This window comes from Crassostrea angulata, chromosome 3, assembly GCF_025612915.1.
Source record: "Crassostrea angulata isolate pt1a10 chromosome 3, ASM2561291v2, whole genome shotgun sequence".
Lineage (NCBI taxonomy): Eukaryota > Metazoa > Mollusca > Bivalvia > Ostreida > Ostreidae > Magallana > Magallana angulata.
Genome location: NC_069113.1, coordinates 6467023 through 6680717, shown reverse-complemented (window position 1 = coordinate 6680717; position 213695 = coordinate 6467023). Strand labels below are relative to the sequence as shown.

Sequence of the window (213695 nt, the reverse complement as noted above, 5' to 3'; positions counted from 1 at the left end):
TGTGGACAAAAAAGGGGAAAAAAAAAAAATAATAATAACTAGACTCTTGTTGCAAAAGCAACAAAAAGGTCTTCCGTTTTGATATACATGTATCAATTTAACTGTAAGACATTGCTTCTCTCAGTATTTCATAACCATTAGACAACAGGACTTAATTGACTATCAATTTGTCTTACTTTGTCAAACAGAAGCAGTAAATCTCTTAAACAACATGAATTGTTTGAACTCTTCCGGTGTGGACCGGAAGTGACAATTGACAAAATAAAAACGGTTAAACACATCTTCTATCAAATGTCTATCATCCGTGTAAGTTTTGTGTCTTGGTCACTTACAGTTTATGAGACTTCGTTGTCATAATATTTGTTTTAAAAAGACTACCTGAGATATTTGAGATATCTCACCGGAAGTAATTTTTTTTGTTTATTAATCATCGGATAGATGACATATGAAAGCGTTTATACCTTTATATCATTTCAGTGTTAAACAAATAAAATGCGTAAAAACATAATTTTTGAAGTGCTTCCGGTGACGACCGGAAGTTACGACGAACAAAACAAAATAGTTTAAACACATCTACAGCTATAGGTCTATCATCCCTCAAAGTTTGGATGTTCAAGTCTTTATCGTTTCTGAGATCTCATTGTCCATAGCTTTTTATCGCGGGACAGGAAACGGACGACAGGAAGTGAATTTTGAAAAAATGAAAAAAATGCCTAGAGATATTTTCGTTCTCTATCAGTCCTATAAATTTCAAGAAAATCCATCCATGCATCTCTGAAAAATCGAGTTAAACTTTTAAAAAACCTGATTTGTTTGAACTCTTCCTGTGTGGACCGGAAGTGACGGTCAACCAAATAAAAACGGTTAAACACATCTTCTATCAAATGTCTATCATCCCTGTAAGTTTCGTGTTTTGATCACTTACAGTTTCTGAGATCTCGGGGTTCAAACATTTACTTTAAAAAAGGCTTCATGAGATATTTGAGATATCTCACCGGAAGTAGAATTTTTATGTTTATTAATCATCGGATAGATGACATATGTAAGCATTTATACTTATATTTCAATTCTCCGAGAAATATATTAAATGCGTAAAAGCATAATTTTTGAAGAGCTTCCGGTGACGACCGGAAGTTACGACGAACAAAACAAAATAGTTTAAACACATCTACAACTATAGGTCTATCATCCCTCAAAGTTTGGATGTTCAAGTCTTTATCGTTTCTGAGATCTCATTGTCCATAGCTTTTTGTCGCGGGACAGGAAACGGACGACAGGAAGTGAATTTTGAAAAAATGAAAAAAACGCCTGGAGATATTATAATTTTCTGTCAGTCCTGAAAATTTCAAGAAAATCCATCCAGCCATCTCTGAGAAATCTTGCGGACAAAAAACGGACAAAAAAAATAATAATAATAATAATAACTAGACTCTTGTTGCAAAAGCAACAAAAAGGTCTTCCTTTTTGATATACATATATCAATTTAACTGTAAGACATTGCTTATCTCACATAGAAAAAATAGTGGATGTGATAATTATTGTGAATGATATATCCAGACGTTACTTCTATGTAAAACAACCGGAATAAAAAAGAAATCAATTTTTGAAGTACTTTCTGTGACGACCGGAAGTAGCGACGAACTAAACAAAACATGTTAACCATTTTTACTATCATAAGTCAATCTTTCGTCAAAGTTTGGTTGTTCGCATCTCTGCCAAATTTGAGATCTCTTTGAAACAATGTTTTCTGTCTCGGGACGAACGGAAGTTGTTAAAAAAAGGCTCGTATTTCTCGTACATTTGCTTAGCGTGCATCACTGTTGATGAGGCTAGATAAAACACACAGGAAGGTTAGTTAAACTTGTTAAAAACTTGATTTGTTTGAACCCTTACGGTGGGAACCGGAAGTGACAGTTGACAAAATAAAACCCGTAAAACACATTTTCAATTAAATGTCTATCATTCATGAAAGCTTCGCGTCTCAGTCACTTACAGAGACAAAAATCTCGCGGGCATCACATTTGGAGAACGAAAAGCTACACAGAGATATTTGAGATATCTCAACGGAAGTAAAATTTATTTGCTAATTTAACATTATATATATGTAATAACTTAGATTGTATACTGTTATATTCATTCCATGTCTTATATATAAATTAAGAAAATTTTTTTTTTGATGTGCTTCCAATGACGACTGGAAGTTACGCCGAACAAAACAAAATAGTGTAAACACATGTACATACATAGGTATATTATCCCACAAAGTTTGATTGTTCAAGTCAATACCGTTTCTGAGATCTCGTCGAAATAAGGTTTTTTGTCTCGGGACAGGAAACGGACAAACGGAAGTGCTCAATGTAAATAGTATTAAATATTATTTGTATGCTTGTCCTTTGTACTTTATTGTTCATCGAGCACACTACAAATATCAGAAGAATGATATTAATTTGATTAACAGCTCGATTTGTTTGAACTCTTTCTGTGTGGACCGGAAGCGATGGAAAACAAAATGGAACCAGTTAAACACATCTTCAATTAAATGCCTATCATCCATTGAAAGTTTTGTGCTTTGATCACATTTAGTTTCTGAGATCTCGTTTGTACAAAATGTGTTTCAAAAAAGCTACCTGAGATATTTGAGATCTCTCACCGGAAGAAGAATTGTGTTTTTGATATAACATCGCATAGATAACTTATGCAAAAAATATATACTTTAATATATATTCATTTTATGAAAAAGGAATTAAATGCGTAAAAGTAGTTATTTTTTATGTGCTTCCGGTGACGACCGGAAGCTACGCCGAGCAAAACAAAATAGTGTGAACACATCTACATACATTGGTCTATCATCCCACTAAGTTTGATCGTTTAAGTCGTTACCGTTTTTGAGATCTCGTTGAAACAAGGATTTTGGTCTCGGGACAGGAAACGGACGACCGGAAGTGCTCAATGTAAATTGTATTAAATATTTCTTGTATACTTGCCTTTTGTACATAATTGTTCATTGAGCTAACAACAAATATCAAAGAAAAACAGTTAAACTGATAAACAGCTTGATTTGTTTGAACTCTTCCTGTGTGGACCGGAAGTGACGGAAGAAAAAATGAAACCGGTTAAACACATCTTCAATCAAATGTCTATCATCCATGAAAGTTTTTTGGCTTGATCACATTTAGTTTCCGAGATCTCGTGGGTACAAAATGTATTTCAAAAAAGCTACCTGAGATACTTGAGATATCTCACCGGAAGTATAATTTTTTTGTTAATATAACATCGCATGCACAACCTTAGTATAGATTTATACTTATATATTTATTCTATGCAAAAGGAATTTAATGCGTAAAAGTTATTATTTTTGAGGTGCTTCCGGTGACGACCGGAAGTTACGACGAACAAAACAAAATAGTTTAAACACATCTACAACTATAGGTCTATCGTCCTACAAAGTTTGGATGCTCAAGTCTTTATTGATTCTGAGATCTCGAGGTGACAAGCTTTTTCAACGCGGGACAGGAAATGGACGACCGGAAATGATTTTTGACAAAATGAAAAAAACGCCTAGAGATATTGTTATCATCTTTCATTCCAGAAAATTTCACAAAAATCTGTCCAGCCATCTCTGAGAAATCTTGTGGACAAAAAAAAGGAAGAAAAAAAATAATAAAAAACATTACAATCACTATAAGGTCTTCCGTTGGAAACGGAAGACCTTAATAATAATAAGAAACATTACAATCACTATAAGGTCTTCCGTTGGAAACGGAAGACCTTAATAATTGTTTAATAAACAATAGCGTTAGTACAGTCAAAGATTGTTTGAGATCATGTTGTAAAGTTAAAAAAATAATCATAGAAATGAAAATAAGAGGAAAAGTATAAATGTATGTTTGCTAATGGTCAGATAATGCAGTTGTATATTATACACGTACGGGTGCACATCTTCAAATGTAAGAATCTTTTTATATGAGATGTACGCAAGTCGTTTAAGTATCCTAGGTGTGGGGGATTCGACAGGCATTGTACGCTCCTCTCATTTGTTTTCGTTCATGTTAATTTCTCCAGATAAAGATGGATGAATTGTAAGTGAAGAAATCTTCCCACGAACATCGATTTCAACTCTACTTCATTGACAGGTATAGCGCTGTATTTGTATTTTTGTTCAAATTCATCAAAAAGTAAGAGAAACTTAGGACAGACTGTAGTAATTGATCTGGAGGGATCGATGGCAATTGTCATTTTCAAATTATTCAAGACCTTTGTAAACAGTATAAAAATACTATTATATTTTGTGGTGGTTTTTTATGATTTTTTTTAAAATACATTTTCCTGTTTATTGAGGCTGTATTTTTTTAATTGTCTTTCTCGTAAACTTATTTATATAAATAGCATAGACCAATTTGTTATATTTGTAATGCACATGTATTACGAGTTGTTGATGGTACATGTTTGACAGGAAACATTTCTTTCAGATTTTTCTAACGGGAAACTTTATGCAGTTATCATTCTTCTCAGGCGAATGTGGTACCTTAAATATGGAATCGTTAACCATACATAGCTTATTTCTTCCAATATTTCTGTAATGGTCATGTGATATTTCTCCCAAGTTTGAGTTTTTACAATAATAAAGGGAACTTCCTATCCAAGAAATCATGGATTATGAATTATTTTATTTTAGTGTCTATTAGACTATAGTTTAAGGTGGACGATGATGATGAAAAACACATTAAAATATAATTTGTATATATGTACAATAGGATATTGATTTCTTTTGCTTTAACTGTTGGTAAATGTGAATTTAGAAGCCTAACACATCTTAAAAGTACATGCAAAATCTAAATTTTGAAGAGATAATAGGGCTTGGCCAAGTTAAGGCCCTCAGTCTTTCAGCATTGTTATAGACAACTCTTTCATCATTTAGAACAAATGCACACTAATATAGAAGTGAAGTATTTATCTCTTGAAACTAATCTATTTTCTTATTAAGTCATGTTTATTTCATATCTACAACGATTTTTTCGATCCACTTTATAGAATACTAGTATATCAACAGTAGCATTGAAAAGCATGTACTATTAAAAAGTGTTTTTTTTATCGAGGACTCGGATTTGATCATCCTGGGATATACAATCTTAATCATCTCAAAATTAACGAAACTCATGTATCTCAAAGATAATGCAGATTAAGAATTTACAAAGGGATTAGTAATTAAATCCAAGATGTGGATATTTTTTCCTCCACGCCCTAAAAAACATTATATGGGACCTCCTTTTACACAAATAGAGTCATGGACGCACCGTGACGACATTCACTTAACAATCCATTGAAAAATAAAATCATTTTTGATATATTTTTTTTCTCTGCTATTTGTGAATGTGTTTAATATAATATAATATACGATATTAAAATCATTCCTTTTTTTTCAAAGAGTAAATATGCTGTATTTTTATTATACATCGCAAAATCTAAACGTCACATGTTTGTTTTTATCGACTACTACATGTAGTGTCATGTTGTGAATTTCAAAATTCAGTGTCATGTTGTGAATTTTGAATTTACCGGGTGGCAGTAAATACAAAATTCACAACATGACAACCTATACTACTGTCATGTTGTGAATTTTGTATTTACTGCCACCCGGTAAATTCAAAATTCACAACATGACAGTAGTATAGGTATGTGTATACAAGAATCATGGATGAGTTAGTGTTTTTGTTGTTGTTGTTATATTTATCACATAGAGGTCGTATAACTCTATAGTTTATTGACATTTGGAAACCACGGTGACTTAAAATTTACATGTTCTTTCATAAGATTTTTGCTTTTTTTTTTCAAAAAAAAAAATCTAACAAAGAACACGATGCCTTGATTACAGGGATTTATATTCACCACTTATAAACAAATAACATATAAAAACAAATAATAATCAATTCTCTAAACAAAGTAATCATCAGTTAAAGAGAGAGAGATTATATCAAGTTCATGCACCTTTAATCTCGTTTTTAATTTTCTGCTCTAAATCGAATGTTACACAGGCAGGTAGGTACTAAATCGAATGTTACACAGGCAAGTAGGTACTAAATCGAATGTTACACAGGCAGATAGGTTATAGCACTGCGCTCATTATATGAGCTTCGTGGCCAAGTGGTTATAACCTTTAATTTCTTGGCAGGTGTAGATTTAAAATTGCACGTATTTGTACGCTGCACTCCCTCACGTCTCTGGCAATTTAAACGCAATATGTGGATGTGTGTTAACTCTGTTGTTGTGGTGCAGTAGGTATAGCTTCAGTCTAATGACCAACAGGTCCTGAGTTCAAAAACAGAATAGGAACTTTTGTGTTTATTAAAAAGGATATTTTTTTTAGAGTTGATCCCTCTATTTAAAATTTATTCTGTCATTTTCAAGACTAACGCATGCTAGAATTCCATGTCAATGATTAGGCTGGTTTCCCAAAGGTAAAGATGACCCGTTACTTTCTAAGACTCGTTTCTTCTCGTTCACATATGTATCATGAAGTCAACAGACTGGTCCTGAGTTGACACTGATTCTGTCTTCTGCATCTTGAGTTCCGGTGTTCCCTCCATGTCCTCAATGACGAGACTGGGTACCACGATCTTGCGCCCGTTCTGAGTTATGGTGGAGCCTACGGAATGGACGGACACTTTCTTCGGCTCGTAGGCCCAACAGTCTTCCGCAAACATGTCCGAGTTTAAATCGAGCTGTTGTAGGATATCCACCGGCTCCATCCGACTATCCGGCTGATTAAGTTTGTAGTCGGACGACACAGAGGGATTTTCTGGCGTTGACGAAGAATCATGGCGCGTGGTCTGCCTAAACGCAGACGATACTGTTGAAGAAATTTTTCGGAAGGCAGATCGAATGTGGGTGTTCTTGTAAGCATAGAGCCAAGGGTTCATCACGCTGTTGAATGTTGCCAGAAAGAGGAGGAAATTCAATACTTCGTCATTCACATGAATGTCTGAAAGAGCGATCAGAAGAAGAGTGAACTGGAAGGGGAACCAGAAGACGATGAACACCAGGATCAGGACGGCGAGAGTCTTGGCGTACTTACAGTCGCGGTTTACGTACCGGGTGTGGATGACATTCGCCATAGATTGTTCTTGATCATATATAGCTCGACTTTGATGTTTGGCAATGGTGAAAATCTTATAATAACAGAAAAATATGAGCACACATGCAGGGAAAAACAACATACTCGCGAAGAGAAGGTGAACTCGCGGATGGATTTGCCCAAACCTACATTTCGTTTTTAGACTCTTCCCGGAATTCTCTTCTGTGAAAGTCAGCGGGATAGAAACCACCAGCCCAGAGTAAAACCAGGCAGCAGCAATTAAAGAGAATGTCTTCTTTTTTGTCATGATCTGAACATATTCTAAAGAATTTGTTAAAGCAATGAAGCGATCAAAAGCCACAGCTGCCAAAGACAAAATTGAAGCACCACAGGACAGGATGAGCAGACGAGTGGAACCGGAACATATCAGCTCGTGGGTCAGATTAGCCGGAAGAAGTAACGACGTCGTGAACAATGGAATCATCAACGCCACCAAAATATCCGCCGAGGCGAGGGAAGCGATGAAGAAGTTCGTCGGCGTCTGCAGTCGTTTGAATTTGCCGATGACCCCGATGACCAAAGTGCTGAAACACAGAGCGGAAGGCGTCAGGAGCGCCGTGATCACCATGTAACCGTAGTCAAAGGCGCCGAAACTGTGAGGAGCGTGGCTCTCTAGAGCTCCAGCCGAAGACGAGACGTTCTCCATCGCCTTGCTTCTTAGTGACTAATCTTGAAAGATAATTGCCATATAGCTGTTAATTATCACATATGCTTACGTCTCCTTTTACGTACAGCATGGCCTACTGGTCTTTTCACTCTCGTTTACTCAGACCTTCGGATTGCTCGATACTATTGCACAAAAAAACTCGGGGTCGGAATTTTGGCACCTCCAGCTGATTACTCCTGAGGTTTTAAAGACAACTAAAACTTTTGGAAGACGAATATTAAAGACGAATAAGCAGTAATTGTTTACAAATTCATTCCTATCCATTAACCATGATACCAGGCTTTCGTCTTAACACAAATTTACGACAGGTAGGTTTTTCATTCGGAGTGTGCGACAGAGATGTGCCATTAATCATCATTCGTGTCTTTACTTAAGTCCAAAATCAATGGGTAGATCCAGTGTCACGGAATTACTTGTGATGAGAGAACAAGAAGCGTGTACGAAAGATGACAAAAAATTGATTTTGTCTCTTTTAGCACATGAAAAATTAATCCTCAAAACCCAAATGCGTATAAACAAACGTAAACTCATATACAAACACAGAATTTGGGAAAGTTTAGGAAAATTTTCAGATTTATGGTTATTAATACTTGTAGTGCACATTGATTTTTTATTTGGACATATACATAATTTTAAGTCTTGCTGAACACTAAACCATATTACTGAGAGTAATGCTCTTGCTACAAAATGTAAAAATAATTTCAGATCAAGTTACATACAGTACATGTACTCTCAATGTTGCCTCGGTGTTGACATAGTATTCCTATTTTAGTAAATCTCGCCTCGTAACAAGATACATTTATTCAGTAATATGTTTTATTTATATCAACTTAATATTTCTAACTAAACATTAAAATAATTTAGCTGGATTATCAAATAAACTAATGATTTTGATCATTACGGAAAGAAAATAGCCTGCTATTAATATGGAATTTTTTTAATTTCTAACAGAGAGATTTTAATCTAAAATGTATCATAGAAAATATTCATGATTTAATTAATTAAAAGATACTATTTTCTTATTTGTATAGGGATGGTAGGACCATTCAAAAACCTGTCACATACTGTTATTACCTTTTCATTTTCTGGAGGTTGGTGTGTTCTTAAGATCACTCAATGTGACCTTGACCTTGGGTATGAACTCCCTGTACAAGGACACACATTCTGTCCACTTATTTTTGTCTGAACTGGTAAATGTCCTTAGGTTTTCGACAAACTGTAGAAGCTGCTTCAGAAACCTGAAAAAACAACAAAGAAACCAAACAAATTACCTACAGTTATCTTCGCTAGCCAAGGGTTTACGATCCACTCTGCTCCACTACAGAGAAAGTAGAGGAGCCGAGTGGATCATGAACCCTTGGCTAGCGTAGATGACCTACAGTATAGCGTAGATGACCTACAGTATACTCTATTTATCTATGCAATCAACTGATGCAGTATCAAATCTAAGCCTTCAAGTAAGGAAAATATTTCAACTTTCAACTTATTGATGAACTTCCCCAAAACAAAGTAAGAAAGCAAGACTTTCATTGGAAAACTAATTGTAGCAATTTGGAAATTCTCAATCTATTTAAAGTTGGATATCAGCCAATTAGATAGCCAGAAATTAACCAATCAAATAACAGAAGTATTGATGTATAATTATAAAAACATATTTGGATAGGTTGATAATTAATTAAATAATAACTTAAAATGGCAAAAAGCAATTAGAATCATTAACTTAATTAAAAGCACATGTATCAGTCTACTGAAACAGCATTAGTGCAAGTCTTTTACAATGTAGACCCAAACTTTGATTTGTTTGTGCATGTTCTGTGTGAGTAACCCATTAATTAATTCTACTTACTTCAAATTAATTTTTTTCATAAAAATAAAGCAATTCTACATGTGAAATTTCATAAAAATTTGATTTTTGTTTAAATAGAAATTTATACAATAAATTATTAGATACAATATTGGCCAAATATCTGATCAAGTACGGTAGCTATAATGAGTATGACTGCTTAGAAACATTGAGAGGAGTATTCTACTTCTGATTACTTTGTGACCTACTTTACCTGAGAAGTTTGGGACCTGTCTGCTTGTTTAGAGTAAGCAGCTTCCAGGAACAAACCAGCAATACGAAGTGTACACAGTGGTGAAAGAATGGACAGCTGTACAATAGAGGGTTCTATCAAACATCATTTTACAACATCATTTTACAGAAATCTTTGAAAAAAATCAACAATAATGACAGTTATAGTCATATGTTTGAACTGAAAATTTGAATTAAACTACATTACAATAATCAAAACCAGATATCAATGAGACAATGACCATATCAAAGGGCTTTACTTCTAGCAAAGGATCAACAGAACGTTTGTTAAAAGTGCTATGCTTTGACCTTAACCTTATATTGTGACTGAAAGTACTTAACACACACAGACACACAGTCAAGTTTGCTCTGACTGTCCGAATTGTGTTGAGGTGTTTGAGAAATCTAGAACATGCACGATGGAATCACATGCGTCTATTTAATCCAAAATAACAAAATAAATGCTTTCTTTCGTAAGCACATTCTGACCACTAAACTAAGTTCATAAATATAGAAAATATACAAAAATGGTCGCTTGACCTCCTTTCCACTGCTTCGAGAGTATACCCCCCGTGTACAACATAGTATACACCCCATATGTTGTGGTATACGTGGCGACTATGCTATGCTCAAAACAAAGATTTTCGAAATTCGAATCTAACATTGGACCTTGACATAGGCCTAAGGTCTCTGTGAACCATTTACAAAGGAGTGCTCTTTGGGTATAGACAATATTGGGTCAATGGGACAGCAAATATGCTCTGGACACAGATTTTACACAGAGAACAGTTTTGAAGGACTGCGAACGATAGCATAGTCTAGCCGCCTAACTGAAAGTCATTTTTTGAAAGTTGTCTAATTAAAGTTATTTTTTTATAAAAATGTAAACATTTATGTATATTTTCATTATATATAAATTATTTGGTCAAACGAAGAGAGATAACTTTGTATTTTGGGTTAAAATAGCTTATTTCTTAACAGAAAATAACGGAAAAGGAAATGTTTTTTAAAACATCTTCCCCCCCCCCCTGTGAAACAAAAATTCCTTTTGAGGGGTTATAATTATTGTTATTTAGCATATTTTTACCAAAGGGTTTGTTGTTTCACGGGGGGGAACATATAATGTCTACAGACCGAAATACATTCCAAAAAAAGAATTTTGATTTGTAAATTTTCGAAAAATAATTAACAGATATGAATTCAAATGAAATTTTACTTTAATATATATCGTAAATATGTTATTATTAACTTTTTATGCAAATATTGGCTGCTAAATAATATTTTCCTCACTCATAGAGACCGATTTCAATGAAATTTTTTTAAGACCCCACGTTAGCAAAACTTTTGTTTAAAAATAAATAATTCGATTAAAAATTTTACTTTTATATAAATTGATTAGGATTTGATAATACTTTTTAGTTGAAAACTTAGTTTTTGAATATTTGAAAGAAATTCCGAAATATTTGGATGTAAACTGTAGGCGGAAAATGGGCGTTAGCGTTCGCAGTTCTTTGACATTTTGAGCAAGAATGTTTGGTTCAAGTTACTGCACATCCTTAACTAACTGAAAGAGCACTTTTTGGGTTGATTTGGGGTAAAAGAAAGAGAAAATATGCTCCAGACAAGAATTTTTACTCGGGTATCTGCTTTGAATTAGACCGTTAAACTAGAAAGTTGAATCAAGTTCACTGAACACACTTGAAATATGAGCAATCTTGGATAAAGTACATGTATTGGAAAGACTAAGACTGGGTCAAGGAAAGAGATCCTATACTTCAGGTACATGATACTGGGTGGACAGGTGGATAAACAGAACAGACAGATGAATTAATAGATTGATTTCTAAAGGTCTCCTGCAGAGCGGGGCTCTAATGGAAATATCTCATGAGTTGGTATTTTAAAACCTTTATGTAAGTCTAAGACTTACATAATAGACTTACATAAAGATTTTACAAAAACAACATATATATAAATATATATATATATATATAAAATAGCTGTACCCCCTGAGTAACATGGTATGTATATGTAATAGATGTAACCTCTGAGTAACGTGTAATGTAAAAGCTGTACTGTACGTAATATTTGTACAACCTGTTGGAAACATATGTTATAACTGTACCCCCTAATGAGTCTTGTACATATGTGTTATAACTGTACCCCCTCATGAGTCTTGTACACATATGTTATAACTGTACCCTCTGATGAGTCTTGTACACATATGTTATAACTGTACCCCCTGATAAGTCTTGTACACATATGTTATAACTGTACCCTCTGATGAGCCGCACAAGGTTGTCCCTCTGTCTGGATCTGAGTAGCCTCTTCTCCAGCTGTTCCTGTCTTGACCTTAGTGCACTCAGCACCTGTACAATCATGCGCTCTAGCTCTGTCAACACTCGAGTCAACAGACCAGCAATCTCCAACAGACAAGCACCTGTCCGTCCACTGATGTGACTGTTAGATGCCTGACAACAATAACAGAGACCAGATCAACAAGCTGTATTTCACCTGTATCAACCTCATGCTAATTAAACATAGGTAATCACAGATTACAAAGCTCACCCAGACGAGGCATCACCTTTATAAGGCATCACCTTTATGAGACCAACTTTATCATATTATATAAAAATCATAATTTTGTTCTTGGATATTCATGGATATGTTTTGACACAATATTGTATATCATCTGTTATAAAAATGTATGATAATCATAATTATGTTCATTTCATACAGTATTGTAAGATACAATGTTTATTAATACAATAATATAAAATACAATATTGCATCCTATCATACTTACAATGTATATCAAATAAAACAATAAAATATGATAATAAATAATGATGAGATATGATATTGTAACACATGATATGACATTGTATAGTGTTATATAATACAATATCATCTCACACAAAACATCACAATATTGTACATCATGATATCATATTGTATAATATAGTATGATATTGTATTGTATCATATTTGATCGAAATATGATATTAGATCACATGATACAATATCATGTGATATAGTTAAATATTAAATAATACAATATTATATTATACATATTGTATCATATGATACAATATTATATATAACAATATCATATTATACAATTTCATGTGATATAAATATATATGTTATAAACCAATATCATATTATACAATATTGTATGATATGATATTATATAATATACAATATCATATCCCTATTTTTTATATATTGCAATATCATATGTAACAGTATCATGTGAAAAAAATGATATATTAATGATTCAATATTATATTGCACAACATTGTATCATAATATACATTACCTAACAATATCATGAAACAATATTATATCATTGAATATAAAAAAAGTTGATATAATATTATATCGTATCATGTAACTTTTTACAATATAACATATGGTTTTATATTGTATCATATTAATTAGTGTATCATATAATACAATACTATATCATAGGAATCATGTTATATCATTTAACAACAAACACATCTTTCAAGCAGGTTTGGGTGAGGAGATTTTTTTAGCATCCTTGATAATGGAGATCAACCTCTGAAGCTTCCTCTACGAATCATTTATATCATAGTTAAATCAACTATGTAAGCTATTATCTATAAAACATGTGACCTGTTCCAATAAAACTAAACCTCATCCAGCATCCGAAACCTATGGCTCAGATTCAGCATTCGAGCCTGTCTGGTGCATCAGTATCATAAGATGCATCATCCAGGCAAGTTTGGCATAGGGCCAAAAATAACTAAGATATACTTTTTAGCATCCTTGATAATGGAGATCAGGCTTTGCATCTGAAGCTACAATCCATGCAAGTTTGGTAAAATTAGGACCAATAATAACTAAGATATCATCATCAGAGGGCACCTTTCAAAAACTTTAACCATCTCTTGAAACCTTAACCTTCTCCAGCATCCAAAACCTATGGCTCAGATTCAGCATTAAGCCTGTCAGGTGCATCAGTATCAGACACACTTTCCATGCAAGTTTGTGACGTTAGGACCAGTAATAACTAAGATATATTCATCATAGGGCACCTGCTCCAAAAACTTTAACCAGCTCTAAAAAGCTTAACCTCCTCCAGTATCCAAAACCTATGGCTCAGATTCAGCATTCAAGCCTCTCTAGTGCATCAGTATCACAAGAAGCACCATCCATACAAGTTTGGTGAAGTTAGGAGCAGTAGTAACTTAGAAATTGCTATCAAAGGGCACCTGCACCAAAAACTTTAACCTGCTCCAAAAACCTTAACCTTCTCCAGCATCTGAAATTCAGGATTCTGATTCAGCATCCAAGTCTTTCAAGTCCATTGGGAGGTCCAGATGCATTATCTATGCAAGTTTGGTGAAGATAGGACAAGTAATAACTTAGATACAGGACCTGCAACAAAACTTTAACCAGGTCTGGACGCCGACACCGGGGGTATAGCATAAGCTCCCCCTGACTTCGTCTCGGTGAGCTAAAAAGGTGATAACTATAAGTTTACACTTATAATACAGTAAGTTTTTTCAAACATCATTAATCATACTTGATAGCACATGTAGACTTTACATATATGAATGCTCGTATGATAATACCTGGGAAATTTGTTGGTTGGCACTGAATCTATAGAGAGTAGAGAGTTTCTCCTTCAAACAAAGCTTGATCATTGCTTTCCCATCACTAAACACCTGAAAAAGACTGCACCACATATTGAATGTATGGTCTACATATATTTGTAAATATAAAACACCTTCTTAAAGAAACATTGATTCTACAGTGTTTAGTTAGTTAATTCTTGTATGGATGGTTAGTTCTACCATTTGTTGATTTCCTCAGGAGTCAGCTGAATATCCCAGTCCTGACAAATAAACAGCACCCAGTCTTCAGTAACACTCTGTATCTCCTCGAACATTTCTCTGTCCTCCTGGCATAGCTCAAATGTTGGACTAAGAACTCTGGAGGAAGGAATTAATATCCACGTGAATTCACAAACATAGGTAATCACAGATTACAAAGCTCACCGAGACGAGGCATCACCTTTATGAGGAATCACCTTTATGAGACCAACTTTATCATATTATTTGAAAATCATAGTTAATGATCTTGGATATACATGGATACTGTTTTGACATAATATCGTATAAAATATCATATGTAAAAAATTGTATAATAATCATATGTTTATTTTATAGGGTATTATATGATACAATGTTCATCAATACAATAATATAAAATACGATATTGCATCCTATGATACCTACAATATATATCATATATTACAATAGAATACTGTAATAAATAATGATGAAATATGATATTGTAACATGATTTGACATTGTATCTTGTAATACATTATTGTATTTGATCACATAATACAATATCATAATATATTATGATATTGATATTATATGATACAATATAATAATATATGATACAATATCATATCACATAATACATCACAATATCGTAACATAAATATTATATTGTATGATATTATAGTATGATTTTGTATTGTATGATATGATACAATAAAATTAGATACAACATTGTATCATATCAATTGATACAATATCATGTGATATAGTACTATATTATATCATACAATATCAAATAATACTATATTGTATTATATGATACAATATCACATTATACAATATCATATAATACATTTTCATATGATATAATAACATATTATATAAACCAATATCATATTACACCATATTGTATCATATGATATGATATATATATTATTCAATATCATATCATATGATACAATATTATATGTTGTAATATCATATGAAATAGCATGTGATAAAATATAATTTATGTGATATTATACAATATCATATGATACAATATTGTATCATAATAAACAATACTATACATAACAATATTATGATACAATATCATATCATAATGTACAAAAAATTGATACAATATCATATCGTATCATATAAATTTTAATAATATAATAAATGATATAATATTGTTTCATATAAAACAATTGTGTATCATATCAATCAATACTATATCATAAGAATCATATTATTTCATTTAACAATGAACACATCTATCAAGCAGGTTTGAGATAGGAGAAATTTTTTAGCATCCTTGATAACGGAGTTTATTAATATTATAGTTAAATCAACAATGCAAGCTATTATCTATAAAATAATTGTGACCTGTTCCAAAAAAACGAATCTCATCCAGCATTCGAAACCTAAGCCTCAGATTCAGCATTCAAGCCTGCCAGGTGCATCAGTATCATAAGATGCATCATCCATGCAAGTTTGGTGAAGTTAGGACCAGTAATAACTAAGATATAATCATAAGAGAGCACCTGCTCCAAAAACACCAGCTCTTATAACCTTAACTTCCCTCCAGCATCCGAAACCTATGGGTCAAATTCAGCATTCATGTCTGTCAGGTGCATCAGTATCATAAGACGCACCATTTATGCAAGTTTAGTAAAGTTAGGACCAGTAATAACGAAGATATATTTTTTTGCATCCTTGATAATGAAGATCAGGCTCTGCATCTGAAGCTACCTCTGCAATTCATTTATATTATAGTTCAATGAACTATGCAAGTTTGAAATAGAACTAATATTTATTAAACATGTGACCTGTTCCAAAAAAACTTAACCTAATCCAGTATCCGAGACCTTTGGTTCAGATTCAGCATTCAAGCCTGTCAGGTGCATCAGTATTATAAGACGCACCATCCATATAAGTTTGGTGAAGTTAGGACCAGTAATAACTAAGTTATAATCATCAAAGGGCACCTGCTCCAAAAACTTTAACTAGCTCTAAAAACTTTAACCTCATCCAGCATCCGAAACCTATGGCTCAGATTCAGCATTCAAGCCTGTCAGGTGCATCAGTATCAGACACACTTTCCATGCAAGTTTGTGACGTTAGGACCAGTAATAACTAAGATATATTCATCATAGGGCACCTGCTCCAAAAACTTTAACCAGCTCTAAAAAGCTTAACCTCCTCCAGTATCCAAAACCTATGGCTCAGATTCAGCATTCAAGCCTCTCTGGTGCATCAGTATCACAAGAAGCACCATCCATACAAGTTTGGTAAAGTTAGGAGCAGTAGTAATTTAGAAATTGCTATCAAAGGGCACCTGCACCAAAAACTTTAACCTGCTCCAAAAACCTTAACCTCCTCCAGCATCTGAAACTCATGGCCCTGATTCAGCATTGAAGTCTTTCAAGTCCATGAGTAGGTCAAGATGCATCATCCATTCAAGTTTAGTGAAGATAGGACAAGTAATAACTTAGATACAGGACCTGCAACAAAAACTTTAACCAGGTCCAGACGCCGACGCCAACGCCGACGCCGAGGGTATAACATAAGCTCCCCCTGACTTCGTCTCGGTGAGCTAAAAAGCACCCATCTCAAAAATCTCACTTTATTTTCTGAGAGTTGATAACTATAAAAAATTAGTTTAAAAGTTCCACGTTTGTGATTTTATATTCTTGCGATTTGAAACAAAACAAGTATCTTAGACATATGTGTATATTTTCTCTTGTTGTTAATTGAATTAGTGTAAATCACAATGATAATTTCCACTTTCACAGTTTTAGTTTACTTTTGTTTATATAATTCATCAGAATTGATACAGTAAAACCTAATTTTCTCAAACTCATCTGAATTAGGCAAAACTTCAAGATATTAAAGAATTTGAGATATTTGGGTTGAAATACATAAAGAATTACAGAGTGTTTGGGACTTCAACTGATATCAATGGTATTCCAAATATCAATGTTCGAAATACCAAAGCTTGGCTGAAGTACTACTCTCCCATACTATCAAGAACTTGCTAATAATCTGAATACTTGTCAGGGAATAATCTGCCAAACAGGGGCCAATACTGGGCGTTAATCCTATTGAAAATATGCAAAACCTCTCGATTTGATTTTGTTAACCTAGCAGTCAATATTGAAGTGTGGGATTGTGAATAAATTATCATGACATCAATATTTGAAGCTTTAAATTGTCAACGTAAAAATTTATGCTTCAAACTTAGATTATTTTGTCATTATGACATATTCTATTTCTGATTTTTTTAAATAGTGATGTCTTCAAGATAGAGACTTTAACTGTTACCATGGTTACAACAAACATTGTAATATCAAGCTCATGCACTGATTTTCAAACTTTGCTCTGATGATTTTCATTTTTATGTTGACTTAATCTATATACTTACTTTAAAGATAAAGTTTCATCATACTGCATGGCATCAGGTAACTTGGCAACAATATCCACTATTTGTATTATCTAAAATAACAAAGACTTAAGAAATTAAAACCCAACAGTTTTCCTTACTTTACCATGATTATGATGTTTGCAATGCAGATTGAATTCCATATAAAATTATGAATCACATTCATTCTTTATCCATCTAATTGCATTTTCATTTGCTATGCATGATCAAATATCGAAGTTTGATTTAATTGCGAAATGAATAAGTAATTTGAAATGTAGTTATTAACAGTTTGATCACTTGAGTATATCGGTACCTTTTGCTTGATAATTGACATAGGGTGGAATGCAGAGCAGTACCGGGACTCGAATATGGCTAGATCTTTTATAAACTCATTCTGAAATAAATTTTTTTTTGAAAATTACTTTCTTATTTGCAAAAGTCAGGAAGGCCACTGCCAGGGTACCAAACTTAATGATGCTGCTTTATCTCCCATGAAAAAATGCATAATTTGAACCGAATTATGGTTCAAGAGAGGACATTTAATCAACATTGCAGTTAAATACTCAAACAAGAGAAAAACAGTTGAACTAGACGTCCAATCACTCAGAAGCATTGAAAAGAACGATGTTCTAAATAAGATGCACAATATTGTTGTCACAAACAGAGACAATGATTTAAGTTTGTTGACATAGGATATATTAACTGGATTATGTTTGAATTCCACCAATTTCCTTCAGACTGTTTTGTAAAAAAGTGTACATTCAAGCGTACAACAAACTGTCTAAAACATTATTAAATCAAAGTTTGTTATTTTGATTTGCTGCTATTAAATATTTGACCTTTGAACAATTTAATTTTTCATATTAATCTTGAACATTTAAATTTTGAATAGCATGTCAAGCAAAGTGGATAAATCCATGTAGAGTCATAGAGCACTAGCTGACTTCAGATTTCTAAATACTGTGGAATCATTAAAATTCCTGGGGGCAAATTTTCAGGATTACTTAAAGTTTACAGGTTTGTGAAGAAGTACTTTCGTTTATTATCTTAAACCGACAAGAGAAAATAGACTTTATAACCCTAATTTATTAATTCATTGAGGATGTAAATTCGTGGATGAGAGGTACCCACGATTTCCATAAAAACTGAGCCACCACGAAATCTAATGATTCCACAGCAGTTGTTTTTTTTTTTTTTATCCATATATGGAGGAATTGGATATTCCTCCTAAGTAACTTACTGAATATCATGAATGACATACATATGTATTAATTTACATACCTTTACTCAATTTACAAGGACAACTGAGGAGAGAGAGAGAGAGAGAGAGAGAGAGAGAGAGAGAGAGAAGTAAATATAAACAACAAAATGTCTTATTTGGTATTTTAAACAGGCTTATAATAAAGGTACAGATTAAAGTAAAACAAAAGGCCAATAGGCCTTTGCGGTCATGATCATCTGAGTCTCATATATATATATTTACTGTAGGTTCCTTATTAATCGCGACATCAAATTGTGCGACTATAAAAAATTAACATCGAATTATTATCATTGTTTAAATCAGTCTGAAAAATATACCGTAAGCGAGATTATAAAATCTGTAAGATGTGCTTGTCGTGATTTTATGCAGATATTTATTCCTTGTGTTTAATTAGAAAACTACAGTGTAATTAGTTTTATTCTGAAGTAGAAAAATTATGATAATGTAATGACAACCATCTCCCTGCCTGAAATCTTTCAAAAAGAAATATAAAACCTATATAATTTTAGGGAAAACACTTAAAGATCATAATAAAGTGCATGACCTGACATTCAAAAGGTGCAAGACTATGATAGAAAATTATTCCATGCTATTTTCTTACTTTCAAGATAGGTTTTATGTGTATATGTTTTCATAGATAAACTAAAACAAGGTGGCTAGTATACATGTTTTATTTAAAACAACCTCCCATCCCTCATCCCCAGGGGCAGACAGAAACTCTCCCTGTGGGCATTTTAAAAAAATCCAGATTTAAGAACTAAAGAGGGCTACTACTACTCAATTCTGTTCTAGATTTTAAACATCCAACCTTCATTGACATCACATCACCATCTGACATTTATACCAAAATCATTTTACCTGTACTTCTTATCAGCGATTTTGGTTAGCCAATAATACTAACTTTATTATTAACAAGTCTATTTGTGTATTCAGAAAAATTTAAAGCTTTTTTTGTTTCAAAAACATAGGTAATCACAGATTACAAAGCTCACCGAGACGAGACATCACCCTTATGAGACCACCTTTATCATGTTAAATGAAAATCATACTTTATGATCTTGGATATTCATGGATTCTGTTTTGACACAATATCCTATATCATCTGTTAAAAAATTGTATAATAATCATATGTTCATATGTTAATCAATACAATAATATAAAATTAAATATTGCATCCTATCATATTTACGACATATATCATATAATACAATAAAAAACCACAATAAACAATGATGAGATATGATATTGTAACGTATGATATAACATTGTATTGTGTTATACGTTATTGTATTTGATCACATAATACAATATCATAATATATAAAAAAATATTATAGTATTATATTACAATATCATATTACATAATACATCATAACATTAAAACATATGATATTATATTGTATAATATAGTATGATATTGTATGATACTGTATCATTTTTGATACATAATATGAGATTGTATCCTATAATACAATATAATTTGATACAACATTGTATCATATCAAATGATACAATATTATGTGATAAAGTAAAATATTATATAATACAATATTATATTATACATATGGTATCATATGATACAATAATATATTTTACAATATCATACAATACAATTTCATGTGATATGATAATATATCATATTATAAACCAATATCATATTATACAATATCGTATGATATGATATTATATAATATTACAGTATCATATTATACAATTTCATGTGATATTATTCTATATTACAGACACTTATATCATATTATACAATAATGTATGATACAATATTTTAGAATATACAATATTGTATCATAGGATACTATTACTTATTAGGTTAGTTACTGACTCACTACGGAAATATATTGGGTTGATCAATCTCATAGATGGCGAGGCGAAGCCGAGCCTACTATGAGATTGATCAACCCAATATATTTCCGTAGTGAGTCAGTAACTAACCTAATAAGTGTTTTGTTTTCTCGAGGACTTTCAAGCGACATATTTATTCACAAATAGCGATGATCTAGGCAAAGCCATGTACAAGATGCCTTACATCTCGTCCAATTTAACTCATTTAAACTCTTCAAAATTTTCAATCTCACCTTTCAAATACTCATTAAAAATCTTTGTTTCACCCATGTTTACTTACAATGTTTTGTTGCTATTCAATTTTAAATGTTTTCTCCCTTTCCTTTGCAGAGATTTGAGCAAATTTCGACGCTGCCATTTTGTTCTACTCCAGACAAAACAATGTGACGTCAATATTCTAAGGGCAACTACTCTAATTTTAAAGAATTTCAAAGGGCAACTACTCCAAATACTTTAAGAACTTACGGCATGCAGTTTATGTATAAAATACTATGAAATGTCGAAATGAGTAAGCGAAGCGTCGACCAATGACAGCCATATTGCCTAATATTATTTCTCACAGAACAAATATAGAGATATATGAGGCAATCACGTGCTATGTTTAAACCATTGAAAATGTGACATTTCAGTCCAAGGGAAAACAAAATATTATATTTTGCAATATTTAATGTAATAGTATCATGTGATCAAATAATAAATTAATAATACAATATAATATTATAAAATATTGTATCATAATATACAATACTATACATAATGATATCATGATACAATATTATAACATAAAATATCAAAAAAATTGATATAATATCATATCGTATCATATAACTTTTCCTAATATTACATTATACAAATATTGACTGGGGTTGAGGGCAACATTGATTATATTAGCCCCTGAGGGACGAAATATTGCCCGACGCGATAACTACATGTAAGATATAATCATCAGAGGGCATCTGCAACAAAAACTTTAACCAGCTCTAAAAACCTTAACCTTAATCAAGCATCCGAAACCTATTGCTCAGATTCAGCACTTAAGCCTGTCTGGTGCATCAGTATCATAAGACACACCATCCATGCAAGTTTGGTGAAGTACCGACCTGCAGTAACTTAGATATTGCTATCAAAGGGCACCTGCAACAAAAACTTTAACCTTGTCCAACAACCTTAACCTCCCCCAGCATCTGAAATTTGGGACTCAGATTCAGCATACAAATCTTTCAAGTCCATAAGTAGGTCCAGATGCATCATCCATGCAAGTTTGGTGAAGATAGGACAAGTAATAGCTTAGATACAGGACCTGCAACAAAAACTTTAACCAGGTCCGGACGCCGACGCCGAAGGTATAGCATAAGCTCCCCCTGACTTCGTCTCGGTGAGCTAATGATAAAAATACTTGCATAACTCTTTTGATCATACAACTTCTTAATTACATTTTATTCATTGATTAACTACAAAATATAAACAAGCAAAAGAAGATAACTCAAATATGAAGAAGCAAAGAAGCAAGAGAAAATAACTCTATTAACTGTTACTACCCTCTTCCCTGAACTCTTTCCAAATGTTTTCACAATATCTTAACTTTGATAGACAGATTCATTCTTTCTCTTTTCTATATCTGTAAATTACTCATTTCTTTCATTGAAATTCCTGAGCAGAATACAATAGTGAGGCAAGTGTTAAGGCTGGGAGGGGGGTTTATCTTCGTCTTATCATTGGTCAAGTAGTTAAATCAGGGTCGTTAATATGGTTCCTTTCATACATGTCAACAAAGTCTTGGTAAACTGCCCATCATTTTGTCAAAACTTTGTTTTTTAGCTTCATGCATTGTTAACAATGCCATCATGATGAAACAATAATGTTGAAAGAGCCATTCAAGCATTATACCCAATAAATATTTTAAAAGCACAGTCTTTAATACTGGAATATTTCTGACAATTAATGCTGATTTTGTATCAAAAACAATTTTAGACTGTTATTATAACCTTGCAATAACAACTGCATGATTATATAAACAGGTACAAAGTCATGCACATTAGAATAAGAATGGCCTCGAAAGGCAAAATAAAAACTGGCAACTGAATGGACAGCTTTAATTATAAAATTTTCACCAGCTTGAAAAAAAACCCCAGCCTCTTATCCATGTTTAGATTTTTACATAAACGACAAAATAATATGAGCCTACCTCATTGGAAGTTGTAAATTTTGAACATTTCCACATGACCATTACCACAGCAACAAGAACAGCAAGGGCCAAGGATTCTGGGATATCCTGTAAGTTAGCCTCTCCATGGCTGACCTTGTCTCGAACCCTAGGTCCCTCAGGGTAGATCATGAGGTCAAACAACAAATCCTTCAAAATTACCACAAATCTTGGGTGAGATAACAAAGCCTTTATAGCCATATTTTTACATTCACTGTGTATTTTATCCTATATTTCATAATCAAACCAATATTGTAATTCACAGCGCAATATAAACTGACAGGACTGAAATCTACATGATTGGCTTTTAATCAGTTTATTGATTAGTTGAAACCTTCAGCAACCTAAGAAAAAAAATCTCAGACTGCACGAAAATATCATAATGATGCCAGACTCAATTTCCCATATATGAAGACTTGGCTATTTCTTTTATCTAACGTACTGATGTACATTAACAAAAATTTACTTAATTTTACCTACTACTTATGATTTATTCAATAATAATAACAATAAAATGCCCTCTTTTATGATAAATGCGAACTAAAATTTACATTCTGCAATGTCATCACATAGTACCTTCATATCCCGCATGAATCACCAAAAAGGCATTTTATTGTTAAGTGATAATTACTGAATCAGAAACACAAGTATTGCATGTTGAAATTAATCTCAGATAATTGAACTGTTAAGGTACACTCCTCGAAAGTAATTAAAATTTAACTTTAAACAATTCATTACAAAACATTTGTAAAATAACATTCTGGTTAAAATTCACACTCATTGAAAATAAATTATGCAATTATTAAATTTTAGAATTTAATTTTTGAGGATAAAATACACCCACCATAAGGCTTTCTCCAAGTGCCTCTGAAATTTTGTTTACATCTCCATTTGGCAAGTACTTTTCAAAAATCTGAATTGTAACGAAATTCAATATAAATTGAAGCATGCATTACAGATATCAGGAGAAAAGAGTCTTTATATAATACTAGATGATTTTTTTCTAGTAAACTACACATTTTTATAAAATTATTCAAACTTTGATGAGAAAACTCAAATGATAGATTTTCCTATGGGTTAAACATATACAACTGTACATTTCCTTTTTAAGAAGTTTACTTTTATATCTGACATGAATCAGTAAGTAAGGAGACCTCTTACCTCATCCAGTGTTGTGTACAATGTATCTGACTGAAATTAAGGAATGAAAACCACTGAATTTTCACAAGACTATCAATAAAGAAAAAAGAATATTTCTTAGAGGCCGGGATTTCATACAACACCAAGAGTACAATAAATTAATGTACATGTATATTTCCTATTCAATGTCTGACCTCGGCTGTAAGAACTCGCTCTGAGCAGTTGTTGACTGAGGCAAACATCAATCGTAAAATGTGTTCTAGCTGAGGAAGTAACAAGGCGACTGCATATGTATACCGCCTCTCCGCCATCAACTCGAGCGAGCACTGTAACAATGCCTGCCGGCTGTGGAATGGTTGAGTGACCTCAATCAACTCCTTCACCAGTGGAATTTGTGGGATTAAGTCTTAATAAAAGAGACAAAGTTTGTTTAATTAAGAAATGAACTCAATATCTACCCAAGTTATACTCGTATAACCTGGTTTGGAGCAATTTACGCTTTTTTTTAATCCGCTTTGCGAATTATAAAGCCCAAACTGCCTCAACCCAGGTTATATTCGTATAACTTGGGTTGACACTGGGTTGATTTCTTAACTAAACAAACTTTGTTTTCCTCGCAATTTTCTGTTTTATATAATAAATTGTGGAATGGCAGAATTCTGCACTTGTGAAAAATAATTAGGAAATATACAGAAATATAGACAGGTTGTATTATTTACCATGCTTACCAGGAATATCACATGTATTATCCACGTTGAGTCTGAGCTTCATCAGCTGTCTATGGGTCTGTATACCCTTCCCCTTCTCATCTAAGATTTTACCCAAGCTTGGAAGGGTAAGGTAAAGAAAACATCCATATCTAAAATGGAGAGTTGACAGTTAACGAACACATGCACATTTTAAATTTTCAAATCATGTACTTAATGACACTGTATGGTTTACAAATGAGTACTATCATTCAAATTGCAATTGGCATCAATTTTTACTTTTAGTATATTTGAAGATTAATACTAGGAATTTTCAAAAAACACCTTTGGATATTATCATTAGCATGCTAAATAATCTAATCATATTAACATGCTACACATTTCATTTTTAATTTGTAGGTTATTCCTTCTCAGATAAAAGAGAATTACGGTAATTCTCTTTATCAGATTACAAAGGATTTCCAATAATGTCAATTGCTAAGGATTACCAATATATTCCAAGATTTAATGAGATTCCCTTATATTGTCATAATACAATTAAGAGACTCCCATTCTATTAATTGCCAATTACTCACTATAGGGATTCACATCATACATTCAGATTACTGTAGATTCCTTATTTTATGCAAGTACTTAATTCCACCAATCAGCAAATTCCATCACATCGCGAGAAAATAAAATTGCGAATGCCAAATTTTTATCATAGTTTTATGTAGAATACATGTGTCCAAAATATAAAGGCAAAATTCTAAAATTTGCAAGACGTCCTTTTCACAATTTTATGCAGATATTAATTCCTCGCGTTTAAAAAGGAATCTACAGTACACAGGATTCCCATAAGATTGTCAGAATACAAGGAATTAATAATTTCTATTTTCATATTATGAGGGACACGTTTCAAAATGTTTGATTTTAAGGTATTTTCATTAACAAACTACCAGAGATTTCAAATAGGATATCATCAATGGATAAAATATCTAATATGTAAAATAATTTTATAATGTTGATCTTGAATTTCTTATTTGGATAAAATGATGTGCTGCAGATGGAACTACATTCAGATGACAATATCTTTTCTATGACCCTCATATTTGTAAATTATTATGGATTACTGTGGAATCATTAGAAATAATTGTGATCAATTTTCGTGGATTCTGTGGGTACCCCTTCCTCACGAATTTACATCATCAATGAATAAAGACACTGAATTTGTACTTTCTTAATAAAACTGAAAACGAAGAGATCCTCGAAATTACCGGTATGTCCCCACGAACCAACAAAATCCAGAAAATTGGACCCAAGGAATTGTAATGTATTATATTGGCATTGTATTAAGACTTCGCAATAATAGTAAGATAGAATGCCCTGTCTAACCTCCTTGGTATTTCCCCAATGTTAGGAAATCCATGCCACACTACATTTCTCAGGTTCAGCGATGTCGGTGGGCCCATCAACGCTCGCAAAATCTGTACCTATTTAAAAGAGTGATGGAAAAATTATTATTCCTGGCAAAACAATAATGAGGTACTTCTTTATTTCATGGAATCATTTTTCAATTTTGTTTTAACAGGTTGATATGAATTAAGTACATGGACCTTATAGTAGAACCATTTTAACAAGAGCTTGGACTTTGGGTAGTTGTATCAAACTGCAATGTGGCGTAGGCCTGTCTATTTCACTGCTGGCCACTCAGCCATGGCTCTTTGAAATCAATAAGATTTGTCTGGTTTTTTTTAGCTAAGACTATCCAATCAGTGCATATTTCGCTTGAAACTGCGTCATTTTTTACTTGATTTGACGCAAGAAATAGATAGCTTTGTCCAACTGAAAGTCCAAGGTCTTTTTAAAATTGTTCTAATAAAACAAATTAACTCATCTTTTAAGTATATATGCTACAGCGGCCATTGCAAGTTGGTAAGATTGCTTTCAGTTATAAATACAGTTATGTTCTCTACTTCAGAAGAATTTAGAAAGACTAATTCACAGTCTTATCTTCTTCCTAGTAGATTTTTTTTAACACTGTAGTTGTGAAGATTTTCTTTCATAATGAATCAGTATTATTCAAAAACTTACACTTACCACATGTTTTCCAAACACTTGGTTTATCTCCTCTGAGTTAAGAATGTCTTTCAGAAGGGAAGGGCATTGAGAGGAACTTTCATTTTCAAAAACCTATACATGTACAAAACCAAATAAGAAGGAAACCAGTGATTCCTTTAAGAAACTTAGCATGAAATACAAAGTTGTTGGATACGCCCAGTAATTAGGTTCATGTATCTAACAATCACCTTACCTGCAGATCTGTAACTCTACAGGAAAAGTACACATCAACCATTTTTGTGATCGTTTTCTCACAAAGTTTTTTCAATCCATGCTTAGTTAAATCAGATAAATTTCCCATTACATAATCATTTTCTTAACAAATATTTCTTACGCCAATTTAAGTTTGTAAAGATTATCAGTCATTATGCTAGCTGATTATAAGCTGAATTTATTAAGAATTATTGGATACAATGGTTTAAGACACAACACTGACAGGACAGAGTTCGTAACACCAGTCCAGACCCCACCCACAAAGCAAACACTCTGTCATCTTTGCTTGGGGTCTGCTCTTAACAAAAATTTAGATTGTTTTAGGTCCACTCCATGTTAGCCTTAAGTTTGCTCTGGGTTTGCTTTGAGTCCACAAATGCTGACCGAGTGTCCACTGTTGAGATTTGATTTACACACTCAATCATGAGGTCTATCTGACTTTATTCTGATTTACAACTTTGAGTCCCACTTCTTGTTACATTCAAAGTAGTGGAAATGATTTTGTTTTAGTCCGCAGTGATTGGAGGCATGTACCAGTACATCAGCAACAGTTTATGGAGCACATCTATTGGATTAACATGTAACAGTACACGCTTTCAGCATGTGTTAGTTAAATCAAAAAGCCAATGCTAAGTATGGTAAGATTAGAATTAATACATCCCATTTTTATAGATTCTATTCTATTCTATACATTCCTAAAATTCAACCTTTCACCCCGATCCTCTTAATATTTTGAATGTCTCTTTTACCAACAAGGATAACAGTATGACTAAAGTAAAAATTATGTCTACTAGCCTACTACTACATTATACTTCACAAATTCATGTTCTTCAGAAGAATAAATTTCAAGTTGTTTTCTATTAATATTTCTGACAGTCTTTAAACCCCCATTTAGGCCCATTCCTGGCCCCTTGGAGTGATACCGGAAATTTGAACAAATTCAATTCTACCAAAAAGACATACCCCCGCTATATGTAAAAGTTTGGATATGCAGGCTACTTTGTTCTTGAGCAGAAGATTTTTAAAACATTCCATCCTATTTTCAGTCTGTTTTGATTATCGCACATATGAACCTTGCATGATCGGATAAAGGAAATAAATACTCAGTCAATACCCTTACACTTTATACTGGCGACAATCCCCCCAATCATTTTCTTTCCATTTCTAGAATTAGAAACTTTATTGATTTTAACACTCATTAAGATATAATATTGCATATGAGTTTAGTCTTTGATGCTATATAAAAATAGATTGGATGACGTGTACGGATCATTATACATGTATATGATACACAAAAAAGTTCAGACGGCTGGCATCTTGTATGCGTCACCATGCACACTCACACCCACAAACCAGAGTCCATTAGAACTTGGCCATTGACAAGACAGATCATCACAGCTCCATATTAAGGTCTTATTATTACGTTTGATTAACAGAGATTAATTAATAACATATCATACCTTGTATCGCTCAAGCTGCGAATTTTTGCCTATACATAATAGCCATGATTTATCACTATAAAATATATGCTATATATTTATAAAAAAATGTAATAAATTAACAAAATATTTATTAATATATTAATTAAAGATTTAAAATATTTGAAAAAAGTAAGGACATAAATTAAAAGGCATTCCTTGTTCTGATAAGGTCATTTACGGGTGTTTTTAACTTGGGCCTAAAATTTTATTCTTAAGATCATTTCATTTCAATATAATAAGTAAAATACCATTTGAATTGTATAATTTTTGTTTACGTATTATAACTTAATTGGCCTAGATATAAATTTTGTTTAAAACTAAACAGTTACTGTTAATTTTTTTTTATTCCTTCGCAAATCATTGAGGGTGTGTGTGAAGAAGTTAATTTAATCAGCACATTTATGATACTGTGCGAGAAACATCGTATTCATTGGGCTTATTATTTCAATAAAATAATTCCTTCTGTTATTAATTTTTAGAATGTTTCAGGTTATATTCAGGGATTGTTTAAAAAAAAATTAATTGCAGAGCAATGCCGGATACTGCTCATAGTGACAGTTTGGGTACTCGGGAATATTCATGGAGAGAGGGTTAAGGAGACTGGGTGGTTAACAAATTAACCATCAGATCTACCTCAAATTTTAAGATAGGGTTTGTTTAGCTGTAAACAACTATATAGTAATGAAAAAGTCCATAATTTTTTCTTTATAAATTTGAGCATTTTCCTAAAATTTTGATATAGAACTCTGCTCTTCTTCTAAAGATTCTGAAGATCAATACATTTTCAAAATAGCCACGATCATTGAGCCCTCTTAAGTGTCCCACAAGTTTACACGTCATCATATAAATAAAACAAGACATAAAATTTTAACATGATTTAGGGTATACCCCTCTCTAATAAAAGAGATAACTCTATCTGGAATAAATAACTATAATTTTTCCGAATTGTCATATCCAAGAGTGTGCGAGTTCTGCCAAATTTTGCCACACAGTTTATTTTGGGATTCAACTCAAGTTGTCAACTAAATATTGATAGGAAAAACATTAAAGTAGCAAAAATTTAACATATAAGTGTGAAGACAATTGAATAATCTTATTATATGTAGTACTTTAATCAGCATTACTATACAAAAATTGACTGGGGTTGAGGGCAACATTGATTATATTAGCCCCCGAGGGACGAAATATTGCCCGACGTAAAGCGGAGGGCAATACATTCGTCCCAAGGGGGCTAATATAATCATTGTTGCCCGAAAACGCAGTCAACATTTGTTTTGTTATATAAAGAAACAAACCAAAAGTCAAGAAAGGATTTGAAAACAGATCGCCGTATTTTTCTCGGCTCAACATAGAATTCAATTTTGCGCAAAGTTCATTTCCAAAATATCGTCGGCATCAAAAGGTCACTGGTGATATTCCATCGTCCGTAGGAACTAAGCTTAAGATGTTTTACCTGATTTCACTTCACAATACCATATACCCATTATGATAGCAAACTGTCGCATTGCGCGTTCGTGGTTTACTTGCCTTGACTGATTGCTTATTATAACGTCACCTTGTTTTGGAGTCGCGAAGAGTTATTTACATCATCGTTTACCAATCAACAAATCGGAGGCGATTAATTGAAATAGAGGGAATATTCTCTAGATATTATTCCTCGCCGGTCAATATTAAAAAAATATTGACCGGTCAATATTTTTCGGACGAGCTAATATTACAATTATTGACTATTCGTCTATATAGAGTTATATAGTGAGAATAAACTACTGAATATAACAATGATACATACATCACCCAGTGTTCTCTCTAGAATGGACGACATCAGCTGTAGAGCTAGGATATGGTGGGACGGATTAGGTGAGTTCAGAAAGTTCAGAGAATCTTCTACTGCCTGTAAATCATGTGCAGTCATGAAAAAATCTCAATAGCAATATTTTTCACATAAAAGAATGGCATTCTAATGCATTTATCAAATTTAAAAGTAAATACCTGGTTCATGTACCACTAATATAATCTTCTAATATAATCTTCTTTGCATATTCTTAAAACACATGACATAAATTCTTGATAATGCCAACTTCACAAAATTAATTGTTTGCACTCATACAGTCTTATAATTCACTAATGGGGAATCGATGTTACATGAGGATAATAGTCACCATTGATATCTGTACAATTATTCCCAAAAATGGCCACAACTCGAACAAAAGGATCTTAATTCACTTACAACTACATGCACTTACAGAAAGATGAGGCTCTGGTATCCATTCAAGGTAAATCTTGTGCTTCATCCAAATTTCTTTCTGTTGCTTTGACAACAGGTGCTCCTCGACTTCAAAGAATACTGGAGACAGAGACTCCACACAGGACAGAAAGTAGTCATAGCCATCAGTTATTGTCATTTCTAGGAATTTAAAATCATTATCAGGCAAAAATTTGATATATACCGGTATCTAATAAAAAAATAAATTAAAACAATGCATATCATTTTAAATATGGCAGTGAGCACACATGGTGAGCATTTCATATGCTTGTCACAATTAAAAAAGTATGAAGTAAAAGAAATATGAAAAATAAATCTGCATTCACCCACTTAAAGAAAACATGTACCTGTATTATGAATAACCAATATAATTTTTTTTCAGTTATTCAAAAATATCATATCACATACAATTTTCTGTTGTTATGTTAATCATTAAAAGAAACATTTTTATTGAGAAGATAATGTACCAGCAAAATCTGTTTAAAATACGTACAAAACAAACAACATTTAAAAGGATATCAGGTGATTTTGCCCCGTTAAACATTTGCCCCAATGTAGAGTCAGGTATGTTCGTACGGGTACTAGAACTGTGGCAATCATCAACAATAAAGCATGAAAGGTTTTAGAATATCATTTATCTTTGATTATACAAAATATTGATAAATAAAACCCCACACATTTTCCAAAAATGTTTCTGAAGTTTGCATATAAGTATTATATAGTACGAAAAATGATGCATAAAATTTAGGGTGAATTAACTCTAGCACTAAGGGGACAAATTTATTGGGTTTTTTTTTTTAATAACCACTATATACAATTTCATGGTGTGTGCACATTTTGTATTTTTGTGTAACAAAACAAAAATAATTAAGTTTTATTCATTTACTTTGAATATTTCTATCATAAAAAAGATTAAAATTTCTGCATGGAGGTGTAATTTTAGATGGAAGTTTACAACTTTTACGGCTAGTTGGTTTGTGTAGTAGGAAAAGAAGAATGAGAGATTTTAAATACATTGAAAATATATGGCTGGACTGGGAATGGAACCCGGGACCCCTGCAACTCTAGTCTGGTCAAGCTCTACCACTGAGCTACCAAAACAAATATACAGTCTATATACAGAATTACAGTTTATATGAAAATTCTTTGATACAGCTTATGTAGTAATGGTGGGATAAAAAATTGGAACATTTAGCAGATAAAATAATTCGATCAGAACCAAATTGGAAGAGTGTATATGTATACATAAATCAAAGAATCTTACTGTACTTCCATGTAATATATACATGTTTATGAGGATACCTGAGAGGTAACAGCGTGCTTGTTCCCAATGAATGAAGCCCTCTGAGGTTAAACAGCTAGACACTCCTTCCTCCATCTTCTTTCTGCTTCTTCCAGCTTCCACTATCAAAAAGTGAACTTTTGGAGAGAGGCATGTTTTCAGTTGTAAACATTCCATAGGCTGACTTGAAAATGTTTCAAAAATTCTGTATCACTGATTATTCAATGTCACAGGGCAGATATAAACTGATAAACTTTTGTCTAAACTAAGTTTGGAGATGTTTGCATGGTTGGTAACGGGACAGGTGCTCAGATGTATCCAAAGTTTGATTTTGGGTCTGTCATCTTTTACAGTACAGTTTTCAATATACTTAAAGACATGTGTTGTTTTGGCGTTTAGGCCTTATAACAATATGCATAACTATGATGACAGGAGAGCCAGGAGAACATGTGATCATCACAGTGATGAAACCCTTTTGAATTGCAATCAGAACTGAGGACATTCGGAAAACCATTCGGAACATAATTCTAAATTCTAAAAGTAAAATCGTTTCAGGAAAAATGTTAGAATTATTTCAAATAACTATTTGCATAAATTCCAGATATCAACAGAGAGGAAACATCTGATATGAAAAAAAATAAAAGCTGAAAAAAATATGGAAATAGAGGGAAGACTAAGAAATATAATCCGGAAAAACATGACAGTTTTATTTGAGTTTTAGAAATTGTTTACAAATTGAAAGTGGGAAATAGAAATCGGCACGCTAGCAGCTTGGACTTGGAGACATGTCTTCAAAACGCAAACTTGGCGATGATGTTGATGAAACTATGAAGGTAACATTATATTTGATTTTTGACATCTGAAACTTGTTAAGTACTGTATAAGAGATTGTTCTTTACAATCAAATGGTGCATATCCATGTCACATTATTTCCCATTGTTCATATTTATGTTAATTCATGACACTATTGATAAATGTACAGAACTTGATTATTGTTAGGCTTCAGTTTGACTTGTGAGCATATAGCAGTTTTATAGTTTTGCATTGAATTTAAATATGTTATTCTGGGAAGTGCAATGGGAATGATCAAGGCGACGGGAGATAACTGCTGATCATTTCTACACTGACTATCGTCTACAGTACAGTTGTAAAATCCCACTAGAGCTGTTCTTTGCTTCTCGTTATTAAACTCTTTCATACGATATACAATGATCTGAGAGCATGGTTAACTGATTAACTGTCGCCTCGAACTTGTATACGAGGTCACATTAGTACCCTAACAAAATGGTTAAAACTAAATTTACAAGTCCGTTTGGGTATTAGTCAGTTTGGTTACGAGTTGACTGTAATTCAACTAAATAAATATACATTAATTAACAGATAAAATTTTTAATGAATAAAAATCATTTGTATTTGACACTTTGCTACGTTTTATGGTACCTACATGATATTAAATGCATATTGCTTCTTCTTGAGATGATGTTTAAAAATTAAAATGTTTATTCTATTTCAGAAGAAACACTGCAGCATGTGTGTCTTTAATAAAGAGCAGATGTTTCAGTTATTGTCGGAGAGTGAATCTCGTCTGATAGAAAGAATGGATGTGGGAAGTGGGAACCATGAATCTCAGGTAATAATAAATCAGATAAAAGTACATAACAATGCTTTAAAAATGGAAATTTCTTCACTTAGGTAATTTATGCAAAAAGAAGAATCTGCGTAAACAATCGCATGTAGCTAAATTATACTCGGATAAATATTAGAATCTTGAGGCCACTGCAATCATAGTTATTGTTTTCCCTGTCATGAACCTGTTATTATTCATGAACAAGACCTTACAGTAGCATAAGACAATGTATCCAATATGTTTATAGTTTGGTTTGGGGGCAAATTGTGTTTTATATGAGAATAAAACTGTTACCTAGGGATATGATACTGAAGGCAACAGCTTTGGAGTGCAGCGATGCACAAATCAAAAAATGTATTCTATTCTTCAGACTTGTACACTTTGAATATTTTTTAATGCGTATTACTTTGCCAGGTAGTGTATAAAAATAATAAATTTATATATATAGATAAACCATTTTGATATTTCCACTTTACTCAGGAATCTCATTATCTGTGAACCTTTTTTTTAAAATGGTATTAAAATGACTTCAAAAAAATGTGGCATATCAAACATTTTAAAAATGGTTGAATTCTTCACATGGAATACTGGGCTGCGTTTTACAAAAGAACTTATGACTTACGACCAAATTAATGAATGCTAATTAATCACCAACTAATCAATGATTTATTCCTATGGATAAAAAATATAATAATTGGAATTGAAATATTTGTAAACAAATGGTTTTATGTCGATTTTGTTCATTAAAGATCATTTTATGAGGTTGTAAATATTTACGACTTTGTCGTAAGTTCTTTTGTAAAATCCAGCCCTGGTATATTAAAGTTAATAAGAAATGATGAAGGATTTTTTTTATGACCAACGTTACACATTATAAAGAAAGCACTTCATCATATATGCTAATCCCTTTAGATCTGTTATTATAGTTTACTGATATCTGTATACAAACATATTATGTTCATTTATGTTGGATGCATTTTTAAAAGATGATAAAAATTTAAATTGTTAAAAATCCATTTAAGGGAGAATCTCAAAAATCAAATGTGCAGTGCCATAATTTCCCCGTCAATAGTTTCCCTCTACAAGGCCTCAACAATAACAACAGCAGCATCAACAGAAACCTGTCTCCTCAGCAGTGTGTGAGGTGCCTGGCAGGGGAACCGGTAAACCACTCTCTATATTTAATCAATGATTATTGCAGCAGCCCTCTTGTATGTTTATTGGTCTTTATGTAGAATTTTAAAACCTTTACCATGACAATACCCAATAAAGAATTCCCATGTTTATCATATTAGATTCTATGAGATTTGAACTTGTATTGTTTAGCTTAAAAAGTCAAAGGTTCAAGTTACCTAACTTATATCTTTACATGCTCACATTTGTACTTGTATGATATGCCATATTTGAAGGCATCCTTACGGTAGATGTGCTTTAGAAGTGCATGTTTTACAATTTTATATAGTAGTATTTCACTAACTCTGATGCTTTTTGCAGGGTCATTTCCAGCATGTGAACAGTTGAGATAGATGGCAGCTCAGTATCGTCACAGTCAGCAGGGCCCAGTAGTGTGATTCTATCATGAATGCTCATTTGCCAGGGGTCTAAGCCCAATGTTGTCAACATTTTCATTTAAAGTTGTCATATCTTTGTTTGAAATGTACTTACCATTGTCAGATTGCTTGAATACATATATTTTTAGGCTTTTTTGTATATATGTACAAAAAGACTCTGTTTATTTAGACAGTCAGATAAATTACATTATCAAGAAAAGCAAAAACATATTTTGAATATGAAAACAAATGTTTATGTCTATTGTCTCAAATTCCATGAAGTAGCTACAGAATTGTTTGTTTAAGGTATTTTTTGGTACATGTATCAAGTATTTCTAAAGAATGTGAATGACATTGATTTGAAAGAGGAGACATACATGTATGCTTTTAACATATATTATTTCCTGTCTCATAGTGGAAAGGTTACTTCTGTCTATAAACAAGTATTTGTTCCTTGCTTAAAATCTGGATGATGATACATTAATCAATTTTACTGATGCCATTGTGTATATTTAATGTTTTAGGCAGATGATATTTTAACTGTTATAGTGAGCTACTAACAAATGCAATCCTAGTTTATTCAAATATTCTCTATCGTCATTTTACTTGTGTCTGGTGCTTTATTATATATACATATATTGGTTTTATTTTTACTTTTATACATTTAATTGTGAGCGGGGATTGCGATCGATGTTAGAAATGATCTCAGTGTTGTCTATGTTATTGTTTACCTGTCTCATTTTATATTTAAGAGTACATAATTTCTAATGAAAATAAGATGAGAAATGTAAAGTTTTGGTTTAATCAACTTTTTATACTAAGAGAAAATTGCATCCATAAAACTTTACAAATGTTGCAATTTCGGAGTTACTGCCCTTAAGCTGCAGTACACACACAAGGACGTTTCAGAAATGTTTAATATTTCAGTAATATAAAACAGATTGAAAAGAATATGCATTTTACTTAACAGTAACTTAAATCAAATATGAGTTTAAAATAAATGTCTGTTATTTTGCAGCTGTATGAACAATTGACGTAATAGATATAATCAGGAAATATCAAAGTACTGGTAGATTTTTATATGTTTATAGCAATCACTTCTTTTACTCAGGAATCCAGAATATAAATCCAAATCTCCGTAATTTGTATTTTCCATGCTTGACACTTATCAAAGTTACATGAAAATAATCTTCCAGTCATAGTCAATCAAGATTGATCTGTACCAATGTGCATGTTGAAAATTTTGTAAATCAAGGCTATAATGAAAAATATTTTTAAATTTTATTTTATATACCTTCATTTTCATATGTTTGGTTTTCATTTCCTTTGGTCATATTTTGTGTCTTTGTACATACGAAAGATTATCATTACCTGGTATTTTTTTTTATTATAAATAAGCAATATGTTTACATATATATGTATGTTATACAGAATTTTCAAAGATGTACTGTAGGTATGCAAAAATTGGTCTGTATACGTAAAGATACTGACACATGGTTTGATATTTTGTATAGAAGGTAAGCATTGGTTTCTTTTTAAAGAGCACTTGGAAGACCTGCCTACCATAGTACCATATGGTATTGTTAACAATGTTTAGCAATTTAAAACTTTGATGTATATTGTTTTTGACAACATGCATGTATGTGCATGTAGTCGGCATGTTTTCTTCATGATAACCACATTGCCAATAGTAATGCTTTGTTTGATACTTACAAAGAACATGGGAAATAAGACAGTTCTAATTGCATTGAGTTCAGTCATTAATTACTTCAGTAAATCAGATTTCAGGTTTCCATCTATAATCATGGTAAGATAACTGAATCATTAAAACATGCCAAAACAACATTATTTACTAATGTTGTTGTGAAGTTTGTAAAAAGCAAAGAACATGCTAATGTAATACATGTTGTCGATAGTTTTTGTTGGGATCAATCCCATGAAAAGGCTTAATCAGTGTTACAAACATCACAAGAAAAAAAACTCAGTTATATTTAAATGACATACCGTACAATGTACAATATTCTCTCCAAAACTGTATCAGGTTTTTTGTTTTTTTCTAAGAATAAATGAGTGTTGTGTTCAAAAATGTTGTGTTACTAATGAATATACATTAAAAGGGATATTTTAATATTAGACATGTTGGTATTTTTATATCTTCCTATTGACTTTGCCTACTTTATTCACCTATGTTCTGATAAAATTTCAATTATTTAAAACATGTGATCATGTATCAAAATAAAATAAAATAGATCTCTACTGTTTTATCATTGTGAGATCATCCTCAAATGTATGCAGACTTGTGTGCTTCAGAGGAGCAAGTTGATGCACATAAAACAGTGTCTGTGTTGTACTCGCACAGGCGTCTGATGCTATTATTTTTTTCTCATAATACATTAGGTATGGTAGGGTTTATATTTTTTATTATAAGAAAAATATATAACATCAGGTGCCTGTGGTCCTACTTTACATAATTTTATTATACCCAAGTATGAAGAAAATTACTATCTTATTTTATCAGATAATCAGCAATTATACTCATCAGTTACCTTTTTTAAATGACACGGGCATTTCTGTATAACAGTCGGAAGATTTTACTACACATTACTACATCTTCTTAGGTAAATGTGACATTAATGTACCTTTACCAAGTTTTGCTATAAGCTAGATATATATACCATATATAAAAAGTAAACTAGAAAACTGACCAGTCAGGAAGGGCCCCGCTATGACAATTAATAGAGAGAAGTGAAAAAAAACTTTGAATTCCATCCTCTTTATATTAACAATGATGAAAAATAAATCGGCATAAGATGTAAAGAACAGCAATATATATAAGGTGGTAAAAAAAAATATATGAAAATTATAAGTAACAACTGTATTTTTAAAATTTCAAGATACATGTAATTTCGAATGTCCAAAAACTCTAAATAGTAACCTTGTATCTGCATAAAACAGCGATAACCTCATGTCTTATAAAAAAACTAAATGAAATGTGTATTTAAAAAAGATTTCAACAGGTGTTATATAAAATGCAAGCCTTCAGTGAATGCAAATACATTGTATCACTCAGGGTTGACCTCAACTTCAAAACAAACATCAGTTGCAGACAAAGGTGTTCATTAATCTTCATATGACAGATAGAGATAAACCTATAAATTTTCTGCAGCAGGCAAGATAATTAATCCCAGGGGATTAATTGTTCTGCTCTCTCATCCTTTTCTTCTAAATTTACAATAAGATTTTTTTTTTCAGAAATGACAGAATGGGGTTATTATCTGATTACCTAAAATTAACAGCATTAAGGCAGAAAAAAATAAAATAGATAATTAAAAAATAAAATAGTGAAAAAGGATATCTTAATATATACTTTGATTTCAGAATTCAATAAAATTATCATAAATCATTGTGAACGGTATTTTAACCAAAATAAAGTATATTTTAAATCCATATTTCAAAGAATGTACACAATACTACACATCATTCAAAATTGACCTTAACTTCAAAACAAAGTTCATTTGCAGACACAGGCAGTGCAGTAATTAATCTCAATGTGACAGATAAAGATAAAGCTTAGGATTTTCTTCCTGTGGAAGGTTAATTAATCCCAAAGGACAAATATTGCACAGCCTTCCAAGTATACAATGGTAACATTCTCAGCAGTTATCTCTCTTTGCCCATTCATTCTTATGCATAGTTCAGGAATCTACCCCACCACCCCAGCTCCAAACCAGAAGACATAGAGAACCAAACTTAGCATCAAAATATGTATTTCTGCCTACTGAACTACCATACCGAATTTGAATTTGATTGGGCAACCATAAAAAAAGTTATTAGAAAAAAACCAGAAAATTTGTGGATGGAAGTGGCAGACAGAGAGACAGAGTGATTACTATAGGGCACCTGCAATTCCTTGCGGGGCCCTAATAAGTTGTTTATCTCCATCCTTATTGAATAATAAAAAGTCAAAGATTAAGCAAATGTACTATATTATTCCTATTATTACATTCTGGGCCTGTAGAAAATTATAAAAAGAGGGAATTTATTGGCTATTTAATTTCACAAAACAAACATTTGTTTAATAGCAATTTTGCTGTATAAAAACATATACATTATAAATGATTGCATTTTTTTACAATGCACTTAAATTTTCAAAACATTAAACAAGTTTTAAACTTGTAACTCTATCATTTGGACAAGTCATTCCCAAATGTATTTTGATATGTTCTTTGTTAAAGGGTAATTAAAATAGGGTACCTATTTTTTTTTAATGAAAATAACCAAGAGGGTATTCACTTGGGCTTTAAATTAATAGAATACATTATTGGCAAATAATACTGTAACATCTAGGTAACAAAAATAAAGCCCATTATGTAACTGAACTTGCTGTGACGCTCGTTTTGAGATTTCACTAAACAACCTTAACATAATTGTATAACTGCCAAGGTTTCCTGGCTTAGTTACTTAACCATACTCAATTACTTCAAAAAATGATTAAAGGATTATCAAGTATCACTTTACCAGGTAATGCAACACTCTTAGTCAAGTAAAATATGATATAAACAAAGAATAGTGTTTTATTTATAGAAGTAATTTTATTTAATCTTTAATGATTAATGGTCACAGAAAATCAAAACATATACAAACAGGTGACATAGCACCAAACTCTTATAATCTAGAATTCATATATTAAGTCCAGACTGTTAATAGAATATGTATATTTTAAAAAATTAACATAAGAGCTAAATGTGATAAGCCCTCGATAAACTCGTACTAACTCGTGCTATCTTCAGTGTTTGCATACACACTGAAAAAAGGACCGTAACAGACATTGAAGAACCATACTTCTGTCAAGAAAACATATTTGAAAATAATTGACTGAATTTCTTTCAGGGAAGGACTGAATGAATGATCCCATCTGCATAGCTTTTGAGTATATTTTGGAACATAGTTCATTTGTATGACTGCAGTTTTATGTACAATGAAGTACATTAAGCTATAGACCATGTAACAGTTGAACTAAGAGTGTGATATACAGAAAGGCATGGAGGCCAAAAGCGCATCAGACTTAACTACACCTGATTTAGACATGGCAGCACTACACAGAACAAAACAAGCTAACATGATCTGGCTACTGTCTGCAGGTGCCCTTACAAAGAAAGATGTCCTTACGTTCGGTTATAGATAATACAAACTAATGACATTCTTAATACAACTGTATTACATTACAAAACGTTATCTCTACTCTTTATATACTATCAAATATTCATTATACTGATCAATATTAAAATACATCGACATCTTCAAAACTACCATGTGGCCCCTAAAATATGTATGATAAAAATCTCACAATTACATGATACAGTATAATGTACATCTCTTGTAGCACCCACACAAAAAAACATTCATTCAAGGAGAAAACAATGATTTTCCTCTAGTATGTAAAACAATATGAATCTATACCTTAAAACATGAGTTTGCATGAACATCCCAGACATAATGATTTATTTATTAAAATATATATCAGAGCTGAAAGTTGTTGTGTCCAAATTAGATGGAGCATACTAGACTTCAATTAAAATCATTTACTAATTTAACATGAAAGCTTGTCACTCTAAAACAAAATTGCACTTCTACAATTGTTCTGATTATAAGATGCTTTTTTTTTCCGAATTACAGCAGAATTTAATTCATATCAATTCAATAGGCATAATGACAAATAAATGAGATTCCAAAGACCGAATGTTGGAACAACTTTCAGGATTCCAATGCTTCAGTCCAATAAATTGTTGCTATGGCGAGATTTGTCACCATGGCAATGAAATTATCACAGTTTCCTGTCTCCTAGCGACTGCTGTCTGGAAGACAATAATGGGACTGATGATATCAGATGGCAGTTTCTCTTCCGCTCACTAAATGATGATATCTGTAATTGCCTAACTGCAGGTCCTTTTTTATATCCCATTTCCTCACCTGACGATCTTCTAATAAAACACTGGTAACTCTGCATCTCACAATACAGAAAATTTGACAAAAAGTGAGAGATGTTAGAGGGTATGGCATGCTAACTCCCTGTGTGTGATATTGCTATAGTGGTTTGATTGGCGGGGGATGGGGAGTGGCACTCAGTGGTCCCTCTGATCTTCTAAGCTCTCCCTGCTCCCCGCCCGTCCAATTTCCTGCACTATTTCTGCATGCTCATCCAGCATCTGCTCAAACTGTTTTTTCCTCTTTTCAGCATTTTCCTAGAATTATATATTGAGGCCAATTACAGTTATCGTCAACACAATATAAAATTTGTACCATATTAGTTAAAGATATCATAGTCAAAACTTGTATGGCATTTATTAATGTAGAAAAAAATTAAAAATCAGTAAGAAACTTCATAAAAATTATTAATGCATTTTTAAGTTGGCTCATTAAACCTTGAAATAGTTTCTTAAATCAGCAGAAAATTACTTGATTATGAAAAATAGCATGATGCATAAGAAATACGTAAGTCAAATACCGTAGGCAAAAATATATGCAATTTTGGATAAAAATAATTACTTTTAAAATTTTATTCAGTAACTATGAACAAAAGCCCCATGCAGATTCAAACTCATGAGCTGCAGTTAAAAACCAAATACTTTAACCACCAAGCTATGATGATACTCAACCAAATCGATTGATAAATACCATTTAACAAAACATTTAAATCGCCATCTCATGATGTAGTGTCATAAAAAGTTTAACTATTGCTGTAGTGAGGTACCTTAAGCTAAACATGCAATTTGATACCAACATGCTGTATACTGGTATATGTACTAGTTCTTGAATAACATGCATGAAGTTTAAAATGGTAGGGTGTGAAATAAATATGCATTTTTTTAAAATACATTTTTATAGTTTCTTTTATTCATCAATTAAATTTTCTGTTTTCTATTGCTTTCATTTTGGTCTGTTTAATGTTAATCTTGAACACCTGTTCGTTAGTATTGATTAGGGTTAGATCTTATTGTAAGTAATATCAACAGATAGTGATACTGACAAACACACAGACCAATATATGAGGTCTGACCTCAGTCAGAGATGAGTGGATTTATATGAGGAGTAGTGGTTAACCAGCTCATAAACAACAAATCAAACAGTTATCAGGTCATCACCATCTCATAGAAAGGTGTTCACCATTATCACAAACCAACTCTCAAATTGTCCTCCCAAACACAAGCTGTCTTACAGCCCCGGCACAGATTACCATTTCTATTTACCTCTTCTTCATAAATGCAAAATATTTGAAGAGTGCTGTTCAGCAGATAATATCATTGCCTTAATTCATTCTCCATGCACTTCAGTGGGGATTTATTTTCATTCAACAAGCCTAAAAAGTCATTAAACTGCCTGACGTCAAGCCGGTACTGTACTGTTGTTCTCTGTATGTGATGGATTGCTATAGCCCGGGCTGCTGAGTATTACACAGTACACACACATCATCACGGATTCTGGGGCAAGTTTCATCAAATCCACCTTAAAAAGCTGAGCCACTCACAGCTTCAAAATAATGTCAGTCACAAAAATAGTCCTTCTTTCACCAATGCAACAACCTTCCGTGGTATAAGTAGACAGAAGATCAAACCGATGTAAGACCAACTGAGCAATAGAGAAGAGATTCAGTGAGGGCTTTTTCCTTTCATTGTTATTCATTCAATTAAAATTTAATAAAAATCATTTAATTAAAAATCTCATCAAAAGCTGAACTAAAATTTGGTCAAGTGTTGCATTGAAAATGTACTTTTCTTTTCTGTTTTACTGAAATATATTGCATTGGATCATAATGTATAGGCATTGGCTATCAGTAATCAAAATTCAAGTAATACTTCTTATCAACAGAATTATAACCCTTGACTCTAGAATAATATAAGGCAAAAGAAAAAAAAAACTACACTAAATCATGCTTTTCATGGTACTTATACATATATATTTCCTTTGAGAAGCATTTTAACAACATCACAATATCAAACATGCAAGAGACAATAATGACACATGCTGAACTGTATGTAAGGACCATGAAACTCAAGCCTTGTATAGCAAGGAACATTCTATGAGGAGATCTTGTTAGTAACAGGAGACAATTAGGGAGGGTGAGGTGGCCTGCTTGAGCTTGCATGGTGAGAGAGTCTACAGAAGGAAGGGAAGCAACTGTTACCTTTATGGTTTCTATGTAGGCTTGCGATAACCGCGTCTTCTCCACTTTTTCACTTATTGAAGTCTTACGAACATTGCCTTTAATGGGAGTGGCTAAAAGAGAGCAGAGACATTGGGATAAAGAAGAAATCATCACCAAATTTACAGGCTTTCCCTCTCTATGACCTTAACTCCAAGGAAAATATTGTCCAACCACTCAAAAGAAAACGAAGACCATAATGAGAAACTACCCACAGAATGATGTATGCACCTTGTATAAGCAGATTTACAATGTATGCTTCAAAACACTCTCCCACACAGCCAAGCAGTATATAATGAATGCTGATTTTTTAAACCTATTTTTCCCCTGTGGTAGACATTTCTTAGAAACAACGGTGGATATCATTGCTATGCGTTGAGGCCTCTTTTTGTCTACTTAACCACTTGACAAGTAATTTCCTCCGGAGCTGTTCTTTTTCTCCACTGACAACCCAACCTTTGGAATTACCAAGAACCTGTATTAACATCTCCTGTTTAAATGGTATACTGCCATGTCTCTTGACAATTTACACAAATTGAGGACCACAGGCATACAGCAACATTTTGGACTTCGTATTAATTAAAAACAAGTCGAAAACAATTCAACCCATCCCAATGTGTCGACTTATCAATATTTTTTATATATCATGCCTGCTTTCAAATGTCAAAGTCTTTAAAGATATGTATTTGTACCTGGTGGTTATATGCAAGAATTTTTCAATTTTAAGATACCATAAAAGGTCTAGACAATTACCCTAGTTAAATTTCAACTGTAATGTTTTCAAAGATTGCAAAACCTTTCAAACCACTAAACACTAGTTTCATATTACATTGTACATCTATACATGAAAGATGTCTTTTTCACATCGGGTTAATGTCTTGTAAAGTGTTACATATTTTTTTTCTCAACAGATACCCATTGAAAATGTAAAAATTTCTTATCTTTGCTTGTAATTTAGAAGTAACAAGGGAAGTAATAAATTGAATCACCTTGATAATGTCAGAGAGAGAGAGAGAGAGAGCCAGAGCAAGAGAGAGAGAGAGAGCCAGAGCGAGAGAGAGAGAGAGAGAGAGAGAGAGAGAGAGAGCCAGAGCAAGAGAGAGAGCCAGAGAGAGAGAGAGAGAGAGAGTTGTATAATTCTGTATAGTGGTTTTCTTATCATCACTCGGTGCATCTCAATCACATAAGAGCTTGCACCCAGTGCTAGTTGACATTCCTTCACCTAAAGTACATAAAATTTCTACAGCATTCTCTCCAACCATGGAACCCTTCACGGGACGTAGATTTTTATAGCTTCATCAGTATATTCTGCTTTACCCATTCATCACAGCTGACAGTCAAAAATACCACAAATAAACACATGAAACACTGGAAATCCAAAATAAACCATAGAACCTTTAAAATACACTATTCTTTACACAGTACAGAAGGGAAAACAAATTAACCCTTTCATCTTCAGTCATTTAAAGTCTGAATCACTATTAGGAAAAAATGAAAAAAAGTTCATTTCATGATAAGACTTTGTGTGGATTTTATAGAATGAATTCAAGAGAAAACCTTATTTGCATGATATGATCAGTTATCTTATTAAACAAAAATATTTCAATCAAAACCATTAAAATGAAACACAAATATGCACACTTGATGGTTAATACTCTAGTAAAAGCACATTGTTGCACATCAAACAATAAAGGTATACATACGCTCTTGAAGTTCCTCTTCAGGGGAGTCAATTTCCACCTGCCCGGCCTTTCCGTGCTCATCAGCTACTTCAATCTCAAAATTATCCTTTTTCTCCTTCGACAAGGTCTTTTCCATGGTGTCCATCATTTTGTTGGGCGGGTTAGTCTGCTCTTGGCTGTTGCCGGAATCTTGTCCAGAGCTTAGTTTCATGGAGATTTGCACCTGTTTCCCTCCTTCTGAAAATAAAAGAAGCTGGGATTGAAATTTGCCATTGTTCTTCCCGTAATGTTCCTTGGATGCGTTTTAATAATCAAGATTACCAAATTCTTTTGCAGAATATGATGCAATCCAGTAGAAGTAATACTTAAAATATTGAAAATCTTCAAATTGCTCATTCTGTGTGATAATGAGTAAACTCGACACTTCAACACATGCTCCAATTTCTTAAAAGGAGCTGGAATTTTTTGCCAGCAAAAGCGCAACATTGAAAATTTTTTAAAATCCTACAGAATAAAATTTAAAAATAGATGCTTTGCAAATGTTGCTTAGCAATAAATCGGTTCCCTCCTCATAGGTCCTTAGTCAACAGTGGAAGGAAACAGACATACTAAATCTGAGCATATAATTATAACATATTATTTGAAGAAAGTGACACCCTGACACAGAAAATACATCTTGTTCCAAACTTTCCAGAGCAAAATGTGCCAGTCTGCCATAATAAGTTCTCAGCAAGGAGTCAGAAGTAGCAGAAAATAGCTGCACCTCTCTCCATCTCCTACACAAAGTGTCAATTATCACTCTACTACTGTCAATTAGTTTTCAGCTAATCAGTGTAAAAAAGGAATTGGCTTCAGAATGGTTAAAAGAATTTTTTTATCTTGTCAGCCACTCTCTCTCTCTCTCTCTCTCTCTCTCTCTCTCTCTCTCTCTCTCTCTCTCAGACAGAAAAATAATGCATTTTAACTAATGACCTCTCTATAAATCTAGACCATGTATATAGATTCCAGATGGATTAAATTATTGAATTGTGACTAATAAATAAACAACAGTTTGGTAAGATTGTTAATCCTCATTGTGACCGTTACTAAACCACTAATCAAGGTTCTTACTGAACCACTAATCAAGGTTCGATTTGTTCAGGGTTAACATTTATTCTCTGGATGATTTAACACCATGCAGTGTTACTTCTGCAAGGCAGATATCAGCTAAGACAAATCTCTCTCCATGATTACTACTGAACACGATACACAAAGACACAAGAATTGAACCCCCCATGTTTTGGGGATATTTCACTCTACATCAAACAGCAAGAAACCCATTCTTAGCGCATCACATTTTTTACTTTTTATTAATTAATTTTTTATCAAAGTTATCCTCAGCAGGTAATCTATAGGTCTGTGCATAGAAAAAGATCCAGGAAATTAAAGTTTCCCCGATGAACTGCAGAGTCATTACATTGTGTAAACACACTGTGGACTGACTTCATTTATTTTGACTTAATTAAATCTGGTAACAGAACGAAATGAACACACTTCATACAGCTAAAATAGCTGACCAAGCCCTGCTGGATTCAGATTTACTTACACTGTAAAGCTAAACATATATACATGGATATCTATTTACAGTAAAACAGTCTTACTTTTGAGTAAAACACAGAAGAAAAAATCCATATAAAATCATCAGGAGAAGAGCTTCGGGCATTTTCTCATCCAAATACAAGTATCCCATCATTAAGAGAGAGGAAAAATAGCGGAAAATCTTATGGCAAAAAAAATCAATTAATACCAGATACTTCAAGATGTACAGATCTTTTGTCCATTTAATACATACATTTCAGAAGACTGTTTCAAATTAGTTGTAAATCCAGATCTGCTCACTTCAATATTGACTTAGAGAACCGGTTAGATTATAGCTGTCTGCAAATGCAAAGAATATTCATAAAATGAATATTGGTAAAAAGAAGAAAATTGTCACTTACATGAAAGCGATGAAGCAAAAAATGACCTCACATTAAATTACAAATCTGAACCTCAGTGACGCAAATGCAACCAGGGTAATCCCAAGGCAGAGATTTAAACACGCTTGCAAACCAAATGAAAAATCGCCCTTAATGCATATTTATTGGGCTGTGTTTAATCTTGACACACACATAAAATACTTAAGACTTTTTATTGGCTAAATGAATTATTAATTTTATAGAATATTGTAAAGGAAATTATTGAATTGTGATCAAATGAATGGCAAGATCAACTTTTAGCTGCCACACTTTAATTAAGATCCAATAATTTCTAATGAGTCCATAGAACCCAACCTGCGTATGTGAGAAGTGGTACCTTACGCATGAATATAGGACTGTGTATGTGAGAAGTGGTACCTTACGCATGTATATAGGACTGCGAGATGGAGATTTCTGGCAGCCGGTTTTCCGCACCAAGCACTGCTACATCTAAGTCTGTGACAGATGCTCTACACCCCATTCATCATTACCAGTCTTGTAATATCATTTTGGCAGGAAATTTTTCAATCAATTTTGCTAAGCAAAGATTGGGTTGCTAAAAATATTCCTGAGGTATTTGCCCTCGCTTATTGGGAGTGTATTTATTAACTAAGCATCTTTAGCATATGCAAGTTCAACAATGAATATTGATGACAGGTAAAATATTACAGGATAAAGGAGCTTATATTCCTCTGTTATTTAATATCTACTTCTGATATACAAATAAAAAGTGATATTAATGCCATATATCACTCTTTATAAATCGGAAGTTACAGCCCATCTCTCTCTTTATCACTGTCTCTATGAAAGCATTTTTCAGATAACCATGGTGACAGTGGACAAAAACTAATTTGAGCCTGCAAGCATAAGAAAAAATAATGGGTAGATCTCACTGTAAAATGAATTATACAGAACTATTCACAACCTTTAGCAAAAGGCAAAATCAATGTCAAAATATCCAAGACAGTGACATAATTCAACATGGAGACACGTCAGATAGATGTGGGGGAATCTATTCATGGTCAGACCAGATCAAGAACATCAAGATTTAGATTAGTTGATTGCCTGACTTCATCACTGTACATGAGACCTGAATAACATGCTTAAAGTAAAGAATAACCCCATCTATGTGGCTGTCATTGATTTCTCTGCGTCTAAGTGTATTAGGGTAAAAATAACTTCTTGTTCAGAGTGAAACGAGAAATTAAATGAAATCAATGCCACTGAAACAAGAAAACGCAGGATTTGAGGACAGTCGTTTACTGCTCACTTAATTAGCCATACAATGCGATGTTTTGCCAGCTGATCCCCAGTGTCTCCTGCATCCTGTAATGAGCAATGTAATGGCCCCTTGGTTGGTCTGTTTGCTTGTTTGAAGGAATTTTTTTTTGTTAATGGTTTACTATCAAATGACATCAAGGAATCAATAGATCATTCGTTCTTTCTTTTTTTATTCTCTACTTTATTTTTCTTTCCTCTCTAAAAGTTTCCTATTTTTTATCCCCCTCAAGACTCTTTGGCATTGCAAACGTTCTCTATCAATTACGTCTATTTTTGTTAGACTGTGAGAGTGATAACTAGCTCAATGAACGATCATCAGATTAGGGTGATTGCAGGGAATCAGAAGTCTAATCTTTGAAATAATTGCATGTACCTTAACCCTAACTTCTCTGCACTTTACATCCTAGAGTGGGGATATGAAGTACGCAGCAATGGCCCAATAATCCTCTATAGCCTATAGGATGTAGTATGTTATTGTTATGTACAAATTCTGTTCAGGAATATCTATTTTCATACACAAGTCATTAACAGTTTAGATAAAGTAACCAAATTAGAAGTCTTTAGATCAACCTTAAACACCAGAATACAGTGTAGAGTGCACTATGCCTAAAACACCAATCTATCAGTTACTGTACTAATTATTTCCCACAATACAAAGTCCTAAATGAGGTAAATGTTTTTCAATGACTCGGTAAACAAGTATTTAATCTAAATAAAGCTAGAATTTGGTTACTTTCTTACCTTTCATACAGAGCAAAAGGCTGTCGCATGTGACCATGTAAACTATGCCGGTGTAGGAAAGAGTTATGATAAATATTTACACACTTTGCTTATTTAAAAGGGCACATTAATCCGGTACCTTACAACATTAAAACCTTGATAAACAAATCTACTCTATAAACCAAAAAGTACACATTACCCTTATCCTCTTACTTAATACGAGGTCATTAGTTAAGCATGCATTTTAAGTCTAGAGGTTGCAGGTTCAAATCCCTGGGTCTAGTGACAACTGATTCATATGATCTGAGTTATAGTGAAGGTTAATTTTAATGACGGAGATTTGACCAAGTTCAAGTTCTTTATTTCCATAAGACAATCGTCTCATAGGTTCTTTGGTCAATCTAAGCTGATTTAGACTGATGACGTATCTCCACTATAAACTAGACCAAATTACCCTGCAAATTACCAGCAAACTGAAATATAACTTAAAATCATTTTTGCAAGGAAAGTACAAAATACACAATGGCTAGTTAACATTTTGAGGGGCCTACTCAAAAAACCAAAAACCATAAAAACTGATTCTGTTATCATCTAACTGTATCAATAATCAATGCTTAATCAATTCTTCTTAAAGAACCCCCTTCTGTAAACTTGACAGTTACTGTATAAAGACAGCTTGTACATATGTAATACAACTGTAGTAGATTAATTTAAACCTCTAAGTCAGCTAGTACAAAATGCAAGTCTACACACCTGTTACAGGGATATTTCACATAGAACTGACAAGTACCGGGTTTATGATTATCAAAATACATGCATTAAAAGATACAATACATGGATTAATCACCTGAATCTATTTTATCCAGTTGCTGTCCTATTGCAATTTGAGTGTATCACTTCTCCATTATTCACACATCACAAGAATTTTCCAACTCTGATTTTAACACTGCATTATTCAAGCTAATCTACAGGTATTTATTGACATATCCTGAATTTATAATTGCAACACTATACAGTTTACTCACATGTCTACTAAATATATATAAATAAATGCCACACAATCATAAATAGGCAGCACCTGTGCCCTTTGATGTAAAACATACAGCGATTGTTCTTTACTTCCTGGCGGAATTATCACGTTCTTATCTCCACTGATATTTCTACATCAGCCTGTGACGTAGGTCTCGGTTCTTTCACTATCAGTTACAAATATTTTTCATCCCCTACCCTGAATTATCAATAAACGTCTACTACTGTTTTACTATCCAAGTGGCAGCAGTTTATGGAGTCTTTCAGTGCTAGCATCAGGGCCTTAATATTACCCAGGATTACAGAAAATTGGCACATGGAGAAAAAAGCTAGGATTTGCTTATCTAGTGTAAAATCATATCTAGGTTGCAAAATACGTAGCTTCAAACTGACCCATGCTGAGCTATATCGATGCAGGACATTTTACAAAACCGAGATCTCAAAATAGTGCTATACAAACACTTGGAGATGATAAGGAATGATGCAATGAGGAATCTTCATTCAAAGAAAATACAGACACTATTGGAAACGTATATATAGCAGTTCTTTGATTCCGTCTTCTTTTAGATATCGCTGGATTTAGAAAAGAAACAAACAAAACGCCATCCCAAATTATCAGCACGACAACTAGCTAGCACCCAATAGCTAGAAACCATTAAAGCTTGCGGTGAGCTAGTACACTCAAAATAAATTTTTTGTACATTTTATATTAATATTTGTCATTACATTGAACAATAATTACAACACTTATGATGAATATAATGAAATCATCATATTTTGTAATCACATGTAAGCCATTAGTTTGAAAAAAAAGTCAACTCACCCTTATAAGTCAGCTACTGTGAATTCTTAAAGATTTAATCCATAGAAAATATCAATGTGTCTTTACATCTTTGAGCCGCCTTTATACTGCACTGAGAATGACTGGCCGTACAATAATACAATCCCTCCGAGAAGGCTTTAATAACTCAGCCCACTTCAATGCTTCTTCTTCACAGATTTTTTTTAATGCACATAATACAGACAAAACACTTAATTTAGCAAACTCTCTGAAACAAACTTTAGAAGCTGTGAAAGTTTTCACAGCAGATAAAAAACAATAAAAAGAGACAATTATCTAACAATTTACATTAAAAATCACTTTGCCACATGCTCAAACTTGCATCTGGCACACATCTACAACTGATGCAAAGGATAGTTCACATTTTTACAGACTTCCAACCAAGAGGGTTTCCTGGCTTGTAAGACAAGAGGGCCTTGATGATTTTCAAATACTAGCAGTCAATTATATAGATCAGTCTCCACTCTCATAGACAGGGTTCTAGGAACCTGGTGGTTTTTAGAGAAGACATGACAGTTGTTGGTTTATTGCACACTGCTGATACTTCGTGATCTAACAAATACGCTTGATCCTTTTTGTTATGTAGCAAATAAGCTTTACACAGCTGGAACAAACAATTTTAAGGTGCGTTACAAAATACAGTTAATTACATCATAATAATTCTACTAATTATTTGCAGTTTGAAATTTTAAAACTGAGATTATTTTTTCCCATGAAAAGCTAAATGAAGACATTATTACGCAGAAGGAAACTGTCCAACTTTTATTAGCAGTTTCTCATAATTACATGTATCATTAAGAAAACGACAAATCAAAAGCTGGTTTTCAGGCATTCATTGGTTAATGAACCACACTTAACTCTTTGTAACCCTCTCATTTTTAAAAATATATTCAAATTTCAAGCTATAAACCGATTCATCATCCAGTCATACAATATGCAAGGAAATTCTTTAGTAAATTCAACTGCAAAAGTAAATAATCTTACATTCTCATTGGACTATTTGAAGGCAGGTTAAAAATCAAGCAAGATCAAAATTAAAAAGCTTGTAAAATTTAAACCAATGTCAGAGCAAGATTGATCTAATTGAAAATTAAAATTTGAAATAAAAAGATGTACCTATTTTTATACCTTATAAAACTATTTCTGGATAACTTGTTTATAGGATTTGAGATGAAGGAATTTCTATTATCACATGAAGTTTAAAAACATCTGTTATGACCTTGAACTTCTCGGTTTCATAGATGTAATTCTCATCACTCTTCTAGACAGCTGAGGTATCCCTTACACACAGAAAAAAATCTGATGGTCAGACGTTGTTCTTCAGAATTAAATTAGCAGAGATAAAGCACAGAGATGATTATCTTGGGTCAATTTAAGGTCATGACCTAATTAAGTTCTTGACCATTTTTCTTTTTGCCCTAAACGCATAATATCGAAATAAATACAGGTGCATTATAATTTTCACAATCAAAAAACTTAATCTGAAATTGAGTATGCCGATTTTTAACCCTTTTTAGATGTTTGACAATATTCTAATGTATGTCATGAAATTCCATTATGAACTTTTGACACTTTTTTATCGCAGTTTATAATACAGTGATTTTCTGCAAGTGGCCATAAATATGCAACTGCTGCACTGCCCGTGGTCACATATTGCCTTCAAATAAGATACACTGTATATGCTTATAGTTCGCTAGCCAGAAAGTTATTATTACCAGTACTTTATCCCTTAATTTTAAATTTTTGGTACATGCCAAAAGCATAATCTTGATATTAAGCTTAATAGTGTAGCTATTTAACATATGGGTTTATATGTAATAAGGATAAAAGCAATTAATCTTAACTTTGTCTGGATCTTCCAGATAATCAATAAACATCAAACTACTAAAGTCATCAAACAGTAACAGAAAATCTATGGGTTTTTTTTTTTGGTTCTAACTTTTTCGTTTTTAGATGGTCACACTACAAAAGTGGATAGTTTGGAAAAACTCTACAAACTTAGGAATCACTCTTAGATTCTACAGGAGAGTGTGGAGGGTAAGCCAGAGTAAGCTAATTAGAGAGAACACCCCACTAGAGGGCAGATGGTGCACCTACTTGAACTAGTGTTCCCTTTGATTGTGGCACCTGTGAAAAAAATATGAAACATCACATGCATTCCACTGTATCAAGCTCAATCACATTGACATCATCTACAGTTATAGCTAGGCTGCTGTTCAAAAACATTGCTAGTGACTTTTTGAAATATAATTTAACACGTATTATTTAGTTGTCAATTCAAAAAAAAAAACCCACACAAATTGAATATTGCAACATACAATTAATGCGTGCAATATTTAAAAAAAAATATATGTCTCTAAGCGATGCTGTAAAAAACAATTCAGTGGGATAAACATTGAAATTATGCACCCACACATACATTTAAATTACAAAAAATTATAAAAGGATGAATAACACCTTAAAAGTACTGTGCAGTTTTTACATACTTTGACAGTATAAAAATTCAAATAAAATGTTGGAAACGATTCAGGTATAGTTCATTTCATGGTCACTTTTAATATTTTGATTTATTTGGTATGCCTGCACATTTATAAAACTAAACCAATAATCATTCTTTTGAATATTCCTCATATGAGTGATAAAGTAGGTTTGTTGTATTTTCCATTATCAAGCTACAAATTATTTAAAAAAAAAAACTCTGCAAAAAATGAAGGTAGCCAGAACAAATGTGTCTATTCTGCACTAGACTGAAAAATAAGTTATGCAATTACCTTGTTGAAGAAATGATTTCTATTTTCAGACTTCCCTCACTTCCAGAAATTACACCTGACAAAGCTCGTTCTGAATCCCATTTATACTTCTCTCTTTTTTATATACAAGTACTTGTCTATACACCTGGCTTCACAAAAAAGTCACAATTACATGCTTTCAGGCAATAAACAGGTAAAATTCCCAGCTATTCTATTAATAGCTGGTCCTGATTCAGGGTTTCTGAGTCCTGTCAAATCTCGAACACTTATGTGCGTTCACGTCACAGCCTTGATTTGACAGCAAACGTCCATAGACTCATATAAGTAGTCCATAAAAATGTCCATTGCTTTCTGTTTTTATCACAATTGCACTTGACCAGACGAATTATGTCGAAAATGACTTTGCCAAGATTAAAGAGATCAAAAAAAGAATCAGAATGGGATGAAAACTGCTAAAATTGGAACATTTGAATTACCATACACCTGAAATGATTTTTTTATGGTCTAAAAACTCTGTTACATCACACTGATTGAACTTTCCAATCTCTATAAATCTAATTTATGAAAATTATGTCAAATCTGCTTAAAACAGGATACATTCATTTTTCTTTCTGACCATAATCTGAATTCCCCTAAGATGAAAATTAATGCATACCTAGCAATGCTAATTCCACTGATCACACACAAAACAAATCAATCTGTATTTCAGCCACAATCATATAAAAAATATGAATGAACTTCTTATTTCATACATATTCAAATGCATAAAATGAGCTTTAAAAATTATCACTGTAGGAAATCAGTGTTCTAAAGCATTAGTAATTCTTCAAGTGCAATCTAAACTGTAATCCAAAAGTTATACCATAATAAAGACAAGGGGACAGACTGACAGATCAAAATGTATGTATCTTACCTGTCTGCATCTAACCAAATTAGACAGTTGCCTAATTAATCTCTAGGTGTGCTGATAGACTGACAGACTGATGAATGTGTTGATAGACAGATGGATGGATGAATAACAGACAGTGGTAACCACCACAACCATATAGTCATCAGCAAGAATCAAATTTGAAGTGAAATAAAACTAAAAAGCTCCTAGGGTTCCAAGAGTCATCAAGAGTACATGTACCTCTAGATTCCTTCACTTTTTACTGCTAAACACCTTTCAATGATTTCAATTCATTTCAAAGAGTGATAAACTGTTAAAAGGAAATAAATATGGGGCGGTTTTATTTCACACCAAGACACCACTCGGCTTTATGATGCAAGAAAGCACAATGGGGCAATAAAGTTTTATATGGCTAAAGTAAATAGCAAGGCTCTGGAATAAGATTAGAGATTAATGCCTATCATGTCATCTTTTGAACTCTGACAGGGGCCCTGAAAGTTCACAAATATTCTACAGGGTATATGATCTATCACCAATGATGTTATCCCATTATTACATGTAATTAGTTTTCACCATGAATGATAATGAAATTGATTTAACTTAAATTTTTTCTAGTCTTAATTGTACTATTTCTGGCTATCACATCTAATGAAAATAAAATTCCTACACTGCAGACCTTTGAATAAATGATTTATTGCCTTAATATCTTGCTATCCTTAAAAATGCAGAAAAAAAGACACAGTTTACAATTAAAACATGCTCTGACTAATTAATATCAGTATACCACAAGTTAAATAAGAGTGTAATAGACAATCTTTTTTCACTGCATTTTGAAGGCAATATCAGTAATAAAAAATAATTTCCTTAATCAATAATGTTTAATGAAAAATGCCCAGCGTACTTACATGGACTTCCCCAAAGTAACATGGTGTGAGAGCAGTGATATTACACTGGTCTATCAACCACAATCTTCTTCTTATAGCTCAATATTGATCCAGATTTATAACGTAGTACAGCACCAGCATTTCACACACGGATTCATAATCAACATCGTTTGAATCAAATTAATCGAAGGGACTACAGAGAGTTTTAAAGACGCTTACTAATTGTGAGAAAAATCTGACTTAATGCAAATATCAGAATATCCTATTTGACATCTTATTAGCCCTTAGGTTATCAAAATAACTGATTAAAAACATGTACTTTTTGTTTTTCGTTCAGTACTAAAATTGACTTAGTACTAGTATTCCATTCATACTGATTTCTGAATTGTTGACTTGCACTCTAAGCATCAAGGTACAATTTTTGGTGAGGTCTTGCCGATAGAGCCCCACCTTTGGAATCATTTAATGGTTCCAGCAGTCTGTTTGTTTATTCTGTAGACACAGTCTGTATTTATTGAGTTACCTTTAATAACGGTCTCCATGACACTATTCTCCTCGGGTTTGGGGAGGACTTCTCTTGGAGTACCCTACAATGACAATCCACAACTCATTTATAACATGGGTTTATAAAAGGAATCCATGTTTACTTTGTATGAAATGGTATTAAAACACAAATAGGCTCCCTAGCATTAGTTTCTTTTGAAAACAGAGTACCGGTAGATGCAAAAAGTTTTTTTTATTTCAATAGCAAGATTAAGAATGAATAAATGAATGAGTAATAGTGACATCTTGATGTGTTGGATTCTTTATCTCTAGGGTCTATCATCTTAAGATTAGTAATTGAGCTTGGATTCTTTTTTTTGCTCAGATTCTTTACAGTTTAGAAATGAACTATTATATGAAATATAAAGTAAAGTGTTAAATTTTTCCATACTTTCATATCCAAATGAAAGAAAAGTAAACATCTAAACAGATTACAAAGAGTTCGACCCAATAAAAATTTTATAAAATGCATGCATTTTCATAAACTAGACGAGACACCTTTTTGCAATATAATGGAGCTGCATGCATTGTCACAACTAACTGAAGTTTTGCTATCTCAACAATTCCACTCTCTGTGAAAACTATAAAACATAAACCAGGGCCTATTTGTGAGTGCAGTCCTAAGAAATGAGGGTTGTAGTGAGGTAATAATCGAGACCCTAGCTATTTAATTGTGCTACATTATTTGGTAATTCTTCTACAATGTCCACAATTCAAGACAAAGTAACCTGCAACAGTGCCCTACAAATGTTCCAAGTACAGCTGTACTTACAGATATGTCATTATACATACATAATGGTACGGTGGGATTAATAGTTCTTCAACAATCAGTCATGCCATCATCTCATAAATCATGCGAATCAATAACAAATCATAAACTATAACACGAAATCAATTTAAAACCAGCTGTTAATACCAGAGTAAAAGCGACGCCACTTCTTTTTTAGTTTTCACTTCCAGATACCGATATTAAAGAAAATACCTATTGCAGGTGAGGATTTAATTGTGACACCGTGTACACAAGGAGTACTGATCTGTCCACACTGACAGGGAAACATACCACTACTGATCTGTCCACACTGACAGGGAAACATACCACTATCTCCTACTTATCATGTATACTACAGGAAGTTTGTGGTTTCTTCAAGTTGCTCAACATAAGCCTAATCGCCAGCTAATTCGTAATTTATTTTCTTAACTAAAAAAACAACACATACATTACATTGACAATTACCTATAATTTAACTAGTAATCTGAGAGTAAGATCATTTGAGTATCTGTGCTGTTCGGAATCAGAGAATAGTCTGATGATGTGTATGAAAATAGTTGACTGTGAAGACTGAATTGGGAGCGTCAATCTGACTTCTTTGTCAGAGATCTGCCAGTACTGTTTGACAGCAATCTTCCTGTTTTTGTGTTTGAGGAGTTCGAGAAATGTGGACCGTTGACCAATCAATGAGTTATTGACAAAGCTGCCGAGGCCTATAGCATCCCGATTTACATGTGTAGATTGCATGAGCCTGCAGCTATCACCTTCATGTTCCATAAAAACCTGAGCAGCTAGTTTTGATTATTTGTGAAATTCTTTACAGGGTATAGTTTAGATTTGATGCAGATTAAAGCTTAATTATTGTGAATTCAGAGAAATTAATTACCCTTTTCTTTAATTGTCATCTTCAGTCTATTCTAAGCGCAACCTATTCCAATCCAATACTTTACACAGGATGAATATTGGTTTGCTAATAAATTTATTTTTCTTGATTGCAGGTCAAAAAAAATCTATTCCTCTGCTGAGTTAGCAAATAAATGCTAACAAGCAGTTTTTCCCATTACTAGTTATTTTGGTGTCTTTGAATGACGACAAAAATTGTAATAGTCGAAGCAATAGATGGCAAATATCGCGATCAGCCTCCATTTGTGCATCATATAAAGACCAATTTCCTGCTTCACCCAAATGTGTTAAAACCTGTCGACCTACAAGTATCAGAATATGATAGAGGTCCATACAGCTGATGGTTGGAATGAATAATACAACAGACAATATATAACTACAATACATGCAGCATGCTGTGTATAAACAGTAGATTTAACATTTCACTCACAATAATCCTTAAAACAGAGAGAGGTTAGGCTGTAAGAAAAGAGGACCTATAAGCGCTGTTACTGAGATTGTACATTATACTTAATGTTAAGTTACAAACAGTCTGGACATAAACCTCCATCAAACATCAAACAGGTCATTAACAGTCGGCCAGGTATCAATTCTTGCTGTGTGCCAAAGAAATATATCACTTTATCTCTTTGTTTGTCCTTAGGATATATATTTTCTAATGTTTTAACAATTAGTAAACTCTCATGTTGCCGGATAAGAGATGGAAAATAAACCCTAAGGTCATGAGTTCATAATGAAAGGGAAGGCAAGACCCTACAAATAATTGTCTTTGGTGTCCATTTTCAGACTAAAAATACATGTGAATGTAATGAGGTTTAAAAGTGTTCTAAAGATTATAAACACAAAAATGAAATGAATGCAAATTTTTGATGTATATTTTAAAGGTAGAACTTTTTGTGGTACATGTAAAAAGATTTTGTTGATGAATGATCTTAAATAATTTTGTTAGGATTGGGTTTCACTGTTTGAAAAATACCTAACATATAAATTACTTCATTTAAAAAGAAAGGGTGTTCATTGCTTTATGTATTATCAATGAAATAATCAAAATATAAACCCATTTTAGTATTTTTGCTATACAGTTTGAAAAATTTTGTAAAATTTCTCACCGAGTCAAAAAGATTGAGGCACCCCTACCATAATAAACAAGAGGCCCCAAGGCCACATCACTCACCTGAGCAACATTTGCCATAACTAATTAGAAAAGTTTAGACTGTCTTAAGAGTATCATATACAAAATATCTAGATAACTTAGTAGAGTATATCTTGTTTATAAAGATTTTTAATTTTTCTCCACATATTGAGCTCCTTTTGATTTAACAGATTTTGTGAATAAGATTTTAAAATGTTTTCCTTTAAATTTATTCTTGGGCAAATGTAAGAAAAAAAATCCAACCGAAGAATTTTGCTCAGAAAAGCTCACTTGAGCCAAATGCTCAAATGAGCTAATAACACAAAATATGAATTTTGCACTTCTTCAACAATTCCCCAAAGCTTTTATTTATACATATACATGGATCATTCTGACATCGTCCCTGCATCCTTGCAAATTTTCACAGTTTTAACTGGCATTTTCTCAAATACAAAAGGTAATGTTATCACTTCTTGCTGTTCCATGATGTCATGTAACATCATTTTTAAGCCTGCAGTCTTAACACAAGAACCCCCCTGACACAGTGGTCATGATGTCACAATATTGGAAGAGGCTTTCCTGCTTATTTTAGAGTGACCTAAAATTTAAAATGCCTCCGAGGGAGGGGATGACGAATGTTCAGAAGTTTAATTACCACCCACATATGACACACTTTGCACATATGAAAACAGATAGCAATAGGTCACCAGTTACTCAGCTTACCTCAAAATCTGGAATATCAAAGAAAGCTCATACTAGGGTACAAACAACTCGACACCATTTGATCAGAAGATAGGTTGAATACCAGCTACAGTACAGCTGTCTCAAAATGTGAATCCATTCACTAAATTAAAATTTTGTTACATACTTGTACAGTACTTCTAAAATATCTCTCATCAATTTTTTTCCAATGTTCATATTTTCACAAATGATAGTAAAAGTATTTAAAAGGTTATTTGCTGTCTGGGTAATTGGTAAATGTCAAGGTCAAAAGGTCATAGCAACAAACGTTAATCTGTTATACAGAGAGAACCTAATCTATGCAGCCCAAAAATTGCTGAAAATGCAGCTTAATTAGAGTGTATTTCTAATGTATGAAGAGAAATTTTCATAAAAAAAAATACAAGTTTACATTACTGCAGACAGACAAACAGACAGCTAGTTTTAATTTTGTTACATCTATATTTCATGAAGCAATAATTTGATTTTATGCTGCGCTTTGTGGCTGAGCTAATAAATAAGCAGCTAAACTAACAGCAGCATTGGAGCACAGACTTACATGAAGCTTTCCGTGCAGTTTGAAGTCGCTTTCACTCCACGCTGCTGACCGAGACTTCAGGGAGCGTGTAAGGGCACCTGCTCCAGGAAGTGCAGCCATTCGTGACGTCCCGGGAACAGAAGAAAACTGACCTGTAACATTCAAATCACAGAGGTCAAGGTCATTCTTGTTCTCACAATAAAAATATTTAATCTGTACTACTTGTAATGTTTTTTTTATATTTTTTTTGTATGACTGCATGACAAAGTAGATTAGAGATTAAGATACAAATTTGTGATAGACATGCCATGTTCACAAAAAAGAAAACTGATCTTTGTTTTTTTACCCTTGTCTAGAAGGACATCAAGAAAAAATAAACAATTTCCAGAAAAACAGTCAATTATGCTATTGCTTATTTAGAAGTTCATCTAGTTCTGCACAGCCACACAATGAAAAGGCCTAAGAGTGCATGCATACTCTTAGAGCATTGACCACTGTCAACCTCTCAGCGCTTGACCCCAATTACGTTCTCTTTGTTTGATTTAGACTGTCAACCATTGCCAGGGGTTCAGCCTCCTACCCCTTAATTCCCCACAATAAGCTGTGAGGAGGCAGTAGATGGCCGACACTGATGTGGAGATTAGCCAGAAGGAGCTTCCGTAATCTCTGCGATTCGTGACATTTCAAAGACAGAAGCGTTATGGCAGGCAGAAGCATTGCAGCTATAGATTACTGAACAGGGCTGGTGGCTCTCCATTTCAAAAGTAGAAAGCAATCATCATTAAAAGTTCAGGCAATTCCAATAAACATCATTGTTTAGTATCACCAAAGAGACAGGAAAAAATTAAATCCTATCAGATAACAGGGCCTGTATGATACAGACAATCTCCAGTGTTCCCTGCATGAATTATATACATGTAGGTATATCTAAGATGGAGTAGATATACAGGTGAGATATGATCAGGTTATGTAACATGCTGTGAGATGGAGAAATACGTGTGCAGGAATGAAAATATATATACAATATATACTGTAGAAGCATAACAGTTGAAAAAAAAAATTTAAAAAATATCTTCAAAAGTATTTTGAAATTTTGATGATTAAAGGATCATGTAAAATGTCTGATTTGTCAATAAAAACCTGTAACACATTGATTTGATAAAATATGATTACCAATGTCGTTTAGTTTATTATATGCTAGTCTATGATTATTTTGTCATATTTGAATTTTTGCTTGAACATGCTATTCGCTTGCATGGATTAACAAATCAAGTTTTAATTGTATAATGTATAATGTAAGTTGCCAAAATTACAAAATTATTTGCATCAAATTTGTATTCACCACTAGTGTTAGATAAATCTGTGAAATAATAAATTCCACATAAATGGTTTTTTTTTCATGACAGTTTTATTTTCTTCAATGGTAAAAATGACACTGCTCCAAATCATGAAATGAATTTGAATGTTACCCAAGTTGTTTTACTAATATAGGCCTTTTATTTGACCAAAACATAAGCTTACCCGATTAGATTTAATGATAAAATACAGTAGTTTAATCCAGACTATAACAGTTTATGCTTTTTTGTAAACTATAGAGTAAAAACTGCCCCAGACAAAGTTAAACTAAGTACAGCCTGGGTAAACTTTATTATACATTCCAAACATAACTTGAAGTGATAGGTGTAGTTTTCCTTATAAATGTAACCAGTTGGTAAAAGACAGAAAAAGAAGCTATTCCCTATCCCTTTCTGTAATTATACACCATTTAACTCCGACTTGATTTATAGAGAGATGGCTGTTATGGGATAGAAAGAAGCTAGGATTAATGACTTCACACTAACTACATCTCTTTATTGGTTGTCAGTTCTACTTATCTGAAATTAATTCTGTTTAAAAAAAAAAAAAAAAAAAGAAAAAAGATAAAATTCATAAAAAGATATAGTGAAATGTATTAAATTCAGAATAATTAGCACATCATTTTTTCTCATTTTCAGCTTCTTCCCCCAAACCATACACAAACATAAATGCATTTACACTGATTAAAAATAATTCAATAAATACATTCACGTCAAATGATACCATATATCAATTGGTTTTTTTCCCTCTGTATGCATGATAGCAGACTTTTTTTGTCTACTTTTTGGAAAAGAATTAGTCTGCTTTGGGGTTTTTATTTCAATCAAACAACTCTAAGGTCATTGATCAGGGACCTAGAGGTACTACAGATCAATATTATTCATATTTGTCGGTATTAATTTTATTCATGTCTGTATCAACATCAATATTCAACTTCCACTACCCAGTATCTATAAGCCATGAAATGCTATACATGAATCTAGCTATCTCTGTAAAATAAAGTTTTTACTTATATTAAAAAGTACAAGAAAATCTGAAATTATTTATGATTTCAATCAATCAAAAAAATCTTCAGACAATATGAAGAGACCCCTCCCTCTTTTACCAATAGTTTTATCTATACAGTGCTTGCTATTCAAGATATGTTCAGAACTTCTTCTGTAAGATAGGGCCAGAGAATTTCCTCCGGCCTGTTGGTTGGTCACTACCTTGCCTTTTGTACCTCAGGGGCTGTATGGAATAATTAACAATCCAATTAACTTTTAATTTGATCTGCTATCTCTGGGTTTTACCAGATTTTGCCCAATTCTCCCTCAGGATCTAACGGATTGAGACAGCTGAATCAGAGGAGGATGACATATTAACTCCCAATCACTGCTCCGACTTCTTGGTCACTCTTGTTTATGCGGCTCCAGCTGCTAAGAGGCTTTACATTATAACTAGACTCATTAAGTACCCACTGATCTCTTCATTTTCATAAAGTAATGACAAATCGGCCAGATGGTGTCTAGTTTAGCAAGAAAAAAAAATCTGAGCGATTCAATCATAAAGAAACAAGTTGCTGGCAGAACAAGTTTGGTGATTCTATCCAGAAAGCATTTTAAAGAGCATTGTGTACAGTATATGTTTAAATGCATTGTGTGTCTGTAATTACCCAGTGCATGTTTAGTTGGCATTGTGCATACATGTATGTGTGCACGTTCTGTTTCATTCTTTTAAAAACTTACCATCAAAGTTCAGTTGAGAGGGAGCCGACTTTCGAGATTTGGCACTGGAGCTGGTGCCCAGTTTATTGTATGGATTGTTAGACTGACGAAAGAAATATGGACTAGGTACTATAGGACGGTTATGAATAGAGTCCACAGGCACTGTGCGTGGCCTCTGGGTATTACCCTCAGAAAAGTTGGCCATGATTTCAGCTTGGTTGGGGTTTCTGTAACTCCTACAAAAGATCAATATATTAGCATACAATCATTATTATTTTCATGATTATCCATTAGACTGACTTTAAAATACACTGACACTTTATTATCATCTTTATGCTACAATTCAATTACTGAGGAGGGTAAAGCAATACTGTCTTTAATCTGGTAGTGGCTTCCAAGCCTTAATTTTTCCCTTAAGTGATAAAAGCTCTAGAAATAAGTTTTTCACTTAATGCAAATGCAGAATATGAGATTGCTATTGGTTCATGATAATCTACTAAAGGTACTCCCATTTCCATTGAAGAAAAAAAAAATAACAGGAGTGAGTTTGTTTCTATTTTCTCCCTCCACCCTCATCAGAAGAATTAATCTGAGACAACATAATTAGAGTGAGGCAGCTGAACAAGGTCCTGATACCAGTGGACTGTGCAGTCCAGTAACCATGACAACAAGGCAAGTGAACAGGAAGCACCAATCATAACCCAAGTTACCTGAAATTATTTTCACTCCTCGCTCTTGAGACAACTTGATGATAACTCAAAGATAGTCAAATGGTAAGATGAATGGTCAAAGGGAAATAACTCTAATTCACAACAACACTAAATACTACTGATAACAAAGAAGAATATTTCTAGTCCGTTTCACTGGAGCTAAGAGTAATACTGTGTGCACAGTTAGCACTCCTAGACATTAAACGAGTCGTCCTAATGGTGGCAGAGGTTCCAGGTCTAGTCCTGGGTGTGTTAGGGGGTTGAACAGGACAGGGAGGGGGCTGCCTACAGAGGAGGAGACAACTTCACATGTTAATTCTAAATGAGATCACCAACTAGTAAGCCATGATTGGTCAGGAAACATACAACAAAGGAATAAACTTTTTAAAAAATGAGATGTATCCTCGACCTATCAATAACGTTAATGTATTATTTTACACAATAAGTCCCGATCTATAGGACCCCTTTACAATGTTTGGTACTTGAGTTGGTACCTGACAGTGAAGCCTGTGCTGTATTGGGAGTGCTCCCTCTGGAGACCAGTGGGGTGTTTCCTGTGTGGAAATAATGTCTGTAGAGATTCCACATTACCCTGAAATACAAAATATAACAAATATTTCACAAACATATCTATTTACTGCCATACTGGAGTATGTACCAGTACAAAGATCTCTACACAACCACATCACTGAACTCCGCAGTGCCTGACCTTGCACACTTTCTTGAAGCACTCCTCCAGACCGATGGCCTCCTCCTCATGGGCGGAGATTCTGTTGACCTCCTCCGTCAACGTGTCTACCATCTGGGGCGTGGTTTCTGAGGGGTCCATGGAGAAACTCATCATCCCTGACAGGTTCTCTGAGCGTGTCACCCCATTGTTTACCACTACTGTGTAGTTACGAGGGTTTGTCCTACAGACACATCAAAATGTTAAAACTTATAATGTGTATAATTTCTGTAAAGCTTAACAACTACATGTTACGTATATAGCTAAAAAGGTGCCACTAAAAATCATAATAAAACTCATATTCATAGAAAATTAAAATATTAGGTATCGTACAATATATTATAATAGTTATGGTGGTCCTTAGGTGACTTATGTTATAACCTTTTAGAAAACATGTAATACACAGAGTATGTGGCTACTATGAAATGAAATACAATTTATTGTGTTAATAAAGAGATACATATACTGAACAGACATTTGTCTGCCTTCAATTTTCTGATAAACAAACAAGGTAACAATGTATTTGTCCCTTTTTTTCTAAAAGGGTTTATGATTGAACTCACTTTATAAGGTCATAGAACTGGTTCCTGTCCACACCCTTGCCTGGGCCCCATTTCCTTGCCCCAAAACTCCTGGGGCTCAAATCCCCTGGAGGCATGCCCTCAGGGGCACCTAGAGCTTTCCTCCTCTAAAATCACAAATGTAAATCATTTCTTGTAAAATGTAGGGACATCTTTGAAAAATTCATGAAGTAATTATATGGATAAAAAATGATAAAAGAATAATGCACAAAAAGTATATATCTACTATTCTTGTTGTTTCATTTGTAATGGTTTTTCATGTTATCATGCTGTTGATTGTTATAATTTTTATAAAAAGATTTTATAGAAATTAACACCCTGTCGATAAAGAACATGATACATGCACTGTAAACCAACTTTTATTTTTGTATGAGAAATTTTTGCAAGGTTCCTGCGTTCCTTGTCATTGTGAATATTCCAAACCACGTATTTTCCAGGTCTATACTCAGCAATCTGATCACAAAAATAAGTCAACGCAAACCAGTTTATCTATGGTCAATTGCGAAATAAAGTTGTCGCAAATAAATGTTGGTTTACAGTGATCAGGATTATCTTTATATAACCTAATAACCAAAATCGCAAAATGTGTGACAAATAAAATCAAGCAATTTTCAAGTACCGGTAGAAGTAAACTTAAACAGACTCAGGAAAACACTGTTTGTCTTTATTTTCTGTGATTGATAAAAAAAAATTAAAAACACATTTTTCACCAAAAACTACATGGAAATAAATTTAAAACACACTTCAAAACCCATAGAAATAATTAAACAACTTAAATCCAAATAAAACATATAAAAATCACACCAGTTTAAAGTACACATGTAACTCGATCTAACCACCAAACACCAAAACCTCCCCAGATTACTTTTAAAAAAAGTTGATATAATCTAAACATTCTACAAGGAGGGAGGGGTGATTTTTTGTATGTTTATGATATCCTCATTTTTCAGACCCTAAATTGTATATATTGATATTATGTATTTGCAGCAGGAAGGTCTAAATGACTTTAGGTAAGTTACTTCCCCTTTTCTAGATTTTCCCAAATCCTAATGAAATACTAGTACCCTTTTGAATTCATTACATGTATTACACATTGTCAACTTAAAATATTTTTATAAACATATATGAGAAAATCCAAAGAAGGCAAATTTTACATATTATGTATTTCTGCAGAAAATTATAAAATTTTGACCTCAACATCAATAAAATTGAAGTGTTCCCCTTTCAACAGTGAACAGATAAGATTTAATTTATTGTGAAAATGCAAGATTTCTATGTCTCTGAATAATGAAGTTAACAACATTGATAAATGTTCTAAAAAATTGTAGTTATGTTGCATTTAAATTTTACATGGTTATTAAAATGATATCCACATTTTACTGAAGATTATGTTACATTAATACATGTATATAAATGTATTCCAGCAAAATCATGCTTTCATTTATCTACAAGTGAGTAACTCCGAATTCTTTCAATAGAGTGTAAACTAAAGGGGGATAAGGAATAGGATCAAATTGTGTCTGAAAATCTAAAATCAAAAGTTTTAGTATAACATGCAAGCAAAGTTTGATGTTTTAATAAGATCATGCACAAAAACAAAGGGACTGAACTCTTGTACCTCCTCTGCCTCATGAGCTGAATGAGATCTCTTAGCACTCTACAAAAGGTAAATCATTCAATATTTGTATGTCCATACTAATCAAATCTCTACAACTGGAAAGCTACTATTGTCTAAATATTATTCGTTTCTACTCTTAAGTATTTGTAAAATGACACTGGTTTTTTAATCACCAAGTTATTTTGGTTTCTGAATTCCTTGGCACTTTTACAAATTTTATTGAAAGAAAAAATATATTTATTGAAAAAATCTACAAAGCCTTAAATTGATAGCATTCAACTTGTCTATGTATGTTTTTAAAGTTTGATCATGTAATTATTAGCAATTTTAAAAGTGAAGGTAAAATCAGTTTACAATAGAAAGCACTAAGCCCAGAACATGAAATGGTATTAAATATTTTGAAGATTATAATATCCCCTGTATTTATATACCTTGAGTGGCTGCCCAACAAAACCCCTCTTTTCTTCTTTAATGCGTAACTGTTCCACCATTTTCTGTGGAGATAATATCATCAAATTAAATCTCCATGTTTAAACCTTAAGGTCTACAAGGACATCAATACATATGTATAGTGATCTCAAAACAAGCAAGAGAGTCCATGAGCATGTCAGTAATCTTTTTCACAATTATTTGGTAAAATATCTAAATCAGTAAAATAAACATTGTTTCTAGTGTCTAATCAAGGATGTATGTCTTGACTTTGCTTTTTAATTTTTCTTTTAAATATTTCTTTTTCAGATACATCGTAGATCTACCCTAAGGAATTTTTTTAAACTAAGGCAATTAACTTGTCAAAATTAAATCAAGAGATTGCATTCTTGATACTCCATGTAAACAAACTGCCTGTATATGGTGATTTTTTTCATTGTATGCTTCATACTTTGTAGACAAACATTAATTGATATACATGATATCCATACAAATTTTTCGTAAAGTAATCGTGTTTACAATTTTCACGCAAGTTTTTTTAATGCACTGGGTATGTATATGACATCTACAATACAAATCAATGAACTCTTACATATCTTCTCTGTTCGGTCGGGGTCCGAATCCTCTGGGACATGCCCCGCCCCCGGGCTATGACAGGAACGTTTAGAGACCTCGACGCTGGGGGCTTGATGTTGCCCTCCTGTAGTAAATCAATATATATACATGTATGCACAGGTTCATAATAAATGTAACTGTTGCTAGTAAAATCTGTAGTATTATATATGCTTGTCATTGTAAACTAGTCAGGACTGTGAAAAACTGAAAATTCCTGATTTAGTTCTATTTTCCCATTTACAAGTATCTCAAAATGTAATTTGATTTTAGCTTCACATTTGATTTGGATTTCGGATCCTTTTTGCTCACTCATCATACAGTAATTTAAAGGCAAAAAAAAGATGAAATATTAAATTCCGAAGTTCATATAACATTAACTGAGTTAAAAATTTCAGACAGCAAACTCAGAGATCACTTAAATGTAGTAAAATAATAACTAAAACCTTCATTCACTCGATACCCTAATGTCAGTCTATGATTGCATGAAAGAAACCAATAATGACTAAAAACATAAGTGAATGAGATCCTGACTCTGTACCAAAAGACATAAGTGGATGAGATCCTGACTCTGTACCAAAAGACATAAGTGGATGAGATCCTGACTCTGTACCAAAAGACATAAGTGGATGAGATCCTGACTCTGTACCAAAAGACATAAGTGGATGAGATCCTGACTCTGTACCAAAAGACATAGGTGGATGAGATCCTGACTCTGTACCAAAAGACATAAGTGGATGAGATCCTGACTCTGTACCAAAGACATAAGTGGATGAGATCCTGACTCTGTACCAAAAGACATAGGTGGATGAGATCCTGACTCTGTACCAAAGGACATAAGTGGATGAGATCCTGACTCTGTACCAAAAGACATAGGTGGATGAGATCCTGACTCTGTACCAAAAGACATAGGTGGATGAGATCCTGACTCTGTACCAAAAGACATAAGTGGATGAGATCCTGACTCTGTACCAAAAGACATAAGTGGATGAGATCCTGACTCTGTACCAAAAGACATAAGTGGATGAGATCCTGACTCTGTACCAAAGACATAGGTGGATGAGATCCTGACTCTGTACCAAAAGACATAAGTGGATGAGATCCTGACTCTGTACCAAAAGACATAAGTGGATGAGATCCTGACTCTGTACCAAAAGACATAAGTGGATGAGATCCGACTCTGTACCAAAAGACATAGGTGGATGAGATCCTGACTCTGTACCAAAAGACATAAGTGGATGAGATCCTGACTCTGTACCAAAAGACATAAGTGGATGAGATCCTGACTCTGTACCAAAAGACATAAGTGGGTGAGATCCTGACTCTGTACCAAAAGACATAGGTGGATGAGATCCTGACTCTGTACCAAAAGACATAAGTGGATGAGATCCTGACTCTGTACCAAAAGACATAAGTGGATGAGATCCTGACTCTGTACCAAAAGACATAAGTAGATGAGATCCTGACTCTGTACCAAAAGACACAGAAGCTACTTGACAGAAACACTAAATGACACAGACTCCACATACCACAGTAGTGCTCTTTGCAATTCACCCAAGATGTAATTTAGAGTTATGAAGAAAAACTTTATTTTGTTCTGATTAAGAATGTTTCCCCCTGTATTATTCTACACTGGCTTTCTTATATAGAAGAACTCAATTTGTACGACACAAATAATGCTAATTATAAATGAAGCTCAGTTTTTGAGTGTTCCCCATCATTCTTCAGCAAATTCCTTACTTTTACCGCCATCATAAAATTCGTAACATCACATAATCTAATTCAATATTCATAAGCTTTGAGTATCCAATACACTTATCATATATAAAGCAATATATTGGTTATCCCTAGGGCATTCTTTCAATTTTTTAAGCCTTTAATGGCTTAGAGTTAAATGATACATTTATAGGGTATCGGTTTTCTACATGTGTTTTAATTCTTTTATGCGTTTCAGTACCTTTTGGTAATCTTTTATATAAAACTGTTACACTATCAAACCAAATCTTGATATTAAATGAGCAAAGTATAACATATAAGGAGACAATTTTAACTCTGTCAGACAGACATGCAGTGCATGAACAAGAGTTACAATTCATCTTATTAATCAAAATAATTAATTTTACATGTAATATTAATAAGAAACAAAGGTGCTTTTTAATGTTGTCCCTTACCAAAATATTGACCTTCTGGCAACACATTCTGGCATTATTGCAGCAATACTGCAGCAACATTCTGGCAACACATTGCGGCAATGTTGCTGCAGTAGCGTTTTTCGTATGCAAATGAGATTGCGGCAATATTGCCAGAAAGATGTTGCCGCAAAAGTTTTGCTGCAACATATTGTTGCGACAACACCTTTCTGGCAATACATTGCGGCAATGTTGCTGCAGTAGCGTTTTTCGTATGCAAATGAGATTGCGGCAATATTGCCAGAAAGATGTTGCCGCAAAAGTTTTGCTGCAACACATTGTTGCGACAACACCTTTCTGGCAATACATTTGCATAAGAAAAATGACATTGCAGAAATATTGGTTCAATGCATTTTCTGTGCTCTGGCATCAATGGTACAATATATGCAATATTTATAAATAATAAATGTATACAGTAAATCAGTCATGTATATTATATTAATCTACAACCAAAATGAAAAAAAAATCTTTCATTGCCACTACAGTTTTATTTTTTTAAAGATGCAAAAAGGTTACAACAAGACTAACATTTTGCATTACATTAAATTTGGACTTTTCAAAAATAAAAAATAAAAAAAAGTTTGTGATTACACAATATTAAAGAAGTAAAAAAATTATTTTATTCAATGTAACATGCACAAAATAAGTATTGAATTAAAAATATAATATTAATGTATAATATTAGAGACCTGAAACTGGAATTTCAACATGCTTATAAAGGACACCAGTTAAATTAATAATCTTTAAATTTAACACATTTTATAAATACAATAAACAAAAATATAATGAACAAATCATGATGAAACTTGACTAAAAGTACTCAGCCAATCAGTGACAATTTGGTGCTGCAGATAGTCCAATCCACACTTTGCAAAAGTTGTTCCCCTTTGCGGGTTCAACCCAAAGGTCAAAAGGGAAAAAGCAACTTTTCCCTTCTTTAAGCAACCAAATATTTGGGCGTCCTCTGAAGAAATCTCTTGGAATTTGATTTATTCCTTCGATGTGTGGGTTGCCCCAACTTGGGGCAATTAAAATTCACAGGGAAACGTTTTTTTAATGTCAAATGACAAAGTTACAACCCTCTAAACGACAAAGGCTACTGTGAGAAATATATGGGTTTTTCCCCAAAGATGGCGGCCAAGGGACATAACTTTTGTAAAGTGTGGATTGGTCTATAACATGTATTGCAGTTTGATTGACACAACGCGCACAGACGGATTGACACAACGCGCACAGACGGATATGGACAAAAGTTCACTGTTTACCGTAAGCAAAGCTCAAACCATATTGTTTACAAGTCCTGCACAACCACTTGCTGTATTACGATTGATCAAGGCATTCGTCCTAGGCATTCCAAATGTCCTTTTTTTGAGTTCTGATTTCACACATAAACAATCACAAAAACAGCTATCAGAATATCACAACAATATCCACATTGGAATTCAGCACTGTTGTGTATATGTTCCTCTCCATAATCTTAAACAAATTATGCCATCATTCTTTTTTGGTTGCCAGTTGCACCATTCATTTAATCAGTAAGGTGACAGCTTTTTTCATGGTTTTCTTCAGGTCTGTGTAACACAGGGCAGACCTACTGGGAAGATAAATGGATTTCGTTTAAGCACATTGGCAATTGTTTTCATATTTTAAGCAGTTCCCCTTCAAATTTTTTTTAAATTACATTATAAAATTACCAAAAATATCCCTCGGACCCCTTCCCCTGGCAAACTCAAATAACCGTCGGACCCCCCCCCCCCCCCCTGCCCCGAATAAAATTCTAGATCCGCGCATGGTTCTTAAACAGTGTTGAACCCATTGATATAATGGTAGATCGCAGTCTTTCGGTTTATTTTCTTATAACAAACATGTTTAAACTGCTATTCAATGAATATATTTTTATTGCTAAACTTACTTTTTCAAAAACGTGCTCATGCAGATGGTGCAGGGGATGTCAACACTCGATTCGTTCACTCAGATTCGTCCTCAGTTCAGCCGTTGATATTTTTTTCACAGATAAACACTCCGTTGACAGTGGGTTTTTTTTAACCTTGTTTACAGATAATTCCCGTATTTCATTCATTTCACCATCTCCAGTGATGGCAGGAGGCTCGATTGGCAGACAACATGGCAGCTTCGAATGTGAAAATTGGCGGCTAGCGATTTGATCGACCAATCAGCGCGCGCGTAACTTAACATTGAAACGAAAGTAAAAGTGGAAACAAACAGCAAACGAAAATTCTTAATTCAACATGCATCGAGCAGTTTAGATACTCAAATCTAAGTAGACTGATATTTTAACTTAATAAAAAAGAACATACCGTTACAAAAGAACAGACAGGTGGGTATTCACGTAAAACATGAGTTGGGGGGGGGGGGGGGGTGATTCAAACTGTCTTTTATAGTGGAACATCGTAATTAACCATGCATAACAGTTATATGCCATTGAAGAGAATATCACTGGATTTTTTTAATTGAGACTTTCTTAGAATAAGACTTTAATCATAAAATATTTATTAGATTTAATTTTTTCGACTTATTAATTTTTTTTTTTTTTGGGGGGGGGGGGGGGGGGACATGTACATACAAAAGCAATTCATGCAATTATATACCAGTTTTAGACTTGTGATGAATGTGTAAAATTTTATAAGTCTAAATTCTGCTAAAGCTTTTGCAAGCTCGGTAAGCATAATAAATCAGAGGAAAAAGACAAGTTTGTGGTAAACTTCTGGCAAATTTTGAGGTGTTATAACTGAAATTATATCTAAATAATTGACAATTTTTAACCCCCCTCCACTGCTTGGCTTCTCCTTAAATTTTAATTAAAGCAGAAATCAAATATGATGCAGTATTGCCAGATCGAATAATATATATTATGTATAAATTAGTTCATGATTAAAATTATCAAATACATGTAGATGTTACCAGAAAATTATTTCTGGCAGTATGATACTTTTTGTAGCCAGAATATTACCAGAAGTCGTTGCAGCTAGTGGCAATATTCTAGGTGCATGTTAATATATTTTTTTTACAGAAATAACTCTAATAGTATTGCCAGAATGTTGCCAGAAGTTATTGCCGCTAGCGGCAACACTCCAGCAGTATTGCCAAAATGTTACCAGAAGTTGTTGCAGCTAGCGGCAACATTTCACTAGTCTTAAAATCTGGTTTCTGGTAACAAAAATGTGTTGCTGCAATATTGCCGCAATATTGCGGCATTGTTGCAGCAATAATTTTACTTTGGTAAGGGGTGTTACAGTTGCACTCACAAGCCATTAAAAATATACATACACAATATCCTATCCCTAATTCAGTAAAGTATGGCTTAGAAACCCATTATTGTATTGTGAAGATGGTACATTACATGCACATGTAAATTCCCTCCTTTAGAATATAAATTGAACTCTGAAATATATTTCCATCTAAGGCTCTAGCACTATTCCTATTTTATACTTTAATTGACAAAGTTGTGCAGTTCTTTGTAAAAAAAAAATTTAAAGATAGAACACTCTGACATGTAGCTGCACCTGCAGGGCTGTGGTTATGTCAGTATTGAGTAGATGTAAGTAGATAAGTAAAGTGTTATGTCTCTGTTGTCTTCTGGTGCCAAAGCTCACCTAGCATATCGATAAACAACAAATGACAGCTTGCCAACGCCAGCACAACACAGGACCCAAAATAAAAGATTTACTTCAAAGTGACTTCAAACTCGGTAGCTGATAAATCAAAAGATATTTATGACAACTTTATCTTTGAATTCAATAGCCATTATTGCAGTAAATAAAGCACCTGCATGTCACCAAACAAATGTAAATGCCTAGTGCATACAGGTACACTACAACCTGGAGAACATTCACTTCACACGCAGGTATGCCTGGGTTACTGGAGTGGTGCTCAAGTGGTTCTACGGTTTGATCAATTCCTCTTTACTGTCAAATCAGACCACGAACTAGCCAAAACACCATAAATCTGATGTTCACTTGACAAGTTCAGTTTTATAAAAAAGGATGGACACCTTACAAGAACATCCTTTTTTAAATCGTTACAAGCAAATCACACTAGAGAGATGATCAAGGGCTTGGGCTACCCAATGCAAGGGGAAATAACTGTTGAGGAGAAAACCTCCTAAAGACTGCAGACTTATAGCATTTCATATTACATTACATACTAAATAAATACTACAAGCTAGAAACAAATGATATAGCTTATGTGTGCACATTAAAAATTGTTGTACTGTGAAGATTTTTAATTAGCCTTACATGATTTTGATTAATACTTACAAGTCCCAGGTAAATCCCTGTCATATTGCGGTTGTGGGACTTACTGGGCATAGTCTTAGTGGAGAACGGCATGTTCCTGGTCATTGGGAGCTCCCCTGCATTGGACGGGTGTAAACCCCGCATCATGATTTCACTTTTGTCAGTCACTGGCTCCAGCAAGTTGACATCCTCAATATCATTTCACTTAAAACTCCAAAATAAAGTCCCTCTTAGTTCTGTTGTGTCTACTCCATTTGGTTTGGTCTGTGAAGAAATAGAATAAAGAATGCAACTTTACTATGAGGACCTTTAATTTGACTATGTCCAGAGTAAATATCAAATGGTTATCGGGTGCCTAATGACAAAGCAGTACTATAAGAAACACATAATGCCAAAACACACAGAATTTCTACAAGTTGGGATTTAATTCAACTGTGCTATGTTCAGGTATATCTATTGAACAATCTTGGGAGAGGAATTGTATTAAACTTCAACAATTTGCTCAGTTAGGTAATATGTTTTGAAGACAAGAGACGAAGAACTTTATAAACGTACCAAAGTTCATCAGCAATATCTTTTAGTTTCAAGGTTTTTCCACTATAGAATTTCCAGAAGAATAGAAATTGATCAGAGAATACATTTGTATGTCGGCCAGTACAGAACAAAGCATGCTAGTATTGCTTCAACCTTTGGAGTTATACTTCCCTTTAAAAATATGAAGTGTTCAAAGAAAAAATACAACGATGTAGCTGAGATTTTCACTACAAAATGACAACTCCCATTGGCTGTGTGTTTGTGATAGTGCGTCACCCAAGAGTATCTCCATTTACCAGGGGTATTCTTTCTACCTCCAGAAACCAAAAAACTATTATATTTACTACTATTTATTACTTTGCATAAATGTAATGATATTTGATAAGCATCAATAGTTTACATATCTCTCTCACTGTCACAGATGTTGGTGTGAAGGGGTTAATGATGTAGGTGCCTGGGTGAAAGCCATAGTACGAGAGAGAGAGAGAGAGCAACCTTGAACCACCATATAACCTGTCATATACACTACTTTCACTAACAAGGAATAAGGGATAGAACTGATCGGGTCACAGTCGTGAACAGCTAATATCTTCTACCACTTGCTTGGTGGACAAAATTTAAAAGTCATCAAATGTAGAAACAATGTTCAAAAGTTACAAATATCACCTGTCATATCTCCATCTAACCTGACAACAAATTAAAGGTATATTAATTTCTGGCTGTGCCATGCTTTGAAGTTGGTCCTCATTTTGAGCCTAATTACATTCAGGACTGGCAACATTAAGGTTATTGCTCTCAAAGTCACTAAACTGAAGAAGTCATCAGGAACTTGTGCAAACTGTCTTATCTAAATGTAGATCTGTACAATGCCTGGGCTGTACATGTAGCAGCCAATGGCTGTGAAGAAAATAGCATATCAGAAGCACTGGAACTACCAGGGGTAGTTGTTCACACAACTGATGAATATGGTACTGAGATTGTACATATAAACCATGCATCAGCAGCATGTTCAGTAGACTCTTATAATCTCTGGTGTTCCTGGCATATCTATATATTCGATAATTATGATGTTCAAGCAGATTACAGCAATAGACAAGAATAGATAAGAGGATTATAGACAAAGTAATTGACCAGAGGAAATTTTATATAGTATTCAGTATTGATTTTTTTTCTATTGTTGAACTTTCAACATCTATTTTTTATGATTTAATAGAAAAATTGTGTATTTGTTTGAGCTGTTGCAACTAAAATTGGTTTTTATAAGTACCTTCACAGACAAAATACTGTAGTTTTATTGATATTCATTGAAGATACCAATTACATTTTGTGGGTTTTGTTGTTGAGTTGATCCACACACAAAAAAAATGTTCATTGAAGGACAATTTTTAAGAACACATTGTATTGATAGGACCATTTTCCATGAATTTACATATCCTTGAAACTGGGATTTTCACTATAAATCCAAAAAATTGATCCCCAAAAACATTGATGAAACCAAAGTACATAGATTTTGGGGTATTTCCCCCATATAATAGTACAGAAGCATGCTATGACAATGAACCAACATTTTAGATCTATCATAATTATGTTATCTTAATCATGTTATGTTAATGGTCCTAGTTAAAAACAATTACTTCAACCTGTACACGTAGGTTCTTACAAGGTTCTTGAGACTTCACAAGCATACCATTAATCATACAAATTAAGAAAGAATTAATGCAGACAGTCAACTGGAGTTTCTTTTGCAGGCACAACTTACTACAATTTTCAGCATTTTCAGAACTGATGACATCAAGGATGAAAGAAACCCATTTCATTGCAACTGAATATTTTGCAGTTGAGATATTTCTGCAGAATGTTCAGAAAGATTCTGCATCCACAGTACTTTTGAAAGAATTCACATAGCCTATATCTTATCATGCATCACAAAGATGTGAAAGCAAGTCTCAACAAGGACTCAAACACATGGGCTTTTGGCATGCCGTGCCAGCCCACTAACCACCGAGTTACTGAGACATCTGTTGACTAACATTAACATACATGTACCTGTAAACCCAGTGATATATTGTCCCTCTTAAAGAGTAAATTCTATGAGTTATAGTAATATTGTGAGTCATGTTCTGTGGGCTTTGAACACTGAGTGCCAAATGTAACATGTGGTGAAAGGTAAAGTATCAACCGGGACTCAAACCCAGAGCCTCTGGCCTCCTATGCCAGTGCTCTCGTCTATCCAATGAGGTATTGCAACTGATATGTTGATTGACAGTCACACAATTATTATCTCCGTTACATAGAGTACAGACTATGTATTTAAAAAATTATCTATCCGTTAAGTTGCAAAACTGAACCCAGGGCTAGCCCTTAGCCCTTTCGATATTCCTGACTTTCCTTTGACATGCTTTCAAGTTTCATGGAAATTTTTTCAGAGTGGATTAATGAGAGAGCTAGGAACTGACTGGAAACAATGCTAGATTTTGCAATGCAGAATAAATTGATCTAGTTTGGCAAAGTTTTAGTTCGAAGATAATAAAATGACATAATCAACTTTGTCAATTTGGCATGCAAAAGAGAAGTACCACAGTTATCGTGAAGGGGGTTTATCAGAACTAAATCTACCAACAATAACCCAAGAGATAACAAAGAGATGTACAGAAAAAATTAAAGACACTTATCATTCATACCTGGCAACCAAAACAATTCTAGTACGACGATGGAATTTTGGTTCTATAGATCTATTATGTATACTATAGGATAAAAAAAAGATAATTTTTTAAACAAATTCTTCGATAACTCAATATAACGAGTTAATGTTAATGATATTTCATTATTTGCATACAATGCAGCTATTGACAATTCACAGCTCATTTGTGATAAATTATAAAAACTAATGTTTAACAATACAGGCTTAATAACCATTCTCACTAAGAAGATTTGAGACTTAGGAACTTCGGGTTAAAAATTGAGTTTGCTACCGTAACATTTATACACATCGTAACAATCTTGTCATTTAGCGCCAAAGATACCCTTGTTACATATAAAGAAACATTTGAATTTGGCAATGCGTGATTCTCTTTACCTACCAAACACACGTGAAACTCGTATCGTAAATATTCTCTATTGAAATTGCGATTAGAGCACTTTCTCCATAATATGACGTCAGCTAGCAACACGACGCTTCCGAAGGAACAAACGAGGGTAACCGAATGTTCAGATGCGCAATATCGTAAAACTGATAAAATGCGTTCAATACTGCGCGAATCACAGCTCCTTACACAAATGAAATATGATCAATAATCTGGTTATTCTGTTGATGAAAATCTGAATACCAATTTTTATTTTGAAAAGAATTAAATATTTTTTAATCAATTATTCACAACATTGATTTCGAAGATAGAATAAGGACAAATTAACCTTCCGCGCCGATATGATCTCTCTCTCTCTCTCTCTCTCTCTCTCTCTCTCTCTCTCTCACACACACACACACACACACACACACACACACACACACACACACACACACACACACACACACACACACACACACACACACACACACACACACACACCAAGTTGCGTCCCCACGGCGTGTTCAAGGCGTTGTAAAATTTATGGAATCGTCGTAGGATCGCAAGAAAAAATTAAGAAAAAATGTACAATTTTATTTGAAAATTTTACGAGTGGAGATGTCACGTCGTCCTGACGGCAACGGAGCTCCCACGGCGTGTAACTGTTTCCACCGAGTTCTACTTGGCGATTGACTGCAATCTTGCTGAATATCCGGAGCGCCCATGACGCGCTAAGAGTTTTTACCGCGCGTCCACGGCGTGCTCTGCGCGCTGACTGCATGCGTGCACCAGACGTTCTTCAATTCTTGGTAGGTTGATGTTAATTTGTACAATTGTATGGGAAACAAATTTACAACTAGTAAATAAATGACAAAAAATTGTTTTGTTTTGACGAATAAGTTAAATTATAATTGAAACGTAACTAATTCTGAATAATTGGTGAAGGACAAAAATCTTGTCTTGTAGTCAGGTCTACAAAAAAGAACCGTTATTTACGGAAGCGTATTAGACCGCAGCAGTATTTTTTTTATTAAATTGTTATAACAAATTAGTAATTTTTGTAACAAAATAGTAATATGATATAACAAGATTATCAATTTGTTATAATAAATCTACGTTCTTTGAATATTTGCAAATGCTACTTTTTACATAGTCATCCACATCTACGGTAGTTCGATAATACAATATCGCTTGCTATTTTACACCAGTCATTGTATGAGTTTTCGTGGTCTGGCTTACAACTTGCACTAGAAACGCCGTGGGTACGCGGTAAAAACGATAATAAACGCAGAAGAGTGCGCGATGATCGCAGCAACAGGTCTTTGGGGTCGCTGTGTGAACGCAGCCAAATGATAAACAACTCGTTCAAACACTTTGGACGCGCAGTGAGAGCGCAATAGAGACGCAGTGAGAGCGCGATAGAGACGCGGTGAGATCCCAAAGGACTCAGAGAGGTCTATATGCAAGCGGAAACGACTTATCACCGCGTCTACACTGCGATTAGCTTTCGTTCCTTGAGCGCTCCAACGGACGCTCTCGTGGCGCTGTTGGAGACCTTTCGTCACTGTCATGCAGCGACCTAACTTCGCTTCTACGACTTCTTTGCTTTAGGAACCCTAAAACCGCAAGTCCTGCACCGGAACCATGGGGGAGATAAACGAATATTATAAAAAAAAAAACCTCCCCTATATATACATGAGTACGGCCCTGGATGCCAAATACGGGTCTATATTTGAATCTATCATCTGTGAAATAATCTCGATAGAACACGAAACAAAAATCAATATTGATAAGGCTTATATAAGTCACGTGGTTATTATTGTCATTATCTAGCTGCATGGTCATTTTTAAGGAAATTTTATTTTTGGTTTTTTAATAATATAATGCCTCAACCAATCTTCATATTTTCATGGGTGTTCAAATTTGCCACTATTCATTGCAAAACGAAATAGATATTCAAATTTATACATAAACACTGATTTTGATAACATGAAATCGAATGACATCAGGGGGTAAAGGCTCGGTATGGGTATGTTCTTGGGGTCAGTACAGAAAAAGCTATTGTCACTCATGCACAAAAATTAGCTCAACGCTTAAACCTTTACCACAAATGTACAGTGCTGGTTGCACAGTGTTAAGATATATATTGATTTATGTAGATGTATTCATTGATCAAAGTTGAAGTTACCTTATATCTTTAACCCATTAAGAAAACACTACGTTCAATGATACGTAACAGAATTATACATATACACAGAGATTAATTACAGAAGTAACGAAAGTGCACACTGTACACACTCGATGTAATTTACAATAGTTTGACCGCAAGTGCGTGAACTAGAATTTCAACAGTAACAATCTCAAAGACTTCAATAACATAATTCTTACAGTTAGATTAAGCCGTGTGGACTTAATCAGAACATTTAAGCGTTTTAATGAGGCCATGCGTATAAATTAGAAACAAATGAAGTTAGAGTACATTACTACAAGGTTGACTTAAATCTGTTTTAATCGACTGACCAACATTCAGTTCGTCAACAATAGTCAGTGGTCAGTGTGGGAACATTGCAGTAAACACCTCAAATCACAGTTACCAAGACGGCCCGAGTGTACAATGGCTTCTATGGGTATCCAGTGAAATTATCCTTTCTGTCAGGGCAGCGAATGACCTCAGACGACCATGGGCGAGATATCCACCACTGGCTTTAGGTTCCTGTCTGTGCACAAGAAACTGGATCTAGAGTTGGAGAGGAACATCAAGAAGATAGACCGTGAGGCAATGAAGCGACGACATACATTGTATGTAGAGACAGAGGGTGTTCGAAGAGACATGCATAAGATGTTCCACGACGCTAAAGACATCGACACCATATTCGGTCCGGAGTTCACGGACGACATAGCAAGAAAGATGTTTCCGTCTTCACGGAAAAGTTCCGTCACAGACCAGTTGATTCCAAAATCCATGTCCTACACACTGACACAGGCAAGGAACGCCATGAAGGAACTCAAGAAACTCAAAAGTCGGGAGAAGAAACTACAGGCAAAGATGAACAGAATAAGGAAGAAAAATATGTCGAAGAGGTTGACAAAAACCAATGAAAATGAGGAAAAAGAATTGTCTTTGATAGTAGACTCGATAAGGAGATTGACGGTTTTTGTGGCAAATGAAGATAACCAGGAACCACTACTACCACAGATTAACGAGAGCGATTCCGCCGACGATCAGACGAAAAAGGATGAAAAAGAGCCTCGTTCTGGTGCTCAGAAGATGTCCTCCAGACGCTGGAAAGCCCTTAAAATTAGCAGAGAACTTTCCTTGCCAATCATCAACAAACGTCGGAACATTTCAGTGAAGATACCTCGTTGTACAATGAATGATGACAAAAACAATTCAAAACAGGAGCGACCGAAAATGCCTTCAAGGAATAGCGTTGATCTGTCTACTTTACCGGCGATTTCACTGGCGAAGAAAAAGCAAGAGGATAACGAAACAAAGCCACAGACAGAAAAACAAACAGACAAGCAGGAAGAGAAATTACAGGACGGTGGTGAGGATCAGAAGTCTGGATTTATGATTTCCAAATATATATCGGAAGTGCACGGAAATTTACCTGAGGAAATACTATTAGAGATAGAACGAATGGTGAAAGAGGAGTCGTTCATTCTCGACAAATGAAATGATACGCTACATAAGTACATAATATGTTTATTCAAACGCCATTTCAACTATACTCGTCATTAGACAATAGTTGTTTTTTTCTTTTTTTTTCTTTCATGCGAATTAAAATTGCATTGATGACAAGCGAGCAGTAGAAATACTGTGTGATTAATCTGACATGCATTCACTATAAACTATCAACAATGTTTGGTTTGTTGCCAAAATAAAAAAAAAAATCCGGTAAACGTCATGTAAGAGTAAAACGCCGGCTTATTGGGTGATTTTTTACATACACATGACATGGTGACAAAATAATACTTATAATAGTATACATTTATTGAATAATACTGATGGAGATATGAAGATTTATTCCTCAAAATATTTTCCGAAGGCATTGCCCGATGGAAAAATGATTCTTCCAAAGGAATAACTCTTTATATCTACCTCACTCTCTATTAAGCTATAAAGGACATAAAAAAAATTGTTTGAGAAGACGAAGCAAAATGATACGAGTCCCCCATGATTCGCCATGTTTCGGGTACATTAAATTGTTATGGTTTTTTTTTTAGAACAGTTGTTATAAAATATATTTTTCAGCTATTTATTTCATTTTTTGAACTCACTGGAAGTACATGACGTCAGAATTTGCGCTATTTTTAAAATTCAATCAAAATCAGTTAAAAATCGACATATTCCTTATCTTTTTACGAATGGAAAATATAGAGCGACGCTTTGAACTAGGAAATTTTTTTTGTCACTGATTAGTCTTGGCTAAATACATCTCTGATTAAAATATATTGTTTGTTCAAGCATGCGCTCCATGTTTTCTGAAAGAAAAACTACCTGAAAACAACCCTTTTATGCTAAAAATGCAAAAATGATTGAGTAAAGGTTATCTTTATGATGTCATATTTCTAACTTGTGGGTACTTGAATCAAATTGAAAATTATGAAAAAGCATCACGTATCTATCTACAAAGAAAACAAAGAATTACAGAAAATGATTACTGAGTATGTTCATTTTAGGGGGCCATTTTAGGCCCATATCGTATATAGTCCTTTGTTGGTTATATATATATATATATATATATATATATATATATATATATATATATATATATATATATAGTACTCTGAGATATATATAGCACCCTTTAACTTTGAAGATTTTCCATGAGTAAAAACGGCACGTGCGCTTTGTTGAAATTGACGTAGAATACTAGTACTCATAATAAACACCTTTGATATGCAATAGAGCTCTCTAAACTTTCTCAAATATAAATCAATTTTTTTATTTGCGTAAAAAATCCTTAGTTTTCCAGTGAAACAATTTTTGGATCCTTATTATATGTCTTAGTCTAACATCTCAACTTTTCCGTTAAAAACAAAAATCAAGTTTAGCCTCTCATACTAACATAATTTCAGGCATGTTATACACATGCTACAGTATACCGGTATACTGTAGGTGACAAAAGAAGATGGGTGGATAAGGCGTGTAAAATGCCCATACATCATCCGACAAGCTACTGAAAAATTAAAATATCAATAAATCTGATATATTAAAAAAAAATCATTTAATTAAGGAATGAATTCAATATTTATTTATTTTATATGATATAAAATGGGTTTATAAAAAGCGTCAACTGTTTCAAACCATTTTATATCGTATAAAACTAATAAATATTGAATTCATTGCTTATAATTTAATTTTTTACTCTTCATTGTAGATAAAAACGGTCATTTGACCTTTAAAATGACGTAAAATTGTACAAAATTTTAACGTAACGTCAGGCGTATTGATTCGTGTTTGACGTTAGTCTTACTATGACGTAGGCAACATTGTTTATACGATATAAAATAATTTTTTAGCCAATCAGAAAGCGCGTTACAACCAGAATTAAATTATAACAATTTGTTATATTCAGTAGTATATTCTCACTATATAACTCTATATAGACGAATAGTCAATAATTGTAATATCAGCTCGTCCGAAAAATATTGACCGGTCAATATTTTTTAGATATTGACCGGCTAGGAATAATATCTAGAGAACATTCCCTCTATTTCAAATAATCGCCTCTGATTTGTTGATTCGTAAACGGTGACGTAAATAATTCTTCGCGACTCCAAAACAAGGTGACGTCATAATAGACAGTCAGTCAAGGCAAGTAAACAACGAACGCGCAATGCAACGGTTTGCTATCATAACGGATATAAGGATTTGCGAATTACTGTGAAGTAAAATCAGGTAGAACACCTGTCTGATAATTCTTACGGTCGGCGGAATATCACAAGTGACCGTTTGATGCTGAGGATATTTTGGAAATGAACTTTGCACAAAATTGAATTCGTGAATTCTTTGTTGAGCTGAGAAAATTACGGCGATCTGTTTTCAATTAATTTCTTAAATTTTGGTGTGGTTTGTTTCTTCATATAACAAAACAAATGTTGACTGTGTTTTCGGGCAACATTGATTATATTAGCCCCCTTGGGACGAAAATATTGCCCTCCGCTTCGCGTTGGGCAATATTTCGTCCCTCGGGGGCTAATATAATCAATGTTGCCCTCAACCCCAGTCAATATTTGTATAATATATTTAACATATCATTGTTTTGTTACCTATAAATATGTTCAAAACTTGGAATATGTTGACTCAAACAGGCGTATACGTTTAAACTTCAAGGCATTTACTTTTTTTCTCATAATCTAAATAAAGTCTAATGGGAAACAAACCGATTTCAGTCACCAAAAATGTGGAGAGATGACCCACTATACATTAACAATATAATTTTGTGTCCCAACAATTGAAAGTTTTGAAAAAATAATAAATTCGTGGCCAAAGTCACACATAGTATTTAAGCTGCACACTTTATTGTGTCTGAAATTGCTCAGTGGTTAGAGCACCTGATATTATCTAACCTCTAGGGTTTTTATGTTATGGGTTCGAAACCACCAAAATCTAATGCAATATTTTGTTATCGTTTGTTAAATATTTTAAAAACTGAATAAAGTTAGAAATTATCCTTTTGCAAACTTGTATTATAATATATTTAAATGGATTTAATTGGGAAAAAATAAATTCAAAATTGTATTTCGTGACTAAACCGAATGGGCATTTGCGCTATCTTATCCCCCCCCCCCATCTTCTTTCTGAACTCTTATTTCATGGGGATCTATTCGTTTATTCTCAAAACAATATCATAAAAACGATCTGTCTATTTAAAAGTTACAATCATGAGAAATTTACTCAGACGAGTTACGAGAATTACGAGAAAATAAAATGTTCACGTGTAAAAAGTCATCTCCTGTTTATATAATACGAGAGATTTATAGTGGGTTTTTTTCCATTAGATCAGTTATCCGGAAAGGTGTCTTTTTCAAAAAAATATATTTAATTGTAGATTTTAATCTTGAGAATGTTATTTTTTAAATTCAATTGTTCTAACTTTAGAGCACCCTTATCCAACACCATTGACTTAGCTACGGACAACCGCCGTCACTTTGAAGTATCTGTACTGCACACACCTGTGTTGTTATTCAGTGACAATGTTTCCACTGCACTGCAACGTTCTTTGTTTCTCTTTAACCATTTTTGGCGCCCCTCCCGTTTTAACTTTCTTACTCTATTAAACTTTCAAAAGTCTAGATATCGAATGACAAACCGACCGAAATGGAACAAACGGCATTGTGAGGCTTCAATGCTTGTTCTGTGTATTGAATGGTGTGACACATTCAAAGAAATGATAGCGCATTTTTTAAATTATTCTTCAATAACTTATTGGTCTGTTCAGAAGTAATTGTTCGGGAATTTGGACGTACATAACTTTGCCATACAGAGTGAAGTTGTTATAGGAAAAAACCCGGGTCTTGACATGGACGCCCATAACTGTACGAGTGAGGGGGCGGTGGCTGAAGACCTGGCCAGCAGTGAACAGTGGTGTATCTGTAGCAGCTGTATGGACAGGGCGGAGAAAGCCGTCAACAAACCAGTCAACAGGTAACGTTCCGATATATTTCTTTAAATTATTTTCATGTAAAAATTTCAAAATCTTCAAACATAATTATATTTATCGGTTTTAGTATATTTTATCATATATCTTAATATATTTTTATGGAAAATAATTAATCACACCATATTTTGAATTGATAGTGTTGTGTCATTGATTTTGATTATTATCGTGTTTTTATAATCAAATTTAGGATCCCTACGTCATCAGATCAAGTAACACAGCGACCAATTAGTCGACTGACAGAGGACCTAACAAGAAAACGCAATCAAATGGCAGATAGTGTCTACCGAAAAAAATGTCGATCATATCAAAAGGACTTGGATTTCGCCAATAGTCAGATTAAAGTTACGACTGTTAACAGTATTATTGACCACTTCTCTCTGCTTAAAGCTGCGGAAACCATAGAAAACGAAAAATCATCCAAGAATTCCATAAAAGATATGTCGCTTCATCCAACACAGATTCCAACGATTAGTTTCCGAAAGGGCGGACACCAAGAAACCGAAAGAGTAATAATGTCTGTGAATCCCAACAGTAATACGAGAAAACCGATAGCTTTGACACGGAGTGTGACATTTGCACTTGGAGATTTACCCTCGCGATCAGATGCTCAAAAAACAGTTCCTGAAGGAAAACGAATCAAAATTTCTGGAAGTGCGCGAAATTTCAAAGATCAAAGCAAAGAGGGCCCAGGTGGTAGTAATAGATCTGATAAAGACAGGTACATCACAAATAGATGGCTTGAGGGACAGACAAACGAGGCTAAAGGAAAGTCTGCAGCTGAAGAAGAGGCGGAATATTTCCAGAAACGAATAAACGAAATCTTCTCCGCGTCAACATTAAAAGAAGGTCAAGAAAGACAATTAAGTCCTCGTCCCCAATCGTGCATGCAAATGGCACCAAATATGGCATCACTACGCACCCGGGACTTTCTTCAAAATACTGTTTCCAAGTACAGATGGGTATTCATCCCCGGAATTGCCAACACTCACCCGAACAAACGTCATCTGACAAAACAAATGGAGCGAGAAAAAGTCAAGATCCGCAAATCGGAGCTTGCTGCAATTCACGCGGACTTGCGCCGGAAGGAAACTTCCATCAAGAGATTGCTGCGCAGAAGCACCGTTATAAGAGCAGAGATGAGTCACGTGACTACTGGCCGTCCTCCAGTGTAAATAAAAACATCGAACATTGAATATGTATTATGTTTTATTTCATTGTCAGTATCTTCTTTAAATACAGAATATGTTTTGGTCAATTCAATATGCTTGTACATTAATAACTTATACATGTAGTATGTTGATATTTATGTGTTGCAAATAATGAATTATCAATATTTAGTGTCATTTATCAGTTAAATTAATTGATATCTGAAATAAAAAAATATTACAAAATGGATTATGTATCCAAAATGATTTGTGTCTTGTCTACGCCGGGCAAATTTTCTACATACAGTTTGATTTCCCTACTTTTCAATAGAAGCATTCTGGTGTTCTTCTTGTATTTGGCCGTGTCAGCATTGATACTAGCCATCTCTTGTCTACTTATCTTTTCGTTCCTCTTTGCTCTAGTCTCTAAAATTGGAGCTGTTTCTGGTCTCAACAGTGAGCGATACTGTCCGGAATATTTTTGAATGAAACTTTTTGTTTTTAACTCTGCCTCCCCTGTTTTTGAGTCTAGTCTTTTGTAGGGAGGAGGCCCAATGTCTCTGATGACTCTTATGTCTTTGGTGTACTGTTCATTGTCTTTAAGATCCCACTTTCGGATTATCCTCGCTACTCTACGGTTCCAGTACTCCGAGAGCTCGTCGTCAGGTGTCCGACGTCGGAACCTATCGGCTGTTTTCGGTCGTGCAAAAGAATTCAATACAACTGGATCTTGATTTTCTTCCACAGACTTCGCAGAACTTTCTCTGTTCTTGATTGATAGTTTCTTTTCATTGTCCCTCTGAGGACTGAGTTGCCAAAGCTTAAAGTTTTTTCCTTGATTTACGTCTGTTTTAGCAGAACACGGTCTTGAATTTAAACTGCTGTCCTTTTTAATAGAATCACACGAGCTTGCATTTGATGACCTTCTGTTAGATCTATCAGCACTTGACCCCCTTATAACGACACTCGCTGTGGACACCGATCCCCTTCGGTCAACGGATAGCGCCGGTCCCGCCGAGGAGGGGCGCGTGGACAAATCTCTGCGATCTGCACTTTTTATCCGGGTACTTACGGAGGCCGTCATTGGTCGACCACGGACTGTTTTGGTTTCCGGTTGTTTCGGTTCATATTCATTCTCAATTTCGTAAAAGAAGACAGGAGTCTTTCCTTCTTTCTTGATCCGTTTTTCTTCCTCCTCTTCCTGTTCACGCCTTTTATCCTGCTCATATGTCTCTGCCTCTTGAAGTAAACTGTAAATAGAATGAACACACTTCTCCTCTGTCGCTTGTATTCTTCTCTGTGTTGACTTCCGTTCCCTCTCTAACCTGTTGTACAGTCGCTCATACTGCTTCTGTAGTAGCGCGTTTTTCCCAAACGCTTGAGGTTGACTGGACTTTAGCTGCTTCCGGAAAGGCATCTGAAAAACATTCACTTGCTCGTGAAATCAATTTCGATGCTTCGCAAAAAGATGTCAGGAAAGAAAATAGTTCGTCGGGGAAATCAAACAGAAAGTCTCAATAGCAACAGTTATAACTAAAGGGCATCTGATTTAAAGAAGCGTAATATTAAAAAGGATTAATTTTGAATATCCGTCTAATTTAATTGGAATTAAAACTTAATTAAGGGCTTAAACTGAATGTCCAATATATCTTTTACTTTCCATCTGACTCCAGGGCCTGTGCACATAATATCAGATTAAAATTAATTAGGACTCCAAGAGAAAAAAATCACTCATAGACAACAATGGACAAAATAAATAAAAACATTCACAATCAAAGAAACAGGTTTTTTGTAGCATATACCAATAGTCGAAGATAAAATTTTAACAATCCTTACTCCCTTGCTTCGACAAATTTTGAATTGTTATCTTGTTCTTGAAACTGAAAAATACAACTAGAAAAGTTAGAAGATGAAAACATACCTCCAAGTGATATCCATGTCAAGTTGTTTTAATTCCCCACGACATTTTAGTAAAAGAGCTTTAGAGAACAAAACAGCCCCTTGCTTTAATATGAAATAAACCGATTTTATCCACCCAAGAGTTAGTACACTTTATGTCAAGCTAATCCGATTTAAACCAAGACCATTCAATTAACACCTATTTACCCCTGATTGAAGACTTTGGTCACTGAAGTGCAGGGATAAAAATCGAAAATCCAACAGGCAAGTTTTTGCAGACGTTTTTGTCGTCATTAACGTAACAGTGACGTCATTTTGTACCCACAAACACCGTCACAATGCTATATCCTCAAGCAATTCAACCAAATACCGTGTATAGGGACATTTCGTTTTTTAAGATGATAGATTGGTCTATATACTGTAAGATATGTTTGGGTACAATATAGCTTGGTGCAATAAAGACTTAGGTCAATCATTTAAGACCGACATCTTATAAATGTAATTGCTTTAACTGGTCGAATGCAAGTGTGTTGTACATATTTGTATTCGGCGAAGATTTTTTTCCAGATTTTTTACGCTTATGCTATAAATTCTATAAAGTGTTGCTATAGATGCTTCTATGTATGTTGTAGAGAGTTTGTTTGCACATCAGTTGTCGTTTGTTTCCTTGTAGGTGACGCGGATTAGGCCAATTCACCTAAAACACGTGAATCTTGGTTTAAATCTGTCGTTATTTAAATGCCGCTGCAAATCGGGAAATTTCACAAGTAACTTATTATTGAAAAGTTGATTTCAACTGACTTTCTGATGGAAAAGGATGTTTTTTGTTGAGCCTTATTTACAGTCATTTAAAAGATGACTCGTTTAAATGTATCTCATTATATGTATGAACATGGTAAAGTTAACAACAATTGCAGAATAAAGTTCTTCTTATTGAACAATATGGTTCATAACTTTGTAACATATAATCAAAATCATTACATTATAGTCTTAGAAGTAAGCAAAAACCAAAAAAAAAAATGTAATTTCTATTGTATCTTTATCGCAAACATACAGGTCCAAAATACAATGCCTATACTTTACATATTTTCATATACATGCAGCCTCAAATATCAATTTCTAATAGCGAGCGAAGCGAGCTCTAAGAACCAGTGTGCGCGGGAAAAAGAACGAGCTAAACCTCCAGTTCATCAAACAAAATTTTTTGTCTACGTCCCATAATGCTCTCTAATGTTTTCACCCGTGGTGCTATGTCAAAAATGGCCGACTTTTAACTCGTAATTTACGGTGTCTTAAAGTTTGAAGACACGTTTTGAGTACCGTGTATGCTTTGGCGAGACTCAAAAGATTTGCTACATGCTTCCATTACTTCGTATTGAGTCGAGAAACGTAAACAAAGACGAACAAAGTCATGGATGACGTCACGGTGCTCTCGTGCTATATTTCCTGCGATAAATTTAGAGGTGGATCAAACATCTGTAATGAGTGTACTAGCTATTTCAGTATAGACTGCGATACCTGCCTCATTGACATATGATTTGTTTTTGATTTTTTTTATATAGAGATTATATAAATATATACTAGCAAGAGCCATACTTTATGTCATATCAATCCATTTTTTAAGCTAATTGTGCATGCATGTACAGTAGGCAGGTAAGTATATGAGTAGGAAGGAAATAAACAATAGGACATTTTGAACTAAATAAAAAGGAATAAAACGAAAAAATAAACAGTTAAAAAATTTATGTAGATATTGCATATAGTCAGACCATAAATTTAAAAGTGGGAAATTACACACCCACAAACAGATACCGGGGTAGGGGGTTGCGCTGTATGTATCATAACCTCATAACCATTAAGATTAGTACCTTTGGCATACAAGCTATTGTAGAGCAATACTCTCTCAAAAATTCTTTGACGTTCGTTTGATACCTAAATAACACTAGGTTGACAATGATGTAAGGTATGTGTAATTCTTGCTGCGCTCGCCAGAACGGTAGCATCGTAAAACATATTATATCAAACGATTGAAAAAATTGACGTGATCCATGTACTCTGGTGAGCCTCTTTTCATGGAAAAAAATCCGTTGATTTTGATACATTTCAATCTTATTAAAATCTTATTAAAGGCAGCCGTTATAATGTCAATTAAACAACAAGGAGCAAATTGACCATTTGATTTTCTATAAAAAGAGGTATTATTTAGTGAGGATACACGTATCAGAGTGCATCCATAATTATTGATTCTTTTTCAATTAAGTGGGGATTGTGTTTCACCTCACCCTCTTTGTGGATCGATTCCAACTTGATGTTTGATATTTGGAGACTCACGCAAGGATCATAGCAGTTGCTCAGAACAGATACACTGTTGTAAAATGTGTTCATAATTACGTCCTAGGCTAGTCAATGGTCTAAATACTAGTATTCTACAAAAATACGCGTGCGAAATAGGTCTCTGGCGATGCACATAAATGAGCCCTTAGCATAGTACTCTCAGTACTTTGATGTGTATGTGTATTTCGCATGGATCGGGATCGGCATACAAATCCGTATTACTGTATTTTAAATCATGGCAAACAGAGGGAGTTTTAAAAATAATGTGACAACTTATGATTTTGAGTTTGATGAGGGTCTAGAATCAAAAGTACGAGCAAAATTGGTCGTTGAAATCATAAAGTATTTACTGTATCAGCGACAACAACTTCCTATGGTCTTAGATCAGCTTAAGAGACACATCTCCGTAACCACAGATACAGAAACGGTAATGTACTGATAATTTATCTGTTTATTTATTCATCTGTAGCATAGTCTGAATTATATGAATTTTTTCTGAGTTTTGAGCTATTTTTACTTGACAAAGAATTTTTTTTAATAGGCCTGGAAAACGTCAGATATTTCGGACTATGATACAAAACATATACAGTAGTGCCTGTCAAATAAGGGCATTTCTGAGTAAGAATCATACATTTTGACCAGAACTGAACATATTTTATGGTACTTCTGTAGAATGAAGAGTCATATACCCATGTACCATTGTGTACGAACATCAGTACATTGGAGAAATGTACATCATGTTCATACAGTACATTTTTTTTTTTTACCACTTGCCAGTTAAGTAAATAATATTCAGAACATTGAACCAAGGCTCTAAATGTTCACCCAGTATAATGGGTTTTTGCTATATATGAAATAAACACATTCATTTGTCTTGCAAACAGAGTAACTGTTAACACTTAACACTTAAGTAGTTATGAACAATGTATTGATCTTGACCTATGGTTTCATCCCATGATTGACCTTTGCTGAACATCACAAATACATGTACTTCTGGTTCAGTTGAACTTCAGATTGGTTCAGGATGTCGATGGAAATGACGATACACTTATAGAAGAAAAAAATAAGTTACAATAACATTCCCTTTGGATTGCTTAATATTTAAAACAATATTGAGGTCAAATAAAAGTACATGTAAAGTATTAAAAAGTACATGTATCAATGTCAAAATATGGATGTGTCATATCAGGGACGTATGTACATCCCTGGTCTCATACCTTAAAAATAAAATACATAAAAACTATCTGAGTTATAAGCCATTAGTTATAAGCAATTACATCTGAGCCCAGTTTAAAGATGGATCATTAATACTTATATTGAAACTCAAATTATTTTATATCATGAGTTATAGCTAATGTTTAACAAAATGCACATATTTCGTACATGTTGCTGTCAATAAAAAATCCACTTATGAATTCATATGCTATATAAATTGGAACTTCTATGTCAATACATCCAAATGTGAATGAACATGGTGCATTCAGTTGTATAAACACCATATGGATTACTACCAGGTTCAGTGTATGCAAAAGCAAGAGGATCCCATGTTCAAATCTTCTCTTAATTTGACAAAAGATGGTAAAATTGCTTACAAATGTTTCATGACAAGCATCAGAATTTGAATGTTGGTGACTGTCAAAAATTAGGTGAGGTCACAAACGTCTGTGTCACAGGCAAACTAGCACCTTGAACTGGCTTTAAGACCCCTCCTACCCATTGGTCCTGAACCACAAATAAAGGTAAAGAAACTGAACTGCAACCCCCCCCCCCCCCCCCCCCCCCAATTAAAATACTGAAATATTACCAAAGAGACACAATTCACTTCGGCACTAACACAAACACGTAACGGTAAATTGATGTGTATTGACATCGACACATTGTTCAAGTTTGAAGACGACGTACCCTACAGAATTATGTCACATATATTTAAAAAAAAACTTTTTTTTTTTTTTTTTAATTAATCTTTGACATTAAAGGAAACATTACTTGGTTTAGAACGAGGAATAAGTGGTTTTAAACATTGTTTTTAGGATCCCATTCTCATTATTTAATCAATAATGTTCTATATTTATCTGTCTTGATTTGCTAAGAAAAAATGTTCAAGATTTCCGGAAAGAAATACCACTATAATGATGTGTGGGGTTTTAATAATCATTTTAAGGAAATAATACGAGAAATGCGATGCACGTCATAATTAATTTGCGATGGCATACAAGGTATTATATACATGTATTTTTAAAGCTTCTTATAAAGAAATAACAAGACCGTGGATAATACCCGGAAACAATTAACTGCTATTTCCTCAATGTTTGGATAGGTCCGAGCGTGGGTATCTTTTTTCAACACGTGTATGTTGAAATACATATTTCGGAGTTACGTAGTAACGGCAAAGCTGGACCATAGGATTGGAAGACTTCTTCCGATACAGGACACGTCACCCCGAAGGCTGGTCGTAATTTGTCATCTAATTGATGAGAGAAGAATGCACTTCAATAGATAAGAATTAATCAAACATGAAATCCTATGAGATGCGAATATTCCGTAGTTTTTGTTTGTCTTGTAATATGATCTTGTAGAGTTATTGTAGAAACAAAGATGCAATTATATTAAATGAAAAATGGTTTTTTTCTCTCTCTTTGCAGCAACAGAATGGTGTTACGGCACGACCAGACAAACGGACCAGCAGAAGGGAACTTAAGTACGCCATTAAAGCTGTTGGCAATCTCGACCAAATATTTGACATGATCTCACAAGCGTTTGATATCTGCCCCGAGATCCGCAGTATTTTGATACTGTTCGGAACTACTCCGATTAGTCCCAAGGAATCGTATTTGCTCACTATGCCAGCTCTTCATCCTGAATTTGATAGTCTCAGTGTCAAAAACTCTGTGAAAACTCTCTTTCGACAAATCATAACCCAGGATGTATTGGGCGGCGCTAAGTCGATGTCGCCTACAAACATGATTGTGATGGTGAATGCGCCTAAAAACAGCGGCATCGCCTGGTTCCTCCCTAAACCCATCTTTAAGCTCCCGGTACGCGGTCGGCGTCACGTGTTCAATCTGAGCTGCAAGCAGCCACAACCCGCTGACCACAGCATTGTTTGTTCTGATGGAAGAGCGGAGATATCGGGAATCGAACCGCTTGAATCGTCGGCTATTGACGAATTTTCTACACGTCTCTCGTTGTCCGGGGACGAAGAATCAGAGCAGAATTCAACGAGAAGCTTATTAGAATCGTTTGAGATATCCCATTCAGCGAGTGCAATCTCCACCCTGTCCAGTTCTTCTAGACTATCCTCCAGTGACGTGACAGTGGTTGACGAGAAAAGCAAACCGAACTCTCCTTCCAGTGACGTCGGCAATCAAAGTGGCGCGAGAGGCGACGAGGACATTACCGTCGACTCCACGAGACCGTCAATGTGTACACACGTGAATGAACACGTGATAGAGGACATTCTGTCCTCGTATGTTTGGTTTCAAGCCCCGGTTTTTGTAAAAGGTTACAAAGACAAAAGTTCAAAGACCTCTATATTTATGTAGAATATTGGAAAAAATATGTCATATTTGTAACTGTTTCAAATTTGATGTCGTAGAATATATGTTTTAATTCTCAAACATTTCCACTCAATGTTTTAAACTAATGTCCCGTACTGGATACAGTTTAATGATTTTTAATTCTGTTCATGCCACCTTGATGAAGTAAATGTGTCACCTGTGTCTATTACCTGTACGAAAGTGAATATAATGTTATTTTTTATATAATGAAATCAATGTTACAAAAATTTTATTTTAGAACCGATTTGAATGAATAATAATTGTAATCGTGCATGTAAATATACATGTAAACCATTTTATTGCGTACTTTTTCGAAAATCGTGAGTGTAACTGATTCATCACTTTCATATTCGTAAACATTTTTAGCTATCGCATACTGTTTCTGGGCAAACTTATTAAACTTTTCTCGAATTCGTATATTTATTAATTTTCAGTCCACCAATGAGACCAAAAAAAAATCAAAACAAACAAAAAAAACTAGCTTTTGGAGATATAAAAAAGATCATTTAATGAAAACATGCTGTTGAAACTATAGATGCATGCGTAAGCATTAACGCGATTTATGAGGTTTTCTTCACGAAAATGCGAAAAAGCCAATTGGAATAGGGCATGAATTATTCATGAGAACGAGATAATTTCATGAAGTTGACCCATGGTCATCAAGCAGAACTTGCAGGTTTTCGACGATGTTACCATCAAATCCATCCATATACCGGTAATACTGTAGACGCATTTTTATTCGCATGCGAGATTTAACGAGGTTCCAGTTCTGTAACATATCTTGTATTTGTGTAAGACTATCAACATTCATTTGGCTCGGTTGCGATATTGTGAAATACCTTTGGTTCCCCTTGAGAATTTGTTTGAAATTTATAATTATTATAGTATATTTAAAGTTCATCTGATAATTGGCTTCGAGTGCCGAACAAAATCGGTCAATTTTTGATGTTCACTTAGTAATACGTTGATTGTGAAAGGGGACTAAAAGACTTACCGAGGAGAGTTTGGATTGTAAAATGAAAAAAAATACCATTTGAAGTCACAATGCAACTTCAGCGCACTAGCGTTTCGTAACCAAGGCAAATAGTTCGCATTTACTGCAAACTTGCGGGTTTTTTTTCTTACAGAATGGTCGATACATATACAACCAGAAACACACTAAAAATTCTCGAAGTTAACTTGCGGGTTTCAATACTAGTGTCACCTGACCAGTAACCAGGTGAATAATTTTGTCACGTTCCTCTGTGTTCTTTCGAACAAGTGATTGATATGGGTAAAACTGTTGCGGGAATATTAATAAGTCACGGATTTTTTCTCACCATCGTCTTTCAAAGTACCAAATTGCTTTCATCTGCTGAATCATATTAAAAACAATATTGGCACTTTGCCTTAATTTACGATGTCTTTTAGTATGGGTGCAAAAAGAAAAAAGAATACAAAGTTTAGATACGTGATTTTAGAATCACGCAGATTAAAACATGCAAAAGAAAGAAAAACAACCAAACCCATCCCTTAAATGTTTTAATCTAGAAGACCTGGTTGTAAATTTAGCAGACTCTCACGGGGCTTGAATGATCGTCTAGTATGTAGTGTCGCTACAGCGAATAACGACCGTTTTTCCTTCGTTAATTATCAGACATCGGTTTAGGTAGAATCTCCGTTTTGATTTTATTATAGAGACAGGTGTCCCATAATATCTGATGCCATTTGTAATTTGGATAAATAATATTTGGCCAAAACTTGTACATTGTGACTCAAATAAAGTTATAAATCGTTTAATTTGTCTCCACAAAATGTTTTGGAGAAAAACGTGCTTTTCTATGAATTGTGATGTCACAATATTGCATTATGTTATTCAATACGAATCGGACAAGAGAGCATTCATCTTCTGTTTTGAAACTGTATTCTAAAAACGCAAATTCAAGATACAGTTATTCTAATATCATGTGGAAAACAACGCAACCAGAAACAGATTCTTTAGATAGTGAAAATATTAGGGAAAATTGGATCCGTACATTGGCTGTTGTGAGGAATTTTACTCATCGATTTGATGTCGTCATTGATCAAGAATGACGTAATATGGAGCTCTCTCTTTAAATTTGTTGTGTTCTTAAAAACAATGCCCAATTTGTTAAAAACCATCGAATGTTTGTGAAATATGTTCAGTAAAAATTTACATCATATACATTTATAAAAATGCATTTGATTTTCAGTAAAATAAATTTAATCGAAAGTTATTCAAAGAGTAAATGGTATCGGATATTCTGGGACACCCTGTACAATCTTATTTTTCACATTGAGATAAAGAGGTACTAGCATTCAGATTTTGTATTACTAGAACGATGCACTCTCTTGGGTCACCTTGAACTCAAAGCAATCGAACTGATAGTCCAAGAGTCGGCATTGATTTTACGTCACTTCAAGGTTACTTTGGCTGAAGCCTGGCCATGCATGACAATCACGTGAGAGACATCTGGTTAACTTTTTTGGATTGTTATGGCAATAAACAAATAAACATTATTTGAAGGTTTTATATTTTAGTTTTATGACCATGGAGATAGTAAAAATATAATTTTATTTTTCAAAATTTATTTTGCTTGTTGTTGGCGTTGTTAAAATGCACAAAACGTGAAATACAAAACGGGAATAGGTGATACATGAGTTTTTTTCAAACAAAATATAATGGTTTTGTGAGCTGAGCCTACGCGTTTGTGATAAGTGAAAAGCTGACCGAGGTATAACGAGTCAATATTAGTATCTTTCGTACTGCGTTTCTGGGTTCTCCTACTTGAATATACTTGCTTTGGTAACTTTAATTCATCAAATTTATGAAAGGTGTTAAGCGTGGTAACATCGTATCAATATGCTATAACAGTATGTAATAAGTCACCGTAAAGAGACACATGTGTCGAGGTGGCCACCACCCACATTCAGGACACATCTTCGCAATTCCCCTCAACAACATCATCACTATCAGGACACGGCTTATCGAGCTGGACTATTTTAGTCATTCATGATTAGACCTTGTAATAGCTATATTTATACCCCACGTTTAATAGGGTACTAGAAAATAACACAAATGCAGTAGGTCTGCAGAGCACAAGGTTATATTGCCAAACGTCCAAGCCATGAATCTGCCATTGTTTTACTCTATACAAGTATTATATTGACCTAAAAGAATTTGTTGGATTTTTTTAATGAGGTTCTTTTTCTATATAATTTTGATAAAATGTTGAAAATTGCAGAATCATAATTATGCATAAAGTTAAATAATATAAACCAATATAATTATGTGCACCCCGTATCATTCTCTTTAAGAAACCTCATATAAATATGCATGATAGCAGGATGGTCATGATGTTGCATAATGACTTTGCGATGAATACAGCTCTATCTGTAAAACAAAAATAGAATGTTTTATTGTGGGGTATTGTAAACATGGGGATAGTAATGGATTTATTTTGTCGGAGAAAGACGTTTACAAACGAGTTCAAATTCGGTGTATGGAAATAAGATGACCTTCAGCTCGTGTTCATGAGTCATGAATCCAAAGTCCACTTTATAAGAAAACACACGTTGATTCGTCAGGTTTCCTAAAATATCTAAATATGACAATGATATTTTAAAAGCAAGATGAGTGGAATTGTTTCAAACCTTAGAAAAAATGTTGTTTTTTAATTGCAGAAAGCGACAAACCGGTTATTGCGTCAATATCTTTCACGCTTTGCCCAAAAAAATATTGACGAACACAATTCTTTATAATATATTTTTACAATGACATTTAAAATCAGAACACTTAGTATATACATTGAAAGTAACTCTTTGCAAAAACTACGTGTGTCTGAGGTAATGATTTATCAAGATTGCAAAACGCCAAAAAACACTTTTAACGGTCACGTCAGCATGTTATCTCGAGTTTTCATTCTATGGGGTTGGGAAAAAAATTACTGTTACTTACAAGTTCCCCCTTCATTTAATATAGGGTGTTTCAGCAAACATGTCCCTACTTTACAGTATCATTAATACCTTCTGTTGGTCATTCGATAAGACACATTTTGCAACGCATGAAACTTGAAACTTGAAACATGAAACTCACGGTTAGACATACTTATACTTTGATGACGTCCTCACAGTTTGGTCTTAGCTTCTTCCTGGGACTTACTTAGAACAATTATAGATGTGTATCTGTTACTGAGAACGACTCATTTCCTTATTATATTTCAGATGATCTTTTTCTAGTCTACGTTAGATATATTTTTGGATCTTTGATTTTATACTAAAATTTGTAGTTCGTGTAATAATATAAGTAGTAATTACTTGTTCGCGGGGAAGCATTTGACTCCGTTTTGATTGCAGACAGTAAGTTTATTTAAAGTAATAAAATAAATCCCTCTTTTACTTAAAAATATCATAACTAATGCTAAGAATGAACCATAGCAAGATGTTTAGGAGACTCGAGAAGACTTCAATTGGTCCTAAAATAGATGAACAGAATTCTAAGTGGTTGAAGAGACAGCTGGAAAACCACTGGGCAGCGACTCTGTGGTCGACAATCGTTATCGTCTAAAAGTCTCTGGTTTACCATTATTGTTTGCAGCATCTGTTCCATGGTAGATAGGATTGAGACATATGGAACCATAGATAGGATAGGTAACAGTGGAGCTAAAGGCGTAACGGATATATAAACTCTCTTGGACACTATTATTGGGATGGATAAGGTATACAAGATCTCTATGAAGCCGAAACCATGCCATGCAAAATGCGGCAGCGTTTCAGGAGAGAGCTTATGACCAAATTGATTTCAAACGATTAATCAGCATTATTTCAACTAGATACCATTTTGATATACCTACCTTATATAATTTGAAATAAAATGTTTTGATTAAATCTTGTGCATTTGTGAATATTTCATTACCCTAAAAAGATTTACGACTATCTTGTCCGTGATATCGCCTTGAATAAAATACCGTAGGTATTCCCAATCAAATATTGAAGTTGTATGTTTTGATGAAATATTTCTGAATTAATTTGTTGCAGTATCCATATGAAGATACATATATGTTATAGTGTTCAAGATGGTAACAAAATACAAAATATAACATTTTTAACTAGAGATTTGCAAAAAATGTTTATTGTGTAACAAAATATATAAAAAATATATATGCAAGATTGTAGGTATCTTTAATAAAGATACAAATCCTCAATAATAATTCAAAAATAAGTTCATAAAACGCAGCACACAATCGCAAGTAAAACTGGGGAACAACCTCATTACTCGGGATGCATGTAAATAGGTCCTAGAGATTCATTTGAAGTGTTTTCAATTTGGAAGATGAGATCTTTCGAGATTTTGAAATATAAACTGTCTTGCTGTTCACTATCTTGTGTTGAACACTCCTTCGCAGAAAGCTACTAAGTTTGCGTCATTTGCGGCACAACACTGACTGTAAATTTCCATACTGTCGTAAGTCCTTCCGCAGACGTAGCAAATCGTGTTCACCGCTTCGCTCATGGAACACTTTGTGATTTGGAAGGCGTCCAGTGAGAAACTTGAACGTTTGAGTCTGTTTCCTAGGATCTGTGAAGGGTAGGCCCACGTGGTTGACACCAGAAGCAGAACAAGAGACAGGGCTGTCATCGTCTGGACCATTGATAACTTCATCTAATTAAAGAACAAAAGCAAAAAAAAAAAATGAGAAACAGAGGTTTCCTTCTTAATATTTGTAAATGACCGAAAATGGCATGGTTCAATGAATTCTTGACTTTAGACGTTTATCATATGTCAGTAGTAATATCTATTTATATCTGGGTACTAGTAACTGTATTTAGTGGTGTTCTATTTTCTCACACAGACGGTCAGGGGGTACACAGTCCCTCCATCATCCTTGAAATTCCCCAGATAACTTAGAAGGGAGGGTCGTATTTGATAAACAGATAATAAAAATTTAACACTTTATGCCATTCGATACTTAATCCTTGTGTAAATGAAAATCGCGGGCTCGCGTTCCGGTGACGCTGATTTCGCAATTCCTTACGTGATAGCAATCGATAGGGGGTATCCATTCATGTAGCTGCGGCTGTTATATATAATTATTAAAAGTCAATGACAATATCCACCCACCAAAAGAAGCTTCGTAATTGGTATCTTAATGGATTATGGCTTGAAAACTATACCATGCATGTAACGGAGAATTCTGGAAGATTAACAATTTTTTTTTATAATGAAATCCCGCAAAGGGCAAAACTTCCCTATTTAACACCCCCCCCCCCCCCCACAAAAAAAAAAAATTAAAACCTTATTCATTCTTAATTTAACTGTTATTACTCTAAGGAAATGTATAAAAATAATTATAAGTTCGAATGTGGTTGCTAAAATTCACAGAATTCTGTATCGATTATTTGGATTTCTTCATAAATTTCAAAATAATTGTTTTTAAAATCAAATAAAATTATCCAAAAAAAAAATAAATCCATATGAGTAACAATAATGATAGTCATTAATGGTAAGCTCTTACCCTTGCCTGGCAGTGAGATTTTTCCGAAATGCTGACTTTGAGTTGGGGACTCCGAGACATTTATAATCCGCTTATCGGAAATAGGCGGGTACAATTTTTCCCACTTGGCTTGATGCAATACTAAACGTCGAATACTCCTGTAGTCTGCTGATTGAGATGAATTACTGGGGTGATCTTCTGTCAGTTGAAGAATATTTAGTACTTTACAAGATATCTGGTTGGGGGGGGGGGGGGGGGGGTAGCACACTGTATCAAAAGATGCCTCATTTTTTAACTGTATGTAGATCGAATTCTTCTTTTTTTCCCAAAGTAATTAATCAACATAAAAGTATGTCAATATTGATTGTTGAAGAACAAATCTTACATTTATCGAGTCATAAACCACCGGAACTGACCCATAATCCTATATCGCTGGAATCGTCCATCCCTATTTAATCGGGATTAGAATAAATGAAACATATATTTTAGCTACATATGTAAAAAAAAAAAAAAAAAACAAAAAACAACTCTTAAAATGAAGATTGAAATGTCGGATTGGCTTCTTTTCTTCTTTGCTCATTTAAATATAAATAATATAATACTTTCTTCAGTGGTTCATGCATGGTTGAAGGTAGCGAGCATTGCCCCAAAAAATGCAGCAAACCCACATCAGTGGTTTTTTTAGTACATGTGGGTATAAACATTTTAGTCAACTCATAAGCACGTAGGTCTTATAGGTCAACGCTAATAAAGAATCCCATTTTTAATGTGATCGGTAATTTGCATGAAATGAACGGCCAATTCTTTCGTACCTGGAAGTTAACTAGAACTTGTTGGAAGGCCTGTGTAGCCATCACGAAATAATTCACGCAAAACCAAATTTACGTTTGAAGGCTGTTTTGAACAATCTAAGAAATGCATACCTTATGATTTGGTTTTGTCAATAGCTGTGTAATCCTAACAGAATTTCTGCAGTATGGGATAGGATAGTCACAGGGTGTATATATACATGTATGTAAATTAAGACATATTGCATCATTTATTTTTCTGGTATATATATTGTCAATTGTCGTATAAACTAACATAAATATCAAATATGTTGAATTCTAGATTCACAAGGGAAAATTCCTTAGAGCATCTTGTTGTCTATATTTATATAACTGTCTGTTTCATGGTCTATCCTTAACTTTAACTAGCTGTTAATTAAAACATTGCTATCCCAAAACGTCTGATTAAATTCATTAATAGATCAAGAATTTTGCAAGAAATTGATTCTAGACTATTCTTTGAATTACATTAACGCTCTCTTGGGGATTTCAAAGCATATTATACAGTACATAGAAAATTAAAGATCTTAATGGTTACTTTATGGCAATTCTCTGAGTAAACCGCCCATGATTCTGAAGTGTTGGTGACGTCATGGCTGCTCTTGTACGTTATTCCTGTGTATTTAACGTGCTGTATTCTTACGCCCAAGACCATGTCTATGAGAATTCAAGAATAATAGCTCTGAATGTGCATTAAAGTTATTCCCCAAACAGTAGACTAGTATATTAGTTGTTTTTTTTTCAGTCGCTGCATGATTCAGTGTCTTTCGCACCATACGTTCTTTCTATAGTTTCCCCACTCACATTGATAGATGAAGGTAATTTAAACAAACGTGGGGGGGGGGGGGGGCACCAGAGAGAAAAGAGGACCCGGGGTATAAGTTGCGCTAACAAAAAACACCCCCAATTCGACATATCACTTCGCCGATGCAAATTTCAGGACTTCTGAATCATCCGATTTTGGCATTTAGAATATTTTTTTTTTATATAGGTAGAAAATTATCAGAATTTTTTGTCACAGTTACCAACAAAAGGTAATGTTTTAACTTCAGGTACTTGACTGTGTTTAAAATCAGAAGGTATTTTTACTAAACAATGTCTGCTCAAGGCCGAACAGCGAGTTTTTTAAAACAGCGGAAATAAGATTAAAGATGCAGGGGAAATAACATGTATGTGTATATCATTATTTTGATAACTGATTGTGATATATTGTATAATAATAAATTAATAATATCATCACATGATGGACATGCACATTGTCACATCTCAATTAGGTTTAGTTCTCTTTAGTTTCTGAAAGAATTGGCTTCTGTTTTCCGTGCTATTTCTATTGGGGGGTGTGGCGTTACAGGTGCACTGACAGTGTTATAGACAGACAGGCCATATAATTATTTATTTAGGATTATCACTGTTTATACCTCTGGTTTGAGCCCGGTTACTGCTGTTTGCTTTCGAGGGTCAATCAATGGGTCCCATGTGTGAATGAGAGCGCTGTTTAATGTGTGGGAGCATCGTCAAACACTTGACTGCACAGATTGGCCGTAAAGTCCACAAAAACGGCAAGGACTTCGATTAGTCGAAAGTAATTTTAGATTTTAAAATCTTTAAATCTATAATAATGACATTCCATGAATACATAATCTCAAATAACAATGACATTGAAAGAAAGAAAAAAGGTCGCTATTATTTTTTAAATTCGCGTTTAGTAAAATATGATGCGCTTATGGTTGAAATATTTAGATAAATGAATTATCATTAATTCATGTATTTATCCTTAATAAAAAAAAAAACCATCGAAACATACATTGGGGCTAACGTTTGAAATAGTGGAATTTAATGTTTGCTTTATTTTCGCAAGATTTTCACATGATTTTCACGCGAAGAAACCACGCGGATTTGATGTGATAAACAATTTCCCCCCGTTTACATGTATATGATATGATATTTAATCATGAATATATCATTATTTTTTCTGTTTTTTTTTTCGATTTCATTTCATCATTTAAACGTTTGAATGTTTGCACTTTAGCTTGAAATGAGTAGACAGGTATCAATGTATTACCTCTGATCTTAGAAAAATTATATGAATATCGGACGGTGCCTCAAACTATGGGATATAATCTGTATCAGCGGATCGGTGCGCTTTAGTACATCAATGGTGCACAGAATATTACAACAAACTAAAGCTTGCTTTTCAATGAAACAAAAAAGGAGTCGTTTAAAACGGTACGCAAAACAATGGAATATCATATAATACAATTGTCTAATGGATTGAATCGGAAACTAAATTTCATGTTGAGTTAAATTTGATTTGATGCTTTACCGGATCATACACGTATAAAAAGCAAAAATATTCTTTTGTAATTTAGTTAACTTTTAAAAATCGCACTTTCGGCTGACATTTTTAAACGTCAGTCGAAAACCGCTATTTTTAAAACAAGCTTAAAAAGACGATTAATTAAATCATCGATAAGGTATTATGCATATTAAATTGTATTTTTGTTTTCAAACGGATAAAGTTGTTGTTGTTCGAGGGGATATCCATGCCCCAAGTGCCTGTGACAAATACGTACGCAGGAAATATAAAATTCTAATTGACATAAGTTGCGCTCGTAATTTGTCATATGACCAAGTCCATTATCTAGTTGGCTGGATTGGTGTTCGATTCTTGCTATAACATACATGGTATTCACGTATACGTGTATTTATGAAACGTATTGGCGACAGAATATATTATACGACAACTTCTACGACTGTCTAAATTTGTGTATGGTACATTGTAAAATATATAAACGACACTTAATAAATCACGTGTACTTTAAAAACTTAAAAAACTTAAAAAACAAGATGAGTACTCTTCTTATTAAAAATGCAATAGTCAGATAGTTGTTTTAGTGCTTCGGTATTTGACACTTTATAGTTTATTAATTTATAATCGATTATGCTTTTGCTGCAGTGCACGTCAAATTGACGTCTCAAATTTAAAGTCGGAAAAAGCAAATACTAGGTTTATATATCACACATCAAAGGAATTGTTGCATTTTGATTCCCTGTTTTATAAAACTGATCTGATAGTTGTTGTTTAATATAAACTTAGATTTTATTAGTGTCCTTTCTGATATATTTCATTTTTTTCAAATAAAATATACAACGTGACTACTTAATTGGTGATACGTGCCTGCAAACGAAGAATTCAGAAGTCATTAAAGATTAAAGATCAAATTGAAGACAAAATTTAAGGTTCCAGCATAATTTAGATAACCATTTAAAGGAATGACATCATTGAAAAATTTTGGATCACATTTAGAATCATATTTTGAGCTACACTTTTGCCAAAAAAAAAAAAAATTTTCCTAATGCAAACATCAATTTGCTTTTAAATCTCAATTAACGCTAAATATAATACAAGCATGAAAGCGTGCTAAAATGAATTTTAATAGAAACTGACAGATTAATTATAGACCGTATCATATATCCATTTATTATACGGTAGAAATGTTTAACCCATGGTGAAACCCATAACTTATGATATAAATTATAGCTATCGGTATAAAACTGGCATACACAGAACCTCTCTCTTACACATAGATTTATCTGTCCTTAAATTAGAGGGGAGGGGCGGAACATTCTACATTATTAGATTAACAAAAAATTACCATAATTAGGCATCAAAACACCCCCCCCCCCCTTTTCCTTCCTCTTGGACCCCCCTGAGAAAATTGTCTAGATCCGCATTATTCTTTATTTATTTTCTTTATTAAAGAAGACACATCGGGGGATATACCATCCCGGAATAAAGAGAGTCTTTCATGTCGGATTTTTCTTTTACTTTAAAACTCACAATCTAAAGCATTCAAGTGTTTTACTTACATACACAATTCAGTATAATGGATAAGTAAATGAATGACTATGAATGGATATTTCAGCATGGAATAAAAATCACCAAAATATCACGTTCTTGATCATGTCATTTAGATTCAAAGAAGTTGTGTGATAAACATCTTAAAACAAGCAAGTGATACGTCAACATGAAGGGTGCTACGCCTGAGTTGCTTTCCCTGCTCCAAAGAAGACCAGCAAATATACGCAACATCTGCATTTTGGCACATGTAGATCATGGTAGAAACATCTGTTTATTGTCCAGATTAAATTAGAATTTGAAATTGTGTGATCATTAAAACAAATGTAGGCATGTTAGGAATGAATACAATATCTTCTAGTTAATTTTTGATGATGAAATATTTATATTGTTTATCGACAATTTTTTCGATTTTCGTTAGTTAAAATCAGGCCTGATAAGCAGAGACATACATCTGTGCACATCGCCTTTGTGATATCAGAGACATAAATAATATGTTATTTATGTCTCTGGTGATATCGTGTATTTCAAAATAAAACAATAAAAATCATTGTAAAATGATTATATTTGATTTAAGAGATATAGAATATATAGACATATAGTAATACTCTATTGATTATTTGCTGAGCTTTATGTCCCTAATTTCATGTGGTATATAAACAAACTCACCAAAAACAAATGATGTATGTAACTAAGAAATCATTATCTTGAAAAAATATGTTTTACGGTGCGACCGTTGGGGCGAGCACATCATGTGATCAAACAATGAATTATAATAAATTAATAAAATAAAATTAACAACGTGAAATTTGAATGCCAAAAAATAAAACATACCTATTTTTCAGTAAATTTTCATTATTCATAGTTTATAAGATTTGTTATAATTTATTTATTTATATGTAGAACAATAGTTTAATCTCAGATACAATGTTGTTGAATAATAAAGATTTTAATATATAAATATTCATTGCACTGCATCTCCTCTTTTAAAGTGATTGTGATTATGATTGATTGATTGATTTCCCCCTTGTTTTTTGCAGTAGACATTTTTTTCTTAAACTTACAAAAAAAATTGACTCATCATAGAGCTCCCCCCATGCTAAATTTTTTTTCATTTTTGTCAATTTATACATAGAAAATCGACTTACCATGAATTTGCCCCTCCACTTAAAAAAAAATAATTAATGTTTAATTTTATTTTTAATTTACGCTTAAAAATATTTGCTTATCATGTTAAAAGAACATGGTGTTGTCCCCCCCCCCCCCCCCCCCCCGCGCATGTAATAAATGGAAGTGAAAATAAAGAAACCATTGAACTGCTAAAAAGCTGAAGGATTAGACTTTTCATGATTTATTTTTCTTTTTGCTTGCAAAGATTTTTTGGATGAGGCTGCCATCCACCCACCCACCCCCTTTAAAAAAAGGTGTTTCAGGAAATTACCGTAATTATAGTGAATAAAATATTTGTGAGCATTCATCCAAATTAGTGCAATTTACAACTGTTTCCTGTATCTGAAGAAATGTCCTTATTCGCCAGCTGTTCTTTATCTTAGCCTTTGCAAGATTTTGGATTTTGGTCATTTCAGCAGATTTACAATAACTTCAATTAGAGTAATTTCCCCTTATCAGTGCTTATTGTGACATCAAAGCTGACGTTGGTTTAGTTGTCGTCTTACTCTTTAAAACTCCCCTGAGAAATAAAAGTATGCGAAGTATACTGTTTTATTTACTTAAAAAGCATGATGTTCTTAAAATTACACATCTTATAAGCTTTTCAAAGGTTTTACTTTGATTCTCGGGAGAACGTGATGTTGGAACGTGAGGTTGGAAACCATTGGTACTATGAATTGTGGGTCAAAATTTACTGACTCCGAAAAAATATATCGGATCAATGTGTAAACGTTTGTGACGTCACACGATTATTTTTGATTGAAAGTGTACTGAGGTGAACTTTAGAGGTAACATTGACTGTATGTCGCTTACATCGTTATTGTTTTTACTGTCTAAATTTGTCTTGCTGATTCTCGTGAGAGTGTGAAGTGATAAAAATTGCCATGATTACAGGGAACTACTGGGACGATTAAAACGATGCATTACTGGTCCGATTTACTGACGCCAAAAAAATCCGTTGAATGAATGTGCAACTAGTCCGAATTTTCTATTCACACACGCCTTGCCGGTAGAGCTCGCTTCGCGCCGGCGCTGTGCGCCGGCGAGCTGCGCTCGCTATAAATTTCTCTGATTAATCTTATATATCCCTTAAATGATTTGATTTCATGATGCTTTAATCTTTATATTCCAAGGTAAGACCACTCTTGCAGATGCTCTTGTGGCCAGCAATGGAATCATATCTCAGAGAATGGCAGGAAAGGTAAGCCCCACTTTATTAGTACATACAAGCATTTAAAAGATACTTACATTTCATGGTCTTTACATGATTATAAAAAAGGTTAAGGGGTCTGAAAGGTCTAAAAAAAAATACAGTGCATTCTGTATGCCTTGAAATTTTTGTGCAGTAAATTCACTTTTTTATTTAAAATGTTGATAGCTTCGTTACATGGACAGTCGAGAGGATGAACAGCTGCGGGGAATCACAATGAAATCCAGCGCTATTTCCTTGATCTATAATCAAAGTAAGAGTTAGTCCTTATTCAGATATATATATATCTCGAAAGTTTAAAGTTTTAAACCATATACCGGTAATTGTAAATGTTTTATAACAAAAGGTCAGAGTATAAAGCATGCTGAGATTTTGACTGAAAAAGAGTCATAAGTAGGACATATAGACTCAGCATTACAAAATTGTTTACTGTTTTACCATTGCCAGATTACCAACAAGTATTGAACTGGTCATTGTAACAAATTTTACCCCTGCCTTTAATGATGAGAGATTTACCCTTGTCCTTTTTAGATAAGGAGGAGTACCTAGTGAACCTGATTGACTCCCCGGGGCATGTGGACTTCTCCAGTGAGGTGTCAACCGCAGTACGCCTGTGTGAGGGCGCCATCGTTGTGGTAGATGTGGTGGAGAGGGTGTGTCCTCAGGTAACAATATGATGCTCAGGTGCAGCTATAGTACACCTGTGTCTGCAGGCTAGTGTCAGTGCTGTTCACAGGGCCATAAAACTTATACATTTACTAGCTCACTTTTGATCTCAGTATCACATATCCACTTTTGAGGTTAAAAAAAACAGAAGAGCAAAATAAGATAAAAAAAAGGAAGATAAAGGCTTCATTTAAGTTAAAACATGAAATTTTTGAAACACTGTTATGGTAAAAGATGCTGGAGCTGCAGAAATTACCTGAAGGATGTATTTTCAAATGCGAATCCTACAGTCTGCAAACTTGAAAGATATACTCATACATGTATTACATTAATCTGAAAGTTACGCTTCCCCCTACTAGACCCATGCAGTTCTGCGGCAGGCTTTTCTGGAGAATATTAAACCTGTGCTGGTGCTGAACAAGATAGACCGGCTGATAGTGGAGCTCAAGATGGAGCCGATGGAGGCCTTCTATCATCTCCAGCAGATCCTAGAGCAGGTCAGTGTGTTCTACTACACCTATAGGGAGTCTTAGTTTTTTGTGTATCATTTAGTAGTTGGTGTTTATCTTTTTGGGCTATGTTGATACTTTATCCTCCATTCTTTTTTCTCGCAGGTGAACTTGGTAACAAATGAACTGTTTACTGTGGAAGCCATGGAGAAATCTGCAGAGGTAATAGTGAAGAATTTTCTATTTCTGATACATTTACGGTAGTTTGGAAGAAATTAAAACCGACTTCGAAAGACTATACTGGATGAATTTATATTTGTTACACATGACACCCCTTACCATCATCTTGGTCTTGTGTTTAAGGAAAATGATAAGGAATATTTATTTACCTGGTATATTAAAATTTCCAAAAATTAATTGTGATATTTGTTTTTATCAGGATGTTGTTGATGAGAACGGCGACATATCACAGGTAAACATGAAACATGAATGGTAACATATTTAAGTAGATTACGGTTGTCAAGTTGATTTATTAGCTGGTTAATCAACTATCTTTCTTAATTTCAACACTATTGTAAGTTCTGCAAATATTTAGTCATTATGAGAGCAAAATTGGCCACCATGCAAATATCTCAACTTAATTAATGAATGTTTTCTGGTTCTGAACAGAGTTCTAATCTAATCAATTTCAGATCAATGAATGGACCAACTTGGAGGATGAAGATAGCAGGAATATTTACTTCTCCCCAGATCAGGGAAATGTGATATTTGCCAGTGCCTATGATGGGTGGGGTTTTAGGTAAAGTAAAGTAATCATCAATCCATTTATATACCAGCTGCAATCATATACCCTTCTCCGAGTATTTATAGCTGATGGTTTTATAACCCTCCCCCTCCTCCCCCCAAAAAATAAAAAAATAATATTCTATCAGTAGATCTCATTTTGCTACTTTTAATTTGATTAGTTAAGTTCTACATGTTTGATAAAGAGTAAAAATCTTTCTTTACAGTATAACAGACTTTGCTGTGTTGTATGCCAGTAAGCTTGGGATAAACCAGGAAATGTTACAGAGAACATTGTGGGGAGATTTCTTCCTGAACACCAAAACCAAGAGAATCATGAAGGGAGCCCAGGTAAATACATGCTTTTTTAGGACACCAGTACACATGGGGCACCAGTACATATGGGTTTTATGATTTATTCAGTTCTAAGCCCTGAATTTACAGGATGAAGTATACTCAGTAATTTTAATTGTATTCTAATCCTGTTTTAGAGCAAAGCTAAGAAGCCACTGTTTGTTCAATTTGTTCTAGAAAACTTATGGTCGGTTTATGACACCATATACATTAGAAGGTAAGTTACTTCCCTTATTTATACAGCCTGTATATCTTGTAATCTTATAGATTTGTGTGTGAAGCTATAACTGTTATTCATAACTTTTTTAAAAGAGATAAGGAGAAAACAGAGAAGATTGTTAGCTCCCTTGGTTTAAAGATTCTCCCCCGAGACATGCGGCACTCGGATGGGCGTGTCCAGTTACAGGCCATCTGTAGTCAATGGTTACCAGTTTCAAATGCTGTTCTTAGTGAGTTTGTTATTAGGAAATAGGAGAAATATTCAATATATGCTCTAAAAAGGAAATAATTTTATGTTTTATGTAACTCATTTTTCTGTATGATTTGTGGATTGTTATGGATATGAAGCAGGCTTGGGGTAATGCTAAATGTAATGGTAATGCATTGCAATGCATTACATGTTTTCAAAGTAATGCTAGTAATGTGCAATGCCACAAAATTAGCATTACAAGTAATGGTAATGTAATTCATTACTTTCCAAAATTTAGTGTAATGCTGGCATTACATGGCATTACTTTGCATTACTATGCTTATTTATGCATGTTCACTTTAAAAATGTGATGAAATTCTTGAAATAGAAATGTTTTAGTTGTATTAAAAAAGATTTATAAAATTTCATTTTTAAATTGTTCATTTTACTAGATATAACAACACAGTTTCTTAACATTTTTATGAGTGTTGTTTTTAAGAGTTTTAAATCATTCAAACAATTTACTCCAATTAGTTTGCACTTCAATAAAGATGTGTCAACAATACAATATGCCCCCAGGATAACCTAAGTATCAAAACAATCTATTGTTATAAAAAGTGCTAAACACCCCAATCCCCTTCCCTGTGCCATGTCCCAATATAACAGGGGACAGACATGCACCTTTAAGGGCAAAATGAATGCGCTGTCCAACCATGATGAAAATCAAACCACTTGCAGTTAAAAGATGAAACCTTTGAAACTTTGATCATAAAGTGCAACTGTTTACAGCAATCTTTTGTCTTAAAGTGTCCTTAGCATAAAGAAATCCGATTAAAATTTATTAAGAAATATAACTGGGAAAAACCATCTGTCTATAAATTAATACAATTAAGTATCCAAAATTGTAAAGATTTGTGTAATGTGGGGAAATATCTCTATTTAGCTTTTTAATAACCGCAACATTATTCCATAAATTGTTTTCTATTATGCACGAATTCTGTGTCTATATCATATCTGACATTGTATCATGCCAAATGTCTATAAATATCTTTTACTTATATAATATGTTGTTCATAATGCCACAAGATTATTATATATTGAGCAAATAAAGAATGACTCTTGTATACATGAACCTGTAGATATGTTAATGTGTGTTTTATATGTGAAACATTTGCAAAAACTCTTTATTAGCTTTACTTTTTAAAAACAAGTAATGGTAATGGTAATGCATTACTTTACTCATGTAATGGTAATGTAATGCATTACTTCAAGAAAATCAGGTAATGGTAATTTAATGCCTAAATTCATGAAGTAATGGTAATGTAATGCATTACTTTACAATGTAATTCGCCCCAAGCCTGATATGAAGATACAACTAGTAATTGCAATATGTTGACTTATTTTAGGCGTAGTGGTCCGGAAGCTTCCCTCCCCCTTGTCTTTGTCTGAGGAGAGAGTGGAGAAACTGATGTGTTCACAGATGAGGAAGTTTGACTCGCTGCCACCAGAAACCCAGAATCTCAAACAGTGTAAGAACCTATAAGAATACTGACTAATGACTACAAGTATTGAAGTCTTCCTCAGACTTTTTGTCTACATGTATTTGCTGATAAATTCATCTCATAAATGTTTTGTTTATTCATGTAATAGCTTGACCTATAAAGTACATTTACTATGAAATAGTGATTGTTACAATACTCGATCTTCATCACTCTTTTTTTTTAGCTTTCCTCCATTGTTCTGCTACAGAGGATTCCCCTGTCATTGTGTTTGTGTCCAAAATGTTACCAGTGGACAAGAAAATGTTGCCACAAAACAGACAGAGGTAAAGTTGGTTTCCAAAGAATTTATCCTATTTTAAAGTATATTTAATCAGCTCTTGATATATCTTGTCTTTTCTACCATTATCTGTATGTCTTGCTGTCAATACAAAATAAGTGTTCTCAATAGATTTTCTCTTAACACAGCTACACTATATTTATGAATCTGAGTGTTTAACAAAAGACAATCATAAACAACAGTATAAATGATTCAAATTTTGTTATGAAATTTCATTGAAGTTGACATACAGGTTCAAATAGTTAAGTGATCATGGTTAACTCCCTTCTTCACAACTATATACACTTTTCATCTCTTTGCTGTTCTTAGATTACTTGAGGGGATATGCATTTGTATTCATTCTCAGTTATTTGGCAATATTGTTCATACTTAAACCCTTTTTCTTATCCCTTGTTTATTTTTAGACCTCTGACCGAGGCTGAGATTGCTTTGAGGAGACAGAAAGCCAAGGAGAGACTGGCAGAGAAAGCAGCATCAAGAGCCCAGGGGGAGAGAACTGAGGCAACAACTCCACTGGAGGAGACCACAGAAGGTAGTCCTCGTCTCTAGCTTAGATATTACAACTGTAAACCACTTTTTATTTATAACGACTTTTGGCTATTATGTTTCTCATAAAAAATTTTGCACAGATATAAAAGTTGATTTACAAAATAACATAGCTCAGTAATCTACAAAACTCTTGTTAGGTCTTCTATGGAAAGCAAGAATGATGAGTAATTATGGAATTTTTAACAATTTATTCAAGAAAGCATTTTAAGCATGTAAATCTTTATTTATTACTAGTATTTATCATTTGTATTCTTTTAGTAGGGTTTGTTAAACAGATTTATATATCAAAGTGGTATTTACTTTTTTCACAGTTCCCCTCCCTGAAAATGACACAGAAAATAAGGAGGAGTCAGATTTTGTGTTTGTTGCCTTTGCCAGAGTGTTCAGTGGAATAGTAAGAAAAGGACAGAAACTGTATGTTTTGGGACCCAAGCACGACCCATCTCAGGTGTTGAAGAAAGTAAGAGTTTCCATATGAGAAAAAGACAATTCTTAAAAACATCCTATTCAGAACTTATAGTGGATTAATTTTTGTGGATCCCTGAGGAAACCCCACCCATGAATTTATATTCTTATCAAATTATGAAAAACAATCTTCATTTAATTAAACATGTATTGAATCTGTGAAATTACAAACCCACAAATCAAGACTGTTGTAATCTATGAAAATTGGTCCTCATGAATTTAAATAAATCTACAGTATTTTAACAATGATATCTTCATTTGTAAACCTTTTGGATTCATTTCATCTTTCTCAATGTCATATTCTATAATACACAAAGCTCCAGAGTGGTGAAGAAATCAAAGCGGTGAGCAGTATTCAGGACTTGTCACATGATGATCATGTGACCAGTGTCAGCATCAAAGATCTTTTTGTGTTTATGGGGAGGGAACTAGAGGAAATGGATTATATCCCTGCAGGGAATATACTAGGTTTGTATCATGTTTTGCAGTTTTTTTTAGCCTAGGAATAAATTAACTTGCACATTCATTGATGTTTTTGTTATAGAAAAAAATCTGTACCTCAAAATTGCAAGTTTTTTACAGTACTGTTTTAAAAAATGATAAAAGATGGCTGAAAATATCCATCTACATAATAGGGATAAACTTGTAACGGGAAAAACACATTGACTGTGGTTTGTGTTTTACATTGATTGAAGGTCTTGAGAACCACATCTTGAATTAACTGACTGTAGTTTGTGTTTAACACAAGGATAGGAGGTCTAGAGAACCACATCCTGAATTGACTGACTGTAGTTTGTGTTTTACAGGGATTGGAGGTCTAGAGAACCACATCCTGAATTAACTGACTGTAGTTTGTGTTGTATAAGGATTGGAGGTCTAGAGAACCACATCCTGAATTAACTGACTGTAGTTTTTGTTTTACACAGGGATAAGAGGTCCAGAGAACCACATCCTGAATTAACTTACTGTATTTTGTGTTTTACAGGGATTGGAGGTCTAGAGAACCACATCCTGAAGTCAGCCACAGTATCCAGCTCTCTGATGTGTACTGCCTTCTGTGATCTGTACTTTGACGCTGCCCCTATAGTCAGAGTGGCCATTGAACCCAGTCACACACGTAAGCACTGATATTGTGTGACAGTAAATTGATAAAACAGTAATTTCATTGTTTTTATCACTAGAAATGAACCTAAAGTGATATGAGATAAGTAAGTCATATTTGAAGTATCTACTGGTATGTAAACAAGGCAGAGAATAAACTGCATTTAATTTTTATTTCGATAGTATATTATTTATGAAAATAATTTTTTAGAACAAATTACACAGTATTCATGCATAACATGTAAGTTTTCTGGTTGATTTCCAGGAGACATGCAGAAACTTGTAGAGGGACTGAGACTGCTGAACCAGGCCGACCCTTGTGTACATGTTCTGGTTCAGGAGACGGGTGAACACGTGATCATCACCGCGGGAGAGGTTCATCTCCAGAGATGTGTGGACGACCTCAAACAAAGGTCAAATAGAAAACTAAAAATTGCATAACTTTAATAAATTATCAACAGAGATGAGAAAATTCATCCAAAAAACTTGTTACTGTCTCCAAAAAAAGGATAATTTCTGGTGAACATACAGTATAAAACTTGGACACCTAAACTTAAATGATTTTAACAAATAAAAATATTGCATTATGCAAATCATTGCCTTTTACTAGTAGATTTTTTTATGTTTTGCCTAAGGTATTTTTCACAACCTGTTAAAGGGGAAAACGTTTTCAAAAGTGTACATGTAATATATCCATTGAAAAAGCAAGGGAGTTTATTCAAAGTTGATTTTTTTATGCTCAGGTATGCCAAGATAGACATCAATGTATCCTCGCCCATTGTCCCGTTTAGAGAGACCATCGTACCTCCACCTAAAGTTGACATGGTGAACGAAGCCATCTCAGAGCAGCGTCAGGTCGCCAAGAAAGATTCCGAGGACGAGGAGGTGATAGAGCCAGGGTTAGTAGAGGTGTCCACCATCAACGGGAGGTGTACCCTTAGGATCAGGGCCGTCCCTCTCCCAGAGGACGTCACCAAACTCCTGGAGGAGAACCAGAGCCTGATAAAGACCATGGGGCAGATCTCAAAGTCCCAGTGTAAGGGCAGGGAGGGTGTGGAGGAAATACAGCAGACTGTGGTAGCAGCCATCAACGAGTTCAAGACTCAGCTCACTAAGGCATTCAAAGATAGTGGAAAAATGTGGATAGGAGCTGAGAACCAGATGTGGTCATTTGGTCCAAAGAGAGTAGGACCGAACATACTGCTCAATCGTGTGAATCAGTACGATAGGCCCAATGTGTGGAACTGTGTGGAAACTAAACAGCAGGAACTGAAGCTGAGACAGTATGATAACAGTATAATCAGTGGGTTTCAAATAGCCACGCTAGCTGGACCCCTGTGTGAGGAGCCCCTAAGAGGGGTCTGCTTTATTATAGAGAAGTGGGAATATGTGAGGAGCAGTCACTCAATATCATACGATGAGGAAGTTCAAAAGGGGGAGGACTCTGCATCAAAATCCTGTAATAAAACTGAATCTGTGAGTCAAAATGAAGCTGTGACTTCTGTCAATGGGGGTGAAAGTGGGAAAGGGGAGGGCAGTGAGAGCGAGTCCTCAGACAGCGAGACTGAGCCTTTGGTTCAGCGACCACGGGAGGGGCACAGTCACATGTCTGGTCAGCTGATCTACTGTGTGAAGGAGGGCTGTCGTAAGGTATTCCAGACCCAACCCCAGAGGCTAATGGCAGCCATGTACAAATGTAACATACAATGCACGGCTGAGGTCTTAGGTAAAGAAAAAAGCCTAGATATTTGTTTTAATCTCTGTAGTATATCACATACTAGTAGTTAACTTGTGTCTTTTAGGAAAACCAAAACACCAGTATTAAGTACTTTGTAGCTATAAAGAATTATGCATTTATCTTGCTGGGTACTTTGATGATATTTATACCCCACACAACAAGTTGCAGTAAGTGAAATGTTTTTAAACCATCAGGAAGTCAGTCCTGTTCTTGTTAGGCCTCTTGACAGAATTTCATTAAACTTTGTTGTAAAGAAGAAATAAGTTGTAGATGTGCAAATTTACAAGAAACTCTGATCCTTTTTATTTCCATGGAAGTTATGCCCCTATTAACATGATTAAACTTAAGTTTTGTTATAATTACTGTACATATATGATGGAAACAATTTGTTCAGCACAGTTTAGTATGGGACACCTTCATGTTGTCACATACTTCCTATCGAAATGAATTATAAAATCAAGTATACCGGTAGTTTTATATATTTTCCTTCCCCCACCATTGTCACTTAACAGTGTAAAGTAGCGATTTAGAGCTTTAACCACGAATCTATAAGTCACAAATTTCAATCCTTCATGGACTTTTACAATTTTTACCTTTCCAAATTTTAAAAAAACCCAATTTTTTTTTATTTAATGTTGTATAATTTGAAAATTCTAAACAAGTGAAGGTATGTTGATTATAATGTACTTTTATTGACATTAATATCGATAGATGTCCCATTCCACCTTATACTGCAGAACAAAATTTCTCAAAACTATCAGTAGCTACTAAGGACATACCCTGTAGATTTGCATATTCCGTCGAATTTTTGAATCATTTTTGGGGGTGAGAATTATCTCCATTTTGAACTAAAAGTTTGTGCTCTATTTATCCTGTTCCTATCAAACTCCTCTGAAACCACTCAGTTGAATTCCATGAACCTTTGTATGCACAAATGTAATTTTTGTTTAATCATTTGTATGAAAAAGTTTTATCTTGTATATTCACAGATTCTTAAAACTTTCATTTGCTTGAAACAAGAGAATCCCTTCTGTGGTAATTTCATGTCATAATTTTGTTTTTCTCCCCCTAAACAGGAAAACTTTGCGGTGTTCTGGGTAAGAGGTTTGGGAGAGTGATAGAGGATACAATGAAAGAAGGATCTCAGATATTTAACATCAAGGCTGTGCTGCCGGTGGTCGAGAGCTTCGGGTTCGCCGAGGACGTGAGGAAGAAAACTAGTGGCCTGGCAAGTCCTCAGCTAGTGTTCAGTCACTGGGAGGTTAGTATCTACTCAAAGTTATGTGTCCTAGTGACTATAGTAAGTAGATATCACCAAGTAATGAAAATGGGCAAATCCTAACCTAGTACCTCAGTATCAGTCAATAAGAAATAAAGTCCTAAGCTAAATTTGTAGAATTCAGTCACTGGGAGGTTAGTATCTCCTAAATGTAATGCATGAATATTGTATTGACTATAGTTAATACATGTAGATTTCACAAAGTTATAAATACTTGTAACTCCTCAGTTAGTGTTCAGTCACTGGGAGCTTAGTAGCTCCTGAAAATTATGATGGTATTGACTAAGCCTAGTATTTACTAATCAGTGGTTGTCAGTAAGTTTTGAAGACTGGTAAGTCCTTAGCTAGTTATCCAGGCTCTGTGAAGTTAATAAACACTACATCCCATACAAATATATTACCTGGTAAATAGTCCTCCATTAGTGATTTGTCTGTCATGGAGGGTCATGTTAGATGGTATCTTTTGTCAGTGTATCCAGCAAGTTCACAACTGGTGTTTAACCACTGGGTAGGATCTCATCACCGCCATGCATTAATCAAATCAATTTGCCCTGTCATCAGTTTGATAGTAAACAGACTTGGATGGTCTTAGCAAAATATCTTATGTAAATTATGTTGATTCACTATGCATACTGATTGCAGCATTCAGTAGTGAAGAGTGGTAATTCCTGAGTTTGTGGCTTGCTTAGAAATTGGTACAGTGTACCTGGTAAGCAGAGAGTTTATAATCATACATCTTTACGTATGTTAGATGTTTAATTATTAGTTAGCAGTATATGGAAGCCAGGCTAACCATATAGTTGCTAAAGATGGTAGGATAGGGCCACACACATGTATCGCCCTCTTCAGACAAATTTGTGAAAATTAACTTGTCTCAGAAATTGTTATGTACATTTTGGAAATTGATTTTTTCTAACTTGTCATTTCATTCTTGCATCAGTTATTGTGACAGGAGGATTCTTTTTTAAATTGCTTAAAGTTTTGAGAATAAGCAGCTTAATTTGATATTGCTATGGAATATGGAGCTTCTTTTTAAGAGAAGCTTATTTTCAAAAATAAGCTTAACTTCAAATACATGTATTGGTAAAAATGTTAATAGAAACAAATGTATTATAGTATAGAGAGCAAAGCTACTCAAATATCGGATCCACAAGTTGTCAGTCATATTATTTTACACATCACAGTACATAATGGTACATATGCAAGCAAGAAGTTGGTGTTCTCTAGTTGCACAACAGATGGAAATATCAAAGTTTTGCTTCAAAACAACTTTTTTGTGAAATGAGATATTCTTCATGCTCTACTCTAGGTTATTTTTCTCTGTAGGTGATTGATGTTGACCCGTTTTGGGTCCCCACGACAGAGGAAGAATACACTCATTTTGGGGAGAAGGCAGACTCTGATAACCGGGCGCGGCAGTACATGAACCAAGTACGCAAACGGAAAGGACTCAAAGTAGATGAGAAAATAGTAGAGCATGCTGAAAAGCAAAGAACACTCACGAAAATGAAATAACGTTGTTGTGTTTAGGAAAATCTATAATGTCTGTTATGTCTATTTGAATAAATTATTTGATGAAGCTATTTAAGAAATAAACAACGTTATTTAGCGAACATGGCGTTATGAATAGCAATTGCTCTGTTGGCATTATTCCATGATGCGCGCTAGCGCATCATGGAAAATATGCCAGCAGAGCAATTGCTATTCATAACGCCATGTTCGCTAAATAATCGTTGTTTATTACTTATATTTGCATTTTACCACTCGCAAATACCCTGTATTAGCCTAGACCTAGACATTTAGGTATTGCATTCAGACTTTAATGTATCCTTTATGACATAATAGTATACAGACAGAGCAATTGCGATTATAGAAAAATAATTGCAGTTCCTCTGCATAGGCTTACAGTGGGAAAGAACAATGGATATGCAAATATTTAGTTTTGTTGATTCAAGTACGTTTAATACCACAGGATACCACTGCCACAATATAAATAATTCTTATGGTAAAACATTGATTTTACATAAAAATGTAAGTCGAAAAAAATAATTAATTTTTAGGAATATTACGGTAAATGTAATTAATGTTAAATATATATTGGCAGATGTTGCCCATGGTGCTTTGTGATAATTGAAGGTAACATCTTTTGAATTATTAAATTCAATGAATCCAAAAATTTGCGACTATATTGGTTTGCTTCAATTTCCCTGTTAGATATTTGCAGTCTGATTAAGAGGGCTGGATGGTTGTGGCCATATTTAGGCTATATTTACCTCCTTATGAACAAGATCTCTGTGTAAAGATATAGGAACATGCTAAAATTTTAATGCTGAATAATTTGGATTTTTTCTTTACGTAATGTTAGTTTATCAAAGTTTAAGGCAGATCTTATGCTGAAATTGTTGACCACTTAGTCTCCCTGAAATCATGTCTTCACTGGCTGTTTCTAAGGACTTGCCAATAAATTTAAACTACCAGTAACTTAAGTTTAGCATTACACATTAAATTGCCAACCTGAATATTATTTTAATATTGTGCATTGCAGCCTTGCAGTCTAAATCCATAGATCATAAATTATTTTAAACAAATTTTTATACGAGTTTTAATAATTGTTTTCATTAATTTTGCGCACTAAAATTTACCTAAGGCGTGTATTTTCTTTTGAGTGTTTGACAATTTATATCAGCATTCATCAAAAGAAGTTTTATTTTAAAAATACAGTAAAGCCTCATTCAACCATCCGTCTCTCATCAAACAAAAAGTGTACAATGCAATCTTTATGGCTTTAAAATCTGGGGGAGAACCAGTTCTTTCGTTCTTCATTTGTTGGAATCAACATAGATTTTATGTAAATTTGATAGATATTACAGTATTTATTGGCAATGCTGCAGTTGATATTCTGTTGTTTCTTTTTTTTCAATTAGGAAAAAAAAGTACTATAACTGGTATACTAAAATTGAACTATTCACAAATAGAAAAAAATGAATCTATCTGAAGAAATAAAGCCATCTTTGACAAGTTTACAGGGAGTTTTGTAATCAATATAAAACAAATGCATGCTTATCTTCTTTAAAAGAAAAAGCACTGCTCGAGTCTAAGCAAAAAAACAAAAACTGTTGTTGTAGTGTCTGTGATATAATTATCACAAATCTGACAAGAATTTGTTATTGTTGTGAAATTAATTTCTTTATCAATGTAGAGTAATTGCTTGTGTTTTAAATTTAAAAAAAGATATCGGCTAAATTGCTTTATGGAAATACAAGCATAGTGTGATATTTTACAAGGATCTAAAGCTGCAGGTGTTTAATTTCAGCTGAAAATAACACATGAATGTTTTCCCTTGTGTAGTCTGTGCTTCAAATGGTTATTTGAGATGCCACATTACATGACAAATGAATATGATTAATTGTTTCATGCACATACCGGTATTTTTACTGTTTAATCTTACATAACATACGGTTAATGAAAACAAGACTTTAAATTTAATGCAGTTTTTGCACTCTGCAGTTTCTTGGTTCAGAGGATTTGGGTACCAGTAAAGAGATAGGAGGCCACTGCTTCTCATGCCTCATATACAGATCCTGTTTCAGGGCAATTAACATTTAGTTTTGTGAACATTCGACAATTTTATTGCAAAACATAACTGAATTGAAGGAGTAATCTTTAAACCAACTGAGTTTCTTAGCTGTAATAAGTCAAAGAAAATAAAAAAGAGCTTAATCTAAAGACTTATTCCTCATCATTTGTTGTTGGTTTGGTGTCTTAATATTTCCTTTACCGAATTTGCAGGTGTCCAATAGTGTAGCTAGTGCAATAGGATTAAGTATATATACTTGTAACTGATCTTAAGTCATGAGTTTGAAACATATAGGTTGGGATTTTACATTTTTTACTTTTATACAAATTTTTAAAAATGCATTTTATGGTCAAATATTGAACATTTTTAAAATGGTGATAACATACCGGTACATATATTTGGAATATGATTTACTTTCATCCACATTGATGTCACAATGTGTACCATGACCCAATGATATTTCTACAGTCCTACTTGTCACAAACTCTATAACATATTGTTTGTATTTCTAACTGATATTGTAAATATATCTAACTGATATTGCTACCCCCTCTGATAAAATTTGGTAATCTCTGAATCTATTATCAATACATCAGTAGTGACAATAGAGAAACAACGAGCAGATCAAGGATCTGATTTTAATCAGATTGCTCTAAATGGTAGTCAAAGAGGAAATATGTAGATGATGATGGAGGCATCTAAAGGGGAATAACTCTGAATTTAAACATATAGACTATACATGTATTTATGGCAAGCATATATTAGGTTTTTACTGTGAAGTTTGTAAAAGAAATAACATTAATGTTATACAAAACAATATCTTAAAATGTCATAGGCATTATATTTGTTCTTTGTGTTAATTTAGTTTAAAAGCTTCCTTCACATGATTGAACATTTTGCACAAAATGTGGGCATTTATCAATTATTGATCAGACAGGGGGCCACCAAAGAAAACCTTCTATTACATGTATTTAAGAATGTAGTTTTGAATTTGTATGAAACATTATTGTTCTTTAAAATAGATTTTTTCATTCTTTATTGAAGAAAGAGATAATATGGACAACACTCAATTTTTTGCATAATTGAAAATGATTTGACTATGCAGTTAACACAAAACTGCAGTGAGTGCAAAGATGGTAGTATGAAGGTAGCATAAGGGTATAAAGGGAGTAAAACTGTCAGAAAAATACAGAACCCATCAGCAATGATCACTCCTGCAAAGCCAGAGAGGACATTAAAGACCATATTGAATATCTTTTTAATTTTTTCCATATAAAGTAAGTAAAAGTATGTAAATATTTACAATTTTTTTCTGAATATCTTTTTAATTTTTTCCATATAAAGTAAGGAAAAGTATGTAAATTGTTTGTGTCTGTTCATTGAACATAGAAAGAAAAGCCAATTCTTTCAGATCTAGATCTTGTACTACATATTTAAAAGATGATGACATCAATCTGTATTACCTATCTTAGTTTCATTGATTACAACATAATCAACACAAAGTCAACCTTAAAAGTATAAACAACATGCCATTTAAAAGTGATTACATTATTTTTTTAAGGTATTTAAATAAACACTGTTATTACAATAAGTTTGAATAATGGTTAAAAAAAGCTCCAAGAATAAAATGAGACACTATAAAACAATTAATGTTCAATAATTATAGGCATTTGAATGAATGCTATAAACAGTTCTTAGATTGTGAATCATTTGCCATGTGAGGATCCAGAGGTATAATTTTGTTTGCCAAGGGAGGTCCAAGGCCTATTTTCAGTAATTTTACTATGTGAATTTAAAAAGTTTGAAATTTTCAGGGGGGGGGGGGGTGTCTGGACCCCCTGGCACCCTCTAGATCAATTTATGGTTAAACAAAGAATTACCGTATGTAAAAGTGGTATTGAGAAAATTAACAAAATCATTGAAAATATAGTAACAGCTTTATTGCAACATAATTAGAAAACACTGTTTGCTGTGAATCAAGATGAACACATTAATGCTTTGACACTCATGGTCTTTTAAACTTTATGATTAAAGTTTTCTACAAAACACCCATGAACTATTAAACATGGTATACTACAATAAAAAATCCTTACTTTCTAAATCCTCAAAGATGAACAAATCATGCATCGCAGTGAAGTTTCATGCATTACAAAACACAAAGATGTAGAAAATTCTAAAACTGTGAAAAGCATACATGTATAGACAGGTGGATTTCATGATATCACAAACAATACTTAACTTGCATCGATAGTACTATCCTCTTTAGCTAAAATACTTCAGAGTGTACTAAAAGACTGCATGATTATGGTAAAATAGCCATTTCATTTTTTTTCAAGTTCATACTTGTCAAGGAGTGAAATTTATTTGGCAAAATGTACATCAAAAAAAGTTCATGATTGAACAAGACAATACTATAAAACAATACTATGAATATAGATTGAAAACAGTTGCTATGGTAACTGTGGTCAGCCAAGCCATATATGGTGTTGGGTTGCTGAAAAAAATTGCAGGAAATAAAGGATAATAAATACAATTCATTTCAACATTTTCTACAAATAAAATTGTAATGCCAGTTGTAAATCTAGAAAAATCTGAAACTTGATAAAAATTTTAAAAATGCTTCCTCCTTCCTTTAGTTAATATAATCTCTACTGTATAAATCATCTATCACAGACACCCAGATTTTTGGGCAGATTGGTTACTTCTGGCCATATTGTTTATAAATATAGATAGTTTGTTCAAAATACCCTTGGGGTTGTTGATAATAGCTGGTGTCAATTACACCATGGAAAATACAAAGGTAAAATTGTGTATCTGAGACAGAAACTAAGGGAAAAATAATGGATACTTGATTATAAATTCATCTGCCTGGCCCCAATACTGAGATATACACTTATGTGTTATATCTGGATGTTATACTACTGGTGTATATATAAACAATAGTACAAAAATATAACGATGCATAGATTTTGATGTCACCAAGAACAAATATCAACAAATCAGTAAGGCACCTTACAAATGTTTTAACAAGAACTCTGAATGAAGTGATAAGGAGGGTAAACTAATAAAAACAACATTATTAACGTCAGCAGAGAGCGGTCTGGAACACACCACTGACTTCCAAGTGCCTGGGGTGTCCGACTCATGATCGCTTTCAACAGAGATTTTAAATTGTTGTGTGGGGTGGCATTTTTCAGGTCATTTCTTTGTAGTGGACAATGTTTAACCTAACTAGGCCACTTAAAGCAACCCCTGTATAGCACTCGGACACTCATGAGCACATGCTTACACACACCCATCTGTAACAACACCTATTACTGCCACATAGTGTACTGATTCCTCTCACATCCTAAAACTATACATGTTTCTCTTCCATGAAAAAAATTCAACCTTTAGATGTGAAGCAATCAAGCATTTAAAATTGGCAATGTTCAATACACAACCTGTTTTAATGGAGCAAATTTAAGGGTTAAGAAAATTCTCTGGAATATATTATGGAGCTCAAAATAGCCTGAATGAACATCAAAAATATGCAGATGATAAAAACGGAGTGAAAATGATTGACATGTGTGAAGTTTGTGTGATATATTTATATAATGACTAGATAGTTCCCACTCTACCCCCCCCCTTTTTTCCATCACACTTGTGTGCACTTGATGCCCATAGGGTTTGATTCCTGCTGTTTCCGAGATAAGGTCTGACTAATCTCTACTACTTAGATGGATTCTACATGTACTATGCTTTACTAACACTTGGAAAAAGTAGTTGTGTTGCAGTATTCATATAAACTTTTATCCTTCCAATACTTGCAGAAAAATTAAGATGGACATTAGGATCTTTATCATATACCCCATGTGTATCCACCTTACAGTAATAACACTTTTAAAAATTTACCCCTAAATGTTCACTCAAGACAGTATAGGTCTTATGTTCTCAAAAACAATCAAGTTCAAAAAGAGCACAGATAAATCTGAAAATTCACACTCATATCAAGGTAAATGTACATAGCAAGTTCTCTCTCAACACGTAAACAACCATTTGGCAATTTAGAGTAAAAAATAAAGCCATAAATAAATTGACTGATATTTACAGATCTGAGGTCACAATGACTAGCTAACCTTTACAACACATAAGCTTATCACTTAATTCTCCAGCTAATTCAATACAACTACAATCATACTGCTCTGGATAATGTACTAGGTACATTGTTACATTAATGAGCTAAATCTATCAACATCAAAACAAGCCCCATTTCCCAAAATTAATTACTTTATCAACAAAAAATAAATCTTGGTCAGATAAGAATTAAGGTACCCTCCTGATTTCCTTGGCAACTCATTAATAACTACCTTGTTGGACATAATCACATTTACATATACAGTAACACTCACACATTTTCATTGCAAAAAGTCTGTAAAATTTCTCACAGGAGACATTAACTTGCACACATATTATGAATAACTCGTAGCACAACTTCATAAATTATAGCGTCATCTTCTGGACCCAGGTTGTCGATTTAAAATTTCTGGTGTTCGTTGAATCACATCTGCTAAGACATGCATTGAGGCATAGCTTGCTGATTTGGAACCGATGCACATGGTCATTTGGGCATCGTTGAGTTCGGAATCACAGTGGACAGAATGATAGAGGTGAACCAAGTCCGGATCCACAGCACGGAGTATTTGGACTGCGCTCTCACTAAACTTTGTGTACAAGTCTACGTCCTCTTTTCCCCAGCCCTGTATACTGGTGTCAAAGCCTCCTACCAGCTCTAAATCACTCTTGTACATGCTTGCTATCCCAAAGCCAAAGTTCCTCCAATAGCCTGCATCCATAGAAAGATTGAAATTGTCTATGTGACATGGATTGATTTTGTAAAAATTGCATAGAAATGAGGTATCATATTGGCTAAACACAATAGGATAATACACCTGTGCCCCCTGCTTGGTGTTCATGCGTATTCGGTGTAATATATTAGAAGTGAATGTGATGTCTACATCTATAAAAAATAACAAGTCATTTTGATCACACTGAACTGCTCCAAGGTCCAGCGCTTTAGCACGAGCAAAAGCACCCTCTGCAAATATCACCTCAATTTTTTCGCCTCCATACGTCTTTTGATATCCTCCAATCACATTTATAAGAATGTCTGCATTGCTGTCATTGAATAAGATGACATGAAGCTGTGTTTTGGCACCGGTTTTTAAACAGACCTCTTCATAGTTGGTCATGAAACGTTTGAAAATATTAAGCCTCCCCATCAGAGGGAGAATAAAATGTATGACTTCTTCTACTTTATTGGCAATGTATGAAAGACTAGTCTGATTTCCTGCCCCAAACTGTTTGAACAGAACAGGGTATTCTATTTCATCAGAGGGTGACGGGTAGCCAGCAGTGAAGGGATCTTCGATGATATTGACCTCCCCAAACATCTGCTGTAGGTATGCATGTCTCCTCACTGCGACGGTCACTTTGTTACCTGTATGCTTTTTGTAGGTAAGTAGTATATCTAACACATAATCGGCCCCGTGAACGGGGTTCACTCTACGGTAACCATACCACAGATCCTTGAAGTCAATTGTCCTTCCCTTCTGTCGAGCGTTTCGATTCACAATCTGAATCACCTGACTGATGACATCATCAAGGGCCACCTTAAGAGGGAAGGTTATCCCATGACGTGGATTAAGATTTTTGTGTGAGACAATTGCTTTTGAAAGATAGTCCCAAGAAAGAATGTCCGATTTAGACTTGGGTACAAATTTATTGAGACTGGGCGGTAGCCCTTGCTTGCCGGTCGAGGTTTGGGTCCCCAACATACGGTCAATGTTAGCAATCTCCCGTTCTAGCGATAGGCTCTTTTGTTGTAGATCTTGTATGTGCAGGGACTTGAGGTAGTTGTGTATTTTGTACTGTTGTTTGGGTTCTTTGACTGAATGCAGCGTAACAGCTTTTTTAACAGCCTTATCTTTCAGAGTTGTTCTAAAAGATCCCTTCTCTTCTTTGTAGTTCTGGAAGAACAGACGCTGCATCTAAAATGGATGAAACATGAATTCATTAACTACACCAACATTAATGAGTTAATCTGATGTTTTGCACATATGTCGTTCTTTGATCAGACTTTGTTTTAATGAAGTATGTGTCATAAAGGTCACACAGATTTAACATTAAACTGATAATATCTAGCTGCTCTAATTGTGCCAATTCAAACCCTTTCATCTATAAGCCAGTTGTACTCAATGCATGTGGTACGTACGGGCAACAAACATAAGTGTCTTAACTCCTTTTACATAGAGGAAATGACTTCTCAACAGAACAGTTGTACAATTCTCCTCTTTACGAGAGTAAATTTAATCCCTACCACAGACTTATCTGACCCCCATGTGCATTTCTATAGAATGCATCACAACAAATAAACAAGGGGGTGTGCAAGTGCTTTATGACACCGGTGCACCTTGCATTCTGCAGGCTATAGAAGAAAGAATAATAAATCTATGACGTAAATAGTTTCCTAATGCCTGCCTTTAATAAGGAATTCTCAGGGAACATTAAACTTAGTCTCAAATAATGAGTACATACAAGTCTATGATTGTCCACCTACACTGCCCTTTATTAACAGTAAATTTATACATTTCAAAACAGGATTGCATAGCAAGAATAATGCAGTGCTGGTAACAGCTAGATCAATTTAAATGGCCAATACCGAAAACATTTGCTAATTTATTAATTACAAAGGGGTGCACCATTGTATGCAGGCATTTCAATGTTGCCCTCAGAGGAAAAAAGGTTCAAGGATAGACGTACTCAATTGTACCCAGTAAAGCAATTCCTTTCAGTAATCAAGATTATTTGGCTCTTAAGATCTTGATATTGAAGGAAGTCTAAAGATTTCTATAAAATTAAAGCTGTAATTGCATATCAATTAAATCTGTGGCAGACAAGGTGAGCAATACATGGCATAAACCTACCAATGGAAAATTAATCACACTAAATGTCCCTGTTCAAATTCTACTCAGTCTGTCAACCATATCATGAACATTATTAAAAATACTGCTAATTACTAGGTCGGTGAAACATTATCTTGACAAAAAAGAAAAACTTAAATCATGTTTTTAGTCTGTGAGCAAATTAAAATTCAACTTTTTATAAGCTGCATTTTCTGATTTATAACGCACATTATCAAATTGTGCCCAACTGTGATAATGAAAATAAATGATTTAAATAGCGTATGCATCAACAAAAATTGAACAGACAAGAGACCTGAAAAAACCTCTTTGACAAGTTCAGATGGTAAACACACTGGAAGTCTTGGTTACGGAAGAAGTCATGATAACTGTGTCATCTGAACAGAAATCAATCTTATTCCATAACACTCCTCTGTAGATTTGAAAAAAAACCTACTAATGATCAAGTAACTCTTACATGTAACTATACCATAAAAATGATCTTGTAAATCCTTGTGGATCCACAAATGTTATATAGGAGAGGTACACGTAAGTTGTAAGAACTTGTTTCCAACCCTCTTGTGTAATTACACAATAAAATATGTTCAAATCAAATGTTATTTTAAGTTTTTCCAAAGCTTTGGTTTATTGCTTATCAGTAAACAAAATTTATTGAAATCTATCATTTTCATTCTTTAAAAAAAATATTAAATATTTGATTTTGATGGTTTTTTAAACATGCAAGATACCTCTTTTTAACAAGTGATCATTTTAACATTGAATGTTATCAAAACAAAATGTAATCTTGTTTGTTTGGCATTTCAAGCTATCATTAGAAAGACCATTTATTGTGGTTTCACAGATTTCTCACAGCAGGACAGCTATAAGAAAGGTTTCCTGAAAGGGTAGTCTAATAGGTTCAGTAGAAGAGTTTGGATAGGAATAATGCATCAGGCATAAAACAATACTGGAGGCCAGCTGTTGCTTCATGATTTTTCTGGTTTTCCATTGACATGAATACATGTACTTATCCCTCTATATAAAATTTGGACAGTGGTATAGCGCCCAAGAAACTCACAGATATTATTGTTATCAGTACGTAGGTTTATTATTTGAGTCAACTAACATTTCAGTCAAGTGCCAGAAGAATCTTAAATGTACTGTAACAAACTGAATCATCCCCTATGCACTACAGTAAGTGCATGAGAGAGAGAGAGAGAGAGAGAGAGAGAGAGAGAGAGTTTTATATAAACATGTTACATGTACAATAAATTAAAATAAATTGAGCTTGAAAAAAGGAGTTTTGCATTTTTTCTACATCACTAAGCCCTTTAATACAGCTAGAATTTCACCAAACTTCACACATTTGGTTATTGCGTCTACTTTACACATTGCAATCATCAGACTTCAGAAAGTAAATCAAAACAATCCTCTCCTTGCAGCTTATCCCAAACAGAGACTGGAGTTTGCGTGGTTCTGGTATTTAGGGATACCATTAGCAAGAAGGCACTCCCTCCCAGCTAACGATAAAACTGGTCAGGAACAGATCCCAGGTACGGCCTGGTAATTATCAGGATTATCTCTGTCACCCAGGACTAAGGTGCTGGATTATACATACAGCAACAAACCAGCCATTCTCTTGGCTCTTCATTTTATCACATTCTCAAGTCCCTACCTCATCTAGTATTCTTGTAGAATAAGTGTTACACAATCTCTGCACTTCAAAATGGACCATTGTTAGCCTACAGGTGTAGGTATACATATTATTGGCAGGGTCTTATAAAGGTTTGCTACGTGTTAGAAATTATCTCATCAGTTACAGCCTATAATGAACTAAAATACACCACCACAATGAATGAGTAATGCACAAAATTACTCAGCGCCTCTAAAACTAAAAACAGACCCAATATTGACATCCCAAAATAGGTACCCCACTGAACAGGTGAAGTCATACCAGACTCCCCAGGTTATGTGAGTGACGATATGGTGCTGCTGCTACTAGATTGATAGATCTATAAACTGGCCAGTCAGTCAGACTGTGCACTCTAACACTGGGGATCAAACACCTCCCAGGGTCAATGTCTCCCCGTATCAATAGTGTGTTACAGTGCTGTAGGGCAATTAGGCAGCTGTTGCCCTCATCTGATTTTCCCCCAAAACCTGCCCCTATAGGTCAAGTCAGGTTACAGACCTGTTCTATGATAGAACCAGTTGAAACGTGATTGTTACAGTTGAGACGTGAACATAACGGTTTTCAGTCAAACTATAAGTTGTAACTCGATTCTGAAGTAATCCTCCACAGTCTGCAGCACCTGACTTAGCAGGGTTCTTTGAGTTTCTATCGAGATTGTTTTCAAATGCTTCAAAATTGTTACGATACTCTGGCTGTCTACAAAACACTCTCATGTTTGAGAAAATTATGCAGTTAAAAAAGGAACTGGTATATCACTATGGCTGGATTTTGTAACCTATCAAACCATATCAACATCTTTCATTGAGGCAATCACAACAGCCTACTGACCCACATTCAATGTACAAGCATTCCTTATTACTTTACAGCTATTAACATGTCACTTCTAAAGACTTCTAAAGTGTTCAAAGTCATTTATGTCTACGCAATATCCCAGCATGCAATCAAATTTCACGTGTGTAGAACTGGAAACAAATCACGATTTTATTGTTTTTAAATTCGCTATAATAGGGAACTAAGTGTCTGGGTTACAATGTTAACCCAAATCCTGGATTATGTATGCCAAATCAAAAAAATGCCTTCTCATAACATGGTTTTTGCCACAGAAAATAGGCTACGAGAGGAGTTTTATTATGTGACCCAGTGGCTGTCTCTGTCCGTGGATTATACCTCCGTCTGATTGACACTGCCCAGTCAGCACTTCTTTCCCGCAGTGTCTGTTACAACTTAATCTCGCCTGTCACACCACCACTGTTCTTAAATTGTATATGGTAAATTGGTAATTAATTATACGGCTAATTATAAAAGTTACAACTCTCTCTGCACTGTCTAGCTTTTCAGAGTGTGTTTAAATGTCTTGGGCTATTTCCTTGACAGTTTTCAGTTTCCTGTATAAGCTTGGAGATTTGTTTGACAAGAAAAATGAATTGAACAGCAAAATTTGGGTTATCTCCTGGCACATGAGTCAGGGGAATCAATAAGATTATGTAATTTACAGATCTTCTTCAGTGCCACCGGCTTATCTCAAAACCTCATTCACCTTCCAAATCTACCTGCCTCCTTTATCAAACTTTCACCTGAAACTTTATTCAAGGTGTTTGTCAATGAAAAAAGTAAACTTCGGGTACCTTCTAAAAGTCAAGGATATAACCGAATCCTTTTTGACAGAAAATTTATGAACGAGAATAAGGCTTGGCTGTGGGAAAGTACTCGTGAACATTGTCTGTGACATATTTACCCAGATTATCTGTTTTGATCAAACCCTTGTAACCAGGCACTATAAAGAGTAAATTAAAAAAAAAGATGCCTGCTCTGATCCATGGGGATAAAATGGCAATGAATCATCCTGTTATTTATTTATATATATATATATATGTTTACATGCTCTTTGCGTATATGTATTGCGTAACTTTGATATGAATTGGAGATAAATTTATCATGGTCATAGTATATAGATATTTTATTTGTTGCCAAATTTAAATGTTAAGACACAAAAAATAAGCAATTAATATAAATGAAGCAAAACAGTGAACTTTTTAGCAATTATGACTCTAGATCTATTGTAAATATATCCATAAAATATTACGACTTTTGTAATACACTTTCAAATACATGTAATTGAGATTTCATAAATTCTGAGCAAAATGCACTATAGGTAAGGTACCTATGTCTTTATATGAATACCATAGTGAATTAAAGGCTGAAAGTAAACTAACATCAAGTGTGGGAAACAAAAAGTTAACAGTCTTGATTAAATCGCATTCTCTCGGAACCCAGAATTGGAGACTCCAACTTTGGAGGGATTCACAATGTATGCAGTAATTGCTATGGGGAGTAACTACAGAGAAAAGTCTGGAAACACTTTTGTTGGCCCAGTCATTACGCAAACTCCAAAACCTCAGCAATTTTCACAACTTTGCGGCACATAGGTCAATTTCAACTGACATTTAATGTCTGGGAATTAATTCAATTAGGAAAGGAGCCAGTAATCCAAACACTAAATTACCGTATTCACAGAGCTTTTGTAAAATGTCAGCCATACACACGTAGATATTAAGCTTTTATGAAAGACTACTAGTGAGAAATATTGCACATAATTTGTCTGTCTGTCTGTCTGACCACATGTATACTTAATGGTCACTGAGGTACAAATGCCCTAATATTTCAAATAATTAGTAATAAAATGCATCTCCTATGCATCTTGAAAGAAATAAATAGGCAAAGAAAAAGTGCCTTTGAGTGTAAGAGAGATGGGAAACTCATTAAATCTGTCCATGAGGGAACTGAGATGAACTTCGGGAGTTCATTCACTTCCTGTACATAAAACTGTCTGGGAATGAAGAATTCATTGGCTAATATCCCTCGTACGACTGCCCCAGAGAATTTCCCTGCTCTGATGAGACGCTTATCCATGTCAGAAACTCACAGCTTCAACCCTGGCTACCCAGTACCCCCCTGGACAATAACTTGGTAACAATACACCATACCACACATAAATGCCCAAATAATGAAGGCCATTGTTGTAGGTATGGATGCAGTGAACTTTGCTGACAATGGCTCGTTGTCATAATTCACCTGTCTTCAGCCATCAATGCTCAGGTAGTAAACGTGTCAAAAAGAACTCAAAATAACTCTTTTGAGGTGACACCCGAAACTTATAATGAGAAAAGCTACATTAATCTTCTTACGAGAAAATAATATGCATGTCTGGAATGCTTCTACATAAGTCTGTCAACTATTGCCCTTGATACAGTAAGGATCCTTAAATGGTCTACAATGTTTTAGTTTTTGCAGAAAAAGAAACCACAGAATTACAGTACAAAACACATGCAGAACTACAAATTAAACGACTTAAAAAATAGCTCATGGCAAGCTGATAGGACAGATTAAAACACAGAATAATGAAAATCCCTGAAAAGCAGGGAAATGGCATTGTTTGACTTTTGACTATCTGTCTGGCACTACAAAAGCTAAATGTTTCCCAGTACATGTTAAACTACTGTGGTGTTCGTTACTTGATGCAAAACATTAAACTCGCTCACATGATGCAATCCCTTTGGAAAAGGCCACTCAATTCGACTCAAAAGAAACCAGATATTCTTTAAAAATTATGTTCTGTACTCTAATGATACATTACACCAGCTAATGGGTTTGATAGGACTGAAAAATATCATTCAATAATCTGCTTTGAAGACTTATTTGGAAAAACTCCAAAAAATTAATGCAAATCACTACCTTAAGACTAGTACATAGCTCCCTTATCCTAAAACAATTATTAAATAATTCAGAGTTTCAGATGTTTAATTAGATGTTTAATTACCTCGAATGCCCAGGTACAGGACACACCTGTGTGGTCCCTGACACAGCGCCCAACCTCCACATCCTCATGAGTGGTCAGCAGGTTCTGTAAGCACTCTCCAACATGTGGGGCCATCATCCTCAGGGTCATGTGACTGAACACCACCCCCGGTCCTCCCATACAGAAGTTCTCATTTTTGTTTAAGTACAGCTTCCCAAGTTCTTCCTTTTTACCAATTCCTGCCTGCCCAATATACTGGGGCACAGAGCTATTGATAGATCGCAATAACTTTTCAAGGCGATCCCCTTTAATGAAGACATCGTCATCTGCTCTCATGTACCACTCAAAGTTATTGATGTACTTATCATGCATGTATTTAATCATAAGCAGCGACTTTCTCTGGGGTGGATAGGAATCATCAACTCCATCAAGACTGATGACAGGTACTTTATGAGAGGAAGAACCCTCACTGGAAAAAAAGAGTACTCGGCAAAATCCCTGGCAGGTGCTGGTCCAGGTTTCAAAGGCAGCCACAGCACGAGTGTCAAGAAACTTCTTAGCAGTTATAACACCAATTAACAAAAATCCTCTCTCCTCTGGTTTAATGTACTTGTCAAGTTGAAAATCTTTGTTTTCGATTATTGGTAGTGTCCTTTGGGGAAGCTGTTCCGGTACATGGAAATGTTCTACAGCTATGTTAACACGGTAGTTGATGTGTATACAGCACCGGTCCTTCTGGGTTCCACATGGAAATAAACTATGACGACACCAAGAAGAAAGCAAAATTCCAAAACAAAGTCCAAAAACAAGGCCGGCTAACTTTTGAAGTTTCCACCGACAGCCATATCTTCTCGCCATTGTAATCCTATGTAAATCATTGAATGTTAATCCTGTGAGTCTACAACTCGTTCTGGCTTCGCTAAAGTTAACAAGGAGATTATACTTTTACGAAACATGTTGCCCGTGGGAGAACTCCAAATTATGATCAGGAATATAAACAACGATTCCGATTTAAACGTGTTTCACACGCTTGACGATTTTCTTTCGACTCCTCTTGTACGTTTTCATTGCCCTGACTGGGCGCTGTAACCTGTGTTTGATCCCGTGTCACCCCTGACCAGGTTACACAGACAGTGGTGCCACTCTTGTAACATTTTCTCGGACGATCACACGCTTCACCTGAGTACACACACTTATGAATGAAGAGTAAATTTATTCAGGTCACCAGGTCAAGACTTCCGGTACAGCTAACTGACGTAGTACGTCGATTTATACAAATGGACCTTAATGGAACCAAAGGACTATTCATATCTAATCTGAATATTGTATTTCGAATATAAAATTCTGATAAAGTTTCATGTATATAAATTGCAAAGTGATCGAAGAAATTTATGATTAATCATAATCATGAAGTTCTTATCATAAGTATATTTTAGAATTCTAATCATAATTATTTTAGTAACATTTTTCTTTTCTATTGTTGATAACACACGTTTATTCAACTTATCTTCATAATCAATATCAAAACATTCGATCATGTTTAACAGGGGAGTTGATTTAAACATTTTCGACTAAAGCAAATTATTTTATAATATTCATTGTATGGTATTGCGATTGTTCTATAACAATACATTTGTTTACATATGAATGATGAAAGCGTCAGTGTAATACATTTTACATTGCATAATATGAATGTAAGTATTCTACATTCTTTATGCAGTAACGCATATATGCACTCATGTTCAAAAGGTACAATAAAAATAATATCATAATCACAGAATGAGAGACCAGATGAAAATTTCACTTTCTTTTAACGATTCACTCCGATACATAAGTAAGATGCGATTTTTTTCACACTAATTGAAAAAAGTGTACTTTTTAAATATCAAAAATCAAAATTGACATATCTTTGTATGTTGACACTTAAGTATAATTGTAAACGAATATGTACATTTATAATATAAGAACACACAATAAAAGGTGTGTTATAATTTGATAACATTTTTCTCCCTGTAGACAAAGAGAATTTTTAGAGTTTTGCTGCTAAACCTTGTTTAAGATAGTTTTACATGAAACCTTTTATGATTATTAAAATTAAAATTATAAAATTTGATGAGAAGAAAGATTTCTCTGCTAGGTAATTATACATGTAGCAAACTAATTTTTTTTACAGGATGACAATTTGGATTTCTTCAATCAGGGCTTCCAGTAAAAAATATGACTTACAGAAAATTTTCAACAATGTCATTATCTTTATTGTCATTTTAGCACCGCGGTTACAATTATACAATAAACGTTTCCGACATGAAAATTCAACTCGTATATATTGCTTAACCATTGAATTGGTAACTATCAAAATCCCATGAGTGATACAGTTTGTATGTATGCATGTATTTTTTTTCTATGAATGTAAGAAAAAACCATGGAGTCGTTTAAACAGATTGTGTATGTATTTTTTCTTCGTTTTTAATTTATTTGATCAATTTGAAAAATCGCTAAATTTACATCATGATTTTTAAGATCATTTAAATAAAAATAAAAAGTCATCTCGAAATGTGTCTTAATCGAACACGAGTGTACCTGATACTTATGACTGTTAACGAATTTCGGTAGAATTTGCAGTTTTAAAATTCATCAGTTGGTTGCCTTATGTAAATTTTGACATTCGATTGCCCTCTCACACACTCTCTACCAGGTTCTGAGCCTCATACATTCAAAATTCTGCACAGGAGAGTGTACAGTAAAAGGCTTCGGTGAATACATTGTAGACAATCGTTTCACATGTCAACCCAATATATAATGATCTGTGTAGATAATTAAAAAATGAACAAAAAGCATATATCGATAATCTTATATGCCGTATCAGGGACGTATATACGTCCCTGGCCGTATTCATCTATAATCTGGGTTCTGCACATGGGTTCAATGAAATTAAGTCGGGTTTGAAAAACAAAAATGTTTGAAAACATTTTCGGGTGTTAGACTAACCTTGATTTTCAATATGGTTGACCACAGTGAATCTTGCAACAAGAATCATTTTTTGGATATATAGTGTCAAAATAATATTTAAAATACATAGCAATGCTGATAAGGCAACGTTAACGTTTTTGGACTTTCAATCTGCAATGCATTTGTGTAGACATTGAGGAACACCAGTAAATTATCGCATCTAAAATTGGAATATACATAAACTTGACAAAACATGGCGTCTCCGTCTCATAAAATGAGCGAGGAAAATTTAGAGAAGAAGATGCTTAACGTCACTAATACCCAGGACAGCATCCAGAGTTTATCTCTTTGGTTAATTCATCACAAATCTCACCACAAACGGGTGGCAGAAGTGTGGCTAAAGACAGTCAAGAAAGGTAAGCAGTGAAACTGAAAGTAATATGTTTTCTGTGCAACTTTTAGGCGACTTGAGACTCATGCAGTTAGATTTAAAGATCTTGGAAAATGTTCACTATCTGCATGTATTTACAGCATAAAATGATTAAAATTAAGAGCAATGTATATAAAAGTATTAACTGTAAGTTGGCTGTTTGAAACAGCGAGGTACTTTATGTACATGTTACAGATTAGTTGGAAATATCTGTCATTTTCCAGGCCATTTCAATAGGGATTGGACGATCCACCGATGCACCGGTGCATCACGGTATTTATTTTGACGATATTTGGATCGATACATTTACCATTAATACAACGAATGCTGGAGAAAACGTACCCAGGAGAAAACGTACCCAGGAGAAAACGTATCCAATTTCTGGGGTACGTTTTCTCCAGGAGAAAACGTACCCGGGTACGTTTTCTCCTGGAGAAAACGTACCCTGTGAAAATAATAAATCGTATTTTTCATAAATATTCTTGGATGAAACAAAATAAAATATACAATAAACATTGTTCAAATGTTGCTGTTACTTTTAAATACATAACACGTACATAAATTATTAAGATAATAATTTTGTTTAATTAGACAATAATTTGTTACATTCACATACACGAACATCGCCTGAGTCGGCAATTGATCCACAATAAAGGAAACCGTTAAATAATGAATTTTACTGCAATCTAATTTGGAAAACTAAATGATGAGTATCTCAAGAAGTCGATAGCGCGTTTTACATGTTTTATGTATATATAGGTTGTAAATAAACGAAAAAAATAATATGTCACCTATATTCAGAGTTTTTGTTTTCATTGCTGAAATGTCTCAAGAATTGACCATACTTTGAAAGTCTCAAAGGTTTATAGGAGATTACTTATAACGAACATTGAAATTCTATCAACTATTGAAAATTATTTATAAAACTAAGTTGAAATTTTTTAGCTCAAATCAAGTCCAAGTCTTTTAAATATTTGTTTGATTCATATATATGAAAAATACTACGAGATGAACTACAACACACTGAACAGTCAGTCTTAGTAAATATGTGATTTCCTGATCATTTTAAATAAATAATCCTTATAAGTCTAGCCCCTACCCTCCCTCCCCCACTTTCAATTTGCTTCCGATGGCACTGACATGTATAATGTGTGGGGAGTGAATATTTCTACCTCCTTAGCGCGGGGAGGCAATGCATAACATTACATAATAATAACTGTTCAGGTATTTAATTGATTATCTCTATAATTAAAAGGCAATCAGGGGATCTCGCATAAAAATACTCAAATATGTAAGGCTTACGGTAAATGGAAATTGGAAAACTTAGAAGAAGTAGACAGATAACAATGTATGACAGGTCATTCGTACTAAAATAAATGAATACATTTCTATATATTTGTGCATTAAAATATGCATAAAAGTAGCATTTGAAAACTATCTTATATGTCCAAACCCTTTAAATATATAAAGTATTAAATTCATATATCTATAAAATTCATACTTTCCGGAATATTTAGTGTAAAATCTATACTTATAAATTAAGGCATTTTGCAAATAAACTATAAAACGCCTGCACCAGAGTACTTGCTTACACCTTTGGTATTTCAACACATGCGTGATGCTGTCCGTAAGGTATAATTGAATTTTAACTGATAAGTTATTATTGTGAAATTAATCAAAAACCTACTTTCATTTTCGATAAACAAGCCTGAAATAGCAAAAATGAGAGTAAGGTGGTGGACACGCTTTGGCGGATCCAAGTCAGGGACAGTTTGCATCAAAATATATAATTGCAATGAAATATTATTGAATGATAACGTAAAGAGTGAATATATTTACTGTGAGCCTATTTAGAGAATACATTAAAGTTAAGATTTGACAAACGTTGAATAAATAAAATGAGTAAATTCGTTTCTTTAGTGGGCGATTTTAGTTTTGATACACATTCGCTTGAGAACTTTCTAGAACGGGGTAACCAAGAACGCGAATGGACTAATTGACGAAAAGTGTAGGACGGGTTCATCATGCATCGCGGGCAGATACCTTGGATCGGACTTCTATTAATACAAAGGTTAATAAATAAAATGGAACAATTAATGCGATTTTAATATTAATGAAAAGAACTTACCAGAATAGGGTGCCCAGAAACGGGTTGACTAATTGACATCATGGCCCTATATATAGGGCGAGTTAACATGTCGGCCAGATACTTTGAACCTGACAAGTTTGGTTAAAAATATGTATGCAAATGGATAATAATGCATAAACTAACGTGTTTTAATTTAATTTTATACTTTTTTGTATCACGACAGATGTAAACCTTGGTTGTAAACCTAAGACATAAATTTGTTGAAAAGATAATTGTATTCTACGTAAATGTTTAATAGGGATGCCCCCCCCCCCCCCCCCCCCCCATGATTGTTTTTTAAAATACAGTCTTTTATCTGAAGTCCTGATTTTTTATCCCCGTCCGTTCCTCTGAATCTGCAGTGCAGTTTGGTTTTTTTAATTTCAATTTTAAAGAAAAATGGGACAAAGATAATACAAAAAAGGAACAAAAATATGGTTCAACATATTAAGCATTATATGATTATAATGTGTAAAGTGTTAAATCCAGCGATTGAGCGGGGTATCATCTAGTAGTATTTAAAAGTATTAAAAACTATTAAGTAGTATATTTATTATTTTCATAGGGTACGTTTTCTCCTGGAGAAAACGTACCCGGGTACGTTTTCTCCAGGAGGAAACGTACCCTAGAAATTGGGTACGTTTTCTCCTGGGTACATTTTCTCCTGGGTACGTTTTCTCCTGATACCAATACAACGATACCTAAGCGAACGTTTTTTATTTGTTTATATCCGAGGTTCATATATCGGCTATTTTTAGTCCGCGCCTAAGATGAAAGTACAATGATGGTGGAAAACCTCGTAAAGTTGTCAAAACTGTTAATATGAAGCTAAATCTAGAGTGTGGAAAACGTTTGGATTACTTGTTTATGAAAAAGTAGTGTATACGAGACTAAAGCTTTTTGTAAATTGTGCAACGCTCATTTTAAATATAGTAAAATAACTGTACCGAATCGGCTAAGTACAGTATCGTCCCAGCCCTAGTTTTCAACTATTTTGATATTTAACATGTTAGGTATAAGTCACTGTCAGAACCACGCTCAACCAGCACCAGTACGAAAACTGGAATTTCATCGGCTCTAATTCTTGACTCGCTTTAAATAAATATATATTTAAACTCAATAATTCTGCTTGTAATATAATTTTATTGCACATTTTGATGATCACACGGATAAACAATAGTGTTGTTGACCTACTTTCTTGCAAGATTTTAAAAATGCATGAAACAAAACAAATCTCAACAGATCGAAAGAATGTGTTCAATAGTCTGTTTATTGGATGTAAGGACCTATAAAAGCATTATTAGTTAGCCGTAATATCCTCATTTTATTAATTAGTTGTGAGTGAACATTTGATTTAAGTCTCAAATATTTAAAATCGAGCAGATGTCCAGTTCTTGTAATGGCTCAGGTTCTGACATTTTCCTGACATGTAATATATCAAAATTGTTAAAAAAGGCCAGGAAAAACGTCATATATTTTAGACTAGTTACATATTTATTTATTTTAAGGTCTATACCAATTAATGCCTGATGTACCTGTTCATTTTATTGCGGATCAAAGAACAAACAATCAATGGTCACAGTACATGTAGTTCATGTTCCTTAAAAAGATATTTTGACAAAAAGGAATGTGGTATGAAAGGGGTTTTGTATTTTAAATGTGCTTCTTTCTGGTCATCCATCTTGGATTAAAATGTGATATAGTTTATTTCTTTATAGTTTGTATTTTTGACCTTGATGCAAATGAAAACACATGTACTAATTGCAAATTTCAGTTTATTTAAAAAAAATAGGAATAGAGTAATACTTTAAATTTTTTTTTTTTTCAGCATCCCCAAAGCATAAACTTGTATTGTTTAACCTGTGCAATGATGTGTGTCAAAATGGGAAAAGGAAAAAAGCCGGTGTTTACATTGAGAGCTTTAAGAATGTGTTGGCAGAAGCACTAGCTCATTCTCGGTAAATGATTCTTTGATTTTTTTTTTTACACAATGAATGAACATTTATTCTATCACTGATATTGTCACGATCTAAGTTACAGCATGTATGTGTTGTTGGATCTACATGAAACTATGAGGAATTAGAATATTTCATGCAAGATTAAACTAGGTGTTTTGATTTTATTTTTGTTTGTGCACAACATGTACGTAGAACTAAACCTTTGTAAAGCATTCATATTAATCATTTAATATATATCAAACAATGTAAGTTTGTAATATTTTATTATTGTTTGAAAAAGTATGTTTAAACTGCACACACAAAAGTTTGATTTTTTCGATTATCTGAATGTCATTTCATTCTGTGTAACGTTTAGTCTTTGACTGTTGAGTCTGTAATACTAATGTTTATTTCTGTTGTTCATCAGAGACAAATCCATTCAACCAAACATTATTAGGATCCTGAAAATCTGGGGAGAAAGAAATATCTTTCCAAAAGCCTACCTGGCTGAAATGAATGATATTCTTACAAAAGGTAGGAGTTTTTGTATGATGTATGTTTATATTTAATACATGTAGAATTTATATTTTAAAAAAATGCAGGTCAAATCTCAAAGTGTACATCATTTTTTAAGCATATCAAAAGTATTTCGCAGTGTTTGCATTATCATATGTTTCTGTGGAAATGCTGACCATTCATTACTCTATCAGAATCCCCGGCACCAACCCCTGTTGCTAATGCTGCCATCAGCCCTGCCACTTCAGTGGGATCCACCCCTGTGACTCCTTCACAGACCTACAAACCAACAGCTAAAATTAAAGATGAAGAAAAGATACTTGCTGAATTCAAAGTAAGTAGGTTTAATTTTCTTTTTTAAGGTGTTAAGTTTAACAAAATGTTAGAAATTGATAAGTCTTTTTAAAATCATGGTCAAAAAGATTTTAAGTCTCTTTGAATGAGAGTTTGTTTAATGTATTAAGGCATCACACCTTACTGCAAATTCATTTATTGTGAATTTTAAGGGACCACAGCAAAAAAACCTTCACTATGACTATAATTTGTTTATATTGAGTTTGTCAGAAATTTTATTTGTTATAAAACAGTCACCTGGCATTGCTTCAAACTATCGTTAACTATAAAATCAATTATCATAGCTATTTATGAAAAAATATATTAAACCTCTTCACTTCATAATTTTAAAATTATCTGTATAATATATCAGTATTTGAATTTGAATATTTTATATGTTCTTATTCATCTTAAAATTTCTTGTATCTTCAATGAAAAATTTGTTATAGGTATGATAAATATAACATTAAAATTTTGCCAGCAGGGGTCTTAAATTTACTTTGTTATAGCCGTAAAGTGGTTATAGCCAATTTGTAATATACGACAATTTGCTGAAGGTTTATAAAAGAACTTTGAAGAGATATGAATAGGAATTTATTTTAGCTGTAAATTTGCTATATATCGTCTTCATTATATTCAAGTTCTGCTGTATTTTTATCATATTGATTGTGTAAATTTATTGTAATGTATCTTGCTATGTATACTATACCCTGTTTATCATGTTTATGTATCTTAATTATAGCCTCAGATAATGATTGAAAAAATAAACAGCTATAAAAGACTTGAAGGAGAAGTGGAACTCAAATTTAAGCAGATTTCAAGTCTTAAACTGGATGCTTCAAGTGTGGAAGCAGTTTCTCAACTAAAGGGTAATTCAAAATGTTCAACCAAGTCATATTACAAATTCATAAAACAATGCATTATTTAATTTCCTATGATATGTAATATGTGTTGAACTTGAAATTTTGTTTAAATTTTCTTAAGTGCCATCACAATGTATATGCTTGCTCCTGGTATTAAATGCTATGACTGAAATAAATTCTAAATAGCTAGAGATCCATTTTGATTGTATTTTACATTTGATCTTGAACAGACAGAGCCCATGGGAAGCAATTCAGCCAACAATTTGAGGATTCATGTTCAAAACTAGAGAACTATGTATCAAGTGCTGAACAGCAGATCATGGAACAGAAGGTGATGATTGAGATGCTGGAACAGAGCCAAGTGTTCTACGACGAGCAGTATAGAGAGGCCAGGATCGTGGCTAATGTAAGTCAAGTCTTGAATGGTTAAAGAGTACTGTAAATTTCTAATTAAATGAAAGGAATTAAAATTTGGGTAAAATTGCAAGAGGCACATATCGAAGATTTTAAAATCTCGCTTTTATTTTTCTGATAGATGCAAACTAAATGAAACTATGATAAAAATTTGGTGTTTGCGATTTTATTTTCTGGCGATTTGATGCAAAACGGTTAAATCTCGAGAATTAAGTATTCGCAAAAAATAAGGAATCTACATTAGATGACACCCAGTATAACGGCTCTCTGTTCTGTTTAATTGGGATTTGACTGATGATTACTTGGTCAATAAAGTTATGAAATATCAAGAATTGAATTGTAAATGTCACTAAAGTTTCTGAAATTAAGTTGGGCAATTATAAGGCATATTAAATAATTGTATATTATGTGGTTAAGGTGTTTGGGCTTTATCAAGTTTAGTAAAATTGTCTTCAGCAGTCTTTTAAAAACATGACTGACCAGTCCATCTCTGCGAAATTTTATTTCTTTTTAATTGAGCAAACATAATCTTTGCTTGGGAGTTTTAATTGTCTTGACATAAATGGTCATGTCATTGACAAATCTTCAAAAAATACACATACCTGGTCCATCTTTAAAACAAACTTTGTTTAGTTAACATAGCTGTGAAAATACTATGAAAGCAAAGTTGTTGATATCTCAGAAGACCTATTAGAATATCGATTTTATTATGTTCTTAAATTTGTCAGGCCTATAAGAACTTTGGAACCAGAATCAATAACTTACGTAAGAAGTTGGAGGAACTGATGAAGTCTTTGCCCAGCCCTGTCCCCTCCCCGTCCTACGACGCCCCCTCCCCTGGTAATACCCCACCCCTGGAGGAGATTGACAACACCGAGGCTGTGGACATGGAGCTTGATGATGATGACAACGCTGCCCCGGACAACATTCTTGGTAAGCTGGCTTCTGCGTTGATTTGAGAGTTTATTTTCTCTGTATGTTGTTCTATGTCTAGGCCTCAGGGCTAGTAGGGCCTGTTTTCTTTTCTCTGTTTGAAGTGTTTTGGTATAGTAATATCGATGTATTAACTTCAAATGCTATTTATGGTAAACAGGTTCTTGCACATGATTGTAAGAGAAATTTATTAGCTCACCTGAGCCAAAGGCTCAAGTGAGCTTTTCTGATCACAATTTGTCCGTTGTCTGTCGTTGTCGTCGTTGTCGTTGTCGTCGTTGTCGTTGTTAACTTTTCACATTTTCATCTTCTTCTCAAGAACCACTGGACAGATTTCAACCAAATTTGGCACAAAGCACCACTAGGTGAAGGGGATTCAAGTTTGTTCAAATGAAGTGCCACGCCCTTTTTAAAGGGGAGATAATTGAGAATTATTAAAAATTTGTTGGTATTTTTCAAAAATCTTCTTCTCAAAAACTATTCAGCCGGAAAAGCTTAAACTTGTGTGGAGGCATCCTCAGGTAGTGTAGATTCACGTTTGTTCAAATCATGGTCCCCGGGGGTAGGGAGGGGCCACAAGAGGGGGATCAAGTTTTACATAGGAATATATAGAGAAAATATTTAAAAATCTTCTTCTCAAAAACTATTAGGCCAGAAAAGCTCAAACTAAATTGGAAGCATGCTCAGGAAGTGTAGATTCAAGTTTGTTCAAATCATGGTTCCCGGGGGTAGGGTGAGGCCACAATTGGGGGATCAAAATGTATAAAGGAATATATGGAGAAAATCTTTTAAAATCTTCTTCTCAAAAACTATTAGGCTAAAAAATCATGGTCCCCGGGGGTAGGGTGGGGCCACAATTGGGGGATCAAGTTTTACATAGGAATATATAGAGAAAATCTTTTAAAATCCTCTTCTCAAAAACTATTTGGCCAGATAAGCTCAAATTAAAATGGAAGCATCCTCAGGTAGTGCAGATTTAAGTCTGTTCAAATGATGATCCCTGGGGGAAGGGTGGGGCCACAATTGGGGGATCAGGTTTTACATAGGAATATATATAGAGAAAATCTTTAAAAATCTTATTTTCAAAATCTATTAGGCCAGATAAGCTCAAATTAAAATGGAAGCATCTTCAGGTAGTGTAGATTCACGTTTTTTCAAATCATAGTCCCCGGGGGTAGGGTGGGGACACAATTGGGGGATCAATTTTTACATAAGAGTATATAGAGAAATCTTTAAAAAAAATTCTTTTAATAACTATTTGGCCAAGAAATCTCAAATTTGTAACCATCCTCAGATAATGTAGATTCAAGTTTGTTCAAATCATGGTCCCTAGGGGTAGGGCGGGGCCACAATGGGGGATACCTTTTTATATAAAGAGAAAATCTTTAAAAGTCTTCTTCTCAAAAGTATTAGGCCAGGAAAGCCCAAATTTGAGTGGAGGCATCCCCAGATCATATAGATTCAAGTTTGTTTAAATAATAGTCCAGGGGTAGGGTGAGGCCACAATGGGGGATGAAATTTTACTTAGGAATATATAGAGAAAATATTTCAAAATCTTCTTTTTAAAGACTATTCGAGTGATGGCGGTTTGAATTTTTACATAGGAATATATAGAAAAAATCTTTAAAAATATTCTGGGAAAGTTTTTGGTCCAAAACTCAGTACTTAGTGTGAAAGCACAGGTTATGAGATTAAAGGTAGATTTAAGTTTGATGAAACCATGATTCCCTAGAGAATAGTGGGGCCACAAAATGGGGGGGGGGGGTATATAGGAATGGAGAAAAATCTTAGAGGTACAACAACAAAAGGGGCTTGGTATTTACCAAAAAATAAGAGGTGGAGAAAAATTGGCAGATTTTCGATTTTTTTTTAGCAAGATCTACTGTACTCAGTTGTCAAGATATTTTGATACTGTAATGCTAATTTGATCAGAATTAAGGTAATTGTTGCTCAGGTGAGCGATGTGGCCCCTGGGCCTCTTGTTTCAATTATTTTTACCTGTCAGTGTATGAAAAGATGATGTAAACTCTCTCTAAACAATTTAATAATTATTTTTCAGCCACACAGCAGCCTAGCAGCAGTGTTAACTCAAATCCAACCCATGGTGAGGTGTATGATCCAGAGGCAGCAATGAACTCTAAGTCGAAATATATTGGTATATATTTTAATGGATGTGACCTATGAAACAGTCAAATTTTACACAATAACTTATAAAGCAGGTATATGCTGTGAACTTGTTTGTATTTATTTTTTCAGCAGGACCAAATGCCTTAGAGTCACGCATTGCAACAATGATTCCTTCCCTCCCAACTGGCAGTGTGCAGCACAACCCAGTTGCCCCCTCTAGCAACATACAGCACAACGTAGATCCAAGAGCTCAGCTGCCCCTCCCTGCTGAAAACCCCCCAGTGTACATCCCGCCCAAACCAACAATCATTAAGGTGCTACAACAAGAGGGAGGTACCCCAACAAAGGATGAGGGAAGCTGTACTCCAGTCATGGATGAAAAAGAGGACTCACCCCCAAGATCTCACCAGAATCCAATCGACTTTCTGACTCAGATTCTATCTAAAACTCCGCAAACCTCCACCCCAGGTTCTAGTTTTCTCCAGAATTTATCTTTGCTTACAAACACAGTGAAATCCCAGTTTCAGCATAACAGAGAGGGTGTGAAGCAACCCCAGCCTATACAGCCTCCTCCTATAGAGGCACCCAACTCCTGGGCAGAATGGAAAGCTCAGATGAACCCTGAGCAGGTCCCTCAACCTGTTGCCCCTCCTATAAGGCTCCCACAACCTCCTCCTCTGCAGCCCCCAATGTTTTCACAAATGAATTCTAGGCCATCAGCACCACAGCCAATATCTGCACAAACTGCCACAATGGTTTCCCCTCCAGTTATCTCCCCATCAAGTGCAGTCAGACCACCCCCTCTTCAAGCTCCTCCACCTAGTTTTATGCGGCCACAGAATTCTAGCCCAGAGGCATGGAACCCTCGTCCACCTATCCCTCCCCAGCCTTTCACTGCACAACCAAATTTTTCTGCTCCTCCAGTTGGAGGTTTTCCAGGGGGTCAGGGTGATGGGATATCTCCAAACTGGACTTCACATAGTGCTCCAAAATCGGATCAACCTTCGCCTGGATGGAACCTGCCGTCAGGTGCTCAAGACCGCTCACAGTCTGTCTGGAACCAACCCACATCTGGGCCTTCACCAGTCAACAACTGGAATCCTCTCATCAAGAAAACTGATCAGCATTGGACAGACCAGAATGAGGGGTCTTGGAATCAGACATGGGACCAGAGTGAGGAGTCATCTGCATCTGATGCGCCAGCAACAAACGTGTCATCACTCCCTCCACCACCGAAGAGTATTCTAAGAAACCGAAAATCTAGTCTCAAGGAGGTGCCAATAACACCCAGTGAATCCTTAGAGGATTCTTCTCTCCCCAAACCCCCTGGTGAACCTCCCTCACCCACAGAGGGTAAATTCAAGTCGGCCATGAAAGATAAAGCAAAGAGTGCTCCTGATGATCATAGAGAGTTTCTTGAGAAGTTAAAAAGAAAAACAACAGGATCTGCTGGCAATAATTTAGTTTCTCCACCGGTCATGGAGGAAAATAACGATAAAGCAAAGTCAAATCTGTTCAATATTCCAAGTAATGCAGAAAATAATAATTCTGTCACAGAAGGGGAAGACCAGAGGGAGGAAGATGAGGAAGGGAGCATTCTAAAAATAGAAACTGTTAGAGTAGAACGCCGCTATCAGAGTAAACATGATGACATCCGCATGCCAGATAAACCAACAGTGAATAAAGACTATAGGTATGAGGACAACTATGAGAGACTTGAAAGACATGATAATGGGGGATATAGGGATGATTACGGACCCACAGTTCGAGGGGGTGGGGGGCAATCAGGACCTAGGTATAGAGCACCTGGTCCATACAGAGGGGGGCGTGACCCACCCTATAGAGAACCTCCCCACTGGGACAGGCCCGGGCCCCCTCCCCCTAGACATTATCATGATCAGTACAATGAATATAGACGGCCATACTATTACTGAATGTTCAGAGTGCTACACTTCTCTATGTCTTGCAGAAATTTGATTGGAAGAAATATGTAAAAATATTCAAAATTTGAATGTCTATGCATGAGAAGACATCTATTGTGCAGCTTTGAGATGTATGGTTATGTGGTACAGGAACACAAAATTTGTATCATTGTGAGTGAAAAAACTCCAAATATAATAACAACTGTTTTTCTCATTTGTTTGTCAAATCATCTTATCATGATTGTGTCATTCTTTGTTTAGAATTTCTTCGATGTTAAAAGCTGTTCATTAAATAGCTTTTATTTTAACGTGTGTTCACATTCTTTTTAAATCTGGTGCATACTGCCTGCCTGCTTGTTTAGTATACCATGAAATATCCCTACGTTCCATATGTTGTAATGACAGATGTGGTTGGAGTGAGGGATCTTTGAGTGTATAGATTATATCCAATAGAAAACAATTTTAATTACTGATCTTTTTTTAGATTTAAACGAAGCATATCACAATTTGAGCAGAAAATCTTTATATTTTAATTTTCCTCTTTTGGCTGAGTGTAATGAATTTGGGAAGCTTGTACTATACCCTCTTTATCGGCGTCCAGCAGTTTATAGGTTGAAGTTTTTTGAGAAAGTATCCATATCTAAGGTATGATTGGTTCTATCGATAGGTGATGCATTTTGTGATAAAATACACTTGACAGGCTCGGTCATAAGTTTGAAATGCTTAAGGATGTTAAGGTCTTTGAACAAAGCCCCAGGATCATAAAGCAGTTTTTGACTTGCTTAAGTCAAAACTTGTACGCTGGATTATGATTGAATACTTAAAAAAAATGAAATGCTTTCAAAATGTGTCTCTATATTATGTTGATAGCTACAAATTTTAAGGGCAATTTTATGAATAATTGAAATTTAGACTTAAATCTTGAAATGCTTCATGATCCTGAAACCTTATTAAAGTTTTTGTAGGAGGTCGCATATCTAGTAGAACACTGTCTTAGGATAATTTATTCAAACTTCCATGACTGATTATACTATGTATATTAAATACGTACCTTGTTTTAGAAACGGAGTGTATCTTGGTTATCTTTATGCTTATGCAGGTTTTAAGATTTTAGAACAACTGAAATTGTGTTAGTCTCGGAACTGATTACATATTGAAGCACATTCTCTTCATAGTTACCCAATTGTTTTAAATTTTCCAGGGTTTTTGTCTGTGATAATGTGGTAGTGGGTTGTCCCAAAGATAAACAAGTCAACTTAAGGGTTCTTCATTTATTCAGATGATAAAGGGATGAAAGGATTAAACCCTGTAATATGATGGATAGATAGCAGCATAAAAACGATCAATGATTACAATAAGTTTCAGCATAAAAATATACAATCATATTCAAATATACATTCATAAAATACATTACTGCTCAGAGTCCATTGTTTCCCCACACGCGGGGATTGTGGTTTGCAGCTTTTCTGACCAATTGGTTTTTGAGAAGTTTTATTTTTAAAATGTTGCATTTCAAAAGATTCTTTATTTTTCCCCTTTAAAGAGGATGTGACCCTTTTAAAGAAAGTTTTAACTTAATCCCTTCTATTTACCTATGAATGCTTGTGTCAGGTTTGGTTGAAACCAGTCCTGTGGTTTTGGAAAAGAAGTTTAAAATATTAAAGTTTACTCACAGACATACAGAAGGACAGACCAAGAGACAGACGGACAACGGGCGCCGGACAAAAAGTGACCAGTGGAGCTCACTTTAGCTTTAAGCTCAGGTGAGTTAAATGGGTTGTTAGAATAAAAATGTCATGAAGTTAAGTGTTGAAGCCTCGAATATATTTTAAAATGTTTGGACAAACGCATGTATCATTTGTCAAATATTCGTATGAATTGAAGTTTCCCAGTAAAAATTTAAATCTGTTACATGACATTCATCTGGAAGTTAACTCATGCTAGAATAAAAATGGAATCTGTTTTTGATGAATTCGATATAAATGTATGATTTTTAATGAACGCAAGCTGCTTTAAAACATGTCATTGTTTCATACTATTTGAATCTCAAATTATGACACAAGCTATAAATCATGGATGGATGTAATATAATAGTCAGGATTCTGGAATAAAATAATCGAATGAAATCAAAAACAACCTTGCTACAATGTGCTTTCTGACACCACGATAAGGAGATCACCCATTACTAAGTCCTGGTAAGGCATGCATTTCTTTAATCATTTATTCATCAACACCCCTCCACAAATTTAAAACCACGTTTCCTCATGATGATGTTATTCCAAATTTATTAAACACACTAATCAGGATTTTAATTAAAATGTTAATTTATGGTGTTCCGATGTATATGGGGCTACTTTGACCTTTGCACTTTCGCCTTTAGACGGAAGATGTGAGCGTGCAAAGTTGCGAAGTCGAAGGAGCGAAATTGCGAAGGCGAAACGAAGGTGCGAAAACGAGAATGCGATTAAGTCAAAGGAGCGAGATCGTAGTATCGCTCCTTCGCCTTCGCCTTTTCATCTTCGCGCTTCACAGTTGCATCTCCGCACTTTCGCTCCTTCGACTTTACAACTTCGCGCTCTCGCATCTTCGTCTAAAGGCGAAAGTGCAAAGGTCGAAGTGGCCCCATCGGAATACCTTAATCCAATGAAAGCTTGAACTAAATGTAACTATACCAAAAACACTGTGCCGGATAATTATGCCAGTGCGAAGGTGGCACTTTTGCTCCCGCCTAAGAATAAATATCCATTTATACCAAATTATAGACCATTGTCTAGAGAATACTGGAATACAACCACTTTTGTTTTTAGCGTGTCTCACCTGACAGGTGAGATATTTACCTTTAAAAATTAATATCCCATTAGAAAATGAAAATTACCATAGGAAAAATAATTTTCATACAGGAAATGTTGAAAATCCTATAGTATTTTCTAAAAATCTTATGGAGATTATATTTGCGATAGGAGAAAAGCATTTCCTACAGGATATTGATTAAGACAGGCATTTTTCCTACAGGAACTTAAAATTTCCTATCGGACTTTAAAATCCTATGGAGTTTTGTTCAAATCCTATCGGAAGTTTTTTTTAATTCCGGTAGGAAATTTCAAATATCCAATAGAAATTTTGGTTTTCCTATGGAAAAAATATTTCCTGTAGGATTTTTTAAAAATGTAAATATCTCACCTGACAGGTGAAATAAATTATAAAAAAGGTGTTCTAAAGTCTTTCAGCAATGGTCTATCATATGACATGTTTGAATTTTTCGATCCATGAAGCTTACACGTGTGCAAAATTGCTACTATGGCACTGGCATAATTATCCGGCACAGAATTTACTTTAAAGCTCATGTTTAAGGTTTACTTATTGCAGGTGTAAACTTGTATACAAAACTGCCATTTTAAATGAAATATTCAGGAAATCGGTAAAAGATCAGGACTTAGTCATATTCGACAAATAATATTATATGCAAATGCCCGCAGTTTCTCTAAAGTCGCTAATTGTGCATTATGTATAATTTCAAATATATTATATTATTAGGTAAAGGTATATTTTCATATTATATCAATTTGACGTGATTTTGAATGATGTCAAGATAACGAAGAAAGTCTCCCTCATTGTCTTCGTTTGTGCTTTTCCTTAAAGTATTACATTTGTTATTACCAATTTTCTGCACACGAGTTCTATGAAACAACTCGGTTGATTTCCATGAAATTTTCAGATTTGATTGATGATAATCGAACATTAAGGTCCTTTAACAATTTGGTGCACGAATACTTTAAGCCCTTTTCACAAGTGGCGCACGAGCAGAGAAGCGACAAAATATTCGTGCGACCGAAAAAATAAGATATGAATCGTAAACTGTTGCCGAAATAATCGCATTTGAAAAAGTATTCGTATGAAACTAGCACGATCAAAGCGAGCGTTGTGCGATGTAAACGCATTGAATCTTGCGATATATCTTGCGTCTATATGGGACGCTTATACAATGAAAGCGACTGCTGAAAGATAGTGCGATAGGATCGCGCGAGAGACCAGGTGATCGGACGATTGAACGTGCATCAATGCGATTGGACGAGCAATCATGCGTTCCATGGTACGAATGCTCGTGCGAGTCAGGGAGGGTATATATACCGCCTATTTCCGACGCTCTTTAGTATAGCTGAAAGCGTGAGAACATGTCGCCCAAGAAGAAACAGAGATGCAGCAGCATTTTTATTATTCCTCAATATGATTATTCTATTATTATTTGATTGGTCTAGAAGTCACGTGACAGGGCGATTTCATAAGAATAAAAAGCCGATATGAGCATAAGATGTAGACAAATATGATTAAATCAAAAATATTCAATCATGATGATTCTGTTTCTATCACAAAACCAACTTATCTATGTATGATTCCGTAACATAGGACATCAAACAATCACGACATACTTGCTATTGAGGTCAAACAATTTTTTAGAAATCAACGTATTCTGTATAATCATATGTTGTTAATGATAATAAAACGTTTATTGCATTGGTGTTCAGGGAATATTAAGATTTATTCCCCAGAAAAACAAAGGACGAGTGCACTTATGGGCCCCGGTGAAAAGTGAAAAAATGAAGAATCAAATTAAGCATATTTTTTTCCCTAACATTATCTATTGATATCTATTCCATAAGAATTAACAAGTTTTAGCGCTGAAATTATTGCTTATGAAAAGCACGAAGCTTTAAAACATAGTAGGGGTCAGCAGACATTCGTGATTTTGTATAGTAAATCGAGGACAGGCATTCATTTTAAAGCCTTTGTTTACTGTCAGCCTAACCGAGTACAAACTTGTGGAAAAGACAATATACGCATGGGTGCGTCTTTTTACCCCAATGAACCCCAATGAACCCCAATGATACCCCAATGAACCCCAATGAACCCCAATGATACCCCAATGAACCCCAATGATACCCCAATGATACCCCAATGAACCCCAATGATACCCCAATGATACCCCAATGAACCCCAATGATACCCCAATGAACTCGTAAATACTCAAATGATACTAAGTATGTTCATAATTAATACACTTAGTGAATTTTTTGTAACAACATGTTACACAAATGAAATTTCAACTATGTGCCGTTTTTTCACCGATTGGGCCATATCTTGTAATGGGTAATGATTAGAATTTTTTAAGCTAAAATTTGACTCAAAGATTAAATTGTTTGTGACCTGTAATTATGTCCTGATTTGAGTTTGTGCTAGTTCAACATAACTTTAAGAAAAAGAGACATATCGATTCTTATCCATTAGAGAAAGACTTCAGTTTCGATATTTTCATTTGTGAGCTTGCTCGCAATACCTCTAGTTTCGTAAAAAAAAAACCCCAAACATTATCAAAGTACATTGTATACATGTATTAAAATATACAAAACATATCCCCAATATTAATAATACAAGGCACCTTTAACGTATCGGGTCTATGTATAGATACTAAACCAGTAAATTGAATATACAGAGCACTGAAAATGGCTAACAACGCGAATTTTCACAATTTCAATTTTTCGTGTCGCTAGCCATTTTTAGTGCTTTATATACGAGGGTTTTTCAGTATTTATTGAGACATTTTCTCTTATTCGTTTAGGAACAAAGAATAACCCTTGCAATTTCACAAATATCTAAATAAGGATATAGTTTATTGAAGTAAAAAGTTTTCTGTCTACGGCATGATTAGATCATCCCTAGTTAATAGCTGTTCAACATGCCTTCTACCAGTGACCCGGTGCAAGTTCTGCAAATTTTTCACGTCATTTTAACGCTTCTCATTGCTCCTGTGTTTTAAGCACCTTACAGACGAACAGAAATAAGACTTGCTCTTTATTTCTCATCTTTTGTTTTCATTTCAAGATGTCATCATTTATATTTTCTCTCATTCTTGAGTTTTTGTGGAAAAAATTTCGGGTTATTTTTACACGAAAGTCAAATTACTGTTAATGTCTCCTTCAGTCATTTTGTATTTCAGAACTGTTGATAAAAGTTATCATGTAAAAAGAGCTTGATATTTAGTCCCTTTGTTTTAATTTTAGTAAAACCATCAGTAAAAAAAATATGACGAACTGAAGCTCTTTATCCTTGTCATCGTATAGTTTTTGTTTTAGCAATTGCGTGGCCTTAAGGTAGCTCGCGGGTTTACCTGCTTGTGAGAAAACCTACCTTGAAAATTTGTCCACGTGATCCATAGGTTTTATAGTTTTATTTCTAAAATTTATTTAAGATTCGTCTGCGCGGTAATAATGTTATCGTGTTTCAAATACAGTGTCATTAATAGAATCAAGCAACGCCATTTCAATGAAATATATAGTAAAATGCACATTTTAACCGAGAAACGCATTACAAAACTATGCTCCAAACTTTTAAACGAATCAGACGAAATTAATCATACTCAACACAAAAACAGAGGAGATAATTATGAATCAATTCATAAAAAAACATTAGTATGTGTTCTCGGCCAATTTTTGGCAAAAAAACTTTAAAGATTTAAAAGATTTCTCAAAACCTTATATTTTCATTACGACGTTAGCCTGACGTCATCATTTCCTTACTTCTTAGAACACCAAAATTGAAATGCATTTATTGACAAGACTAGCTGTTTAACACATTTTATAACATGTTAATGCTTATTAGACATTACTGTGAATGTTATGAAATGCAATTAATGTAAGGCTGTAAAGATACAGGAAATTGCTTTTTGGTTTTTATGAAACTCTGAGTCAATCAATGCAAAAATAAAATAACAGGCAGCTACTGACATTATAAGTAAGTAATCGAATAAAACAGTTATCTCAAGCCAAATAAAATTTAAGATATTTTAACCAGTTTGAAGTATATTCGCTGCACCGCCATGACGTCAAAATTCAATGTAAAGTCGTTGTCAGATTTGAATTTTCTATTGCTTGGTAAATATATTTGTACCATATTCATATTTCAACTCAAACATCAGTGAAACTTGGTCAAAATGTAGTCGCAAAAATTGTAAAACGAACATATATTATTTCATTTCTTATAACATTAACTGTAGGTATACGGGCACTTAGAAATTGGATGTTCAAGTTTTTAATCTCAGAGTTTATGCCTGCGCCAGGTAACCCGACCACCGACTTGTTTATCTACCGCCGTAAACGAAACATTTGATGTTCTTTTAATATTACTTTCTTTAGTTACTTGTTGGGGTTTCTTCGATTTTTATTCCAACTTTAACACTAATTCTTCATTTAAAAAGGGAAATATTTGAATTGTCTCAATAATTTCCGAACAACCCTTGTATATATCTACACGCCCTGAATGATTGGTAGAAATCCGCAGCGGCTGAAACTGACAAGAAACTGATAACGGGGTTATGTATTTTTTCTGCAATGTCGCTACCTTCATATCCCGAATGAATCACCAAATAAAGCATTTTATTGTTCAAATAAACATACACACATCCTCAATCACACAAACACATATTCTTTGCTTTCTGGTATGTGTTAATTGATGAACATCCCAAATGAATGATCACAATAAATTTGAATTGAAAATTAAAATCCTATGAATGCCTTTATCACGGTAGATTAATCCAATAACACATGGTTACTGCAATATTGTCCCGATGGAAGTTATCAATATTCATTAGCCAATTAAAAGTGGCTTATACAGTTAGGTTATTAATCACCGGTGGTGATTTTATGATAGCTGAACCTTGAACTTTTAATGATATTTTCAAATGATGGTGTGTACTTGCAAACATTTTGCCAAATATTTTTTTTTACCACATTGACACTGATTTTGAACCACAGTAATCTTCAGTTTACAGACCAGTTTAATTTTGTATCAAAATTATAGGAGGATATTTATACTCCATCTTTCAATGTTATTAAAAAACACTTGACTTCATGAGGACCAATTTTGGTGAACTGCTACTGGGTTTTTTTAGGTTCATGGATCAAATTTCTTAAATGTTTGTCAAGGTAAATGGATATATCCAGAAAAGCAACCAAAATTGAGCCATCATGAATACAAATGATTCCATTTTATACTGGAATATAATTGAATAATAACAAAACATCAATAATAATCATCTATGCAATTTTATATAGCAGTCTCATGATATTTTCACATATTCAACAATGACATAAATTCAACAATGACATGGGTATACTATGGTTTCTGCTAATCAGTCCAAGTCAAGCATTACACTTCACAGCGCACATTAGTGATGCAAAAAGTTCAATATATTTGCTGATGGTATAGACATATAATATATTGCATGCAAAGATATTAGTCCACAGAACTATTCATAATTATTTTAATCTCGTACAATATGTCACTTCCAAGAGTCTTACAATAAATATCAACTAAGTTTGTCTTGTATGCCGAGGTAATGCTCATTTGAGAATTAATCTTCATCTGTTGAACATGCAGATTTCCTTTTGGACTTTTTTAATTTAAAAAATGACCTAGTTCTCTCAGCACGGGGTCTGCTTCTTTGGTTTGGTTTCTTGGCTAATGTCTTTGTTTTTGGTATTGTAAATTTAGAATCAAATTTTGAAGACTCTAATTCTTCAGAGATGGTTGTTAAAAACTTGTCAAATAGAACTTGTTTTTCCCTTGTAGATTTTCCTGCCCATGTTGATTGACTTAATCGAAATTTGGAAAAATGGGTGGTCAACTTAAAATTTCCATAACCATACAAAGATCTCCTCAAGTTCTGCATCTGACTGTTGGTAATCTTCTCAAGGCATTCAATAAGGGCTGGTAGTTTTTTCGCTTTCCAATCGCATTCCATCTTCATCCTGTTGTTTATTGATTCTGTGTTGTTATTTGTCCAGAGCTCTTGTATAATTCCATCGTTGATAGGCCTAATGACATGGTTGATGAGGTTGTCACGTAAGTGTTTGTCAAAGTAAGTTTGAAAAGATGGATATTTTTGGAAAAATGGTTTCAACTTATAGAAGGTGGTTTCATGAGACGTCGAGTCATCACAGTTTTTAACAACGCCTTGTGGTCCAAAAATTTCTTTAATAATTTTTTCACGATCTTCTTTTGAACACCCAATTTTGTCTTGTAAATTACGACGAATGTTATCTTTCAAATGTTTTGTGCAAAGCAAATGGGTTACTGCAGGAAACACCTGGTGAATTGCTTTAGTTAAAGCCTTTTCCTCATCACTTCCAAGGATAACTGAATTGTCTCCTATTTTTTGATGAATATGTTGAAGGAAGGTAGTGTATGTTTCAAAATCGCTTTCATAATGCAACATTATTGGGCCAAGAGGAGAGGGGGCATCTCGTGTGAAAACAGAAATATGTACATTCATATTCTATTTTCATCACATGAGAGTTGTACATGCACACTTTTTTTGGTTTACTTGCAAAAAAAATTAAATGCAAGTAGAGGTGTGAAGCTGAACTCTCGTTCTTGTGTGCAGCTCCAAACCGGACACGTGGATATGAAATCCATATAAAAAATAGTTTTACTAAATATGAATTATCAAAATAAAAAAAATATAATAGCGTGAACAGAACATATAATTTGTCAACATTTAATCTGTATGTATGCACGAATGAAGGTCTTATTTCTTTTTGAATTCAATATGCCAATTATATATGATGCAGACATTACCGATGATTTTTCAAGCTCGAATGGCGTGCATTGAGAGAAGAATGGAAGGGGAGGGGTGTCTTAAAATTTCAGAAACTGCTCATTCATTTTCTTTAAATGCAGATGTAAAGTTTACTATTTGGGATAAATATAATCTAAATTACTAATATTTATTAATTTTAAGAAAAGTTTTGTCACACTTAGGAATACATCTGTGAAATATAAAAGCAATTGCCCCAAAAGTTAAGACCAGGTTTAAATTTTTGCGGACGAACAGGGCAAAAACTATAAACTTCCGAATCTTCGATTAGGACGGGGGCATAAAAAAGTTTAAACATAAAAACTTAAAATGTCTCTGCGCTAACTAACGAATCGTGTACCTTTGGCAAGCGAACATGTACACGGGAAGGCACAACAATGAATATTGTATTAAGTATTCAGGAACAGATCGAATATTCATTTCCACCCAAACCTCTTTTCCAAAACCAAGAAGAAAGAATTCCTTTAACGCTAAATGGGTATTTCTAAGAGAATATTTTAAAATTTTGGCAAGGTCCTAGAAATATGGAAAACTTAACTTTAAATTTTGAATTGTGATTTGTGTAGTATTGAAATTATTTTTTTAAACTTATCAGGTAAAAAAATCTTAAATAGACAATGTGTCTCATCAAGTATTTTAAGAATGTTTAACCAGGCCTAGACAAATAGCATTGCCCGGCAATGGGTACATCCATCTATAAATTGAGCCATTTTAAGGTCCCGTAAAATATCATCCATTTTTTTCATAGAACGACTTACGAAAAAATTCTTCCGAAAGATCATCATCATAAAGATGAAAGCACAGCATATATAATACTGTGACTACATCACAACGAAATGAAAAATCTACCGCACGAAATGCAGACAGGACCGGAAATAATATTAAACGCTCATCCTAATCATCACCATAATAACAGAATTATTACATAAAACTAGACACGATCTCGTTGCGAGCAACAAGGAGGTCTTCCGTCCGCTGAAGACGGAAGACCCTAATAATAAAACACTGTTTTTGTCTAAATCTTAATTAAAGAGTGTTTTTCAACTTGTACTACAGTCAAACACCCTTTTATGTTGAATATTTTAGTTAGAAAATTAGACAAAAAGGAGAGAAAGAAATAGAGAGAAAGAACAAATCTTGGCTCTGGCGAGATTAGAACACACAGCCTTTGCAGGTGTCTCAAAACATGGCTGACGCGAAATAATTCCCGAATTTGTCTTTGAATTTTGGGAGTTTCCGCCCGGGAGAGGAGTTGAGTTTTTGTATGAGATGAAAAACAACGTGTAAGATGTCTGACTATTCAGGTTTGGTAACAGTGCGAGGTCATTTGAAATATTGATGCGTGTTTGTGTCTGGAGGGGGGGGGGTGAAAAGACCCGAGCTTGATTTTCGTCTTAAATAAATCGAAAATAGAATTTTTAGGTGTGGATCTCGGATTTGGTTAACAACAATTAGGGGAAGTCCTAAAACAATTACTGATGCATTTTACCCATGTATTTCAGTGTTGAGAACGTTTTTTCGTGTCGTTTACTATTATGTTTGACTGCTTTATTTCAGCAGGATTGATAAAATCTTTATAAATGTAGAAATAACGAAATCAGTAACACGTAAATTTATTCGGTAAAAATTTGATGACAGTAATTTCCACAGTTCTAACATTCATAAGTAGTTCACACGCTATCGTAGATACAGATTAAACGGAAAACAAGAAATATACATGCAACAGAAATATTACGCGGCAGCTTACATGTACTGTGTAAATTTTAAGTCCCCGTACAGGCTATACTCGCCGTTTGATCTCAGGAATTTCTTCTTAATTGTTCAATCTGCTGCATATTTGGCAGACAATAAGAATGGGGTCCGAGGTACATTTACACAAAATTTCATTAGGATTGAGTAAGGGGCTCGGGAGTTAGAATTTTTTCTACAGTACATGTCAAGCACGCCAATCGAAACTCGAATTATTTGAATCCATAGACATTATCCCGTAACTTGATATAAAATATGTATAATTTTTGGACGCCAATGTACATTTAGCTTCTTTCCAATTTACTCCACGTTACCTGTACTAATTCTTATTCAAATGCTAAAACATTTGTACTTGAGAGAGAGAGAGAGAGAGAGAGAGAGAGAGAGAGAGAGAGAGAGATTACATAGCGTTTTATAATGTTCAGGAAATCAATATATAAGCAACCTTTGTCAATAAACGCATGTATACATGCATGTGTGTATCTATACATGGGATTAAATAATAAGCAGTCCTCCTTTTTAAGCCGAGTAGAATAACGTGGGTGCATTGCTAAATGTTGTGTGCATACAGTCATTGAGTTGGCGGCATTTCTTTGATGCCGGCAAAGCGACCAAGCGAACTCTAATGCGGTCGAACTGCAGGGGCACTTCGGCGACATGTTTTTGATGTCGGCGATGCGAGGAGCGTCGTAATTTAGAGAGCTGCTGACAGAAAAGAGCTCTATATTTGTACTGAAAAAAAGCCGCTATCTATTTTTATTTATGACAAAAATAAAACGGAAAACATTCAAATCCATCATTTTAAAGATAAACCCATTCATCAAAACACAAATGAGAGAGAAAAAAAAGATTCGGCACTCAGGGACTGAACCCGGGTCGCCTGGGCACAAGTCCACCACTCTAACGACTGAGCTACGCGGACCCTCGCTTCAGAACTTTGGAGTCCAAAATCTCAACAATGCGTGGATTGATTTTAAAACAAATTTCATATTTTGAAGTTTTGAGAGCGTCTCTATCGAATGAAAAACTAAAAAAAATTCAAATCCAAAAAATTAAAAAATTAAGGTTTTTCATTTCCTTCCGGTGACGACCGGAAGTGACGGCGGACGTTCGGATATGCGAAGGGCACTGCGGCCGTTCACTCTCTACCTTCTCTGAAAATTTGAAAGTCCTCTCTTGAATACATTTTGAGAAAAATTGTGAACAAGCAAAAACATAAAATCTTTAATATCTCGGTACCGGAAGTGACGACCAAAAAAATCTCGTGTAATTTTCTTACAAATTTTATCATGAATAAGATCTGTAAGTTTCACGAAAATCGGCTGAAGCGTTTTTGAGAAAACGTGACAGAAAAAAAAAATAATAATAATAATAACTAGACACGATCTCGTTGCGAGCAACGAGGAGGTCTTCCGTCCGATTTTTAGAAGAGGAAATGACCTTGACTTTTATCTTCATCAACGAAACATATCAGGAAATGCAGATGTGATCTTAAAGAGCGATGGATGAAGGATTATACACCCCGTTGGATCCCTAATTTGAAGGACCAGCCCCATATATTTCATATTAAATAAGAGGTCTTTTGACCTAATAACACGTCTAATAGCCTGTAATAAAAAGAAACCGAAGAAAAAAAAGAGGGTCTTCCTTTGTAAACGGAAGACCCTTATAACAATAAGAATAGAAGGGTCTTCCGCTGAAGACGGAAGACCCTAATAATAAAAGGCTGTTTTTGTCTGAATCTTAATTGAAGAGTGTTTTTCAACTTGAACTTTGGTCCAAAAACCCTTTTATGTTGAATATTTTAGTTAGAAATTAAATAAAAAGGAGAGAAAGAAATAGAGAGAAAGAACAAATCTTGGCTCCGGCGAGATTAGAACACACAGCCTTTGCAGATGTCTCAAAACATGGCTGACGCGAAATAATTCCCGAATTTGTCTTTGAATTTGGGGCGTTTCCGCCCGGGAGAAGAGCTGAGTTTTTGTATGAGATGAAAAACAACGTGTAAGATGTCTGACTATTCAGGTTTGGTAACAGTGCGAGGTCATTTGAAATATTTATGCGTGTTTGTGTCTGCACCCCTGCGAATGTGTTCGGAATGTTTTCTTTATCGTTGCTAAGTAAGTAATAAATCCAGAGGTGCTCGAATGAAAGTTCACGAGACTTCACCGATATTTGTTCACTTCCTGTGAAATTTCGAGCGGAAGTATAAGTGTTCGGAAAATATTCTCAAAATACGTAAGTACTGGTCGTTTTTCATATCACATCCTACTATGATTTATGTTAAAACAGGAAAAGCTTTCAAGATGTATGTCTTATTTTACCATCTAGCAGTTATTTATATTAAACGATAATATTCAGAACAGAGTTATCGTTCGTGTTCAAACACGTGTAGAGTGGTTGAAAATATAACCATTGGGTTGCTTAATAAAATCATAGCCATGTTTGATGCTTGTGGTGTGCAATACCATGTTTTAAAAAAAATAGTGAGTGTCTGTTTTGCATTAAAACTTAGTATATCGAGCCATTTTCAAGGAACATTCTGCATAAAATGGTATAGTTTCACTATTGATGTTATTTCTAGGTCAGGCGCGGATCAAAAATTAATCCTCAGGAGGGATCTCTTTTAAACATGTTAGTTGTTGCAACAGCAAACAAAAACTAATTTTTGTATAGTCACATTTATTTCTAGAACACATTTTATTCACCAATTAATGAAGATAAAGTTTAAAATCAATAAACCTCTAGATTTTATATTTGACTACCTATATTAAGAACCTAGATACATGTACTGTGAAATAGACTTTATACACGAGGTACGATTTTTACTGCGAAACTGAAAGAGTAAAATAAAACCACGTGGTCTAAAATTTGAATGACAACTAGAGCAAAGCTCGTGGCAAAGCCACGAGTAGGTCTTCCGTTGTTGCTGCGGGTTAAAAATATATGTAATATGGTGTCAAACGATTATATGACTAAACTTTCAGTTCTGCTTTTGTTATAAAAACGTGTTGTGATTGAAAGCCTGTATATAAAATGTGTTTTGAACAAGACAGGAAGAAAATGTTTTAGGAAAACTATTTGTCGAACACAGTCTGTGTAATCGTTTCAAAAATTCTATAAAATGTGAGATGTTTAATGGCAAGTTAAATTTTAAAAAGGGTAGCAAGCATTGTTATAAACAGTATGTACTCATGATTCATGTCAGGAATTGCAGTTTTTTTTAAAAACCTAACCCTCCTACAAAACACGTAACCTTTTCTCTAAGATAACTTGTTTATTTAAATCTTTCTAAATTTTTGAAGACTATTTGCAAGTTTAAAATTGTTACGGGCTGACAAAATTTAGTAATAAGTCAAAATTGATGGCATCTTTAAGATTTTCTTCAGGGAAATGTGTGTCGTCTGATATTATTTAATGATACGAGTAGATTTGGACATTCAAAATAATATATAATCAGCTAATAAAAAAGATGAGCGGGAGAATTTATGCGAAGGCGAGCATCTAACTTTTACACCAGATGGTGCTGTTTCATGGAGACACCGCTATGTAATGTGAATTAAATAACCTTATTTACAGAAATGAATATTACTTCTCTCGACGATGTAATAATATGCAAAATCCTTATTTTTATGTCAGTGGGATGACTAATTAAATTAAAAAAAAAAACAACTTCAATTGCACTTGCGTAAATTGGAATTCTGGGAAGGAATTAGACAGTCCGTGTTAGAGAAATTCGAAGAAGTTATGAAACTGGTCAGTTTCAAGATCAAACTGTGCATTGATGTATTAAAAGACTATCATTGGTATCGTCTGTAGCCATGGTCCGGAATCCGTATGTGCAGTCATACATTGTATGTACATCGATACACCTATACCTCCTCACCTACAGCCATACAAATGAGGGTGCAACCTTCATATACACAAGCATATTAGTATTATAATTCTGGAAACTATTTATCTTGTATTTAATATATTGGGTATTCATTGTTCACATAAAAGCCACCTATATTCCACTGGCTGTAGCTTACCTTGTAAGTAAATTAAGTTGCATTACAACCTCATAATACACAACTTCAATTAAAAGTTGTTTTTTTTAAATCAATTTCCATACAATTGGCAATAAATAAAATTCCCAATAACGCACATCTATCTCACTTAAGTGTAACTTTGAGAAGCGCATATATTTTTGGGAGGCAGATATATCGCTATATTATAGCCTGCAAGTCAAGTGAATTATCATGGTCTTTCAAAGAAATAAGATATCCGTCGACAGTTGCAGTACTTTGATGATTTCTATGGCGATCGACTGCATTGCATAATGTAGTCGTATTTCCCAAGAAAAAAATTGTCTTTGTCTTCAAACTTTTAATTATAATATATCATGAATTATTATGTTCATAAATATAAAAGTTTAGCGTGATCAACAGGTTAATTTATTAGCCACATTCTTAGGTTACGATTTCACATCTTTAATGTGAAGATGATTGACTTAGAATAATAGTCTTATTGTTTATAAAAGCACCCTTCCAGTTGTTACTCAATTACATATGTTCTGAGTTGTGTGCGCTGAAGCGACACAAGATCTTCGGTCGCACGTGGCGATTGAATTAACACAGACTGACCGAATAAACATACGGGTGGGAAAATTAAACACGTTGAGGAGAAAAGAAGTCACCAAAAATGATTTTCGACAGATCTGGATATCTTTTCGCCAATTTAAAAAAATCCAGCGCGAGCACTTGTCAGATGGGCGGGAGGAGGGGGGACACAGCACTGAGTTCGCTTCCACACTGAAACGAACAACCATGTAGAAAAACTACAGAGTGATTAATATGTGACTGATAGAATCTATTAATCTTAAGTTGTTTAAAACTCATGTGAATATTCTTTTAAATAATCATCAAATGCCTCAATTCAGGACAATTCAGGATTCTTTTATCGTGCTAGCACCTACCGCAAACATGTACATGTAACATGGAACTTTGATTATAATTTGATTTGATTTTTAAACTACCTTGTACGCTATCGTATAATAAAATCAATGCTTAATCAACTGTACAAGTAAAATAAATTTATTTATTTTCGTCTTAAATCTATACAATAGTTGAAAACATAATAAAATATAGTTCTGTCCGTGCAAAATATGAAACATGAACGCGTGATAAGGTACATATAGAAGAACACGAGCCGACCGCAGATCACTTGTCCACTCGCGCTGGATCTCCTCGGCCATGTGCGAGGGATGATCATCATTTAATATTGGGGGAGGGGGGGGGGGTTAAAATTTTTTAGATATACAAACCAACCATTAATTTATGTCTGACTATGTTTCCGATTTGGAGTAATATCTTTCATTAATATTCAGTTTCACTCAAATGTTTAATTAAATAAATACAAGATGGACAAACTTTTATAATATAAAATTAAAACAGTTCTTGTATTTACGGCTATATAAACTCAAACACGTTCATCTTCATCTAAGTGTGCGAATCCTGTGTATTAGATAACCGCTTACCGCTAGTAGTGCAGCCGTGGCTGATCGGCCGTGGACGAAGGATAGATTACGTAAAGGTACAACGCACAGACACGCACATCTCAGAACCCAGGAAGATTTGAAAAGTTTGCCGTATAATGACCATGTTCTATCAAATAGACGTTCTTTATTTTAAACCTAAAACCCACAATTGATCTAAGTCTGAATGTCTGATATTGCTTTAGATTGAGAATGACATTACTTTTATTAATTAACTGAACGATTTCTTAATTGACACCCAATCGTTTAGTCCATAAAACTTTTATGTGTAATCAAAACTATAACAATTTTTGAGTTCGCAACTAAATAAACTCATTTGTGAGAGACGCAACTCTCGTGTATTAGATAACCGCTGACCGCTAGGTAGCCCAGCCGCGACCATGGTGACCGATTTTCTCGGCCGCGGGCGAGGAAGCTTGGCCAAATGCCGCGAGTACTGGTCAACACGTATTACTTTTTACCCGAATATTATGCACTACCCGAACACAAAAACAGTTTTATGAGATCAATAAAGTCACAAACAACATTTTTTGCAGCGACGCCCATATCGAAAAATTTACCGTTTGAGAGCTATGAAGCAAAGACTTTTAAGGGATCTAGACCCCTCATTTTAGGGGCTAGCCCCTTTTTTATGGTATCAAATGAAAGCTCTTGATATTCTGCACAACTTTTATTCTATATGTGTCTAGAAAAAATTTACAACTAAAAAGTTATTGAGCAAAGATATAAGCAAAATTTAACATTTTTTGAAACATAAATTTCGATGTAATTTTTTAAGCAGTATACGTGTGTTAATCAAACATGTAAAACTAGGAGGACAACGTTCAAGATGTCTACATTAAAGATTTGTAAATTAAAACTACTTGCTACGGATCTACTCGGAGCCTTTGCAGGTACACGAGACCCACTAAAAAAATATTCAAAGGGGAATAACTCAAAACCGGAAGTAGCGATTTCACCATATATTTTGCTATAGTAAGCTATTGTCATTTACAATAAACCCTGAAAATTTGAATAAAATCTAATGACAAACAAGCGAGATATTACAGTTTAAAGAAACGTCTAGAAGAAAAAGAAGAAGAACTAGAGCAAAGCTCGTTGCAAAGCAACGAGTGGGTCTTCCGTTAATATCGGAAGTAAAGCTGGAAGTTCCTGTATGAAGCAGAGCCCTTAAACCAATAACAAAAGTAACTAAAATAAAAAGATGAAAAAAATCGAATTATTCCTCGTACGACTTAACAAAATACGAATGATTTTACGTACGACTTAACGAAAACCTTTCTGATTTCAAGAACGACTTAACAAAAAAATCCGAATGTGTTCAAGTACGACTTAGCGATTATTTTTGGTACGAGTTAATTTTACTTTGAACATTACGCTATTTTTCAAACCAAGGACGCGGAATCAAAATTTCCGGAAAAATCAATTTTTAAACCCCGATATCTCTGAAATGCATCGTCCGATTTTCAAACGGATTTCAGTTTCGTATTCAGCATGACCAACTCTACAAACCTCGTAAACATTTGACATTGAAACGAAAAATTCGAAAATACGAAAATTTTCAAACACTTCCGGTTTGGACCGGAAGTGACGGAAACTAAATTCCAGCCTTATGTCCTAATAAAAACGATCAATGCTTCAACACAGAAAATTCCAAGTCTCTATCTTAAAGCGTTTTTGAAAAACGCCCTGGACAAAATCACTTTTTTTAAATTTAAAAATTGACGTAACGTAAAAACGGAAGTGACGTTGTAGTTAAAAATTAAACATCTTTAAGGGACGATGATGTTTCATAATCCCTGAAAGTTTCATGTAAATCCGTTGAAAACTTTTTGAGATATTAAGCTTTAAAAAAGTCAGAAAAATAAAGAAAAAGAAAAATAATAATAATGAAAAAGAAACAATAGAATAACAAGAGGGTCTTCCGTTGAAAACGGAAGACCCTAAAAATAATAATGAAGAATTTCCAACAGAATCAGTACAAGGTCTTCCGTTGGAAACGGAAGACCTTAATAACATTCGCAGGGGTGTCTGGAGGGGGGTTGAAAAAACCTGAGCTTGATTTTCGTCGTAAATAAATCGAAAATAGAATTTTGAGGTGTGGATCTCGGATTCGGTCATTACATGTAGTACAGTAATCTAGAATTGAACTAGGTTGAAAATAAAGGTTCAAGATGAAAGATCCAGTAAAATCAGGCCAGAAAAACGAAATGATTTTCTGAATAGGAGGGGGGGGGGGGTCGGTGCGTGTACTGTGTAAATTTAATTTTCCGGTATAGGCAATAAGCGCCGTTTAATCTCAGGAATTTCGACTTGATTGTTCAATCCGCTGCATATTTGGCAGACAATAAGAATGGTGTCCGAGGTTCATTTTCACGAATTTTCAATAGGATTGAGTGAAGGGCTTGGGAGTTATGATTTTTTTTACAGTACATGTCAATCACGACAATTGAAACTCAAATGCCAAAAACTTCATAACTCTGTTAATAATGAACGAATTGGTCTGGTAATTAGTACAGTAATCTAGAATGGTAATTAGTTGAAGTTAAAGGCCCAAGATCAAAGATCAAGGAAAATCGAGCCAGAAAAATTAAATGATTTTATGAATGGGGGGGGGGGGGGGGTCGGTCGGTGACTTCTATATTAAACGTAGACTATTAAATTCTAAATATCACAAATTACACAATTTCTAAACAATATACATATGTTAGAACAATGTATAAGCGTTGTTTGAAAGATGTAACTATTGATTTTTTAACATCTGTTTATCTTAGGCTCAAACACTCATAAACGGCTGGTCAGTTTTCAAACCTTGTCGCAGTCACCCGTTCGTTTGTATAGTTACGTGTATAAACTTTGGAGGTTTTTCTTAATCCCAGACAGGCAACAGATTTGTATCAGTATATAGACATGCACAAAAAAAGGAAAAAGTCCACCATCTTTAATTTTAGCGTTGACTTCCAATCAGTATGAAGACAATCATTAAGCAATGAATTTCAAATTATTTGAATCCATAGACATTATCCCGTAACTTGAAATAAATACATGTATACTTTTTGGACGCCAATGTACATTTAGCCTTTATCCAATTTACTGCATGTTACCTGTACAAGTACTTTAGAGAGAGAGAGAGAGAGAGAGAGAGAGAGAGAGAGAGAGAGAGAGAGAGAGAGAGAGAGAGAGAGAGATTTTCTAGTTTTTTATAGTGTTTAGGGAATCAGTATATCAGCAACGAATGTCAATAAACGCATGCATACATGCAAGCGTGTATCTATATATGTGAACAAATACTAATCAGTCCTCCTGTTAAGGTCATGTAGAATAACGTTGGTGCATTGCTAAATGTTGTGTGCATACAGTCATTGAGATGGCGGCATTTCTTTGATGCCGGCAAAGCGACCCAGTGAACTCTAATGCGGTCGTACTGCAGGGGCGCTTCGGCGGCATGTCTTTGATGGCGGCGATGCGAACTGCTGACAAAAACGAGCTCTATATTTGTACTAAAAAACTGTTATTATTTTTATTTATGATAAAAATAAAACGGAAAACAATAAAAACCCATTTTAAAGATAAAATCGTTAAACAAAAGAAAATTAGGGAAGAAGAAATAATCGGCACTCGGGGATGGAACCCGGGTCGCCTGGGCACCAGTCCAACACTCTAACGACTGAGCTACGCGGACTCTCGCTTCAGAACTTTTGAACTCAAAATCTCGGGAATGCCTGGATCGATTTTAACACGAATTTCATATTCTGAAGTGTTTTAAGCGTCTCTATCGAATAAAAACATAAATAAAATTCAAATCTAAAAATTTGAAAAATTAAGGTTTTTCATTTCCTTCCGGTGACGACCGGAAGTGACGGCGGACGTTCGGATATGCGAAGGGCACTGCGGCCGTTCACTCTCTACCTTCTCTGAAAATTTGAAGTTTCTATCGTAAATACTTTTTGAGAAAAATTGTGAACAAGCAAAAACGTAAAATCTTTAATATCTCGGTACCGGAAGTGACGATCAAAAAAAGCCCGTGTACTTTTCTTACAAATTTTGTCATAAATAAGATCTGAAAGTTTCATGAAAATTGGCTGAAGCATTTTTGAGAAAACGTGACAGAAAAAAAAAAACAATAAAAATAATAGTGAAAAAGAAACAAAGCAATAACAATAAGGTCTTCCGTTGGAAACGGAAGACCTTAATAATAGAGGAAAAGAAACAAAGCAAAAACAATAAGGTCTTCCGTTTCCAACGGAAGACCTTAATAATGAATATACTGTATGTAATTGAGAAGTACATAATATAATGTTGTGTTCACCGCATATAATGTTAGAACGACCGCATATAATGTTAGAAGCACCCCATATAATGTTGGAAGCACCTCATATAATGATAAATGTACATAATATAGTGAAATAACTACATGATATAATGAAAGAAGTACTGTATATAATGGAAAATGCACACGATATAATGTAAAAAAAAAAAAAAAACAACCCTCACATAATGAATATACTACCAAATATAATGAGGAGAACACTGCGTATAATAATGTTTAATCCCCATATAAGACAGTCCCGGTGTTCCATATCTATTTGTAGGCGTTGATGAAGGCGCAAAGGTTCTACTCTGTGTTGTCTTTAATAATTAAGATTTTCTCAAAAAATTTAAACTGGACACTGAGAAATATTTTCGGTTTGATGAAGTTTACTTGTATATACCAAATTAATTGTGTTATTGTCGGTCTTGTGAGATGTATAATTTAAAACATGCATTGCTATAATTATATACTGTACACGATGTTACAAGTATATTTTTCATACTTCATAGAAACGACTTAGTTTTATTTCATTATTTTATTTAATAAAAATATTCTTATCTCCCCAAACTAAAGACTATCCCTAATTACATAATTATTTTCCATTATATATGATCACTTTCTGTTTGAATGTATAGTGAGAATATATAGATCTATAATTCCATATAACTTTATTGGTAACGGTCGGGTGGTTTCGCTCAGATCACATGTGTGCACCGAGAGGCTTCGCGTCCAATTTAGTAAGAATTAATCTTTCATGGAAAATACAGGTTCACCTAACATTTCTCCATAAATTGTAGGCATCAAACACATCATATATACACTGACAAAATCTAATTTTTGCTGAAATAGAGTTGCAATTATATCAAAATCCCGAAGATTGATATTTAGGGTCTAACTCTGATACACAAATGAAATTAAACTAATGTTTGCAGCCTTTCAGTTTGTGCTAAAAATACTTCTTTTAATATGTTTCGGTTCTTTAATTTTATTTATTATCCAATTATCAACTTATCATTGGACCAATTAACAGGTAAACAGGTGTGTTTGTAAGGCATGTTAACTTAACTTTATAAATTGTTTATATTTCAACATAAATTATTAAAGAGCTTCTTAAGTTTATGCGATCATTGTTCAAATTAAACATGTCATGCAATTACAGTACTTTACCTCACAGTGAACACGGCGAGTCTTGCAATCTTCTTTACAGTTGCCACAACTAAACTTCTTCATCTTCTGTTGCACCATTGCCACAGGATTCTCAAAAACTGCTGATTTTGAACAAGTTGCGTCTTCGGTGAAAATTTCAATCGAAGTGAAGAAATGATGTTGCAAAACTAACTCTCTTATGGGGTGGAGTAGTATGAATGCATGTATATGACACCCTCCCCTCCCAGGAGAATGGATCCATCCATACGTTGTACGAGCATATCAATACATTTTGACACCTGTTTATTGGGGGTACATACACATATAGTAACCTCCAGGTTCTTTGACGGGGGAGGGGGGGGGGGGGGCTTCCCCACAGTATATTGTTGGTAGCGTAAAGGGGGTGAAAGTGGTAGAAAGTTGCCACTGTAGATTGGGGTGTAGATGACCTTTTGTTTGTTTTATGTATGATGATCATGTAATAGTGATGGAGATTGGTTATAACAAACCTCATTCTTGTGTTAGATATGTTGGGTTTTATTTATCAGATATATTAATTTATTGATATTGATACCAAAATCATCTTTTTGTTTCAAACACATAATTTGTGCATTTTTAAAACGCATTAATAGTTAGGTAAACATGTTGGATGTTTTATTGTTTAAAAAAAGTATATAGAAAACTCTTTAGCCTAGCTACAATTATAGTCTTTTCGAATGATGTATAAAATAATTGCTTTTCAAGAGTAATTTTCAGTTTTCAGAGAGAGAGAGAGAGAGAGAGAGAGAGAGAGAGAGAGAGAGAGAGAGAGAGAGAGAGAGAGAGAGAGAGAGAGAGAGAGTGTGTGTGTGTGTGTGAGTGAGTGAGTTAACAGTGTACAATATTATTAACATGTAACATATACCGTATGTAAATCTACGTACGATATTAACAAAAATATTTTAATAATATGAAATTCTCTCTCAGGCTCAAAACTTTCAATAAATATTGAATCTGAATAGATTTGAAGTTATCATGTAACTTACCAACGGTATAAATTTGAAATAGGAAGGTTTCTTAAAGTAGTAAGTTTTATGTATTTTTCTCGAATATTCGAAAAAGCAGGGCAAACCGGAACAAAAGTGAATGAAAGGATTAATGTTTGATAAATATTTTGATAATTACTGATTTTTCCAGTTTTTAATCATCTTCAATTACGTGTAGTTTTATATGCAGTATCCTTGTTGAAGGTGTATATTGTTATCAAAGCAATCAGGGTTGTCACGCCTCATTAACAGCTCCTGATCTCACCCAATTAACGAAAAACACAATTAGTGACCTTTTTCTGGCCGCCCTCTCTCTCTCTCTCTCTCTCTCTCTCTAATTTATACATGTACATTCATTGCACAATTACCTAAAAGAAACATTTTTAAAAAATTAGAAGAAGTCCAGGGGATCTATATACTTGGGGATGGGGGTTGAAAGGGGGGGCGATCCTGTCCTTAAGCACCTGTGTCATTTTTACCTAGTATATTTTTGTATTGTTCACCATTATATGTGCTATAAGACGTGTGTCTTTTGCAATAAAGAAATTGAATTGAACTAGGAAAATTTCACAAGATGCAAAGAAAATTAATATTTACCATAAAAATGTACAACAACGATCACATTGGATAAAGTAATTGACCGACAATTAGTAATCGAGAACACAATATTCATTGGGCGATTAACTACATTTTAACATATTTCTGTCCATTGCTAATATAGGGTTGATTGGGGTACATATCGGGATTTATTGTAGCATCAGTGGGGTTCATTATGTACAGTGGGATACATTTGGATATCAATTACTATAACACTTTTTTATTTACATTCATTCAATATTTTCTCATGATAACCTTTTTATCGAACATCCGATTTTGTTTTATATTATATAACTCATTAACGAACAAACAAGTTAATTCAATTTGCCCATATTTGAATACACGCATAAGCATTCTCTGCCATAACTGCCCATTTTAGTTACGCTCTTTTAAATCTGAACAGTCACACATGCACCTTTAAGTAATTGGTTATTCTACATAGTGTTTTTAAAGACTCTTCCATGTTTATTATGGTTATCTTTTTTGAAAACTTCATCTACACCGTACCATTAAACTTGATTCTTTAAAACAGATTAATTTACAGCCATTCGTAAGAATATTTCTAATATTTCTGCATGGCAGAGGGTTTTGGTCAACATATTTATCTTGCATGTCGACATATTTGATAGAAAAATAACTTGCACACAAGGGGCAGAGAAATCCCACCATACACAAATGTCAAAATTTGAAAACTTCATTTCCGCCCTACGAATCTCTAGAATCCAAGAGCTTCCAAGGGCGAATCTACAAATCTTTAAAAATTCTAAATACTTTTAATAAAGACATTTAAAAAAAGTGAAAAATTCGAAGACTTTTCCGTACAAAATTTCTATAATCCAGGAGCTTCCAGCGTCAATGCAGCCCCAAACCCCCTGCCAAAAACTGACACCCCCCCCCCCCAACTTCAAATCGTGGATCCGCCCTGCAATGGAAGTTGACGTCGACTTCTAAGGTCAAGATCTAGTAAATGATTCCCGAGTATCTTTTTGGTGCTAGAACCATTATGACGTCATAATTGATTTGATGAATCTTTTCCCGTATTTTACGGCTTTAAAGTAATTATGTAGAAAATAATATTCTGACATTCGATATTTAATTACGGAAAAAGTAATCCCGGTACCTATATTCAATTTGACATCATTTTAAAGAGGAGGTCAAGAGCTTGTTTAATGCCGTTTTTGGAGAGACTGTAGGCATTCTAGATACATTTCAATTGTAAAAAATGGACAAAACTCCGAAATATGTTGCTTTTATCCTTCATACTTCATAGAAAATGGTTGTTTAAAACAAGATTTTTTCTTGCGCTTACCAAAAATTTAAGCCCCGGTACACCCTATGAAACAAAGATATTGTTATGAAGCATCATTAAAAGAATTTATATCTTGAATTTCATAAACCTGTAGGCACCTTTCATTTACTAGATCTTGACCTTAAAATAACTTGACGACATATACAGTCGGAGATCGGAGTTGAACGTCGCATACCGAACTGTACGTCGTAATAGCCAATGCTTAGTGGAAAGGGGTGCGTAATAACAATTGAAGATTGTCGGTGGGGTGTGTTTAAATTTTCATGAACGCGGATGTTTAAGGCGAGTTAACAATTGGACTGATACTTTTGATCAAGCAAATCTGATGCAAATAAACACGCATACGCTAGCGTTTTATAATTTCATTTTTATACCATGACTTTATTTGTAAACAATGAACGGATTGTGTTATACGTCTTAACGAATAAATGATGAATGCAGAAAACGGGAAAGTTGAATGGGATAACCCCTCTCTCCCCAATTGCTTTTTAATTTTGCTCCCCAATTGCTTTATATTCTTATTTGGGACAGTAATAAAAAATTATAGAGAAATTTGACCTTGGAACAAATTTTATATTTCATCCATTTCAGTGTGGATTTTTTAAAACCCTGCCAGCTCCACTAAATATTCAGCCATGGTTTGGATTTTTTATTTTAATTTTAAAGAATAGTTTTTAAAAAAGAATTAAGAAAAACTTTAGGTCAAAAATGAACAAAAACAAAAAGGAAAAATAACCCCTTGATATTAATTATATACATGCACGGTGTTTATTCACACGCTTGCGCGGAAGATCTTTTAACTATGCACACATTTAGTTTCATTGGGGTATTAATATTTCAAAGTTCATAAGGGTATCATTGGGGTTTATTGGGATATCATTTGGTATCATAGGGGTATCATTAGGTGTATTTGGGTATCATTGGGGTAACATTGGGGTTCATTGGGGTATCATTGGGGTTCATTGGGGTATCATTGGGGTTCATTGGGGTATCATTGGGGTTCATTGGGGTATCATTGGGGTTCATTGGGGTTCATTGGGGTAAAAAGACGCACCGTATACGCATTATACATTTAGTAAACTCCTGTGAAAGTAAGAAGTTTGTACTCGGTTAGGCTGGTACCTAAAAAATGAAAAACGTATGAAAATTTCAAGGTTTTTCCTATAGCAAGCGAAATCTATTACCTGCGTGACCCATGTTTGAACTCACGCTGGAATAAATTATTTCAAACAATCACGTGGTTTCTATCCAGGTAAACGTTTGTCAAATGTGCTCACTGTAAAACATTGACACGTTTTAGATCGCTTTCCTTCATCTTTGTATGGTCAGGAATGTTTGTTTGTCACTATGGTAATATGCAACTTCAAAGCTTCATTCGATTTTTTTTTCAGACGTAAAATAATGCATAAAGTATAATTCAGCAAACGCGCCAATCGATCCACCAACAGAGCAATGTTGATTTAAATGTCTCCTCCCTCTGATTTAAATAGACACAATTCAAGTAGGTTCGGTTCGATTTTTCCGGATTTAGATTATTTAAAGGCATTTAAAAATCCTCAAATTTTTAAATTGTATTCTAATTTTGGTAAATTTAAGCGTGCATATAAATCAAAAGTATCCATGAGTGCTTAACTATTATGAGAAAAAAGCAATTTGATGATATTTTCTACATATAAACGGCACTGAAAAAGGGCCCATTCTCTATAGCTTAAGTGCACTTGTTCTTTCCCTCGGGCGAAGCCTCGGGAAATATGATTTTTCTTGGAGAAATAAATCTTCAAATTTCTCTCACCATCATGCAATAAATGTAATTTGTTAATTGAGGTCTGAAACAGAGATGTTAATACAGGGTATATATACTAGTGGCAAAGCATATTGAGGCTGATAAGTCGTGCAATGATAGTAAAACGTTGCAAGATTACATGAGACACATTGAGCAACAGTCTCATGGTGGCAAAACACACGCATACTCGTATACAGCAGCGATTCATCTTACGACCTTTAAAAATTGTGCATCACTCTTGCCAGTGCACAAAACGTTGTAAAACGTTCGTACTAATGTTTGCTCGTTTCACTGCGATGATTTGGATCGCATTCGGTCGCGTCTGAATGGTGTGCATGTCTACTATTTTGAGGAGACTTGATGCGAACACTAAAACGCAGTCAACGAATGCGATAGCTCGTGCAACGTATGTGAGAGCTCGTGCAACGTACGCATGAGAGAGCTCGTGCGATTCTAAAAAAAAAAATAGATCGCAAAGTGTTGTAAAGTGCTCGTGCACCAATTGTGAAAGGGGCTTTACAACAATTTGTAATCAGAATGATTTAGCTTCGCAAAAGCTCTCCCATACGTTGCATGATTTTTTGCATTCGTTTTATTGGTCGCATCAAGTATCCTTAAAGCCCTTTTCATAATAATTGGCGCACGAACAGAAGCGACAAAATATTTGTGCGACCGATAAAATTATATATGGTCATTATTCGTAAACTGTTGCCAATATAATCGCACATGAATAAGTACTTGAAAGAAACTCACACGATTCACGACCGTTGTGCGACGTAAACACATCGAATCTTGCAATTATATATCTTCCGTCATTATGCGACTATTGACAATGAAAGCGAGTGTAGCAAAATGATGATAAGATCGCACGAAAGACCAGATGATCGGACGATTGAACGTGCACAAATGCGTGCACTCGTCCGATCATGCGTTTCATCGTACGAATGCTCGTACGATTCAGACAGCGATATATATACCACCAGTTTCTGACGCTCTTCAGTAGAAATAGTTGAATACAAGAGAAGATACCGCCTAAGATGATCACAACATCAAAAGCCAGAATCAAGGGCGAATTTAAGAGGAGGCAAAATCATACGCAGAAGTGAAAATATCACGGGGCGAACATAACCCTGTATCTAGAATATACTCGTGGCAAAACATGGTTACTGAAACCGATAAATCTTGCAATGATAGTAAAACGTTGCAAATTAACACGAGAGACGTTGAGCAACAGTCTCATGGTCGCACAAGACATGCATAAACAGCTGCAATTTATCTTACGATCATTAAAAATCGTGCATAGCTCTTGCGTGTACACAAAACGTTGTAAAATGTTCGTACTAATATTTGTGCATACAGTATACATACCCTGTATAAGGATATCTGATTCAGACCACAATTGACCATGGATGCCTCTGCACAAAATCCTCCTCGCATTCAACTATGTCTACTGAAGAGCGTCGGAAACGGGCGGTATCATTGTACAACAGTCACATTTATTGACGCCAAGATATATCACAGGGATTTAATGTGTTTGCATCGCACAACATTCGTTCTGGATTTCGCACGAATTGTTTTTCATATACGATTATTTAGGTAAAAATTTATGATTCAAATCTAAATTTTTTGGTTGCACAAGCATTTGGTTGCTTCTGATCATGCGCCAATTGTGAAATTAATTGAAATTTTTTAGTTAAGTAAGTTACTTCCTGTGTCGAGATATTGTTTTTTTTTTAAAATAGAAATTTAAAGGGGAAAGTTTTTTTCACATCTCCCAAACAGTTAGATATATATAGGTTAATTTGAAAGGATTATAGACAAAAGATTAAAGTGCAGAATAGATTAAAAAAATGTTGAAGCTCGGTAGGACCCAAATATCGAGATCCATTCAGAGTTTCGATTTTTATGTATTTGTCATAGTATCTCCCGTATTGATAACATTTTGTTTAAACATATGTAACAAAATAGGTATAAAATCGCAAGAGCTTTCATTTGATATCTGAAAAAAAGAGAAGGTCTTTCAAATTTTAAAATAGATTTGACGTCTAGTCTAGTCCTATTTAGCCGGAAAAAAACCTTTTAATGACAAATAATTAATATTTGGTCCAGCATGGTTTTTAAACATAATTAAAGTGTGCTGATTCCAAAAAAAAATATGCTGGCCTTCATGAAAATGGCGTTAGGTAGCTCAAAATGGCGATTCATAATGGCGGACAACCAAATTTTATATTTTTGACAAACAATAATGAAATGATCCAGCGAAGTATTTTATCATATCTAAAGAGTGTCAAAATTTGCTGGCCTTCTCCAAAAAGCGTTAATTAGGTCAACATGGCGATTCAAAATGGCAGATACCGAGATTTTATAATTTTTTCCTAAAAAATTTAAACTAGGGAAAACGCATAAAAAAATAATAATTCGGTCCAGCAAAGTTATTTTTGCATATTATTTAAGGTGTGCTTAGTCTGAAAAAAAATGCTTGCTATGACAAAAATGGCGCTAATTAGGTCAAAATGGCGGTCAAAATGGTCGACAGGCAAATTCTATAATTCACTTAAGTCTTACAAATTGAGGTAACAAAACGATTATAAATTGGTTTAGCATAACATTTTATCATAACTAAGGTGAGCTGAGTCCAACAAAATATGTTGATAGCGATGGACAGCCAGATTTCACCATTTTTCGTCTAACAGTCTTTTAAATGGAAAAAAAAATAACAATACAAAATCACAAATTGGTCTAGCAAACTTATTTATCATAATTAGGTTGTGCCAAGATTGATGAAATGTGTTGGTCTTCATGAAAATGACGTTAATTTTGTCGTAATGGCAATAATTCAAATTGGTGTACTAGTATACTAGTAGCCACATTTCATTAATCTCTATATAGACTCCTAAAGGCCTCTTAAATGGGGAAAATGTTTGAATATGATAATTTCAATACTAGTGATGTAACTGACAATCAAATTTGAACACTTGTATTAATAGAAAAAACTCCACCAGCTTTTAATTTGGGAAAAAAATTCTGTTTTCCCTTATTAATAAGCTACAGTATATAATTATGTTATTTATACAATCTTTTTTTTGAATGATAAGATTGTGATTTGAAATTTGCTAATGTTTTTACCCGGGAAGTAGGCACGTTTACATTCACACATAAAGGTTCTGCAACCTTAGGGGCAGTTGCAAGCTATCAAATCTAAGAAAGCTTGAGGTATAAGATCTTAAGGTCATTAGTTCTAGCAACAAACAACCATCACTTAATTTTTTTTATCCCATCTCGGCTTGGCATGGTAATATGGGCATGCTTATTTATGCCTGTCTCCCTATCATTGCCTTGGTGTTTGTTTCCTAAGCAACGTAAGGCAAATCCTAAGTTGTGACATATTCCCGGGCTTTGATTTTAGGAAGAAAGCAAATGAAACCGTGTTAGTGGGCAATGTGTCTTGGTTATCTATGTAACTAAAGAATTTCTCGAACTCTTTTGATTTTCAGGTCAGTTAATTCCCCTTTTCATACTTGTTTCTCTTCACTTATTCACTTATCAGTGAATGAAATGAACCAAGTGCTAATTCAAAGTTCTATAAAAGGGGAACATTTTCACTTCAACAACATTGACAGGGATGTTTATCGGCTTTAAAGAGGTTTATACATCCATCAGGAAACTTAGTTGTGAGGATATGTTGCAAATTAACACTGGCATGGTCTAGCTATAGCATAAAAAAGCCTCAACCTTTCCTCTGAATATGAACACGCATTGCTATACTTTCCTCAGCACATTTGGCCAAACATACTCGTAGACAGCTTGGTTCCTTATACAATATATAAATTGTCCCTAGTTATGTTGAAAAGAGAAAAATTCTTTGGGTTGCCCAAAACATATTGCGCATACTTATTACTATATACTAGACTTTGACCCGTGCGTGCACGGGTTGATATTGCATATGATATCGGGCATTTACAAAATAGGTACATCGAAACACCGTATATTGTTGACATTTACATAACCAAACTTCAAGCCTACAATAATTCTATTAATTTCACTATACTCTGCTGAGTTGGAATAATCTAACTGTGTCTCGGGAAAGGCCTTCACCACAATTAAAATGCCTCCCATATACCCGTAATGTAGCAGAAAATTGCAGAATCGCTCCAAAACAATTAAATTGGTGAAAATTAATAAAGTTGCATTGAAAATAACAGTCAAATTGTTCACAACAAACCATTTTGAAGCTGTAAATACCTTTCTTCGAAAAGTTTAAATCTATAATTGCATAATTCAACATTCTATTGCAGAATCGCTCCAAAACAATTAAATTGGTGAAAATTAATAAAGTTGCATTGAAAATAACAGTCAAATTGTTCACAACAAACCATTTTTAAGCTGTAAATACCTTTCTTCGAAAAGTTTAAATCTATAATTGCATAATTCAACATTCTATTGCAAGAACGTTTTTTACACACCATGTTGACATTCGAAACTCTCGGGATTTTTATAGTAAGAGTTATCTCCCGTATTTTTTTTTTTGTTTTTTTGTTTTGTGTTTTTTTTATAAACAGAAAAAAAATTTTCAATGAAAATTAACACGCATTTGATTTATCGTTTCCAATTTTATCCATGCAAATGTGGTATTGTGGAAACATAAAATAAGGAGCCTCCCGTGATTTAATGTGAATGTAATGCGCATGCGCAAGATTGTAAAATCCAAAAAATTCAGATGATTTCCGGAATTTTTTGAGGAATTATCGTTGATTATTTTTAACTAACGAAGCTTGATTCAGAAAAAATAAAAACAAATTGGCAATCTTCAAGTTCCAATGATGTTTAAAATATATAAAACAAAAGACAGTACTTTTCCGATTTATCGGTATTAAAGCTCAAAAAGTCGAGTCTATTATTTTGATATAGTAGTATAAATAAAGCTGGACGATATGTTGATCTCGGCTTATTTTGAATCATGAGCTTTTCCAGTTTATATGATAATATATTAGTTAGATTTATTTGTTGGAAAGGTATTAAAGGAAGAGACAGACATATACTAGAATAGTTCTTCATTTCGTACACTGTTCCTAAGTACCTGATTGTATCTCCGTTATGATATAAGCTTATGACATCGATGTCTTCAAAGCCTAAAAACACCAGTTTTATAGTGCAGAAATACTTCTCCTCTCTCAAACTTTGCTTTGTAAGCATTTGTTGTCTTTCACAAACTTGCAGGTCGAAAAAAATCGGTACATAAAGAATACTTAAAAACCAAACAAAACCCAGAAAGGTTTAGGAACAAGACACATATTGAAAAGATGAACACAGAATGTTTAAATAAGATACCGGTATACGCCTTAAAAAGACAACACGGAAAAAATTAACAATTTTTAGTTAAATATGGAAATGTTCTTTTTCTTCGTTAAAGTGTTCTTATCTAATTTTTCACGTGCATATTTGTATAACGTAATACTTACACGTTTCATCCCTGTAAACGGCTTTAAAAGAGAATTATGAATTCTGGCTGTCGCAATTTTGAAACGCCATTTAGACCCAAATAACGCCATTTTTGTAAACGTAAACATATATCGTACGTCAAACTCAGTTTACCCTAATTATGAATAAAAACTTTTTGTTGGACCGGACTATAATTGTTTTAATGCTTTGTTTCTTATTAAAAAACTTAAATAGAAAGTGATGAAATCTGGCTGTAGGCCATTTTAAATCGCCCATTTGACATATTTTAAGGAATTTCCGTCAAAGCTAGCATATTTCTTTAAGACTCAGCATGTCTTAGTTATATTGATAAACTTTGCTGGACCAAATTAAACTTGTTGGTCTCATGCTTTTTTCCGTTTTATGAAACTTTAAAGAAAAAAATATGAAATCCGTCATTTAAGAAACTAAAGGGAAAAAATACAAAATCTGGATGTCCACCGTTATGAATCGCCATTTTTTAAATAGATAATTTACGACATTTTCTTGAAAAATGGCAAATTATTCCTGACTATCCAGTTATGATTAAAAACTTAGCTGGACTTAATATTCATTATTTGTCTCACGCTTTTTGTCCATTTCAGAAATATAAGACGAATTAACAAATTTCGTTATCAGCTACTTTCGTCACTTTGACCTAATTAACCACATTCGTTTAAGGCAGCAACTTTGTACACATTGGGTATGATGAAATACTATTTTGGATCAATTCATTAGTGTTTGTCATTATTTTTTCCCATTGAATAGACTTTAAGAGAAAAATTTGAAGATTGGCTGTCCTCCATTTTGAATCGCCATTTTGACCTACTTAACGCCATTTTCATGAAGGCCAGCATTTTTTTTTTCGGACTCAGCATACTTTAATTATGATAAAAAACCATGCTGGACCAAATAATAATTATTTGCCGTTAAAATGTATTTCTAGAGCTCTTTTTAGAAATTAGGACTAGACTAATTTAAAATACCGTTTTTAATAAATTAAAAAAAACAAACCAAACATTTCAAATAAGATACATTTTGAGTTTGAACTCAAAATCGTAGTGTATTATCTTATGCATCAATATATTCAACCGAACTCATTGAAACTATACCCTTCTCCGCCCTCTGCAACATAAAATCGAAAATTCGCCTACCCGTGTGTAATAAACCCTGAGGGTGTGTAATAATTTTTTTATTACACATCCATTTCCGTCAATCATCGCCCATTGTGGCGTAGAATTTGATATGTGTCGTTCAGTACCGATTTCGGAGTATGACGTCAAATGATTACGTCAACGTCCACTTGATATAGAGACAAGTATATAGAAAGAAGGAGCGATTTGTTGACAATCATTCATCAAATGATGTATTTTTTAATTGTTTCTTTTATAATTTCTATAAGTATATAATACATAAAAAAAATTATGACAGCATTTTTTATATCGCATCCCATATTTGCCCTCAGTTGCTGTATGTCGACCCTCAAGAATGACAGCTCTTGAGCTGATATACAACGACATCTGGCTATCATAGGATGCGAAATAAAATGCCACATAAAAAGCTATATACATGCATATTTATAACATATTTATACTATCAGATGGTTTTATTTCACAGATGTGATATATGTTGTGCATTTTAAACTTAAGATCTCCAATTTTCACGTCTTTTGATTTATATACATAAGACTACTGATCAGTTACTTTCTGTAACATGCATAAAGTCCTACAATTGCATGTATGTAAATATGCAGTATTTACAGCATTATATACAGATTTGTTATTGAAAAATACACACTTTCAGCATTTCGAGAAAGTCCAAAACCCTTAGATTTGCAAGCCCTAGCCTTTAAACCCAAGAAAATCTCTCTTTGCGAAGGTCTTGGAACTACGATCCACAAGGCTTTTAAAACTACGTTCCACAAGGCCATAATAACTGTGCCACATAAGGTATTTAGAACTATGCTGAATAAACATTCCGAACTTAGCTCAACAAAGTCTTTAGAACTATGCTTCACAAGGGTTTTAAATCTACACCCCAAGTCCTTTAGAACCGTGCTCAACAAGTTCAGTAAAACTTTGCTCCATAATGACTTTAAAACTATATTCCACCAGGTTTTTAGAACTATGCTCCAAAGTGTCTTCTAACTATGCCCCACAAGGTCTTTATAACTGTGCTACATAAGGCCTTAAGAAGTATTTTCCAAAAGGTATTTAGAACTATGCTCCACAAGGACGTTAGAACTATTCTATACCAGGCCATTAAAACTGTCCTCCACAAGGACTTTAGAACTATGCACTGCAAGATCTGAAGAACTAGAGGTATCTACACAGAACTTTAGGACATTGCTTTGCAAAATCTAACTTGAAACTTAAACCTCTTTGCCAATTTATGCTTTTTGCCAAGTTTTGTTGAAATTAGTATAGAGGTTCTCAAGAGGAAGTTTACAACGTCGATTACAATGACAGACAACGGACAAATTTTGACCAGAAAAGCTGTCTTGAGCCTTTAACTCAGGTGGTTCAAAAATGATGAAGTCACAACCAGAGACATTTTTCTTATTAAAACGGAATTGCAATCATGTTAGTTTTATGTTTAAGGTGAAAGTTTTAAATGTTGGTAGTGTTTTTTTGACATAATAATTGCCAAATTAATGAAATGTATCATTTGTGAAAAAAACCTCTACCTAACGGAAACTACATGCCATTTCTCATTTATGCCACTTTGGACAAAGGCAAATATTTGTTGCACAAGATTATGTACCTTAGAATATGTACTCATCTTAAGTCTTTATGTGAAACCACTTTGCAAGTCATAGAAATGAAATGAATTTTCATAATAATACGACCATCGCTCTTTTTTAAAAGGAGATTTGATACAAAAACGGCAAGCTGAAACGACCTAGTAACTTTCAAACATGAAGCGTTCATGTCCGTTTAACCATCATCTCGGTGTATTTTTTAATTTTGTAACTAAAAACCATATTCCACTACACCTAGTAGGCGAAACTCGTTATATTATATTGCTCCATTTTAAAGGGTTATCGAACATTGGTATGGAGCAGTTGACATTAACAATCAATAAATAAATCATTATAATGATGGTGGAAATGTGTCACCATGCAGTATGAATATCCACGAGCAATGAGATCAAGATTTAAGTCGAGTGATACGAGCACATCTGGCATTAATTGCAAAAGGTGGGCCAAACGTCTCAGCATCTAGAAAGTAAAATAATTGTATTTTATAATAAATTGGAAATGATTTCAATATCGACATTCGGGGCTACTAGAACGTTTTCAAAATTATCCTCCAACTCATTTTGATTCGTTTGGAATGGTATTCTCAAGCAGAGTTTCACGAGTTTTTTCTTCTTAAAGAAAAGCCTATTATAAAAAGGCATTTACATCTATGATCAGTCTTGATATACTATAAATTAATTTTTAAAAATGAGATAAAGAAACCCTCTCGCCCAAAATGAAATACAATCTTCCTTACTGATGTATATGAAATTTAACAAGTTTGTTTAACTGATGTATCCATGTAATTCTACAAGATATTTTGAACTTATGCATATATTGTATAGAGTAAAATTCATACAAATTTCTGTAAAATACTCTCAGTAATTAAATTTACCATTTACTTAATGATAATGAAATGATTTGAATAGGAAGATTATACAACCCTTCACTTTGAAAAATCTTAATTATTGGATTAAACAACTCCCTCCCACTGAAAAATTATGATGATGGGTTGCTCTATAGTTCAATATTTTCAATATGTATTAATCAAGGAATATCTGTCTAATTTTACGGATGGCCTATTACCGTCTGTATTAACTAGAAGGGGATGGGGTAATTTGTAATGGTAATTAAGTGTAATTAATTATAAATTTGAATAAAATTGAAAGTAATATGCAATTAACCAATTTTTCAGTTACGTGTCATCGTAATTTATTTAAATACTTAAAAAAGGCATGTAATTCAAATTACTTTAAATAACTTGCAATTACATACTGATGTATATATTAGTAAGAAAGCTGTCCACTATCCATTGTCCCTATGGTGGGTTTCCGTAATGACCAATTGACCAAAAGAAGTTAACTGTGTTTTGATAACAGTTATAGTCTGTTCTCTATCCCAGATATAGCCGTATTTTCCCAATGCGGTTATATTAATTTAGTGAATATAAATGTTCATTTTAAGTGATCCAGAAAGGACTTGTAGTCATATTAAGTGTAGGTAAGGGGACATGAATTCTAAACAGTCAATGGACATTAAATGTAGCAAATGAACATATGTAGGTGCTGTAGCTAAATCATCAGTAAACTTTCATGACATAACTTGTACATGTCAATATTTTCAATGAATGTATTTTTCTCAAATGTAATTTGTTATCTAGTTAATTATTCTTGCTAAGTAATTGTTATTTAGTAAACATTTGAAAATCCTTGTAATGGTAAAGGTTATTTGATTAAAGGTTAAAAGTAGTAATTGTAATTTGAATGTATTTGACCCCCAGAACTGTCGCTGGAATTTTTGTCGATCTCCACAAGTAATGAAACATTCAAGGAGATTATTATGCAGTGGGAACATTATTTAATAAAAAAAAATGTGTATTGTATCAAATTTTTTCATTGCAATGTAACAGATGCAGATTGTAAATAAAAGGACAAATAAATATTAGGAACTGGATTTATGAATTGTATGTACCTGGGCATTGCTCTAAATTTTGAATAGTCCCTATTTTGCAAGAAACATGTCATTTGAGCTGATAGACGGAGTGTAACCGACCGTTGTGTTTATTTTACAAGATACCTGTAATTTGAACTAATGGAACAAAACTTAGACGTGGACGAGATTTGGAGAGCGTTGAGACCATGGGGCCGCTATCAGATCAGACAAATGAGCATTATGTTGGTTGCAAATCTGCCATCTTCCATTCATCTTCTGGCGGTAGTTTTTATCGGTAAGACAGATACATGCACATAGTTTACTTACAGTCAGGTGCCTATGGTCTATATATATATATATATATATATATATATATATATATATATATATATATATATATATATATATATATATATATATATCATACGTGTGGTGTATATAAGCCATGTGATAAACCTTTGCTATATCAAACGGGTGATGCTTTATCAAATACTTCCGGTTATATTTACACTTTACAGGGTACAGGCCACAATTCCAATGTGCCGAAATCTCGCCGACCAATCACAACAGTTCAATCAATTCCACATATGACGTCACTTATGACGAATGTTCGGTGACGATGTCCTACAACCAATCCAATTCCTCTCAGACGATCACTTCCTGTCCAAACGGCTACGTGTACAATGCTCACGACGACATCTCTTTTGTTACGGAGGTAAATGCTAAAATAATACAGTTCCTGAACGCAAATTCGTTCATTTAGAACTTCCAAATAGCAAGCAAAATTAAATTATCTGAAATAACTGTAATTATTATCAACTCTAATTTAGGTGGAATTATTACCAGAAATTGCACCCAAAAATGATTGCTTTACGTTAAATTAGGGCTTGAAGGATTCAAACATATTCGTGTCTTTAAACTGTGGTCGAGTGTATTTTTTTCACAAGCAATAAGGTAAAGATACATAAATGAATGTTCTTGAATCAAAGTTCACCAGGAGATGACAGTTGAATTTAATCAGATTGAAAAAAAATATCAATTACGCTGTAGCTCATTTTTTGTACCTTGAGAAAGTGATGGGTAGAAGTTCTTTTCTTAAGATTATTGATTGAAAATGATCCATTATTTTGTGTATTTGAGAAAATATTTGATACAATTTAAAGTGTGTTTAGTACTTAATCTACCTAAAATATGACCTGAAGAAAGTTTTTAAGAGGTGATGGTTGGATGGGGAAGGGAGAGATTTACAAAAAGACGGATACTGCGTCACTGCTTTTCCTTTCTTTTTAGTGGGGACTGGTGTGCGGAGAGTCAATCAAAGTGGACATTTCTCAGTCCCTCATGATAGTGGGTCAGGGTGTGGGCGGTCTCCTGTGTACCGGTCTCTCCGATAAGTTCGGCAGAAAGACCGTCCACATCAGCTCGCACATCCTTCTCTTTGTTCTATGCCTTGTCACTGCGTTCATCCCCTCCTATATAGGATTCGCCGTTCTCAGACTCTTCACAGGCATGGCAGTGGAGGTAAGCTAGTAACTCTAACATAAATATTTTTGATATCATATTTCGAATTAATTTCCATCGCGGGTATGATAAGGCAACTCTCAGCGAAAAAATTTCTTCTGATCGATATAAAGCACAAAAGGCAGCATGATGTCATATTCTAATAAGACACATGTCAGTTGTTCCTTTATCTCTGGTTTAAATTATAAAAACTATAGGCGTAAAATGTCACTAGAAACTCTTCTAACTGAATATATCTTCGATTTCTCTGTATTACGTATAATTATCATTGATGACGTCACATGCATTTTTAATAGAGAAGATCGATGTCGGAAGACAAATCATCGGACGGCATTGTAAACAATGCCGGTGTAACGAAAAATAATGACTCCAGTAGATTAATGACCGGGGGTCATTTTTTGACGAAGAATAATGACCCCCCTTGCTGAAGAATAATTGGATTTTTCTGAAGAAAAAAGACCCAGGGGTTAATTTTCTTCATGTTAAACATGAATAAAAATGACCCCCGCTGTAAACAGGAATAGAAATTTGTTACCCCGTATCGAAGATACGATCTTTGAAATAACTTGAATTTTCACTCTGTTCATATAAACACCGAACTTGTAAATAAATCACTGTATAATATAGTTTTTCATATCCGTAGCAAGCACACACAAAACACTTTTACATTGCCACAAATTGATTGTTAACAGTTACGTCACTTCTCTCGTCGACCTATGGCGGGAAATGACGCAAATAAAGAAAAACACATTCATAAACAATGATGATAATTATGTGATAATAAAAAGAACAATAATCATGAAAGAATAATTGTTGTAAAAATATAAGCAATATTCATTGGTGAATGAATTGTCAACCGGAGAATGATACATGTAAAAAGGCAGGTAACGTAGGAATATGAATACTTCTTATTTACATTTTTTGGGGGAAAGTGATTATTAAAAAAATCATTAAATGTCAGTTTTGTTTTCTTCTACGTAACACATGAACATCGATATTCTAAACATTTGTTGTAATGCTGTATCTGTGATCATAAATAGACTTCATTCTTTTAGAGCAAATGTGTGAAGAGTACCTGACTATAGTAAATCTTAAAAAACTTGCCTTGTTCGCTATAAAAGAAAGTCCATGCAGCCTTGTAAACACTAAAACCTTTTTTGAGCATCGTTAGAATATTTAGTACATTCTCTGTTTCTCTATTAACGCTCTTAATGTTTAATATTACCAGTACGTTGTACTCACCAATCATTGACGTAAATTATTTTATAAAATTGGCACCAAGCCTTGAAGTTATAAAGATGACCATCCATTGAACGACGATTACTTTATATACAGGGATTTTTGTTGTCCAGTGTAACACTATGTGTAGAAACAGTTCCGATGGAGTATCGATTCCTCGCAGAAGTCGCTGGAATCACCGCCTGGACGACAGGTTTAGTGATGCTGACCCCCTTAGCATACATCATGAAGGCCTTCTCCTGGAGATACCTTCAACTTCTCCTTGCACTGCTGTCTGTATACAGTCTGGTAGAATACTGGTACAGAATTATCCATCAAAGTAATTGTACATAAATGTACTATATATATTTAAACATATACACTCTTTAAAAATTTCATTATCAAGATGTGTTTCTTTCAGGCTGTTTGACGAATCTCTAAGATGGCTTATGGCAAACGGTCGTTTGGACGAGGCAGAAAAGGTGGTGCGAAAGGCTTCTAAAATGAACAAATTGTCTTTTGATAAAGTCATTAGTATCGTCAAAGCTAAAATGACTGAAATGGAAGCTCTGGATAAAGAAAACGGTCCAATACTGGTTGCATCTGAACCCGATGCTGTGATTAAAAACTACATCCCCAAAAATACTGAAGTTAAAAAGTATTCAATGATTGACATATTGCGGGATCGACTAATATTAGTAAATTCCACCATAATTTGGTTTGTATGGTATGTAAATATTTTTGACCTAAAGTCCATTTCTTTAGCATTTAGTAATGAAGTTGGTTTTAGTTCACCTGAACCAAGGCTATAAGTTTTTCTGATCACCTGTTGTCCGCCGTTTGTCTGTCCGTTGTCTGTAAACCTATACACTTTTTACTCTAGAACCACTGGAATAAATTTACCCAAACTCGATACGAAGCATCCTTAAAGAAAGGGAAATATCAGAAATTATAATCAAAGGTGCTTGAGCACATGCCCCCATCCCTTCACCCCCCTCCCTCAAGTAACTACACCCCTGGGACTTAACTCATGTTCCCCCTTTAAATCCTTTTAATGACATATTTATAATCTAATGTATGCATTCATTGCGCAAAATTACTTTAAACAAACATATTCTAAAAAGAAATCATATCCCCCTCTATTAAAACACACAAAGGTTGCTAACTTCGTGTGCCAGCTAAGAGGTACATTCGATATATATATATATATATATATATATATATATATATATATATATATATATATATATATATATATATATATATATGTGTGTGTGTGTGTGTGTGTGTTGAAATGTGCGATCCAACTACATCTACCAGTAGAAAGGTGACCACATGTCGAAGCACGATAATTATTTTCACTGAATATCCGCATGTCATGTCCATGTAAATACATTTATTGGGTAAATTTGAACAATTATCACCGACATGTTTTGAACCGATCCATCTTCAGACAAGGGAAATGAGGTTTTAATGATTAGGGATCCCAGAGGTCTTAATACTTGGGGGTGGGAAGGGGTTCCTGTTCCCAAGCACCTGTAATTGAAATAAAGGGGAAATCCTTTATAAAAGAGAGATTATTGTAAAAAAGTGAAAATAGTGTGCGTGTCTTTTTCATCTTCTGAAGACCCGCTGCACCAAAAAATGCCAATATTTACATTAAAGCTTGTATATATAGTGAAGATTCTGAATTATTAAAATCGTGATCCCGGACTAATACTGGGGCCCTCAGACAGGTTAAGGTGGAAGGCTACATCGTCACAAACATGTCTGACTTCCGTTCGAAACGCCATTGTGTTCCGGATTGATAACATTATGTCGTGGTACAAAATAGCTATACACCGTTTAATTGAACTCTTCTAACTAAGGAGACGAGATAGGACTGAAATCACCAAAACGCTTAGAAATATGTCAATTTTCTTCCTGTTTAAAGCTTTTAACTAACATTGATTATCAGCTGTTTTGTACGGAAAACGTGGACTCTAAATAATATACCGTTTCCCTGCTCTGCTGCTATTGGCAATACATTTTTGTCATGTCATCTGCAACAGACGATCATACATATGTGGCGGATTATCGATATAGGTAAGCAGATGTCAAATTTTTATTTAAACTATATATGTATGATGAATATAAAACGAAAGTACCGTAGTACGATCTCTTGAATTGATCCTAACTTCCCAAATTAAAAAAAAAAAAAATTGCAGTAAAAGACTTTCACTGAAACTTTGACATTAAACTAATGTATTTTGATTTAAATAGATACAGCTAGGTAGCAATAGCAGTGGAAGCCCGGATTTGCAAGCAAAATGAGGGAAAGACAGGATTCTGAAAAGGAGCATGTTTTTCATTTCCACACATGCATGTGTATCACTATGGACATCTAATGTATGTATTAATATGCGTATGGTTGTTGTTTATAATTGCTATTGTATATAAAAAAGTAAAAGGCAATTTATAATATAATTAACTACTAATATTTTGTTCTGAAGAGTTAAATATATATAATGCATTCATCAATAATATAATTTTTCAGCTTCAAACATTATCATAAGCACTACTTATCTTATATCTACATATTTAGCATAGACTTGTTCCTTTTTTAATTTTTTTTCGTGATTTTTGTTAATTAAAAAATTGATCCCAAGATATTTGAGACCATGTAAAATAAAGAAAGACAACTCTTAAACAGGATCTTTCATACCAAGATTTTTGCAATAATTAAGTATTTTCTTTAATTTTTCAATTTCTTTCAATTTCTTTTCTTTATCCCATTCACCAACGAATATTGTTTATATTTTCAGGTTTTTGTGGGATTTTGTCCAGCAGTTTGCCTTAACAGAATTTTTTATATTTTAGTTTCATATTTATGTGGATTCCAATAAAAATCATACAAACTTCATTCATGATTTTTTTGTTTTTCATTTCTAAACTTAATAACATTTCACTTTCATAAGAATTTTAAAACAGAAATGTTTAAAAATTTGATAAATAAAGGGTTATCTGGAACCAGACAGATATTTTAAAAATTCTCTAGAAAATAGTGTATTGTATTTTGAGGTATATTATTGTTGAATACTGTGCCTAGTATTGGTAACAAATGCATGCAACAAAAATCTCCTACACTTATTTGGTGTAGAGATCCACCTTAAAAATTGAACACAGATAAGCAAATGGGGATTATTTGAAAACCTTCTTATCATATACTGCTTTGCTTCAGTTTGTGATATAGCTATGAAAACATCCTAAAATGTATGTAGATTCTAAATTGTTTGTACCGTGACCTCTACACTAATACGGGGGCCCCAAGAGGAATTCAAATGTCAAGAATAAAATATACAGGGAAACGTTTTTCTTTTCAAAGCTCCAATCTACAATATGTGATATTACCATGCAAGCATTTTAAGATGGTGTAGATTCTAAATCGTTGAGATTTTTATCGTGTAAAAAGCTCCGAATAAAAACTAATATTACAAAAAGTTATCGGATATCATTGGTCAGCTTTATTTAATGTAATGCGAAAGCATTACATGCAATTAACGTGATAATTAGATCGCACTGCTTTGTTAATTTCCTAAATAGCAAGGCATGAATAAATTTTACTCTTAGGAGACAAAGTGTACTTCCGATAAAAGTAAAACGTGATTTAAATCTTTGTTTAACTGTTTCAATCTCAAGACAAGCTCATTAGAATAATATTTTTAGTCATCTATGGGGTATTTTATATTGTTTGCAATGTAAAGTCACCGCAGACTTTCTATTTTTGGTTATGTATTGTAACCTGAAGTGGTGGGGAGGGGGGTTCAAACTTTAAATTTCGTAAATAGTTGGAAATCTGACGTCATTCTGTTATTTCATTGCTTGCAAAGTGTATCAATCAATTAGAAATAGATTCCACAAACACTTTTAAAAAGATTTTACTTGGAAAATATCAATTTTTTTATTACTCAACAATCATCACAGGAGTCAATGGTAGGATATATCGCTATAAATTTCTATTTATTTAATCAATGCTAATTTAAGAAATATACGAAATCAACTTCTTTTTAATGACTTAGTGATTTATGATGTTTATTTGCGTAATTATAATAGAACCCTTTGTTTTAAGTTTGCTCTTAATTTTTATCCATTAATTAAGGGTGACAAACAGTCTGACGTATACCGGACTTAATCTGATTACCCCCACCCTGTATGGAAACCGTTTCGTGAACTTCTTTCTTCTATGCGCCATTGAATATTTCTCAGCATTGACAGAATTCCTTCTGTTAAACAGGTAAAATATAATAATAATCTTGATCAAGTTTTATTTAAATTTAAAATTAAAATTAATAAAGTTGATAGAAGTACTGAATATTAAGAAAACAATTCATAAATTGGATTAATAAATCAGCCCTCGACCAATATCATTATTTGGGCCTTCGACCCTCGAGCTGATATTGGAGTCTCGGGCTGATACTGGCTGTAATATTTAAAAGGGTATGTACTGTAGATTCCTTATTTTACGCGAGTACTTAATTCCGCGATTCAACGGTTTTCCATCAAATCGCGAGAACATAAAATCGCGAATGCCGAAATTTTATCATAGTTTCATGTAGTTTTCATATGTCTGAAAATTAAAAGCGAGATTTTAAAATTCGCGAGACGGGCTTCTCGCGATTTTACGCGGATATTAATTCCTCGCGTTTAATAAGGAATTTACAGTATTATTCTCTATATTGTGTACAATATCGACTTCGATATCATAAATAAAATGCAACCTATTTTAGGTTCAATAACAATATCCTAATTTTTTGTATTATGTCGTCGATATTGACATTAATTTAATACAACTTATCAGGTTCAATATTGATATCGATATCGTCATTTTGTGTTCGATATTGTCGATATCGACACCATAGTGGTCTAGGACATGTATGATGACAATGATAATAATTTGCTTCCTCACATTGACTTTAGAACTAATCTCTTTAAGTTGTGAATGTTCCGCAAATTTGATTTAGAAACCGAACACATCTATAAGTAATATCATGTACGCTGCGTTAATTCCTTTATTAATAAACAACCTTTTTAAAAACAAACAATATAAAGTTTATTCACAACCAAATTTATTAGTGTAGTTAGTTTATTTCAGTAGAAAACAAAATATCGACACAAAAATCAAGTTGGTTGCGCGCAAATCTATTGCAGATGTCAATTGTTTAACATTCATGTGCAAAAGAAAACAGCATCCTCATACATTGAATGTATGTGATGGACAACATCTATGTAGTTTTTGGAAACAACAATCTGTTGGAATTCCCATGGGTACCAATATTGCCCCATTGTTAGCAGACCTATTTTTGTATTCTTATCAAGAATTTATTAAAAAACCTCTATGTGAAAAAAAAAAATAAATCACTCGCTGTGGCCTTCAACTCAACATTCAGGTATATCGACGACGTATTATCAATTATTGTCTGTCCCAAGATATCCTGAATTCAGATTTTGCTTAATTTCTTGATATTTATAAAAACCTTAGGGTTCAAACGATGTTCATTCAAAAGTATGAAAAACAACCGAAACGCCCCTGTACAATGCTAAATATGTGGTGTCTACGGGGATTTTGTATTGTTGCAAGCCCAGATTATAACGTTGAAAAATTGCGTGATGTATTCCGAGTGTATTCCGAATGAAGAAAAGATGTAAACAATCCCCATTATGAATCTCCGTAAGGAATCTGTTTTTGTTTCTGTGAATTTTCCGAGTGAAAGATGATAATGTGTCAATGAAATTATCTTGGAAATTATCCCGATGTTCATTCAAAAGTATGAAAAACAACCGAAACGCCCCTGTACAATGCTAAAAATGTGGTGTCTACGGGGATTTTGTATTGTTGCAAGCCCGGATTATAACGTTGAAAAATTGCGTGATGTATTCCAAGTGTATTCCGATTGAAGAAAAGATGTAAACAATCCCCATTATGAATCTCCGTAAGGAATCTGTTTTTGTTTCTGTGAATTTTCCGAGTGAAAGATGATAATGTGTCAATGAAATTATCTTGGAAATTATCCCTTTTAACTATTTCAATTGCACTTCTTTCACAGGTATGTGTATTTTGATTAAAAATCGTCAAAATGTGCAGCATAAATATTTTGGGACGGACTATAACAGTTGTTATTTCCATTATTACGTCGACTCGATACATTCCAGTGAACTTGAAATAAAAGATACCACAGAGTCTGCGCCACTGTTTCATATTTGAATATATTACTGGAAAGAGACATTGATTGTTACCCAACAACAAATCTTTATGATAAACACGATGACTTCAATTTTTCTCTGATCAACTTTCCTTACTTATGTAGCAATATACCTTGATCACCTGTATATGATGTTTTTGTCTCTCAGTTGATTCGATACGCAAGGGCATACTCTTCGTATAAACGGTTTCTAAGGCGAGGCAAGCTACTGACAAACAAGTTGATAAAACAGGACAATCAATATACTCATTTGAAGGCACCTTTTCGTAAGTTCTATGGGATATACAACGACCTTGTCAGCAAATACAATCTCACATTGGGTCGCATGCTGACTGAAGTTTTTCATACTAATTGTTAGACAATACTTCATCACCTAATTGTTTACGGACTTCCCGATTACGACAAAGAACACATGGCGGGTGTGAACGGCCAGCAGAGGATGCTCACTCCTCCTAGGCACATGATTTTACCTCTATTTTGTTGCTCTGCTTTGAATTTGTATTTAGTTTTTATGGATTTTTGAGATTGATGACGGTTTGTTATTGTCATTTTTTTCATGATATTGTAAGCTCTTTGTTTACACCAATTTTGATGGAGCCATTTCTACCGATAAACTGTAGGTCTCCTTTCCAACATTGCAAAAATACTATTTAAGACCTAAGCAATCGCTTGAAAGATTAAATAGAAACAACTGATTGGCCTGACTTAAAAGGTTTTAAAAGTGTATTTGACCAAGGGGACGAGAATGAATTAAGTTGAAAATAACATTTGATGCATTTCAAAATGAATTGGTCAGGATATTATTATGAAAAGTTTCACTATTTTCTTTTTCAGAATTGGAAGGAAAAAGACCTTGATTATGCTGATGGGAATTGCTGGGGGATCCCTTTTAATCTCTACGCTGATATCGTCGCTGCAAGGTATACAGCAGTAATTTCCATTCCCTTTTGACCCCAAAATGTGATGTACCTCATCAATATAAACAATAAAATCAAGTATAACTTTGAATACATTTACTATTTTGCCCCTTAATCGCTACTTTACCAGTGTAGCGCATTGGGTTAGAGCATTAACTATGAGTCTGTAGGCCCTGAGGTTGAATCCCCCTGAGTTTATCATATTTTTTTTATCTTCCTAAATATTTTAAAAACACTTTATGTTTAGACATTTTAATGCAATAATGCATTTGAAAATCTTTAAACGGTGAAAGTATTTTGCTTATAATGAACATCACATTGATTATCGAGAGGTGTACCATTCTACCTTAACTACTGTAGAAGCACATAATCCTTGGGTCAAAATTTCGTTGTTTTTGAACCAAATAAAATTCTGTTGGCATTTAATTTCGTCATTTCGTAATCTCTTTGTATTCATTAGTACTTTAGTTAAAAATTCGTCTTGGATTAAATTTAGTTGATTTATTCTGCCGACGAAAAAAGCGAAATTAAATCCTCAACGAATATTTCTGCTTCTACAGTATTTTATAAGTAGCTTTTGGGTTTATATTTTCGAATATCCTACAATGCATTTAACGATAAATAAAAACAAAACAAAACATGCATTTTCGACACACAGTATAATCCTTACTCCTTTATGACACTTGTATAATTTTGTCATCAATTCGAAGATCCACTACGACTAGAATGGAATTTCAACAAGGAGATTTCCTTTTCTTGATTTGGTAGATTTAGAATCACACAAATCACTTCCATAAACACTTTCAGACTTTTTCCTTAAACTTTGAACCACATCACTGGTTTTCATCCGTTTTAACAGTTTGACTGGGACTTTATGACAATCTTCTCTATCTTTTTTTATCATTAAAACTTTCTTTTCTCAATGCAAGTCTGTATTATTCAAAGTGCTATCTGTATAATTCCGTATAATTTAATTTTGGTTAAAATGTTCTTTATCTGAATCCTTGTCTGATGTTTAAAACGGAAAGGTTGATATGCCATGATCATGTGTTTCCCCAAATCAACTAGTATATGATTTTTTGGCGGTTTGCAGACCGTTGAGGTAGCGATCATGTAGGGAAAAATCAAAGTACTCAAAGACTCAAAGTGCATATATCAAGACCCATTTGTGTGTTGAATTGACTCCAAAGATTCAGTTATTCCTACTATAATTTTGATTGCCATTGTGTACTATGAAGAATTGTTCTTTTTATATTTCAAACGTGCATTGGTGTTTAATTCTCAGAATTTAGAATGTGAATTTTGAATCATAATTACTGGTTACTCGACTCTTTGCTTTCAAATTTTGGTCAAGCATTTAACACCCCAAATAAAGTAATCCAGCTTAAAAAATCTAGAAAATTGGAATTAAAATTAGTTGAGCTCAAAATTATTTATCATCCTCGTTTTAAGTCCATCATATTAATCATAACGCAATCATATTGTAGGGGAGAGCTCGGCTCTAGGATACCTGGCAACGTTCTTCGTCCTGATGGGAAAGTACGGTATTACCGGGGCGTTCAGTTCCGTCTTCCTGTTTACGTCTGAGCTATACCCCACCAATTTAAGGTATTTGACATTGTTTGTGTTTAAGTAGTATCCTTAATTAGCAGTATGTGAAAATGTTGAATATAGAAACAGATTTGATGAAACATTTTTTGTTTTATATAATTGTTCATAGGAATTCTGGCTATGGATATGCCTCCGCTTTTGCCAGAAGTGGCGGTGTTTTGGCTCCTTTTGCATATACTTTTGTAAGTGTTTACACAATTGAAAGCATGGAATTGTAGGAAATGTTCTTTCAGCCAATAAAGATAACCAAATAAATAACTGCAAAAATTATATTTGAAGTTTAAAAAAAACAATTAAGCGATATAAGATGGTAAAGTAAGTGGTCTTTTCTGTTTGGCAAGATTGTCAAGTGTGACATAGTTCATATCAATAGCGTTTATATCACGTGATGTAATGCGTTTTACATTGGTGACTTTTAGCACAGCTACGTAGCGTGGGGACCCGGTGTGGTATTCAGTATCATGTGCTTTCTGTCCGCCATTATGATATTTCATCTACCGGAAACACGTGGCCGAGAACTTCCGACCAGTATTGAAGAACTTAAAATGTGGTATAAAGAACACAGTGGCATCCAAACCTTAGGGAGTAAACAAAACAAAGACTTTGTCGAGACAAAAATGAACTAGATGTTATAATATGTGGAATAAATTGAATTAAATGATACACTGTATATTTGGTCTTTTTTTCATTTTTGTTATCATTTTATGAATAACTATGCGTATGTACACCTCGAATACGCTTCAAATAGACAAACAGTCATCAGCAGTTAAAGAACCATGGTATCGTCATATATCATTGTTTTATTAAGTAGCAAAATCACAACAAAATTGTCCCTAAAAGACAACATATTACGAAGACTTCAAGACCGCACAAAGCGAAAGTCTACTAAGACCAAGTATTGGTAATCAGATTTCAAAACGCACACACAAATAGTCAAAGAAACACACGTTGAGTGTTATGTCATTTACGATGTTCTCTCGTTGAAGAGATGTAGTCAGTCAAACAATAAAATGTTGTTTTTTTAGTTTATGCAAAGAACAAATGCTAAGATATAAGAATTTCACAATACTTTTTAAAACATACCAGCATGCCATTCTTGTCCTTCATATTTTTTTCTCGTTGCTCAGAGTGAAGGTGCTTGTTAACATGACCCCTCCACTGAGTTAGACCCCCGAGATTGATTTTCAGATCAGAACACAAAATCTTTCAAATACAAACACACCATGCATCATTTAAGCAAGAGGCCCAAGGGCCATATCGCTTACCTGAGCAAATATATCCATAATATAATTATCTTTATTGGGTCATATGGGAAAAACCTGGACCATGTACATGTAGTAGATTAATTGCTTGTATAAAAGCGTTTTTGATTTTTTCTCCAGATATTCTTGTTTTTATCAAACATATAGCCCCTTTAGTAACAGGAAAACTTTTAGTCATGTCACAATGTTTTTTGAGAAGAATTTAAGATTTTTTTCTATATATTTCTTTGTAAACATATGACCACCCCCCCCCCCCCCCAACTGTTGCACCACTTTACCCCTAGGGATCAAAGATTATAGAGAAACATCTTTAAGGATATTCTTCTCAGTAACCAATTGGTATGGAATTATGTTACTATGATGTATGTTGTGTGAGGAAAATCTGAAGAATACCTTAGGATGATTTCAAAAAAGTAACAGTTTTATATTTTTATGGGACTGGTGACGTCATGTAAATAATTTCAAACAAGTAAAATAACGACACTTGCGGTAACATGTCTGGGGATATTTTGGTATCGGTTATTTACACGACAGGATAATGAACGAATCAGAAACTTGCCAAGCAAAAAATGGAACAGTTCAGACGTACAGAACAGAACAGTTATTTCTAATTCAGAGCCAAGAACAAACAAGTATGACATTATCATGATTATAAAATATAGGTTAAGAAATATATACCGATAAATAATATGGATTTAATAAGGTATAACAGTTATAGTAAATGACAATGTTGATTCCAACAATATTGTATCATTTCAGTTAAAAGGATACTTGCACTTTCCACCTCCGTATAAAGTTCTTTTATATCATCGTTCAAGTCCTTTATTGTCTGTCGATTGCCGTTCCAAAGGTGTAGAAATCGAGAACTTCATCTCTCTCTATCACTTCGACTAGTAAGGAAGTTGGTAATACATTTAGATTATACATGTATATAGAACTATTTTAACAAGAGCTTGGACTTTGGTTAGTTGTGTCAAACAGCAATGTGACGTAAGCCTGTCTATTTCATTGCTGGCCACTCAGCCATGGCTTTTTGAAATCAACAAGATTTGTCTGGCTTTTGAGCTAAGACTACGCAATCGGTGCATATTTTGCTTGAAAACTCGCCATTTTAAACTTGTTTTGACGCAAGAAATAGATAACTACGTCCAACCGAAAGTCCAATGTCTTGTTAAAATGGTTTTACATAAAATGAACGCAGAGAACATAACTGTCATGCATTTTTATGAATTGTTTTGAATTGTGTATTGATTAACGACATTGTCGCATCGTCGCAAACCGCGGTCAACATGTACTATCCTCTCCCATCTCGGTTTGGAAAGAGCAATGTCGTTTAACGCCCGCTTAAATATGCACACACGTATGCAGAGAGAGAGAGAGAGAGAGAGAAAGAGAGAGAGAGAGAGAAAGAGAGAGAGAGAGAGACGCATGCACACACAGAGAGAGAGAGAGAGAGAGAGAGAGAGAATCTTCAAGCTTTGACATTGCGTAAGCGTGTGAAGATTACTATACCTTACATACCTTACATATCTTACATATTCTCATTTCTCGACCCCCCTTTCCACATTGTTTTCCCACACTCGGGGATTGTGGTTTGGACAATTTACAGCCATTCTGACCAATTGGTTTTTGAGAAGTTTTATTTTAAAAGTTTCGCAAATTTCCAATGATTCTTTATCATTTCCCCTTTAAAGAGGGTGTGGACCTTTTTTTAACAAAGTTTAATCCCTTTTACCAAAGAATGCTTGTGTCAATTTCCTATGGTTTTGAAAAGAAGTCGAAAATATTAAAGTTTTACAGGTGACAAAAATACATACAGGCAACGGGCGCCGGACAAAAAGTGACCAGAGGAGCTCACTTAAGCTTTAAGCTCAGGTGAGCTAAATGGTGCATACATTTTAGAATTTAGACAAAAGCTTGTATCATATGTCAACTATTCGTATGAATTGGAGTTTGAATTCCAATGAAAATTTTAATCTGTTACATAACATTCATCTAGAAGTTTTTAGTTTAATGTTAGAATAAGAATAAAATCCGTTTAATGGTGAATTCGATATTAATGTATGAGGTTTAATGAACGCAAGCTGCTTAAAAGCATGCCATTTTTTCTTATTATTCGAGTCTCAAATTTTGACACAGGCTTCATAACCATAAATGTGATGTAATAGTTAGGATTCTTGAGGAATAAAATAATTGATTGATATATATCAAAAACGTTTAACTTTAGACCACCTAGCTACAATGTGCTTTCTTACATCAAGATAGAGAGATCGCCCATTCCTAAGTCCTGGTAAGGCATACATTTCTTTAATATATTCATCAACTACCCTCCCCAAATTACATAATTTTTTTTCATGATGATGTTATTTTAAATTTATTAGAAACACTTATCGTGATTTTAATTATTAAGTTAATTTATGGTGTTCTCATGGGGTCACTTCGATCTTCGCACTTTCGCTATTAGGGGAAAGATACGAGAGTGCGAAGTTGCGAAAGTAAAATTTTGAAGGAGCGAAAGCAAAAACGAAATTTTGAAGATGCGATTGCGAAGCGCGAAGATGCAAACTTGCGAAGGCGAATGCGCGATATTAGTATCTCTTCTTCGCATTCGCACCTTCGCACTTTCGCCTTCACATCTTGACGCTTTGCAATTGCATCATCGCACTTTCGCAACTTACATTTACTTTTTATTTAGATTTTATACCAGATGCCATCAGTCTCTCTAAAATCGGAAACTGTACATGAAATATAATTTCACTTATATGATATTATTAAGTTAAGATATTTTTTTGTATATTTTATCACTTTAACGCGTGTTTGAGAGAAAATGGGAATGAAAAAGGTCTCTATTATTGTTTTTGTCGGGCTTTTCCTTAAAGTATTACATTTGTTTTTACCGATTTTGTGCATGCGGGTCCAGGTTTTGAAACTAGAGGGGCGCCAATTTTAGGCGGGGAGGGGGAAGCTTGGGCTGCCTTTAGGCCCCCAGTGGGCCCAGGGCAAATCCCTGGTGGGGTCCAGGGACCGAAGGCCCTGGAAGCTCCTGGGTTCTAGAGATTTTTCATATAAAGACTTTTGTGATATTTCTTCTCGTTATTATACATGTACATAAAAGTAATAAAATTATATATTATTTTAAAAGTAGACTTAAGACCTACATAAATCCCATCAAAACCATCTGCGTTGCAGAAATTTATGCTCCATAAGGACTAAAGATCTATATTCTGCAAGATCTGTAGAAATACAAGTATGCTACACAGACCGTCAGAACTATGCTCCACAAATCTAACTTAAAATTGAAACCCCTTTCACCCAATACTTTTTTCCAAGTTTGGTTGAATTTGGTCCTGGGTTCTGGAGAGGAAGTTTACGACGACGACAACAACGACAGACAACGAACAAGAAAAGCTGTCTTGAGTCTTTTGCTCAGGTGAGCTAAAACTGAGTAGATCATGCAACAACAAAAGATACCAGTTTGTTTTATGTTTAGGTTGAAGTCTCATATGATTATAGCATTTTTCCACATAATTGCCAAATGAAATATATCATTTTTGGAAAAAACAACCTAATTGCAACTACATGCCACTTCTCTTTTATGCCACTTTGGACAGAGGCACATATTTGTTGCACAAGAGTATACACCTTAGAAATTACACCCATTTTAAGTCTTTATATATGTTATGTTTAAATCATAGAAATAAAATTAAATTTCATAATAGTATATGACCGCCGTTCATGTATTTTTTTTTTAAGAGAACTGATACAAAAACATGAAGCGTTGATGTTGTCCATTTAATCAGCATCATGGTGTGTTTTTTTTTAAATTATGTAACAGAAAATCCATAAGACCACCACACCTTAAACCGAAACTCGTGATATTTTATTGCTCCATTTTTAAGGGTTATCGATCGTACATATGGAGCAGATGCAGATTGTAAATAAATGTACAAACAAAAAATAAAAACTCTCAGGTTTGCAACATCTTGGGGAAAAAGGACCCCCCCCAACCCCCCCCCCCCCCCTAAAAAACCCATCTTCTTCACTGAATATTTAAGGAATAATGAATCGTTGTTTGAGTATTATGAAAGTGATAATTTCGGTCGGGCCGTGCTCAAATTTAATTAATCCCGAAGGACTTTATGATAGATTTGACCACGTAAGCTTCGGGCAAAATTATCACTTCACATTATTAAAAGGATGATTTCTTGTTACTTATATTTATATTATTTTCAATTTAAACACTTTAAAAAAATTTTAAGACCACCTTTTTTTCATGTAGCACATGCTACATGTATGTATTACCAGGCGACGCAGCCAATGCCGTTTTTCGGTTATTATGTAAGACACGCCGATTTTTTGTCGTTGTCGTTTATTTTTTATGAAACTATTAGGCAATAGGCTTTAAATTTGATTCGTAATTTTAAAAAGACAGTTGAAAATGTAAATATTTAAAATTATAAAAAATAGTTTGAACTGATGTATTCATGGTTTGTAGTTACCAAATGTTGTTAGTTGTACCAGAAATTTATAGTTAATTGTATGAATCCAACTAAATATGTGTCATTCTACAAGGTATTTTGACATAATGTATCAATTCTGTAGTAAACAGAGTAATTTAACTTAACGATAATTTGAACTGATCTCTAAACAGTAGGTATCCGGCCATTGTCCTATATTTTAAATGGCACTTTTTTGCAAGATTGATGTAACTTGAACTGATAGACGGGAATGTAACCGACCGTTGTGTTTATTTTACAAGATACCTTAATTTGAACTAATGGAACAAAACTTGGATGTGGACGAGATTTGGAGAGCGTTGAAACCATGGGGTCGCTATCAGATCCGACAACTCAGCTTTATGTGGGTTGCAATTCTGCTAACTGCCCTTCATCTTCTAGTGGTAGTTTTTAACGGTGAGACAGATATATGCATTTGGTGCTGATGTTCACATTCAGGCGCCTACAGGCCTAGATATAACGTCTCAAAAAAAGATTACTTTGTTCGTTTGTAAATTTTATGTATTTTTAATATATATATATATATATATATATATATATATATATATATATATATATATATATATATATATATATATATATATATATATATATATATCATACGTGTGGTGTATATTAGCCATGTGATAAACTTTTGCTATATCAAACGGGTGATGCTTTATCAAATACTTCCGGTTATATTTACACTTTACAGGGTACACACCACAATTCCAATGTGCCGAAATATCGCCGACCAATCACAACAGTTCGATCAATTCTACATATGACGTCACATATGACGAATGTTCGGTGACGATATCCTATAACCAATCCAATTCCTCTCATACGACCACTTCCTGTCTAAACGGCTACAAGTACAATGCTCACGACGACATCTCTTCTTTCGTTACGGAGGTAAATGCTAAAATAACACAGTTCCTGAATGCCAGTTCGTTCATTTAGAACTTCAAAATTGGAAGCAAAAATAAAATCTGAAATAAATGTTATATCCACTCTAATTTTGGTGGAATTATGACCTTAAGTTGCACCCAAACCGATCGCTTTACATCAAATTGGGGCTTGAAGGATTCCAACATAGTCGTGTCTTTAAAGTATGGTCGAGTGCATATTTTTTTAAAGAAGCAATTAGGTAAAGAACACTCGTGAGTATTCTTGAATCAGTTCACCAAAAGGTCACATCTGATTTTAATCAGATTGAAAAATTATCAGTTACGCTGTAGCTCATTTTTTCTCTGGTTTAAGTAATTGATTTATTTAATTGAAATTATTTTCTTAAGATTATGAATTGAAATAAATTTTTACGTCATAATTATCTAATATTTTGTGTATTTGAATAAATATTTCATAAAATCAATTTGAAGGGGGTGAAGTACTTAGCCTAGCTTGAATATGACCTGAAGAAAGTTTTTTCAGAGGTAGTGGTGATGGTTGGGTAGGGAAAGAGAGCTTTACAAAAAGGCTGGTACTAGTATGGCTTTTCCTTTCTTTTCAGTGGGGACTGGTGTGCGGAGAGTCGATCAAAGTGGACATATCTCAGTTCTTAATGATCTTGGGTCAGGGTGTGGGCGGTTTCCTGTTTACCGGTCTCTCCGATAAGTTCGGCAGAAAGACCGTGCACATAAGCTCTCACATCCTTCTCTTTGTTCTATGCCTTGTCACTGTGTTCATTCCGTCCTATATAGGATTCGCCATTCTCAGATTCTTCGCTGGCATGACAGTGGAGGTAAACTCGTGTAGAACATAAATATTTTTGATATCATTTTTAGATTCCTCTCCCCATATTTCATTGAGAACGGAGCACATTGAGGGAATGGGAAGAGGATCAATTTAAAATTAAGATTTAATTCGTCATTAACATGTACTAAACTTTAACTCTTCCTTGCCTTGTTCACTATAAAAAGAAACGTACATGCAGCCTTGTTAACACTAAAACCTTTTTTAAGCTTCGTTATAGTATTGAGTACATTTTGGACGTTTAGAATTTGTTCTCTGTTTCCTCTTCATCGCTCTCAATGTTTATTCTTACATGTATCATTACATCATACTTACTCACCATTAATGTAAATTATAAAAAGAATGACAACGAGCCTTGATGTTATAAAGATGACCATCCATTTTACGACAAATACTTCATTTACAGGGATTATTGTTGTCAAGTGTAACACTATGTGTAGAAACACTTCCGATGGAGTGGCGATTCGTCGCAGAAGTCACTGGAGTCGTCTCCTGGACGACAGGAATAGTGATGCTGACTCCCTTATCATATATTATGCAGACCTTCTCCTGGAGATACCTTGAACTTCTCCTGGCACTTCTGTCTGTTTACAGTTTGGTAGAATACTGGTACAGAATTATCTATCAAATTATCATATGAATAATTATATTTATTACTTCACCTGCTAGGCTCTTCAGTGGATTTTAAATCGTAACAGAAATTACAAACACTGATGTCGTTATTATGACTTCATAAAATTGACAACGTCACGAACAGTGTACACAATATCTGAAGTTGGCGGCAAATAATTTTTACAAATACATTATGTTAACATGTGTTTGAAAAAATTATTTTCCGCCATTTCCAGATATTGTGTACACTGTTCGTGACGTCAATGTTTGTTATTTCTGTCAACTTATTAAGATGTTTTACTTTCAGGCTGTTTGATGAATCTCTAAGATGGCTTATGGCGAACGGTCGTTTGGGCGAGGCTGAAAAGGTGGTGCGGAAGGCTGCTAAAATGAACAAAATGTCTTTTGATCAAGTCATTGGTATCGTCAAAGCTAAAATGCGTGAAATGGAAGCTTTGGATAAAGAAAACGGTGCAATACTGGTTGCATCTGACTCCGATGCTGTGATTGAAACCTACATCCCCAAAAATACTGAAGTTAAAAAGTATTCAATGATTGATATATTGCGGGATCGACTAATATTAATTAATTCCATCGTAATTTGGTTTGTGTGGTAGGTAGATATTTTAGACCTTTAGTCCATTTCTTTTGCACTTAGTAACAAAGTTGGTTTTGGTTCACCGGAACCGAAGGTATACGTTAAAATTTCTGATCACCTGCTGTCCGTCGTCTGTCTGTCCATCTGTTTGTTCGTCCGTCCGTCTGTCTGTAAACCTTAACATTTTTTACCTCTTCTCTAGAACTACTGGATCAAATTAAACCAAACTTAATACAAAGCATCCCTATTGAGAGGGAAATGCAAGTAATGAAAATAAAGGGCAAAAGTCTTTTTAAAAGGGACATAATTGCGAAACAGTGAAAATAGTATGCATGTCTTCTTAATCTTCCAAAGGAGCGCCAAGAATGCCATTATTTTCATTAAAGCTTGTATATATAGTGAAGATTCTAGTTTGTTAAAATGACCCTGAAATAATACAGGGGGCTCCAAAAAAAAGTTTAAAATTTAACATAGAAAAATGAATTGGAATTATCTACTCAATTTCCTACTCAATTACTACAAAGCTACAAATTGTGACATTACTGTGAACGATCCGTGACCCCTTAGACTAATACTGGGGACCATAGGGAAAATCGTCTCATCAAGTATTACATTGCCACACTTTGTGAAAACTTATGAAAACCTCCTAAAAATTTGTGTAGATTCTAAATTGTTGAAACCGTGACCCCTGGAGATTGGAGCACCAAGAGGGGTTCAAAGTTTCAGACAAAAATATATATGGAAGTTTTAAAATCTCCTCAAAAACTACAATGCTACAATTTGTGATATTAACTTGCAAGCATCCTAAGATAGTGTAAATTCTAAATTGTTGAAATCTTTTTCATGTAAAGAAGTCTCCAAATAAAAACAAGGATTTCTTTTATAGGAATTATCAGATACAATTGGTCAGCTTTATTTTAGATCTAATGTAATGCAAAAGCATTACATGCAATACACATGATAAATAGATTGCACTGCTTTGTTGATTTCCGAAATAGCAAAGAATAAATAAATTTTACTCTTATGAGGCAAAATGTTAAAACAAAACGTGATTGGAATCTTTATGTAACTGTTTCATTCTTAAGGCAATCCGATTATAATAATATTTTTAGCTACCACCGGGGTACTTTACGTGGATTGCGATGCAAACTCACTGTGAACATTCTACTTTTGGCTTTGTATTGAAACTTGAAGTTAATGGGGGTGTTTAAAAACAGATAGACTAGACTTTTTTAATTTCGTAAATACTTGGACCTCTAACGTCATTCTCGGATTTCATTCCTCCAAAGTGTATCAATCGATTAAAAGTATATTCCACAAACACTTTTTAAAGAATGAACTTCGAAAATATCAAATGTTCATAACTCAACAAGCATCACATGAATTAATGGTAGGATATTACACTATTAATTTCTAATTGTTTGATCAATGCTAATTAAAATTCATACGAATTAACTTTTTTTTACTGACAATGATTTATGATGTTTATTTGCGTATTCATACTAGAACCCTTTGTTTTAAGTTTGCTTTTAATTTTTATCTATTAATTAAGGGTTACAAACAGTCTGACGTATACCGGACTTAATCTGATTACCCCCACCCTGTATGGAAACCGTTTTGTGAACTTCTTTCTTCTCGGTGCTATTGAATATTTGTCAGCCTTGACAGAATTTCTTCTGATAAACAGGTAAAACATAATAATAATCTTAATTAAGTTTAATTTTAATTTAAACTTTAAATTAATAAAGTTAATGGAAATACTTATTGAATATTGAGAAAATATATTCATAAATTAGTTTAATTAGTCAAAAACTTGTGCACAATAAAAATACAGTTTTTCATATGAACGGAACTCTAGCTCCACGGTTCCCAATTTCACGTTGGGCTATAGTTCTGCAGCTTATCTGGAACTGATCTGCAACTTATCTGTACTTTACACATTCACACCTTGTGTCGATATCTTATCGATGTCTTGTCGCCATTGTAAAACTCCATAATGATTATTTTGTATTAATGTCGTATTATTAAACATTGGTGTCAATACCAACGATATCGGATCATTATCAATTTGCCAACATCAAATAGGCCAGTAGAAATAATCAGGAGCGATGTCGATGTCGATATTGTCATATTGTGTACGATATCGTCGATATCGACATCACAAATGTAATGCAACCTACATATATTTCAGGTTCGATAACAATATCCTAATTTTGTTTATGATGTCGCCGATATTGACATTAATGTAATATTGATATCGAAATTGTAATTTCAGTCGTATACTTAATCGTCGTTATCGATATCATAGTTTGTCTTGGACATATATGACGATAATGATTATAATTTTCTTCCTTACATTGACTTTGTTTAGAACTGATCTTTTAAAGCTGTAAATGTTATGCATATTGTATGATTTAGAAACCAATCATATTTAAAGGTAATGTTTTAAACTTTGTGTTAGGTATTATTAGTGAACGCTCCTTTTTGAATCGACAACCAAATTAAGTACATTGTATGCGCAGTCAGTTTATTAAAGGGACATAGTCACGATTTCGGTCAAAATTTATTTCTCTGCTTTTATTATATACAATGCTCTAGTAATGTATCTCTAATAATCAAATCAAACTTGGGTGCCAGTCGATGAGTTTTAAGCAAGATACAGGGCTCACAATTCTTCGTCATGTAAACAAGGATCGTGCCCTGGTTTTGTTTACATGGGTTCAATATACTAGTAAAAAATCTTTTTCAACCTAATTTATCTATCATTTGATTTTTTTAAAGAACTATTAAACAGTTTCAAGCGTTTAATACATTCAAGTAAGATCTTAAACTGGAATTTTTACTTCAACGTTCAAAATGTAAACAAAAGCTTTGTTAACATTAGCGAAGAATTGTAACTCGCTTGTAACACAACAAACGACACTCAAATTTTGATTGCCTATTACAAATGCCTTACTGAAACATTGTAAACATTAAAATCGAAAAAATGATTTTTGACCAAAATCGAGACCATGCCCCTTTAAAGCAGTAAACAAAATATTTACATAAAATCCTGTTGGTTGTGCACACATCTATTATTTATATCATAGATATCAAACGTTTAAAAATTCATACGCAAAACAGCATCTTCATACATTGAATGGTATTTTAAGCTCTTTGTTTACACCAATTTTTATAGAGCCGTTTTCACAGACAAAATGTAGGTGTACTTTCCAACATTGCAAAAATACTGTTAAATACGACGTACACATTAGCTTTTAAAAATTTGCATAGAAATAACTATTTGGTCTAATTAAAGTGATCGCAAATGTGTATCTGACCAAGGGAACGAAGATGTAGAGGGTTGTAAATATCATTTGATGCATAAAGAAATAAATTGACCAGCGTATTATAAAGCAGAATTCCACTTTTTTCTTTTTCAGAATTGGAAGGAAAAAAACCTTGATTATCCTGATGGGAATTGCTGGGGCATCCCTTTTAATCTCTACGCTGATATCGTCGTTGCAAGGTATACGGCAGTAATTTCCCTTCACTTTTGATGTGCTCCTTTGTAAAAATACCTTTCTTTAAAAAAAGACAGTGATGTCATCCATTGTACTTATACCTTCATTAATTTACAGGTGGTATAGGACACCCCGATAATGTGACGTACTTACTATCAAAATAAACGATAAAATCAAGTATAAATTCTTAAACATGTAATATTTTTGCCCGAAATCGCTACTCAACAGCGTAGCACAATGAGTTAGAGCATGAGTATGAATGAATATGTAGGTCATGAGTTTGAATCCCTCTCACTTTTTTTATATTTTCTTTTATCTGTCCAAACATTTTAAAAACATATTTTTGGTAAGATATTGTAATGCCACAATATATTTGAAATTTTAAAACGTTAAAAGTGTTTTGATTACATGTAAAATGTACTTTTAAACACAATATTATCGACAGTGTTCCCATACTACCTGAGATATTTAATCAGTAGCTGTTGGGTTGATATTTTGAAATTTCCTAAAATGCATTTAATGATGAATAAAAAATTTCCGACAAACAATATAATCCTAACTCCTTTATGACATTTCTATAATCTTGCCATTTATTCAAAGATCCACTACGACTAGAAAGAGATTTCAACAGAGTAATTCCCTTTTGTTAATTTTAATAGATTTAGAATCACACAAATCACTTCCATGAACACTTTATATACGTTTTCTTTCGATAATATTGCAGGGGACAACTCGGCTCTAGGATACCTGGCAACGTTCTTCGTCCTGATGGGAAAGTACGGTATTACCGGGGCTTTCAGTTCCGTCTTCCTGTTTACGTCTGAGCTATACCCCACTAATCTCAGGTATTTGACATTGTTGGTGTTTAGGTAGTAGTATATAGAAACAGATTTTAATAAACACTTTTTCATTAATGTTATTGTTTACAGGAATTCTGGCTATGGATTTGCCTGCGCTTTTGCCAGCATTGGCGGTGTTTTGGCTCCTTTTGCAAATACCTTTGTAAGTGTTTACACAATTAAAAGCATGTATTTGTAGGGAATGTTCTGTCAACCAATAAAAAAAACTAGATGCAACATCGTGACGAGTAACGAATAGGTCGTCCGTCCATTTTTAAAATTTTAAATGATACTATAAAATATCAATACAATTTCAAAATTACCCCCTCCCATTTTCAGATAATGATTAAAAATCCCTAATTACGTCAGAAATGGGCATGGCAATGATTTTTAATTTTCACAGATGATGCAGCGATCAACAATTTTGCTTGTGTAATGCATAACAAAATCTTTATCGTTTTCAAGTTATCTGTTATAGACTCTACAAGTATCTTGGCCGCTAATTAAAGGGGCCAGCCCAGCCCCTTTTTCTTGATTTGTTTGGGGAAAAAACCTCTTAATACTCTACCATCATTTTATATATTTCTTAACAAAATATCAACTGATAAAAGGATACAGATCAAAACGTATGAACATTTTGATACAAAATATGTACCCAATTGTCATGCCTAAGCGAACTCCAAGAAATGGCCCCACTGGTGCAAAACAACTTAATAGTGCACAACTACAAACTATAGTCTACCTATCTTAAAAATTTCAAAGTCATATCTCAGATAGTTTCTGAGATCAGCTCTGCACAAAATAGGTCGTAAAAATTACAAAATCGGCCGTAAATGGGGACCGGAAGTGAAAACACCAAAAAATTCACCATCATCTGTGAAAAAATGGTCGAAATTAGTCAAACATTTTTGAGAAATCGCGTGAACAAAATTTGGAAAGAAAAAGACAAAAATAAACAGTACGAAAACAATAAGAAAGACCTTCATAGATAAGTCAATATCTGCAACAAATTGAATTTAAAAAAAGTTTTTAACAATATAAGATGTTAAAGTTAAGTTGTCTTCTTTGTTTGGCAAAGTTGCTGAAATACTTTTAATCATATTCATTCTTTGATTACTGAAAGTCTCAGAATGTAACTCTTAAAGGTACTTACATTGTGTGGTCTAGTAGAAAGTGTATATTTTTAATATGTTCAATGGAGGTGATAAAGTGTAACATGGTTCGTATCAATAGCGTTTATATCACGTGATGTAATGCGTATAAAATTTATGACTTTTAGCACAGATACGTGGCGTGGGGACCCGGTGTGGTATTCAGCATCATGTGCTTTCTGTCCGCCATTATGACATTTTATCTACCGGAAACACGTGGCCGAGAACTTCCGACCAGTATAGAAGAACTCAAAATGTGGTATAAAGAACACAGCGGCATCCAAACCTCAGGGACCAAACAAAACAAGGACTTTGTCGAGCCAAAAATGAACTAAATGTTATAATATGTGGAATAAATTGAATTAAATATTCACTATACATTTGGTCTTTCTTCATTTTTCATCATTTTATATAACGTATAAATATACGTATGTACACCTCGAAGACGCTTCAAATAGACAAACAGTCATCAGTCGTTAAAGAACCATGGTATCCTCATATCATTGTTTTATTAAGTGGCAAAATCACAACAAATATGTCCCCTAAAGACAACAGACAACAGAGCACAAGACCGCACAAAGTGAAAGTTTTCAAAAACCAAGCATGGTAGCAAGCATGTAGATTTCAAAACGCATACATTAATAGTCAAAGAAGCAAACATTGAGTGTTAGGTCATTTACAATGTTGTCTCGTTGAAGAGGTTTTGTCGATCAAACAAAAATATGCTTATTTAAATTTATGGAGAGAAAAATTGAGTTAAATTATGAGAACTTCACATGAATGTATAAAAACATACTAGCATGCCATTCTCGTCCTTCTTTTTTTTTCTCGTTGCTTAAAGTAAAGGTGCTTGTTGACAAGACCCCTTCCCTGAGTTAGACCCTGGGAACTGATTTTCAGATCAGAACACAAAATCTTTCAAATACATTCACACCATGCACCATTTGAACAAGATGCCCATGAGCCACATCGCTTAAATGAGCAACAATATTCATAATATAATCAGCTCTATTGAGTACAAAACAAACAAACAAACAAACAAACAAACAAACAAAAAACAAAAACGAACAAAGAAACAAACACAGAATCCTGGATAGTGCACATGTCTTAGAATTGATGCTTGTATGATAAAAATTTTCTATTTTTCTCAATATATTATTATGTTAAACGTATAGCTCCTTTTGTAACAGGATGATTTTTGTCGTGTCACATTGGTTTTTGAGAAGATTTTAAAAAAAGCAAGTTAGTGTTAAGGATTGATTACGAGCTTTTCTCATTCAGATAAAGCACCATTCCAAGCTTTTAAACATATAGTTTTCAGTTAATCAAAATTTTAATATGCTTTCATGCATATATAATAGCACTTGCAGTATTTTTTATTTGAAAAGAATAGATTATGAGTTGTGAAGATACATGTACTGTGATGAAATACTGTGGGTTTTAACGCTTAACAAGAGGGCCATGGGCCACATCGCTCACCTAAGCAACAAAAGCCATAATGAAATCAGCTTTATGAAGCCATATACAAAATATCTAGACGATGTGATTGAATAAATCCTGTATAAAAAGAGTTTCCAAATATTCTTGTTAAACATTGATCCTCTTTTGTACCACGATGATTTCAGTAATTTTAATATTGAGCATTACAGCTCTCAATAAGATCTTAAACAATTGTTTACATAATTGTAAATCTACACCAAACTTTGAAGCTTTTGTGGTGCCCAAAATTGTCCTGAAACCATTAACTAAACAATCGAGAATCAGCAATATGCCGAGATGCTTGCATTTAGGTACATCTAACACCAAATATTATACCACCTGATTTCTTACGAAAAGTCTTTAAATAATTACTTTTATAAAATTGTCTCCCCGATGTGGCCATGTAGTTAAAAAGATTTTTCTCTATCATTCGTATGTAAACAATTGACCCTCAATG

The 213695-nt window shown here is 33.9% G+C and overlaps 13 protein-coding genes and 2 long non-coding RNA genes across 31 annotated transcripts; 8 read left to right on the top strand and 7 right to left on the bottom strand.

Annotated features, from left to right (window-relative positions):
• Nucleotides 1-5858: 5858 nt before the first annotated feature.
• On the bottom strand, nt 5859-7778 carry LOC128177622 (alpha-2A adrenergic receptor-like). Its single transcript, XM_052844419.1, has one exon. The coding sequence runs from the start codon at nt 7776-7778 to the stop codon at nt 6498-6500; it is 1281 nt and encodes a 426-aa protein (XP_052700379.1). The 3' UTR covers nt 5859-6497.
• On the bottom strand, nt 6843-33230 carry LOC128177619 (endoplasmic reticulum membrane-associated RNA degradation protein-like). Of its 6 annotated transcripts, none has more exons than XM_052844409.1 (18): nt 32629-33230; nt 31307-31467; nt 30853-30954; nt 27343-27441; nt 26644-26741; nt 25291-25421; nt 24757-24968; nt 24584-24613; nt 24267-24335; nt 23405-23572; nt 18413-18493; nt 18100-18170; nt 14697-14834; nt 14475-14577; nt 12148-12341; nt 9857-9952; nt 8874-9037; nt 6843-6979 (listed from the first exon to the last, which is right to left on the bottom strand). In XM_052844409.1, the coding sequence occupies exons 1-17, from the start codon at nt 32783-32785 to the stop codon at nt 8878-8880; spliced, it is 2070 nt and encodes a 689-aa protein (XP_052700369.1). In that variant the 5' UTR covers nt 32786-33230; the 3' UTR covers nt 6843-6979; nt 8874-8877. The 6 variants fall into 6 exon arrangements, with proteins under 6 accessions (XP_052700369.1, XP_052700370.1, XP_052700368.1 ...); XM_052844410.1 differs by lacking the exon at nt 6843-6979 and adding an exon at nt 7031-7166; XM_052844408.1 differs by lacking the exon at nt 6843-6979 and adding an exon at nt 7666-7801.
• Nucleotides 33231-33300: 70 nt separating this feature from the next.
• Nucleotides 33301-37918, top strand: LOC128177623 (uncharacterized). The gene is made up of 4 exons (XM_052844420.1): nt 33301-33441; nt 34122-34238; nt 35258-35398; nt 35730-37918. The coding sequence occupies exons 1-4, from the start codon at nt 33394-33396 to the stop codon at nt 35754-35756; spliced, it is 333 nt and encodes a 110-aa protein (XP_052700380.1). The 5' UTR covers nt 33301-33393; the 3' UTR covers nt 35757-37918.
• A 2439-nt stretch (nt 37919-40357) lies between these two features.
• On the bottom strand, nt 40358-78586 carry LOC128177620 (uncharacterized). 5 transcript variants are annotated; one of them, XM_052844414.1, is made up of 15 exons: nt 78462-78586; nt 74869-75111; nt 68383-68490; nt 67793-67855; nt 67362-67400; nt 65726-65850; nt 65145-65346; nt 64930-65027; nt 63747-63961; nt 60685-60815; nt 56582-56645; nt 53633-53662; nt 45689-45904; nt 43968-44059; nt 40358-42027 (listed from the first exon to the last, which is right to left on the bottom strand). In XM_052844414.1, the coding sequence occupies exons 2-15, from the start codon at nt 74992-74994 to the stop codon at nt 41908-41910; spliced, it is 1629 nt and encodes a 542-aa protein (XP_052700374.1). In that variant the 5' UTR covers nt 74995-75111; nt 78462-78586; the 3' UTR covers nt 40358-41907. The 5 variants fall into 5 exon arrangements, with proteins under 5 accessions (XP_052700374.1, XP_052700377.1, XP_052700378.1 ...); XM_052844417.1 differs by having other exon boundaries at nt 63912-63961; XM_052844418.1 differs by lacking the exon at nt 43968-44059.
• Nucleotides 78587-85884: 7298 nt separating this feature from the next.
• On the top strand, nt 85885-87300 carry LOC128179098 (uncharacterized). The gene is made up of 2 exons (XM_052846595.1): nt 85885-86100; nt 86304-87300. Exons 1-2 carry the CDS (start codon nt 85976-85978, stop codon nt 87286-87288), a joined length of 1110 nt encoding a protein of 369 aa, XP_052702555.1. The 5' UTR covers nt 85885-85975; the 3' UTR covers nt 87289-87300.
• Nucleotides 87301-87309: 9 nt separating this feature from the next.
• Nucleotides 87310-89329, bottom strand: LOC128179096 (nuclear speckle splicing regulatory protein 1-like). 2 transcript variants are annotated; one of them, XM_052846593.1, is made up of 2 exons: nt 89183-89329; nt 87310-88678 (listed from the first exon to the last, which is right to left on the bottom strand). In XM_052846593.1, the coding sequence occupies exon 2, from the start codon at nt 88676-88678 to the stop codon at nt 87512-87514; it is 1167 nt and encodes a 388-aa protein (XP_052702553.1). In that variant the 5' UTR covers nt 89183-89329; the 3' UTR covers nt 87310-87511. The 2 variants fall into 2 exon arrangements, with proteins under 2 accessions (XP_052702553.1, XP_052702554.1); XM_052846594.1 differs by having other exon boundaries at nt 89064-89186.
• Nucleotides 89330-91721: 2392 nt separating this feature from the next.
• Nucleotides 91722-95346, top strand: LOC128178762 (uncharacterized). 2 transcript variants are annotated; one of them, XM_052846080.1, is made up of 3 exons: nt 91722-91921; nt 93812-93943; nt 94137-95346. In XM_052846080.1, exons 1-3 carry the CDS (start codon nt 91730-91732, stop codon nt 95034-95036), a joined length of 1224 nt encoding a protein of 407 aa, XP_052702040.1. In that variant the 5' UTR covers nt 91722-91729; the 3' UTR covers nt 95037-95346. The 2 variants fall into 2 exon arrangements, with proteins under 2 accessions (XP_052702040.1, XP_052702041.1); XM_052846081.1 differs by lacking the exon at nt 93812-93943.
• Nucleotides 95347-98248: 2902 nt separating this feature from the next.
• On the bottom strand, nt 98249-99775 carry LOC128175436 (uncharacterized). Its single transcript, XR_008242680.1, has 3 exons — nt 99484-99775; nt 98571-98653; nt 98249-98445 (listed from the first exon to the last, which is right to left on the bottom strand). It is a non-coding gene; the product is annotated as an uncharacterized LOC128175436 (long non-coding RNA).
• A 377-nt stretch (nt 99776-100152) lies between these two features.
• On the bottom strand, nt 100153-101724 carry LOC128177756 (uncharacterized). The gene is made up of 2 exons (XM_052844599.1): nt 101567-101724; nt 100153-100713 (listed from the first exon to the last, which is right to left on the bottom strand). Exons 1-2 carry the CDS (start codon nt 101624-101626, stop codon nt 100429-100431), a joined length of 345 nt encoding a protein of 114 aa, XP_052700559.1. The 5' UTR covers nt 101627-101724; the 3' UTR covers nt 100153-100428.
• Nucleotides 101725-106275: 4551 nt separating this feature from the next.
• On the top strand, nt 106276-119822 carry LOC128177769 (elongation factor-like GTPase 1). Its single transcript, XM_052844614.1, has 21 exons — nt 106276-106491; nt 108535-108602; nt 108780-108864; nt 109143-109276; nt 109637-109774; nt 109892-109948; nt 110166-110198; nt 110419-110525; nt 110737-110860; nt 111001-111080; nt 111176-111312; nt 112679-112801; nt 112998-113097; nt 113516-113643; nt 113972-114120; nt 114443-114593; nt 115111-115242; nt 115492-115639; nt 115970-116952; nt 118041-118225; nt 119570-119822. The coding sequence occupies exons 1-21, from the start codon at nt 106401-106403 to the stop codon at nt 119756-119758; spliced, it is 3342 nt and encodes a 1113-aa protein (XP_052700574.1). The 5' UTR covers nt 106276-106400; the 3' UTR covers nt 119759-119822.
• Nucleotides 119823-123738: 3916 nt separating this feature from the next.
• LOC128176448 (chondroitin sulfate synthase 1-like) lies at nt 123739-135473 on the bottom strand. The gene is made up of 2 exons (XM_052842802.1): nt 134272-135473; nt 123739-127849 (listed from the first exon to the last, which is right to left on the bottom strand). The coding sequence occupies exons 1-2, from the start codon at nt 135106-135108 to the stop codon at nt 126311-126313; spliced, it is 2376 nt and encodes a 791-aa protein (XP_052698762.1). The 5' UTR covers nt 135109-135473; the 3' UTR covers nt 123739-126310.
• A 1766-nt stretch (nt 135474-137239) lies between these two features.
• LOC128177391 (regulation of nuclear pre-mRNA domain-containing protein 2-like) lies at nt 137240-149110 on the top strand. Its single transcript, XM_052844082.1, has 9 exons — nt 137240-137615; nt 141586-141715; nt 142122-142228; nt 142405-142544; nt 143286-143412; nt 143637-143812; nt 144549-144753; nt 146813-146908; nt 147010-149110. Exons 1-9 carry the CDS (start codon nt 137453-137455, stop codon nt 148812-148814), a joined length of 2949 nt encoding a protein of 982 aa, XP_052700042.1. The 5' UTR covers nt 137240-137452; the 3' UTR covers nt 148815-149110.
• Nucleotides 149111-150489: 1379 nt separating this feature from the next.
• LOC128177299 (organic cation transporter protein-like) lies at nt 150490-198196 on the top strand. Of its 3 annotated transcripts, XM_052843958.1 has the most exons (12): nt 150950-150997; nt 157425-157534; nt 186178-186332; nt 186556-186752; nt 187328-187558; nt 188894-189096; nt 189198-189503; nt 192915-193049; nt 195850-195935; nt 197420-197540; nt 197653-197725; nt 197963-198196. In XM_052843958.1, the coding sequence occupies exons 3-12, from the start codon at nt 186197-186199 to the stop codon at nt 198167-198169; spliced, it is 1695 nt and encodes a 564-aa protein (XP_052699918.1). In that variant the 5' UTR covers nt 150950-150997; nt 157425-157534; nt 186178-186196; the 3' UTR covers nt 198170-198196. The 3 variants fall into 3 exon arrangements, with proteins under 3 accessions (XP_052699921.1, XP_052699920.1, XP_052699918.1); XM_052843961.1 differs by lacking the exons at nt 150950-150997; nt 157425-157534 and adding an exon at nt 150490-150565; XM_052843960.1 differs by lacking the exon at nt 157425-157534 and having other exon boundaries at nt 150923-150997.
• LOC128177300 (uncharacterized) lies at nt 190527-191724 on the top strand. The gene is made up of 3 exons (XR_008242824.1): nt 190527-190861; nt 191039-191164; nt 191581-191724. It is a non-coding gene; the product is annotated as an uncharacterized LOC128177300 (long non-coding RNA).
• Nucleotides 198197-200972: 2776 nt separating the features above from the next.
• Nucleotides 200973-212105, top strand: LOC128175208 (organic cation transporter protein-like). 4 transcript variants are annotated; one of them, XM_052840659.1, is made up of 12 exons: nt 200973-201095; nt 202136-202235; nt 203565-203718; nt 204017-204216; nt 204815-205045; nt 205463-205665; nt 205976-206212; nt 207819-207953; nt 209689-209774; nt 210494-210614; nt 210699-210771; nt 211888-212105. In XM_052840659.1, exons 3-12 carry the CDS (start codon nt 203583-203585, stop codon nt 212092-212094), a joined length of 1629 nt encoding a protein of 542 aa, XP_052696619.1. In that variant the 5' UTR covers nt 200973-201095; nt 202136-202235; nt 203565-203582; the 3' UTR covers nt 212095-212105. The 4 variants fall into 4 exon arrangements, with proteins under 4 accessions (XP_052696619.1, XP_052696617.1, XP_052696620.1 ...); XM_052840657.1 differs by having other exon boundaries at nt 205976-206281; XM_052840660.1 differs by lacking the exon at nt 204815-205045 and having other exon boundaries at nt 205976-206281.
• The last annotated feature ends 1590 nt before the right edge of the window (nt 212106-213695 follow it).

What these genes read in the sequence shown, in the direction of transcription:
- LOC128175208 (XM_052840657.1), top strand. Translation starts at nt 203,583, where the DNA reads ATGGAACAAAACTTGGATGTGGACGAGATTTGGAGAGCGTTGAAACCA. An exon ending in TACAGTTTGGTAGAATACTG is followed by an intron (nt 205,666 to 205,975) that starts GTACAGAATTAT and finishes TTTTACTTTCAG; the next exon opens with GCTGTTTGATGAATCTCTAA. An exon ending in CTCCTTTTGCAAATACCTTT is followed by an intron (nt 210,772 to 211,887) that starts GTAAGTGTTTAC and finishes TATGACTTTTAG; the next exon opens with CACAGATACGTGGCGTGGGG.
- LOC128179096 (XM_052846593.1), bottom strand. Translation starts at nt 88,678, where the DNA reads ATGCCTTTCCGGAAGCAGCTAAAGTCCAGTCAACCTCAAGCGTTTGGG.
- LOC128177299 (XM_052843961.1), top strand. Translation starts at nt 186,197, where the DNA reads ATGGAACAAAACTTAGACGTGGACGAGATTTGGAGAGCGTTGAGACCA. An exon ending in TACAGTCTGGTAGAATACTG is followed by an intron (nt 189,097 to 189,197) that starts GTACAGAATTAT and finishes TGTTTCTTTCAG; the next exon opens with GCTGTTTGACGAATCTCTAA. An exon ending in ACCATAATTTGGTTTGTATG is followed by an intron (nt 189,504 to 192,914) that starts GTATGTAAATAT and finishes CCATTAATTAAG; the next exon opens with GGTGACAAACAGTCTGACGT.
- LOC128177619 (XM_052844409.1), bottom strand. Translation starts at nt 32,785, where the DNA reads ATGGAATGTTTACAACTGAAAACATGCCTCTCTCCAAAAGTTCACTTT. An exon ending in TACCAGAGCCTCATCTTTCT is followed by an intron (nt 30,955 to 31,306) that starts GTAAGTGCATGT and finishes CATGATTTACAG; the next exon opens with GCAGTAGAAGATTCTCTGAA. An exon ending in GATGAAACTTTATCTTTAAA is followed by an intron (nt 14,835 to 18,099) that starts GTAAGTATATAG and finishes TCCTTCCTCCAG; the next exon opens with AGTTCTTAGTCCAACATTTG.
- LOC128177623 (XM_052844420.1), top strand. Translation starts at nt 33,394, where the DNA reads ATGTCTTCAAAACGCAAACTTGGCGATGATGTTGATGAAACTATGAAG. An exon ending in GTGGGAACCATGAATCTCAG is followed by an intron (nt 34,239 to 35,257) that starts GTAATAATAAAT and finishes AATCCATTTAAG; the next exon opens with GGAGAATCTCAAAAATCAAA. An exon ending in GGTGCCTGGCAGGGGAACCG is followed by an intron (nt 35,399 to 35,729) that starts GTAAACCACTCT and finishes TGCTTTTTGCAG; the next exon opens with GGTCATTTCCAGCATGTGAA.
- LOC128177756 (XM_052844599.1), bottom strand. Translation starts at nt 101,626, where the DNA reads ATGTCTCGGAGTCCCCAACTCAAAGTCAGCATTTCGGAAAAATCTCAC. An exon ending in AATCTCACTGCCAGGCAAGG is followed by an intron (nt 100,714 to 101,566) that starts GTAAGAGCTTAC and finishes TTCTTTAATTAG; the next exon opens with ATGAAGTTATCAATGGTCCA.
- LOC128177769 (XM_052844614.1), top strand. Translation starts at nt 106,401, where the DNA reads ATGAAGGGTGCTACGCCTGAGTTGCTTTCCCTGCTCCAAAGAAGACCA. An exon ending in CTCAGAGAATGGCAGGAAAG is followed by an intron (nt 108,603 to 108,779) that starts GTAAGCCCCACT and finishes AAATGTTGATAG; the next exon opens with CTTCGTTACATGGACAGTCG. An exon ending in TCCAGCAGATCCTAGAGCAG is followed by an intron (nt 109,775 to 109,891) that starts GTCAGTGTGTTC and finishes TTTTTCTCGCAG; the next exon opens with GTGAACTTGGTAACAAATGA.
- LOC128177622 (XM_052844419.1), bottom strand. Translation starts at nt 7,778, where the DNA reads ATGGAGAACGTCTCGTCTTCGGCTGGAGCTCTAGAGAGCCACGCTCCT.
- LOC128179098 (XM_052846595.1), top strand. Translation starts at nt 85,976, where the DNA reads ATGGACGCCCATAACTGTACGAGTGAGGGGGCGGTGGCTGAAGACCTG. An exon ending in GTCAACAAACCAGTCAACAG is followed by an intron (nt 86,101 to 86,303) that starts GTAACGTTCCGA and finishes AATCAAATTTAG; the next exon opens with GATCCCTACGTCATCAGATC.
- LOC128177391 (XM_052844082.1), top strand. Translation starts at nt 137,453, where the DNA reads ATGGCGTCTCCGTCTCATAAAATGAGCGAGGAAAATTTAGAGAAGAAG. An exon ending in AGGCCAGGATCGTGGCTAAT is followed by an intron (nt 143,813 to 144,548) that starts GTAAGTCAAGTC and finishes TAAATTTGTCAG; the next exon opens with GCCTATAAGAACTTTGGAAC. An exon ending in TGCCCCGGACAACATTCTTG is followed by an intron (nt 144,754 to 146,812) that starts GTAAGCTGGCTT and finishes ATTATTTTTCAG; the next exon opens with CCACACAGCAGCCTAGCAGC.
- LOC128176448 (XM_052842802.1), bottom strand. Translation starts at nt 135,108, where the DNA reads ATGGCGAGAAGATATGGCTGTCGGTGGAAACTTCAAAAGTTAGCCGGC. An exon ending in CCTGTACCTGGGCATTCGAG is followed by an intron (nt 127,850 to 134,271) that starts GTAATTAAACAT and finishes CATCCATTTTAG; the next exon opens with ATGCAGCGTCTGTTCTTCCA.
- LOC128177620 (XM_052844414.1), bottom strand. Translation starts at nt 74,994, where the DNA reads ATGATGCGGGGTTTACACCCGTCCAATGCAGGGGAGCTCCCAATGACC. An exon ending in CAGTTCTATGACCTTATAAA is followed by an intron (nt 65,347 to 65,725) that starts GTGAGTTCAATC and finishes ATGTGTCTGTAG; the next exon opens with GACAAACCCTCGTAACTACA. An exon ending in CCTACATAGAAACCATAAAG is followed by an intron (nt 42,028 to 43,967) that starts GTAACAGTTGCT and finishes ATATAATTCTAG; the next exon opens with GAAAATGCTGAAAAGAGGAA.
- LOC128178762 (XM_052846080.1), top strand. Translation starts at nt 91,730, where the DNA reads ATGGCAAACAGAGGGAGTTTTAAAAATAATGTGACAACTTATGATTTT. An exon ending in TAACCACAGATACAGAAACG is followed by an intron (nt 91,922 to 93,811) that starts GTAATGTACTGA and finishes ATGTTTGGATAG; the next exon opens with GTCCGAGCGTGGGTATCTTT. An exon ending in ACACGTCACCCCGAAGGCTG is followed by an intron (nt 93,944 to 94,136) that starts GTCGTAATTTGT and finishes CTCTCTTTGCAG; the next exon opens with CAACAGAATGGTGTTACGGC.